Source organism: Sarcophilus harrisii, chromosome 3 (genome assembly GCF_902635505.1).
Source record: "Sarcophilus harrisii chromosome 3, mSarHar1.11, whole genome shotgun sequence".
In the NCBI taxonomy this organism is placed as follows: domain Eukaryota; kingdom Metazoa; phylum Chordata; class Mammalia; order Dasyuromorphia; family Dasyuridae; genus Sarcophilus; species Sarcophilus harrisii.
The window spans coordinates 580,043,135-580,331,492 of NC_045428.1; the positions used below are offsets into that span (position 1 = coordinate 580,043,135).

At 34.8% G+C, this 288,358-nt stretch overlaps 1 pseudogene; it reads left to right on the forward strand.

Moving 5' to 3' along the window:
• Positions 1-61,210: 61,210 nt before the first annotated feature.
• Positions 61,211-214,448, forward strand: LOC100920546 (annotated as a pseudogene).
• Positions 214,449-288,358: the final 73,910 nt, after the last annotated feature.

Genomic DNA, 288,358 nt, shown 5'->3' on the forward strand with positions numbered 1-288,358 from the left:
TAAAGCAATAGCAGCAAGTCTGACCTCAAACAAAAGAAAAGCAAAAATAAATCTTATTAAAAGAGATAAAGAAGGAAACTACATCTTGCTAAAAGTTTGACATATGGAGAAGGGAAAAATTCATGACCAACTAAGAAAACATACTAAATGTAAAACTGATAATTTTGAATATATTAAATTTGGAAGTTCTTGGTCTTAGTGGAAGAGACCTGTGGCTGAGAGTTGTGGTATAGTGATGTGATTGTACTGCGGTATTTAAGGGCTAGGATAACTGGGACCCTCTCAGCCACAACTCTCAGCCACAGTGCTCAGCCACAGATACAAGAGAAGACACCAGATTCCAGACTCCATCTTTGGCCAGTCACTGGCCCTCCTGCCTCTTTCACTACTCCACTAAAACCAAGGATTCAGGCTAATCCCAAAGTCCTCCAGAGAGTTAATCCCAACATATTCCCTAAAGGAAAACCTCAACAAAAGATTTCAGTTTCTGCTTGGGAATTGGAGTAGATAGAAATATATGAGTTATGCAATTCTAGTTACATTATAAGAGTTGATCTTAGCAAGTTTTATACAAAGATCTAATTTGGAATCAGTGGGTTTTTTTCCTAATGCATATACAGATGATACTAAGTCACAGATGATCATGGAAAAAATAAATGATTGTAAAGATGCTCTTGTTGCATAAGTTTATCCTTGTTCCTTCTCCCAGCTGCTTGATATTGAGGTTCACTATTTCAATGGTTTTCAACAGAAGGTTGTTTCTTTTGTTTTTCTTCCAATGTAACCTTGTTCATATTAGAACAATAAAGGTATTAATATATTTGACCATGTGTGTTATTCAAAGAATAGTATGATCAATGTGCCCCTCAAAAAAAAAAAAAAAAACTTACCAAAAACAACACCAATTCTTGATAAGTATTGCCTTTTTTTCTTGATGATCTGCTTTGTCTTATAATGGTCCAATAACTTGGTCAAATTATACTTGCCTGAATATGAAAGAAAACTTGAAATTCATTGTAATATTGATATTCTTTAAAATGAGAGATACTGTCAAGTAATTCAACCCAGAGGAAAATAGCCATCAGATTTAAATACCAGTTATGGTAGTAGTGGTTGTGGTAGTGATGGTGTTAATAATAGTAATGATGGTGGTAATAGTGTTTAATCTTTTATTTTAAAAGCCACTGTTGATTTGTTTCATATTTTTCATGCTGAAGTTACAAGCAGTAGTCAACCAGCCACAGAAAGAGCTAAAGTTAACTAACCAGAACTGTTCAGAAATCATTACCATGCTTTTTCACAACCAAGGAAGTTCATAAGAAAAGTCATGTTGGCTTTTACTCTAAAATCTACAGATTGGGGGATAAATGAATATTTGCCAAATAGAATGAAATAATAAGAGAAAAATAATATTGTTTTCTAGCATTTCAAAAACCTTGGAGTCTCTAAACCAAACCTACCAACAAAAATCCTTGACAATGTCACTTTTAGTTTTCCCTAAAAGAGGGTGAAGTTGAACTAAAGTATAAAATATAGCAGTATGTTCTGTTTTTTTTTTCAAATTAAAAAAAATAGGGTTGCTATCATAAAAATGGTTTGCTTTCTTGATTTATTTAAGGCATGCAGAAGGCTGTTAGTAATTTTAACGCTTAACTTATCCAAAGTAGACAATTATTTTTATTTGGGAACAAGCACATTGTTGCCTTTTTAAGTAGCACTATAACAGCCTTTCATAATTAGTTGTAGTGTAATCTTTATCCCTTGCAAACTATGCAAAGTAATTGTAAATTAGGAATAAATTAAAGATAGTTGATTAAAGTTCAATCAGTTGGCATTCAGAAAACTAACTGAATTATATACTAATAAAACTGTTAGTCTAAGAGCTATGTATACTAACAATAAAATATAATTTTACTACCTAGTCTAAAAATTGTCAACATTAATATTGTGTAACAGGTTGGAAAAGATTGCCTTCTTTCTTTAAAAGATAGGTTAAGGATTTTTATAATCATTTTTCATCAAATTTTAATATTTTTTCTCAATTTTTTAGGTATTTAATTTGTAAAAGTCTGCTTTGTACTACCATACAGAAAATAGGCTATTAATTTAAACTTTTTAAAGCCAAGTGATCAAGCACATTTGTAATAAAAGTCAATGGATCAATAAAAAAATGTATTTTATTTTTCCATATATATGTAAATATAACTCTCTGTATTATTTTTGTAAGGCTTTGTGTTCCAGATTTTTCTCCCTCCCTCCTTTACTTCTCCCTCTCCAAGATAGCAAGTAATTTTATTTAGGTTTAATATGTACAATTCTTTTCAATATATTTTTCATATTTGTCATGTTGTACAAGAAAAATCAGACCAAAAGGGAAAAAATGAGAAAGAAACAAACAAACCAAAAACGTGAAAATGTTATACTGTGATCCAGAACAATTTAAAGGTATGCCAAAAAAAATCTTTATAAATCTTTATCTTACAGAGATCATAAAAAGGGAAAAATGCTTGTAGCAACCCCCTTTTGTAGTTGCAAGGAATTGGAAACTGAGTTCATGCCCTTCAGGTGGAGAATGACTGAAGAAGTTAGGACGTATGAATTTAATGAAATTTTCATGTTCTAAAAGAAATGACAAACAGGATGATTTCGGAAAAGCCTGGAAAGACCTACATGAACTGATGCTGAGGAAAGTGAGATAAATCAGAAGGATAGTGTACCAAGTAAAAACAAGATTATGTGATGATCAACTGAAAGATCTGGTTTTTCTCAACAATGAAGTGATTCAAAGCAATTCCAATAGACTTGGAGTGTTAAATGCCATTTCCATTCAGATAGGGAATTACAGAGACTGAATATGGATCAAGTTATAGTTTGAACTGAAGCTTGTCCATTCTCAGAACTAGTATCTTTCTGTTCCTCTGGTTATGCTAAGACATGTCGGGGTCCTGGTTTTGGCATCTGCCTGCTCCATAACACTGGAACTCAAGATATCTTGAAGGTTTTCTGAGAGGGCTATTCCTGATAGCTTGCTGGCATACTAGTTATTCTGGACTGCTACTTTTTTTTTTGCTTAAGTGATACAGACCCTTCCTAATGATTCCCAGTTCCTTGAGCTAAAATATTATTTTTTCTGGTTCTACTCTTTCAAGATTTGCTTTATATTTTAGAGTTGTTCAGAAGTGAATATGGGAGAATTAGAGTGATTTACTGCTTACTCCACCATTTTGGCTCCTGGAAGTAATTGCTGCATTTATTTTTAATAGATTGTTTTTTCTCTCTCTCTTTTTAAAATTATTGATCTGCTTACATAGTGTGTTCTCCGTTAGAATGTAAGCTTATGAAAGGTAAGAAATATTTCACTTTCATATTTGTAACTCTAGCATCTAAAATAGCAGCTCGTACTTTTTTGTTGTTTAGTCATTTCAGGTGCATCCAGCTCTCTATGACTCCATTCTTTTTTTTGTATAAGTATTAGTAGTAATTTGCTTCTTAGTTTTTGCAAACATACTGGAGTGGTTTGCTATTTCCTTCTCTGGTTCATTTTATTGAATTGAAATGAGATCTAGCTTGCACTCTATAATCCCTGAAGTCCATTTCAACTGTGAAATTTCAGAATTATGAGAAAATTTCTGGCATAGATGACAATCACCCTCTACTTAAGTCTTCACTTTGGGGATATAGAGAGTAACTTCTTATAGGGACTTTTGTCCTTAATGTTTCATCTCCCAATACCTAGCAAAGTGTTTTGTACATCTTGGTCCTCTAGTGAATGTTTTAAGTTGAATTGAACTTATTTATCCCTGTTTTTTTTTAATGCCACATCCAAATCAAAGAATAACCTCTCAGAGTTCAGAAATCAGCCAGAAAGATGCCTTTTTCATGAACAGTGTTGGTCCAAAAGCTACTTTAAGCCCTCCATCATGGGACATACTTAACACTCCAGAAGAGAAGAGAGAAAAGATTCTGAAATCCACCATGCAACAAATCTGGCTCTTTGAATTGATAGAGCCTCAGTGGAGCTGGGGAGGTGGAACTTGTATTCATAATAATTTTACTGTTACAACCCAATGAATGTACAAGGAACTACAAGAAATTGCTGATTAAATCTCCACCACATTATTTCCCTGGAACTCTCTCGTGTGTCTTGGCCAGAAGCCGGCAAATCAGCCTCTTTATCAGTTAGTAATACCTCTGTTCCTCACAGATGGAAATTCAGAGCCAATATAAAGGGGTGTTTCTAAGAGTTCTCTCCCAGGAGGTTGGGGAAACTGGAGGCAGATAAGTAAGTGTAGTGTGGATGAACAGCCCAAAAGTCGCAAGGGTAATTGTAGTCTCTTTGTGGTAAAATTAGTAATTATAGGTATAATTAAGGAATCGAAGATGCATTGTTGGAGGAAGTTTCGGCTTATTATTTAAATGAAGAGTCAAAAGTTCGGTTAAAGAACAAGGAAGTCTAAAAATAAGGTAACTAAATTATCCAACGTGCTCAATTTATTTAACTGCTAATGAAAAGTTAGGGGGAAAAAAGTAAGTACCACATGAGGAAATATAATTATGGTAGAGGGAGATAGTTATGTCTCTTTATTATTATGTGTTACTTTAAATTACCAGCTTGGTATTGCTGCTTTCCATTTTCTTAGCAGGGCTCAAACCTGATTGGGTCTTTTCATTTGTTTGCTGAGCAATACTGCTGGTAGTTCAATACCACTTAAAGTCATATCAATTGATTACCAGAATTTAATTTCTGTATATTTTATTTTCATTTCTATGATTTTGCTTTCTAAATGGGAAATGATTATCTGTAAAAAATGTGGTGGTGAAATAATGAAAGAAGCTGAAAAAGTTTTGTGTTTTGTGTGGACACTTTTTCCCTTTTTTCTATGTGCATATGGATGTATGTTTAGAGATTCTATAATGTCCAAATTTATTTCATGTTGAAAGAATCAGGAAAAGTTGTCCAGTTCTGTGGGTACAATGAGAAACTTGGGTTCAGGAACTTAAATTGATGGGAATTTTTCAACTGCTTTTTATAGGTTGGCTGCTAGGGATATAAAAACAAAAACAAACACACAAAAACAATGGCTGCTTTCAAGAAACATTATCCTAGTGGGAAACACACACACACACACACACACACACACACCATACACATAAGAATATGTTCCAATATTCAAATGTACAAATATGTATTTAATCTTGTTAATGTGGTTGTTCCATGTAAAATAAATACAAAGATTTTTTTTTGTTGTTTATATTTTACCCTTATGACTGGAAACGATAGTGGCATTGGTAGCTCATAGGATCAGGGATAAAACCTTTTATAGTAAGTGGCACTTAGTCTGAACTTTGAAGGGAGATGGATTCTCTTCTTTGACATTTGATGGTTGTGGGCTGTGTTAAAAAAAAATCAGTTAACCTTTATGAGACTGAAACAATGCTCTATTTAAATTTGTGATGGAAAGAATTACTACATTTCATGAAATTAAGGATTACTGACACAGATAAATCATAGAAGTTTAAATGTTTTTGGAGCACTTAGAGATCATTGCAGTGTAGGTGAAAAAGTGCTTGACTTGAGAGTCTACAATTCAAATCTCTAATTTGGTTGTTACTAGTTGGGTAGCCATTGGAAAATTAGCTCTCCTCTTTGAGCCTCAGTTATCTCATTTTTAAAATGATGGTAATAAAGAGACATACTTGAAACAAAAATATATACAAAGAGTTAAGATAAAGAATCGTAGCATAATCTATTATCCATCTATTAACTGAAATAAAAAAGAAGCATATAAAAGTAATATGAAAATGAATAATGTATAGTAATGTGAATAGTAATCATGATCTCAGATCAAAAGCAAAAATAGACCTAATTAAAACAAATAATGAAAGAGACTACATTTTACTAAAAAGGTATCACTGAGTTTACATTCCAATTTTTAAGTAGGAGAATTCAATAATGTTCAAATTACCAAACAATTTTGCTTATTTCACACACCAGCAAAGTTATGATTACAATTCTGTGAACTAGACTTCAGCAGTATTTGAAGTAACTCTTACCAAAAATGCGGCCGGTTTTCTAAGAGGCCAAAGAACTAGAAACAACATTGCTAACAGTCACTGTGACTGGATTACGGAAAAAAGAAAGGGAGTTTAGAAAAAAAAAAAAAACACAAAAATAATACAAATACTCTGCTACATTTGTAGTTGTTTAGTCATTTTGATTATATGATTCTTTAACCCCAGTTGGTGTTTTCTTGATAAATATACTTGAGTGGTTGCCATTTTCTTCTCCAGTACATTTTAAAGATGAGGAACTGAAGAAAATCGGGTTAAGTAACTTTCTCAGGGCCATATAGGTAGTAAGCCTGAGGTTGAATTTGAATATAGATCCTCCCAAGTACAGGGACAGCACTCTAACTAATGTACCACCTAGCTTTCCTGTGCTACACTAAAGCCTTCGATTGTATAGAACCCTGTAAAGTTCTCTTCTCTAAAATATAATGTTCTCTGGGAGCAGGTTTCTTGCAGGGCTTCTGAGAGTAGACTTTCTTTCAGTTGAGTGTAATAATCACCTCAAATGCATCCAGCTGTTAAAGTCCAGTTCTTGTCCTTCCTTAGGCCTAGTTTAGCTTTCTTAGAGGCCTATCTCTCTCCTTGGTTCTGAGAGCTCTTACCGCTAGTCTTTTGTTTCTTCCAGCTTCAGCCTCTAGCTCCCTCTGAATCTAAAGCGTCCAGCTAGCACAAAGATGGAAGTTGGAATGAATCTGGGCTTGTGGGTTTCTGACTTGTGAATCTCCCGAAATCTCTAGTGGGCTTGTGGGAGCTCCTCCTTATATATGGTCTCTTAGCGGTATGAACTCTTAGAGATGTGAACTCTTAAAGATGTGAACTCTCTTAAAGGTGTGAACTCTCTTAAAGATGTAAACTCTAAAGGTGTGAACTAAGTACATAACCATTGTCTCTATCAATCCCAGTGACTTAGCTCCTTGTTTCAAGTTCTGGCCCATAACAGAACCCAACAAAATGTGGCAAATTTTCAAAGAGATGGGACTTCCAGATAATGTTATTTATCTCCTGAGGAATCTGTATGCAGGTCAAGAAGCAACAATTATAACCCAAAATAGAACAACTAATGGATTTAAGATTAGAAAAATCCTATGACAATGCTGTATAGTTTCTCAATTTATTTAACTTGAATACATCATATGAAATGCCAGACTGGACAAATAAAAAGTTGGAATTAAGGTTGACAAGAAAAATATCAGTATTCTCAAATATAGAATTAAGAAGTCTCTTGATAAAGGTGAAATTAACTCCTTAAAAACAGAATTTGTGAAATGGGAAAAAATGTCATAAAACAAAACAACTCATTTAAAAATTCAGTTAGACAAATATAAAAATAAGTAAAAATAAAAAGAAAATGAAGAAAATAATTGACTAAAATTCAGAATTGAACAAATGGAAATGAATGACTTAGTGAGACAATAAGAATCAGTCAAGCAAAACCAAAAAAAAAATGAAAAAAATAGGGAAAAGTGTAAAATTCCTAATTGGGAAAACAACTGATCTAGAAAATAGATCTAGGAGACAATCGAACAATTGTTGAACTCCCTGAAATACATGATGAAAAAAAGAGCCTAGATAATATCTTTCAGGAAATCATCAAGGAGAACTGCCAGGATATCACAGAAACAGAAGGTAAAATGACTATTGAAAGAATTAACTGAATTCCTCCTGAAAGAGACTCCAAAATTAAACCCCAAGGAATATTGTGGCTAAGTTTGAAAACTATTAGACCAAGGAAAAAGTATTATAAGCAGCCAGAAAGAAACAATTCAAATACCAAAAGTTGAAGTCAATTGGAATGCAGCCAAGAATACATTACCCTGCTAAACTGAGCATTTTCTTTCTGGAAGGAAGATGGACATTCAATGAAAGGTGAATTCCATTTATTTTTGATGAAAAGACCAGACTTAAACAAAAAAATTGACCTCCAAATATAGAACTCAAGAGAAGCATAAAAAGATAAAAAGGAAAAAAAAAAACTCTTGAGAACTTTATTTCTGTTATGCATATACATTGAGAATACATGTATAATTTAATTTTACTGTTATAAAAAAGAAATTAGAGAAGGAAGGGGGATTGTAACAGAAAAGAGGGGGGGAAAGTGGAGGTAAAATGAAGGAAATTACATTTCAGGAAGAGGCAAAGAAAACATGTTATAATTGCGGGGAAAAAGAGGGTGATGAATATTGTGTGAATCTTACTCTCATCAGATTTTGCCCTAAGAAAGATTAAATATATTAGGTTTCACGAACAAAGAACATTCTCAAAAGAGATAATACTCTCAGGGCAGAAATGAAAAATAATTAAGAAGTCTATTGATAAAGGTGAAAAAGGAGAATATGAAACATGAGTCGAAGTTCAATACCAAAAAAAAAACCCCCAAACAAACAAACAAAAAAAACAAAAAACAACTAAGATGTTGGCAACTGGTCCCATTACTTTCTGGTAAATGGAGAAGAAATGGAAGCACTGTTAAATTGCACCTGCAGCCATCGATTTAAAATACAACTGCTCCTTGAAAATCTAGATAGCATACAAAAAGCAGAGCTATCACCTTGCTAACAAAGTCCATATAGTCCAAGCTATGTTTTCTTCCATGTTTTGTTTTTTTGCTTTGTTTTGTTTTTCTGGTAGCAATGTATGGCTATGAAAGCAGAATTATAAGGAAAGCTGAACACCACCAAATCAATGCTTTCAAAATGTGGTGCTACTAAAAGAAAGGTACAATGAGACATCGAATGTAGTAGATTATCTGATATATAAAAGGCAAGGGAAAAAAAAAAAAAACTTTTACAGTGGAGAGAGATAGAGGAAGTATAAAGAAATGAATAAACCTTATTCTTATCAGAATTGGCCTCATAGAGAGAATAATATATATACTCAACTCGGTATGGAAACCTATTTTACTTTTTTTTTTTTTTTTTTTTTTTTTAGGAAAGCAGAAGTAGGCAAGAAAAAGGGGCAAGTAATAGAAGGAGATAGAATTGACAGAATATAGGCAGAAAAAAAATGAAGAGGGGATAGGGTAAAAGAAGAGAGAGAATAGAATAAATGGTAGGAAAAATAGGATAGAAAAAAAATGCAATTGACAATAGTAATTGTGAAAAATCTTTAAAGCAAGTTCTCTGATTATGTCTTCATTTATTTCTCAAATATAAAGAGAATTAAGTTAAATAATATATATATATATATATATATGCACACACACACAAGTCATTCCCCAAGTGATAAATGATCAAAAATATGAAAAGTTTTCATATGAAGTAATCAAAGTTATCTATAACCATACAAAATGTTCTAAATCACTACCAATTAGATAAACACAAAAAAAATCAGACTCACTAATAGAACAGAATAGGAAAGTGACAAATGTTGGAAGGAAATGTAGAAAAAAATGAGATATCAATGCACTATTGCTGAAGTTATGAATTGATTTAATTGCTCTCTGTTCTGGAGAGCAATTTGGAACTATGCTCCAAAGGTTATAAAACCATGCGTATTCTTTGACCAAATAATATCACTAAGCCTGTATCCAAAAAGAGATTTATAAAAGGAAAAGGACCTATATGTATAAAAATATTCATGGCATTTCTTTTGGGAGTGAGAAAGAATTGGGATTGAAGGGAAGTCCATCAACTGGGGAGTGCTGAACAAATTGTGGTATGTGATAGTGATGGAATACTATTGTGCTGTAAGAAGTGATAATCAAGATACTCTCAGAAAAACCTTGAAAGATTTACATGAAGTCATGCAAAGTGAAATGTACTGTGTAAGGGAGCAGAGCCAAGACGGGGAAGAAAAGGCAGGAAGGGACTCACACAAGCTCTCCTTCAAACCTCTCTGAATACCTTTAAATAATGACTCTAAAGAGAACACACAAAAAGATGGTGTAAAGCAATTTTCCAACCCAAAACAACTTAGAAGGTCATCAGGAAAAGTATATTACACTAAGGTGAGATTAGAACATGGTCCTGTACTATCCCAGATAGCACAATCTTAGCCCCTGACTCAGCAAACTGGGAAAATTTGTTGGGCTCTTTAAATCCGTGGCAGCAGTGCTAGTTTTCAGACCTCTCATTCCAAAGATGCCAACAACAATTTGTAATTTCAGCAAGAAAGATTTGTTTTACTAGGGTGATAGTGGATGGCAGTGGAACACAGGCCACACCAGAATAATTCTAGCACAGCAGGGGAGACCTTGGGAGTCTCTGAATCAATCGTGACTACTACTGGAGTTTTAATACAGAGATGGTAAGGGAAGTAAGCAGCTGGTTAGAACATTACAGGGATTTCTTTGCTAACCCTGAGACAGGATTCTGTTGCTTTGCCCATACTCAGATCCAGGATACAGTCTTGGCTTACCGCCTCTGGGCAAGGAGAAACACTACTATATTAGAATTTATAGCCACTGTGGAGTGTGGATCCTCCTCATAGTTCCAGGGCAGAAAAGAATACTTGGGTCAAGCACAGAGAAAATCACAAGTCAGGAGAGTAGTAAGCACATCATTTTTTGCAAATCTGGAAAGAACTGGAAAAAATTATAGGTCCCTAGAAGGATCTCTGAAGCTACCTGCACAAAAGCCCTGAAACTTGAGCAATTATCTACTCCAGATGGAAACAGAATTCTATTTTAATAAGGAGTAAAGTAAAGTAATAGGCTGGGAAAATAAATAACAGGAAAAAAAAAAGATTCTGACCAGAGAAAATTACTATGGTGACAAGGAAGACCAAAATACACATTCAAAAACAAAATAAATAAAATAAACAAGTCAATAATCCTTATATCCAAAGACTCCAGAAAAATAAGAACTGGTCTCAGGACACAGAAGAGCTCAAAGAGAACTTTGAAAATCAAGGTAGAATGGTAAAGGAAAAATTTGGAAGAGAAGTGAAAATGATGAAAAAGAAAGTACAAAAAACCAATGAAGGAAAAATGTCTTAAAATTTTACAAATGGAAAAAGCCATAAAAATTTACTGAGGAAAACAATTTCTCAAAAATAACAATTGACCAAATTGAATTTAATTAATTTATGAGAAGTGAAGAAGCAATGAAACAAAATTAAAAGTAAGAAAAAGAGAAAGCAATGTGAAATGTCTCATTGGAAAAACAATTGACCTAGAAAATATATTCAGGAGAGATAATTTAAAATTATTATACTACATGAAAGCCATAGTCAAAAAAATCCTAGACATTATTTTTCAAGAAATTATTAAGGACAATAGTCCTGGTATTATACTATAAGAGGGTAAAATAGAAAAAAAAATAGAAAGAATTCATCTCTCATCTATTAAAAGACATTTCAAAATGAAAACTCCCAGAAATATTATAGCCAAATTTTAGAGCACTCAGGTCAAGGAGAAAATATTGCTAGTTGCCAGAAAAAAATTCAAGTATTGTGGAACCACAGTCAGGATCACAAAAGATTTATCAGCTTCTACATTAAAGGATTGGAGAGGCTGTGAATGTGGTATTCCAGAGAGCAACAGAGGTATGATTACAACTAACAATCACCTACTCAGCAAAACTGAATGTAATGCTTCAGAGAAAAAAGGTGCATATTCAATGAAATAGAGGACTTTCAAGTAATTTTCATGAAAAGACCAGAGCTGAATAGCAAATTTGACTTTTAATTTATGACTTGAGAGAAGCATAAAAACATTAATAAGAAAATGGAAATCATAAGTGACTTAATAAAGTTGATCTCTTTATATTTCCACATAGGAAGATATTTCTGAGTCATAAAAACTTTCTCATTTTTAGAGCAATTATAAGGATTATATACATACTTATACACACACACACATGCAAACATGTGTGAGTTGAATATGAAAGGATTATATCTAAAATAAATACAATTAAGGGGTGGGAGAGGAATGTACCATGGGAAAGGCAGAGGTAGAATGGCATAAAATACGTGCCATAAATGAGGCAAGAAAAAGTTTTTAAAGTGGAGGGGATGAAGGAAAAGTGAATGAACTTCATTTTCATCAGAATTGCTTAAAGATGTAATAACATACACACACAATTGGATATATAAATATATTTTATCCTATATGAAAGTAGAAGGAAAAGAGAGTATCATAAGGGAGGAGGGTGATAAAAAGTAGGGACAGATTGTAGGAGGGAGTAGTCAAAAGCAAAACACTTTTGAGGAGGAACAGGAGGAAAATTGAAGTTAGCAACAATAATTGCAAAAAAATGAAACAAGTTTCTCTTATAAAGGCCTTATTTTTCAAACTTAGTGGGAACTGAGTCAAATTTCTACAAAAAGAGTCATTTATCAATTAATAAATCATCATCATTTAAAAACTTTTCAGATGAAATGACCAAAGCTGTTTATAGCTTTATGAAAAAAAAATACTCTAGCTAACTGTTGAATTGGATAAATGCAAATCAAAACAATTCTGAAATGCTACACCATACCTATTAGATCATCTAGTAGGCCAGTGAAGGAAAATGACAAATATTGGAGGCAATGTGGAAAAAATGAGACAATAATTAACTACTTGTGGAGTTGTGAACTGCTTCAATTATTTTGGATAGCAATTCAGAACTATTTCCAAAGAGCTATGAAATTATGTACCATTTGACCTAGCAATTCCACCTCTCCAGATATAGCCAAAAGAGATTTTTTAAAAAGTCAAAGGACTTATATATACTAAAATATGTATAGCAGCTCTTTTCTTGTGGCAAAGAACTGGAAACTGAAAGAATGCTCATCAGTTAGGGAATGCCTGAAAAAATTTACCATGTGATTATGACGGACTATTTTTATGCTGTAAGAAATTATGAGAAGATAATCTAAGAAAAACCTTGAAAGACTTCCATGAGCTCATGGAAAATGAAATTTACTGTGTATAAAGTGACAGCAATATTTTAAGATGATCAGCTGTGAATGATTTTCCTATTCTCAGCAATACAATGATCCAAGACAAAATGCTATTCATATCCAGAGAGAAAACCTGATTGTATCTGAATACAGGTTGAAGCATACTTTTTGAAATCTTTATTTTTTTTGGATTTTTAATGTTTTTTTTTTTTTTGCAACTTGACTTTTATGGAAATGTTTTGCATAACTTGTCATATGCCTTCTCATTGCTAGAGAAAGAGTTAAGGAGAGATGAAGGGACAGAAAATGGCTCAAAGTTTTAAGAACAAATGCTAAAAGTGTTTTACCTGTGACTGGGGAAAAATAAAATACTTAATTTTTAAAAAAGAAACATACTGTGTATAAAATAACAGCCATATTAGCCATGAATGACTTTGTTATTCTTGACAATACAATGCTTCAAGACAATTCTGAAGAACTTATGATGAAAAAAAATGCTAACCAACTGCAGAGAAAGAATTGATGAATGCAGACTGAAGGATACTTTTTAAAATGTCTTTATTTTTCTTGAGTTTTTTGGGCTATGCTTCCCCACTGTCAACAATCATGACTATTATGGGAAAGTGTGGTGTGACTATACATGCATTACCTGTAGCATATTGCTTGCCTTCTCAATAAAGGTGGGGGTGGGGAGGAAAGAATGGAGATAGTTTGGGACTCAAATTGTAAATAAATAAATAAATGTTAAAAAATAAAACACTAAATTAAAAAAAAAAACATGTAAGTGGTAGAGTATACTTTTGAGAGTTCCTTGGACAGCAAGGAGATCAAATCTGTCAGTATTCAAAGAAATTAATTCAGGCTATCCACTGGAAGGTCAAATACTGAAAGTCAATTTTAAATACTTTGACCACATAAGAAGACAGGATTCACTGGGGAAAATCCTGGTTTTGGAAAAGAGTAAATGGAGAGGGAAAAGGTACAGCAGAGGATGAATTGGTTAGATCATGTATAAAAACAATAAGTCTAAATTTGGACAAAATTTTAAGAAATATTGGAGCATAGAAGGACCTGGTGTGCTTTGATCCATGGGTCATGAAGAGTTAGACATTACTGACATTGTGACTAAACAACATCTGACAGCAAGGCTAGAGGGCTAAGGCTTGTTCTTCTGAGTGATGCTGCTATCTAAGATCACAATGAATCTTAGATACTAGACTACCATACTTATGTAAGTTCATAGAGCTTGCAGTGGAAGGGACCTCAGTAGCCATCTATTCTAATACCCTCATTTTATATAAGAAGAAGCCAGGACCAGGAAGGACTTGTTTACAGTCACCTATCAAAAGAGAATTTTAAACTTAGATCCTCTGACTACAGAGTCAATGATCTTTCCACTCTACCACATTTTCTTTTGGTAATTACCCCAAACCCTTGAGACACGAAAAAGATAAATGTAAGGACGACTTTAAAAAGCTATTTCCTAATGAGAGTAATAAAGCATTAGAGGGAGAAAAGTTAGCTTTTTTACAAGCTTTGGCATTGTATTTGTACTGTCCATGTGCTCTAGGAGAGTATATGGCCCTTGGATTGCCTACACTAAAGGTAAGGGAAGAATTGATCCCCTATGTAACAACCTGGAGACATTGGAAAGCAATTACTATAATTAACAGAGATTTCAAATGATATTTCATAAGCTAATTTATTGATATAAGTCTTGAGGACTTGGTGTTTCCTTTTGCTTTATAGAGTATCTTGATAATAGTCCTTGTCTAACTTGAATATAGCAAATTGTGAACATTGAAGCAATCACTGGGCAGTTCAGACATGTCTTCAGTTTTCTGAGGCAAACAGATGACACCCTGGGGTTGCCAATGCAGAGGCCACAGCTGGCCACCGGAACAGGAAGGCATCTCCATCTTTGTACAGAAAGGCTCACAGAACTTTCCAATAAACAGACCAAGAAGGTAGAGCAGGTTTATTAAATAAGAGTTATGAACATAGTTATAGTAAAGAATTATTCCATCTAGGTTAAGCTAATGCCTGCAAATAGTGCCCATGAGCCATTTTTGTAAAAGTTACTCTTACCTGAGAAGGTGAATAGATACCACTCTGTGAGAGGAGGCATAAACCCCAACATATCATGAGACCCACTTACTTATTATAGTTGCATTCTTCGCCAATCTTGGGATATATACATACATATATGTATATATTTACTTTGGATAATTACCAAACTTTCTGGGACATAACTTTTTGTGGGGAGCCAGCACTAATCTACAGCCACATAAGGCCAACCTTGAATAGGTTGAATCTCCTAATCACATTATACCAAAGACTTCCTGAATAGGAATCTCCTAATCACATCTTAACTTTGAATAGGCAGATATCTAGGCATCCCCTAATCACATCATAAAGCTTCCTGCCACCAGAAACATCTGAGCAGCTCATCCTTGGGCGGGATACCAACCCTTTGTCTAGGACCCCCACCCTGTACTGTGTTTGAACAACCCTGCCTTCTTTTCTACTGCTATATATATCTGTACTATTGCACCCATTAAAATGAGGCTTGATCAGATGGATTTGTCTTGCCTCCATTTTGCGTGTCCCCTCTCTCTTGCCCTTATCTCTTTTCTTTCAGGGTCCACACACTCTGCCTCATGGGCCGAGGCAACTTTTCATCTTTTCCTAGTTCTGGACCTAGGGATGTGGCTTCTAGAGATCTGCTATTAAAAAGTGACTTTTTATTTTTTATTATTTATTTTATTTTACTTCTTAGAATTAATTAACCTTTATTTTATTATATATAGATATTATAAACTTATTTTATTTTATTATTTTTATTATAAAGTGACTCACCATATTTTTACCTCCTTCCATACCATTCATTTACTTGCCAAACTTTTTCAGTTTTCACATTTAAATCATCTTTAGTATCTCAATCCTTCTCTTCACTCACACAGTTCCTCTCCCTGCCAGGTCAGGTTTATATAGTTTCCTTTCTAACTCATTGACTTAGCCTTCCAACTGATCTCCTTGTATTCAACCTCTCCACTATCTAAATGACCCTCTACACAAACAAGAAAATGCTATTTTTAAAGCACAGATCTATTCATCTCTTGGTGATTTCTTATTGCCTTGAGGCAATAACTATTAGAAATTTACTATACTTTAAAACATGGCTCTAGCCCATCTTTTCAGGCATTTTAAAAAGACATTTTGCTTCTTTGTAACCTCTCTCTTTACAGGAAAAGAAAAAAAAAACCAAACAAAGAAAAATACTTGCTTTTTTTTGTTGCAGGGAGGAGGAAGGGCTACCTCACCTTTAAATATTTCCATAGGCCATCTCCAAGCCTGGAATGCTCTTCATCTTCATGACTGGCTTTTGGGACCATCTAGTTTTCTTCAAGACTCAATTCAAATGTCATCTCCTCTGAGAAATCTTTTCTAATATTTGTAGTTCCAAAGCTGCAAAAATTACTCCGCAATTATTTTGAATACTTTTTGTGTTTTGTATATGTGTAGAGTTGTAAAACACTTCCCTTCCAATGCCCATCAGTTGGAGAATAAATTGTGGTTTATGATTATTATAGAATATAGTTGAGCTAGATCTTTCAGAGGAAAAAAAAACTTGGAAAGATATAAAAGAACTGATACAAAGTGAAACAAGGAGAACTTTGTACACAGTAACACCAATATTGTATAATAATCATGAATGACTTAACTATTCTCATAAATACAATGATCTAAAATAATTCCAAAAGACTCACGATAAAAAAAAATTCTGCTTCTAAAAAAGAATTGGTAGTGTCTGATTATAGATAAAAAACATGCTATTATTCACTTTTTATCATTTCTCTTGTTGCTATTTGAGTTTTGTTTTACAAAATAATATGGAAATATATTTTACATGGTTGCAATATAGAACCTATATCAGATTACTTACTGCAGGGAGGGAAAAAGGAAGAACAGAATTTAGAATTTAAAGCATAAAGACATGTTTAAACTGTTTTTAAATTTAATTGGGGAAATTTTTAAAAATAAATTTGAATTCTTTCTCTTTAAAATTACCTTGCTCCTACTCTGTTCATATACTATCTATAACTTTGGTGCTGTTATTTAATATGTTGTCTCCCCCATTCATATGCAAACACTTTGAAGGTAGGGATTTTTCTATTTGAATGTTTCTTCCTTACTTTTTTTTTTATCAGTGGAGCTCATCATACTATCTAAAATCTAATTGATTTTTTATTCATTTTTCTTACTTAATAGAATATAATCTCCTTGAGGGAAAGGAAAATTTCATTTTGAATTCTTTGAATCCTTTATTACTTAGCATGTTGGTTGTAACCTAGTAGGTACTTTTAAAAAATATTTTCCCAAGTTAGTTGTAAAAGAAAATAATACTTTTTTGTTATACATGCATATTCATTTCCTAAAAACATATTTCCTTATGAATCATGTTGAGACAGAAAAATCAGAAGAAAAGAGAAAAATCATGAGAAGGAAAAAAAAACACAGAAGAAAAAGAAAAAAAAGTGAACATAACATTTGCTGATTTACATTCATGTAAATGGTTTTCTCTTTAGATGTGGTTGGCATTTTTGATTCAAAGTTTATTGAGATTGCTTGGCATGATTGAACTGTTGAGAAGAACCAAGTTGGTCATAGTTGATCATCACACAAACTTACTGTTGCTGTGTAGAATGTTTTCCTGGTTCTCTTTGTTTCGCTCAGCATCAGTTCATGTAAATCTTTTCAATCCTTTTTAAAATCAACCTGTTCATCATTTTTAATAGAACAATAATATGCCACTACTTTCATATTCCATACTTTTTCATATATTCCCCAATTGATAGGAATTAGTAGGTACTTAATAAATGCTCATTGAATAATGTATAACAAAAAGGTTTGCCTGGCAAAACATTGCCAAATGTGTCTTACTTGAGGCTCAAAACAGTTCTCCAGGATAGGTAGTACAGAATGGGGCTTAGAAAAAATAAATGCAGATAGCTTTATGGTATTTTGTTACCTATACATTCGAATATTTATGAACTAATAAATTGAAGAGAACATTGGGGATTTAAAACTTAAGTATTCACTAAATGCTTACCATGTGTCAGGCCCAGTGTTGAACACCTTGCAAATATTACCTCTTTTGATCCCCACAGCAACTACGAGAAAAGTATGATTATGATCTCCAGCTCCATTTTATAGTAGATAATGCTTGAAGCAGAGAGAGGTGAACTGACTTGCTAGAGTCACATGTCTACTTAGTGTGTGAGGTCAAATTTGAACTGAAGTCTTCCTTACTCCAACCCAGTGCTCTATCAATCATACTTACTAGCTGCCTTTTAGTAGTGTCTAATACTTTCTGTTTGAAAAGGTTGGTTATAAGTTGAATGTTCTGATCAATTTCTAACTATCAGAGCAGAAGATGTGATAGATAGCAAGGAAACCCTAAATCAGGAACTATTGCATCTCCCAGAAATGCAAAGCATATTCATTAATACTAGAACTTGTCAGACACTCAAAAAACAAGTATCACCTTGGGACAAATATAGAAAAATGATAATGATAATAATAATAATAAATATTAAAGTTGTATCAAGACACCATCAGTTCTTTCTCTGGAAATGGATAGCATTTTTGCCATAATTCCTTCGGAATTGTCTTTGATTATTGCACTGCTGAGAATAGCTAAGTCACCCATAGGTAATCATTTTATAATATTGCCGTCACTTTATATACAGTACATTTTACTTTGCATCAGCTCATGTAAAATTTTCAAGGTTTTTCAGAGAGCATCTTGCTCATTATTTCTCATAGCGCAATAGCATTTCATCATAATTATATATTTTAATTTGTTCAGCCATGGCTCAAATGATGAGCCTTCCCTCAATCTCCAATTCTTTGCCCCTAGAAATGAAGCTTCTGTAAGATTTTTTGTACATGAAGTTTCTTTTTTTGTGTGTGTGTTTGTATTTTAAATCTCTTTCGTAGGCTGATTTAGTAGTGGTGTTGTTAGATCAGAGTACAATATTTTATAAATCCTTCTACATAACTCCAAATTGCTGTCCAGAATGGTTGAATCAGTTTACAACTCCATTAATAGTACATTAATGTGTCATTTTCCCCAAATCTTCACCCACCTTTGGCATTTTCCTTTTCTGTCCTATTAATCAATCTGATAAGTATGAGATAGTACCTCAGAGCTATTTTAATTTGCATTTCTCCAATCAGTAATGATTTAGAGCATTTTTCCCTATGGCTACAGATATCTTTGCTTCTTCTGAGAACTTAATATTGTTTGATCATTTATCAATTGAGGAATGGTCTTATTTTTTATAAATTTGACTCAGTTCTCTATATGTTTGAGAAATGAGATCTTTATCAGAGACACTTGCTTATTTTTTTCAGAGTTACTATTGCTTACTGAATTTCCTTCTTTTCTATTTCCATCACCTCCTGTTGATTCTCTTTTCTTTCTTTTCATTCTGTTCTTCCTCAAAAATGCTTTGTTTCTGACTACCACCTTCTCCTATCTTCCCTCCTTTCTATCAACCCCTCCCATCTCCCTATCCCCTACTTTCATATGAGGTAAGATTAATTTCTTCACCTAATTTAATGTGTGTGTTACTCCCTCTCCGAGTAAGTTCTGATTAGAGTGAGTTTACTCACTTCCCTTTACCTTTCTTCCTTTCCCCTCAACCCCCAAAGCTTTTTTTTTCCTTGCCTTTTTATGCAAGATAGCTGACTCCCATTCTACCTCATGCTTTTTCTTTGTCCCAATACATTTCTCCTTCACTCCTTAATTTATTTTTTTTAAGATATTGTCCCTTCAGATTAACTCACTCTGTCTATATGTACTCCTTCTAACTGTCCTAATAATGAGGAAGTTCTTTTGAATTACAAACATCATTGTCCCATGTAATAATGTAAATGGTTTAATCTTATTAAGTTCCTTATGTTTTCCCTTCCCTGTTTACCTTTTTATACCTCTCTTGAGTCTTGTATTTACAAGTGAAATTTTCTATTCAATTCTCCTCCGTTCAACAAGGATGCTTAACAATCCTCTATTTCATTAAATTTCTAATTTTTTTCCTTGAAGTATTATACTCAGTTTTGCTGGATAGGTGATTCTTGGTTGTAATCTTACTTCTTTTGCCTGGAGAATGAATATCACATTACAAGTTCTCTTAATCCTTATTGTAGAAGCTGCTCCATATTATATTATAGCAACTGTGGGTCCATGATATTTGAATTGCTTTTTGTTTGTTTGTTTGCTTGTTTTTCTGATTGTTTGTGATATTTTCTCCTTGACCTAGGCACTCTGAAATTTGACTACAATATTCCTAGGAGTTTCCATTTTGGGATCTCTTTTAGAAAGTGATCAGTGGATTCTTTCCATTTCTATTTTATCTTCTGGTTCTGTAATATCAGGACTATTTTCCTTGGTGATTTCTTGAAAGATGATGTCTAGGCTCTGTTTCCCCCATCATAGCTTTGAAGTAGTCTAATTTTTAAATGAGCTCTTCTGGATCTATTTTACAGGTCATTTGTTTTATCAATGAGATGTTTCATGCTAAAAGGTTTTTATATAGGCAATAAATTATTATCAATATTAAACATGTAGGCATCCAGATTATTAAATATTGGAAATAGGAGGAATACTCATCATTTGAGGAATGGCTGAAAAAACTGTGGTATATGAAATGGAATACTATGGTGCAATAAGAAATTATGAACAAGCAGATTTCAGGAAAAAAAAATAAAACCTAGAAAGACTTTGAACCAACTGATGCAAAATTTAATGATAGGATTGAAAAAAAAAAAAACATTGTATATAGAGCATCAGAGACATTGTTTGATGATCAACTATGAATGACTGCTCATCTCAGCAACAGAATAATCCAAAAGAAATACTATATACTCATAAGGAAAAATTCTATCCACATCCAGATTAAAAAAAAAAAAAGACCAACTATAAATGCATATCTAAGCATAATTTTTTTAAGTTTTTTTTTTTTTAATTTTTTTTGCATGTCTCTGGAAAGGGGTCAACTAGAACCATGGACTTTTAAAGCCAAAAGGATAATACCATATGAACCCCTTCAGATGGAAAATATATGGATATATATATATATATATATATATATGTGTGTGTGTGTGTGTGTATCCATATGCATAATGTATATGCATTATGCATACATATATTTTCTGAAATTTATTTCATATTTATTTGTCTGTAGGCAAATAAATATATGCATATGAATATAAAGTAGGGTATATTTTTTCTATCTTGCCTTTGAGGTAGTTTAATGATTTTTATTATTACACATATACATACATACTTATATGTGGGAGCAATAACCCAATTCATTGATCCCATGCAACTTGTGATAGTACATAAAAGATATAGAAACAATCATTAAGATTTAATTGGTTTAGTAAATTAGATGCAAAAACAGGTGATAACACTTTCTCATCACCTGACTACCAAAAAGCTATAAGGAATATTAGAAATAACTTGCACTTTGGTTGACTGATCACAGTGGACAACTTGGAGATAGGGGAGCTACATACAGCTGAATCAACTTGGTGTGTAAATAATTTGCTTTTCTTAAGTGTTGAATGACATATGAGCATCTTATTTTGTTCCTCTATTAAACCAGTTGGAGACTGTCCTAGATGAACTGCCAGGAAACTGCCCAGAGCATATCTATAAAGAGGAATAATAAATATAATATAGGTACACCATGAGTATGCATGGTGTACATGTGTAGCTGTATTGTAGTATGGCCATATGCATGTATGTTAATATGCTATTTGCATATGCATGTACATGCATATGCATGTAAATAGACAGATGTTATTTTATGGGTATGGATAAGCTCATTCCGCTAATAATATCTACTCTACATCTTAGAAGTTTATAGAATCATTTAACTACTGACAGAGTAACTGAGTTGTGCCGGACTGTCAGATATCTGGAATTAGATTTGAATCCATCTTCCCAATTTCAAGTTTTAACATCTATCCACAGTTGGTGCCCATTTATTAGCACAGGGAAATCTTATATTTGGAAATCATTTAGACATATTAAGATTTTCTCACACTATGAACTCACCTCCAAAATCAATTAATTTGGCTTTCTTCTTTTTTATTCTAATCAATTAAAGGTAAAACATTAAAACTGAGCATCTGACAAGTATTTTCCAATGTGTTCTGTTTTTTCCATTTCTTAGGAACTTTGTAATTGCAAGTAGTTGAACATTCCCATGGTAAAACGATATTTTTCAGGGCATATTGACATTCCAATTGATGTAGAAATTTTTAAAGATTTATCTGCATTTGGGCAAGACTGATTGGTTCACTCACAGTTAAACCTATAGATCAGCCTTCCTCAGTTGACTGGACCAGCTATAAAGAATGGAAAACTTGAATGTTTTCAATCCTTGTTGCCATAATCTTCCCTACTGTATATGTCCAATGGTTTTGTTACACTACTCTTGGATGCTCCTTCTCAAGAAACTTCCAAAAATGATCATAAAGGAAGATCTTTTATCTTCCCACAAATATCTGTTGCCAAGATATTTAGTGAACCAAATGATAACCAAGAAAATACAAAATCCTCAGATTCAGAGTGAAAGAACTAAGCATCCATGGTACATTCAAATTTTATGTACTGTTACGAGCCCTTAAAAGCTAGTCTCCCCAGTAAGGCTGCCAAAATATCTCCTGACAAAATTTACTGAGAAGCAACAATGAAAAATTATACACAGAGAACTATTAGATCTTATGAAAGATTAAAAAATGTTACCTGCAGAACTCGGCTAGGCCATTTTCTCAAGTCATAAATCTACCTCTACTGGAAGATTGAATGCAGCTGTAATTAACATCTGCAGTGTGGACGAGGCCATTTTCACAAGTTGCCAGCACAGGAATAACAAAAGATTTGAGGTTCTCTGATAAACTGAATATGGACAAAACTTCATTGGTGCAGATAGATACAAAGATTGTGAGCATCAGTCCCAGGCACAGTATGGTAATGTCATATCTCTAATAGTCACTAAGTATTCAGGATCGGATATAATGTTACAGATACATCTTTGCTGCTTTCTCCAGCAGAATATTTCATTGGCATACATGTCATTGTTCCATTCCACATAATGTTTGATAGATATGTTGCCTGGTGATGTATGATTATACCCAGAAACTCTGAACTGGAAGGTATCTCAGAGGTTATTGTGACATAGATTTTGAGCTATAAAGGTCACCAAATCTAACCATGTCATTTTTAGAAATGTGGAAACATAGGCCCAGCAAGCTTAAGTGATGCAAGTATTATTAGGAAGAATAAAGACTTGAATTCAGATGCTGTAATGTATCTAAGACAACTTCTTATCTGTTACAAGAAGCTTTTCTTTAGCAGCTCTCACAGGAGGTCATTTAAATTTTATCTAAATGTTTCTGGGGAATTGGGGTATAACCTATGACATATTTAGTCTCTTAAGTATTTCCAGAAAGATTCTATCAATTACCCAGTCTATTTTCCCAATACTTTGGAACTATATGAGATATTTCAGAGGATTTATGATATTACTAATGTGGTTACTTCCTGCTGTGTAGAAGATAATGCATTTGTGCCTTCTTTTCCTGTGACATTCTTAACTTTCTATAAATTCTCCATCAAAATACACTCAAATGAATTGGAGGCTTTTCTCTAGATCTGTGACCTTTTCTTGTTCACGGATATCAATGTAGCTTTTGGTACATAAATCAGTGCTTACTTTTGTTATAACTTTCTCCCTTTCTCCATTTTTTCCATTTATGCATGTCCCTAAGGATATATATTCAACTATTTGTCATGTGCCATTAAACACTGGCAATATGTGGTAGCTTTTTTTTTTTTTTTTTACACCCCCTGAGTTTCTTTCCATTATCCCTTGAGTCACCTGCCATTTTGATTTTTTAGATTCTGGTTTCCACAATTCTAATATAACAACACCTTAAGATAATCGGGTTTTAAAATAGGAATTTATAATCAGAAGATTGATAATGATCCTATAAAGAGATAATAAATTATGTAGTCTTCTCCAAAGGAAGGGGAAAGATAAAAGCAAAATGTTGTATACATTGCCAGATGTGGTCATTACAGTGCACAACTTTTTGCTCAACTTTTTTTTTTCTTCATTAAAGGTAATGCTCAATTTGGTATAGGAAACAAGGAGGGAGCCATGGTGTATAATCAGAAAGCACTAATAAAAACTGTATGAATATTTTCAAAAGATCAACTTTAGGGGCAGAAGAGTTTAGAATTAATTGGAAATTGCACTTTTTCCCCATCGCAATTCTATGTAATACCTTCTTCTGCATTCTTTCAAGTCCCATTTCTCTGTTCCTTCTTGGTTTGTTATCTGAAGCTAAGGCCCAACTTAGCTTTGAATTATAGTTGTCTTGAAGATATTTAGGCCAATGGCTAGTTCTTTTTGAGTATAGAATTGTGCTGAGAATAACCAAATGAGCTCATTTTTTTTCCAAAGGAGCTCAGTATTAGCCAAGAACCCTCAATTTGGAGTATTATAGTACCACTGTCTCTCTCCTGATCATGTAAAAAGTGCCCTCAATGTGCCTAGTTGTAAATGTTTCTGGTGAATAGTTTTTTCTAACTGTGATTAGAGTCTTACAATTGAGAATCTGTGAATTTGAACCTACTATATAATCTAGCTACACTTATAATAGCAATGTAATGATTCATGATGAAATTCAACTAAAATATATACAGATAAGCAAATTATCTAATAAATAATCCAATGAACTTTCAGAGGGAAAAGGGAAATTACTGATTAATTTTCTGCAACGAATAATAATTAAGAAGCAGATCTGCCATTTCTTCTTGTTTTTTCTTTGGTGTAAATCTTATATAAGTGTGCATAACACCCACATTAGCATGAAATACATTAATATGATCTCAGTCAATTATGGTTGACTGCATTATTTTGAAGGATGTTTTGTGACTGGTTAGCAATTAAATGAACTTCTATGAAAAATATGAAAAATAAGGATACAATATCTAAGCTAACTAAACAAAATCAAGCAGCATTTTGAGAAAGTCTGAGAGGCCCTGTTTTGTTATTTAGCAGTTTTGTGCCCATTAAATAATACTTACATTCACAGCACCCTCACACACACACTCCACACACAGATATGTGCACATGTATACACATATATACATACACGTCTGCATGTATTCACACAATACAGAGAAACATAGATGCATATACACATATGTCTGTATGTATATACACAACACAAAATAATAGATATTCGTATATATGGCAATAGATAGAGATGAACTTGACTTAGAGTCAGAAATATCTAAGTATAAAATCATGTTCAGAACCTCTCTAATTGTGATTTTCTTTCAATGAATAATGACAATCATCTAATGGATAACACTAGCCTTGGAATAATTTTTTAAGCATCCACTTGTTTTAAACCCTCCAAATCATTCAATCATACATTTTGAATCACAATGTAAAAGGAATGTTTTTTTGAAGCAATAAGTTCAGACCTTGGTATAAATCAGTGATTTCTAAGCCCTGTGTTAAAGAAATTAGGAGGGTTCCAGGGACACAGCAAAAGATCTGAACCAACTATCTTTATAAATTACTTCATAATAGTATTAGGATAATGTTCTGTTTGTAGACAGAGTAAAGAGTATATTTTGTACACATATGTACTATTACCATCCAGATGTAGAAATATTTATTTGTAATTAATATAGTTCATATTCATCTAAAATATAAAAATTCACATTAGATTTTTTATGGATTTTTTGAATAATGAAAATAATAAGAGTACTAATGTGTGCATATGGACACACAGACATATTTTAATACTATAACACGTTATATATATATATGTATATATATAATACTTTAATACTATAAAGAGGCCTTTGTATTATACTAAAATAATACTATTGACTAATATTAGTCAACATTTATTTAATAGCTTTTTCTGATATATATTTTATATCACCTGTATTTCCCCCTGTATCTTTCCACTTCCTCCCCCTATAATTACTTAACATTAAAAATTAAAACAATAGAAAGAAAAAAAAACAAATTAGAAAAAGAAATTAATTTAACCTCTCTCTCTCTTCTATCTATCTATCTATAACTGAAACACAGAATTTGCAAATTCAAGAAACCCATCAGCCTCAGCCATGTTGGTTGCTGAGATTATAAATGTATGCCATTATGACAGCCTTTCATTTCCTAAATGAAGAAACTTGGGAGAAAAATATCCGTAATTTTCTTAAGTTCACAGGGGCTGAATCTATGTTTGAATCCCAAATATTTGCTTGTAATTTCAAGTGTTTTTTTTTTTCCTGCCTTTATCTCATTCATTCAACACTGATTCAGCCTCTGGAAAGTGCAAAGAATTGTGTCATGCATTAGAAAATATACAGATAAAAGAATTCTTGTTTTACAGATTTTCTAATTGATTTCATATCGTAGTTCTACTACTTACTACCTGTATGATCTGGTTACTTCTGTTACAAAATAGAAGTGTTGTATCAGATTATCTTTCTCGTTTAGAGTTCTACTCTAAACCTGAAATCCTCTCATCCTTGCCTTCATGGACTTTATAGTCTAACTCAACTGAATATGTTTTGACTCTTTTACATCTATCAATAGATAAGAATGAAAATCATTTGCTATACCCATCTTCTCTTTTCCCCTAAGACTTTAAAATAAATGTTTGGACTCCCTATGGCTAGAGGCAGCATACATATCTGATCAAAGGATTGACAGGCAAAGGGTTTTTGGGTGTGGTAAAGCTTGTTTAAGAGAGAAAAGTATGAGCACTACCCTAGAAAATATTAAACATGAAGCCTGTCATTCTATTTTCATCCTTATTCATCACTAGTTCCTGGTCTTTCATATGCCTTAATTGTTATTCTCTACTGAACACTGATGACATTCAGAAACGTGTGCCATGCTTTCAGCTACAATTACAGAAATGCAGTTTAAAAGCCTCTCTATTTACCTGAACCTGAAAGAAAAAGGAGAGGTGTCATTGAATTATTAAGTGGTTTAGAGATCTCCAGGAATTGGAGCATGCACAGGATGTCCTGTGATGTAATTTACTTTTGTATTTCTATTTCTGAAATTTGAAGACCTTCCTTTAAGTGCCTCAAAGATAAGCAAGACCAAGACCAAATTTATGGAAGGAAATATGATATAAAGATAAGTACTTTGGATATGGAGTCAGAGGGAAAGGATTCAAATCCTAGTGCTGTCACTTATACTTAAGTGACTCTATGCTCAAAAAACCCAGTATAACTCCAATCTTCATTAAAAGATGTAATAGGGTTCAGAATGAGAGGGATTATTTGTCTTGGTTTCCCTTGCTTTTGCTACAAGATTTGGTGTAGTGACTTCAGTACTAAGAGCTATATTTTCTAAAACCATAGATAAGCTGAAGGGAATACAGAACAGGGCAAATAAGTTGGTGACAGTACTAACTGCATATCATATTGTTGGTCTTTCACTTTTCGATAAGAACAATGGCATTGCAATGTTGTAGTTTATGTGAAGAAACTGGAAATGTTTAACCCGGAGAAGAGAAGACGCTTGAACAATGTTAATTGTCTACAAGTATTTGAAGATCTGCTACAAGAAAAAAAAAAAAAAAAAGATTGGATTACTTCTGCTTAGTTTCAGAGAGGAAAGATGAGAATGGCTAGAAGTTGGATATAGAATTGGCTTTAAAGGAAAATATTCTAAACAGTTAGAACTCTTCCCAACTGGAATGGACTGCTTTCAAAGGTAAATCATCAGAGGACTGGAGAAGGAATTTAAATGGACACTTGTTGGGGTTGGAGGAGAGGGGATTCTTGTTCAGACATCATTTGACCAATTCTCCTCTGAGGTTCCTTTCAGCTCTTATAGTCTATTTCTGGAAACTATAACCCATTTTTACTCTTCATTGTTGGCATCACTAATTTTCATTTTCCCATTGTAGTTGTTCATCAAATTCATTCCCTTTAAGTTTACAATGCTCTTGAAGTAAGTGCAGATTTGGATTCTTCTCTGTAATCATAGCAGATTCCTGCATATGTGCACGCACACACACACACACACACACACACACAGTTCAACCTGTTCTATTTTTTTCCTTTCTTTCAAGCTTGAAAGGGAAAAAAAAGGTAGAAAACCACATTCCTCCAACATCAACAAGATGAAAACTCAAATTGCCAGCTTTCAAAATAAATTAACTCTCTTGAATCAACATTGTTTTGCTTTTTAGATTAGGTTTGCTTTTCAAAACCTTGTTTTTCCCAAACTGATTATTTTCTGTATTTTGTACATGCTTGTGAATTTCTAGCTGAATTTTCATATAATCAACCTATTTTGCATGGCTTTATGCATGGTGTGGCTCCCTCATCATCCACTGGGATCATAAAAAATGGAAGGAGAACAAAAATGAAGTGAAAAATTACACAGGAAAGATTCAAGCTGCCCCTCATTGTTTCCTGATTCCTGAGTTTTTTACTCTCTGTACCAGTAGACAATCTTACACATGATCTTAGTGGGTTAGTCAGGATGTCAGAGACTGATCAAGCAACTTCAGTCACAAATACAACCTGTTTTTTTTTTTTTTGGGGGGGGTAGTTTGAACAGTTTTTGTCACCAGGTAAATAATGCATAATAGTAGAATTATTCACAGGGAATTAACACTCCATTGTTCAAAGCTGATTCAGGCTGTTGAACATGGCCCATTAATAATGAGAACAATCTACTGAGAATTTATTGCTCTGGGGATTTTATCAATGAAACAAAGTACATAATTAGAGGGTCAGACTTGAAGTCATGATGACCCAAGTTCAAGTCCAGACTCTGACTCATATGAACTGTGTGAACATGGGCAAATTACTTAACCTATCAGTGCTCCAAGCAAGTATCTAAGATTATAATTACAGAGAAAGGGCTGCTCTGCATTAGCAGTTAGAATTGCTACATAATAAGATATGGATTTTTAAAAAAGAGATGGACAAAGATTAATTATAAACTGTATATAAGGTGAAGGAAGACATAGAGCAAACATATTGAGTGTAATAGGCTTAACTCTTAAAAATCATAAAATTGTATCTTTGTTCCTTATTGATCGAAAATAAAAAAAAAAATAAAAGATGCGGAATATCAAACATACGCATAGATTCACTACCTTTTCCCAAGCATGTGTGATGAGTGGTAATAAATTTGCTCTAGTATAAACTGTTTTTCTTGACACTTATTGAATCCTTGCCCTAATGGTCTATGGCTTATTTGTTTGTGATCCTTGACAAGTTGATTCACTTTCCTGGATTACAACTTCCTCATCTTTTAAATGATGTTGTTTGTGCTTCATTCCTTTTTTATTCAATTTAGAATTTTTTTAATTTTTAATAATAACATTTAATTTTCAAAATACTTGAAAAAATAGTTTTGTATGTTCACCCCTGCAAAACCCTGTGTTCCAAGTTTTTCTCCCTCCTGTCCCCCACTCCCTCCCCTAGACAGTAAGCAATCCAATACCAGTTAAACATGTACATTTCTTCTGTACATGTTTCCAAATTTTTCATGTTTCACAAGAAAAATCAGATCAAAAGGGGAAAAATGAGAAAGAGAAAAAAAGTGTGCTTCATTCTTGAAGAGGATGACATCAGGAGGGTGATGTCTTGTCTTACAAGGGAATTGGATTAAAATGAGACTGGGCTGTACAATGTTTTCAGTCTCACTTTCTCTTCAGAGGTTATCTGAATCCAGTGGAAAAACATCAGTTAGAATGACTGGTCATGGCTCAGGATGCAGTGGGGACATTGGCCTGTTAAAACTAGCTCTTTCCCAGATCTCAGTTTGTAGGATGCAACCCTTTTCAGTAATTAAGGCTATGTGAGAATGGAAGCATAAGATGGCTTAGTTTGCCTTCGCAAAAGAATCATTGAGTGAAGGGAAGACCTTCAGAGTTTCTGTCCAGGATACAAACAATTGCTATTTACCACCATAACCCAACTAATCAGGAACAAATAACTGGGACTTATCATTGACCAATCACTGAGAGCTGAAGTCATTTGAGTATAAAGGCATATCCCAACTTATCAGAAGAGTTGTGAATAAAATGCTTTGTATAATTTACAATATGATTTTATGTATATATATTTGTATATATATATATATATATGTGTGTGTGTATAAATACATAATAGTATATTGCTGCTGTTGCTGTTTTCTTTTTATTATTCTCAGTAGTAGTTCTTATAAATAGTTCCTATAAATAATGATGATTTTCAGAGAGGTGAGACTCTTCATATGAGATACTGAGAGTCTCAGAAGTAATATTTTTTAAGGGAGGAGAGAGGCTGGAGGTGAAGGAGAGAAAATGCAGAAACAGATGAAATCAGACTTAAAAGTATACTCTAACTTTGGTGGAGGAACATGTGTCCTTTGTCACAGCATCCTTTTCCCTCTTCAAGAATCCCAGGGACTGGTTGACCATCCAATTCTTTGTCCAAGATATTGCAGAAGCCATGGGGCAGAAGGAAAGTTAAGAAAAATCAATGAATCTCAAGTTTTTGGAACTAGCTACAGAGAGACAGTAGTATAAGCTGGATCTGAGAAATGGTATCTGCGGAGAAGGAAACTTCCTTGCCTGATGATCAGACACAGTATATTGGAGAAGTATTGAAAGTTCCTTCACTAAAGATGAAGCACATCACCCTGAAACCTGAAAGGGGAGCAAAGGGAAAGAACCATCCTTCAAAGCGTTAATAGTTTCTAATTTTGCAATTCACCGCTATTGTAGGAGCTGGGTAATACAGCAGATAATATTGGACTTAACATCAGGAAGACCTGATTTCAAATACCACCTCAGACATAAGATATGTTATCCTGGACAAATGACCTAATATCACTCAGTCTCAATTTCCCTATCTGCAAATTGGAGATAATAACAGCACCTACCTTTAGGAAATTGCAAGGTAACACATTTAAAATTCTTTCTAAATCTTAAAATACTGTATTAATGCTACTGATCATTTCTCTGAATTGAGAAATAGAATAGATTTTTAAAATTCAAAAGTATTTTCTTTCTGTGGGAAGCCTAAGCAATTAAAGTGACATCACAAGGCTATGTGGGTCCCTGAACATAAGTCTGAACCCACAAAAAAAAGTATATATATATATATATATATATATATATGTGTGTGTATATATATATATATATATATATATATAAATCCTAAGCTTGTTTCCCTTTCAAGGCATATCAGTACCACAGGGTTATACTTTTAGTCTGGAAGACTTCAGAAGTTTATAGAGTCAAGGTGAGAATTTTCAACATGTTGGGGACTTCTTCAGTAAAAAGTTTTTAGCAGTTTGTTTCAAGTCAAGATTAGCCAGAGAAGTATGGTTTTTTTTTTCTTCTAGAGGATTATGGAAATCCATGAGGTAAAAATGTAATTCACCTTTAAAATGAATTAAAAATGTATTGATTGTGTGTGTGTGCAAGTGTGTGCATGTATGTACACACTGAATTCCTTTCTGTATGTCTCTGAATTTTGAGCAATCACACAATAAAAGCTGTCCTTTGTCTAATAGGTAATGTTACCTTCAGTACTTATACCAGAGTTGGGACTTTGTTATATATAGTGTAAAGATTTAGGCTTACTATATTCTGAGGTCTCAAGAGAACACTATGAGTAAGGTCACTTCCCCCCCCCACACACACACACACAATTTTTTGAGACTCTCCTTTCATGTTTGTTACAGTCCTGTGAACCTAATAGTTAGCATTCTGTGCAGAGGTTATATTAACAGATCATTATCTGACTTTCTTTTTCTGTGGAGTAGAGCTACAAGTACTATTCCTGGAAGGTGAAATATAAATATTACTGAGAAACCTTTAAAAAACAGCCTTTTCTTGCTATGGACATATTTTTTGGGTCCTCCTCACTGAAGAATAATTTCAATTTCTGTTGTGGATCAGTTCACATGTCTAATAGTCAATGTGATATGGGGTAAACTCCATTGAAGAAGTGCTTGCTTTTTGTTCTCAGGTCACCTTAGTTAGTTTTATTAACATAATACTCATATTTTTTGATATCCGCAAAAGCTCTTCCATTAATGTTCAAAAATGATTTGGTCCAGGACATAGCCTGTCATGCTCCACAAAAAAATTAATGGAAAATAAAAAGTTCTATTTGGGAGATCAATATTTTTATTCTTTTTCAGAAAATTTTGAGTTATTGTTTTCATAAAATAATAGTGCCAACATATTGGTATTGAATGGGGATAAGGGATGTTGAGGGGAGAGGAAGGAGTAAGATTTAATTTTCTAATGCTTTCCTGAACAAGAAATAATAATTTCATCCTCGGTATCTGTAACTCTAAAAACATCATGCACAAGTTAGTGTCTTGGGATAACTCAAATTATGTCTAGAGATTTCAAAATACAGAGTATTCTTTATTAGACTGATTGAATAAGATGGAGAATACCCCAGAGAGAATAACTTTGTTAATGAAATATATATAAGTATATATATATATATATATATATATATATATGTATATGTATATATATATATACATTAAGCATATATGTATACGTATTTTATACATACATATATATGTAGATATATATAAATATATACATGTAAATGTATATATATATATATATATATAATATGCATATACACATATAGATATTTGACTAGCCTGTTTTCTGGATCATTTCTTTCTTAGTTTTAATCATTTAATGGGTTTTGTCTCAGTCCAACTAAAACCCTGTTAAAGACTTGGGTTCAAAAAGATCACGTTCTCCTATTGCTTTCAGAGCCATCTCCAGTCATACTGATCTATATCTCACCACTGGACCTAAATAGCTCCAGAAGGGAAAGTGAGACTGATGATTTTGCACAGCCCTCCCGCACTTCAATCCAATTTATTTGCTTATCATGGCATCACCTCCCTGATGTAATGCCCTCTTTGAAAATGAAGAAGAACAGATCTTCAAATAAAAATGAGAGGGGTACTTATTTTCAGGTTTGGTCTGCATTATACAGATCCCAGGGTTGTTTCTGCTATACAATCCAGATCATTCCATTTTTCTTTAAGCCTTATAATCCATAATCCTATAATTTATCAAAACCACGATTTCCATTCTCTTTACCCCTTAAGGAGTTTTTTTGTTTGTTTGTTTGTTTGGACCCACATTATCATAGCTACCCTAGATATGCTCTTCCTTCTTTTTCTTATTTGGATCACTCAAAAACCAAATCAAATTTATATTATCTTCTAGACTTTTGCCACCTTGCCCCCTAACTGAAATTTAGAAAGAACAAGGATGGTGGAAAGTTAAATCTTCAGGATATAATATGATAGAACCAATAGTACATGTGGAGAAGCTTGCCTTAGAAAGGACCACGGTCACCTCTGTTTAAGGCACAGGTTAAAGAAAAGATAGTGGAAGAAGACATCAGATAGATGGGATGAGAAGGAAAGAAAAGAAAGATGCTCTCAGGAAATGGCCTATATTTCCAATGGTACAGGAAGTAAGAATTTCAATCGAGAAAGCTAATGAAATAACTTCACCTGAGGAGGGGTGTTATGGAGGACAAGGATTGATGCAATCTTCTAGAATAGCTACTGTGATGAATTGAAAAATAAACCTATTAGGGAGATGTGAAATAATTGTCTTGCTCCAGTGATGTTCCAGTTTAGCTTTGTGAGCTGAATTTATCATATATCCAGTCAGGAACTATTTTGTGATTTTTTATAGCTCTATCCAGAAACAGGTAAATACAAGCAAAGGCAATGAGTTCAAAGAGCAATGCAAAGCTGGAGTTTTTATAGAATACAAGTTTTGATAGAACAAGGGGCAAGGAATTTTATTTCCAAGGGGTAAAAGTAGGAAAAAGGGTAATGTGAAATTTTGCCTGTGAAAGAAGTAGTAGAGGGATTAATAGTCAAAGTGAGGGCAAAGAACAGTTAGAAGTCCTAAAGAAATGATAAACTGCTCCTTCCTGTCTGTCCTTCCACATACATATGAGAAGGTTAGTGATGCTTTTTGAGTCATGATAGTCACTGATTATAATTTAGCCTATTTCTGTGAAAACCATAAAATAATTTTGTCTGGTGAGCCCATTTTGTAAGCTATCAACAGGTTTTAAAATTGGACCAGTCCAATTTAAAACAAAAGATTTTTATCATCAGTGATACCTCTTAACAAATAACATTTGTTATTCCAGTCTCTGATGATGGTCTGGGATCAAAAGGAATCACTGTTTCCTAGATAGAAGTCAGACCTGAGCTATCATGACATCCAAATTTGGTATGAAGAATCCCAAATACATATGGGAAATCCAGTTATTTCCAAATGACACAAAACCCATGCTCATTCCATTCTTTCAAGCTGCCATTCAACATGCTGTTTTCTTGACAATTGAGTTAAAAACATGACACTTTGCCCTCTACACTTGTTTTATGTCAGAAAATGCACTTCATCACGGACAACATAAAACTCTGATATTCCATTACATGAATTTTGTCCAGGTCACATCTCTTTGTACCAATCTCTGAAAAGCAGGTTAATATAGAATTTTTTTTAAGCTGGATCTGAAATCCTAGATTTAGTGTAACAAATTGGCCTCTAAAATCTCAGACAAGATGGGCTCTCAGAACCTCATTCTACCTTTCCCAGGATCAGCATGGTTTATTACATTTAATTGTCTAAATAATAACCCAAGTGTCTATCCTGTAAAAACTTCCATTATAAGACTATAAAGAGTCTCATAAATCCAATAATAAAAGCATTTAATTAAAATATAAAAGCAATGTAAATAAAAAAGAAATGGGATTGAGTTGCATATAATTATTCTTTGGCCCATATACAAGTGAAAATAATTACTTCTGCCTCCACTATTTTTTTTCTTTTTTCTTTTTTTGAGGGTGGAGGGCATCAGATAAATAACTCTCAGGGGAAAAATCATGCAAGTGTTTGGAGGTAACTGATGAATGTTGCCCAGCTTCTCTCAATAAGTTCCTTGGGGCATTATATTGATCTATGAAGCCTCTCAGCTGAGCTCTGGGGTTATTAAATTCTACCAGGAATCCGAAGTTCAGAAGATGCTATGTTATTATGTGTTTTTTTCTTGCTTCCTTCTCCTACTATTAACTGGTCATTAATTTCCTCTCTGTCTCAAAGCTCCAACAATCTCTTATTTCTGAGATCAACCCTTTATCCATTTTGTTGCCATTTATATTTCCCAATTGCTAATCCTTGATACTGGTGCTCATCCTGCTGCAAATCTTCAGAGATGAATCTAATCTCCAATGAATCTAAGTTCTTCTGTCTCATAGCTGAGTTGAAAGCCATACCAGTGAACATCTAATTAAGGTAGTTCATTTTTTCTTATATTAAAAGAGTAATTTTGGAATTCTTGTTATAATACTTGTTTTCATTAAAAAAAAAACTACTCTGAAATGTATCCACTGATTATTTAAGTTTAAATCCAGATGATGTTTTACTTAATGACCATATTTCCTAAAATTCTCACTTTAGCATAAGAAACAAGAAGAGAATGGGGACATGTTTTGAATACATTGCTTATTAGAAGCAATTAGAAGCAAATGTTCAAAAACAACCAATGGGAGCACATTAGCTTTGGAGAAAGACTCCTTCACATTAAGTCTCTGGGAACCATTTTTTCTAATTAAACAAATGTAGGTCTCTTATACTAGGGGGATCCTGTATTAAGGACCAAGGTGAAGCAGCAGTTTCTTTGGGAGAAGATAAGTGATAGTGGATGGAAAATTATATCTTGGTTTTAATCATATTGATCCAAAAAGTGTTTGAGGCCCAGTGTGGGATTTTTGTCTTGAGGCTATATGTGTGTACTATTCAAGCAAAGATTTGAGCAAGAGGTCGGTGTGTGGGTGGTAAAATGAAGCAGGCATTTAGGAGGAAGAGTGAGTAGGTAAAAGCAGGAAGCCTTCAACAGGAACTCACTTATACTATGCTATACTTCCTGTTCCTAGTGGAGACACATGGTAGGGAGGGCTGAGCGAGGAAGCTAGGCAGCTTGCCGGGAATATTTTGTTTTAAATCACACCTGGAATCCATCATCTCATATGCTTTGTGTCCCTCCCACAAGCCATTTAGAAAATATGCTGATTTTTGTGGCTCCACTTTTTGTCTAGTACAGAGTATTTATTGGTTTCCATCTGCTTAGAAACACTGAACCCGGTATGAAAGCATCATCCCCTGAAAAATCCAGTGAAGCTTCAAAAATTCCAGAGCCCCATTCTGAGGTTTTCTAAGTTGAGTTTAACTCCATTAAGCAAGGATGGCTAAGAGATATGGTTGCCCTTTGGATTTTTATGTTAAAGCGTCATCAATGTCCATAAAAAGATTGATGGTAACTTGAAAGACTTGGGATCCTTTGATTTAAACACTTCTAGTAGCTAAGTTGTTCCTCTGAGGTGTGTGTGTGTGTGTGTGTGTGTGTGTGTGTGTGTGTGAGAGAGAGAGAGAGAGAGAGAGAGAGACAGAGAGACAGATACAGAGAGAGACAGAGACAGAGAGACAGACAGAGAGAGAGAGAGAGAGAGAGAGAGAGACAGAGAGAGAGAGAGAAAGAGAGAGTCAGAAACCTGCAATGATAAAAAGAAAGAAAAGCCTCTAATTATCATCCCCAAGATTTTACCAGAATTCCAGAAAAAGGGGTAGGAGCTGGTGAGGATTGTGATATTTACGATTAGTTCCATTGATATTAAATATCAATTATATTTGAAGAAGAGTTTGTATTTAAGGAAGAATCATTACCTACAAAGATACATAGATGCATACATATACACACATATCTGTATCTATATCTGTATAAAATCTGGAGCTCACTATTAAAATCAGCTTTCACTAAATGCAGCTTCTTGACTTTTTAAAGATTATCCTTTCTAAATAGCAAAAGAAGCATTAGAGAGCTGAAAGAAAGAGAGAGAGAGGCAGAGACAGTGAGAGACAAAGAGAGACACAGAGACAGGGACAGAGACAGGGACAGAGACAGAGACAGGGACAGGGACAGGGACAGAGAGAGACAGAGAGAGCAAAATGGTTTTTTGGCTTTCTCCTCAGTTACTCTCTTTGCAAACCACCAGATCCATTGGGTGACAATATCTAGAAGCAATAATGATTTTTTGGGGGGGAGGGGAGTGGAGGGAGTATGTATGATGACTTTTACCTTTAAATTCCATCAGAGAAGGAAATTTTCAGTAAGGAAATCCCTTCTACCAATACAAATTGATAAGTCTTCTGAAATTTCTGTTCTTTAAGTAATTCCTGACAGCATAAAGGGGTGAAATGATTAACCCTGGACCAATATGTATTAGAACAGACTTTTACTTTTGCATTTTAATTCTTTTGCCAGTTATAGATATATTACATCATACCAGCTCTCCCAGCAAAAAATAATAATTATTATATTTCTATAATAATTTATATATAGTGTATATGCACATATATGACTTGAAGTTTTTCAAGGTTTGAGATATTCCTCCCTTCCCCTTCCCTTCCCTTCCCTTCCCTCCCCTCTTCCCTTCTCTCCCTTCCTTTCTTCCCCTTCCCTTCCCTTCCCTCTTTTCCTTCCTTCCCTTCCTTCTTTTCCTTCCCTTTCCTTCCCTCCTCCCCTTCCCTTCCTTTCCCCCTTTCTCTTTCCTTACCCCCTTCCCTTCCGTTCCTTCTTTCCCCTTCCTTTCCATCTTCTCTTCCCTTTCCTTTCCTTCTTTCCTTTATTTCTTTTCACACTCTCTCTAAATATCTATCTATGATCTATCTATCTTTTCTATATTTGCCCCTATCTTGATTCATATCATCATCTATCTCCATCTATATCTATATTTATCCTCTCTCTGTCTTTATCCACGTGGCCCATGAGGATTTTATTTTTTCTTGACTATACATGCATGTAATGGGTTTCATTTTTCCTTGCTTCATCAATAAGGGGTGGGGAGAAGAAGAAAAAATGAGGAGAAAGCAGTGGAAAAGGGAGAATTTGAACTTGAATTTCAAATTTTAAAAGAATAAAAAATTATTTTTCTTTCCTGTGGTTCTGAGGTTATATTCCATAGTGCATATTTTCCTCTCAATGGATAAAACATCACTAGAAATTAACAAAGTTTACTTCCTTTACACTTCCCTTTATCTCTTCCCTTCATATCCTGGGAACTGTCTCACCTTCTTGTTTATATCCTGCCTGCCCTCCAATTTTGGCTGACTACCTGCAGCACTTATCCCATTTCTTTCCCTGATCTTTGGGGTTTGTATGATCTTTCTGGTCTTTCCAGAGAACTTCAGTTCCCGGTTTCAGTTCTGCTTTATTCATGTTCCCTTTTCTGTCAATGTCTGTGACCATATGTAACACTTAAGACCTATCTGTGTTTTGAAAACACTATGCTTCTGCTGTGAGAGAGCTTACAAACCACATTTTAGATGGGTTGTTGTCTATCACTTGTTATTCTTTCTCTGACACTTTCAGCTAATGAATGCATTTATTGAAATGGGCAAAACATATTAAGAAATACTTTGGTGTGTGGGTTAAAAATAGGCTAATGAAGCTAAACTGTTTGCTTGTGCTGGCAGATTTTATATCCAGCATAACTTCAGGGTCCATGAGACGGAAATTACAAAGTTTAGAAAAAATACACTCTGTGTAAGGTGAATATTCCTAAATTATAATTGCCAGTTCAGATATTTTTGGATGGAGGGGGTGGGATGTAGAAGGGGAGTATATAGTAGTCAAAAGAGGGGGTTATTGGAAGCTAACTATGCTCTAAAAGGAAATGAATCTATAAAAATATTTTAAGGTAATGAAAGAAAAAATGCTTTCCAAATAAATATGAAATATATTAATTTATATTTAGGTTTTATTGTATTGATCAATTTATTTTTACATAACTGTCAGTTGCCTCTGATAGAAATACATGGATCAAAGGGTGAGGAAGCAATGAAACTGAAAGAATTGGTAAAAACAAATTATAGAAATTTAGAGTTGGATGAACTCTCAGAAGCTATCAACTCCAATCCAAAACATTATATTCTTTCTGCTATCCCAAAGGCCAGTGCTGAATACCTAACAGGCCAATTCTTTGGAAAAACAGCTAAGCATTTTGGGATTTGTAGTTTTTTCCCCCCAGCCAAGAGTTATTGTTCAATAACTACACAATATCCAACTTATTAATGAAACAAACCTTTTAAATATACATAAAAGATAAACAGTAATTATAGCATGAAATTTTAATAACATGCAAAAATACAATATGTGAAAGCTGACTTAGTGATTTTTTTTGTTTGTTTCACAAATATCTAAAAGCTAAATAATATGGAAAAAATATTCAAAGTATCCTCAAATCATGTACCTTACCCATCCATCTCTGTATCTTGCTGATAAGTTTTAGGAGACTAACATAACAATAAATAAATAATCTTGGATTCTCAAGATTTCCCAGTATATTCATACATTCATCTCTCTCTCTCTCTCTCTCTCTCTCTGTGTGTGTGTGTGTGTGTGTGTGTGTGTTAGATCCTAGGTTGTCAACAATGAACAGATATGATCTAGGCTTAGAGGGGAAAGATGCAGAAACAAGAAATAAAGCATTTAAAAGTCATCAAAAGAGACAGCTTGTTTGGGCATTGGTTATTCTATTTTCTAAGAATTAAGGAGTAAAGAACACCTGAGTTCAAATCCTTCCTTAGATCCTTATGAGGTGTGTAACTCTGACCAAGCGACTTGACCTCTAACAGACTTAATGTCTTTATCTGTAAAATGGAGAAAATAATAATCAACTTTAATGAATTTGTTGAACATACATGATTGACTTCTTAAACTTCTATATAAAGAAGAAAATAGGCCAAGATATTAAGGTTAAAAATGTTTTAAATTACTTCTTATTAGAGAAATTAAAATTAAGACATCTTTTTAGAGGTAGCACTTCACACCTATCCATTTAGCTAAGAGAAAAAATATTATAATAAATTTTGGAGGATATATGGAAAAATTGTGACACTAATGCATTATTGATGGAGTTGTAATTAATCTGACCATTCTGGAGAACAATTTGAAACTATGCCTAAAGGGCTATAAAAATGTGCATACTCTTTTGATCAGAGTTACTAGCTGATCTATATCTCAAAGAGTTATAAAAAAGGTAAAAGGACCCATATTTGCAAAAATGTTTGTAACAGCTCTTTTTGTAGTGGCAAAGAATTGGAAATTGAGTGAATGCCCATCAGTTGGGTAATGGCTGCATAAATAGTGGTATATGAAAGTAATGAAATATTATTGTTCTATAAGAAATGGTGAGCAGAAAATGATGATCAACTCTGAAGAACTTGCCTCTTCTCAGAAATGTAGCAATCTAAGACAATTGGAATAGATTTGGAAAATTTCTATTGTATCCAGAGAGAGAACTATGAAAACTGAATGTGGATCAAAACGAAGTATTTTCCCTTCTTTTGGCAGAGTTTTTTCTTTCTAGTGTTTTTCCCCTGTTGGGTTTGATTTTTCTTGTACAACATAACAAAAATGGAAATATTGTTAAAAGGATTGCACATGTTTAATTTATATCAGATTGGTGTTGACATATCTTGAGAAGGAGGAAGGTAAAGTCAAATGGAGAAAAAAAATAAAGTTAAAAATGAATATTGAAAAATAAAATACTACTGATAAAAATAAAATAAATCAATCTTGAAAAAGGTATGGAGTCTATAGGGATAAGATAGGTGAAAATTAGGAGATGGAGCCAGTATCACCTGAGAACAATACCTGCATAGCCAGAAATGCAAGCAATATCCCTTGAGGAGACTTGCGGCAAACATGAAATGGGCAAGAAGATGAGATTACAGCTTTATTTTTCATTATTTTTATGATATTTGACATTCAAGAGAAAGCCAGAGAAGCTATTCAGAATGAGTTTGGCAAACATCCTGTTGATATAAGTGAGACTGTTTAGAATTTTTTTTTTCCCTTGTGCAAGAAGAATGATTCAGAAAGATGCTTGGGTTACTCACCCCTTGCTGTGATAGTGATTGAAAATAGTTGTTGCTGATCTCACAAAGGCAAAGTAGAGTAATGACATGCTTAAGAGCTGGAGATGTTTAAAGGAGGTGGGCATGAGGCTAAAGAATGGTTTTATTACTATTATTATTTTACATCAAAGACTGGTTTGCTTGCTTCTTTTCCTGATATTCTTCTTCTTAATTTACATCCAGGGCAATTTTTTTCACTCTTTCAAAAAAATCATAATCATTGTTATTGCTATCATTATTTTAATATAATTATGTTAATATAATATTAATTTTCTTATAATGATTATATCAATATAATTAATATATCAAAAGTCAATATCAACAATATAAACATTTATTTAATAATTTATGGTTTACAAAATATTTTACATATATTGATACACCAATCCTCACAACATAGATGGTACTATTATTCCTTTTAACCAATGAAGAAACTGAGGCAGAAATAAGTGAAGGCATTTTCCCATAATCACGGAAGATAGTAAGTATCTGATGCAGGATTTGAAATTGGGTTTTTCTTACACCAGATCCCAACACTTCACCTACTGCACCATCTAGCTGCTTCATAATAGGGATGACTGACATATAGAGCTCAAAAAAGATTTGAAACACTTTTTCTACATTCTTTTGGATACAGTGTAGTACAGGAGAAAGGAGCCTAGATTTGGAATCAAGAAACTTCAGTTATTAAGCAGCATTTGTTGGAACAGATAGCTTTTGAGGTCCCTTGTGGATCTAAAAGGTTGTGACTTTGGGAATACTAAAAATCAACAAAGTCACAGAGACAACAATGAACAGGGCACCATCTACCACAGGACATTAAAAAAAGGTGGAAGAAAGAAAATAACATTTATAAAGTACCTACTATGTGCTAGAGACTATGTTAAATGTTTTACAAATGCTGCCTTCTTTGATCCTTAAGACACTCGCCTCAATTTTATGGTTGAGGAAACAAGACAGAGTTAAGTGACTTGCTATTTGTGAATAGCTATTAAGTATTTGAGACTGATTTTGGACTTGTCTTCCTATGAAGTGCTCTATTCACCGTGTCACTTAGCTGATTCTGACCCTGATGGAAAGCCCTATGTTTTCCTCTTACTGTCCGCATGATCTTGAACAAATTACTTAACTTCTCTGAACCTCAATGTCATCATTTGTAAAAATGAATGGGGATGGATTCAGAGAATATCGAAGATGTCTTTTACCTTCAGATATGTGATCCCATGATCTTAGATGACCCAACAATCCTGTTAGGTAGAGAATAATTTCAATATATGCATGAATATCAGTCTTATTTTGTGAAAACTAATTGGTGGCATTTATTCACATTTTTAACGTTGACTGAGCAAGTTAAATATGGTACCTCATTTGATCCTTACAACAGTAACCTTGTGAAGTAGGTTCAATTGCATCACCATTTTATAGGATACTGTGGCAGGCAAAGGTTAAATGACTTGCCCAATATCTTACAGTCAGTAAGTATTTGAGTAAGGATTTTTTCTGAGGTCTTTTAGATTTAATGTAGTAGCTGACACATAATAGGTGCTTAATAAATATTTATTAAATCATTAATTTCAGACTATGAGTTCAGTACTTTATCGACTGCACCATCTAGCTGCTTGCATAATATTTCTTAGAAGAGAGGTGGAAAGCTTCTAGTTTCAAAAGAAGCCAATTATACTGAGAGGAAACTCTCATTGTTAGAATTATTTTTTTTTTTACATAAAATCTAAATATGCTTGTTTCTGACTTCCATTCAATGCTTCAAATTCTATCCTCTGAGACTAAATAGAGCACCAACTGACAGCCCTTCAGATAAGTACAATCACTGTGTCCCAACTACCCCCACATGGAGGCCAGGACTGCTAGGTGGTACAGTGGATTGAGTGTCAGGCTTGAAATTAGGGAAAAAAAAAACCTTGAGTCTACTTACTTAATCTACCAGATGTGTGATGCTGGCCAAGTCATTTCTTCAGTTTTTTCAACTGTAAAATGGAGATAACCATAACACTTCCTTCCTTGAGTTGTGGTGAGGCTCAAGTGACATAATATTTATGAAGTGCTTAGCACAACACCTGGCACACAGTAGGCATTATTAATATTAAGTGTTCTCTTCTTTGGGGATTCCTGGATCCTTCAACTAATTCTCATCTGGTATGAATTTTAATTTCTTCACCATTCTGGGTGTTCTATTCTAGGCATAGTTTAAAGTTTCTCAGTGTTCTTTCAAAAGTATGAGACCTAAAAATGAACACAATGATCTTAATATGATTTTCAAGTATATATCAAGTGGCAAAAATGATGTGGATCTTATATAATTGGGAGCTCAGTCTATCCCAACCTCCACCATTGGATTTGTTTCAATTCAATAAGAAACTTGTGTTCTTGGAATGGAGCACATCCTGGTTTGGGATACCCATCAAAGTCTGTGACTTGCGTTCCTACCACTCTTTTTGCAAAATTGCAAAATAGGAAAAAAAAATGTCTTTGGTAATTTCAGTCACTAAGTTCTGCTTTCTTTTTACTTCCTGATGGTCTTTCCAAAGTCATAGATTCCTAATTTGGAACAATCTTCAAAAGTTATCAAATCTGCTGCATAAATGTATGGAAATCCCTAGGATACTGTTCCCTCATAGTCATCTAGTCTTGGTTTAGTGATTTGTAGAGATAAAGAACCTAATATTCATGAGTGTCTAATTTATTTTTGAAATTTTATGCTTGGTGAAAATTTATCTAGCATTTATTTATTTGTTTATATGATTTGTTTAGGGCAGCTATGAGATGGAGTGTTTAGCTTTGGAGTCTAGCTTTGGAGTCAGGAGGAACTGAATTCAAATTTGACCTCAACTATGGGACTCTGTGCATGTCATTTAACAACATTTGTCTTAATTTCTCATCTTCTAAAGAATCTGAAAAAGGAAATGCAAAACCATTCAAGTAGCTTTGCCAAGAAAACTCTGGATGGGATTATGAGAAATCAGATAACAACAATGGCAACAATAATAACATGCTCAATATATAAGAAATTGGAAAATTACAGCCTGCATGCTATATATGGATCATTGTCTGTTTTCTGTATGTTCCCCAAGCTTAGAATGAATTTTATGTTTTTAAATACAATGAAAATTTATTCAAAATTCATTTTTCAATTGGGGCAGCTAGATGGTGTAGATATTACAGGGGTCCCCAAACTTTTTAAATAGAGGGCCAGTTCATTGTCCCTCAGACTGTTGGAGGGCCGGACTATAATAAAAACAAAAAAAACTTTGTTTTGTGGGCCTTTAAATAAAGAAACTTCATAGCCCTGGGTGAGGGGGATAAACGTCCTCAGCTTCCGGATCTGGGCTGTGGGCCATAGTAGTTTGAGGACCCCTGGAGATAAAGCACTGGCCTTATAGTCAGAAAGACCTGGATTCAAATTCAGCCTCAGACACTTAACATTTACCAGCTGTGTGATCCAAGCAAGTCACTTAACCCCAATTGTCTTGCAAAACAAACAAACAAAAAGACAATTATTCATGGATTTGTAGAGCATATTAAAAAAAATAAAGTAGAAGACTACATTTGATTCATGGTCCAAAGTTTCTGACTCCTGATTTTATAAGAAAAGATGAAAGTATCTTGAGCCAGTGCATCATTAAAAGCACATGGATCAATAAATGGCCTTGTATTCAAAAAGACATTGGTTTGCATCATACCTGAAACACATATTTGGTTGGGGGGGTATGAACAAGTCAATTAAACTCTCAGTGCTCCTAGGCAAAACTCTAATTGGAGACCATTGTGGGTTAAAGAGAGTTTCTTCACTGCGGTTCCTACATCAAAGTTAATCAAATTTGATTCATGATTTATTTTAATAAAGTTATTAGATTGGTAGAATAGTAAAACTACCTGCACGTTCTAGATTTCATAACATATTTGACAATCTTGGTCATGATGTATTTGGAGACCAATGGGCAGATGATGGCTGTATGCTTTTGGTGGATTTTAGGTGGTTAGTTGAATTTTAAAGTGGCTAGATATAAAACTGGTTAGATTTTTCATTCCTATATCATAGCTATGAGCATATATTCCTGATTCTATTTGTTTTGCTTTATATCTATATCTATATTAGTTCACATAAATCTTTCTAGGCCTTTCTAAAATCAGTTTGTTCATGATTTTTATAGAACAATACTATTCCATTACCTTTATATACCACAGCTTATTCAGTTATTCCCCAAATGATAGGCATCTACTCGTTTTACAATTCTTTATTGCCACAAAAAGAGCTATTACAAACATTTTTGCACATGTGGGACCTTTTCTCTCCTCTATGATTTCCTTGGGATATAGGCCCATTAGAGACACTGCTGGATTAAAGATTAAGCACATTTTTATGGTCCTTTGGGCATTCAAATTGTTCTCTAGAATGGCTGGGTCATTTCACAACTCCATCAACAATGCATTAGTGTTCCAGTTTTCCCACATTCCTTCTAGCATTTAGCAATATTTTTCTGTCATCTTAGCCAATCTGAGAAGTGTCCAGTGGTACCTCAAAGTTGTTTTAATTAATTTGCATTTCTGTAATCAATAGTGATATAGATCATTTTTTTTTCATTTGACTATAGATGACTTTAATTTCCTCATATGAAAATTGTTTATTTATATCCTTTATCATTTGGGGCCAATATTCATTTTTGTGAGACTTTGTATTGTATTTTTTTCCTCCCTTTCTTACTTTCCCTTTCCCCAAAATAGCAAGTAATATGATATAAGTTAATAATGTGCGATTCTTTTAAGCATGTTTCTGTATTTGTCATGTTGTGCAAGAAAAATCAGACCAAAAAGGAAACAAAAACATAGGAAAAGCAAACAAAAAAGGGAAAAATACCATGTTTTAATCTATATTCATTCTCCATCTATTTTTTTCTGGATGCAAATGGCATCTTATGAAGGCAGTTTCTAATGAGATGTCACAATGTGACTTTTGTCTTATTCTTTTCAATATTTTCATTAATGATCAACATTAAAACATATAGAATATACTTAACAAGTTGGAAAATAGTGCAATGCTGAAAGATTAAAGTCTTCCACAAAAGCAGCACTTAAAAATAATTGTTCAATAGAGATAAATTGGTAAATGTAAGTAATATATCAGATGAAACAATCAAAATGCATAAAGGTCTAAACCAGCTGGAATGGATGATTGCGACTAACATAAAATAAAGGAATAAATAAAATAAAATAAGGAAACTTTATAAAAGATCTTATTTGAGTTAAATAAAATAACACTTCCATTTGTATGGCATGGGAGGGATGGAGATGGAAAAGATTTCATGTTTTAAAAGGGACCACAAGCTTAACATTACTAAATATTATGATGTTATAGTTTTTTGGTTTGTTTGTTTGCGTTTATTTTTTGAAGAGTGTCGATGACATCATAGGGTGATTGCCTTTCTATAAAGCAATAAGGTGATGCCTTTCTAATCAATTGGAATTAAGTAAGGTAAAGTTGAACAAAGTCATTAGTCTTGTTCTCTCTTCAAGAGTCATCAACGGTTAGTAGCAGTATTAAACTCAAGATGACTAGTAATGGCCCCAGGATTTAATGGATAAACTTGGCATCTTTGATATTTGATCAAGCTTCTGTAAGAGATGACCAGCAGGATGAATACAGAGAGGATTGGCAAGACTTACATGAACCGATGCTGAGTGAAATGAGCAGAACCAGGAGATCATTGTATACCTCAACAATGATACTGTATGAGGATGTATTCTTATGGAAGTGGATTTCTTCAACAAAGAGAAGATCTAACTCAATTTCTATTGATCAAGGATGAACAGAAGCAGCTACACCCAAAGAAAGAACACTAGGGAATGAATGTAAACTGCTTGCATTTTTGTTTTTCCTTCCAGGTTATTTATACCTTCTGAATCCAATTCTCCCTGAGCAACAAGAGAACTGTTTGGTTCTGCACACATATATTTTATCTAAGATATACTGTAACCTATTTAACATGTATAGGACTGCTTGCCATCTGGGGGAAGGGGTGGAGGGAGGGAGGGAGGGGAAAAATCGGAACAGAAGTGAGTGCAAGGGATAATGTTGTAAAAAATTACCCTGGCATAGGTTCTGTCAATAAAAAGTTATTTAAAAAAAGGTATTTGATCAAGTTTTAAGCACTTCTCACCACCTACTTCAGATGCCTTCATGACCATTCAAACAATTTTTTTCTCATCACTGATTTCAAAGGAGGAAATCTTCATATGTTTGGAGTTGATAGCCCCTTAACTCACAGATGGGTTTGAGATCTGTTGCTTACCCTCAATCTGGTTTAGTCCATATGCTGAAATGGTTTTCTTGGAACCACAGTGAGAATTAGGTGAAGGTGCACCCTAAAGATGGATAAGCAAGTCCTCACACCAGATGTGCTGATCCTCCTTGAATACCCCACATACCTCAATATAATAGCCAAAACAAAATTAAAGTGATTAACTAAATTAAATTAAGATTAATTTTTATTAAAAATAATAATAGTCCTAGGATAGGGATTGGGATAATAGAAACTCCTCACTAATGTAAAATACTCCTTTACAACATAGGGAGAGTTAATATCCTTGGGGCATTTAAGAGGTTTCGTAACTTCCCCAAGATCTCCTAGCCAACATATGTTATAAGCAGAATTTGATTTCAGGTCTTTCTTTTGAGCTCTGAGGTTTGCCTTCAATTATTTCCAATGCCATATCTATTTTTAATACAAGTCTTCTCTAGAATAAGGAAATTTGTATTTCTTCAATACTCTGTCATGGTCAGACAACATCTGTAATACTGAATAACACATTTTTGATAGATTACTGACAAGCTATTGCACAGCCAGAGGAGAGTGACAAGAATGATGAGTCAACCTGAAGCCATGCCAAACAAGGGTCTATTGGGACCTGGAACATTGGTGACACTTCTGCCTGGGAAATAGGAAGACCCAAGGGTCAAATTGTCCCTAATATTTGAAGTGCTGTCACCCCTGAAGAAAAGTTACAACTTTCCTTGGCCACAAAGACAAAAATCTTAAAAGTAAATGGACATTTTAGGGAGACAGATTTCATGTCAATCTAAGTAAAATTTCCTAATGATCATTTGAAAATATAATGGGCTTTCTTTATGGGTGTGGGTATTGACTCTTCTGTATTTGGAGGTTTTCATGAAGAAAGCTAGATAGGTATTCATAAAAACTGATTGAGATGATTCAGTTAGATCCCTTCAAGGTCCCATTCTATTCTGCACAGCAATAATGCTAAATAACATTGATAACAAGTTACATGCATTTCCAAAAGTCGTTCTTTTGAAACAGTTGAATATTGAAGTCTCTAATTTAGGCAGTGAATTAGGCTCAGGATTGAAGAGAAAGTGAAGTCAACATTTGCTTTCAATAATTCTGGGAAGATTTATCTCCCCCCCCCACCTCCCCCAAGAGACTGAGTGTCAGAGAGAGCTGCAAATTGGCAAATGATAGTTTCTGCAGCTCACTTGGGAGGTCTCAGTTCCCCCTCAGGCAGTTTCTCAACTTGATTATAACTGTTAACTTAGTGATGCTGCTTTTGAGAAGGGTCCAAAAGTCTGCACCACTGCTCCTAGAGAGATAGTCTTCCTTCCCTCTCTCCATGAAGATAGTGGCTAAGAGGAACATCACGTTCCCTTGGAAGTTGTAATCCTATCAATTACCAGGTCCATTTCCACTTGTGTCTTCAATATACAATACCCTAGGCAACTAATTTTGACTGAAAGCAGTGATGGGAACAAAGGTGCTGGCAGCTTTCTCATGGAATAGCACTAAGACAGTCTATTCATTTGTTCACAGTCTAGACCTCTTGTGGACTGATTTAAAAAAATCAATGAAGTGAAATCCCTTTATTAAATGAAAATCCCAAGAGAGGTTAGACTAAATTATCATCCTGGGAATATCTTGAGATTGTTGGTGGGTTAACTCGGACATCTCAAGTTGCTTTCTGAAATCCATCAGAAATAGCTACCTCAACTTTTATCACTACATGGGAAAGCCCATTTGGTTCCTTTCCTTTTAAAGTACAAAAAAAAAGGAGTTGGCTGTTAAGTGCTACAAGGGAAAATGTTGGGATTTGAAATATATCTGTGAACAGGAGTCCTACTGTGAGCAATTAACCTGCTAGCAATGGAAATTTTAACTTTATCATAGTGTGTATTAATATTCCCAACAGTTCTTACCTTGATGGTCCCTAATGTTTAAAACAAAGGGAAAAAAAAAAGCCTCTGTAACCTATTAGAAACCACTGGAGCCTAATAATACATGGAGACTCCTGGAGAGCCCTGAAATTGAAGTCAATTTGCCTTAATAAAGCTGTTTAACATTAATTTAAGGTGGACCTGAGCCAGAATTTAGAAAATTAAGGAGACTTTATAAAACAGGCTAATTTGAGCAACCTTCAGAATTAGGTGGGGTGGGGTGGAATGGGAGAAGGGTCCATTTGCATGTCAGACTTTTTGAAAAGGCTTAACAGTTAAAGAGACAATATGCTGGAATGGTTGAAGGTGAAACTTGAAGTGAAAAGATGTGGTTTTAAATCCTTTCTCTGATAACATATTTTCAGTGTGTCCTTGGGTAAATAACTTAAATTTTTAGCATCCCGGATAAGTAAGCATGGAAGTAACAGATCAGATGTGGATCTACGTCACTGGAGTCTCTACCTTAGGAATTCTCAGAGATAAAACCACAAATTGCAGTTTTATGTAACACAAACAAATCAGAATTTTGTTTTTGTTTTAAATTTGGTCTCCTTATTTCACCCAGGCTAGAAGTGCAGTGGCAGATCATGGTTCAGATTCTACTGGTTCTATTACTAGTTGGAATGGGAGCTTCTATTTGCTCCATTCCTTACTCAGCCCAGTTTCTCACTCACATACCCACAGTTTTTTTCCATATTGGAGTAAGATTTAGTATGGGTATTCAATCAACTTTACCTATAGCAGGTCAGAAATCCTCAACTCAAGCAATGCAATAGCCTAAGCCTCAACCTTAGAGGCCTTTAATAAACCAACAATGAAAAAAATACAATTTTAAAAATGGTATCAGAGTAAATGAATGAATGAATAAGCAAACAAGAAAATGCATAATTTTGAATGTGTAAACATAGCTTCTATTAAATGCCAAAAATTATTTTGTCTCTTTTGTATATTCTGTTGGAAATTGAGCCTGTGTATTGATATCTTGGTGTAGTTGTCATTAAGATGTTTTAATTAAATCAAACAATCAATCAATCAACAGGCTTTTATTATGCATTGGCTAAATGCCAAACCCCTTGTTAAACACTGAGGATAGAAAGAAAGGCAATTCAACAACTATTTAATAAATTAAAACTTTGTTAAAGGATAGTTAGATGGCACAGTGGAGAGTACCAGGACTAGAGTCAGGAAGACTCATCTTCCTGAGTTCATATCTGGTCTTAGATTTACTGTGTAATCTTGGACCAATCACTTACTCCAAATTGTCTTTGGTTCCTCATTTATAAAATGAGCTGGACAAGGAAATGGTAAATCACTCCAGTATCTTTGCCAAAAAAAAAAAAAAATCCCAAAACAGGTCATAAAGAGTTAGACATGTCTGAAATGACACAACAACAATATTAAAGGCCCTGTCCTAGGTGCTGGGGAAAGGAAGGCAAAGAGAAATAATCCCTGTCTTCCTCATCCTTGTATTATTTTGGAGGGATGCAACATTCAATTTTATTTCTTTCAATTCCACCATTGCCTATTGCACGCTAGAAATTGTATTAGAAGTACCATAACAAAATTGAAACACTCTTTGTCTCAAGGACCTCATAATATATGGAAGAGAACAATGTGTACAGAGAAAGAGTAATGATATGATCAGTTCTGTACTTTAGGAAGGTTTGTTTTGACAGATGAGATTGGAGAGGGAATAGTTAGAAACAGGGATACTGGTAATGGAATATTGTTTGGTAAAATGTTCATGACACCTAGTAAGCTCTTTGTGTGTAACCTCTTTTGTGAATGGAAAGATCATGGTTTTTATCTTAAATGAATAGATTCACAGGACTGAGAGTTGAAAATCTCATTTTACAGATTAAAAAAAAAAAAACAGAGAAAGGTTAAGTGGTGATCCGGGTCACAGAGTTAGTAATATCTGAAATTGGATTCAAAGCCTCATCTTCTTGATTTTGAGAGAAATAATAAATTCTCTCTTATAATAATAATTAATTATTGAATTAGTACCTGAAGGCTGTTGAGGACATTGAACTGAAAGACATTGTTGATGCGTAAGACTATTTTTCTGTCTTTGGAAGTGGACAAGACCTAATTAATGAATCTTACAAATAATTTAATCTAAAATGCAGAATTCCAGCCCATTGTGCTTCCTTCTAAATCAGGTATGGGCACAGGTAAACCCCATTTTGTTGTAAGTTAAGAGTAGTCTGGAAAAGAGATGTCTCTTTGTCCAAGACTTCCAAAAGTCCACTTCTCATTAAAATATTCATCTTATTAATTAATCAAACTTGCTTTCTTCCATCAGGAGAATTCACTTTTTCAAGGGCTTGTAAGTATGAATGGGTTCCATAATTTGTTTTGGTGTTAGTGTCACTGGGCCCTTTTAAGAATTATTCATTAGGAAGAAATCATAGAACCTACCTTTTCTATTATCTGTGTAACAGTGAGGGAATCACTTAAACTCCTCCTTTGTAAAAAACAAGAATTGAATTAAATGGTTTCTAATGTCTCTTCCTCATTATAAAAAAAAAAAAGAATTATTCATTAGGATACTTAATAAAATGATTATCCAGAAACTATGTCTCTTGAACTCTTTCACAATTTCAATCCCAGCGTTGTTTTTGTGATACCAAGCCACCTTCTAGTAAACAAAAGACACAATGTACTTGATAGCTTTGGAGCTGGGTAGAGGGTGCTTCAATTCTTGTGTCTGACTCGTACTTGCTCTGTTACTCAGGGCAAGTCACATCAGCTCTCAGTTTCCAAAGTGACTGAGAAGATTCTGATTTCAACTGACAGGTTTAAATTCCTCACCAGGAATGTCTTAAGACAAGGAAATCAAAGCATGTATCAGGAAAAAATAAAATTTTTAAAAAGATTAAAATTAACAGACATAAGCAATGCCTCAAAGCAGTAAGATCTGAGTTCAAGTCATCCCTGATTTATAGAAATAGTACTCTGTGACTGTGGAAATTTTACTGTAACCTCTCATGATTCTAGGAAGTCTCTAAGAATATAAATTGCAGAAAAGATGCCCACCTGCATTGGGAGAGAGGATTTCCTCATTTGGGGGGTGGGGGGAAAATCCCTATTCTAATGAAAACACAGATTTATTCTCTCTGGTATTCCTATCATTGCTATTACATTTCTAGGGAGAAAAAAAGTACAACAAAACAACAACAAATCCTACTTTCCCTGCTGAAGTTCATTTTAATGTGATACATGTTTTCTTCTTGTCTATTTTATGCATGAACTATGTTAGAAGTAAAAAAAAAAAAAACATTTTCTTGTAACCCTCTTTAGCTGAATTCCATTTGGGATGTTAGAAATTGGCTCTTCTTCCCTGATCTCTGAATTTCCAGGAATAGCGATGATAATCAATGGCTAGCACTCAATCTTTCTTCCTTCCCAACTATATTTCATGAATTCAGTCCAGCAAGGAAAAGAAGTATATTCTAAATAAAAGTTGGAGTAATTTGTATTATGTATACAGTGTGAACAAGGAACCCACTTTGGGACCCTGCCATAAAATAGCACAGTCTGCTTTGGGGCTGTAATTTCTAGGGATGCCAGGAAAGATTGTTGTTTTGTTATGCAGCTTAGTGATATTATGACCCATAATTCCATTAGTTTGTGAGCTTCTCAGGGACAGAGATGGCTTTTGGCGCTTAGCACAGTGCCTGGCATATAATAAGTGCTTAATAAATGTTTATTGACTAATCGATTGACATAATGCCCTTGACTTTCTTGTGCTCTAAGGATAAAATAACCACTAGGCATTTAAGTCCTGATAAACAATAGTTCCTCTGACACACACATTTTGTGACTATTGACTGGCAGGTAATTTACCTTGCTGTCACAGAACTCACTAAAATGATTAGAGAGTGACCCATCTGCCTTGATGGAGAGATTTTTCAAATCAAATTTTCACACCAATAAAACCAAAAGTTTGGACAAAATCAGTTTTTTTTTTTTTAAATTAATTGTCAATCTTAGAAAACTTAAGAAATCACTCTAATTTTTCTGGTTCAGATTAAAATCCTTTCAAAACTCTGGGATATGGTACAACCAACTTCCTGTGGAAAAGCAGGAAAATGGCAGACTTTCTTGGTCATGAATTTTCCCTGTGGAGATGGGTACATCATTATTACCACCTTTGTTATCACTATTGTAGTATTTGCTGTGCTTGAAGACTCAGAGGGAATAGACGCTGCATAAAAAATGGAGTGCTTGTTATGACAAAAGATTAGTCATTCCCTCACAATGTACCTGAATAGACTTAGGAGTTCAGAATACAAAAGTGGAGGGGCTTTGGAGGCAATCTTATCCAATTTTTCATTTTATAGACAAGAAAAGAAAAGGTCAAAGAAAGAAATTTTCTGGACTTTATAGATATCAAGAGCAAAGCTAGGATTTGAACAGGGCTGGAATTAGCTCTTGTGAGTTTGAGGTAAGTAGCACCAAAAATAACCTCCTATCAACTTTTTAAGACAAGTGCAAATGAATTGAGGAACTTAACTGGGGTATGGTCATAAAGAGAGAAATGATCACATCTAGAATTGTTTTAGCTAATAATTATTTCAAATTATGTAAATTTCTGATATTTCTGCACATCTCTAGGTTGGCTGGTGTTATGAGGGTTATGAGGGTCCCTCTATATTTAGACATCCTGGAATCTCCCAATTCTATTTAGTTATGAATTTTAGTTGAAGATTTCTGCTTCAAAACATTTACCAAGAACAGAAGAACAAAACTGATGATGATGATGATGATGATGATGATGATGATGATAGTTATAGTAGTGGTGATGGTAGTCATGGTGGTGATTTAGATAAATAGGGCAAAAAGATTGATCACATGCCAGTCATTCCATATCACATGCATGGAATACATTCACTCCTTTGAGAATCTTTAGTCCCTTCACACTTCAACTTAAGGGACATTGTTTACTTTTACAAAGATAATCTCATTTGATACACAAAACTCTGTGAGGTAGGTGCTGTTCTTATCCCCATTTGACAGTTGAGGAAACTGAGTCAGAATTTAGTAACATGCCCCCAAATCACATAGCTGGAAAGTGTCAGGGGTCTTTTGAACTCAAGTCTAAGAACTTAGGGTCTCTTCATAGCATGAGGGAATTGAATTTTATGGCTTCTGAGTTTTCACTTATTTCTAGCTTTAGTGTCCCAGGAATGCCTATTCTAGACTCTTTCCAAATAAACCACAATAAATATCTATACACTTAAAAACAAATACTTGTTGTTCCATTCATGTTTTGTTTCTGGCCCTTTATTATCTATATTACTTTGGACAAATAACTTTACATTTCAAATTCAGTTTCTTAATATGTAAAATCCCTTTCAATTTCTAAGGTCTCTTCCAGCTCTTTCTGTGATCTTCTCTCTCTGATCCTCTCTGCCTCTCTGTCTCTCTCTCTCTCTGTGTGCATGTCTCTTCATCTCTTTCTATCTCTGTCTTTCTGTCTCTATCTCTCTGTCTCTGTCTTTCTGTCTGTCTTTGACTGTCTCTCTATCTCTGTCTCTCTTTCTGCCTCTTTCTCTACCTCTCTCTGCATCTGTCTGTCTCTTTCTCTTTGTCTTTCTTTGCCTGTCTCTTTCCTTCTGTCTCTGTCTCTCTCTGTCTCTCCCTTTGCCCCTTGTGTGTATGTGTGCATGCACATATATGCTCTCATTTCCAAGACAATTTTCACCTATAGATGGATAAGACTATATCCATTCCCCTGTAAGAGATATGTTAACTCCATTCAATTCTTAGAAGCTGTGATTCTCCATTTCTAATAATCAAGCCAAGTCTCTAGATTAGGCTGCATAATATCAGTGAAATGGAATTGAATTGAGACTCAGAAGACTTGACTCCAAATTACAAATCTTTTAATTCCTTCCTTGATCAAGTCCCTCTTTGTATTTGGGGTTCATTGTTCTCCCTTGTCAAACAAAGGCAATTGACTTTGATGAGTTACCTCCCAGTCCCATCCCAGCCTGGCGTCTTCCCAGCTCCTCCATGGCTATGGTTCCTTTTCCTGTGAGCAGACCTGGCTGCTTGCTATGGTTAGAAAGATAAGAGAAGGAGCTTTTGGGAAGCACCAGAAGCATGAGGTGAAGGTGAGCCAGCGGGCAGCCCCAGCTCCCTGTGGTCCACTTAGAAAGCAAACAGCAAACCCAAATTGTGCTGTCTTGTCATTCCTTTTTCAGCTGAATAGGTAAACTTTGCTGTGTGGGGCTGACTGGCCAGATGCCCAATAGCAACCCAGTGTCCCTATGGGCCCCCGTTATGAATGCTTAAGCAAATTAGCTCTAAATAGAAAATGTAACATATGGATCAGTAGATAATGTTTCATTATAAATGATAGAAGTCTCGGGAGGGGGGTAGAGAGAGGAAAGGAATACTGCTTTTTTTTCAGACCAAAGGCATTCTGTTTTGTTTGTTTCCATTCCAGCCCTATTCTCCCCTCTGGTTTCCTCAGACATTTAATGCCACCGGCCAACTCCTCCCCACTAAATAATCAATGTATTTTTTTTAGTTGTTCTATTTTTTAAATATATTTTTAAACTTTGTGTCTCTGAGTTGTCAGTCTGTCAACAGAGACACTTCAGAGTTTACAAAGGTTAGCAGCTCGCAGAATTTGCTATTCTGAAAAGAAGGGCAATGTGAGTTTCCCAAAATCTGCTTGAAGCTATAATCCTCAACAATGTGAAGGATGACTCAGAGCTGATTTTCTCCTACTCATCCAGGGACATGTTTTGTCTTAGCCTTGTTGACTAATGGAATCTCAGCGATAGAAAATCCATCAAGGGTCATAGTTTTCAGTGCATCCCAGTGCATGGTAATTCTCGGTATTATGGCTAGCACATGGTTCTTTAACTAGTGTTTGAGGCAGTCTAATGTATCGATGAGTAGGGAACTGGACGTGGGATCAGGAAGACCTACCTCAGGCATATAGTGGGACCTCTGTGATCCTGACCAAGTCTCAGCCCTGCTCACTGGCTTCTCCTTCAATGGACAGGCAACAAGAATCCCACTCCTGAAGAATCCATCAGTCTTCTAGTCTGCCAGTATAAGAAAAAAATAGTATTACTATAAAATAGGCTAAAACTGGAATATCATAAATAAAGAGCAGGAGGAGACCTTATACTCTCCTGTATAACACATCCATTTTACAAAAAAGAAGTGGATACTCCATGCTCATGAGATTGTAAAAATATTATTTTTGGAGTCATAGAAACTTAATTTTATCCTGCCATTTGGCCCAGTTAATTAACCACTATGGACCTCAATCCTTTTTAGTCTAAGATAGTTGCACCAGATTGCTTCTGAGGTTCTAGACCTCAAAGAGTATTACTCTATGAACCATTTCAAGGTCAAATAAAAGATAGAACTAAAACATGATTCTAGGTCATTTGATGCCAGTCTACATGCATTTGCCATAATGATTGATAGTTGTGATTTGACTCTATTTTCATCATAATAATTATTGATGAGATTTTATGAAAATAACCTTTTTTCCTCTTATACATAAACATTGCTTCCCAACAATGTGTGGTTTCCATAATGGATTTTCATAAAAATATAGAGGTGGAGGAACAGAGACCCAATAGCTAAGAAGAGCTGCATTTAGAGACCCAACATTCTTTTCTAAATAAAGAAACCCCACTTAAAACTATTTCTAGTCATATGAAAAAAAATGCCCTCAATCACTATTCATCAGAGAAATTCAAATCAATTCAAGTCTGAGGAACCACTATATACCTCTCAGATTGACTAAGATGACAGAAAAGATAATGATAAATTTTGGAGAGGATGTGGGAAAACTAGGACACTAATACATTGTTAGTGGAATTGTGAACAGAACCAACCATTTTGAAGAGCAATTTGGAACTATGTCCAAAAGGCTATTAAACTGTGCAAACCCTTTGATCCAGCAATGTCTCTCCCTGTATTCCAAAGAAATCATAAAAAGGGGGAAAGGACCTATTGTGGAAAAAATGTTTGTAGCAGCCCATTTTTGTAGTGGCAAGAAATTGGAAATTGAGTGGATGTATATCAGTTGGAGAATGAGTAAGTCATGGTGCATGAATGTTATGGGAATATTATTGTTCTATAAGAAATGATAAGCAGGACAATTTCAGAGAGACCTGGAGAGACTTACATGTGCTGATACTAAATGCCACTAGTGAGTAGAACCAAGAGAACATTGTACACAGCAATAAAGGGATCCCATTAAGGTCTTCATCAAATGTTTCATTGTTATATGAAAGTGACTTTACCTTCTCAAAGTTCATGATACTTGGGATCAAGGTATGTCAAGGCCTGCTCAGCTGGAAAGGTTTCCAGTTCAGGTACAGAGACAAGAGTATGTAGTCTTCTGAGATTAAGCATAGGTAAAATGAAAAAAAAAATCAAGATTGGCCTCTCATATATCATTTAAACCATAGCAACTCTTGGAATACTCACATTTTATGAATTTTAAACATTTTACTCAACTAGAAATACAAGTTTTAAGTAAAATTCTTTAAAGTAGTTAATGAAGTATTATTACCCATATTATAACAGATAGGAAACTGAAGATCATAGAAGTAAATACTGAAAAAAAGGAAGGAGATTTGTGATTTCATTGGTAATGTTAACTTCCAGTGGAACATGTTCCTGTTCAAATGCAGATTGACAATTGCTCTTTAAATTATGCTGCACCATGAGAAGGTGTCACTTGCTCAGGGTCACACAGTAAATATGAGTCAGAACCTATACTTGAACTCAGGTATCCTTAAGTCAGCTCTCTCCACTATAATATTCTGTTCTCCCCGACCCCCATACCTATAGGAGTTACTTATTCAAATGTTTCTATGATTTCCTTATCTTTAAAAGTAAAGAATCTCCAGTTACCATAGATTTATAGTTAGAAGGAAACATGGTAATCATTTATTCCAATCAGTTCATTTTCCACATGAAAAAACCAAGTCCAAAAGATGTGAACTGACAATTCAAATATCAAATAGTTTCTGGGATTTGAAACTAAGTCGATTTGAACTGATTTCCAAAAATCCAGGCCTTCATTACTCCATATGGTTGTTTTGGAAAATGTGTTTAATTGATCAAATGCTATGGAAATAAGACTAGGATCAATCAATCCATTCCTCGACCAATCAGGATTTCTTAGCCATCTATTATATAGCTGTTACTGTATTATCTGGGAATTCAAAAATAATAAACGAAAAATTCTACTCCTGAGGAACTTAGCTTATATAGCAACAAATAATATGCACATATATAAATGTGTTTGTGCATATATGCATATTTATTTATACATAAATTTATATTAATTTATATATATGCATGTATAAATATAAACAATGTATGTTTATATATATCTACAAGTATATATATGCATGGAATAAATAAAAAGAAAATAATTTGTTGCTGTTCATTCATGTCTGATTCTTCATGATCTCATTTGATTTGGGGGGGTGGGTGGGAGCGAGCAAAGACACAGGAATGGGCTGCCATATCTTTTTCTGCCTTATTTCACAGATGGGGAAATTGAGGCAAACAGGGATAAGTGGCTTGACCTGGGTCACAGTTAGAAAGTGTCTCAAGCCAGATTTGAACCTGAGTCTTCCTGACTCTGGATTTGGCACTCTATCTACCTTGTCGTCTAGGCTAATTACAGATTAGTTAAATATGAGGTGATTAGATTGGAAAGATGATAATGTTTGCAAAGATCAGAAAGATTTCAAATCAAAAGCAGTACATGAGTGAGGACTTGAAGCAAAAAAGAAAAAAAAAAGATTTATGAAGTTGACATAAGGTAGGGAATCTCAGACATGAGGTGCAGCTAATGTTATGGCATGGAAAAAAGATGTAGAGTGTTTTATGTGAGAGGAATACATAATGCCATCTTTTTAGATGGTAAGGAAGTGAAAGGATGTTTTTTGAAGATTGAAAGATAGTTTGGGATCAGGTTATGTCGAGTTTTAAAATATCAGTTTGATTTTAGAGGCAACAGAAAAACAACTGAAATTTATTGAGGGAGTCAGTTTTACGTTAAAGAAAAAGTCTTGTTGGCCCCTTTGTGAAGGATAGCTTTGTGTTGTGATGAGACTTCATGCAGAGAGCTCAATGAGGAGACTATTGTAGTAGTCTAGAAGAGATGGAAGTACTATGTTAGTTTAAAAAAGGCTCAAAACTGTGGTGGTGACTCTGTAGTCAAGAATCAAGTCAAATTCAAAATATTTGTAAGATAAAAATGAAAAGATTGGGAAAATGATTGGGAATATAGGATAAGAGAGAATGACGTCAAGATTATGGACTTTGGGAGGTGGAATTAGTGGCTTTGGTAGAAAGAACTTTGGAAGAGGAGGGGATATGAGGGAAAAGTTCATTTTTTTGTTTGTTTTTTGTATATATTGAGTTTAAGATGGCTCCGGAACATCCAAATGCTGGATGGGCAAGTCAGAGAGCAGAGGGACCCAAAGAAACAATTCTTGTAACCCATAGGGGAGCCCATGGGTGTGAGTGTGAGTATGTATACATACACCACAGCAGCAGCAGCAACAACTCAGACTCCAACAGGCTTCCTGATGGATGGATGGATGTTAGATTATTGCTGATAGATATGGATTTCACTGTTCCTCTGCCCTATCTGAGGTAACAAAAGAGTCCTGCATCTCTCTAGGTCTTGTGTCTCATCCCTTTTTTTTCCACTAGTCATTGTCATTGCTTCAAGATCCTTTATTTAGGCTTTACCATCTATCTGCCCTGCTGGTTTGCCCTCTGGATTACTGGGCATTTCCATCTACTCTGAAGCTAAACCCTCCAATGTTATGTTGTTCTCCATATAAAAATATAAGAGAAAAGACTGGCATAATCTCTATATCCCTTTCCTTTTATTTCTGAACAGAACTCAATCTCAGCACTTATCAGAGACCCTGGAGTAGTTCTTAGGTTTTTTGTTTCTTTGTTTGTTTGTTTTGTTTTTGTTTTGTTTTGTTTGTTTCCATTCTATTTCATCTAGACAGAAATATTTAGTATGATCACAGAATCTTAGATATCTTCATTGTTGACTTGATAAAGGAATAACAATTACATATTCTCTTCTTTCCAGAAATTTATATTCTACAATGAGAAATAGCAGGTACCCAAAACATGGGTGGCTTAATGCTCCAGGGTTCCCATGGATGGAAATCTTCAAGGATTGGACCACGGAACCATCCAACTAGCAAAATCAGCATTCTGAGTAACCCAAGTAGTAGCAAGGAAGTGAGAAGAGGAGTACATGTAAAGAAATTGGTTTGCCTTTGCCTTTGTCTGAGATTCCCAACAGAGTCAACTGCCTTTGACCCAGCAATGCTCCACTCCTACAAATGTGCTTTGGTGAGGTACAGAGAACAACTAGCAAAAGGCACAAGCGTTCTGGGGATTTTTGCAGTTTTACATGGATAAGAAAATGTATGTTGAATGTTGTCCCTATATAAAGCATGTTAAGTGTTTTGGACACACTTTAAATGAGATTATTATAGACTGAGAAACTGTGCCTGCCTTAATTAGAAAAAATCTTGGCACTCATACCGGGAAGCTAATTGGCGCCATCAAAGCATTGAATGATTCCTAATTTTGCTAGTTAGAGGCACACCTGGTGCCTCTGCCTCTCAACATCCAAGACTTAGGGAAAAAGGATATAAAAAGTAACAGCTGCTGCAGAACAAACATTGGAGGCACCCACAGTGTCAGGGAGATAAACATGTGTTTGGGTGGGCATCTATGTGCATATAAAATATGTGTGTGTATATGTATAATATATACACATCATATACATAGATGCAAACATACATATATACATGTGTATGCCTTCATAGGATATTATTTCTTGCAAAATACATGCATATATAATATATGCACATCATATACATGGATGCAAACATATATCCGGACATGTGTATGAGTTCACAAGGTATTATTTCTTACAAAATACATGCATATATATTATATAGACATCATATACATAGATGAAAACATACCCATACACATGTGTATGTGTTCATAGGATATTATTTCTTGCAAAAATACATGCATATGTAACGTATATATGTCATATACATAGATGCAAACATACATATACAGATGTATATGTGTTCATTGATATTATTTCTTACAAAATATATGCATTATGTGTGTAATATACACATAGCATATGCTTATATACAAACATATATACATATGTGTGTATTCATAGGATATTATTTCTTATAAAATATATGCAAATATGTTTTACATACATCATATACCTATATGCAAACATTCATATACATGTGCATGTATTTGTAGGGTATTATTCCTTACAAAATATGTATTATATATATATATATATATATATATCATATACAGATGCAAAAATACTTATACATATATGTAGGCATTCATAGAATATTATTTCTTACAAAATGCATGCATATGTAATATATACACATCATATACATAGATGCAAATATACATATACACATGTATATACGTTTATAGGATATTATTTCTTAGAAAATATATGTATATATAATATATACACATCATATATATATATATATATATAGATGAAAACATGCATATGCACATGTGTATGTATTCAAGTATTTCTAAGAAAAATTCATGCACATATAATATGTACACAGCATATACATGCATGCAAAATATACATACATGTATGTATTCATAGGGTATTATTTTAATAAAACCTATGGATCTCTATTTTATACATGTCATATACATATATGCAAACATACATATTACACATGTGCATGTGTTTATAGGATATTATTTCTTACAGTAAAAAAATTAGGATTTGTAGTCAAAGCACTTAGGTTTAAAAACAGTTCTGCAACCTATTAATTAATTAATTATACCATTTCTGTTCTGTGGGTATCCTCTTTAACATAAAAGTGTTGGATTTTTATGAATCTTGATGGTCCTTCCTGTCTCTGAAATTCTGTGTTCTAAGGGCCATTAAGGGATCTTCTGCATTCTAAGAGTCTTTGCAGCTCTGCCATTCCCTGTTCTATGACCTCTCCTAGCTCTGACATTCTGTATTCTAGAAACCCTGCTGACTTTGACGCAGATTCAACATTATGTGTCTTTAAGTGCCTTATGACTTTGACATTCTGTGTTCTAAGAACTCAACCAGCTTTGATACTCATTGTTCTCTGGTACCACTTTTTGCCTCAGTTTCCTGATCTCTAAAATGGGAATAATAATAATATGTATAAAGGATTTTTTGAGGAAGATACTTTTAAAATATTTTCTAAAAAAAACTTAAATCATTATATAAATGTTAACCATGAAGATCCCCTCTAGCTCTGAGTGTTTTCTAAGGACCCTGATATTCTATGTTCAAAGATCTTTCCAAGTTCTTCCATTTCATGTTTTATTGTCTTTTTTAGCTCTTGCATAGCAGGTACTAGGTTTGTTAAAAAATCTTTGAAATTGTATCCAAAGATTTAGATCTGAAAGGGACACTTAATTTCCCTTCTAGTCAAGTACTCTCATTTTACAACTGTGAAAACAAACTAAGAACGAAAAAAAAAAAAAGGACTTGCTCTTAGTTACATAGCTGTAAATTTATTAAGGCAAGATCAGAATTCAGATCTGCCATCTCTAATTCAGAGCCTGTTTTATATCAAAATGCTTCTTCCTTCTCTTCTCTGTGAAACAGAACACTTAAGCTTGGTAGTGTCTAAGTTTCCTTTTATCTCTAATACCTGTAGCCTTATATAGGTAGTTTCAACTTTTTTTTTCCCCTGAAGCAATTGGGGTTAAGTGACTTACCCAGGGTCACACAGCTAGGAAGTGTTAAGTGTCTGAGGTGAGATTTGAACTCTGATCCTCCTGACTTCAGACCTGGTAGTCTATCCACTGCACCACCTAGCTACCCCATAGTTGTAACTTCTGAACCATTGTTTTTGTTCACTCATTTTTGCTGTGGCCAACTTTTCATTAATTTGGGGAATTTCTGGTCAAAGATGCTGGATTTTCTTGAGTTCATTTTATAGTTGAGAAATCGAGGAAAACTGGGTTAGGTGACTTGTCCAGGGGCACACAGCTAGGAAGTATTTGAGGTTAGATTTGAATTTATCAAGATGAGTCTTCCTGACTCTAAGCCTAGTAATCTATCCATTATGTCACCCAGTTGCCCTCTGAATCATTACAATTCTCCAAAAATAAAATGGACTGTCTTAAAAAAAAATTAATAGTACTTTATGTAAAGATAGTTTTCAACATTTATTTTTGTAATATTTTGAGTTCCATTTTTTCCCTCACTTTATTCCTTACCTCTTCCCTCCCAGAGACAGCTAACAATCTGATATGAATTATTTCAGTTTGGCCAAAAATCCTGAGGGCTCCTCTCCCATCTTCATTTATTTATTTATTTAAATGTGTATTTTGCCTATCTGAAAGAGCAGTTCTTCACCTTAATTACTATATAGCTTTAATCACCGAATAGGTGCTGTTGCAATCAAACAGAGACCTGGTAAAGACCTTAGCTTAAAAAGGTCATGGTCTTCCACTGTATCCCCGGCCATCTTCAGTTATTTTGATATATATCTGGCCACTAGACCCATATGGCTCTAGAAGGGAAAATAAGGCATGTGACCATGCAAAATCCTTCCTCACTCAAATTAAATTTACTATCCTGTCATGGTGTCACTCCTTATTGTGGTGCGAATTTTCAAGAATGATGGACAAACAACAACCATTTTAAACATATTTTCATATTAGTTATGTTGTGAAAGAGAAATCAGAGCAAAAGAGGAAAATCATGAGAAAAAGATAAGAAAACAATTAAAATAGTAGACTCTGATCCTCATTCCGTTTCCATAGTTCCCTCTCTCGATGTAAATGGTATTTTCTTATTCCAAATTTATTAGAATTTTCTTGGATTACTGTATGCCTGAAAAAAGCTCAGTCTATCATAGTTGGTACCATATAATCTTGCTATTCTTGTGTACAATGTTTTTCTGGTTCTACTCACTTCACTCAGCATCAATTCATGTAAATTTTTCTTGGCTTTTCTGAAATTAGCCTGTTCATCATTTCTTATAGAACGAGAATATCCCATTATATTCATACACCATAACTTATTTAGCAGTCCCCAATTGATGGGAATTTCCACTTAATTTCCAAACCCTTGTGACCACAAAAAAGCTGCTATAAACATATTTGCACATATGGGTCCTATCGCCTATTTTATAATATCTTTGAGATATGGAGCCAGTAATGATACTGGTACATCAAAGAGTATACACAATTTTACATCCAAATTGCTCTTTAAAATGGAATATAAGTTTACAACTATACCAAGAATGCATTGGTATTAAAATGGACTGTTTTAAATTCAAGTAGTATTAGAGGAAAAGTATGATGACCACTCAGTGGAGATATTTTAGAGAATATTCCTGATTAAATGCAAATTGATTGAGATGGATTTTGAATAGCTTTCAAACAGTGATTCTGTAGATTGTACTTTTCCCAGCCAGCCCAAGTACCAGTATGGTGCAAGCAAAGTCTCAAAGCCAGAAATTCATATACTGAGCCTTAGCTAAGATTTGGGGACAATTCTTACTTACACAAAGAAGTAAAATCTTGGATTAAAGCTAAATATCCTTGAGAAAGTAAACTTTATATAGCATTTACTGAATGAGTTGTAATATTTAACAATGGAAGAAGATTATGAATATGTATGTATGTGTGTATGCATGAGTGTGTGTGCTTGTGTTTCTGCATGTTTAATTATAGCCTTCTTTAGGATAAGGAAGAAAAGGTAGGGAAGGAAGGGAGAAAAAAATAAGGTAAAAATGCACAAAAGAAAATAGAAAACAAAAGAAAACAAAGAAAAACTGAGTGAAAACAATGTTACATAGGTTTCCTTGAAATGAAAATATATTGTTTTATATTGAATATATTTATATATTTATTTATATATATATATAAATATATATATATATTTATATAAATAGTGATATATTTATATCACATACGGTCTCTTATACATAGATTTATTTTCCTTTTCTTCTTTGGTATTTAATTTTAAGTAAAATAAAAATTACAAAACCAAAACAATGATAATAGCAACAACAAAACAAAACAAAACAAAACAAAAAAAAACAAAGATGGATTCTTTCTCAAACCTTTGTGATCTTCCAGCTCAAACCTTCTTAAACTGTGTTTTGCAATCCCATATTGAGTCACATTGCAACCTCATATTGTAACTGAACACTGGGGTTGGAAAATTATGATTTATTTTCAGTAAATGTTTGATATATGTACATATTTTATATACCTATATAGATCCAAGGTCATGAGTGGAAAAAAGTTTTAAAAATCCTGTTCTAGATCAACCTTACTATTTTATATGAGAGATGGCAAAGGCCCTGAGAGGTTAATCAATTTACCCAAAGTCACTAGTGGTAAAGCCAATAGCATAATATCTATTCTCTTACTTGAAACTCAACCATTTTTCCATTATTTCTTTTACTTTTTTCTATATTCTTCAGATTGAAAAATAAAGTCAAAATAATTACTTTGGAAAGATAGTTGCTTTCAGATATTAGTTCTTGAGTTCAGGTATTTCCTTTAATACTTACCAGCTAGTTATACCTAGAAGAGTTGTAGCTTCATGTGAAATCATCTTTTGTTATTATACTATTATTACTGACACTATTGTTATGCAAATATCTGTTTCATTCTATAAATTAAAATGCAATTCTAAAAACATTTATATAATAATTATTATATATTTAAAAGGGAATGACAAGTTGTACAGAATAGATTTACAATTTTATTTGCATTATTTTTTCCGTTCTACTATGTATAGAAATACCTGTATTATTTCTTAAGATCAAAATAAAATACAATTGAAAAAAGTAAACAAATGAAAATGCACAAAAACCTAAAAAACATTTCCTAACTGTGTGACAATTCATTTATCTTTGCTTTGCCTCATTTTTAAAATAATAACTTTTTATTTTCAAAATATATGCAACGATAGTTTTTAACATTCACCCTTGCAAAACCTTATGTTCCAAAATTTTTCCCTTCTTTTCTTATCCTCTTCCCTAGACAGCAAGCAATTGAATAATTGTTAAATATGTGAAATTTTTCTATGCATAATTTCACAATTATCATGTTGCACAAGAAAAATCAGATCAAAAAGGAAAAAAATGAGAAAGAGAAAGCAAGCAAACAACAACAAAAATAAGTGAAAATAACATGTTGTGATCCGCATTCAGTCCTCACAGTACCCTTTATGGATGCATATTTTCCTCATTTTTCTGATCCACTCACAGTCAAAAACAATCTTTTCCCTCCAGGTACTTTCATTCTAATGGGGACAGGGCATACTCACTGACGTAACTTACTCTCTTTCCCAGTCAGGAAGAACCCCAAATCCTGTTCAATTAGAATTATGTGAAGTCAGAGTCTATTGTTAATTCATCCATCCTGTCTCCAATCTAGTTAGCATCTTTAAAGACATTTGCAACAACCTTTGAGACACAGCAACCTTGATGGAAGTTAGTTTTCCAAAACTGTCTTTTTACCATAAATTAAGAAAATTGTATACTGTATCAACGGTAATTGTATACAAAAAAGAAGTTAGCTTTCCCAGACAATCTCCACTTTGATATCTTTAGACAGGTCTGGGACCTGGTTTTCCAGGTGCATTCCATCTAGCTCTCTGACCCAAACTCTTGATTTCCCACCTTTGAATTAGAGAAACCCTAAGGCTTTATTTCCCCTATAAAAGCTCTACTAATGATGAAGATCTTTGATATTTTATTTTCAGGACTAAACCCACTGTGATGTATTTTCTCTCTCCCCATAGTGCCGTCCCCCTAATGGTACCTTTCTCCTTAATCTAATTGGTTAGTCTGCTAAACTCCTCTATGGATCTAACCTGCCTGTCAATAGCCCGCATATTCCTTTAATAGATTCTTCCTAACTATATGCTCTCCCAATTCTATTTCATATTTTCCACTCCTGATTCCAATTTCATTTCTTACTTGGTTTGTAAACTCTTCTCCTGAAAAAACTTTCCTTTTGGCAAGAGAGAATGGCCGTTGTGAATTTGTCATATGTTTATTTCACATTGGGTATTGCTTCCTCGATTCCATCATTCACCGTATACATACTATACATCAGTATGGTATATATATATATATATATATATATATATATATATATATATATATATATATATACATACACCATATACCAACTATATATATATATATATATATATATATATATATATATACACATCATAAATACAGAGTAGTTGTAACTTTAAAGGAGAATGGTCTAATTACCAGAAAAAATAGGAAAAAAAACTCTTACAGCAGGTAGGATTGGAGACATTGAGAGAGTCAGAACTTCTAAAACATGGAAATGAGTAGGGAAAGCAGAATGGACATGGTGAGATAGCCAATGAAAGGCAAATAGATAGGAGATGGAATATTGTGTGCAAGAAATAGCAGACCAGGATGGATGAATCCTAGTATGTTTGGAGGAAGAGGAGAATATAAAGAAGGTTAGAAAGATAGAAAGATAGAAATTGGCCAGGTTGTACAGTTACAAGTTTAATACACACACATGTATATATATATATATATATACATGTGATATATATATAATATAATATATATATATATATATAAAATCCTAGATATAATAAGGAATTTATGGAGTAGTATGGCATTTTACCTGGACTGTGTCAACTGTGGAAAAACTTCAAATGTACATGTTGTTCTCCTTTCTGTAGGTCTCTTTTTCATAAATGGGTTAAAAATACCCTTCTTGGCACATGCTGTCCACATCTAACTTTTTAATTAAATCAATGTCTTTGACTGAAAGGCCTATGACACCTCAGAAGGAATGAGTTCACAAGCAGGGATATAATGTCACTAATCTGTGAAAACAGAATATTCTCTTCCAAAACTATGAGTGCTAAAAGCAGAAATAGCTTTATCTGGCATGAGGTGGAAATTTCTATTTCTGAGGTCTGGAATATTTCCCCATGCCAATGATCGACAGCTCCCAATTGTTATGAAAAACAGATTCCAGTTTTGTCTCTAACCTTTCTTGTAATCTTGGATAAGTCATTTCATAGTCCCTCCTTCTCCATCTTTTTTAAATTTTATTTTGATTTTTTTAAAATCTGGAGAGTGGCAACTTAAACATCATCCAGTCAGCCAAGGTACTTAAAGGGATTAATTCATCTCTATGAATGGAGCTGGTTGCAACCATAGAGTGGCAGGTAAGTGAAAATTTCGGCCTTTCTGTGGGGGATGATCTCTGGAGATTGAAGCACTCTAAAAAAAGGAGTTTGTGAACCGCTGTCAGTCTTGCTCTCTCCCAGGATTCCATTCTATAGAACAGTCTAGGAAGGAAGTACTTTGCTGATCAGTCAGTCTTCTGCTGAGGGTTTAAGAACTATGTTTCCAAAGTAGGGCACAGGTGACTTAACTAGGTCAAGTGGCTTTTGTCCTAGCAAAGGCTTACACATGAGGATCATCTCCCAGGCAAATGCCTGGACCGATTGCAAAAGGTGGTAAAAAGGGATTCAGAATTAGGTTAAAGAAAATTAGATTCTAATTTTTTTTTTTTTCAGGAAAGAGTCTGGAACTCATAGAATGCTCATCAGATGCAAAGCAAACTAGGGAAATCATACTGACTTCTCTGCCTCATTGGTCTCATGGACAAGGTGCTTGATTTGGAGTAAGAAGATCTGACTTCAAATTCTATTCATAGAAGTGGTACTAGATGCATATTAATTTTTTAAAGTTTCCTTCCAAAATTAAATCTAGGATTTTATAGTTCTGTGATCTGTAAATGAGAAGATTGGCATTAAGAAACAATTTTAGTTTTAAAACTATGACACTCTGTAATAGAATAGCTGTTGTATTAGCTATTGTCTATGGTCTTTTCCAATGCCAAATACATTATCTCTTCTTATACATCTTCAAATGAGAGAGCTCCAGTTCTAAATTTATGAACTCATGAGCCTTTGATTCTCAAAATGAGTGCATTGGACTAAATGGCCTTTAAAGTTTCTTAATACCAAGAATCAATGAGTCTATGAACCTTGGCAAGGTAGGAATTTTCCAGCGATTTGCGTAAAAGAAAACCTTGTTTTTTCTACAGATTTTTCTAAATAACTACTTTATTTTCATTTCTAACTTCATTAGGAAGTGGCTATTGACAGAAAAAGAGATGGAATCCAGTTTGAAAATCATCTTCTCTTTGCTTCAAGATCTTATAAGGAAGACAAGGATCAGAGGGTGGGGGGGGGGGAAGGTAGAAGTAAAGATTAAACCCAAACCTGTCTGAACTTCAGTATCTGGGTGGCATTATGGAGTTGTGAAAAAGCACCGGGTTGAAGTCAGTTTGAGTTAAAATCTTGTTACTACTTCTTATAAACTACGTGAATGTAAGTAAACCTCTTTCCTTCATGTACCTCAATTTCTTGTTTTGCCAGAAGAAATGGCTTATAAATTCCTTGATCTAAGTCTGAAAGGAACTTAGAGCCTCTGGTCCAACTTTCTCATTTTAAAAATTTAAAAGCTGAAGTCCAAGGGGATAACCCAAAGACATACTTAGTGGTGGCAGAAATAAGATTCAAATTTATTATATGTAAGTCTAAAACTCCAAATATCCTTTTCATTGAACTACTTAGGGCTCACCTATCTCTATAATCTCTTCTATCTCTAAATCTGTACACCTTCTATATAGTTCGTCAATACATAACCATTTTGGGTTGGAAAAGCCCCTTTTTAGTTTAAAATTTTCCATCAATGTGAAATGATAGTAATTGTATTATTAATATGTATTGCTTAATAGAAGATCCATAATGATCATGATGCTATTAGCAATTCACTGATGTTTAAGTGGATTTGTATTTTTATCAATATCAAGAACATAAGGAAATACACAATATATGATATAATGGAAAATGTGTTAACTTGGAGTCAAGTTATGTTTAATTCCTGGAAAACTGAGGCAGAATTAAGTTAGATGATCCCATCATATATGGCCAATGATCATATATCTAATGTGCATTTGACATCAGATTTAAAGACAAGTTTTCCTGAATCCAGGGCTCAGAATTCCATCCATTGATTGGCCTATCTAGTTGAATCATGTAGAACAAAATATGTCTATTACTTTGTAGCTAAATCCTCAAAAGTTGTATGAGACACACATATATTAAAGGGTTTTCCCATAGTTGAACAACTGGTAAGTGTGAAAAATGGAATTTAAAGCCAATTATTCCTGACTCCAAGGCCAGTACTCTTTCTATTGCAACATACTCATTCTAATATCTTCATATGTTTGGAAAACAGTAAAACATACATTTGTGAAAACTATATTAGTTATTCTGTCTGAACCTTCAGAATTATTTCTCATACTTCTATGCATCTATTATCCTGAGTTTCAGAATCATTGTTCAAAAGCAACCCAGAAAGCATTGGTGTTTCTGCTTGAGCTCCCATCTACCTAGAAGACACAAATCTTCTCAGAACCCTCAATCATATCTTGCCTCTTGTTCACCAGCAACAATAGAAGTTATTGTCTGGTCTACTTGTCTGGATACTTAACTTATGCTAATACTCATGGACTAATTGACTCTTAGACCAGAAAATGTTTGGGCATAAAGGAAATGTAGAAACCTAGATTTAGAGCTGAAAGTGATCTCAGAATTCATCTAGGATAGTCTATTCATTTGGCATATAATGAAACTTGAGTGTATAAGTAATTGGTCAATGACTCTGACTGAAAGTCACTGGGATAGCTCAGAGAAAGAGAGTTGGGAGGGACTTTACAATATGAAATGAGAGAAATGGAAGAAACTTTAAATAGAGAATATCAGAGCTGACAAGTGTTCTTAGAGTGTGTAATATCAGAGATGAGAGTTGCCTAAGAATTTAGAATGACAGACTTGGGAGAAGCATTAGAACATAGAATGTTGAATCTAAAATAGGACCTAGAAGTCATTTAACCAGACAGTTTTGTTAACAGATGAGGAAACTAAGGCAGATTCAAGGATTTGTGTTGTCACACAGCTAGAAGCAACAATGCCAAAAATGAATCCCAGAATAATTTGTTTTTGTTTTGTTTTGTTTTACATTGTGCAATATACACTTTATTTAAATGTTTCATATGTCTCCCCTGCTGAATTATAGGCTATAAACTTATGAAAGGCAGGGGTTTGCATGTGACACTACTTTTGTATCTCTCTACAATCCCCCCCTAGAACAGGGATGGGTATATTGTAGATGGTCCATAAAACATGTCAAATAAAATGAATGAACAAACCACCATTTAGCTAAAATCAGCCTCCAGATGACATAACATCCAGTGCCAGTTAAGTTCATATTCCTCTAAATCACTGAGTTGGACATTTGAGTTTGAAGTAAAAAAGCAGACAGTGTGCTTTGCCCAAATAAATTTTTATGTACAAAACCCCAATCAGTACAATAGGGTTTTGGCCATGTTGTTTGGCTGGAGTTTTGTTTTGTTTTGTTTTGTTTTTTGGCTTAAAATGAATACAGAGAAGGCATCTTATTAATTGAGAGTGAAGGGACTATTTTTATTCTCTTATCCAATAAGTTTGGTGGGTATTGGAGAGGGTAGGAAGTGGAATGTCTGAAAGGAAAACACCAAAGGAATAGCAATTTGGAAAGAAGATGGAGATTAGCCTGAGGGAAGCTTCAGTTGTTTTCTCTCCTAATCCCTTCTCTTTCACATATGGTATTTTATGTATTGCATTTCTTCCCCAATGTTTTATTATTCCTCATCAGTTATGCAGGCAGGGCCTATTCACAAAGTGTTTGTTGAGGAGAGATTTTCTTATGGGTGCTTTTCATATGTAAAATGTGTATTTCAAAGATGGGAGCAAACTGCAGTGGTTACTAGAAATAAGGTTTTCTACTTCTAAGACTCATTCTTTACCCAGCAATGTGCCATCCATGGATGTCAGCCACCAATAAGATATGGGCTGACCTAGATTTAATAATAGATGCTATCTTAGGCCTTGTTTTCTTTTCCCCCTCCAGATTCTATTAACTAAGATGTGTTTTTGGTTTTTGAATCAATTCCTGGGGTATCTGTACTGGATTCAGGTGGTTAGAGTCACACAGCATGATCGAGAGAGATACTAAGAAAAGCAGGCAAGTAGAAGAGTTGATTAGAAGAGGGAGAGATGGAAAAAACAAAGTTTTCTGTAATTTTTCCCACCTTTGATTTATTACTATATTCAAGGATTAATTATAGCTTGAGGTCTCTGAAATGAAGAAAAAAAGCCATGACAATGTGACAATTACACATCTGGCAGACACACAGCTGCTCCTACTTAGGAAAGCTGCCTTCATCTCAGGCTCCCTACACTAAAGCAAATGGTCTTTCCTTACAGGCCATCTCTGGGGGCTAGAGAGACATAAGCATTTGGAACATCATTAACATCTTCTTCTTCTCCGTGTACCCCCCCCATCCCTTTATCCCTGTGGATCCCAAGGAGAAAATCACATTCTCACTATGGATGGCATCTGTGGCTACAGTTTTTTAAATGAAGATATACAGCCAATGGTCTCTGGTCCCCTGCTCAAGGTAACCTCTGCTGACTCATTATATGTTTAATAAGATCTCTTGGAGAGGCAATGAAAAATGGCTTTGTGCTGAGATGCAAGCATGGCTGAGATAAGGAGGAGGAAGGGAATTTATTCTAGACAGAGAGAATGAGATTCAGTACTTCCCCCACCCCTGCCCCATTATTGGAATCCAAACCTCAACAAGCTAACAGCTTTAGGTACCAAGGACAGCAGCAGCAGAATAACAGTGAGGAAGACCCAGGGTCAGAAGTAATAAAGCAACCTTCCATTTAGTTGCTGCTGACAGGGAGATGGCTGGAACGAACTCTACAGGGTTCATGGCCATTTTCCCTCCAAGTGTTGGAGAATAGTGCTCTTGGGGAGGTAAGCTTATACTTTGCTGACTGCAAGGCATCTTAGGATAGCAATTCAGAAAACACCGGATGTGCATTGTAGGCACCTGAATAGTTATAGCAGTGGAAAGAAAACCAATCAACAAACCAACATTGCTCTTGTGACCATTATGTGCCCAACACAGTGCCTCACATTACTGAAAATATAAAGTATTAGAAAGTATAGTCTTGTAAATAATATAAGATTTGGAGTTGGAAAGGAATTTACAGAGCCCCAATCCATCCATTTATTATAAAGTAACAATTTAGATCTAGAGTGATAATAATGACAATAAGATGACAATGATAATGATACAACAACAGTTTAATTAGACTTGATTCATGGTATCAGATGAATCAATTGTGTAATCTATAAATGATGATTATTCCATGGTAATAGTAATTATACAAGTTATACAATGTATACATGTTAATACATACTTGTGGGTGGGGACCATTTATTTTTTATCTTTGAATCTTAATTATCTAGAACAGGGGCTACTAGTTATTGTTGTTATTATTGTTTTAAATAAAACATGTTTGGTTGTTCTGTATGTCATTGATTAATAAATGCTTAAATTAAATAAATAATATTTATAAGAGCTAGCAGGATTGTCCAGATCATAGATCTCAAGCTATAAGTGACTCTACAGAACATCTCATCTGATTCCCTCATTTTGCATGTGAGGAAACAGAGGCCCAGAAATCTAAAGTGATTTGTCCAAGGTCATACAGGCAATAAGTGTCAGATAGCAGACCTTAACTTAGGTCCTATGATCTAAGTTACGATAATGTTATTAGAGATATAAATAAAGATGACAGGCATAAACCTCAAGTTTATTGAAATATAGGACTTTGAATTTATCCAAACTAACTTTCTGAAGAAAATAATGAGATGCAGAGAAACTTTTTAGCAATAGCTACAACATTGATCGTAGTAGTAGTAGTAGTAGTAGTAGTAGTAGTAGTAGTAGTAGTAGTAGTAGTAGTAGTAGTAGCAGTAGCAGCAGCAGTAGCAGCAGCAGCAGCAGCAGCAGCAGTAGTGGTGGTGATAGAGTGGTAGTTGTACTAGAAATAATAACCTTCAAAGCCTAATTTATTGCAAATGCCATGCACAGAGATCAGGGGCAGGTAATAACCAAGTAAGGAGATACTTGTCCACGTGATATACAGATTGGATTTTAGGTTCCTGCTATGACATCTTTGAAGGCTGTATGGAAACTCTAAAACATTGATGTAATTGGACCTGATGATACCACTGATAATAATGATGACAGTAATCATAATAATATACTAGAAACTAACTATCCCTCATGAACTGTGAGATGGCAAACTCCCTTATTACAAATCCATAAATATCTTTGCAAATTCAGCAAATAAATTATACTGAAACTGTTTCCCACAATTATTTACATTTAAAATCTAAAATCATTTGAAAAATAATTACCACACTGGATACTCAATGACCAAAGCACATGGAATAACAAGTTCTCAAAAGTATAAAGATTCAAAGAAAAAAAATAGGAATATGAAAATGTTTATTCATAGTGAACTATTTGTTAAATTATCCTAAATATCCTTCCATAGAGTTGATAAAATATGCAGTAATATGACAAAACTTTATTTCAATGACCAACAAAAAAATCATTTATTTCATCCAGCTTCATGATAGTTCAATGATCATTAAAAAATAAAATAACTGTTGACTATAACAACCCAGCCAAAACATTATTTTTTAAAAATATACCTAATAAGATTACCATAATAATCATAATCTCAAAATTTACTGAAAAATATGAAGAAATTAAAATATAACTCAAGTATAGAAAATATATGAAGCACTAATAGGAAAAGGATGAAGTCCATGCCATTTCCAATGTGTTCAGTGAATCTAAATACATGACTTATTTTAATATTTTAATGATCTTAATTATTTTAGTCTCTAATATTTCAATAATCTGGTGATTTTAAAATTATTAATTTTATCCACCTATTCAATAACCTGAAGATTATTAAATATTTGAGAAAAGGTTAGCAACCTTTCTTCAGACCATTTCTGAGTATGTCAAGAAAGAGGTAAAGAATTAGACAACAATAATGGTTAGAAGGGGAAAAAAATGGTTTGTTATAAATTGCACTGAATTTGGAGTCAGAGAAAAGTTTTAATGCTTTGGTTGCCATTCATTGTACTTTTTTCCATGTCTTGCTATCTCTCTGGATTTGTTTCATTTTTCAAAATAATGAAGTTATATAGGGTAAAAAGAAAAAAAAAACTTTCTAAAATTCCTGCCTTTATCCAAATTGAAATTTATATAGTACTTTCTAGTTTTTAAGGGAGAAATATACACACATATATATTCATTTATATACATATATTATGGTTTATACACATAGTTATGTGATTTTATGTACATATATGTTTATGTGTGTAGCTATATATAAACATATATATATATATATATACTCAGCCCATTTATACATCATATATAATTATATTTAAATATTATATAGTTGTTATAAAACTTATAATATATTGTATAATCGATGTTGATCACACATTGATATATAATTCATGTGTAATTAATTACATATGTAACTGCATAATATATAAATATTTTATAATTGATTGTATTAATATATTAAATATTATGTAGACCTATATGTGCTGCCAGTGAATTTGTTAAATAATTTAATTATCACTGATTATATTAAATTCAATTATGTGTATTTTCAAAGGTTATACTAGTTTTATCAGAGTTGGGATTGGGTTATCTATGGAGATGCATTAAGTAACAATAGCATAAATTGCAGGATGGAACATGGGACTATTAAATGTATGAATCCCTAGGGGACATAAAAGTTAAAATTAAAGAAACCATGAAAAATTTTCTTCAAGTTATTTTCTGTACCTGATAGAGAAGAAAAAAAAAGATGTTAAGAGGAGGAAATAAGCATTTATTAAGTGCCTTACAGTACCAGTACTTTTTAGCACTGTTGAATGCTTCATAATATTCTCACAACAATCCTGTAAGTAGATGCTATTTGTGATCACCATTTTATTATATTATATTTAATTTTTCAATTGTATTTTATTTTTCAAATTCATGTAAAGATAGTTTTCGATATTCATTTTTGTAAGACTTGGTGTTCCAAATATTTCTTCCTCCCTTCCTTACCCCCTCTCCTCCCCAAAAGAGCAAGTAATTCAGTATAGGCTTACTATGTGTAATTCTTTTAAAGATATTTCTGGGGCAGTTTGGTGGCATAGTGGATAGAGCACCACCCCTCATGTCAGGAGGACCTGAGTTCAAATTTGGTTTCAGACACTTAACACTTCTTAGCTATGTGACCCTGGACAAGTCAATTAACCCCAATTTCCTCAGGGGAAAAGATATTTCCATATTTATCATGTTGCACAAGAAATATGAGACTTACATGTGCAAAATGGCTAAAATGGAAGGTTTTACATAATTGCACATGTAAAACATATATCATTGTCTTAGGGAGGAGGGAAGGAATGACAGAATTTGAAATCCAAAAATTTAAATTAAAATGTTAATTTTTTAAAAGAAAAAAAAGATCTAAGGAGAAAAATAATACATGAGAAGCAAATAAATAAAAAATGAAAATATCATGATTTGATCCATACTGTTCCCATAGTTCTCACCCTAGATGTAGATGGCACATTCTATCCCAAATCTATTGGGATTGTCTTGAATCATCACTTTGTTGAGAAGAGTCAAGTCCATCAAAGTTGATCATCACATAATTTTGTTGTTACTCTGAACAATGTTCTCTTGGTTCTGCTCACTTCACTCAGCACCAGTTCATGTAAGTCTTTTCAGACTTTTCTGAAATCACCCTGTTCATCATTTCTTATAGAATAAGAATATTCCATTACATTCATATAGCATAACTTATTCAACTATTCATCTACTGATCGGCATGCACTCAATTTCCAGTTCTTTGCCACTACAAAGAGGATTGCTACAAATATTTTTTGCACACGTGAATCCTTTTCAATCGTTTCTGATGTCTTTAGACCCAGGAGTGACACTGCTGGATCAAAAGATATGTACAGTTTGATAGCCCTTTGGGAATAGTTCCAAATTGTTTTACAGAATGGTTAGATCATTCATTTCACAACTCTACCTATAATGTTTGAGTGTCTCAGTTTTCCCATATCCCCACCAAAATTTATTATTAGCTTTCTTTGTCCCTTAGCCAATCTAACTGCTGGGAAGTCATATCTCAATTTGCCTTTCTTTTTTTTTTTTTTTTTTTTTTTTTTTTTATTTAATAGCCTTTTATTTACAGGTTATATGTATGAGTAACTTTACAGCATTAACAATTGCCAAACCTCTTGTTCCAATTTTTCACCTCTTACCCCCCACCCTCCCCCAGATGGCAGGATGACCAGTAAATGTTAAATATATTAAAATATAAATTAGATACACAACAAGTATACATGACCAAACCGTTATTTTGCTGTACAAAAAGAATCAGAGTCTGAAATATTGTACAATTAGCTTGTGAAGGAAATCAAAAATGCAGGTGTGCATAAATATAGGGATTGGGAATTCAATGTAATGGTTTTTAGTCATCACCCAGAGTTCTTTCTCTGGGCGTAGCTGGTTCAGTTCATTACTGCTCCATTGGAAATGATTTGGTTGATCTCCTTGCTGAGGATGGCCAGGTCCATCAGACTGGTCGTCATATAGTATTGTTGTTGAAGTATATAATGATCTCCTGGTCCTGCTCATTTCACTCAGCATCAGTTCGTGTAAGTCTCTCCAGGCCTTTCTGAAATCATCAATTTGCCTTTCTTAATTTGCATTTGTCTAATCAGTAATGACTTAGAGTATTTTTATGTCACTATTAAACAGCTTTAATTTCTTTATCTGAAAATTGTCTATTAATTGACCATTTAGCAAGTGGAGAATGACTTGTAGTCATATAAATTTGAAAAAAAAGGTACATATTTATTTTAGAAATGAGGCCTTTATCCAAAACATTAGATGTAAAAAAAAAAAAAAAAAAAATTCCCCAGCTTTCTGCTTCCTTTGACTGCATTGATTTTGTTTGTGTAAAACCTTTTGGATTCAGTGTTATTAACATTATCCAATTTGGATTTTACAATGTTTTTTAAATTTTGCCTTGGCCATTTGTTCCTCCCTTCTCCAGAAATCTACCAGATAGGATCTCCCTTGCTCTCTTAATTTTCCCTTTCTGTCTAAATCATGAATCCATTTCAATTTTTCCTCAGTATCAGATATTGTCAATACCTAGCTTCTGTCATACTATTTCCAATTTTCTCATTAAATTTTGTCAAATATTGAGTTCTTATTCTAGCAGCTAGAGTTTGGGGATTTATTAAACACTAGATAACTATAGTCATTTGTGGTGTTCTTTTTCCAAAACACCGCCAGGTGATAAAAGTTCAGATCTTTTATTGTGTCCTTCAATATAGCCTGGTTAGCTCAGAGGCCTATCTCTCTGCTTGGTTCCAAGAGCTCCGCCCAAATGTCTCCAAATCCAAAGGTTTGTCCTTCCCACTCCAGCCACCACCAAGGTAGAAGATGCATTGAAATCTCTCTTGCCTCGGGAGATAGGGCTTGTAGACTTCCTCCCAGAGTACTCTTCTTTGAACCCTAGGAATGTTCCCAAGTAACTTTTTCAAGCTCTAAGAGCTTCCTGTATATATATATGACCTCCCAAAGGTTAATTCCTCCTTCTGGAGAGAGAGAGATTCTGGGTTATCTCCCAGAGTGCTCTCTGGCTCTACCGGAGGTGTGAATTTGGATATCTCATACTAAGCCATACTAAGCTCTGAAATCTCCCAAACATTGAGTACTTAGATACTTATGAGCTCTCTAAAAGTGTGAACACAAGCATCATTTCTATCAGTTGTACTTAGTACCTTGTTTCAAGTTCTGGCCCAAAATATCTCCTTCTAAGATCAAATCAATCATATTGAACCATGCCAAATTAGATAATTATTGTCTCTATCAACTCCAATGTCTTAACACTTTGTAAAGAATCCAACAGTCATTGACTATTGTGTCTTGTGTTTCTAACGTATTCCACTGATCCGCTATTCTATTTTTAGCTAGCAAAATAGTTTTGATTCACACCGCTTTATAAATAGTTTATAATATAGTTTTAGGTCTGTTATGACTAGGGCGCCTTCATTTGCATTTTCCCTTAATTCTATTGATATTATTGACCTTTTATTCTTCTAGAAGAATCTTGTTATTATTTTTAAGTCTATAAAATATTTTTGGCAGTTTGATTATTATAATACTGTAGATTAGGTCAAATCACCATTTTAACTATATTAGGTTGGCTTACCCAAAAGCAATTGATATTCTTCCAGTTGTTTAGATGAAATTTTATTTTTGTGAAAAGTGTTTTATAATTGTGTTCTTTAGTTCCTGGCTTTATTTTCCCAAATATTTCCCAAATATTTCATATTGTTTGCCGTTATTTTAAATGATGATTTAAATCATCATTTATAGATGAGGAAACTGAAATAGTTGGAGGTTAAGTGGATATCTTAGGGTAATATAGTTATTACACAGCTGAGTTTGGATCTGAAGTCAAGTATTTTACCTACCAGGCCACCTAGCTGCCTCTAGGTGATTATAATATTTACATTTGGATCTGTTATCAATGGACAAAATAGCACAGAATCCAGCTAATGACAGAATTAAGTCTCTTGATAGAATAGATTATTTTGTGGTTTAGTCAGTTAGCCCAATGCTCTTGCCCAAAATTTTTCACATTTCTACCTTAGGAGATCACAATCACAGAATATCAGTATTGAAAGAAAAATTATTGAGACCATTCTACTTTGTGATAGCTTTCAATGATTTAATTTTTTCCTCCATGAACATTAAGCTTAAATCTAATTCTCTGCATCTTCCATCAATTGCACAAAAAGAACAAATCTACATTTCTATCAAATGACAGCCTTTCAAATACTTGAAGACAGTTCTTATGTTTTCATGAATCTTCACCTTTCAAATTTTCTCAAACTAGTTACATCAGTTGATGTTCATATATAATAATTATCATCCATTTTGAGCTCACTCTTCCAACTCCTTCCTCCCAGTGGCCTGAAAACAGTCTACTTCTACCTTCAGATGTTTAGGGTAACCATGGAGGAATAGGATTTTTGGAATGATTTACCACTTTTGGTTCATTCATATCACACTGTCACTGGCATATTGGGTCGCTATATGTATATGTTGTTTTTAGCATCCATCCTTGAAAAACCTTGTGTTCTGATTTTTTTTCTCTCTCCCTTCCTCCCACCTCCTCCCTTATATAGCAAGTAATCCAATATATGTCAACCATGTGTAGCTCCTCTATACATATTTCTACAACCACTATGCTGCACAAGAAAAATCAGACTAAGAAAGAAAATAAAATGCAAGCAAACAACAACAAAAATGAAAACACTGTGTTGTGATCCACACTCTGTCTCCACAGTCCTCTCTCTGGGAGTAGATGACTCTGTCCATGACAGGACCATTGAAACTGGCCTGAATCACCTCATTGTTGAAAAAAAGTCACTCTGTCAGAATTGATCATTGTATAATCTTGTTGTTTCTATGAACAATGTTCTTTTGATTCTATTCACTTCACTTAGCATCAGTTCATGTCAATCTCTCCTGGCCTTTCTGAAACCATCCTGTTGATTGTTTCTTATGGAAAAACAATATTCCATAACATTCATATATTATAACTTATTCAACCACTCTCCAACTGATGGCTATCCACTCAATTTCTAGTTTCTTGCTACTTAAAAAAAAGGCTGCTAGAAACATTTTTGCATATGTGGGGCCTTTTCCATTTTTTATAATCTCTTTGGGATACAGTCACAGTAGAGACATTGCAGGATCAAAGGATATGCACAGTTTGATAGCCCTTTGGACATAGTTCCATATTGCTCTCCAGAATGATTGGATCAGTTCACAAGTCCATTAACAATGTTTTAGTATCTCAGTTTTTTCACTTCCCCTCCAACATTCATTGTTATCTTTTCTTATCATCTTAGTCAATCTGAGAGATATGTAGTAGTACCTCAGAGATGTCTTAATTTGCATTTATTTGATCAATAGTGATTTAGAGAATTTTTTCATATGACTGGAAATGGTTTTAATTTCTTCATCTGAAAATTTTCTGTTCATATCTTTTGACTATTTAGTAATTGGAGAATGGCTTGTATTCTTATAAACTTGAATCAATTCTCTATATATTTTACAAATGAGGTCTTTATCAGAACACTTGGATATAAAAATTTTCTGCCAGTTTACTGCTTATCTTCTAATCTTGTCTAAATTGGTTTTGTTTGTACAAAACCTTTTTAACTTAATATAATAAAAATTATCTATTTGCATTCCATAATGTACTCTAGTTTTTTGCCCACAAATCCCTTCCTTTTCTACAGATCTGAGAGGTAGACTGTCCTTTGTTCTTCTAATTTGCTTATAACAATCACTTTTTATGTCTAAATCATGAATTCATTTTAACCTTATCTTGGTATAGGGTGGTAGATGTGGGTCAATGCCTAGTTAGTTTCTACCATACTAATTTCCAACATTCTTGGCAATTTTTGTCAAATGGTGAGTTTTTATCCCAGAAACTGGGGTCTTTGGATTTATCAAGCATTAGATTAGTAGTCAGTGACTATTGTGTCTTGTGAATCTAACTTATTTCACTGATTGACTACTCTATTTCTTAGCTAGTACCAAATGATTTTGATGACCACTGTTTTATTATATAATTTTAGATCAGCTAGGCCACCTTTGTTTGCATTTTTCATTAATTTTCCTTGATTTTTTTTTTTACCTTTTGTTTTCCAGATGAATTTTGTTATTTTTTTAGCTCTGCAAAATAATTTCTTGGGAGTTTGATTGCTATGGCATTGCATAAGTATAAAAATTTAGGTAGGATTTTCTTTTTTAATTTATTAGTTTGATATTCTTCAAATTGATTAGATCTGACTTTATTTGTGGGGAAAGTGTTTTGTTATTATGTTCATATAGATCCCGGCTTTGTCCTGGCAGGTCAACTCCCAAATATTTTATATTATTTACAGTAATTTTAAATAGAACTTCTTTTTTTATCTTTTGCTGCAGGACTTTGTTGGTAACATGTAAAAATGTTGATGATTTATACAGATTTGTTTATATCGTGTAACTTTACTGAAGTTGTGAATTGTTTCTATTAGATTTTTAGTTAATTCTCTAGGATTCTATAAATATATCATCATATCATCTACAAAAAGTGATAATTTTGTTTCCTTATTACATACTCTAATTGCTTTAATTACTTTTTTCTAATTGTTAATGCTAATAGTAATGGTGATATTGGGCAATGTGTCAGCACTGATCTTATTGGGAATGGTTCTAGTTTATCCCCATTATGTATGATGAAGCATTGCTTTTAAAAGTAAGTTTCCTGGACTGACTCATCCCTGAGCAATACCATTTTAATTTAATTTTTGCCATTTTATCTCTATTTTATGGTTTGGGTATGAGGACTGCTATTTTTTTAGCTGAAATATCACTTGTGATATTTTTATTTTGAGAACTAAAGAAGTCTTTTAACTAGAGTTTCATTTATGATCAATGGACATAGTCTCTGAAGCTGTCATCATTCCCAGGTGACTGTCATTCCATATTAGCCCAGAGATCTTTCTCTTAATTTTCTGATAATCCCCTGGTAACCCTATCTACTATCTTCAGTCATCAGTGAGACTTCTGATAGAACTTGTTCCTCTTTAAATGCACACAAACTCCTGGGAAGCTCACTCTTCATTAACCAAATATTGAGGAAGAATAAACAAAAAAAAATAACTAGGTGAAATATATCCTTAAATTGGACAGCCTTTTGGGAAAAAACAAAAACAAAAACAAAGAAAAACATGTCTTTTACTGGCTTCTCTCCACATCTGCTTGTAGCAGTTCTTGTACTCATTACCAAGAAGGAAAAGACTGGTGAATTGATTGTTTTGCATGTGAAATCAATTTTAGCCTAGTACTTTTGGAATCATTCTTCCTTATGGCTCTGTATTCAATTAGAACACTTCATCATAGCTTTAGGAACAATCTTTAAGGAATTCATGACTGGAAACAAGTGTCCAGATTTCTACATGTTGATTTGGAATTATTAAGAATATCTATACATATTTTAAGCAGCTGGGTGATGAAATGGGTAGAATTCCTGACTTTTCAGCAGAAAAATCCATACTCCAATCTACCCTCAGACTCTTACCAGCTATATGACCCTGGAAATATCACTTACCCCTGCTATCTCAGTTTTCTCATCTGAAAAACAGGGACAATAACAGAGACTTCTTGGAATTGTGGTGAGAATAAAGTGAAATAGTACTTTGGATTTATCTAAAGCATTTTGCAAACATTAAAGAAATGCTAGTTGTCATCGTCATCATCATCATCATCATCATATTTTACCAGTAAGGGAAAATCTATGCATGGTGTAAGGACTTGGCCTGCATTGGATAGTCCTGTGCTTTTCTCATTACACATATAACTATCACTGGACTTTGATGACTAAGATATAGTAAAACTGATTAACTTCACACAACTCTGCCTCAGTTAAGTCCAACCTTGTGAGAGTTTAGATCCTATGATTTCACTGATCCTCACTGAAAATGATGAATAAACACCAACCAACCATACAACAGCAGTTTGTTACTAATGCAACATAATTCCAACTGTAGCATCATTATTTTTTCATAGTTGTTAATACCACTCCATTTTTCTGGACACTAATTTCTTTGGAGAGAAAAGTTTCTTCTATTTTATTTCTTCCTCTATCTCTTCTTGTCTCATATATTTCTTGAAAGTTCCCAGGAAAATCTATCACATTGTGGCTTAGTGGATGTAGTAGAGACTTTAGAGTCAAAAAGCAGGCAAATGATAAAAGATGAAAATATTTTGTCGCTATCCACATTCAGTTCCCATAGTCCTCTTTCTGGATGCAGATGTCTCTCCCCATCACAAGTCTATTGGAATTTGCCTGAATCACCTCATTGTTGAAAAGAGTTAAGTTCATCAGAGTTAATCATCATATAATCTTGTTGTTATGTATAATATTCCCTTTGTTCTGCTCACTTCACTTACCATCAGTTCATGTCAGTCTCATCAGACCTCTCTGAAATCATCCTATTGATAATTTCTTATAGAACAATAACATTACATAACATTCATATGCCATAACTTATTCAGCCATTCCCCTATTGATGGGCATTGGCTCAGTTTCCAGTTCCTTGCCACTACAAAAAGCCCTGGCACAAATATTTTTGCACAAAACATGTTTATTTTTAATAAAACAAGAATATATAATATAATCAAAAGAGTTATTTAAAAATACAATTAATGAATTATTTTTTTAAAAAGAGAACATACAATTATAGTTAAAATATCACCTATATCACTTAGATACATAGATGGATCCATAATTTGGTTGATGTAATGCCTACACAAATCTATACCATAGCCCTTCTACCACGATCAAAATTGCTATGTCATAACTTTATTGCTTTGTTCCTTGATGTAATTGTTTTTTGCATGATTCGATATTTTATATTCCTCCAATTACAAGTAGAACAATTTTTAACATTTGTTTCTTTTTTTTTTTAATTTTGAGCTCCATATTCTTTCACTTCCTCATTCTTCTGCTTCCACTTCCTTCCCACCTCCACTCTGAAGGCAAACAAGTTTATAGAGTTTATAAACATGCAGTCATGCAAAACATACTTCCATATTAGTCATTTATGAATTAAAACACAAAACCTTTTTTTTAAGTGAGAAAAATGAAAATATCAAAGAAAATGTGTAATTCAATCTACATCCCGATTCCTTCAATTCTCTGGAAGTGGAGAGCATTTTTCATCTTAAATTCTAGGTATTACCTTGTGTCATTGTATCTCTGAGTCATTAGCAGTTGATTATTGTAAAATATTGATCTGTTGTATGCAATGTTTTTCTTCTGCTCATTTCACTTTTCATAAGTTAATGTAACTTCATGCTTTCTTGAAATTATCTTCCACATCATATTGTTAGCTTTTTATGTTCAAAATATATGCATAATCTTCAACATTCACCCTTGCAAAATTTTGTGTCCAGATTTTTTTCTCCCTACTTTCACCCCACTTCTCTCCTAGTTCAATATGTTAAAACATGCAATTCTTCCACACTTATTTCCAAAATTATCATGCTGCACAAGAAAAGTCATATTGTACAGAGAAAAATGATAAAGAAAACAAAAAGCAAGCAAACAATAACAAAAAGATGAAAACGCTATTCTGCGTTCCACATTAAATCCCCACAGTTCTCTTATGGGATGCAGATGGCTCTCTCCCTCACAAGTATATTGGAATTGGTCTGAATCACCTCATTGTTGAATAGTTGCTCATCACTTGTTATAGCACAATAGTAATCCATTACAGTCATATGCCACAATTTTTTCTATCATTCCCCAAATGATGGACATCCCCTCAATTTCCATTCTTTTTGTCACCTCTAAAAGAATTGCTAAAACTATTTTTGTACAAATAAATCCTTTTTGTTTGTTTGTTTGTTTTTCATTTCTTTGGTGTTAAGGATCATGACTAAATGAAGGGGCAGGTCAATAGGAATTTAAACAGTTTAATCTTATTGAAACTCTTGTGATCTCTCTCTCCTGCTTAGAGAGATCACAAGAGTTTCAATAAGATTAATTTTATGCATCTTATATATTTATGCATCTAAGTTTAATTTTGAAAATCAAAATTTCTATTCAGCTCGAATCTTGCCATCAGAAAAACTTGAAAGTCTTATATTTCGTTGAATATCTACCACCCTCCCACAAAGAATATTATTTTGTTTTGCTGGGTGGGTAACTACAGTTCTTTTGTCATCCAGAAAATTGTAATCCAAATCCTCCCATCTTTTAATGTAAAAACTGGTAAATCTCATATTATTTCCACTATGGCTAAATGATATTTTAATTGTTTCTCTGCCTGTTTTTTCCTGGACCTGGGAGCTCTGGAATTTGGTCATAATATTCCTTGAAGTTTTCTTTTTGGAATCTCCTAAGATAATCATTGGATTCTTCCAACTTCTATTTTATTCTCTGGTCCTAGGATATTAGTTCACTATCTTGAAAAATGATATCTAGGCTCTTTCTCTTTTATGGTGTAGTAAAATAATATTAAATTATTCTATCCTGAATCCATTTTCCAGATCAATTGTTTTTCCAATGAGATATTTCACATTGCCTTCTATATTTTAGTTTTTGTTTTATTGTTTCTTATTGCCTCAGTTATCACTTGACCAATAAAGGAATTACTTTCTTCAGTGATTTTTGTGCCTTCTTTGCTATTTGACTAATTTTGCTTTTACTTTTTAAGGAGCTCTTTTCTTCAATGATGTTTTTGTACTTCTTTTTACATCTCACCAATTTTGCTTTTTGACACATTCTTCTTATTATTGAATTTTTGCATCTTTTTATGCTGTTTTTTAAGGTGTTATGGTCTTCGTTAATATGCATATGTATGTGTGTATGTGTGTGTGTGTGTGTGTGTGTAAGAGAGACAGAGACAGAGGCAAAGACACAGAGAGCAAGACACACACACACACACACACACACACACACACAGTGAGAGAGAGACAGAGAGAGAGAGAGAGATTGCTTATGTACCTCCTTAATGAAGCTGTTGACTGCTTTTTTCATTGCTTCAGCCTCATTCATCTTCTCATTTTTCCCTTTACCTCTTTTACTTGATTTTCAGATTTCTTTTGAGTCTTCCCATGATTTGAAACCACTTTGTATTTTTCTTGGAAGCTTTGGATATCACAATTCTGACTTAGTGGTATTCTTTTGAGTCTGTTTTATTCTTGTCACAATAGTAACTTCCTATAGCTTTTTTTTCCTGATGTTTCCTCATAGTTTCATCCTATCTTTTAACTTTTAACTCCATATTTAAGTGAGAATTTGCTTCTGTATCGAAAGGTTCCTTGCCTCAAGCTTCAGGGTTTTTGTACAGTGGTTTTCCTATAAGTAACCTAGTGTGACAGATCTTTTCTGGAAACCTTCTATTTGCCTTGGACTGGAAATTTTTCTTCACCCTGTCCTGTTGTGGGTTCTGCCTCTATAGCATTTGTTTTTAAAAAGTTTAACACAATGTCTAGCAAATAGGAGAAACCTAAATATTTCATTCTTTCTTTCCTTCTTTTCCTTCTTTAATCGTTTGGGAAAGCAAAGATAAAATTGTACTCATCCCTGGTCTCAAGGATCCCAGGATAAATCGGTTAAAAAAAAATACTTTGCAGAATAGGGATTAACCAGATTTGGATGAGGGATTTTCCTCATTAAAAATACCCAATCTCCAGAAATCCAAAATCTTGCTCTTTTCCCTTCTGCTCCTCTTTGCACTCCTATCTCCTTCCATCTCCTCAACTCAAAATGGAGATAACAATGTCCATAGTACTTGCCTCCCATAATTCTTGCCATGTTTAAATTAGTGAGGATCGCAACCATAATAATATTAAATAATCTGGTCCCAAAATACAATGGCAGGGGAGGCTGTCCTCAGTGATAGACTGATGCCCTGTGAGTGAGATAAGACAGGTGAAGCTTTCTCAAGAGACTAGGCCTAAGTCATGTGACTCCTATTCCAAGAGGTCTTTAGAGCAGGAAGATTAGGCCTTGGACCCAGTTTGCAGGAAGTCACATGATCTCTAGGCCTAGAGGTCTCTAATGCCCAAGACCCTAGGTCAGTGACAGGAAGTGATGTGACCCACAGAAAGCAGACAGCTTTGGTGACCATTGGTCAGAGATGGCTACTTCCTTTTAGTCTATCCAATGAAAAAGCTTGAGTCTTTTGCTATTTAACCCTTTTACTATGTCCTATTGGTCAGACTGACAGCAGAGAAGTCTCCCAGGTGTGCTTGGGCCTCTCCCTTCAGGGACTAAATAAATGCTTTCTCTTTGTACCTGAAGATGTCTCTGATTAGTTAATTTGGGCAAGGGGCTCTAGCACCCATTCTACCCACCTGGCTTAAATGAGGGATCAGGTAGAGTTGGCAAGAATGAGAAGGTTTCCTTTTCTTGGATTGTCTTTATTTTTCAAATCTGTTCAAGCTGTGAATCACTTCAAGAGCACCTGGCTTCCAAATTGAAGAGGATAAATGAAAGAGGCATGAGAGAGACCAACCCTACTTCCCGAAGGTAAAGGAAAAGCCTCTGGGGAAGACATGAGATGATCCAGGGATCTTTAACAAATGCTCATCTCCAGGTTGCTACATTACAGAATAAGGAATTTGTCCTTGAGTAAGAGCAAAAACTCACCATTTCTTGGGTGAGTTGAGTTATTTCACTCTCACATGCAGAGTTCCTTCGCTCTGTGTTGTCTGGAACATCTCCTAGGTATACCTTCTTTTATTCTTCTTTTGCTATCAAAATGGGTAAATGGGTTTTCTCAGCCAAGTGCTATGTTTGTTTATGGTGGAACTGATATGTGATGGAAAAGTGATTAAGTCTTTAAGTAGAAAGCTTAAGGTTCTCCTTCCTATCCCAAATGACACTACAATCAGAAGTTAGGGAGAATCTAATCATCTCTCCCAGACTAATAATATTTAATGGCACTCTGTCTCTCCAAGGAAGGCAGAGTGGTTTTCAGCCCCAATTTCCTGTTCTCCTTTTAAAAGGAATTAAAGTCTGACTTGAAGTCGAGATCAGGAAAAGAAGAGGATAAAGATGTTTATTCTCCCTCTCCATTAATTATACAATGACATTCTTCTAGCCATAAGAACTGCATTTCTACACATGCTGATCACTATAAATAATAATAATAATAAATAGTAGCAGTAGCAGCAGTAAAAGTATAGTATTTTGCATACTTTAAAAAGTTAGAGTAGGGGCATCTAGGTGATGTAGTGGATAAAGCACCAGCCCAGAAGTCAGGAGAACCTGAGTTCAAATGTGATCTCAGTCACTTAACATTTCCTGGCTGTGTGACCCTGGGCAAGTCACTTAACTCTAATTGCCTCAGGGGGGGAAAAAAGTTTATCCTATCTCTATGATTTCCAAAGTACTTTCCTCAAAACGCTTCTGTGAGTCAAGTATCCAAGATTTTATGGCACAGACCATGGATATCATTGGTTTGGTGACTTCTGAGGGAGGAAACTCTCTTCTAATGCAAAGCCAGTAGCTATTCTGCAACTTGAGAGTTTTAAGAAGGTTGAATAAGACACTGACACTTTAATTCCCTTACTCAATCATATAGCCTCTTTGTCTCACAAACTGGATCTAAATGGAGATTTTGTCACAGAGGTGGGAAATCTACATACTACCTATTATCTTCATTTTGCTGAGAATCAAAATAATATTAAGTTATAGAATAATTCTGTAGTAAAGTACAGGTTTTGGATTCAAATCCAGATATCTGATTCATGTTTTAGATATTATTTCTTTTGTTGTTGTTGTTGTTTATTATTTCATTTTTCCAAATACATGTAAAGATAGCTTTCAACATTCATTTTTGTAAGACTTTGTGTTCCAAATTTTTCTCCTCTCCCTTACCTCCTCCCCTCCCAAGACAGCAAGCTATCTGACATAGGTTAAATATGTGCAGTCATATTAAATATATTCCCATATTTGTCATGTTTACAAGAAAAACAGCCCAAAAGGGAGGAAACCATAATGAAGAAAAATCAATCAAACAAAAAAAGTGAACATACTATGATCTGATCCACAGTCACTCTCCAGAGTTCTCTATTTGCATGCAGAGGACATTCTTCATCCCAAGTCTATTGGAATTGTCTTGAATTATTGCATTGCTAAGAAGAGCCATCACAGTGGATGATCACATTAAGTAGATATTATTTCTAAATTGTCTAATCCTTATTCAAATATCTGGATAATGCAAAAAGCTGGGCAAGTAAAGTGGGAGGGATAGAAATGTAATATCAGAGAAACTGAGGCTAGTAGAAATTGATTTCCATTTTTTTAATATGGAGAGTTTAAGCTAGTTGACTGAATAGGAATATGCTTCCAAAGCATTTGGTGCAGATAAACGGAGGCAGAGAGCTTATATAGAGTTTTAGCTAACTGGGGTCTGCAGACTGAATACATAACCTGAGTATACAATTTTATCCTAACAGCTGTTAATGTTAGGGGGAAACAAAGGCAGATAATGGGAGCCAAGGACACGGGTAGAATGGACAAGCCATAATTCCAGGAAAGAATCATAACTTAAGCCTGATAGGATAGAGGTCAAGATAAGAAGGTTCAGAATGGAAGACAGTGATATGTGGGACCATTACTCAAAGGGAGGAGAATTATTTTAGCAAGGATTGAAATAATGCATCTGGATGTTTATCATACAATGATATGTAAAATGTATCTGTGGGGGGTGGGGGAGAAAGGGACTTTTTTCTAAAGTAAATTTTCCCAGTCCTAATTACAAGGGAGTAGAGAGACTATGGCTTATTATCCAAAGCTCAACAGAAAGTGAAAGCAAAAATGGGAGAGACCTAGTACATCTCCATTGGTCAGTAGAATGGGAAACCCATATAATCAAAATAAAAATAGTTGTTATTTATGAAAAAAGCTATAAAATTTGTAAAGTAGTTTTGCATAATTTTGAGACCCATCATAGCACTATGAAGAAACTCTTAATGTTTTATTAGTCTTTTTTTTTTTTTTTTTTTTTTTGACAGATGAAGAAACTGAGGGTAGGGCAAAAAAGTTACTTTGTGGGAACTCATGTAACCAAACATTAGAGGTAATATTTAAAGCCAGGGTTTACTGACTCCACATTACAGGCTTGCAGACTCTTACAAGTCTTAAGTAGAGGATGCTTGGGAAAGCACTGTCTAGCTGCTGTCTAGGGGACAACACTGTACACAGAGCAGGAATTCCTCATGCCGGCAGTTTTGCCGCTTACTAACCACAAATTGCAAAAGAAGGCGTAATGAAGCTAAGTGGGCTTAACTTCAGCTGTAGGCAGAAAACATAATTCCCTAAGCCAAAGATATTCAGTAATAATTTCATATCCAAGCTTACTTGATTTGCATTGCTAATCAGAAGCTTTATCTGATAATTGCTTTCTATATATTTAGCCCCATAAATACAATTCTCCATTGTGTGCCCAAATTGCTTGGGCAATATTGTGAGGACTGAGGGGCTTGAAGAGAGATTTGCAAAGTAGGAAAAAAAAAAGTATCTCAAGGAAGGTCTGGGTTACATCTAGACAGACTAAATAAAACAGGTTATTTCACAACTTTCTAGACTCTTCTGAATCCCATCGTTGAAAACTTACTCATTGAGTCAAGGGAGATTTTCTGAGTAGAGCTAGGAGGAGGATGGAAGACCATCTAGGGCAGGATTCTTAGATTGGGGTCCATGATTTTTTTTCATTATTTTAATAGTTGGTTTTTTGTTGTGTTCTTTTGTATTTTTTAAAATTCATTTAAGAACATTATTCTGAGAAGGGGTCCAAGTCTTCATCAGATTAAGGAAGAGGTCCTTGTCATAAGAGGAATAAAAATGATTAACAATCCTTGATACTAGCCCTACCTCATTATTTTGCAAATGAGGAAACCAAGGATCCAAAGACCACATGACTTGTCATAGATAAGAAATTATATGTATGTAGTATCTACCTATCCATCCATCCATGCATCTGATATCTAATTGGACCTATAATTTCAATAGGACAGGATTACATTCTGAGAAATCTCCCACCTTTTGGATAGCCAGGTGGCAAAGTGTATAGAACTCTGAGCGTGGAATCCAGAAGATTCACCTTCATGAATTCAAATCTAGCTTCAGATATTTACTTCAGACAGGTCACTTCACCCTTTTGTCTCAGTTTTCTCAATTGTAAAATGAGATAGAGGAGGAAATAGAAAATCACTCCAGTGTCTCTGTCAAGAAAAACCCAAACTGGGTCACAAAGAGAGACAATTAAACAACAATACGGATATAATAAAATATTGTTCAATTAACTATACTATGCCACCTCTATGATAAACTGATATGTTGATATTTATTGCTTGAAATACACTTCATATGTCTCATTATGCTTGATCCTCACAAAGTTAGTGTAAAGTGTCAAGCTAAGGTCCAGAAAAGATACTTCATTTAGGGAGAGCTAGTTTGGGTAGTGATTCCCTGAAGTCAGAAGGACCCTCAGGTCAAATCTGGTCTCAGACACTTAACACCTATTAGCTTTGTGACTCTGGGTGATTTCCTCAAAAAAAAAAAAAAAAATGATAGCTCATTTATACAGGTGGTTCAGTAAATAAATGCTTGAGACATCATTTGAACAGAAATTGTCTTATTCCAAAGTCATCATTCTGCCAGCTAGGCCATTTTGGACTTTCAACCATAATTCCTGGTTATAACACAGGAAGATAGATTGACACAGTGATATAACTAGGGCAGGCAACTGAGACTTTGTACCAGGACAACGAAATTAGGAATTGCTGGCAGCAATTTTACTCTATCAGCAGGTGAATTTAATATCTAATTAGGAAGTATGAGTAGTTAAAATAGGAAACTTTGTCTTCATTACCTGATAAACTCTTCCCTGGCGTGGTCCAAGGCTGCTCATCTGTAGGTCTCATGGTGTCAAGGGACTTTTGTCCCATAGTGCTTTGCTTGTTGAGATTTCTTCCCTTAGATCATCCCATGTTCTGGATCCCTCTTAATACTAGTGTTTTCCCCTTGTTAATTATTTCTAAATTATCCTTTCTGTAGTTTCTTTGTATATAATCATTTGTAAGCTATCTCCTCCATTAGACTGTGAACTCTTTGAAAGTAGCGACCATTATTTACCTTTCTTTGTGTCCCCAGCATATAGCACAATGTCTGGCACATGTTGCCATTGCTCAGACCTTCAGTCATATTTCACACTTTTCGACCCTGTATGGACTTTCTTGGCAAAGATTCTGGAGTAGTTTGGTATTTCCTTTTCCAGTTCATTTTATAGAAGAGGGAAACTGAGGCAAACAGGGTGAAGTAACTTGCTTAGGATCACAGAGTTAGTGAATGTCTAAGGTTAGGACTGAATTATTCTTCCTGATTCCAGAGCTGGTGTTCTATCCACTGTGCCACCTAGCTGCCCCATTTGGCACATAGTCACTACATATTAAATGTTTATTGCCTTGCTGTCTTAAGAAGCTGATTTAAGCTTCCTGTCCTGCTTTTTCCTCTGATAATTGTATGTATGTACAGTAGAACTCAGACAGTAGACATGTTCCTTTGGACTTTGGATTGCCTAACCAAAATAAGTATACAGAAAAAGAGAGGAGGAGGAGGAGGAGAGAGACAGAAGAGAGGAAGGGAGGAAGAGAAGGAAAAAGAGAGAGAGAAAGGAGAGACAGAAGGAGAGAGGAAAAGAGGAAGAGAAGGAAAGAGAGAGGAGAGAGAGAGAGAAATATATAGATAGGTACATATATGTATGCATAGATATACATACATACATATACACATACACATATCTATGTATAAGCACACATACACACATATATATACATGCACACAAAGACACATATATGCATGTATATACATGCATGTTCACATATCACATTGTATAAATGTGTGTGTATATATATATATATATATATATATATATATATATATAATATGAATGAATATAGTGGATAAATAGAGAAAATGTAATACCCTTACTCTTATTTACATATATATATATATATATATATATACATATATATATACATATATATATATCTTTTTTTTATTTTCCCTGCTTCTCATTGATTTCTTGAGTATTCATAAATAAAAATTTAAACAAAAAAAAATACCACCACAACCCCTTATTTCTTCTTTCATATGCACATGACCCACATGCACATTTTTTGGAGATAATTAAAATTAAGTGTCTTGTCCAAGGACACACAACTAGAATGTGTCTGAAGCTGGATTTGAATTTAAGTCCTTACTTTTGGGCTGGTGCTCTATCCAAATACATATTTGTTTGCAAACCATGTTTCTTCATTATATAAAGAAAAAAAGCAGAATTCATATAATCTACAACTCTCACCAAAAGAGAGAATTGTTTTTTTTTTTTTTGTTTTTTTTTTTCAGACCTCGGGTTTTATGTTTCTTCTCTCTTAAAAAAAAAAAAAAGCTATCTTTTGAAGGGAGGCAATTATAATCTTCTCTAAGTTGTTTGTACAAGGAAAATGAACTAGTGCTTTAAAAAAAATTCCATGTAAATAAAACGAGCTGTAATCAGCCCCAATTAGCACATTAAAATAAGTTTAAAATTTGTTTTTATCATTCATTGTAAAGGGGGAAAAAGTAGACAGTCATGATAACCCCCCATTAGTGACATAGCAGAGCTAGTTATTTGCCTTTAAGAGCAAAGAAAATCTAATTTAAAACTCTCTGCAAATCTTTGATAATTAATTTCACACCAAACAAGCCATTAGAAGTTCAATAAAATATCTGATGAATAAAAATGCATAAAAGCAAAATCCAAAACAATGATTCCTCCCTTTAACCAAGGATTTTAGCAATAAACATGAATATTTACATCTTTTACCTGAGATCCCCTATGAGCAGATTGCATGAGGAGATGTGAACTTGGATGGGGAAAAAAAAAAATATATATATATATATATATATATATTTAAATTTATCTGTCTATACAATATATATATTTTTTTTTCACTAATCTTTAACTTGAATTTAACTTTCCCTTTTATGAATGGAGGCAAAAAAAAAATTCTGATAAGTCCATACGGTCTGTCAAAAGATATCCCAGACATAGGAAAAGGGTCAATGGATGGAGAACTGACCTTAGAAGCAGGTGGTCCCATGTTCACTTCTTGATGCTAATACAAACTGACTGCGTGAGTTTGGGCAAGTCACGACCTCTCAGCATTCTAGACCAAACATATTGTAAACTGTAACACACTATAGAATAGTGCTCAAGGAGCTTAAAAGGTAATTGGCAAATATTTAACAAAGTAGATAAAAATACAGTAAAATATAGATAATGTTAATTTGCAGTTTTCTAAATCTATATGTAGTCCATAGGGATCCTCATAGCTCCCATTTCTATTTGAGTTTGCTGCCACTCTTCTATATTTCTCTGAAGGCATACTGATTGTAGAGAAATTACTCACTTTCAATCCTTAAGGAAGTTAAGTTATCTAGGATTGTCCTATGCCAATAAATTGACAAGTCCCTGTCCCTATGAATTGAGAGACAGACAGACACACACACACACACACATGCACACACACAGAAATGAGTTAAAATAAAAAAAAGTTTCTTTATTCACCAATTTTCTCCTTATCCCATAAATGGTAAACTAAAAGAGCAAGTGTAAAGCATTGTTGTCATCCCTAAGGACCTTGCTGTCAACATACTACTTTAATGTTATTTTGTGTGTGTGTGTGTGTGTGTGTGTCCATGACATTTAAATTAGTGCATTTTACTTTAAACTCTAATGAATGTTCTGTTTACATGCTCAGGAAACAGATTTATTTGTTTGTTCTTAAGGGAGAGAAGAAAGAATGATGTAGAAATCTAATTATTTAAATATACCCTCGTGTTTTTGTTTTTTTTTTTTTTTTTTTTTTAGATTACATCTTTTAGAAATTACATTATCAAAGTACATCATACCAATGTTGAGGCCACATATAGATTTCCTTACAAAATAATCAAAAGAGATCATTGAATACACAATTTACCTTTTTACATTAAAAATAAAAATTAGCCATATGAATTCAACCAAACTTTCTACCCCCATTTTAATCCGGTTTTCAAATATAGATATAGTTACAATATAGGTAGTTTCTATTCCTTAAGCTCAACTGCATTTTTATAAATACAATTTTTTTGTTACCAGTATAGCTAATTCTATATGTCTTTCTTTAAGGGATCTGTGATTACATGATAGGAAGATAGAGTTAGAAATGGAAGAGAATTTAGAGGTTATTTAGTTTTAAGATCTTTATTTTACAAATGAGGCAACTGATGCTCAGAGACAGGAGAGTGCTGAGAAATATTAAAAATTTTTTTTCAAAAAAATATGAACATACTTTTAAATTCAATCTGCATTATTAATACTTTCTGAAGTCTAGAAAAGCAACAAAATAATAAATCAAGCTCTAATTTATTGTGATTGTTCATTTCTTTGCTACAATGTCTCACATTGAAAATTTAACTGCTTACTCTTGAAAAACCTTAATGCTGACTTAACCACATATCCACTCAGGGAAGATAAGTCCCTTGGTCTTACAGCTAGTAAATATTAGATGCTGATTTGAACTCAGGTCTTTTTCATGACAATGGCAGCTTACTATCTTCCATTGTTTTTCTATATCATTGTTTTGCATTGGTATATTCTTTTTCCATTCTTTCTCTGCTTTAATAGACTTCTTCACAGTTTGGAAATATAGTGCTTAGACTGACATTGGGAAAACCTAGATTCAAATCTGCCTTTTGTCATGTACTTATTATCCCACTATGGCCATGACAATGACTCAATCTATAAACATTTAGCAAGTGCTTAAGATGTGCTAACCACTGTGCTCAGTGTTGGATATATGAAAACAAAAATAAGTGTTTTCTTTCCTTGTAACTTTACATTCTAGTGTAGAAAGGCAATATGCATTTGTACATTAAAATATATGGGACCTTATTATTCTAGTTATTTCCGCTAATAAAGGAGATGTCAGCTCATTCAAACTTGGTCATCCTGAGGTTCTCCCAACATGCTGGAGCCCTAGATTTTTGGTTACCTCAAGAATACTATCAGAGCATTCAGAATATCTTCATATCATTTCTCACTTTTCCCCACATGATTTTTGCAGCAAAAGACATGTATTGGTATGGGGAAAAAAATTTAAAATACAAGATTGTTATTCATTAGGGGAGAGCCTCAGGGTCTGAGAGAGAGTGTGGACAGGCAATACAAGCCTCTTACAGCTATTGAAACTTGACCTTTGCCTCAAAGGAAGTTGGTTCTTCATGTTTTTGAGACTAAGTTGTCTCATCTGTATATTAGGAATATTAATAATTTATGGAGCGATTGTGAGGATTAAATTAGATTACATATGCAAAATGCTTTGCAAATTTAAATAAAGAACATCATCAATAATTATTATGACCATACAGGACCCCAAGAACTGGGGAAGTTATAAACTCATGAGTAACATATGCTATCAAATTGGAAGGCAAGAGTGATCTTTAATTGAGCATAAAAGCTGCCTCTGTTTCCAGTCCTTCATCTTTAAGTAAATTATTTTGATAAGAAAACAAACTGGGTGGTAGAATTGACCTGAAAATTTATTCCAAGGTGCCTAGATGTAACAAGCTGTACTAGAATAAGTCCTACTTTAGATAATGAGACAGATTGGTTGTTATTTGAAGGAGTATTTCTGTGGAAGGAAGAATTGAACTCTTGGTACCCCATCGTTTCTTTTTCCTTCTTTCTGGAAATGAACAGAACTGCATCCTCTCAGACCATATGTTTCTTTCTTAGGGGATATTTTATAGGGAAATATTTTCTTTGGTGTCTACCTTCTCCTGTCTGTGTCCCTTCAACCCCCTCATCTCTAAAAATGGTATAATAATGGCACGTACTTTTCAGGGTTGCTGTCAGGATCAAATGAAGTAATGTTTGTAAAGCAATTTGCAAAACTTAATGCGCTTTACAAATGCTACCTTTTCTTCCTCCTCCTGCTACTACTAGTATCACCTACCTTCTCCTCCTCCTACTTTTTTGCTACTACTACTATTACTACTACTATCAACACCACCTACTTATTACTACTACTACTACTTACTACTATTCCTACTATTACACTATTGTATTCAAAGTTAACCTCTAAGAATCATTAGCCATGTGATACATCTTTTTTTTTCCCCTGAAGCAATTGGGGTTAAGTGACTTGCCCAAAGTCACATAACTAGAAAGTATTAAGTGTCTGAGGTCATATTTGAACTGAGGTCTTACTGACTTCAGAGCTGGTGCTCTATCCACTGCACCAACTAGCTGCCTCTGTAATAAATCTTTTAAGTTGATTTCAGGAGATACATGCAATGAGTTGAATGCCTCTTCACTTTCTCTTCATCTGTCAAGAATAATCATGAAACACATATATACACACTGACCTTCAGTTATCTCTCAAACTCTGCAACTCTCAGCCCATCTTCTTTATCACTCATGCTTTTTGCTGATGCTATCTTTTATCCCTGTTCACTTTTGTCATTTTCTTCCATTTTTGTCAGTTAGTCAATAAACTATTTTATTTTATTAAGCATCTATATGCCAGTAACTTTGGCAAGTATTGGGAATGCAAGGAGTTAAGTCAGTCCCTGCTCTTAAGGACTTCATCAACAATCAAACAGATAAGCACACATAGCTTTATATAGGAAAAATAGGAAATACTAAATGATTAAAGGCCATAGAGTTAAGAACAGTTGGAAAAGGTTTCCTGTAGAACATAGCTGAAACTTGAAGGGGGGTCAGAAGGCAGAGATGAGGAGAAAAGGAATTCTAGGAATTGCCAACAACCAGAGAAAATACCCTGAGTCAAGAGATTAAGTGGAACAAAGAACTAGAAGGCCAGTGACTGGATAAAATTTTGCATAAAATAAGGAGTAAGAAGTTCAGAAGCAGGGAAAGGGGTTAGCTTATGAAGGGATTTGAACTCCAAACATAGTCTTGTATTTGATCCTTGAGGTGATAAGGAACTACTAAAATTTACTGAGTATAGTGGATGACATGTCTGAAGAGTGAGAGGTTTTGAGAAGTTAAGAATGACACTTAGGACACACAGCTGGGGCACTGGGAAGATGTTGGAACCATCCACAATAATAGATAAGAAAGGTATGTGAGGGAAAGATGAGTTCTGTTGACTTCTCCTGCCTGCAGTCACAATCAGCCTTTCCATTGTGCTACTCATTTTCAGTCAATTGGAGACTTCACCATTTCATGTCTGGCAACCACATCAACAGAACACTGGTATTGAAAAGATCACTCTTTGATTAAGGGAGAAGTTTGTGTCTAATTAAATAACTTTGGAATATCCCAAAGGCAATCCAAACTTCTCCCCTTCTATTCAATTTGGAACCCAAGTTATTATCTACTTCCAGGGAGAGTACAAGTTATGAATACTAATGTATAAGATTGACAGGGTGTTGTACTCAGTAGGATGGACCATTTGTATGAGGAATAAGTATTTTTCAAGTACTTGGTTTTTCCTATTTGGATACTTAAGCCAAAATCTTTTAAATTGTTGTAGATTTCATCCAGAACTGTCTGCAGTGTTCCTGGACTTGAGATAGTATCACTATAAATAGGAGGACCTCACTCTGCAGGAAATCCCTTTTTGATTTGGATGCTGTGCTTAATTTGTATACAATGTAAAACATTATGTAAATGTAGGCCAAATGTAAAACATATAGAAACTAAACCAATATATTTGAGAGAGAAACTAAACACAATATATATAGGCTAAGGAAAGAGACTTGACTATGCCCATTGTTTCAATGTCCAACTCCTTGTGACTCCATTTGAGGCTTTCTTAGCAAATATATTAGAGTTCTTTGATATTTCCTTCTCCAGCTCATTTTATAAATGAGAAAACTGAGGTAAACGGGGTTAAATAACTACCTAAGGTGATACAGATAATAAGTATCTGGGGCCAGATTCAAACTCAGGTTCACCTAATTCCAAGTCCAGAGCTCTCTCCACTGTGCCTCCTAGCTTCTCCTGACTCAATTAGCAGAAATGTAGCATTTTACTCTTTCTATTGTTGTTTGCTTGCATTTTTATTTTTCTTCCCAGGTTATTTTTATCTTCTTTCTAAATCTGATTTTTCTTGTGCAACAAGATAACTGTTTAAATATGTATACATATATTGTATTTAACATATATTTTAACATATTTAGAATGTATCAGACTACCTGCCATCTAGGGGAAGGGGTGGAGGGAAGGAGGGGAAAAGTTGGCACAAAAACTTTTGTAAGGGTCAGTGTTGAAAAATTACCCATGAGTATGTTTTGTCAATAAAAAGCAATAATAATAATAATAATAAAGACAAAGAAGTGTAGCATTTTTCTGGACCTTGATGGAAGTGTGGGATTCCAAGAAGCAGAGAGATGAAGAGGAATAAAATCTTAGACACAGTGGACAGCCTATTCAAAGGCATGGAAGTGGGAGATGAGAATATCAAGTAGCCTAGAGTGATTACAGGGATTTTATCTTATGATTATGTTATCCATTTCAGGTAAACACTAATGAGATATTCATAATAAAACCAGAGTAATTTCAGACAATTCAATGAGGCCCTTTTATTACAGACTGGGGTTCACTAACAGAAACAGGATAATGTTTTTTTCTTAGACAATCCATCAGTGACTCATCTTGACTATGAAATGATTAATTAGTAATAGCTGTAGTTCTCCATATAGCTATTAGAGTTTGTATTTGAGAAGTTGAATCTTGGTTTTCAATACTTAATATCTATGTGTGACCTGCAATTCACTTAACTTCTTTAAACCTGTTTCCTTATCTGTAAAATAGGGATAATAATATTTGTGTATTTTATTTATCAGTTTAGTGTTATAAAAAGTATTTCAAATTTATTATTATTGAGATAACTTATTTAGAGCTGAAAGAGACTTGGAGATTATCTAGTTCATTAGATTATGTAAGATTATTGAAAACACAGATTGCCTTTTGCCTCTTTGGTATCCCTAGCACTTACCATAGTACCTAGAACATAGTAAATATTTTAGATAGATGGATAGATGGATAGAGTGATAGATAGAGAGATAGAGATGTAGACATATACATTTATCCATATAGATTGGATAGATATATTTAGATATAGATATACATATAGATAGATATAGAGATATAGATATAAATATAGAGATAGGATAGATGATAGATTGATAGAGATAGAGATGTAGATAGATATATATAACAACCGCGCTAGCACCCAGGACACCCCAGTATCAGCAGAAGTCAGGATAAGCAAAAGTCCTCAGTCTTTATTCTTGGTCTTAGATGCAGGATTGAACAGGATGGAAGCAGATTCTCCGCAACCACTTTCTTCCTTGTCTCCCACCAAGCCTGTGACCCTGGCTAGTCTTACTCCACCCCCTAGTCCCTCCTACAATCCTTTGTACACCAATCATTGAGCCAGTATGGATAGTGGAAAGGACCATTTTCCAAGCTTATGCCCATAGAGTATTGTCCAATCAGTAGTTAGCCTCAAGTGCTCAGCAGTCCTGACCTCAGTGCATTGATTCAATAGTTTCAATAGATCCTCTACAGATATAGATATGTATAGACAGATAAATTTAAATATAGATATATATATATATATATAGATATATAGATATAAAAATAGAGATACACAAATAGATATAAATATTAATAGATACATTAGAAATATAGTGATCAATAGAGATGTACAGATAGAGATCCATATAAATATAGAGATACAGATATCTAAAGATGGATAGAAATAGAGATAGATATGGATAGATAGATATATTTAGAGGTAGATAATGCTTATAGATAGATTCAGAGATACACAAATGGAAAGATACATAGATTGATTTATATATATATATATATATATATATATATATATATATATATAAATCAATGTAGATAGACTAGAAATATAGAGATAACTATAGGTATAGATACAGATAGATATAAGCATACAAGTAGACAGATAGATGGATAGCTAGATGATAGGGAGATATATGAATATAGATAAAGATGATATCACTACATAGATAAAGATCAATATATTGATTCAACCTCCTAATTTTATACATGGAAAAACTGGGCTCCAAAACACTTTTGTCATTTGTCCAAGGTCAGAACTTCTCCACTGCATTTAATTCTTCAGTAAGTTTGTCAAACAATAAGCATTTGTTGAACAATATGAATAAAAGACATTGTATTAAAATTCAGGGACACAGATAAAAAGAAAAATATAGTACCTGCTGACCAAAAACTTTCCTTGTAATGGGAAGATGGCATATAAAGAAAAATGAAAAGGGAAGGGCTAAAGTAAAGGATTGGTCATGTCTAGAGAATGAGCATGCTGACAAGATGAACAAAGGATGACTCTCTTGCTTTCTTCAGGATTAAGTCTCCAAGAGGGAACCACCAATAGGAGAGGAGTGGATCACAGAGATGGAAGGATGCTCCAGATCAAATGGTAAAGTGCTTAGCATAGTGCCGGGCACATAGTAGGTGCTTAATTGATGTTTATTTCTTTTCCCACCCATCCAAGGAGTTGTTTAACTGAAGTAGGGATGTGTTTTCAATGTCAATGATTTATACTGGCTAAGAAATGGTTATCTAAGTGATAACTGTTAAAATTATACATGGGGGAATGTGCGTTCAAATTCTGCCACAGATTCTGAGGAAGATTCCAGCATTCCACGGCAACATTCCAAGTCTAATACTGAAAAGTCAGAAGCAGAGATAAGAGAAATGAACGGCTGCTCATATGGGCCTTTCTTCAAAATGGAGGTTCTGGGAGAAGGTGACTGATGTTACTCAGAAAAGCAAGGGAATCTTTTGGATCCTAGAAAGCCTTCCAAGCATTTATGAAAACACAGAACCCTGCCTGATGGGCATGGAAACTCATTTCCATTCCCCTCAGCAATCAGGCACTGCAGAAAGCTTATTCATTTCTAGAAATAGTCTTCTTATAGAAGCCCCTGCTTTCTCCACAGCACTCCTTGGGTGCCACTTCCCAAACCCTCCATCTGACACTGCTTTCTTTCTACTCAACATTACTCTATATCAATTGCATTCTTTATTTATCTATGTACATGATGGTTTCTGTTTACTAAAATGTAAGATTCTTGAACCTGGTCTGTTTTAGTCTTTGGGTTCCATGCTGATTCAATAATAGCTTTGTTCATGCTGATTCAATAATAATAGCTAGTATTTATTTAGCATTGGAAGATTTGGAAAACAGTTGATAAATATAATATCATTTGATCTTCCCTCACAACAGGTAATTGCTGTTATTGTCCCCATTTCACAGCTAAGAAAACTGAGGTGACTTAAATAATTAAATAAGTGACTTGCTTAAGATCATACAGTTGCTAGGAATCTGAATCAAAATTGGAGTTCAATCTTTATGATACCAAGTACTAATTGATATATTACAGACCGCTTTCTTCTTCTGGTCACCATCGTTATGTGCAAAGATCTGCATTGACTTCCATATCAATTTTCCCAGAGCACAGGTTCCCAATTTAACATTCGTTGTTAATTTCAGGGTAATTCACCAAACATTTATAAAGTATATATTTCATCTTAAGTACTCTATCACATGCCAGGGAGACATAAAATTCTGAATGACAATAGTTTCTGTCCTTAAGAAATTCCACTGATAAGGAAATTAAAAACTGTTTCAAAAAAGAGAAAGGAGTAATAGGTAGAAGGATCAGTAAATGGTGTCATGTGGGAAGAGTCAACTTCTGTGTTTGGAAAGAGAGGGATTCCATGTCTATCCTTTGAATGATTCAGGACTGGACAAGTGGGATAGGACTTCTCATTTTGGTTTTCTGAAAAATCTGTCTTGAAGCCATAACTGGAAAGACAGTTAGAAATTTTGAAGAACTGAATAGTATATTACCAGAACGGAAAAAAAAATAAAATAATGACAATAATAATTATAAAAATAACAATAATTTATACAGTGTCTACTATGTTCTGGTACTGTGCTAAGCACTTGACGGGTATTATTTTATTAAAATATCACAATAATTCTGAGAAGTTGCTGCTATTTTGATGTACATTATATCATAACAATAAAAACAATAAGATAAAAAAATTCTTAAGAGTTAGATAGGCAATATTATTATTTTCATTTTATTATTAAGGAGAGTGAGACAGGGGTCAAATTACTTATCCAAGATCAGACCATGTCTAAGGCCAAATTTGAACTTGGGCCTTCTTCATTCCAAGCCCAACATTCTTTTTACATAACCGCCTAGAAGCCTCTATAACACCACATGACAAAATCTCTTCATGTGACAGAATAAGGAAAATGACTTATCAATAGTGCTATAGTTAGCTAGTCATATAGTTAGACTAGTACCCTATTTCTCTGGGATGCTAGGTTAATGTGAGAGATAGTATGAAGGAGTGGAGAGTATATTGAAATTGGAGTCATGAATTCAAATCTCACCTGTGATATTTAATAGCTTTGTGCTCATCAACTTTGTGCCCTCAACTTTTCTCTATTTCAATTTAATTATTTGTAAAATTTTCTTTTTTTCAGTCTTATCTGACTTTTGGTGACCCTATTTGGGGTTTTCTTGGCAAAGATCCTGGAGTAGTTTGGCATTTCCTTCTCCAACTCAATTTATAGATGAGAAAATCAAGGCAAGAAAGGTTAAGTGATCACACAATTAGTAAATGTCTGAAGCTGAATTTGAACACAAATCTTTTGGACTCTAGGCCTAGAAATCTATTCACTGCAGCATCTAACCACCCCATGTTTGTAAAATAGTATCACTATACCCATAATAACATTAAAAACCATGGACATTATCATTAAAGAAATTTGGATTTAATTTCCCCTTTTGTTTGGGTTTTCTTGGTGATCTTGGGTAGGGTAATTAATACTCCCCCTCAATCCCAATCTTCATAATCCATTTCCTAAAGCATCAAATGAGACTGTTGGAAAAGATGTCTATCTAATCCTAGAAAACGCCAGATTCATAATCCTAAAGCCTAATTCACAAGATGGCCATGATGTTGTAGTGAGACAGTATTTTGGAACTGATTCAAAAACTTTATTTTTTTTCCATATTCATGCTTATAAATCTATATTTATAGGTCTACAATGCATTCCAATTTGTGTGTACCCAGAGCCCCTTGTACTTCATCTTTTACCCCCTTTCTAGTCCACATATTTCTGCAGCCAGTGGAGCCCATCTTACTTCCCACTACGGTCTTCTGGGAGGCTGTGACATGTGCTCTTACTAGCCAGTAAGGTGACGTCTGACTCTGATGTGATAAATGGTCCAAAAAATAGATACATAAGGATTTTCCAGACTTTAAGCTCCCTTACATAATACCTGATCCAACCAACCAAGGAACTAGCCACTGGGACCTCACCCCACACATTAGTCTGTTACCCCTAATGGGACTTGACTTTCACTTCCAATAAAGCCTTAGAAACTTTAAATGGGGTTGCAAAGTTAGACATGACTGAAATGACAGAACAACAAATGTGAAAAGAAAATAGCACACTCTAAGGAGTGTGCTTTACACTAATGTAAATTAGTGCTTTACAGCACTAATGTGCTTTACAGATATCTTTATCTGTAAATGTTTTACAGATATCTCATTTTATCCTAAGAATAACCCTTAGAAGTAAGTTTGTTACTATTACCTTCATTTTGTAGATGAGGAAATTGAGGCAGACAAGTTAAATGACTAACAAAGTCAGTGTCTCAGACTGGATTCAAACTTACCTGAACCCAAGTTCTGTACTCTATCCTCAACAGCATCTATCAGCCTTTATTATACATTGCAAATTTTAAATGCAACTATATGTTGACTATTCTTTTTCTTTTTTTTTTTTTTTTTAAATCTTATCCTCAATTTTTCTAGTGAAGAAAGAGGAAGGGAATAGGAATTTATCATCTACTGTATTCCAGGTGCTTTACAAACATTATCTCATCTGATCCTCATGACAACTTTTCAAGGTAGGTGATGTTATTTTCCCCATTTTACATTAAATTGAGGTAAAGAAAGGGTAAAGGATTTGCCCATAACCAAATAGTTAATAAGTATGTGAAGTTAGTTTTGAACTTGGCGCTTCTTGGCTCTTTGCCAACACTCCATCCTCTGCACCAACTAACTGTCTATGCTGAGAAAAGTCTATCTTGCGTTTTATCACTTTTATATAATTTCCTGAGAGCTGCTATAACATGGATCAAAACAAACCAAAAAAACCCTGTTTTTTAATTAAATAAATGTATTAAGGAGTATTGTTATTAGCCTTCTAATTAAAATTGAAGTTGATTCATTTTTAATGTTTAATTTGTGCCTTTATTTTGATATTATAGTCATAGATTCCTGTTGTTTGATTTAGAAATGACAGTGAGGGTGTCTGAGAAGTCATCTTCATGATGGATCACTCTAGGTGGTGTAAATGGTATGGTCAAAAAAGGCCATTAATAGAGATTTCAGGAAGCCAGACTTAGGCCAATCTGCTTTCTAGTCCATCTTGCTTTAGCCCAGAAGTCAAAAAATCACTGGACCCTAAGTAAGGAGTACTTGGCTTGGAATCCTGCCCAAGATGCTTATTCATTGTGTATGACCCCTACCAGTTTATTTAACATCTTTCAGCTCAGCCTCCATAAAATGGAGATAATATAAATAATATAAAATACTCCATAAAATGGAGTACTTACCTCTCAGGATTGTTGTAAAGAATAAAGGAGATACTATTTGTAAAATATAGAAAACTGTCCTTGAAGTTAAGAACCGAGATCAAGTGCAAACTCCAACATAAACCAAATGTGTGTCTCTGGGCTAGTATCCCATTTTAAATAACGCAGAAGGTACTTGCCTCCATTTGTGGACAGAGTGCCATTACAGAGGAATTCTCTATAACAATAAAATCAGTGCCCATTTCTATCCTAATGTAAAGTACATTACAAAATTTGAAACCCTTAAGAGATGTTGATTATTGTTATTTTTATTCTGTTAGCTTCTTCCCTAGCTAAGAAAGCTTACTCTTGAGGGGAATCAGAATGGAAAACTGTTATCTCCTTCTAATTTAAAAGTTTTGTTTTGCAGTCATTCAGAAATGATCATTTGCATGCCTTTCTCCAAAAGACTTTGCCAAGAATTTCAACCTGCTACTTAAAACTGTTCATTACAGTAGCAAATGATCCCTTTGGGGGACCATGGCTTTCTCTTTGGTTTCCATTCCCTAGAGGTACATATTTCAATTTAGCGTTTCACACAGGAAACAGAGGGAAGCAGCCCCACTGAAATGGAACTTTCCTCTCCCCACTGGGCAAGGGATTCATTTCCAAGTCCTATGAGAAGCAGGGAATATTCATCAAACTTTGGTAATAGGCCTTCACTATTGAAATTAACCTGCAACAGGTAGCTATAATTGCATGCAATGCATATTTATTGGCCAATCCTTCAGTTCAGTGAAGAATGCTACTACAATTGGCCCCACCATAACGAAGTTTTGTTGATTTATGGGAAGTATATACAGAGCTCCCAGCCTCAACCCTTCCCCACATCATGATTGCATTTCTCAGGAGAGTCTCACTTTCAAATGATCTTGTTAGATATTGTTGGAAATTGATACATTTGCATACCATGAATGTTAAAACTCAGAAAATGCTCAAATGCCAATTAGAACCACCTAGCTTTTTTCCCTAATTAATCAGTCACGAAAGAGCAGCTCCAGGTGTTTTCAGTAGTTAAACATCAGTGGAAGTCTCAGCATTATTAATCTTGATGACCCGGGTGTCACCATAGGAGAATTCCTTCAAGGTGATTGAAGGTGGAGGGCTATCCCAAGATAAAGTTATAATTCTGCAGGAGAAGCCATTCCTAGCTTTGGAGATAACTCGTTTTGAGAGGATGAGTTCACCTGGGGCTCAGTCAACCCAATTATTTCTGAAAATCTTGGGGCTTCCTAATTTGACAAGGAATTTGAAATCTATTCATAAATAGAAATGTCTAAAAGAGGAGGGGGCTCTCTCCACCAAGCTCAAAGCTTCTCACCTTAAAGACCTTTTACCAAAAATTGAAATGAACCTTTGCCAATTATGTTTTGGTGGGAAGACATGTTTTAGAAGTAGGATGTGGATGAGAAAATTACAGATGCCTCTTCCTACTTTGAAATTCTAGTATGCTATTAAGTTGACATTTGGTAGGTATGAATTTGCTGCTATTAGGTAACTGGTAAAGAACAGGGGAAGGAAGTTCAAAGGAGGGTTGAGCCCAGTTCCTTGGATTATGAAGTTTATAATCCGACCTTAGAATATTTATTTTTGTACCCTCATTACCTACAAAGGGCCTAACATATAATAAATGTTTCTGATTGATTGATAATAAGAAAGAAGAAGTGCATTTTATATAAGATATACTATAGGAACTGGAATTGGTGACCATGAGTAAATTCCTTAATTTCACTAAATTTCAATTTATCTAATTTATGAAATGGGGGGAAAACTACTTTCACTCTTCATTTCATAGGAATGTTATAGACATAACTCTATGTACCTCATAGTACTAAATGGATGTACGGTATTGTTAATAGACAAACAACCTAATAGAGTGAACAAATGAAGGCATGAATGAATATATAAATGAATGAATAAATAAATGAACAAACAAATAAATAGAATCAAGAGAATGTGAAAGATAATTGCAGCCCAGAGCTTCCAGAAGGAGTTTGCATAAAGGAGTTAGGATTTGAAGGATGTTGGCAGAAGTGTATAACTATATGTATGTATATCCATGCACAGATTATTATGGGCTTAGCTTGCAACTACAGGAGAAAAATATGTACATATTTATGTGTGCATATATATATATATGTACATGTTTATAGATTTTTATCTATACACCCATACATTGTGTTTACAACACAATACATATATGTAAATAGCTGTATGATTAGGTTTGCGTGCATATATGTGTGCACATGCACATGCATGGTATGTGACTATGCTCATGAAGACAGATATATGGGTAATTAGAAAGCCCAGTGGCTATAGTGATAGGGCTGGAGACTGGAAGACTCATTTTCCAGAGTTTAAATCTGACCTCAGCCACTTATTAGTAGCATGACTCTGGGCAAATCACACAGCTCTATTTGCTTGAGTTCCTCATCTATAAAATGAGCTGGGGCAGGAAGTGGCAAACATTCTGGTATCTTTGCCAAGAAAACCCCATGGAATCACAACAATTTAAATATAACTGAAAGGATTGAATAACAACAAAATCTATACATGTGCAAATATACATTGTGAATATACATATAATATATATGCATTTGTACATATATGTAGACATAAAAGACTCATGAGCTTCATGTGAGCATGAACTGTTTTTTTTTAAATAAGTTTTTTATTTTCAAAATATGCACAAAGATAGTTTTCAGCCTTCACATCTACAAAATCTTGTGTTCTAATTTTTTTCTTCCTTCTTTCTTCAAACCCCCTTCCCTAAACAGCAAATAATGCAACATGTTAAATATATGCAATTCTTGTATACATATTTCCCCAATTATCATGTGTAATGTTCTTGGTTTGGTTTTCTTAGGGGTCTTGGGCAGCCTTCATTTCAATTCAGTAATCATCACAAGAATAGCCAGGTGTTAAAGTACAATTCCTTTATTATCTCCTTCAAAATCTTGTCTCCTTTCCTGGGGCTTCAGCTAGCTTTCTTAGAGGCCTTTCGGAGTCTTGGTTTCAGTGGAGAAGCTGAAGAGGAGAACCTGTCACCACACTGTGTGAGATGGGATGAATGAATCCGAGTCCAAGGGCTTGTGCTTCAGCTTCCAGAATGCTTGTCTTTCCTAGCTCTGAATCTGAGCTCTCTCAGTCCCCCAGGAAAGCCACCAGGAGCCTGACTGAAGGTGGAAAAGAATCTCTCTCCTTGCCTCCAAGAGCTTGGCTTATATGCTCTACACTGAGTATAAACCAATCATATCACTAGGAAATCTTTATTTGTTCTAAGATTAAATCAATCATATTGAACTTGGAGAACAATTAAACATCAGGCTAAACTAGATAACAATTTTCTCATCAATTCCACTTAGTTAGTACCTTATAAGAATCTTTGTTTCAAGTTCAGAGTTCTGGCCCATAAACAATCATGCACAAGAAAAACTCTCATCAAAAAGGGGAAAAAAAAAAAAAAAAAAAAAAACATGAGAAAGAAAACAAAAAGCAGCAAACAACAAAAAGGCGAAAATACTATTTTGTGATCCACACTTAGTCCCCATAGTCCTCTCCCTGGATGCCCTGGATGACTGTTCATCACAAGTCCACTAGAATTGGCCCAAATCACCTCACTGTTGAAAAGATCCACATCCATCAGAACTGATCACAGCATATTCTTGCCTCTGCTGGTTACAATGTTCCCTTGCTATTATTCACTTCACTTAGCATTAGTTCATGTAAGTGTCTCCAGGCCTCTCTGAAATCATCCCATTGATTTTTTTTTTCTTAAAGAATAATATTATTACATAACATTTATATATCATAATTTATTCAGCCATTCCCAACTGATGGGCATCCCCTCAGTTTCCAGTTCCTTGGTTGACTTAAAAAAGCAAAAAAATGCAGCCTCAACATTATTTAGTGCAATGCCTAGCATACAGCAGACATTCAATCAATTCTATTTTTCTATACATATTTACATATGTAAATTGTCTCTATCACATAATAAAAGCTCACTGAGTGCAAGGCAGATTATTTTTTGTCTTTCTAAGTGAATTTCTTAGCACTAAGGTTAGCACGTAATAGGTTGGTTGTTGTCCTTCATTCTTGAAGAGGACCAAAATTACATCACTATGTTAAGGTCAAGTAATAGTGTGTCCTGCTGTGACCGATCAGATCAATACCAGATTGGAAGGTTCAGGCACAAATAGTCCACATGAAAATTTGGTGTGGATTCTCTAAATTTGTGTACCTCACTTTTCTTCTCGGTCACTTCAATTCTCCTTTGCATGTAGAACCCATTATCTCTGATGAAGAAGCAGTCCTGTGCCAATGTCTCCCATGTCTTGCAATCAATTCCAAAGACCTTAAGGGAGATCCTGAGAGGCTCTTTGTATTTTCTGACCACCATATGAGTACTTGCCCTGTTTCAGTGCTTTATAAATTAATCTTTCTGAGAGCATATTTTTGGCATTCAAACAACATGGCCTATCCACTGGAATTGTGCCCTCTGCAGTAGAGTTTGAATGGTTGACGGCATAGTTCATAAAAGGACCTCAGTATATGCTATCTTCTCCTGTCAGATGATCTTTGTAATATTTCTTACAAATGGAAGTCATTCAATTTCCTGGCTTGGTTCTGATATACTGGCCAGGTTTCACAGGCAAGCAACAATGAGATTCCTACAATGGTTCTGTATTCCTTCAATTTTGTAATCAAGGATCTGATACCTCTCTTCTCCCACTCTTTCCTTTGGAACTTCCCAAACACTGAGCTAGCCCTGAGAACACATGTGAAAACCTTATTATCAACGTCTGCATTCCTGGAAAGTATACTGCCAAGGTAAGTGAACTTATCTGCACTATTCAAATCTTCTCATTTATTGTAATGGACAATTCTATGTATGGATAGACTGGTATTGACTGGTGGAACACCTGTGTTATTCGTTAATTGCTGTTAATTGTTAGGTCAAAATTAGCACAAACAACAGAAAAAATTATACTTTGCTATATATCAGCTTCAGAAGATACATTGAGTACATCTGCCCGCGTGCACACACACACATTATGTGCCAACTCTCCCTCTACTTTATTCTTGGTTTATAGCTATTTCAAGTTGAAGAATTTACCAATAGGGTGATAAGTGACCTTGATGCTATGTTCATCATTATTGAAAGTATTTGACAATATGGTCGAAAACATTATTCTAAAAAGCATGGGAGCAAGGGCACAATCTTGTTTTGTTCCATCAGTAAAAAAAAAAAAAAAAAAAAAAAAAATCTATTATCCAGAATCCAGATGAGAATGCTATCATGATAATGATGTACAATACTGATGAATTTCTCTAAGCCACCAAATATTGACATAATTTTCATAGGTCCTCATGACCAACAGTTCTAATGATTAACATGACTATAGTCCTTAGTCAGATTTACAAATGTTAAGTATAGATCTCTTTAATGCTTCTTGCATTTCTCCTGAAGTTGTTGGGCAGCAAATCCATACTAACCTTTCCTGTGGTTTCTGAAGTCACATTGGAGCTCAGGTAGCTTGACCATATTCCAAATAAAGGACCAAATTATTAAGGAGGACTCTGGCAAGAATGTAATCAGCAACAACTAAGAGAGAGACAACCCCCTCTCCTACTCGTATTTGTCACAGAATGATCTATTTCCTTTACATTTATACAGAAGAACAATGGCGGCATCCTTGAACTCCTTGGAGAATAACTTCTTCTTGCCACATAACCTAGAAATTTTCATACAGTTTTTCCATGACCAAAGGACTATCTACCTTGTAAATTTTAGCTGACACAGATTCACCACCAGGTGCTTTACCACAGAGTAAGAACTTAATCACATTCAAAATCTTTCTTCAGTTGGAAATTCAGCTAGAAGAGGATTGACTTCAAGCTGAGGTGAATGGTCAGTGGCTTTAGCATTGATTGAAATACCATGTTATTTGTTAAATACCATGTTCTGTTAAAAAAAAAATCTCTTAAAAATACCATTCATGTGTTCAGTTCATCTTTCCATGATCACATACTTATCATTGATCATTATGGCTCTCTCAACGCTAAGTAGTTGAGATGTGCCATATATCTTTGGCACATAAATATCCTTCAGGAAATCACAAAAGTCCTTAGGATTGCTACTACCAGCATAAAACTGAATTTTTTCTGCCTTCTTTCAAAGATAAAAATTGCGGATCTCTCTATGCTTCACCTGTATTTTACTTTTAGTGGAGTTAAATGCTGCCATCTCAGAGATGGATGAACTACCCTACTAGCAAATCCTATGAAGTTGTTATTTTTCATTTAGCAGCTTCTGATTTCCCTATCATTTTTGTTAAATCAATCTTCATATTTGCATTTGTTATGACCTAAATGTAGTACTAATGTATATGCTACTAATGTAGCATAATGTAGTACTCTACACCAAATCTCTACCCATTCCTTTTCTGCTTCATTGTTGCAAAACATATGTTGGTTCAACTTTCCCTCCAAGTTAACAACAAATTGTTTCCTCTCAGAGAGAAGGGCTAAAAACTACTGAAATTAAGTCTTCTGGTAGCCATTTTACTGGGGGCCATCTTTTTTGTTGAATGAGAATATTTAGGTTGGAGAGGATAAGTCTATAATCAGTCCAGCAATCTGAGACACACATTGTCTTTGTAAGGAGAAGACACAAAGTATGAGAATGACAATTATTGTCTACTAATGTTAATGTTTGGTGAGAAAGTCAATTTATAAAGTTTTGTTGTATTCAGGTAACTGAAAGACAGTGTTGGTGATGAGAAGGTCAGGAGGTGCATAAGTCTTCAGTTATTAGTGACCATTGCTGTTGCTATTTCCAACTCCATTCCTCCCATGGACTCCCTGCCATGTCTAGTAATTTGAACCTACATAGCATTAAAATAACCCAAAATTATAAGCTTGTTCTCTTTGGGGGCATTGATGGTAAGGACCTCCAGGTCTTCATAATTTTTTTTCTTTGATTTCATCAGGGTTCATCATGATGGGAGCACAATTACTGATGATGATGCTTTCCTGCAAGTGACAATTACATTTTCATGAGCCTTTTTTCACTGCTTTTGATAGGCATATGAGCTTGTTGACTAGATTCATTTTAATTGAAAAACCTTCACCAGCTTCATGGCGCTCCCATTCACTGCAGCCATTCCAAAAAAAAAAAATGGGTATCCAGCTTCAGCTTCAGTAAGCTGGCCTCCATTTACCAGCCTTGTTTCACTAGGTGCTGCTATTTGGTTATGATACCTGCCGAGTTCTTCTGCAAGAGTAGCAAAGCTACTCATCTTTCAAATCTGCTGGACTTTGTGTTGTCTATAAATGTGAACACATTTCATGTATTGAATGTGCATCTTTGCAGAAGTTTTTGTACATTAGTGTATATCTGTGTGTGTGTGTGTGTTTCAATTGCAGGGTGGAATCCCTGTCTGCCATGGTAGTCCAGCCAGAGTTAAGCAAGCAGACAATTTCAGGAGATCTTTTTTTAGTTCTTTCCTCACACCAGGAAGTTTCTCAGATACCCAGAAATTTGTCAAATCCCATTGCTCTTCTAGCTAGAAGACAACCCTATGGCCTGGTTTGCCTGTATATTTGCTTGTAATGAGTCTCAGTGTATCTGCATCTCCTGCTTCATCACTTGCTTGTTGCCATTCTCTGAGATAGGCAAAAATGGTAAAATGGTATGAGTGATGTCTTTTGATCTATACATAATTGCAAATCCCTAATACATATACACTTTCCAGATTGTTCTAGGCTATATATTTGTGAATGAGAGAGCTAGCCAAGGAAAATGCTTTTCAGCTCCCTGATAGGATAGTAGAATATTGACCAAAAGACCACTGAGCTTCCCAAGGAACACATTTGCCCACTGGAAGTTCTGTTAAAGTAGTTGCACCACCACCCTTGGGATTTCATTTGCAATCCCCACCTTCTTCTGTAAATTGTAAACTCTGGCATTCTCCTAAGAGAAATAAATCCTAACCATATCATTGGATTGCTTAAGAAACTTCAGTTGACTGGGCTTATACCCCAAAGAGATGCTAAAGAAGGGAAAGGGACGTGTATGTGCCAAAATGTTTGTAGCAGCCCTCTTTGTAGTGGGTAGAAACTGGAAAATGAATGGATGCCCATCAATTGGAGAATGGTTGGGTAAATTGTGGTATATGAATGTTATGGAATATTATTGTTCTGTAAGAAATGACCAGCAGGATGAATACAGAGAGGCTTGGAGAGAATTACATGAACTGATGCTAAGTGAAATGAGCAGAACCAGGAGATCATTATATACCTCAACAATGATACTGTATGAAGATGTATTCTGATGGACATGGATTTCCTTGGCAAAAAGACCTAATTCAGTTTCAATTGATCAATGATGAAGAGAAGCAGCTACACCCAAAGAAAGAACAGTGGGAAATGAATGTGTAAAAAAAAAAAAAAAAAACTTCAGTTGATTCCCTATTGACTCTGGAATATACTCCAAAATCCTCATTTGACTTTTAATTCCATTGTAGTTTAATTACATGCCACTACCCTTTCTAGTCTGATTGCACATAGCTCTTCTTCACCCACTCTACATACTAGCCAAATCAGACTGCTAACCATTAACCATTCATGAAACCCCATCTCTTTTCCCTGTATTTTTCTGTGAATCAGGGTGCATACCTGGTATGCACTCCCTCTTCACTTGAACCTCCTGGAATCCCTGACTTCCTGCATATCTTATCTCATCTTATTTTCTACACAAAGGTTTTTCTAACTTTGCCACCTTTAAGGTCCTCACTCTTGCATTATATATATTTATAATCCAATATAAATGTAATATAATATGATATGATATAACAGCACAACATGATAGCATAACAGCATTGTATAATACAATATAACATAATATAAAACATAACATAATATCATATTGATGTAATATGATTTTGTGGTCCCCTTTCCTTGGGGGGGCTTTTGTTCTAACAGTAAGTTAGTAGTTGTTCTTCTAGCTTGGAAATCTGCCTCAGAAAATCCCCACACCCAATGTCTGACCACTCCTTTTTCAGATAGTTTCTGGCTTCAGGATAGCCCCACCAATCAAACTCTTGAACCAAAAGTGAATAAGATCACTCCTCAATTCATTGCTGACTGGTAATTTTGTTGGTAATAATCTGGTCAATGGAGAACCCCACCTTCTGGGACCACTCCTTCCTACCTTTGAGCCATAGTATTAGCATATCTATGACTGAAAGCTCTCCTTGCTTCTGTTTCTCTGTAGAATTCTCTTACAATTCAGTCCATTTTGTATTGGCTTTACCAGTACTTTCAATAAACTTTGCCCCTTGACAAGGAGATGGGTTCAAGCTTGTAACATTTTTTGATACACCTCGTGACACCATCTAGGACGCCAACTTTTGGTTTCTCCCCTTTTCCCAATCTCAACAATATAGTATAATTTTAACATATACATTTAATATATATATATATATATCCTAGTTGACTGTATATATCTATCATTTGACTATCAGTTAATATAAGTTTCCTCTTTGAAGGGATAGATTCTTTTGCATATGTATAAAAACATACACAAAGAACTATATACAATACACATATGTGTATATACATGTGAATGTATATATACAAGTAAATATGCATATATGCACATATATTACCTATAATTTTAATAATTTGTTGCTTCTCACACTCTAATTAATATATTATTTAAACTAATTCAAATATAAGTCCCTTGAGGGCAGAAGCTGTTTTATTTTTAGCTTTGCATCCCTAGAACCTGGCAAAGTATCTAATACATAGCAGGCACTTAATGAATACTTGTTGAACTGAATTGAATTGAACCTGGTCCTGTGTGTTTCCCTCTTAGCTTTGTTGGCTTGGCTTGGGAAGGGAAAGAGGAGAGCAGATGGACTGATTGGTCACTGATTCCCAGAGACTTTGGTAATAAATGAGCAACTTCACCCAATTAAACACACATAGGCAAAGCAGCCCATTCTGAACTCCCACTACCCTTCATACTAATTAAGAAACCTAGCCTGGGTACATGCCAGTTTAAAGAGTTTAAAGTTCACTAAGAAAGCTGGAAGGCATCCATCTATTTCAGTTTACCTTAAAGACTTTTCTCTAATCACCTTCATTACATTTTGAAATGGAGTTGCCCAATAGCAATTAGGGGGGAAAATCTCCTCTTCCAGGGGCATTTGGCTAATGTGGCCATCCATGAGTTATCCTGACTCACTCACTTTCCTGTTATTTAAAAATTATTCAGACCATCTCACGATAGAGACCTCACAGTCTGCAGGACAACCCCAAATTGAGGAAATTCAGATGGGAAGAGCACTCAAGGATTTTGTACTCTTTTTACTGGGCTTGATGGCTTTCCAATTTAAAAAAAAAATCCTTCCTCTTTGGCATTTCATATAATCACATCGCATTTAATTGTACTCCATTTCCATCATATCCCCCGAGAGCTGGATGTCCTTGGCCACTGTCCCCCTGCCTCTGCCTACCTGGAACATACTCGCTGAACTTGATGGGCAGCCTCAGCCAGAATTCTTCCTGGAGTCCCCGCTTGCTCTTTGGACTTAAGAAGATGTATGAAGACATTTCATAATTGCTCCAGACTTGGCATTTCCATACGAAGACACAGTCAATAATATTCTAATGTGGGTAGTTTAGACATTTCATTAAATGGAATATTGTCGATGGAATCCAGTGTAAAACATGTTTCTATAATATTATAATGGATAATGCTTTATTTTAAATGCACAGCAATAAAAGGCTGCATGTCATGAATTTTGCAGTTGAAACAAATCAGCTCTTTATTCGTTTAGACGTCCTGTGCACCTCATAATCTGTGCCATAAACTAGTTTCTAATGAAATCTGCAAATAAAATTTCAAACTGGGAGGCTTATCAAGCAGAATGTAAATTTCCTCAGGTGCAAATATGAAGGAAGGAGGGAGGTCCCTAGTTTTTCTGCTAATGATCCCAGATGCTGTGGTCTCCTTTTTCACCAGGAAGATTGGGTCTTCTGAAATATCTAGACAGAGAGGGATTTTTCAGTTCTAGAGACCTGGACAAACACAGCAACCTGAGCTCTGGAGCAGGAACAGGAAAGACTCTATCATATCGGCTTTGCAAGATGAGTCCCTTTTTGGGTAGAGAAGAGACTTCAGTCTTTAGCAGTGTAGTAGTGAAACTACTGCCAAGGGAGGGAAAAGGGATCAGGGTAAGACAAGACTAGGATGGGAGGAGTTTAGGTAGGATAGGATAGCAGTGCAATTCCCTATGCTTATTGGATATGTTGGCTAACTGCCTGACAAGCTCTGTTGTTTTAACTTGCCAAAGGAATTGAAATCAGCACCCTCTAAATGTCAGTGCCCTGGAGGAAAGTTCTGATCGCCCTGCCCTAGTTACAAGTTGACATCTAGAGAATTACTTTTTACTCTGGAGGTCCTTCCCCTCAGATCTGTGACTCAAGGGTAGCCCCTTCTGCACAGTTTGATTTTCAGAATGGGTTTGGAGGGGTTCACAGTCTCAAGGTGAGAATTAATCCCGAAAAGCATTAATTCTACTTTGGTTCTTCCTCACTTAAATCCAATTCACTTGCATGTCATGGCATCACTTCCCTGATGTCAGGGTCCTCTTTGAGAATAAATGACAAACAACAATTACTCAGTCCATAAATTGGGAGTTGGAAAGACCCTTAGAGTTCATTTAACCTAACCCTCATATTATCTACTATAAGCACTGAAGACCAGAAAGGTTAGATGAGTTAGCTAACTAATGTCAGACTGATTTGAACCCAAAACCTTTTACCTGGAATCAAATAATGTACTTTTCCTTTATCCAAAGTGTATCCCATCTGCCATCACAGATCTAGATCTGAGTATCCTTTACACACCAGAACATCTGATCCAGCTCCTTTATTTTACAGACTAATAAACAAAAATTTAGTGACTTATCAAAAACCATATAGCTAGTTCATGACAGAGTATGGATTCAAACTTATGATTTATAACTCTAAATTCAGTCTGCCAAATTAAGTGCCTTTTGGAGGCAATCATCTTTAGCTCTCTACCTGTGAAATCAGGGAGTAAGACTGAACTCCAAGGCAGGGGTGTGCTAGGTGAGTTCAAACTGAGCTGTGATAACTGATTGTTAAATTTTCAACATCAGAATATACACCTGGGATATTGACAAACACAATAAATCAGTGCTTAAGTTTTGCTTTTTGATTGTCTAGACTTAAAAAAACTAACAGACAAAATATCATTAATGCTCACTGAATCAAAAAGCATATTTTTTTTAAAGAAAGCCAGTTGTTAAATGGTTCTCAGCATATCCTTGCCCAAGAGCTATTCTAGCTCCAACATTCTATGATCTTTAAGTTTCTCCTGGCTCTGGGAAAGCACTGAAAAAGCATCTATCAGCAATTCTACAGCTATGTCTTGGGCCATTTATCTTTAATCCAATAACCATCTTCCCTTGATAGGTAGTATAGGATGAAATGGAGGTCTCTATAAATACTACAAGAGGTGGGTGTGGTAATAGAAGGGTATGGGAAACTGGTAGTTGCCACAAAGGGGCATATTTTATAATTCATTTTAAGACTTCTCTGTAAGTTGGTAACATTGCCATCATTTAGTTTTTCATGGAATTAAAGGAAGTGACTGACACCTGAGTGCATAGAATGCTGGACTTGGAGTCTGGAGGATCTGAATACAAATTCTGACTTCCATATTTCCTATGAGTAGCACAATGGGTGGGTCATATCCCCCAGTTTCCTTGACTATAAATTTAAACATTTGGAAGTGATGGCCTCTAAGCTTCTATTATGATTGCAATGGATGATCTTAAGAGCTGAAGAGATAAGGACTGAGAGCCATGAAGAGCTAAAGAGACTAGACGATTGGATCAATGTCTTTCCAGTACCTGGTAGAGTGCCTCCAATCCCTAGCACAGTAAAACTGCTAGTTGAATTGTATCGCCTTGGATTCATGTTACAGATGAAGGATCACAGGAGGTGGTCACTGCCCCAAGGTCATGTAGGAAGCAAATAGCAATTTTTGACTCCAAATCTAGTTCTCATTTCTCTATAATATGCTGGTCTCTACTCTAATTTCCCCTCCCCCCTCCCCTTCATTCCTTTGATTAAAATACACGCCTGAGCAGAATTATTCGGGTCAGGTAAAAGCTGGGCAATTGCCCCAAGGAGACCAATGGCATGTCCATGTCTGGCAATTCTTGTGATTTAGGGTGATTATGGCTGAGCTGTAATGAATGCATATTAAGGCTTTCTTTAGAAACTACAGAAGAACATTTGATTCATAAACAAATTACTCTGAGCCCGTAATGTAAGATAAAGAAAAGCAGCTAATTTAAACAGTGAATCAAGTGCTAGACAGCATGATATAGATCATGGAGTTTGAAATATAATGTAGAAAATGAAAGTAATAACTAGCAGAGCAAATATTCTTAACACTCAACCAGCCAGAGGTAGGCAGAAAAGAGCAGAGCACAGGTGGAGTCTGGGAGGGAAGCATGGTACAATGTAATGAGTCACAGATGAGCAGCCCAAGGAGGGCTCCATGGTAGAGTGAAAAGGGATTTGGAATAAGAGGAGCTGGGTTCAAATCTCAGCTCCGTCACTTTCCAGGACATGATCTTGAGCAAATCACAATATCTCTGGGACTGGCTCAGTTTCCTCATTTGTAAAATGAGAGCATCAGTCTAGATGGCTTTATCGTTCCTTTCATCTCTAAATCTGTGATGTGATGAGACTCTAACCTGAGTTTTCATTCAACCTCTATTACTTATAAACTATCTGATCATGGCCAAATCACTTTCCTTATTTTGGGAGTCAGTTTCTTTTTTGCTTTGAGGTAGAAGTGACTGTTCTTCGTGCTTGAAAAGGACCAAAATGACATCAGTATGTTGGGGTAAATTTCCTTTTCTATAAAATGATTGTTTGGAATAAATTCTGCTAATGTCTCTTCCAACACAAAAATCTATGATGCATTAGCCTGGGTTTGAATCCAGTTTTTTAAAAAAATAGTAGCTGTATGACTTTAAATACATCAAATAACATCAAATAAATACATCAATTAACATTAATACATCAATTAATGTAAAGGACACATGAAGAAAGATGCATTCAGAGAAAGAACTGAAAAACAGATGTATAGAATATCTATCTATCTAACTATAGATGGGTGTGTATGTGAAGGTGGGTGGGTATATACCAGTGTAAATGTATATGAATGTGTATTCACACACACACACACACACATATATATATCCAATATGTTGCTATCTCCAGGTTAGAAGAGAGGAAGAAAAAAAAAGGAAAACAATTATTACATTATCATATATTTAATATATATTTAAAAGGAATAGCAAGTTATATATATTACATAATTTGTAGTTTAAATGTATATTTATATGTTTAAAATAAATAGCAAGTTGTACATAATAGATTTATAGTTTTATGTGCAATTATTGCTTTTATTATACTATGTTATGGAAATGCTTGTTTTATTCCATAAATTAAAAAAAAATAGCTATATGACCTTAGACAAATAGTCTTAGTTGGCAGTTTATCTGTCAATCAAAATGTAAGCTCCCTGAGGACAAAGTCTAATTTTTTTTCCTTTTTATTTCTAGTGCTCACCATAGTGCTAGACTCATAGTATCTTAAAACATTTGTTGATTCCTTTATTGGTTGTTTCTGTAAAATGAGGGTTTGGACGAATAGATCAGATACCATTTTACAATATATGAGGGGTTTTCCTGAGAAAATGGGATTAGATTTATGTTGTTTGACCAAAGGACAAAATGAAAAACAAGGGGAAAAAGTCACAGACAGGCAAATTTGTAAAGAAATGAGATTCATTCAGAGGTATTAGGTTTCTGAAACAGAAATTTTTAATGAAAGCTGGATGACTACTTCTTGGGAAGGGTTGGAAGGGAATTTGTATGATTCTAGAGTCAGTGAGTTCCCAAAAGGAGCTTATGATCTAATGATGAGACAACATGAAAACAACTATTTATAAACAAGCTATTTACAGGATAAATAGAAAAATCATCAGCACAGGTAAAACACTAATTTTGAGAGGGATAGTAAATAAAGGTAAAGGCTCTACATAGATAATGAGATTTGAGCAGAGACTTGAAGGAAAAGCTATACAATCCAGAATGCAAGGATGAGAAAAGAAAATATTCCAACTATGAGGGATAGCCAGTGAAAATATTACAATGCATGGAATGTTGTGTCCATTGAACTATAAGATGGTCAGTGAAGCAAGATTGAAGGATATGTAGTGCATTTGTATATGTGCATGTGTGTGTGTATGTATGAGTGGGTACAAGAAAAGTAGGAGAGGGTGGTTGAAAAGCACAATAAAACTGGTGGGGATCAACATAAATCATGAAGGTTTTGATACTGGCAAAGAATTTTATATTTAATCTTGGATGTTATTGGGCAGCTAATGGGGTAGTAGATATAATTCTGGGTCTGGAGTCTAGGAGGTATTTTTACATGCATACACATACTCATGTATTTATCTATCTATAAATAGATATAGATATGCATACATGCATATCTATACATGTATAAGATAATGACCACATGTAAAAACATGTAAGTGATATAGTAGGTAGAATGTTGATCCCAGAGGCAGAAAGACTCATTTTCCTAAGTTCAAACCTGTCCTCAGACACTTATTAACTGTATGACCATAGGTAAGTCATTTACTCCTGTTTGCTTCAGTTTTTCATCTGTAAAATGAGCTGGAAAAGGAAATGACAGACCCAGAGAGGGAAAAGTATAATACAAAGGACCCTAAATTGTCTAATGATAACCCTATGAATGCTCCCTGTTGGATAAGGGGTTATGGTACCAATACCATAGAACACAAATCAAGCTACCTGATTAAGACAAAGTAAAATGCTGGTAATATTACTACATTCTAACTCTATTTTTGCTACTGCTTCACTGTATGGTCTTGGACCTAGCCCTTAAGCCTTATAGAACTATAAGGTAAAATGAGGTTTGCGGCTTCCCAAATCCTTTCTAGGTTTAATATTACATAAAGGAAATAAAGATCATGCCATTTGTAAAGATGTTGAGGGGACTCAACATTTTGGTGTAGTAATTTGAATTTGCAGTCAGGAAGAGCTGGGTTCAATTGTGACTTGGTAGCTGTACAACCCTGGGCTGTTCACTTAACCACTCTGGTTCTCAGTCCATTGTTCTATAAATTAAGGTAGCTGTATTCAACAGCTTTGAAGGATCCTTTGAACTTCAAAACTCAAGCAGCTGGTGGAATAGTATCTACAACACTGGATCTGAAATCAAGAAGACTACAGGTCAAGTCCAGCTTCAGATACTCCCTGATTTGATGATCATGAAAAAGTCACTTAAACTCTGTATGCCTCTGTTTTCTCAACTATAGAAAACAGATAATAATAATACCTACCTTGCAAGGTTGTTTTGAGAATGAAATGAGGTAATATTTGTAAAGTGCTTACCTCAGTGCTAATTTGCAATTGTGGCTCTCTGAATGGCATATATACAAAACTGACCTAAATGGACCATTGATCTATCCCTCACTGGTGTTTTTTTCCTGGGAGAGAGAAAGAGGTTGGGGAAAGAGGGATTGAAGAAGGGAGAAAAAAGAAGGAGGGAAAGGAAGGAGGGAGGGAGAGAGGAGGAGGGAAGGAAGGAAGGAGAGAGGGAGGGAAAAGGAGGGAAGAAAGGAGAGAGGGAGGAGGAAAGGGAGGAAGAGATAGAGAGGGAAGGAGGGAGGGAGGGAGAGAGGTAAGAAAAGACAGAGACAGAGAGACGGAGACAGAGAGAGAAAGAGAGAGGAGTGAGAGAGATCTTTATAGGATAAGTAGAAAATCAACTGAAGCAAGACACTAGTATTAAGAGGGATTGAGATCTCTCTAGATAGACAGATAAATAGAGTGACATACACACATGAATGCATATATATTTACTTACAATAATGAGTGAGACAACATGCAAACAACTATCTGTTGTTTCAACAAGTTATTTACAGGATAAATAGTAAATAATCAGCATAGGTAAGACATTAATATAAAAGGGATTGGTATATACAACAAATATATCCAACATATATACATGTGTGTATTTTTCCAGTCCCTCTTAATTCTTCTGTATGTATGTGTATATGGTTATGGGAGTGAGGTAATATAGTAGGGTAAGAGTAGCTGGCCTGGAATCAGGAAGGCCTGAGTTCAAATTGGGCCTCAGACACTTCTTAGTTGTGTGATCATGGGCAAGTCAATAAATTCTGTTTGCCTCAGTTTCTTCATCTGTGAAATGAGTTGGAGAAGGAAGGGGCAAACCATTCTAGCCTCTTTGCCCAGAGAATGTCAAATGGGATCACAAAGAATTGGACATGACTGAAACAATTAATGACAACTATATATATATATATGTGTGTGTGTGTGTGTGTGTGTGTGTGTGTGTATACATATACATAGACACAGACACAGACACACACATATATATATAAAATAATTTGATATAAAAAACTATAATATTATATATAGATATAACTAAAGCCAGAGCTAAAACTAGAAAGAGAGGTAAAAATAAAGATACAAATAACATTTTTTACATTGCTACCCATGAAGTTATAAATATACGCCCTCTTTGAATCTGATGAAGATTAAAAATGTCGCCAAAGTATAGATCAGTGGTCCATCCAGATTGATGTTATTGCATTTACCATTTGGTGAATTACATTCCCAAGCCAGCATCCAATTCCAACCACCAATTAACCCTATACCATACTATTTTTTCTGCCAAACCAAACAAGCTAGAAGCCAAAGCTATCTCAGAAAAAAAATATAATAAGCCTGGCTTTTCATTGTCTCTTGAATATATCCCTTCTGAGCATTCCAATTTTTTTAATTAGGCTCTCCACAAGTGAAAATGTGGAAATTGTGATCATCTGTTTTACCGTATTATTTGACTGGGTATCTGGAGAAGCTAACCCTTCATTTTCTTATCTCCATGTTTTTGCAGAAGGGGCTGTCCATGCCTAAGGATGGATACATTTCCTTTCACTTTGTCCTGAAAAAATTCTGGCTTCCTTCACAGCATAACTCAGATGCCCTCTCCTAAACAAGATTTTTCCTGACTTCTTACTTTTCTAAAAATCACTTTTTCCTTTTTGAATTTCCATTATAAAACAATTACTTAGATGCTGCATCTCCTCACCATCATCTAATTCCCTTCAGTACAATCAATTCACAAATGTTTATTAAGCTCTGGAAATCTGCCAGATATTGTGTTAGATGCTAAGGATACAGAGGCAATGAAATAACCTCTACCTTCAAGGAGCTTATAGTTTAAAAGGAACTGTGATATATACATATTTGAGAAGTGTTTTTTAGTCTTTGGGGATTATGCACAGTAGGCACTTTATCTTTCTTAAATTGCACAGAGTAGACACTTAATAAATGTTTATTAATTAAATGGAGTGAAGAGCAATTACATGATAATAGCTGATTTTATTTTTATTTTTTTATTTTTTTAGCAATTAAACAGCAAATACTTTTACCCACAAGTGCATGCATGGAAAGACTTCCATGTATATCATGTCAAAGGGCAATGAGGATTTCAATGAGATTCCTGAGTGTGACCTTTGTGTCTCATTTATTTTAAGTACAAAATGTAATGACTGAACTAAATGACTTTTTAAGGCATTTTTATCTCTAAACGTTTGAAACAATGACCATCGTAATAAATTGATACTAGTAAAATCAACTTACAGGTAAGGAAAACTGAAGTTGAAATAAATTTTTAAAATTTCCCAAAACTTTATCAATAATGGACAACTAAACAGTGCCATAGTGGAGAGAACACTAGGCTTGGAATCCAAATCTGGCTTCAGATTCTTATTAGATATGTTATACTGAGCAAATCATTTAACCCTGTTTGCCAGTTTCCTCATCTGTAAAATGAGTTGGAAATGGAAAACCATTGCAGTATCTTTGTCAAGAAAACTTCAAAAGGGTCACATAGAGGGAGACACAACTGAAAAAAACACAATTAAACAAGAGATCAATAATAAATAATTTCTCAGTTAAAATTTCAATTCTGATCTCTTCTTATAACACCTCTAGCAAACTTAGTGCTATCCCTTTTCTTAGGAGTAAGTATTTGATAATTTTCTAGTGAATGAAAAACTGCATAAAATCTAGGTCTTCTCATACCCTCATTTATCCTCCTTCAATGATAGATTCACTATCTTAGTACGAGAGGGATCTTAGAAGTTATCAAATCCAATTCATTTTACCAATGAGGAAACTGAGTCTCAGAGAAAGGAACAATTTCCAAAAGGATAGCAAGGTCATGAATGTCAGAGCCAGAATCTAAAGCCAGGAACTCAGGAACTTTGAAAATACTATATGCTTTTTTTTTAAAACATATATTGGTTTACTTGCCATCTAGGGGAAAGAGGGGAATATTTGGAACGCAAGGTTTTGTAATGGTCAATGTTGGAAAATTATCCATACATATGTTTTAAAAATAAAAAGCTTTAATTTAAAAAAAATTAAAATTTTTAAAAGGAAGCACTATTTTTTTTTTATTGGACTATCTCTCTCTATTAACAAATAAAGTTTGACTGAGGGATAAGAAATATATGAATATTACTCAATTCCACTTTCTACAATGCAAAGCTAGATGTAGAGCAGTGTCATATAGCTTTTAGGAAGCAGGGGGAGCAAAGAAAATGGGATAGGCTATCACTGTAGTCACTCTAATTCCCCATTATGCTTCTAGGTAACAAGAGTGATCATTCGTACAGTAGTTTTCATATATTCAACTTGTATGCTTTATTTTAGCCATACTGTCTTAACATTTAATTCTAATCCATTCTGTCTGAACATTAACTCTCATTCCTTCATTTGGCAAGCAAATGTCTTCTGACTCAGAACCTACCTCAAAACTGGTTTGACTCATCACATCTTCCCCTTTTGGAAGAAAGGGGAAAAAAAGAATTTCTGGCAATATTATGTAAATTACCACATGCCAAGAATAGTTTGCACACTTCAGAAGGGCACGCGGAAATGTTCCATCACATTTGCTAAACCTCTAAATCAAACTTTTATTATGCCAAAGAGTTCTCTCAGTAACCAGTCTAGTGATTTTTATGGGGGTTCATTTTTTTTTCCTGGAGGGAAAGAGAGAGGTGAAATAGAAGTCATTAGGTGTATTATTTGGAGGATAAACACTTAGGCTGACAAATAGCAAATAGAAATAATTTTAGGCAGGTCTTTATCATTTTTGCAGTCATCAAATATATTCTTCTTTCTCCATCACCGACTCATTTGAAGGATCAAAATTCTGCATGTGTCTGATTCCAGAGGAATATGGTATAGTGGATGGGGTGGATAGTGAGCTGGATTGGACCTCAGAAAGAATTCAATTCAAATTGTGCCCCTGATATTAATGAGTTCCAACATGACATGACATCTCACATTTCTGTGCCATTACTTTGCTTGTGTTCCAACAGCAAAATTATACACTCTCCTCACCACCACTTCATATCCTTCAAAAGTGAGTTTCAAAATATCACCTTTAACATGAAGTCTTTCTTGATACTTATGTCCATTTTCTCCTAAATTACCTCTATTAAATTTCTGGGTGGTAGTGGTGGTTGTTGTTTGTTTTTGTGAAAACATATGTATGATGGTTATTTACCAAATTTGAGAGAATGTTAGTTTCTGAGGGCAGTAACTATTTCATTTTTTTAATGCCTAGTATCTAGCACAGTGTCTAGTACACAGTAGACCCTGAATAAAAGTTTCTTGATTTATTGATAGCTTTCTGACCATAAACAAATCATTTCATTTGTTTTCTCAGATTTAAAATTTAGGTAATTGTATATGTACTAATCCCATAGGGAATAAACCAATTAATTAATTAGTTATGCATATGAATGTTTGATAGTTGGGTTTTGGTAGATTAAATAATTAGAAAATATTTATTAGACACATTAAATTCTAGGAATGTAACACTAGAAGTTGGACATATAAAGACCAAAAAAGGGTGAGAAAGGAAGGAAGGAAGGAAGAGGGAGGGAAGGAACAAGGGAAGGAAGGAAGGAGGGAAGGAAGGAAAGGGACGGAAGGAGGAGGGAAGGAAGGAGAAAGGAAGGAAAAGGAAGAGGAAGGAAGAGGAAGGAAGGGAGGGAAGAGGAGGGAGGAAGAAGGGAAGGAAAGAATGAAGGAGGGAAGGGAAGAGGGAGGGAATGGAGTAGGGAAGGCGGGAAGGAAGGAAAGGAAGGAGGGAAGGAAGAAAAGGAAGGAGGGAAGGAAGGAGGGAGGGAAGGAAGGAGGGAAGGAAGGAGGGAGGGAAGGAAGGAGGGAAGGAAGGAGGGAGGGAGGGAAGGAGGGAAGAAAGGAGGAAAGGAAGGAAGCAGGGAAGGAAGGAAGGAGGGAAGGGAGTAAGGAAAAGGAAGGAAGAGGAAAGAAGGAAGGAAGGAAAGAAGGAAGGAAGGAAGGAAGGAAGGAAGGAAAGAAAGAAGGGGAGGAGAGGGAGGAAGGAGAGAAGGAAGGAAGGAAGGAGGAAAGGAAGGAAGAGGAAGGAAGGAAGGAAAGAAGGAAGGAAGGGGAGAGGAGGGAGGAAGGAGGGAAGGAAGGAAGAGAAGAGAGAAAAAAAAGATAAGAGAAGGGAAAGGAGGGAAGGAGGAAGGAAATTGGAAGGAAGAAGGAATGAGAAAGAGAAGGATAGCCAAAGGAAGAAAAGAACAAAGGAATTTAAAAAGAAAGGGAGGGAGGGAGGAAAGGTCCCATTTCTCAACGAGATTGCTTTTTTATTTTTAGCATTCAAAAAATACTGTAAATAAACTGATTTTTCAACAGGAACATGTTAGATAAACATGAGCATTATTCTAATAATTCTTTTTTCTGTCAAAATCCTGATCTTACTGGGTTTCCCTGTTCCATATTTAGGGAAAGGGGATTAGGGAATGTGGAAGCTATTTTCCTAGACGTCAGGCAAGGAAAGGGCCTGGATGGTCTTTTGTTTACAATAGTTTTTTAGAAGCAGAATTTGTTCTTTAGCTATTGTCTGTTCCCCCTCACAGAAATAAAAGAAGAAAAGCTGTTTTTATGAAAGAGCCTTTGGGAAATATGTATTCTCAAACCTTTTCTTTTGATATGTTTTGATCTGATCTGACAGCATCCAGTGCACAAGAAAAAGATTTGAAACATAACAAGGACCTGGTTTATACAAACCACATCCTTGTACCTGTGGAAACATGTGTGAGTTGGACTCAAAGCCCTCAGAGGGAAGGAAATATGTCTGCATATTTGCTTTGTACCCTATGCAGATAGATGCCTGGTAAGGCCTTTGGCATATGGTGAGACAGCATGGTTTCATGAAAGGAACATTGGACTTGGACTCACAGCACCACAACACCTGGATTTGAATATCAAGAGTGCCACTTGTAACCTCTGACACCTCAGGGAGGTCATTTTAGCTCTCTAGGTTTCATTTATTGCCACTCTAAAATGGAGGAAGAAGGGAGATTGAACTAGATGATCTCTAAGGTAGCTTTTAAATCTATAAATCTATAATCTATAATTTAAATTTATAAATCCATAAGATCCTTCAATGGTAACAATGCTTTTGTTGTCAAAGAATCAATAGAGAGATTTTTAATAATAGTTGCAATTTATGTAGTGTTTGTTTTTCATCTATTGTTTTATTTACTAATGCAGGAGATCTAACAGAAATCAGCTTGGTAGAGATTGGCTTAGTGGAAATAGGTGGTCCAAAATACTTCTGAATTTCACCTAGGATCATCTAGAAGATTATTCAAAAAATATTCACAGTATGTATTTATGTATACGTGCATGTGTGATGTGTGTATATATATGTATATACACATACATATCAAACATGTACCTATGCACATTCACAAACATATACATGTGGATTTGCATGTACCTATGTTTATTTGTTTATATATATGTATATACATATATATATATATATATGTATAATGGCTCCAAAGTGTGCTGTGCACTACAAAAAAATAATAGGAATAGGAACTGGAAGTGATTTGAAGGGTATGATGTTAGAAGGAACTCCCAGATGAGAAAACACTATCAATTCACACAAAATAGCATTTTTTCCACAACTTAGAACATTTTCAAAGAATGAGGTAAATACGTGAATTGTCTAAGATCTCACAGCAGTATGTGACACAGGTTATACTTGAACTTGTCTTCTTGACTCTATCTCATTTATCATGCTGCCTCTCTGTCAATAATTAATAATGCTACTGCTCCAAAATAAAATGATTGGACCAGATATGTGATTTTATGTTTGTGGGACTCCTGGGGAGGAAACTAAAATGCACCACTGGGTGGGGATCTATGTCCCATTGTAAAGATTACAAAATGCTTTGTTTCCATTTTCTTACTGTCTGATGACTTTACACACTATGATTCAGCTATTCAGCCCTATTTACTGTTTTTTCCACATGATATAACATATCCCATCTCTGATTTTATCCAGAAGTTTGGCACTAATTCTTCCTCTAACCTGGATGTTTCTCCTAACCTCCATCTTTTGGTTTTGCTGGCTTCCTCAAAAAATCTACTCATATACTACCTTAAACGGAGGCCTGTCCTATTTCATCATTCGTGCCTCTCCTGTACTTTGGGAATACCTCCCTTTTCTCTACATATCTTGTTTACATGTACTTATTTTTATATTTACTCATCATGTTATTATAATATCATATCATGTTATTAAAAAATGAACCTGGGCCATGCATACTCTTTAATCCAGCAATATCTGATCTATTACATTGAAAATTACCTTAGTCTTTATTTGGAAAAATAAAATACTATAATAAAATTTCAATCAAACAAAAGCAAGAAAAAAGGACAAGAACTGTTACTGCCTTTATACCCCCAGTGGCTAGGTCAGTAACTGGTCCATTGTAGATATTCTATAAATGCTGTTGAGGGAAGAGACATTAGTTATTTTTAGAAAATGAGGAATAGGTTGGATTTGAAACCCATATTCTAGTCAATACCTTTTTTTACAATGAATGAAAGAGTATGAAAGTTGGAGGGCAATATAGGGACTCTCAAAGCTTTACTGTCAACTCATTTCAATTTTACTCAAATGGACTTTGGATCCTATCTATTTGGAAATTCCATCCAATGAGATAAATCACATCCTACTCATGCCAGATTGTCCTGTAAATCCATCCATCCATCCATCAATTCATCCACCCATCATCAAATATTCATTAAAGACTTGCAATATGCAATGGGCCTAAGCAATAAAAATGCAATAAATGAAATAATCACTACTGACAAAGAGATAACCTAATCCTTATAGATTTACCATAAGATATCCACCCAGTGGATTAAAATTTCTTGGTTTTTACATTTTTTTTTAATTCAATAAACATTTTTCAGCCTCAAGAGACTGTGCAAAGAGACGTCATATTGTAGATAATGGAGAGGTGGGTTTAAGGACCTGCCTCTACTGTGTAATATCTGTACATTTAAAATAGTGTGGGACACTGGTGGGCTGGGGGAAACAAGGGGGGGAGATATGTCTGTGTATAAAATCATCCACTGTAACCTTTTCGGGGACTTTCCATCGTTCTCTGGCACTCATTCCCCTTCTCCAGATATCCTTAACTGTAACTGATCTTCATCAAATCAGTCACAGCCCAGGTCATACCTGTATCCTTCTATCTATATCCCTGAGATAGGATGCTTCCAATGGCATGATCTTTGAAAAATAAATGAAGTTAATAAGGTAACTGTAAATGTCATTGAGGGATCTGATACATTTTATCCCTCCTGGAGATCTCAATATGTCTGGCAGTGTACTGAATGTTCATCAATTATGATTATAAATTAAGAACTAGAAATATCCTTGAAGTTCATTAAGCCCAAACCCTCATCTCACAGATGAAAAGTCTGCTGCCCTGGAGATAACTAAAAGAACAAGCTAACAATTCTGGGAGAAAATGTGGCTTAGAAAAAAGATGTCTGAACTTGAAGTCTGAATCTGAATTCAAATCCTAATTCTGTCATTTACTACAAGTGTACCATTGGGAAAGCCAGTGAATTTCCTTATGCCTCACTTTCCTCATATCTAAAATGAAGCAGTTGGGTCACTTTCAATTCTAAATTTCTAATATGATAGTCTTCACTACATTGTGAGTAATATATTTATTCAATAGTATTTTATTTTTCCAAATACATGCAAAGATAGTTTTCACCATTCACCTTTGTAAAATCTTGATTTTCAAAATTTTCTCCCTTTCCCCAACCCCACTCTTGTAGATAACAAGCAATTCAATATAGGTTAAATATGTGCAATTCTTCTAAACATATTTTCATATTCATCAAATGCATGAGAAAAATCAGATCAGAAGGGGACAAAAAGCAAACAACAACAACAAAAAGGTGAAAATACCATGTTTTGATCCATATTCAGTCTCCATAATTCTCCCTTTGGATGCAGATGGCATTTTCCATCACAGGTCTATTGGAATTGCCTTGATTCACCTCACTGTTGAAAAGAGCCACATCCATCAAAGTTGATCATCATATAATCTTGTTGATGTGTACAATGTCCTCTAGTTTCTATTCGCTTCATTCAATATCAGTTCATGTAAGTCTCTCTAGGCTTCTCTAAAATCCTTCTGCTGATTATTTCTTACAGAACAATAATAGTCCATAACATTCATGTACCATAATTTATTCAGCCATTCTCCAACTGATGGGCATCCACTGCCTTGCCACTATCAAAAGGGCTGCTACAAGCATTTTCGTACATGTGGGTCCTTTTCCTTTTTTATAATCTCTTTGGGATATAGATTGGGTAGTTAGTTTTGTAATGAATTGTTAGGGCAGAGAGATGGACATATAGATAAGCAGATATAGATGGATCAGGCAGACAGAGAGACAGATAGTCCAATATTTTCATTTTACTGGTAAGAAAACAGAGTTCTAAGGAAGTTAAGTGATTTGTCCAAAACAGTAATTGAAAGATCTGGGATTTCAACAGAGGCCCTCTGATTCCAAATTCAGTGTTCTTCTAAATCAGTCATTATATAATTCCTCAAAACTTCTTTTTGTTCTTTTTGGTACAATCAGTGTAGCACTTGTATTGACAGTCTGCTCTTAAGGGAATCACTAATCTCTTTATGCCTCAGTTTTCCTATTTGTAAGTGAAGAAGGTTGGACTAGATGACCTCTAAGGCCCCTTCTAGCTTGAGATGCAGGATCCTATGATCATTCTTATTACTGCCAGGCCAAGCTTCAATGCATTCGCTGCACCCATATTCCTTTCCAAAAGAAAGCAATGGGTCCCTCAAAGAAATCTGAAATAACTTTATAAATTACTTTTTAAAGAATGTACTCTTAGAAGTTTATTATATTAGAAAAATAGATGCACACATATATGCACATATGTGTATATGTTTTGGTATATATGCATGTAATATATGTGTGTATGTACATATGCATATATGTTTATATCATAAGTTCTGTTCTAATTATGCATTTCATTTAAGTTAAAAAAAATAGTGTATATCCTTTAACCAAAGTATAGCCCTGGTAGATCTTTATCCTCATGAGATCAAAGAAAAAGAAAAAAAAATAACCATATGTGTATTATATGTACACAAATATTTGTAGCAGTTCTTTTTGTAGTGACAGAGATAGTCCTGGTAGATCTATACCCTTATGATATCAAAGAAAAACAAATAACTATATATTTATCATATGTACACAAATATTTTAGCAGTTCTTTCTGTAATAGCAAAGATTTGGAAACTAAGAGGATACCACTGAATTGGGAAATGGATGAATATATAAATGATGGTATAGCAATGTGATATAATACTGTTGTTCTATAGAATTGAAGAAACAAATGATTTCAGAGAATTGGATAGATTTGTATGAACTCACACAAATTAAAGTTAGAAGAATCAGAAAAACAATTTCTAGAATAACAGCAACACCAGGAAAGAACAAACATCAAACAACTTTCAAAGGTGAATGGTTACCCCTGCAATAACCACCCATGATTCAAGTAGACTAATGTTGAAGCACCTACTCAGCTTCTGACAGATAAATGAAGCTTTCACTATCCAAAATGTCTTCCCCACCTTTTTTTTTCTAACAGACAATAATAGCCAAATGTTTTGCTTGATTCTTCCTATTTGTTGTAAAGACTTTGATTTCATTTTTCTTTTTACAACGGAATTCAAAGAAATTTTTTGTTAATTTTAAAATAATCACTTTAAATGATTTATTTGTGTAAGAAATTCTTCCTTATGAAAGTTCCATTTATTCATGCTGATCTGCATTCTACTGTAACTTAATGATCTAAGTTACCTGAAGCATTGAGAGGTTAAATAAATTATTCATGGTCCAATATTGGCATGGAAGATAGAATTAAAATCTTTCTGACAACAACCAAAAACCTTCTAGCCTCTTCTCCTCCCTCTCCCTCTCTCTCTCCCTTCCCTATCCCTCTCTTTCTCTCTCTCTTTCTCTATCTCCCTCTTTTCTTTTGATCTTTGATATCTATTTCTTGACCTAGCCACCTATTGATCTACCCATATTTCTGTCCCTATTTTTTTATTTTCACCATTTACCAATCTTTCATCTATATTTATTCTTTATACCTATAATTTTAATCTATTATCCACCTCCAACTTTAATCTGTCTGATATCAATCTACTCACCAATCTTTGTCATTGTCTTTCCACCTATGTGTCTGTCCATTTTTATTTGACTTTACCTTCCTATATATCTAATCATTAATCCATTTATCTATCTCTCTATCTATCCATCTTTAAGATTCATAGAACACCTTCATATATTATGTTTTTTGAATGTAGTAACTATTTTCTGAAGTAACACAAGCATTAATGATGTTAATTAATTGATTAATATTAATTAATGATCTCATAACAATAATTATGATGAGGAAAGCGAAAGAAGTAAACATCCCATGGATCAACAGATAATCAGTTTGGAAATTGTTTATCATCTGGTAAGTATCAGTAACTATTTTGTTACTTGGAAAAGTGGAGCTATTTATAGGTCACAATAATGTGAAGAGGTAGACATGCATTTATATGGCACTGACTCTAAAGGTTTTTTCCTGACTTATGCTGGAGGGTTCAAGATTGATCCTCTTGCTACCAGCCCCCCACCCACATATACACATAAAGATTAAATGAGATGGTTACTTCTCTTTTTTCTTTTGACTATTTTCATTATTTTTTTTGTTTTCTAAAGCAATCAAGGAAGATATCAATATTTCTAGATATATGCATATATATTGACATATACAATTATAATTAAAGCATCTTAATATTTAATTATCTCATCACAGTCTATTCAACATTGTATTAAACAACCTAAAAGAAAATCTTTCTTTTTCATAAGTTTTATTCTTTTCTTTCTATATAAAATCCTTCTAAATTCCTAGATTAAAATAAACATTAAGATTATTGTTTGCATAATCTATTAAGAGTTAAATGAACAATAAAATGAAGGCAAATAATTATTATATATTGAGAGAAAAATCACAGACATAGTCACCTCTAACTGTTAACCTAACTATTGAATTCAATTCTGGAAACAAATCCATCATTCAGCTCTCTAAGGATACCAATTACTATCTCTTCTCATTATTCATTTTCCTGTTTCTTCACAACTTGTGTTAAACAAAGTTCCTTAAGAACTGAGAAATTAAAAATTGGTTAAAATTCATCTTTTTCTGTTTTCTCATAATTTCTTTATAGCCAGCATCAATGGGTTGAACAGGGGAGTAAATCTAGTTGAAACAACGCAAACCCTAAAAGAGATTGGGGAAAACAGAGACGAGTGATTCAAACCCCTTTGAACCAATATCTTCCCAGTGAGAACAATTAAGAAATCTTCTGTCAAAGGATCTTGAGAATCATAGCTCTGATATAACCTGTCAAGTTACTTAGCCAAACTGATTCCTTTTTCTATAAAATAAGATCTAATTAAATCATTCTGAGATCCTCTTAGGTTTTAAGTCTATGATATGCCCGTAAAATTAAGTTTCTTTTTAAATTTTTTTATTAAAACATTTTATTTAAAAAACATATGTATAGGTAATTTTTCAACAATGACCCTTGCAAAACTTTGTTTCAAATTTTCCCCTCCTTTGCTCCACCAATTCTCCTAGTAGCAGATAATTCAATACATGTTAAATATATGTTAATTCCAATATATGTACACATATTTATACAGTTATCTTGCAGCACAAGAAAATCAGATCAAGAAGGAAAAAAAAACCTAAGAAAACAAAATGCAAGCAAAAATGAAAAGAAAGAGTGAGAATGCTATGTTGTGTTCCACACTCAGTTCTCATGTCCTCTCTCTGGGTATAGATGGCTCTCTTCACCACTGAACAAATGGCACTGGTTTGAATCATCTCATTGTTAAAGAGAGCCCATGTCCCTCAAAACTGATCATCATATAATCTTGCTGTTGCCATGTATAATGATCTCCTGGTCCAGCTCATTTCACTCAGCATCAGTTCATGTAAGTCTCTCCAGGCCTTTCTGAAATCATCCTGCTGGTCATTTCTTACAGAACAATACCCCATAACATTCATTCTTTTTTTTTAATAGCTTTTTATTTAGAAGTTATATGCATGGGTAATTTTATAGCATTGGCAATTGCCAAACCTTTTGTTTCAATTTTTCCCCTCCTTCACTCCACCCCCTCACCCAGATGGCAGGTTGACCAATACATGTTAAATATCATAACATTCATTCTTAATTTAACACATCCATAACTTATTCAGCCATTCTCCAACTGAAGGGCATCCACTCAGTTTCCAATTTCTTGCCACTACAAAGAGGGCTGCTACAAACATTTTTGCACATATGAGTCCCTTTCCCTCCTTTTAGGATCTATTTGGAATATAGGCCTAGTAGAAACCCTGCTTGGTCAAAGGGTATGCATAGTTTGATAACTTTTTGGGCATAGTTCCAAATTGTTCTCCAGAATGTTTCTATCTGTTCACAATTCCACCAACAATGTATCAGTGTCCCAGTTTACCCACATCCCCTCCAACATTCATCATTATCTGTTTGTGTCATCTTAGCCAATCTGACAGGTGTTTAGTGGTATTGTTTAGTGGAGTTGTCTTAATTTGCATTTCTCTGATCAATAGTGATTTGGAGCACCTTTTCGAATGACTAGAAATAGTTTCAATTTCTTCATCTGAAAATTCTCTGTTCATATCCTTTGGCCATTTATCAATTGGAGAATGGCTTGAATTCTTATATGTTTGAGTTGATTCTCTATATATTTTAGAAATGTGTCTTTTATCAGAATTTTTCAATGTAAAAAATGTTTTCCCAGTTTATTGCTTACTTTCTAATCTTGTCTGTATTAATTTTGTTTGTACATAACTTAATATAATCAAAATTATATATTTTTCATCAATAATGATCTCTAGTTCTTCTTTGGTAGCAGATTCCTTCCTCTTCCATAGATCTGAGAGGTAAACTATTCTATGTTCTTCTAATTTGTTTATAATATCATTCTTTATGTCTAGATCATGAACCCATTTTGACCGTATCTTGGTATACAGTATTAGGTGTGGGTCAATGCCTAGTTTCTGCCATGGTAGTTTCCAATTTTCCCAGCAGTTTTTGTCAAATAGTGAATCCTTATGCCAAAAGCTGGGGTCTTTAGGTATGTCAAATACTAGATTGTTATAGTTATTGGCTATTTTGTCTTGTGAACCTAACTATTTCTTAGCCAGTACCAAATGGTTTTGATGACTGCTGTTTATAATATAATATTAGGTCTGACATAACTAGACCACCTTCATCTGCTTTTTAAAATTAATTTTCTTAACGGCAAGGATGATTTCATTTTTATCATTGTATCTCAGTCACTCATTTAAGTTATTGGCACAGAGTAGTTGCTTGATATATGTTTGTTTCCCTAGAAATATATGAATACAGAAGTGCACCAGAACCAGTAAATAAGGTTAAGAAGGGAGTGGAGATTGATAAAGAAAACTTGACTTTTATGCTTGTTACATTGGAATTTTTTGAGAGAACAACAGCCAGATCTATAAAAACAAACTGATCTAATGAGTCCTAGGATTCCTGGACTTTGACATTTCATGAAAAGACAAGAAAGAGGTCTAAGTCCTTTTGTGTCCCACACCAACCAATAAAAGAAATAACTCAAAGCTAATTAGAAGGAAAAAAATTTCTTTTTCCATCTTAAAAAAACCTCACCATATTCTTAGGTCAATATTATATTGTTGTAAATCATCCCAATGAATAAGAATTATAAATGACCCAAAAATCAATTAAAATATGATAAGCATAAATATACTATAGAATATTATATTGGACAACTTATTATTATGGACTCTAAGATGCCCATGGCTCTAGGCTCTGGTCCATATACCTGCACCAAAAAAAGAATCAATAAAAAGGCAAGACCTAAGTCTGTGTCTTTGAGCCACATGGCCTTGGGAGAGATAAAACGAGTGATGATCTTGCCCTCTCCATATTTACTACATGGTATGAGTAAAGGAGTCTACATTTGTATGTAAATGCTGCAAAAATCTGGCTATTGTGTGAGTTAAAATTTTAAAGAAATACATAATGAAGACTACACAGATAAATGGGAAAAAAAAAAGTTTATTCTAAACCACATTGAAGACCAATTCAAACTTCCCACAAATGTTCTGTCCCAGAAACAGAGCCTAGCATTTTTTATATGAATGAGGGCTAGTCCTATACCAAACTGCACCGATACATAATCTAAATCATGTATAGAATAAATTTTTTCCTAAATCAAAAGAACATTGATACAAAAGATTCTCCAGTGCATATTGTCAAAATAACTTAAAATGGGATTCAACAACTGAAATTAAATTACTGATACTGTCTCTCAGGCAATTTTAGTTAAAGCTCATTAGCACATAAAATAGTTGCTGTGATATCTGATAATATATTTTACATTCCATGTTGACTCAGAATTGTAAAAACAAATCTTGATTTATGACTTTTAGTAAAATGATTCAGGTTTAAGTCCATTCTCTTTGTGGTTGCTTATTTGAGTGTTCTGGAGTAGTTATCCGCAACATCAATCAGCTTTGAACTAATAGATCAGGAACTGTGAAGCTCTTAATTTCATTAGGTCATTTTTAGAGCTAGATAGATCCATATTTAGAAGAATATTTGATACCTTTTTGAGAAAGGAACATAGAATTAAAAAGAAAGAAAGCCAGGGTCCCAGATACAAATTCATGTAATTGAGTCCATGCTTCAAGTGGAAAGAAATAAAGATGGCTGAGTTAGTGGAGTAAATTATTAGTGGATAAATAGAAAAGGAAAAAGTGACCACAAAAAATCTGCATGTTTCATCATGGGAAATGTCATTCTGGGCTAAACACAGTTTTTTATTTCCTTTTTTTTTTGACCTGTTAAAATTGTTTTAGTTAATAGCGCAAGGTAATTCTCTAGATGTTTGCTGAGATTTTAGGAAAAATATTTCTTGATTCTTCTAATATTTTATATAATCATTGCTTCATAAGAGTCTTTTCTGGATGTTCTTTAATATAATAGCGAGTAGCCCCGATTATCTCCTATGATCCTTTTCTGAAATGTTTTTTTTTTTTCTTTCTGTCTAACTACACCTAAATTTTCTAATGTAATAAATAGGAATGGATATTATATTTTGTCAAAAGCCTTTTTTTTGCATCCATTGAAATAACCATATGATTTTTGTTTTCTTTCTTACTGATACAGTTGTTATATAGCTTTCCTAATATTGAACCAATCCTGCACTCCTGACATGAATGCAACTTGCTCATGGTGTTATGATCTTTTTGATATATTACTATAATTTCTTTGTTAATCTTTTATTCTTTTGCATTTTTGTATTCATTAAGGTCAGCTCATTAATTTGATATTCATTAAAGAAAGTGATTTCTACATATAAAGATTTAGATTTGATTTAGATATGAAAACCATGGATAGAATTCTTTCTTTACCATTATTTTTCAAATAGTTAATATGGTATCAAGATTAATTGGTCCTTAAATGTTTGATATAATTCATTTATAAAATCCATCTGGTCCTGGGGAATTTTTAAAATGAAGTTCATTTATAGCTTCTCCAACTTATTTTTCTAAAATAGAGTTATTTAGCTATTTTATTTCTCTCTTGCTAATCTAGCCAATACATAGATAGATAGAAAGGTAGGTAGGTAGGTAGGTAGGTAGGTAGGTAGGTAGGTAGGTAGGTAGATAAATAGAGTAGCAAACTAGAGGCTCAGTTTTACTGATATATGATAGAGCAAATTACTTTCTCATAATTGGATCATTATCCAGTTAGTAAAGTAGACTTAAACTGAATTTTTATAACCTGGTTCTTTTCTAGATTTTGCCCTTTACACTCTCCATATTTCAATACTGATGATGATGATAACTACCATCTACATAGTGCTTTGTGATTTGCAAAACAATTTTTGTTTGTTAACTTATTTGATTCTCACAAAGGCCCTGTGAGGTATATGTTATTTTCATTATCCGTCATGTAATGATTAGGAAATTGAGGGAAATGTGACTTGTCCAGGGTATTGGAGTCAGGAAATCACCAAAGCAGGATTTGAACTCAGATCTTTTTGACTCCAAGTCAAATTTCTCGCACATAACACTCTTTAAACCAGTTCCAAGCATGGAAATCCTTGCATTCCTTGTACCAGTGGCTCTTCCCCATTGGGGCTCCCCCCCAAGAGATAGCCTAGAACTCTCTCCTAGCTTGTTTCCAGCTCCAATCTTCTTCTAGATTCCTTAGAATCTCAATTAAAGCCCCATCTTCTTCCAGAAGCATTTTCTAATAAAGAATATCATTTAACAACTCAGTGCTTCAGGGAACTTTCTAGGGCTACAAAATCTGGAGAATGGGTAATTCACATTATCTGAAAAAACTTCCTCAAATCTAATCAAATTAGCAAACATTTATTAGCTAAACACTGAGCTAAATGTTATAAATTCACTTATGGAATGCAATATATACCCTGCCCTCAAGAAGTTTATATTCTATTGGGGGAAACCATACATAAAAGGAAGGGGGGACATTACCGAGCAATGCAGAAAGTCAGAAGTAGATCTAGAGAAGAATATGTGAGATGAGTGGCCCACCTGCTTCATCACAATGGAAGATCCCAAAGGAAGTCACTAATGGGAGGAATGAGGGCACAGGAATGGAGAATATTCTATGCTAAAATTAGAACACAAGGGAAGAAGGAATTTGTGAATGAGAAGGCAACTGAGGCAGCATGACAAAGTCTGCAGTGCTAAAAGAAGAGCTGGTAGTGACCAGCAAGATGGCTGACCAGGACCCTTCTTGGGCTTTTTACTGGGAGTTCTCCAGTGGAAGAAGAGAGCTGTGTGGATGAAATAATGTTTCAGAATGAGAAGGCTTCATTGTGTCTCTCTGGGAATTCATTATACCAAATAAATCATAAATCTAGTCCAAAGGAAAAAAAAATAATAAAAAAAAGGAATTGCATACTTAAAATTACATCCTTCAGATTTCTCCCTATACTATTCCTGAAAGATGCCAGTATTAAATAAATACACTGAGGAGATTATAGATAAGCAAAAATGATCTATCTGTACACACACGTACACATGGATACACACAAACAAAATTCAGAGCACTTCAATTTATAATAGTTAAAGATGGGAACAAAGTATGGTTGCTTGTCAGATGTCAGGATATCATTGAAAGGTATTAGTATCATGAAATATTACTGGACCATAAGATATGATGAACATTTTTTTTTAAAAAAAAATCAAATTTGGAACAATTTTTTGAAGTAATTCAGGGTGGTCAAAGCACATTTGTCCACAATGACTATGTAGACACTGGCTGTCCCTTAAAAATAGGAATGCTAAATGGAAAACAAATTAAAGTTAAAAACAGTGAAGAAAAGTACCGTAGTATGTTCTGGGTATCATGATCCATGATGAAGGTATTCAAAATTTTCAATGAACTAGTGATTTCATTGACATTCATATTCCCTACAACTGATGTGTATATCAACCCCATAAGCAATTGCCCATTGAGCAAATCTCATGAGATCATCAGAGGGGGTCCATTAAGTGATTCAAAGCATTTTTCTATTTTCCTTCTATTTATCATTATGAATATATCAGTGAAAGATTCTGTTCACCTTCCATCTGTTACCTTTCATCTATTACTTTGGTCATATGACCAACTTATCCTTTCTTCTGATTATTATTTCCTGGTTAAAATGTTTTTACTTATTTCATCTTTAAAGTTTCTCTTCGGTTATATGGTATAATCATAAGCCTCTTTCTATTGTCCCTCTGTGATATTCATTTTGTTAATTATTCAGAGAATCTTGTATGATATGTCTCATTGACATACACTTGTTAAAATTATAAATTAAAATAACTTTTATCCTCTATAAGTTTAGATGTTTTTGATGAAGGAGAAAAAATAACTGATTTTCTAAATGTTTATCATTATCAACTGTATTAAAACAAGATATACAAAATTAAAGACAAAAGTAAAATGCTTTTTTCTACTTTCCACATACGTATAAATTCATTAGCTTCTCCCTAAAATTGGAGGAGGAGTTGAATTCACAAGAGTAGCACTCACCAAGGGAGAAAATTGCAGTCCAGTGAATTGGGAATCAGAGGACTTGAGCTTAAATCCCAGAGTTGCTACTTGTCTGACTCTGAGAAAGTCATTTTAACTCTCTGAGTCTCAGTTTCCTTATCTATTAAATTAAGGAGTTGTTCTATTTAACCTCTACTATTCCTTTGCGCTCTAAATCCGAGCCTATCATTCATCTTAAAGTTCCCCAATTTCTGCTGCTTCTGCAATATGTGACATTTAAGACTTAACAAGGTGGCAGGAGAGAAGTAGGTATCCACTGGCCCCTCTAAATATTATGCTTAGGGGTTGTCAAAAGAAAAAAAAAATCATTTGTGAGGGGGGAAAAAAAGGAAAGAAAAACTGGTGTTAGAGAGGCAGCCATTCAGCAAGGGGAATTTGAAATTCTTCCCTTAGCCCTGTACATTTAATACAAGAATGACCTTCAAGGCACAAAAATTGAATAGAAACTCACTGTAATAACTTACAAGTACGGAGAACATCTCCTTGGCTGCCTTCTCGATTAAGTTTGTGTTTCCAATCAATTTACAAACCAGAAGATGGCCCGTGGGGTATTTCTAGTCAAATGTCTGCTGTGATGTGGGTGCCAGATATGGCCACACATCCATTAAGACTGGACAGTGTATCAACCTTGCCACTAATCAACTGATGCACTCCTTGAAGTCAAGGACATTAGTCTTATGAGTTAATCTTCCCAAGAATGAAACTACAACTCCCCATTCTCAGATCAATTCCATAGATACATGATCTAATTTACATACAGTCTGCATGTTTGGCTCCACCCTGGACCCAGTGGACTGTTTCTATATGTGCTGGTGTGACAGCTGTAGTTTTGTTTGTCATTTTTTGGTTTATTCTTTAATTTGCATTTTGTTCCTTCAATAAACTTTCTGTAACCACACCTGTCTTACATATCAGCTAAAAGGGAATAATGGTTCCCATTTATACATCACTTGGAAGTTTCCAAAGTAATTTCCATTCATTATCTCATTTGGTTTCCACAACCACTCTGTGAGGTTGGTGCTATTATTATCCGTATTTTAGAGATGAGGAAGCTGATATGCAAAGAGGTTAAATGACTTTTTCTGGGTCACACAAATAATCAGTGCTTAGGATAGGATTCAAAAACATGTCTTGCTGACTTCAAGTTTATATCCTAAGAGCTTAGCATACTGCCTGGAAGAAGGTAGGTGTTTAATAAATGGTGATTGACTCCAAGTTCAATGTTCTCCATTAAACCATTATATCCTATTACTTTTTTGTTCTGTCTCTTTTCTAAAATAACCAAGTATGAACCTTCTAGACCTAAAACATTAGGAGCTAGAATTTTTCAGTTCCTGACTGATTGATATCTTTTTCATTATGACTTCTATAATGGGGAATCAATTGGATAATATTGCATATTAGGAATTAGGAAAAGTTAAAGTATTTGTTCTCATATCTAAAAGAAGCAGGGGAAGGAGAAGGAAGAGTAATTGTAGTAGAAATAACTTTTATATATTATTTTAAGCTTTGTAAAGTGCTTTGCAAATATTAGTTAGTTTTATCCTTATAACAAATCTGGGAGGTAGATTCAATTATTACCTCAGTCTTACAGATGAGGAAATTGAGGAAGGCAAAGATTAGGTAGCTGTGTTGGTAGGTTCACACAGGAAGGAAGAAAATAAGAATTTATTAGTTACCTGCTATGGACTAGGCACTGTACTGAATACTTATGATTTCTCCTGATTCTTACAACTATCCAGAGAGGTAAGTGCTAGTATAATCTCCATTTTACAAATGGAGAAACTGAAGCAATCCAAGGTTGTATAATTTGTTTAAGATTACATAATTTGGGACAGCTAGGTAGTGCAATGGATAGAGTACCAGCCTTGAAATCAGGAGGACTTGAGTTCAAATCTGGTCTCAAATGCTTAATATTTCCTAACTGTGTGACCCTGGGCAAGTCACTTAACCCCAATTGCCTCAGCAAATAAATAAATAACATTTATAAATATATATATATATATATATATATATATATATATATATATATATATAAAGAATCAGAAGAAGAAAGAGAAAGAAAAGGAGAAGAAGAAGATGAAGATGAAGATGATTACAGGTCATCCTGACCCCAGGTCCAGCAGTCTATTTGGCCCCTAGCCAGTATGGACTGCATATCTAATTCTTCTCAAAAGTTCTTTTGAGTTTATTGGACAAAGAAAGCCTTGTTCACACCTCCTTTCCCTCTAAGGGGAAAAAAAACACACTTGATATGACTGACCAAATTACTTTGCAAGTGTCTAGAATACTTTATTTCTTCTCTGTGCTAATCTTCATGCCGATTCCTTGAGTTACTTGGTGTGTGGGTGTCCAAGTATTAATATTGATTCCTGTCTCTTTGTTCCTTGGAGTAAACAACTGTTGAGGTACAATGTCTCCTGGTTGGTTTAATATAGAAATAGACAAGAAAGAAAATCACCTTTTCTTTCCATCTTCAAAAATAACAAAGTTTACAGATGAGAACAGATGAAAAGACAGCAGGGGGTGCAGAATCACAATTGAATACAAGATATGTTAAAAGGGGAAAGATCCATCCAGTAACTAAATATGTGTGTATATATTATATATGTGTGTGCGGGTGTATATGGTATGTGTAGAGTGTGTGTGTGTACCCACATATAATTACCTACACATTTATCACAACCTAAATGAGTATTTTTCTCAGTACCATTACTCTACACCATCATTTCTCATAATTACTCCTAAACCAAGAGTGTGAACCATCAGAATATCTTAGATTGTTAATTAATTGTTAAAGTTCTAGAATCTTTCTTACCAGTTTAAAATACATCAGGAGTATTGTGTTCAAGTTTTAGTGGCAGTTTTTTTGGAAGAATATCTGAAGAATGTTCAAAGAAAGGAAAGTAGGGTGATGAAAGGTTTAAAATTTGTGCCATATATATATATATATATGTAACATATATACTATACAAATAATATATAAATTTATATAAATATATATTTATATAACATTTGTATATAAATATTTATATATAAATATCTGTATAAACTCAAGTATTTACAAACATATATACATATATGTAAATATATAAAATATAATAAAAATTTTATATATATATATATATATATACTTCAGCCTATATGTCCCTAGTTTATATATATATATATATATATATATATATATGTATACACACACACATATATAGTGGATATTAGAATATAAGGGCTTTAAAAAATATCTCCTTTGATACTCCAACAACTGTGCAAAGTAGTTATTATTATCCAAGTTTATATTTGAAGTGGAAAGAGCTTAAAATGACTTATCTAAAGTCAAACAGCTAGTAAATGTTTGAGTTCAAATTTGAACTCAGATCTTCCTGACTCTATGATATGCACTCTTTCCACTGGCCCAACAAAAGCAAAGGTAATATCTCATTCGCCATAGGAATGATCCCATGTGAAGCACTGATTTGCTTTCAGTTAAGTTGTTGGGGTTCTAGCAGGAAAGCCCATCTGTCAGAGCTACTTGGAAGCAGCATGCCCCAAGAAGGGGGAACATCCCCATCACCACCATGATTAGATTCTGATGATGATAGCCCATATACCAAGAGTCTCTGTAATATCAGTATCCTCTAAACTACCAGAATTGCTTCCAGTCCAGCCCCTAATGTCATCGTTAAGCAGACAATCCTATAGAGAACCATCACTTTCAGGAACTCCGCTGGAGTCACCAAGGTAGAACACATGAGACACCTGGGGCTGGCAGGATAATTTTTTTTCACATTACTAGTTCGGCTTCTAGCCCAGCCTCCACATCCATCATCTAGAGAATTAGCTTCTATAGAGAAAGGGAAAGTCATATCTACCCACTGCTGCTTCAAGAGCACACAAGGGAGTTGAGCTGAATCCATAGTATGCCCAATTGGGAAAAAGGAGGGAGTGGGTACCATCTCCATGACCATCTCCTTTTAGGATCTAATAGAGACAATCTGGGACCATGAACCTTAAAGCTTTGGGAACAGCAATAAATCCATACTTCTGTCTGCAGCCATTGCCCTTAAAAACAGCCCTATAGAGACAGCCTGGCAAGTGTTTCTACTGGTATAATAGTGTCATTTATTGAAGAAATTCTTATCACTGAAATCTTTGGCTCTATCAGATCATTCAGAATCAGAAAATAATGATTTCATAAAGAGAGATGACATTATCTTTAACATCTCCTCTGTCACTGTACCATAAGGACAAGGGGACTTTGTCGTTCTACTTGTGGTTGAAACTTTCCGTGTGCATTGTCTTCTCCATTGCAATGTGAGCTCCTTGAAAGCAGGGACTAGTGCTTTTCTGCTTTTATTTCCAGAGTTTTGCATATAGTAACCACTTCAATGTTTTATTACTTGTTCATTTGTTCTCTTTATCAGTGTCCTCTTCCATCACTCTAGGTATTCCACAGAGAACTTCACATCATCCCTTTGAACATACTTGTTCACTTATCATTTCATAGAAGTTTTCAATCATATTCTTCCTTTAGAATGAGAAAAAATGACAATTATTTCTTTAGTGGCATTATAATCCCTATGGTCCTTAAATCACAATATATGTAATTTTTCTAGCCTGACCTTCAGACATCCATCTCAGCTAAAATTCAATCCTTATGTTAAAAAAATACTACTTGGATCTAGGTCTAGTGGCTTTAATGTTTGAGTAGCACTTCTTGGGTTCTGAAAGTAATAGACTCTTACAGTCACCCCAGGAAGGGGAAAAATACATTTTTTGTTTTTACTCATTTTATATACTTCTTTTAGTAGATAAAATTTTTACTTTAATTGGAATAGTTTTTCCATCAACTGGTTATTTATTTAACTGGAATAACTAGGAAGTATATGCCAAGGCATCATCCAATTGACTGATATATTCATAATGATTTTAAGCAAAATGTTGATTAAGGTTTATTCAGGCTCTTTTTTTATTACAAGATACTCAATCTAAAACAGGTGACAGTTGTTTGTTATTTTTTTTCCTTAGGGACACATACTTAAGTGCCTCTCTGGGAATTTTTCACTCCATCATACCCTAATGTAATAGTTATTTTCTTTTATCTTAGTAGGGAAAAAAAATTTATCAACAACTATTTATTGGCACCTCCAATGTGCTACTCAATACTCTAGACTTTGGACATAGAAATATACCAAAACTGAATAATCTTTACTCACAATGAACTTGCATTTAAATGATGGTGAATAAAAAGTACATTTAAAAAGTGTGTGTGTGTTTACATGTATGCATGTATATGCTGGTATAGCTACATGCATGAATACATGTATCTGAACATATATGCACAAATTTTTCACATAAAGTAAATAAATATAAATATATAGCTGTGCATTGCATTGTGTAAATAAGTACACACATATACATGCATGCATACACACATATATAGATATAGATGTAGATATATAGATAAAAACTTGGGAGAATGGGCATTAATAGGAATTAGAAGAAGGGTAAAATTGAAACAATTTAATTTAGGAAATATTTTCTTGGCTACAACTAAAAGTGAGGGATGCTACAAGAAAGATGAAGAGACAGTCAATACAAAGACAGAGAAATGGGATATGAAGGCCATAAATGATAAAAGGAGGCAAGGGCAGTTTGAATCACAAAATGAAAAAGAAGGAGTAATGAGTAATGTACAAAGAGGCTAAAAAGAATGGTTGGGGCAAGATTGTGGAGGACATTTAAAGATAAAGACAAATTTATATTTTAACCTAGAACTTTCAGAGAGAGAGAGAGAGAGAGAGAGTTCTAGAATAAAATATATACATACGTACAGATATACATACACACACACATATATATGGCACTGATGTTTGAATTAAAGAGTTATATGATTAGATCATATAGGAAAATTATTTGGACAGCAGTATGTAGAATGGATAAGAAGGTGAAGAGATGAGTCAGGTCGACAAATGAGTAGGTTGTCACAAATGTCTAGGGCAGGGGCAATGAGGTCCTGAACTAAGGTATTAGTTCTGTTAATGGTGAGATAAAATCAGGTGTGAGAGATGTTTGAAGGTACAAAAAGCAAGGTTTGACAGCATTATATATGAGGGGTGAAAGAGAAGAAAAAGAAAAGGATATTGCTGACATCATGAACCTAAGAAACTGGAATGATAGTGATATCTTTGACAGAGAAAGGAAACTTGGAAGGGGAAGGGCTTTGGGAGAAAGATGATGAATGTTTTTCTAGATATTGACTTTGGGGATTTACAGGATATTAAGTTGAAATGTCTGAAAGGCAAATAGTGATATAGATTTGAAACCTAGGATGGGGGGTTGGGGAAATTGGGCTGTATATATAGATGTGATAATCATCTATGTAGAGGTGATAGTGAAACCCATGCATAACATCTGATGATGGGAGAGGGAGATGAACAGTTAGAAGAATCAGAGAGATAGACAAAGACAGGGAGACAGGGAGACTGAGGCAGAGACAGAGGCAGACAAAATTACAGAGAGAGAGAGAGAGAGAGAGAGAGAGAGAGAGAGAGAGAGAGAGTTTTAGTCACATCACCTTTTTGAAAAACTAGATGAGGGACCTATTTGAATCTGTTTGTTTTCTATTCTTTGACAGTGATACAACCCATAACAATCATTATCCCTATTGCTTCCTATTGGCCAACCTAAAAAAAGAGTAAAACAAAAAATTCAAGGACAAACATGCCAGATGACCTGAGTAAAATTCTATTTATCTAGTCAAGTTACATGCTACCAGTGGTGAGCCTCTAAGCCTACTTTTTAACTCAATTTAATTGATAGTCTAATCTTCTACTGAATGATTTTTTAATGATTTTTTTTAATCTTAGGGTCTCTCAGTAAGTTTATGGATGTAGTTAAAAGCAAAACAAACAAATTTAAACAAATAAACAAAATCCCACAAATATTCTCACTAGATGAAGGATGATATGTAACTCACAAACTGTCTTAGTTGAACATTTATACATTTTGCTTCTTTGTCCATGCCATTTATGTTTCAACCCACTCCTTTCCCAAACAGTTTCAGTAAAACTCAGAAATAACTTAACTTTCAAGATTTTACATGGACTAGTAGCATGGGTAGACCTTGCTATTGGTTTGCCACAATCAAGTATTACTTTAGGGATTTCCTATAAATAAATTCCCCAATAAGTTTGGAAAAATCACTCTGATTTTTAATTCCTCTTTCCTTGGAATTCCTTTGTCAAAATGAATGCATTAGGGACTTTTGGTATTATAGTCCACCATATTCCCATACCTTATTGAGAATAATTTCTTAGATGTTCAATTGAATCTGCTATTTTTTCCCATATCCCTATAATCATATGGTCTAGCTGAAAAAAATATTGATTTTAGACAATAAGCCCAAGATGTTTATCTTGGAGAAGAGTATGTTAGAATTGGTTAGACATGGTAATGGTAGGCAGGAAATTGTCTTGAAGGAATAGAAAAGCCTTCATAAAGAAGAAAGATTAGCTATTTTTTTCTGTTAGATGTAAAAAGGCAGAACTACAAGGAATAGATAAAGACAAAGAAAAAATATTGCATGAAAAAAGCACAAAAAAAAACCTTTATTGCAAATAGAACTATATAAAAATGGAATAGCCTCACTAGGTAAGTTGGAGACTCTCCTTACTGGTAATAGGGAAGAAAAGGCTGAATTACATTGTGTTACACAGGTAAATTTTTTTTTTCCTCAGATGACTGAGGAAGCCCCTTCTAATACTGAAATTCTATTGTATATATATTTCATTTATGTATGGATTGAATTCATTCCTTATGGTTCCTATTGACTCTGCAGTTCTGTTTAAAAAGCGAATTTGAGAATTTGAATACAGATTTTTTGAAGGAAAATCAAGTTATTTTTCCCCTACAACTTTAGACACATTTAAATGTCACTAAATCAGCCATGAATCTTAAAGACTGTTTCTTCCTCTTCCAGTAGCTAGTTTCTCCGTATTTTCTCCCTTCCCCCTTCAATCACATTTGAAACACTCCATTTCAGATTATCACAGTTTAGAGTAATTTTAAAAATATTTTCAGTATTATTTTATTTTTTCAAAATTCATGTAAAGATAGTTTTCAACTATCAACTTGTGTTAAGACTTTTCGTTCTAAATTTTTTTCTCCCTTCCTTATCTCCCCCTCCCCAAGATAGCAAGTAATCTTACATGGTTAAATATGTGAAGTTCTTTTAAACATATTTCCATATTTGTCATGTTGTGCAAGAAAAATTAGACCAATAGGGGGAAAAACATAAAAACAACATCAAAATAAAGGAGACTGAATGTGGATAAAAGCATAGCCTTTTCACCTTCTCTCTGAATGTGGATGATATTTGCTATCCCAAGTCTATTGAAATTGCCTTGAATCACCTCATTGTTGAGAAGAGCCAAGTTTATCACAGTTGATCATCACATAATCTTGTTAATATGTACAAAATTTTCTTTATTCAGCTCACTTAACATCAGTTCATGCAAGTCTTTCTAAGTTTTTCTGAAATCAGGCTGCTCATCATTTCTTACAGAATATTTCATTACATCCATAATTTATTCATCCATTCCATGATTGATGGACATCTATCTACTCACTTTCTAGTTTCTACAAACAGGGCTACTATAAACATTTTTTGCACCTATAGGTCCTTTTCTCTCCTTTATGATATCTCTGAGATACAGACCCAATAGAGATACTGCTGAATCAAAGAAAATGCACAATTTTATACCTCTTTGGGAATAGTTTCAAATTGTTCTTCAGAATGGCTGAATCATTTCAAAACTCTAGTAACAATATATTAGAATCCCAGTTTTCTCATATCTCCTCCAACATTTATCATTATCTTTTGCTGTCATCCTAGTCTATCTGAGAGGTTATGAAGGGGTTCCTCAAAGTTGTCTTAATTTGCATTTCTGTGATCGAGAATTTTTTTTGTATGACAAGAAATGGCTTTAATTTCCATATCTAAAAAGTGTCTGTTCATATCCTATGGCCATTTATCATTTGGGGAATCACTTGTGTTTTTTTTTCTTCTAAATTAGATTCAACTATCTATATATTTTAGAAATAAAGCCTTTTTCAGAAACACTGGCTGCAATTTTCCCCTCCAGCTTTCTGCTTTTCTTCAAACTTGGCTGCATTGGTTTTCATTGCACGAACCATTTTTAATTTAATGTAATCAAAATTACCCATTCTGAATTTTGTAATGTTCTCTAGTTCTTCTTTGGTTAAAAATTCCCTTCTTCTCCACAGATCTGACAGATAGACTATCCCTTGCTCTCCTAATTTGCTTATAGCATCATCTTCTATGTTTAAATCATGAATTTATTTAGACCTTATCTTAGTATAGTGTATTATTAGATGTAGGTCAATGCCTAGTTTCTGCCATACTAATTTCTAATTTTTCTAGCAATTTTTGGTCAAATAGTGAAAAAAGATCATAATGAAAGCCATGAAATAGGCTACTTCAAGAGGCACTGGCTTCCCTTTCCATTTTTCCCTCTTCCCATTTCAGATATCTGTTAGAGGACCACTCAGGGAAAGTTGAGGAAGGGATTTGTGTCAAGGTACCTGTTGAATTTAGCTGTGAGATCTGAGTCAGTCACCCTTGAGTTAGATGGATTCATCTTGGCTCCAGAAGGTAGAATAAAAAGCAATTGGTCAAAGTGCCAAAAATATAATAGACTTGATATAAGGGAAAACATGTTAATTATTAGTATTCTTAAAAGTTGCTGACTCAAGAGAACTCTCTTTTCCTCCAACACTTTGAAATCTTCAAATAAAGACTTAATGATCACTTGGCAGGGATACTGGAAAAAGCAGACCTGAAGTCAAATACAGTCTGGCCTGTGTAACTGACCACTTCTATCTCCAATATTTGGTAATTATCACATTTCAAAGATCCTGAAAACTCTGCATTGAGAGTGTGGCAAAGTGAATGGAGTACTCATTTGCTGTCAAATAATTTTGAGGTCAGATTGCCACCTCAGATGCATACTAGCCTTGAAATCCTGACTGTCTCTTCACCTTGCTAATCACCAGTTTGCACACACATAAAATGGAGATAATATTAGCTTCTTTATATTGATTGGTGTGAGAATCGATTGTGATTGTGTATGAAACATTTGGCCAATTTTAAAAGAGCTAGATGCATGTGGATAATTAGGCAGTGGGATGCTATAAATAAAGAGATCCTCAGAAGCAGGACAATATGGGTCCAATTTTCACCTCTAACACATATTGATTTCATGACTTTAGGGAAGTGACAATATCTCTGCTCTAAGGCACCTCTGTAAAACTAAAAATTTAAAGTAGGTGTCCACTTCATTGGTAGAGGAACATATCTACATTGAAAGCACAGTCTTAATCCTTAAAACAATTGATTGGACCTTATACAAAGAATCCTTCAAAGCAGACAGGGAATGTATTTTTGTTCGAATTTTACATTGAGGCCTTTAGACAATTTGTTTAGTTGTTTCACGTCCAACTCTTTGTGGTGTCATTTGGGGTTTTCTTGATACTAGATACTGAAGTGGTTTGCCATTTCCTTCTCTAACTTATTTTACAGATGAGGAAACTGATTCAAATAGAATAAAGTGACTTGTCTAGTCACTTAGTTAGTAAGTGTCTGATACCACAATTGAACTTAGGAAGATGAGTCTTCCTAACTCTAGGCCTGGCACTCTAACCACTGCACTACCTAGTTGTCAATTTAGAGTGAAATTAAGACTAGAGTCTGAGTCTTCAAAATTACAAGTCATGTTTCAACCTCTCATTCCACATTCCCCCATTTGTATTTAATTGAGTTAAGCATTGTTTAATAATTTTTAAAATGCAGGGGGAAAACATGGAAGCCATTTGACTTCTGGTACAAGAGTATGGTTGAAAATGAGTCAATAATATAATCAATCAGAGAACATGCTTTTATTGCTATGTTTACTATGTGTCAGACACTGTGTTCAGTATGAACATGATATATGAAAAGGCTAAAAACAGTTTTTATTGTCAAAGAAATCACATTTTAATCAGAAAATGATATGAGAATAGCTATATATATATATATATATATATATATATGTTTGTATATGTTTATATATATCCACATTTGGTTATGTCTGTATATACTTATATTTATCTGTACATATACATATATATGTGAATGCATTTATTCAAATAGTTGGTTAAGCATCAGTAAGAAATCAAGGATGACTACAAGTTTGTAAGCTTAGAAAATAAGAAGGATGGTGATTAAGGAAGTTGAGAAGAGAAGATTTGGAAGGAAAGAAAAAAGGGTTCTGTTTGAGATGCTTCTGGGATTTCCAATTAAGTTGTCTGGAAGGCAGTGGATAGTAGAAAACTAGCACTTAGGAAAAAGACTGTGTTATTTTTTAGTCATTTCAATTATTCCTGACACTTCATGAGACATGATCCATATGGAAGTTTTTTTTTTTTTTTTTTTTTTTTTTTTTTTTTTTTTTTTTAGCAAAGACATAGCAGTGATTTGCCATTTACTTCTCCAACTCATTTTGCAGATAAAAACAAAGGCAAACAGGTTAAATGACTTGCTCAGAGTCAACTAGTAATTGTCAGAGGCCATATTTTAAATCCAGTTTTCCTGTCTCCAGGTCCAGCACTCTAACCTCAACAACTTGTTGAACCAGAAGAAAGATTAATGCTATATATTTATATCCTGGAATCATATTCATAGAGCTTTTAGTTAAACCTTTGGAGATTCATGAGATCATCAAAATATATACTATAGAGAGAGAAGAAAAAAAGAGAACTTTAAAGGAAACTCATCATTAGTGGGCATAAACTGGTTGAAAATCCCGCAAAGCAGAGTAGAAAAGGATGGCCAGAAATGTCAAAGGAGAACCAGGAGAAAACAATACCATGAAAATCTAGAAAGGCAAGAGAATCCAGGAGAAGATACTTAATTGCAAAGAGATAAAGAAAAATAAAATTTGATAAAAAAATTTACCAATTAACAGATCACTCATTATTTTGAGAGACATTTCAGATAAATGGCGAAATTGGAATCTGAGTATCTCGCAAATAGTTTCCTGTTGTATTTGACCTTTCCTTTGGGGTTCACTACCTCATCCAATCGATATTGCTAAGGTTCATATTTAAAGACAATAGGAGCATTTCACTGAGTTACAGAATCTTAAAAGCACACTATGATTCTCTCAGTGGTTCTCATTAGAAGACTGTCACTAGCAATATCATATCACTCTCTTTTGACTAAACCTGTAAATTAGAGGCAAAGGAGATATTGACATCTCCAATTCATTTGCTGATCCCTGATTACTCTGCTTTGATATAAGAAGGTATCATGACTCCATTGAGCCCAGGTAGACAAGTGAAATACTAAGAGAAATAACTATTATTAAAAGTATTATCACAATATCAATATTGCTAAAGTATTTGGCTAATGAGGTTTGCTGTCTCAAAGTTCCAACAAAAAAAATCAATAATTTCTCTCTCTCTCTCTCTCTCTCTCTCTCTCTCTCTCTCTCTCCTTTCTATGTTGGTATATTATCCTGTTTCTCTTTAATTTTAAAGGAAAATTGAAAATGAGAGTGACTAAGATTAATTTGTCATTAATCAATTTACTTGTTTTAGGAAAATAGAAAATGCAGGGGATTCTTTCTTCCTCTCCTTTTCCAAGTTGTCATAATGGATACTTGTCAGTGGACTTTTTAATTGTAATGAACACATCTTCTAACTGCCACATACTCAGTAATAAAAGCTAGCCAGGAAGCAGTAAATTGTTAAGATAGGTGAATGTGTGTCCTGATATGCTTCTTGAAAACTCAGATAAATTTACAATAGCACAGCCAAGTATAAAATAAAGTATCAAAAAATTCAATTTTCTTTCTAAACTCTAGGGAATTAACATCTCATAGAGTTTAGTGCTTGCTAAAGGGGCTTTCCCCTTTTCTTTAGAAAAGGGATAGTGCACTCTATACCGTGAAACCTAGGACTCCTGTGTGATTATGGAAAAAGCCAAATTCCTGATTGTCAAGACAAAGAAGAGAATAGATTCTGTTATCTTTAGTACAATTCACTAGATTACAGTAAGGGGAAACAGGGGATGGAAGTAATGGGGGAATAAATTCACCAGGTCCCAGCATGGCAGCAAATTCTGTCCAAGCAATTCACTTCTTAATTAGGGCATTGAGCCAGTTAATGTTCTATCTGCTAATGACTACCTCCAGTTTGGGAGAGCAGTGTCTTATTTTTAAAATCCACTGGTGGGATCTATGGTCAGGATTTTAGAGTCCATGGATTTCCTCAGTCCCAGGTGGTTTCTACATCCTTTCTCTGTTCAGTCTCTCTTTCTAGTTGGAGGAAAAACAAACAAACAAACAAAAACTACTGGATTTCCTACAAATCCCCTTGTTGATAAGTAGCTACATCAAAATGGATTCATTATAGACTAGCAGATCAGGGACTTCTCTATATAGAATTTATTTAGATTCAACCAAAGTATTTTATGCAGATTCAAAATACAGTTATACTAAGGTGAGAAATACTGTTAGGACAGAAATACATGGGTATGCTCTGAACTAATTAAATGGCCAGAAATAAAGAGTGCTCACAGAAACACAGAAGAACAAAACCAAAAAGAAACATAGAATCCAGCTAATTTGTCATGTATGTAACAAGAATACTCATCTACAATATACACAGATGGCACATGTATAGCCATTAGAAAGCTGTTATTAACATGAAAGATCTGCTGCCCTTGGCTAAATGTGTATCTTTGGAGACTTTATTTATTACTTCTTGTTTTTTCCCTCCCTGGCCAATCAAAACAAGGTCTATTTTTTGTTCCTTGCCAGGCTGGACTGATTTTGAGTTTTTCACTCCTGGAATTATTCTCATAGGACTATCTCACACTGGTATGCATCTTTCCTACACAAGTTTGCTTCCATTTTTTATATGTATATTTAATATATAAAGGAAGCAGCTAGTTAGTTCAATGGATAGAGCTGAAGACTTGGCATTAGGATGAATTGTGTTTGAAATCTGCTGCAGATGCTTACTCTGTGACATTGGAAAAAAATCACAATTCCTCAGTTCACTTTTGTAAAATGGGGATAATAATATTTATCACACAGGGTTATTTTTGTGAATATCAAATTACTTAGCATATGTGAAGTGCTTTGCAAATCTTAAAGCAATATTTAAATATTATCAATCATATTTTACTGATGAATGCACTGGTCTTTATATATAGTTTGGCCATTCTCAGAAATGTCTATATCCTTATTTTCTCTACACTGAAATGTGTGTATGTATATGTGTTTTATGAGTCTTCAGAATTGTTTTTTTTTCTCCAGAACTTGAAAATCTTTCTATCATTTCTCTGGACACTTTGAAAGCTGCCCTCCTAAATGACAAATCAATCCCCGAATACGTGATATTCTCTCTGTCACAAATTGTAGTATAATAAAACTCTTCACCCAAAGACTCCTATAATTTCTGACTGGGTAACACATTCCCATTTGTTTGGGTGAGAATGAGATTCAGAATGTAATTTTCTCTATATTATTCCTTAGAATTTTTGAAAAGTAGAACTTATTAAGTAAAGTTCAAGCTTCTTAAAGTCAGTGATCATTTTAGGGGGATATCCCCAGAATTTATTACATTTCTTTGCACAAACAATATGTTTAATAAAAGCTGCTGGTATTTCTGGTGATCTCATAGGAAAGTAAAAAGAAGATTTTGATTTAACTATTTGGGTTGCAAAATCCCCCCAAAAATCTGAATAATCTTACATTCCCTATCACTATTATATCATATCTCTAAGTAAGTAAGTCTTTTGTTACTTTGATATTTCTTTGTATGAGTGGTCTTTATCAAACATATAATATTGATTTCTGTTTTAGTTTAAATGAGTAAAACTTCTTGATTTTATAGATTAGAACACTGGGATTCAAAAGAAATAAGCAACTTGTTCTATTTGTCTCTATTTGTTAGATATCAAAAGCAAGATATGAGTCTGGTACTCATGCTGAGTCCGTTGTCCTTTCAATCATACAGATAGATCAGTACTTGAAATTGTTTTGCTTTACCTTTTTTTGTAGTATGGGGAAAAGACATAGATACCATTATTATAAAATTTAGAGATAATACAAAGCCAGAAAAGAGTTAACATATATGACAGAAAATGACATCTAATGAAAAATTGATCTATTGTTATTTTAATAGTCATGTTTTAACATTTTTGAGTTGGAAATTTTTTTTCTCTTCAGTCCCATACCCACACATTGAAAAAGCAAGCAATTTGATATCAATTATGCATGCATGTCAAATCATGCAAAACATTTTCCATGTTAGAGATGCATAAAAAAGAAACAAAAACAAGAAAAATAAATAAAGTGCAAAAAGTTATACTTAATTCTTCCCTCAGAGTTCATCTGTTGTCTCTATGGAGGCGAACAGCATTTTTTCATCATAAGTACTTTAAAATTGTCTTGGATCATTGTCTTAATTAAAGTAGCTAATGTTTTACACTTGATCATCCTAACTATGTTGTTCTTGCTATGCAAAATGTTCTTCTGATTCTACTAATTTAATTTTGCATCAGTTCATGTATCTTCTCAGGTTTTCCTGAAATAATTCTACTTATCATTTGTTATAGCATAATAGTATTCCATCACAATAACACCATAACTCGATCAGCCATTCCCTAATCAATAGACAAATAGGCATCATTTTAATTTTTGATTCTTTGGCAATGCAAAAAAAAAACTTCTATAAATATTTTCTACATCTGGGTCCTTTTCTCTTTTCTTCTGGATAGATCTAATAGTGGTATTCCCAGGTCAAATGGTAAACACAGTTTTGTAGCTCTTTAGGTTAGTGACAAATTGTTCAATAAGGTGGTTAGACCAGTTCACAATTCTATATCTCATTTTGTTTACGTATCCTCACCAGGATTTGTTACTTTCCTTTTCTATCATGTTAGCCAATCTGTTATGTTATACTGATTATATATAATTATGTATAATCTGATGCTATCTAAGAGTTCTTTAAACTCTTTTCTCTGTTCAATAGTGATTTAGAGTATTTTTCCACATGATTATAAATAGTTTTGATTTTCTCATCTGAAAACTGAGTATTCATATCCTTTGGCTCTTGCTTTTATTAATTTGACTCCATTTCCAACATATTTGAGAATGAAGCCTTTATCAAAAAAAAAAAAAAAAAGAAAGAAAGAAAGAAAAAAAAATTGCTATACAATCTCCCCCAACCAGTTTCCTGCTTTTCATCTAATCTTGTTTTTATTTGTACAAAGACATTTTAATTTCACATAATCCAAAATTATCAATTTTACATTCCATAATTTCTTCTATTTCTTGTTTAGTCATAACATCTTTCCTTATCCATACATTTGCCAGATAAAATATCCCATGTTCCTTCAATATGCTTATGATATTACCTCTTATGTATAAATCATGTAGTCATTTAGACCTTATCTCAATATATGATGTAAAATGTTGTTCTATGCCAAAATTCTGCTAAATTCTGTTTTCTAATTTCCCGAACAGTTTTTGTCAAATAGTGAGTTCTCACACCCAAAATTTGTTTCTCTGTATTTATCAAACTCTAGATTACTATGACCCTTTACATTTGGGCACTGGGGATCTAATCTATTCCACTTATTCACCACTCTGTTTCTTAGTCCAGCTTGTTTTAATAAGTAGAGCTTAGTAATATAGTTTGAAATATGATAGTGTGAGGCCATATTCCCTCACTTTTTTATTGATTTCCTTGTTATTCTTGATATTTTGTTCTTTCAGATGTTATCTTTTTTCTTGTTCTTTCTGAATAATCACACATACATATACCTACATACATATATATATGTGTGTATACATACACATATGTTATGTGTTTGGTGTGGCATCAAATAAATACAGTGCTTTAAGTAGAATTGTCATTTAAAAATATTATTTCAACTAATTAATGAACATCTGATATTTATCCTGTTGTTTAGCTCTGCCTTTATTTGTGTAAGAGTTGTTTTGAAAATGTGTTCATGTAAGATCTGGGTTTTTCTTGGCAGGTAGGATACCAAGTATTTTATAATGTCTGCAGTTATTTTAAATGGAATTTCTTTATATCTCTAATGGACTTTGTTGGAATTATGTAGAACTACTGATGATTTGTCTGAGTTTATTCTATATCCTGAAATTTCTCAAAAATATTATTTATTTCAACTATATGTTTAAAATTTGCTCAGATTATGTAAGTATACCATCATATCATCTGCAAAAGATGATGTATTTATTTCTTACATTGTCTATTTCCTTAAATTTATTTTTCTTGTCATAGTTATTGTTAGCATTTCCAATGCAATATTGAATGATAGTGGTGATAGTGGACATTCTTTCTACATCTCTGATCTTATTTCATTACAGAAAATGTTTACCCTTGGTTTTAGATGGAGTCTATTATTTGAATGAAAGTTCCATTTATTTCTTTTTAAAAATATTTATTGAAAACTAAATACAGAAAAAGAAAAAAAATAAAAGAAAGACAGAAAAGGAAAACAAAACAAAACATTGTTATGTGCCCAGGAAAACAACAGGGAAGATTCAAAATATGTAAAAATTAATTTCCATTTTAAGAAAATATGTAACAAAAGCAATTATATATTCATTACTGTTCATCTTTTATTGTTTCTTTATAGATTATTCTTTTGTTTTCTGCTGTGCAATTTTTACTTTATTCTTTTTTTTCACTTCCTCCTGCCACAAGTTTAATATTAATACACACACAGACACGTAAATATATATGTATCTATGCATATGCTTGTATATATATTCACATATACATATATCTATATACAGACCTATATACACCCATATTGCATGTACACATATATAAACATCCACATACAGACAAATAGACATATCTATCTATATATCTATAAACATATACACATATGTAGACATGCACCTAAAGCATATGGCTAACATATAATGTAGATTTCTCTATTGAATCTTTAAGTGTAACTTTGAGATCAGCCTTTTTTTTCCTAATACATTTATACCTGAACCTTATAGTTTTTGTGTAGATCTCTTATTTTTCCTATCTTGGCAAACTCTTTTACTTAAACTCTACTCTTTAACTTGCTTTGCTATTATTTAATCTCCCCCATCCATGGATCCCTTCCTTATTTTCTCTTCACTCCCCCCCCCCCCAAATCTCATTCCTATTAATGTATATACCCTTTATCACCTTCTTAATTCTACAAAACCTTTTCTTTCTTTCTCCCTTCCTCCCTTCCCTTCCTTCCTCTCTCCCTCTCTCCCTCTCTCCCTTCCCCCCTCTCTCTTTCCTTCCTTCCTTCCTTCCTTCCTTCCTTCCTTCCTTCCTTCCTTCCTTCCTTCCTTCCTTCCTTCCTTCTTTCTTTCTTTCTTTCTTTCTTTCTTTCTTTCTTTCTTTTCTTTCTTTCTTTCTTTCTTTCTCTCTTTCTTCCTTCTTTTTAATTTTTCATAAAGATTTTCTCATTTGATTTTTGAAGTCTTTTTTCAGTTCTTCTATAAATTCATTTCAGCAGCACATCTGGGTCTGGTGTTTCTAATCAGCCGAGGCTCCCTCAGTATTCCTGGACTCAGATCTCAGACTACCCAGGCTGTCTGGGGGGAAAAAGTTCCTGTGATTTAGGCTGAGCCTACCTCCAAACCCAGCTACTACCAGGGCTCCCCGCTTTCTGTTTCTTTGGAACTAGTCTGGAAATGTTTACACTTCACATTGGTCAAAAATCAGTTCTGGGGTCTTTCTTCAGATCTTCTCAGATTGTACTAGGAAGACCCCTGTTTTACCCCAACTCTTCTTTGTTCATACTATGTTTACCTTCGGGAGAAATTATGTTCTCTGGAGAGGAATTTTCTGACATATTCAGCTATCTTCCCATAATCTTCCCCCCCCCTCCCTCCATTTATTTTTAAGATTTGGAGTATTTTGAATAAGAATTCCTGTTACACTTTATCAAAAGTTATTTCTGCTTCTATTGAGATAATCATGATCTTTCTTAGTTTTTATCATTGATTTGGTCAGTTATGCTTAAGTTTTCCTAACATTGGACCAGATTGCTCTTACTGATACAAAGAAATCCTGGTCATATTGTATGATCCTAGGGATATATTTCTATAATTCCTTCCTAGAATTTTATTTGAAATTTTTACATCATATATTTAACTTATATCAACTTCCATGCTGTTTTTTTGGGGGGAAGGTAAGGGAGGCAGAAACAAAAATTTGGAATGCAAAATTTTACAAAAAATAATATTGAAAACTATCTTCACATATATTTGGAAAAATAATGTACTATATCTATCTATCTATAGAGAAATATTTTAATTGTATCAATATTTATTAGAAAAATTTGTCTATAGATTTCTTTCTCTGTTTTTGATCTTCCTGGTTTAAGTACCAAAACTATATTTCTGTTAGAGAAGAAATATGTTAGAACTTCATCCTTATGTATTTTTACAATTATTTTATATAGTGTTGGACTTAATTGTTCTTTTAATGTTTGGTCTAATTTACTTATAGTTCCATCTGGTTCACGAGATTTTTCTTAGGGAACTAATTTATGGCTTGCTTAATTTCTTTTACTACAATAAGGTTATTTAAATATTCTATTTCTTCTTCTGTTAATATGGTCAATTTATATTTTTGTAAATATTCATCCATTTCACTTAGATTGTGAGATTTATTTGCATATAATTAGACCAAATAACTCCTAATAATAGCTTTAATTTCATCTTTATTTCTGGTGTGTTCACCCTAGAAAGGGACAACTTAGAAAAAGACCTAATTTGGCTGTGGAAGGGAGTATTTTCTTGCAATTTGCTGTGTCTGTTCTAAAGATGTTCTGTCTCTTTCTATCAGGTGCTGATACCCCAACTCCTTTGACTGGTCTATCCAGCTTCCTAAAGTATTATTATTTAATCATGTATGGCATTATAAGTAGAAAATCCATCTGAATGAACTAAAAAATGATTCTGTAGTCAGAGTACTTGGCTTCCAGCCCTACCTCCAATGGTTGTTGCTATGTGACTTTGTGCAAAATCACCTAAAACTCCAATGCTTCAATTTCCACTTTTCATAATTGAGGGAGTTGTCTAGAAGTCCTCTGAACTTCCATCTATCTTTCAACCTGTGATCTAGCACATTCTTATATTCCATTCAAAAGACTTTAAACTAAGAGTTAAGAAGACCCACATTTAAATTATTCTACCATAAGTATTTAGTGGTGTGGCGCTAAGCAATATATAATCTCTATAAATATATAATCTCTATCAGCTTTTGTTTCATTATTTGGAAAACAAGACTTGGAATCAAAGATCTTTAATATCCCTTTCTTATTGGAAGTAATGATCTTATGATAGTGAATGTAGAGAGGAAAGTTACTTATTTGTTGTTATTGTCAGATATGTTTGACTACTCAAGAATATATTTGAGGATTGTTTTTTTGTTGTTATTTGTTTTGTTTTGGATTTTTTGGCAAAGCTATTGGAAAGGTTTGCCATTTACTTCTCCATCTTATTTTCCAGATGAGGAAAATGAGACAAGCAGGATTAAGTGTCTTGTCTAGAGTCACTTATTTAGTATCTGAGTCTGAAATTAAACTCAGTTCTTCCTGACTCCAGGCCTGACACTCTGTACACTGTGCCACTGAGCTTCCCATAGTTACCTATGCACAACTACAAAGCTCAATCTCATAAATTCAATATGGAGTGGAGAGTTGAGTTATTTTTCAAGACTGGTACAAGTCTTGTGAAATCTTGTTGCTACCCAGAATGGGATGAGTAATAGGAAAACGGGTTATGAGAGAAAATGTTAGGGGTTAGGGATTAGTGTTCTTTGCTGTTAGCTTGAGTTGCTATATTGTTTAGACTCTGGTGTTCTAAATTGTTGGTATAGCTGAAATTGTTTTTATCTCTGGAGCACAATTCCCATTTTGGAATGTAACAACAGGCCATTAGAATCAGAGAAGATGTCTAGTTCTCCATCATGTTGATCACATTTCCCAGAAGTCTATCATAGATAGTAGAAACAAAATGAGAAGAATAACAGTGGAGAGTCCCAGAAATTCACAGGGGAAAACACATTTCTAGGAAAGGAGCCAATAATAAATCCTATAGAAGTATATGTCTATATCAAAGTGGACAATGTAGAGGCAGAAAGCAAGATGAGCTAAAGAGCATAATTCAAGAGGGTTTTTGAATTCTTAGGAATCAGTACATCTTGATGGTATGAGATCAATCTTTCAACAGTTTTCTGGAATGATAATCTTTATTTTCTTTAAAAAGTGGGTGAATAAAGATGTGTGTGTGAACAGAACAAGATATGTATGTTTGTGCGTATACATATATATATATATATATATATATATACACATAATACACATGTATACGTGTATTGTCCACACAAGTGTGTCTATATAGGTATATGTTTATGTGTGTATGCATGTATTTATTGTATATGTATATATGTGTATATATGTGTGTGTATGTATGTGTGGATATATATATATATATATATATATATATATATATATATATATATATATATGAAATCCTAAAATCAGAGAAAGGAATCATGAAGAAAAGCAAAAGTCACAACAAAAATAGAAGTGATATTTATCCTAGAATATACTATAGAATTTCTTTTTTCTTTTTCTTCTTCTTTTTTTTTTTTCTGAGGGTCACACAGCTAGGAAGTGTTAAGTGTCTGAGGTCAGATTTGAACTCAGGTCCCCCTGACTTCAGGGCTGGTGCTCTATCCATTGTGCCACCTAGCTGCCCCAACTATAAAATTTCTTAACAAAATCAAGAATAAGTTTGGCAGTTTGGAATACATATCACAAAACTGAAAGAGAACCATGAAAAGAAAGCAGCAGATTCATGCTAAGTCTGACTTTAATATTTGCTGGTACTATTATTCAATTTCTCTCAGCCTCAGTTTCTTCACACACAAATGAAAATAACTCCTTTCTCAAAGGCTCTCAGTTTGGCAAAACATGCTTTTTATACTCTCTTTACACCTTAAGCAACCCCATTCATTTAAGGATACCTCTAATTGTTGGGAAGGTTTCAGTTTTATAATTACCTTACCTTAAAATTAAATTTGCATCTTTGCAAGTTCCTCCAATTGATCTGGATTCTGCCATCTAGGAACAAGCAGAATGTGTCTCATTCCTCTTCTACAAGGTAAGTTTTCAATCATTTGAGAAAGGTCTTTATGTGCTTTTCTCCCTCTGAGTCTTCTCTTCTCTAGACAAAACATGTCCACCTCCTTTACTCAGCCCCAAATATGAACTTCACATTATAAATGAAATTATAATCTGGATTTAAGAGTCAAACAGAGATCAATCCATAACTTGGATTTGATTATTTTTAGCATCATTTTGCCCTCTTTCTGTTCTTTATCTAATTCATTTGCTTCCTCAAATGTGTTTTTCAGATATGATCTGGCGAGGGTAGAGGACAACAGATATTTGTATCTCCTGGTTCCTGAATGCCAAACATCTCATAACACAGTTCACCACTATTCATTGAGAATTTTTTTTTATATTTCACATTTTCTAGAGATTAACAGTCTTCTGAGGTGTCTGTGATATTTCTCATTTTGTATTTATAGATATGACTATTTATAAGCTAGAATGTATATGTCTGTTCTGATGATGTGAAAAATACACAGAAGTCTAGAAAACCCACCTGACATGCTTTCTTTCAGTAAGCAATAGCTAAATATTCACTTCCAAGCAAAGTGTTAAAGAAAGTGAGAGAGGAACAAGTTGATAGGTACAAATTGCAAATCTCTGTATGCAAATGTGTAATAATCAGCTGCTGAAGCAGGCCATCTTTTATCCAGTCCCTTCTGGAAAGATGACATCTCCTGCCTCATTTTATTCTGAAGATTGATCACCGTGTGAGGAGATGGAGACAAAGGCGTTCAGTGTTTCTTTCTCATCCCCTCCCTATCCCCTAGAAAAATCATTGGTAATAAATGTGGTATAAAAGATGGGGATTGTCAAAGTAATTAGTTCTTTAGCAGCAAGACTGTTAGTGATTTATAGAATGGTGTCCATAAGTCCCTGCATTTGTAACCTCAAGTCAATAATGAGGGAGAGAAAGACTTGTGGAAATTCATGGACAAAAGACCCAGGTTGGCTCTTGTGCAGAGAATAGAGCTTATTGAAAAATATTATTAGGATCTCAAAAGATATGAGAAAGTCTCTTCTCATTTTTCTTTGTCCCTTTGTTTCACTTAGGCAGAAATTTTATACCATTTTTCTCACTATTCAGAGTTGCTCTAGCTCCTTCTAAATCAAAGTGAAACAGTATTAGATAATTGGTAGAATGTTAGGTTTGGGATTGGGAAGAGCTAAATTCAAATCTTGACTCGGATATATACAAACTCTCTGAACCTGAATGAGTTACTTATTCTCTCAGAACCCCAGAGACAAGTCTCAAAGATGACAGTGTTCTGATGAGTTTATGATATCTAGTTTCCACAATGGAAATTCTATTCTTTCAAAAAATCTCTGCTTTCCTCCTCCAAAATAAATATATTAATATGGGGAAACTCATATGCATTCATACAGAGCAAAACCAGAACTCCCACAATAAGGTAAGTGAAGTTAAAATTGAAAGATAGCTAAATATCAATGACAATGCCCAATCTGGTAATATACTTCCCCTTTTTTGTGGAAATGGCGAAATAGGTGCAACATGCTCCATATGGAGCCAATTATTTGTGCAATTTTGCTTAACTTTTTGTTTGTAACAAGAAAGGTTTCATTTAATAGGACCTATGTGAAAATGCCTAGGTTCGTTAATGAACTATGTTTCAAAGAATCAGAGACCTATAGAATGTTTAGAGTTAGAAAAGACCATAGAGATGATAAGATTCTATTTCTAAAACTGAAAGGCACCCCATGGACCATTTAATTCAACATCCTCATTTTTATAAATGGAGGAAGGAGAAACTCAGGTACAATTGAATCATGCACAAAGCAAGTTTAATATTTTAGCTCTTTATTTTTCTTTTAAAAAAAAAAACAAACAAAAATAAACGTTTTAATTGAGGAACAAAGATAGTTTTGAATTACTCTGGAATGAAAAAAAAATAAATCAATATATTTTTTTTCAAAACTCTTCTGCCTTATTCCTTCTTTCTGAAGTCTCCCTTTTCTTCCTTCTTTCCTATAAGATTTCCTTGACTCATGACCTCTTTCATAATCAATACTCCAATGGAATGAGAATTCTAAGAAAAGATGGGAATAAGAATGGTGAAATTTCTGACTTTTGTTTGCCCATCATTTAATTGGCTTCAAGTTCTCTTGAGTAAGACCTTTTTTTCCTCCCTGGTTTGATCAATAAGGCTAGCAGAAAGCTAGATATCCAGGATTTCAGAGAAATTATTGAAATATTTCAACTCACTTTATAAGGATGAGAAATGTGATATGTTTATATTCATGATATCTAGTCTGAATCAAATGGTCAATCAAAATCTCTTACTCTTATCCCAGACTCAGAAGAGTTAGTATTTACATGACTATCTTGGGTATGATACATGAAAAATAGGAGGAGAAACTGAGGTGATGAAAGTTGAGGGATAGCAAGATAGCCTAAGGCTGCCAAAAGCAGGGAAGAAAAATGGGGAGGGTCGTAGTTTTGGTTACAAGCAGCCAGTTCTCCCAGTGAAAAAAGAGTAGCTACCCTCTGTTGGTTACAATGAGCTCCATCATCATAATTCTCACTGACATCGAGCCAGTGCTTTTAACTATATTTGCACAGCACAGTTGTTTGAGCACAAGGCATGAAATAAAGACTTAAAAAAACTGCTTCTACTACTACCTGTCTACATGACCATGAACAAGTGCCTTAATCTCTCTAAGACTGCTTTCTTGTCCATAAAATGAAGATGTTAATAACTGTAAGGTGTATGTTGTTGGGAGGTTTAAAGGAGACAATGAATATAAAGTGTGTTCCAAACCTCCCAGCCATGTCTCTCCAAATTTACTTATTACCTTTGAAGGCTACAATGTGGTTTAGAAACAGTAGAATATTAGATTTAAAGCTGGAAAAAAGATTCAAAAGATTTGATCAAACAATGTGCATTAATTAAGCACCTACTATGTGGGAGATACTGTGCTAGGTGCTAGGAAAGCAATCCTACAAGTAGGGAGTATTCTAAATGAAGATAACAATGCATACATATATTGATATATTTTGTTATTGTCCAGTCATTTTTCAGTAATGTCTGACTCTTTGTTACCCCATTTGAGGTTTTCTTGGAAAAAATACCGAAATAGTTTGGCCTTTCCTTCTCCAGAAATTTTACAGATTAGGAAACTGAGGCAAACAGGATTAAGTGATTTGTCCAGGATCACACAGCTAGTAAATAACTGAATTCAGGAAAATAAATCTTGCTGACTCCAGGTCCAGTACTCTATACATTGTACCATCTACCTGTCCTATAGGTATGAGCATAATACATACAAATTAGAATCATCAGTTTAGGACTAGAAGGGAATATGAAAGTCTTTTAGTTCAACTTCTTTATTTTATAGATGAGGAAACTGAGATCAGAGAGGCAAAGTGATTTGCCAATATAACTAGTAAATATGAGGAAGCAAGATCTAAACCCAGGTTTCTACTGAGTCAAAATTTAGAAGTCTTTCTACTTCTTCGAGTTGATTCCTAGACAAATCACATGAAAGCTTCAATTTTGGACTGGATAGCATGCTTTTGTTTTCTTGGGGGAGAGGAACCACTGCAGTCTGGTGACTTCAGCCAAGAGAGACAGAAACTGGGCATTTGGAACTCTCAGTGGTCTTTCTGAGATAGCCTTGTGCATTGATGCATGTGGGCCAAACCTGATATTGCTTGCAAACAGCAGGTTCTGAAGGCAGAAAGCCTGACAGCACTTATGTCGTGCAGATTGTTTTCCTAGACATTATTTCTCAGTTGCCACAACTGGCTGACATGAAGACTATGCCTTCCAAGAGGAAACAATGATCCCCTATTCATAGGGAATCATACAGAGATAGAAAATGATATCTATTTTATGTCTTCACATGCTCACTTACCTAAGGCTGAGAATGCCCCTAAACAACCACAGTGGAGCTTCTTTGACCCCCTTTTCTTCATTAATCAGGAACTATCCCATTTTCAATCTATTTTTAAATCCCAGGAGAAAATATAGTGATTGGCAGTGATTATTATTATTATTATTTTAATAGTTTATGTTTTTTTTCTAATTGCATGGAAAATAATTTTAACATTTGAAAAAAATTCAGTGCCACATTTTCTCCTTCCCTCTCTCTCCCACCCCTTTCTTGAGAAAGAAATTAGATATAGATTGTACATGTGTAGGCATGAAAACGTATTTCCATATTAGTCATGTTGTGAAAGAAAACACAGACAAAAACAAGAAAAAAAAAAGTATGTGTAGAATTGTATTCAGGTTCCATCACTTCTTTCTCTGGAGGTATATATAGCACTTTTCATCATAAATACTACAGAAGTATCTTGAATCATTTTAATGCTGAGAAAAGCTAAGTCCCTCATGGTCATCATGCAATATTGCTGTTATTATATGTTATGGTTTGTTTCTGCTTACTTCAATTTACATCAGTACATTTAAATCTTCCCAAGTTTTTCTGAAAGCATCATTTTTGTAATTTTATATACCTCAATAGTATTACATCATGCTCATATATGACAACTTGTTCAACCAGTCTCCAATTGATGGTTATCCTCTCAATTTCAATTTTTTGCTACCACAAAAATTGTTTGTGCATATGTGTATATATACATATATATTACAAAGAAGTCCTTTCCTTTTTCTTTTATTTCTTTAAGTTTTGGTTTTATCAAACACTAGATTGCTGTGCTCATTTACTACTCTATATTGTAAACCTGATCTATTTATTTCATGATCCACTGCTCTATTTTGTAGCCAGTACCAGATTGTTTTGATGGTTACTATTTTGTAATACAGTTTGAGATTTGGTTTGGCTTGCCAGTGATTAAAAACGCTATAAACCACACTATTATCTAGCCAGAAAATGAGTTATGTTATATGTAATCTTTGTCTAGAGATTTTTCCCATTCAATCATTAAATCAATAAGTATATATTTAGTGCTTATTAATTGCAAAATCATGCTAAATGCTGTAGATACAAAATTTTGAATGTAAAATTCCCTGCTCTCATGGAATTTATATTTTATTTTATTTCATTTTCTGTGGGACATGTACCCAGATATGTGAAGGTTAAATATAGACAAAGTTATTTATTATAGAAAATAAAACTGAGAATATCAGAATAAATCTTATCTGAGATATGGCTTGAAGGAAGCTATGGATTCTAGAGTTGAAGATGAAGAGATAGTGGATTCCAGGTAGAAAGCACAGCCTGTGCAAAGGCATGGAGGTGAGAGATCATAAAGTTATGTACAAGAAAAGGAATTCTATATAAAAGTAGGGCAGTTTGTCTGGATCATAAAATACTTGGGAGTGAAGTGTAATATAGTCTACAAAAGTAAGACAGACTTACTTTTTATAAATTATTTAAAAATATAATGTTTAAATATATATATGATGAATTCACAAGAGTTTTCTCCTTGCCAAATGATAATTTTGTTTATGGGAAGAGATTATGGACAAAATGAAGAAGTAAAATAGATACTAAAACTGGCAAATATGAAATAGTATCTAGAAAGCATATTTTTTGCAAAGAAAGGGGTTTTAAGAATCAGCAAGGGAAAATGCAAGTTCCCTAGTGGAATTCCCTATTAATTAGAAGAACGAGAATACACCATGAAGTGGGAATATGCCATAGAGGAGTTTATCATCCTAAGGGAAAAGGCACCATGAGGCATGGGGGAGGAATGAGAAGACTAGACAGAACACAGTGGCAGACTAATCCCAATAGTGATAGCCCAGCCATAGGCAGATTTATAAGGGAAATTTAACCTTGGGCATTTGATATCATAATTTAGCTTTCTGATTGGATTGGGAAACATGGGGCTTCCCAAGACCTCCATAGAAGTTGGACTGTAAGGTTGAGCTGATCCCTATCAGTGCCCTTCCTTGCTTATCTCAAGGAGTATTATAATCTTAGCAGTACTTTAAGCTTTCTCTGTCAAAACCACCTAGTTACTCAGAACCTCATCACTAGTGTTTATTTTAGAGAGAAGACAGACACCTTCATATATTTAAAGAGCATCCATAAGGATTAGATTTTTCTGCTTGGTTCTAGAGAGCAAAACTCAAAACAATGGGTAGTAATTAATGTGATTTAAATCTAGGTTTGATATAAGGACAAATAGCCTATCAATTAGTGCTATTCCAAAGTGAGATTGGCAGTGAAGGGAAGTAGTGAGTTCTACAAAGTATCTGTAGTAAATGTGTTGAACATTTGTAGTGAACATTATTGGGTGTTTCACTTCTCATGTGTCTTTTATCTCTAAAAATCTTGGAACTTGTCAAAAGTGTTATAGCTTGCAGTTGGAACATATGCCTTTCATGTTTGTTTCTTGGACAAATTTAATAGACCAAAATGTTTTAGTAATAATTTGCTTAGTTTTGCTTATTTTATTTTTACCCAAAAGTAAAGCATGGTTACTGTCATTCAGTCATTCATCAATGTGTCTCTTCAGAACTCCATGAACACTAAGCCTTTCTATCCTTCACTATCTCCCAAAGTCTGTCCCATTTCACCTTTGTTGTTTCCATGACCCGATCTATCAATCTTACATTATCATTCCCTTTCCCTTTTCTTTCAATGTTTCCCAACATCAGGATCCAGAGGCCTGTCTTCTCATTATGTGGCCAAAGCACTTAAAATTTGCCTCTAGTGTTTTCAGTATTTGTTGTTCTGATTAATAATCTGAATTAATTTAAATATTGACTGAGTTGAAGTCTTGGTTGGCCAAGGACTCTCAAAAGTCTTCTCCAGCACTACCATTTGAAACTATCAATTTCGTAATGCTCACGTTTGCTAGAGTACAGTTCTCACAGCTATATAAACAACCACAGACCTTTGTAAACAAAGTGAAGTCTCTGCTTTTTAGTATGCTGTCCAGATTTGTGATACTTTTCCTTCCAAGAAGCAAAAATCTTTTAATTTCTTGGCTGCAGTAACCATCTGCAGTGATCTTTGAGTCCAAAGAATATAAAATTGGACACAGCTTCCATTTCTTCTCCCTCTATTTTCTAGGAAGTAAAATTTATCCCAAAAAATCCTTATTTTTTTCCCTTGGGAAAAGACACCTTGCCAAGCAGAAGAGATGCATGTATTAGCACTGCAACTATAATTCTAGATTTCTTCACTTGGGAAGTCTCAACTCAAAGCATGTAGCACATTCTAGTGACATACTTCCTTTGTGCTTAAATTCTAGTATAGACAGAAGATAGGTATGGTTCTCCCCGGGCACAGGAACTAATTTTTGGTCTGGAATAACATTCATATTCAGATGGAAAAGCAATTCAAAACAAAACATTAAAGCCTCAGGGCTTATCACCATGATTTTCTGCATAGGAGTTCTAGTGCCTAAGTTCAGTTCCTCTTCTCAAGATGATTTGGTTTTCCTTCAAAAACAGAATGTAAAATCTTTTTTTTTTGTTTTATTTTTATGAAGACATATGAAAAATAAGTCGAGGTATGGTAGAATTGAACTTATTGTCTCACGCCCAACAAACATATCTTTTACTCCCTCCCAATCCATCATTTTCAGGTCTTTCTGAATATGAGCATCAGTACCTGGAGAAAGGAACAGGCTTATCACCTTGCAAATCACAAGGCTTATGTAACTCAAAAACTGATTTACATCTTTCATTAAATGAGATATGCTTCCAGGAAAGCATCGGTTAAAATACAAAAACAATATAGCATTGTATTTATTATTTTGTAGTTGTTTTCATCATTTAATTACAGCTTCAAGGGTAACAGTTACCCAAGTCATAGAAACGAATTGGGCAGATCTATTAGAATTATAATTTTCATGGTTCTGTCTTGTTTCTCTGTTATGCTGCTGCCTATGTATACCAAATTATCCCTCGGCTTTGCCTTGGGAACATAAAATCCAATTCCAACCAGATTGCATTTAAGATAATTCAGGGCATTTTCTGAAGAAAAAAAGTACATCTCCATATATAAGTACAATTGTGATTCTAGCTAAAAACATTATAGTTGAAGTATAAAGGCAACTTCCATTACAAGCCCCATTTTGATTGATAGTGATTCACTCCAAAATGGCTATGGGGCTAAAATCCTTCATGGTTGGTCTTGGCTAGCAAACAAACTTTTCTTTTATTTTCAGGCATTTAGAACTTAATCCATTCCTCCATCTTGGGGAAAAATGAGAAGTCATTGGAGAAGGAATGAAGAGGGAAGATGGGGAAACCCAATGGCCATAATTCTCTTTACTGCTAACATAATTTAAAAGAAAATCAAAGAAATCTGTAGTTAAAATTGAATCTATCTTTTTGGAAAGAAACTCTGGCTCAATCAGAGAGAGAAAGAAAGAGAGAAAGAGAGAGGGGAGAGGGAGGAAGGGAGAGAAGCAGGGAGAGAGAGAGCACATAAAATGTATATGTTCTTTGGAAAACAGTTGTAGGTTGCTTGCTTTGTATACAAAATGAAACACATCATTAAAAAACTGACTGGCTTCATTCTCCACTTCTGACTAAAATAAAGGATTAATTATAGGATCATAGATTTGGACTTGGAAGGCACTGCAGACTCCATCTCGTACAGTTTCCTCATTTTGGGGAAAAAAGGTAAATTGAGGCCCAAGAAAACAGAACCAGGATTCAAATCCAGCTTCTCTAATTCCAAGTAATGCTCTTTCTGACATGCCTCCTCATTGCTGAATACAAACATACTGGTAAGAAGGCCTTAGGTTCCAATGTCACTTATAATAAGCCATAAAGCAGATAAAATCTAGCCCTATTTGAGAACCTACCTTCCAAATTAGCTGAGTTTCATCTGACAAGATTATAGATGGAGAACTGCTAGGGGCATCAGTTGCTTGATCACCTTTTTCACTCTTCTCTGATTCTTTATGACTCTGTTTATTGGATTTTTTTTTTTTTGGCAAAGATACAAGAGTAGTTCTTCCCTTTCCTTCTCTATGTCATTTTACACATGAGAAAACTGAGGCAAATAGGGTGAAGTGACTTGTCCGGGGACACACAGCTAGTAAATATCTGAAGCTGGATTTGGACCCAGGTCTTCCTGACTCAAGATTTCCACTCTCTGTCTACTGTGTGACCTAGCTGCCCTCTGGAGGTATTAGAAATCAGCTAGTTTAATAGCATTATTTAAGAAAGTGGGAAACTGAGGCCCTGAGAGGTGAAGTAGTTTGTCCTAGATCACAGAACAGTAAATCTGAAATTCATACTCAGAGCTTCTGAATTTAAATCCAGAGAACTTCCTGCCATACTTTGTTCCTTTGGCCTTCAATCTTGCCTTCATTCCTCTCCAGGGTCTTGAATGAATTGAGTGCTGTAATACCTACCACAAATTACACTCCTGGAGTTTTCCTTGTCAAAATTTAAAATAAGGATCATGATGAGATTATAGTCTTTTATCATTCTCTAAGCAGAGCCCATACTGGAGAGACAGAGTCAACCTAATTGATTACATGAGTTATGAGCTCAATCTCATCTTCCTTTTGTTTCACAATCAGAAGTTACAGCACATCCAGCTTTCCTAATTGCAGAAGAGCTCTTGGATACAGATCATATAGTAATTTCTTAGCTCCCTTGGTGAGGGCTCTCTCTCTAAGTCATCAAGGAACTTTATATTATGAAACTTATAGATTGTCTGAGCTACAGCTCTTAAAATCATCATGGGTATATATACATCTGGAAGCAGGAGAAAGAGAAAGAAGAGAAGAAAGAGAGCGATGTCCTTTCCAAATTGCCCCTGACCTATCTTTCTAGCCTAATCACACATTATGGACCTCTACTAAATACATAGTGATGAAGTTCTGGATGCCTGGTTGTGACTGGCAGAGAAAACTGAAGCATTGATGAAATTAATTATTCCCTGGTACAGGCAGGGAAAAGCTTCTGACAGAGATCAGATTAGCTCTGTGGTCCCCTCTTTTTGGAGGTCATGGGCAGGCCAACTGTGTTCTCAAAAATTTCAGTCACCTGAGGTTAAATTTTCCCATAAATCTGCTTTTGGTCCATGATGCCTTTGCTGGTCTCCTTTGGCTCAGTCTGCCAGAGCACTCTTCCTCAAGGTATCTTTTCCCTTATGCTTTTCCCATACCATGTAGAATCTCTCCTCTGATCCCCATATTTCATGATTTCTCTTTTCTCACCCCTCCTCTATCCCTTCTTTCAATCCCCACCATGCCTCATGGTTTCTTTCTCCTTGTAGTTAACTTTTAGAGTACAAAATCCCTTTTAGTATTTAGCCTGGCAACTAAGGGCATACCTCAGCCTCTTGGGAGATTTTCTTCCCCCTGGCTAATTGTAAGTTCTACTAGGGAATTTGCCCTCTTCACCGTTAATTGTTAAAATCCCTTTCCTTTCTGTATGCATCCCCACTCTATCTCATAATTACCATTTCTAGTGTCTACTATATCCCTTCATTTTGTGAATTGTCTTTGTGAATTAGTGCTTTTCCTAAAGCACATCATCTGTTTATACAACCACAACAAAAGTGTAGCCAAAATGGTTTTCTTATTAGCCCTTATACACAGAATTCCAATTCTCCACCTCCTTGTTTTTGTCCTGCTTTGGAATGCCTAGAATCTACTCCCCTTTTACTTCTATCTCTTTTGGGTTCCTATCGTGTTTCCCCAATAATAAGACCTATCCCAAAAATAAGTCCTCCCCTTACTGTGTAAGATTCCTCTAAAATAAGCCCTCCCCCGAAAATAAGCCCTCTGGTGTTTTTCTGTCCAAAAAAAATAAATAAATAAGACAGTGTCTTATTATCGGGGAAACAGGGTAGCATTTTGTAATTGTTTGTTTTTCTTTTTTTTTTTTTATGGTTGTCATTGTTTTTGTTGTTTTTCACAATACTAAATTCCAGTGCCAAATTCTACCTGAAGCTTTCCCTAACCCCTGCTGTTACTGCTTCCTGCCAATTGAACTTTCTTTGATACATTTTACATATCCCTTTTGGGGGTATATATTATATTTTGGTATTGCATTTGTATACATATTGTTTCTTGAATTATATTTAAATTGAAAGTTCCTCTAGAGCATGAACTATTTCACTTTTGCTTTTAGTTGACACACAGAATATACTCCATAAAGGCTTGCTGATTGAATAAAGACAAGAAGAGTCAATCCAGGGGTCCTCAAACTATGGCAATGGGCCAGATGCAGCAGCTCAGGATGATTATCCCCCTCACCCAGGACTATGAAGTTTCTTTATTTAAAGGCCCACAAAACAAAGTTTTTGTTTTTACTATAGTCTGGCCCTCGAACAGTTTGAGGGACAGTGAACTGGCCCCCTATTTAAAAAGTTTAAAAGATCCCTGAATTGTGGACAAGACCACTGATTCCATCAGTAAAGGAAGCATCTTGGGTGTTATTCTCCCTGTCAATAAAGATCACTAACAGATTCTTCCATGTCAGTTGTGGACATTTCCAATAGGAACTTATTAATGAAGAAGGATTGTGCAAGAGTAGAGGAAAATCACATATGGGAAAGTCACAGGGAAAAAGGGATCTTACAGGTAAAAAAGCGTTGGAGATATGGTAGAAATATCTGTAATGGAGCCCAGAGAGAGAAGTGAAGGGTTGACCTAGTAATCTTCCCTGGCATTGACCTAGAAAATCTCTGATCTAGAAACCTTAATTTTTAGTTATCTATCAACCAATAAACATTTATTTAGAACCTACTCTATCGCAGGCATTGAGCTATCTGATGAGAAAAGTGTTAAATGCAAAAGGCAACAGTAAAAGTGTTGGGAGACTGAGTGATTTCTAATTTATCTTACTAAAATTCTATTATTCTAAGAAAATTAAAATATCAAATTAACAGGAAATTACTTCATAGGAATAGAAAAATAATAACAAAATCCATCTGGAAGCACAAAAATGTCAAGAATTTCATGGGAATTAATAAAAAAAAAGTGAAAAGGAAGGTGGCTTAATGGTAATAAACCTAAAACTATATAATAAAGCAGCAGTCATCAAAACCATTTGGTACTGGCTAAGAAATAGAATAGTGAATCAATGGAACAAGTTAGATTCACATGACACAATGGTCAACGACTACAGTAATCTAGTCTGTAGATGCCAGCCTCTGATATAAGAACTTATCTTTTGACAAAAATTTCTGGGAAAACAAGAAAACAGTATGGCAGATACTAGGCATTGAACAACATCTAACACCCTATACCAAGTCAAAATGGATTCGTGACTTAGAAATAAAGGGTGATACTATAAGCAAATTAGGGGAGCAGATCTGTGGAGAACAAAGGAATTTGTGGCCAAAGAACTTGGAAAACACTATGAAATACAAAGTGAATAATTTTGATTATATTAAATTAAAAAGATTTTGTAGAAATTAAATAAATGCAGCCAAGATTAGAAGGGAAGGAGAAAACTTGGGTGGGGGGGAAATTACATTTTAAGGGCCTTTTCCTTCCTTAGTATGCCTTACCTCCCCTTAATCATATCCATGAAGATGTTGGGAAACATAAATCAAAAATTAATTGGAAACTAAATAACCTAATTCTAAAGAATGAGTCAGTTAAAAAAAAAGCAATCAGAAATAATAATTTCATTAAAGAGAATGACAACAATATGACAAAACCCTATATTTTATGGGATCCAGTCAAAGCAGTACTTAGGTATTGCTATAAATAAATATAACCAAACACTTGCATCAATAAAATAGAGAAACAGCAGATCAATGACTTAGGCATGCAACATTTAAAAAAAATAAAAAAAAAACTAGGAAAAGAACAACAACAACAAAAATACCTATTAAATATCAAATTGAAAATCCCAGAAATCAAATGAGAGATTAAAAATTTGTATTGAGAAAATGATTGAACCAGTAAGTAAAACTAGGAACTAGATTTCTGGGAAAAAATAGATAAATCATTAGTTAATTTGATTTTACAAAAAGAAAGAAGAAATCTAAATTACTAGCATTAAAAATGAAAAGGGTAAATTTGCCACTAATGAATATGGAATTAACACAACGATTACAAGCTATTTTGTTTAATTATATGCCAATGAATCTGATAATCAAAGGAAAATGGATGAATATTTACAAAAATATAAAATGTCTAAATTAACAGAACGGGAAAGAAAATATTTAAATAATTCCATCATAGAAAATAAAATTAAACAAATTATAAAAGGCTTCTTAAGAAAAAACTTGAGGACCAGAAGAGTTCCGCAGTTAATTCTACCAAATACTTTAAAAAAAACAATTACATCCAAAACTTGATGAATTATTTTGAGTAAAACAGGCAAAAAAAAGGAGTCTTACCATTTCTTTTTTTTTTGACACAGATATGGTGCTAATACATAAATAAGGCAGAGCAAAATCAAAGAAAGAAAATTACAAATCAATTCCCCTAATGAATATTGATGCAAATTTTTAAAAATATAATATTAGCAAGTAAATTGATGATAGTAGAATATAACAAAAATATATATTATGGCCAAATTTCACACACACACATGTATGCATGGATGTATGCATATATGTATGTATGTATTTGTATGTATGCTATTCATCAGTTACAAAAATGGTCAAATGATATGAATAGGCAATTTTCAGGAGAAAAACAATCAAAGCTATCAGTAGTCACATGAAAAAATGCCATAGATCACTACTGCAGGTAGACTAATGACAGAAAAGGGAAATGGAAAAAAAAAAAAAACGTAGAGGATGTGGAAAAATTGGAACACTAATACACTACTTTTGAAGTTGTGAACTGGTTCAACTGTTCTGGAGAACAATTTGCAACTATGCCCAGAGGGTTATAATATTGTGCATAGCCTTTGATCCAGAAATGCTATCGTTAAATTTGTTTCTGAAAAAGATCAAAGGAAAAAAATATCCTTTCCCACAAAAAAATATCTGTAGCAGCTCCCTGGGTGGTGGGAATCAAAGGGATGTCCAGCAATTGCAGAATTGTTGAACAAGTCGTGACATGTGATCATAGTAGAATATGATTGTGTTATAAGAAATGATGATCAGGATGGTTTCAAAAAAGAAAGAAAAAATACCTTGGAAATTTGTATGAACTGATGCAAAATGAAATGAGGAGAACTAGGAAAATATTGTTTATAGTAGAAAAATATTGTAAAATTGATCAAGTATGAAAGATTTTGTTACTTGGATCAAAATAGGGATCTGGGGAGAGGTGGAGCCAAGATGTCAGAGTAGAGAAGCATTCAGTCAAGTTTTCCCAAATTCTTTTTCGAACTGCTTTTAAATATCTGAAATTAAAAAAAAAATCAAATGAAGGTGGCCTAGCTGTACCAAATCTAAAACTATATTTTAAAGCAGCAGTCACCAAAACCATTTGGTATTGGCTAAGAAATAGATTAGTTGATCAGTAGAATAGAATAGGTTCACAGGACAAAATAGTCAATAACTTTAATAATCTAGTATTTGACAAACCCAAAGACCCCAGCTTTTGGGATAAGAATTCACTGTTTGACAAAAACTGCTGGGAAAATTAGAAATTACTATGGCAGAAACTAGGCATTGATCCACACTTACCACCATACACCAAGATAAGGTCAAAATGGCTTCATGACCTAGGCATAAAGAATGAGATTATAAATAAATTAGAAGAACATAGGATAGTTTACCTCTCAGACCTGTTGAAGAGGAAGGAATTTATGACCAAAGAACAGAGATAGAGTCATTGATCACAGAATAGAAAATTTTGACTATATCGAATTGAAAAGTTTTTGTACAAACAAAACAAAGGCAGACAAGATTAGAAGGGAAGCAATAAACTGGGAAAACATTTTTTACAGTCAAAGGTTCTGATAAAGGCCTCATTTCCAAAATATATAGAGAATTGACTCTAATTTATAAGAAATCAAACCATTCTCCAATTGATAAATGGTCAAAGGATATGAACAGACAATTTTCAGACAAAGAAATTGAAACTATTTCTAGCCACATGAAAAGATACTCCAAGTCATTATTAATCGGAGAAATGCAAATTAACATATTCTGGTATACCACTACACACCTGTCAGATTTGCTAGGATGATAGGAAAAGATAATGCCGAATTTTGGAAGAGATGTGGACACTGATGTATTGTTGTGGAATTGTGAACAAATTCAACTATTCTGGAGAGCAATTTGGAACTATGCTCAAAAAGTTATCAAAGTGTACATACCCTTTGATCCAGTAGTGTTACTACTAGATCCCAAAGAGATTTTAAAGAAGGGAAAGGGACCTGCGTGTGCAAAAATGTTTGTGGCAGCCCTTTTTGTAGTGGCTAGAAACTGGAGGTTGAGTGGATACCCATCAATCGGAGAATGGCTCAGTAGGTTATGGTATATGAATGTTATGGGTTATTATTTTACCTTAAGAAATGACCAGCAGGATGATTCCAGAAAGGCCTGGAGAGATTTAGATGAACTGATGCCGAGTGAAATGAGCAGGACCAGGAGATCATTATCTACTTCAACAATAATACTATATGATGATCAATTCTAATGGACATGGCTCTCTTCAACAATGAGATGAACCAAATCAGTTCCATTTGTTCAACAATGAAGAGAACCAGATACGCCCAATGAAAGAACTATGGGAAATAAATATGAACCACAACATAGCATTTCCACTCCCTCTGTTTTTGCTTTCATTTTTTATTTCCTTCTTAGGTTATTTTTACTTTATGTCTAAGTCCGAATTTTTCTTGTGCAGCAAAATAACTGTATGGATATTTACACATATATTGTATTTAACATATGCCTGCCATCAAGGGGAGGGAGTGGGAGGAAGGAGGGGAAAAATTGAAAAAGAGTGTTTTACAATGGTCAATTGCTGAAAAATTATCCATGCATATAGCTTGTAAATAAAAAGCTATAATAAAACATAAAATAAATATCTCAAATTAAATTCTGACTGACCAAACCAAGAAAATGAAACATGAAATAATCTCTAGCACAAGACAGCTTAGGAAGCTGGCATAAAATGTCTATTTCATGGCATGATAATAGACAATAGAACATTCAGTTTACTAGTTAAAATATGATTTCAGGGAGCCCTTTTCTGGAGTTAGATTTAGGACCCTTTGCATTGTCCATATGCAATTCTGGATCAAAGTCTCAGGGCCAAAAGGAATGATAATATTTGTGGCCACAGGGGAGCAGGGTCCTAGTTGAAATTCTAGGAAAGGTATTTGTCTTGTGATCATTCACAAGGGAGTAGAAACTCTCCCCTCAATTTTAAAGCTGAGCATAACATTAGTACTTATAGCTTCAAAAGAGCAGAGGACTTGGTTATATTCCCAAGTCCCAGTGGGGTGATAGTGTTAATAAGTAAAGATCAGAGCACAGGTCAGAACAAATGTGACCATGACTTTTAAGGTTCATACTATCTTGTACACACTAAAAAAAAAAAAATGCTGAAGACAGCAGCAAGAAAGCTCTAAACTTGAGCAGTACCCCCATCAAAACTCAAAGCAGGAATTAACCTTAACATAAAGTTGAAGTCAAGAAATAATCTGAAATAAAAAAAAAAAAAAACCAACAATCCTAACAAGAAGGTATGGTGATAGGGTAGAATAAGACATAAACCAAAGATAAGACAATGTCAATACAAATTATAAGCAAAGCATTGAGTGAAAATATGAACATGTCCAACAAAAAATTCTTGAAGAACTAAAAAAATAAAGATTTTAAAAATTAAATGAGAGGTAGATGAAAAATTGAGAAAAAAAACAAATGCATTATGCAAGAATATTATGAAGATCCTGAACAAAAAATGAAGAAAATAACCACTTTAAAAAACAGAAATGACCAAATGAAAAAAGCAAACAAACAAAACAAAACAAAACAAACAAAACAAAAACAAACAAACAAAAGAATCCACTCAAGAGAAGAATACCTGAAAATACAATGAGGCCAAATTAGGGATGGAAAGGGAGCTACAAAAGTTCAATGAGACAAATAATTCTTTAAAAAAGAGAGTTGAACAGGTGGAAGTCACTGACTATGCAATACTTCAAAAAACAATAAAACAAAACCAAAGGAATGGAAAATAGGAATGTGAACTATCTCATTAAAAAAAAATGATATGGAAAATACAGAATGTCATCATGAAACAAAGAACCAAGATAGTATCTTTCATGAAATTATCAATGAAAACTGTCCTGATATTTAAGTTCCAGTGGAAAAAAATAGAAAATTAAAAGAATTCACTGCTTATCCATTGAAAGAGATCTCAAAATGAAAACTCCCAATAATATTTTATTTTAGAATATTTGATATTTTAAATAATAGGCTTTTATTTTCAAAGTATATTCAATGATTATTTTCAACATTCACCCTTGCAAAATCTTGAGTTCCAATTTTTTTTCTCCCTCCATTTTTCTAATCCCCATCCCCTAGGGATATCTCCCCTACACATCAAGTAATTCAATATATGTTAAACATGTGCAATTCTCTGTACATATTTTCACAATCATCTTGCTGCACAAGAAAAATTAGATCAAAAAATAAAAAAATGGAAAAGAAAACAAAAAGCAAGCAAACAACAAAATAAGTGAAAATACTGTATTGTAATCCACATTCAGTTCCCATAATCCTCTTTCTGTATGCAGATGGCTCTCTCCCTCACAAGGCTATTAGAATTGATCTAAATCACCTCATTGTTTAAAAGAGCCATGTCCATCAGAGTTGATCATCACATAATCTTCTTGTTCCTTGTATACAATGCTTAACATCAGTTCATGTTAAGTCTTGCTAGGTTACTATGAAATCATCCTGCTGATCATTTTATGTGATTCAATTATTCCTTTATATTTCTCCTTCCCTCTTATTCCAGTACAGATCTTTTCCATCCTTTAATGTTTTTTTTTCCTCTGAGTCGATTCACAACCACATCCTCCAACCATGGTGATGCTCCCCCTCTGCTGCCCCAATGACAGAGTTCTGAGAAATCCTAAGAGAATCAACAAGATTAAACTATTTATATTCTTATATGGGAAGATGACAACTGTAACTCCTAAGAACTTTATCATTATTATGACATTATAAAGAAAATACATATACAGTGGAAAGAGATGTACTATGTCTTTGATTAGATGACTAAAAATATTAAGGTATGAGAAAGAGGATTTAGAATAAGAATAAGAATAAGAATCACTGGATTAAGAGGAACTGGAGGACTTGCACTGGAATAAGAGGAAAGGGAGGAACCAAATAGAAAAAGTTGTCTCACAAAAAGCGATTTCTGTGTGTATGGGGAAACTTTTATAATGGACACCATTTATTATCCCTACTAACTTAGGAATGATGAGCATAGATGTATAGAATCATATACTTAGAGTTTGAAAAGACTTTGAAGGTCATCCAACTTCAATCTTTCCATTCTATATTTGTGGAAACTTGGGGCTATATAAGTGAAGTGACCTGGCCAGTGTCATCTAGATTGTTTGTGGAAGAATCAGGATTTGAACCCAACTCTCTGAGCTTCAGAATTATCTTCTAATTACTAAACTACTGACCCTTTGAAAGGAACACATCATTTTCCCAATATTCAGAAACTTCCTAAGTTATTATTACTATGCCCTGTCCATTAAAAAAATACAGAATATAAGTGAGAAGCAAGGCTATGCACAGAAACCACTAACATATAGGGAACATAAGAAGTCCGGATACATGTAAAAATCAGCTTATGCACAGGAAACATGGGAGCAATGCCTACATGTGAAAATATAACTCATATTTCTGCTGCTTTAAGATAACTGATAATTTCTGCTGATATGCTGCTCTTGTAGATTGTCTTCTTACTGTTTTGCTCTTTGTTGAACCCAGTCCTTAATTGGTCCCTTACTTCTCCCCAACTGAGAACTCTGTGCTACTAGACTCCTGGAAATTATCTCTGCTCTTTTCTCCTTAGTTATTTTCCAGGATGTACATAGTGGGCTTCACCTGGAGTCCTTAACTAATGTTCTATCTCTGGCATAAAATGAAGAGGGAGTACAAACATTAATCTTTTAACTTCTAACCCAGGGGTGAAGCTTCTTTCTTATGTGGGAGGATCATCCTATACCCAGTAATTAAACAACCAAAAATTGAATTTATTTTCTTAGAAAGAAGAAAGCTGGTCAATTTCCAGAGCTGGCCTCCATGGGCCAAACTGTTTGGAAAAACAAAAGAGTTACATAGCTAATGAGAGTCCATTACTGTCTTTGAAAGTATTTTGGCCTAGTAGGACCAATATCTTTTCCCCAAGTGTTTATCTGACTTAGGATTAAAATATCCCCATACACTTACTCTTTTGAGGGGAGTCTGGTGTTCAAAATGCATTTCAGGAACTTCTGCCAAAGAAATCCCACAGAAACTTAATGAATCTAAGAATTAGCAATTTGTTTTCCCACTAAGTTTCCCAATAATTCAAATGTCCCCCACAAATGAACAGTTGTAGTTAAAAATGACAGGCTATTATAAGAGTGATAAATATATGAAAGAATGTGCTTACCACAGTTCTTTCCATTTAGTAAGTTATTAAATGCTTTTTGACTTGATATGAATGAATGAGAATAATTTATTAAGTACTTATATACAGTACAAAATACATTTTAACAGAATGAGACAACAAATATTCAGGAATAATAATCTTAGAGTGATGTTTTGGTTTGAGAACTAAAATGAATGATGAGTGGAGGCATAGGAGGGTTTACTGACTTCATTTCCAAAAAAGTAATGATTTGAATGATCTTGCAAATATGAAGGAGAAGGGGAGGGAGAAGATATGTATTGCAAGGACATGACCATATTGTAAGCAGTTCCCAGTTGATTAAATATTCTGATTAATGATTGGACTGAAAGAGTTCATGGTAGATAAAAGATTACTTCAGATTACTTCATTCAGTTTCTCAGGCTTCATGGAATCAAGGGCATGATTGAAATTTCTTTCTCCTCCATTAATATTTCTGTAATTGGCTTTCTGATTTCAGGATATTGGGCTCCCACAAACACAAAAAGGGTGAAATTCAGTATCAATAAATTTCTGGTTGCACATTATGCCTGACTTGCTCTGTCTGATCCATCTATTAAATTATTGCTAAACATACTTTCTGAAAATGCCTAAGCTCTTTTGGTAGTAGCAAAGAATTTCTCATCACTTGAGGAATGGCTCAACAAGTCTTGGTACATGAAGGGAATGGAATGTTATAGTTCTATAAAAATGAACAAGCTGACTTTAGAAAGGCCTGGAAAGATTTACATGAACTGATGCTGAGAGAAACATGTAGAACCAGGAATACACTGTACATAATAATGACAAGAATGTATGATAATAAATCATGAAAAATTTGGTTCTTCTCAGTGGTTCAGTGATTCAAGTAATCCCAATAGATTTTGGACAGAAAATACCATCTGCCTCCAGAAAAAAGAACTAAGGAGACTGAATGTAAATCAATACATACTATATTCACTACTTTTTTTCTGTTTTTTTCTCTCTCCCCCCTGTCTTTTTTTTTCCCTTTTGCTCTGATTTTTCTCTCTCAATATTATTCATAAAGCAATGTGTGTTAAAAAAAATGAAAAAAATAGTAGGTCAATAAATGTGGATTAAAACTTTTAAAAAATGAAAAAAAGAAAATACCTACTATATACAAGTCACTATGATAAGTGGTGGGTATCTACCAATTAAAAATGAAACAATCCTAATCAGGATAGTGTGACGCTGGACTGATGGTTTCTAAGTTGAGTCAAAACTCACCCAGAACAGTCTCATGAAGTACAGTGTCCCAGTGGGATCCACAGTAGGGCACATGAAAAAAAAAATAGCAGAGGTGTATAGTCAGATAGGATGTGAGGCTATGGTCTAGGGTTGAGGCTAGAAATATAGTTGACCAGATAGAACTAAAGTGAGTATGCTATAAGGCTATTTCCCAAAGAATAGGGATTACCTTATTCTCAATGCCTAACTTTCATGCAAAAATGTGGCTCTAACACAAACCTACTAGGACATGAAGTGTCCTGTATTAAGCATGGCATAGAGTCTGATATATTTAAGGTTTAGTACAAAACAATAGATTGAGGTAGATACCATGCCTAGGTGAAGGGCAGGTCAATTCTCCGAGAGCCCCCACAGTTATGAATCATAACTATTGAAGGAATTGCAAAACAGCCTTTGAAGATGTTCCTTGTGGATTGGGAATGAAATAAATTGGAGGCAAGATAGAAGAGGGGAGAGATCAGAGAATGCAACTGCTTCTCAGTCTCCTTACATCATCATCATCCTCTCACATGAAGAGATCCATTCTACAGGTCTGAGTTAGACCTCCAGCAGCCACTGGCAGGTGGTTCCCATATAACAACAGATCCCCATCAGTGCACTTCCCTGTTTGCTTCAGGGAGTACTTACTGAGTTATGTGTCAAAGTAGATGACCTCTCAAGTATTTTCCAGCCCTAATATTCATTGACTCTAGGATACTCTTATTCATATCCCCAAACCTTTTCTATTGGTTCCAGTTTTGCCAATTCATTGTCTAAAGAACTGAGAAAGACCCCATGATAAATTAACAGTGGAAGCTTGGAGCCTGATATCTGGAAAAGACAATAGATAAATAGATAGATAGATATAATAGTAGACTGACTATCCCTTTAGCTCACAATGAATATATTTTAAACTTTAGACACTTTAAAGTTCCTTACACTGGTAGGATTCTTTAAACTTTAACAGGGTACATGGAAGCATGTTTACTGAGTGCTAGTCTTTTTGTTTGGTGCTGTATTTTTCCTTCTAATGGATCTTAACCTCCATGGCTTGCCCAAAGGCTCTTCCTTTGTACCTTCATTCATAGCCCCAGCTGGATACAATGGGGAAAATGCTGTGACCAGAATATCTTATAGATTCTTCTAATTCTGATTAATAATTGCACTGAAGAGATTCATGGTAGATAAAAGACAAATACTACATCCAGTTTCTCAGGCTTTCCTGGGAGTCAGGAGCCCAGTTGACTGAGATCCCTCCCTCCTCTTTTCCTCCCCTCATTAATATTTCTGGAATTGATCTGCTGAATTCAGGATATTGGACTCCCACAAACACAAAAAGGGTGAAATTCAGTATCAACATATCCCTGGTTGTGCAACGTGGCTGACATCATCCAAATGAAACCACTCTAGGGGAACAGATGAAAATTTCATAAGCCTCCTTGGGTGAGAATTTCACCCTAAGCCTTCTACCCCTCACAGAATAATACGGGACACAACAGCTTGCTGCATGAGGAAGATGGTTATGATGCTTTCCAAGCCACAGGAAATAACTTTCCATGGTGAATGGAAAGATGATCAAAAAGGGAATTTCAAAGGAACCATTCTCCTCCTGAAGCCTCTTTTCTTATGCCTTTCTTACTTCATCTCCTAATCCCTCAGGCTTATTGGTATTTCTTTCTGTTGCTTCTGTGTTCATTCTCAGAATGAATCCAAGTTTGGCAGCAACCACTGGCACTTGGGAGTTGTTCATGCATACAACTATTATTTGGAATTTCTCAGCTGAATCTTCTCCTTGCTTATTCACCATCCCTTCTTCTCCTATTAGAGAGATGACCTTTAACTTCATTCATACCAACAATTTTTAAATGGAACTAACATTATTAATAATACAAACCTAAAGAAAGATTTAGAGTTAGAGGCAGCTAGATGGTAGAGTGGATTGAATAGTGTCCCTGAACTCAGGAAGACTTGATTTCTTATACAGCCTCCAATACTTACTAGACATGGGATGCTGGGCAAGACACTTCTGTCTGCCTGAATTTCTTCATTGATAAAAAGAAGATGTTCATAGTATTTACCTCTAAGTGTTGTTGTGAAGGTAACATGATATAATATGTCAACTGCTTTGCAAAATTTAAGATAATAGACATAATTATAGATGAGAAAACTAAGGCCCAGAGATATTAGGTAATTTGTCCATGATCACTCAGTACTGAATAGCAAAGGCTTGATTTGAATCCATGTGCTCTTGCAAAATTCAAAGGTGTTTCCCCTATATCCTACTGATTAACAAATCCTTGTCAATGGTATCTTTGAAGTTTTGATACCTGAGAGGAAAACCCAGTGAAGATCTCAGTGAGAAATCATTCCCTTCTGAGACCCATTCCAAGTCTTGATCCAAGATCTTCAAATATTAGCACTAGAAGGGACTGTGAAGATTATTTGTTTCAATGCATTTGGAGAAACTGAAATTTTGCCCATATATATATAGTTATAGTTATATGGTTATATATAAGTAAAAAAAATACCTCTGATATTTCAAGTTGAATCTTTCAATTCCAGTATGCAGTTTACATCTCAGCCATGCTTCTCCCTCCTATTTCCTCCTTCCCCTTTTCTTTCCCATTCCTGCCCTGAAACTCTCCATATCTATTATTTTATTCCACAATGAACTTCAATTAGGCTAAAGGTTAGTTTCCACATTGCTTGTGACCTCAGGGATGAGAAACAAATAAGGGCACCTACCCTGTTCTTCTGAGTCTTGTGCTAGGCCAAGGTCATCATAGATTCTCTTCTCTTACCAAAGTCTGGAGCCCAATTTTGATCAGATGCTTTACTGATTGAGTCCTTTTTTGTTGTTGTTTGTTTTTTACTCCCAAATTTACTCTACAGATTTCTGTTACTGTTCCTTAACCATCTTGCAACCCTATAGAAGCCTCTGCCCCTGAGGCACTACTTTTATAATCAGTAACTGCCTGGAAAATGATTTCAAGAGGGACCTCCAAAACACTCCATTCAGTTCTCTGTACTTTACTTTCTCTTTCCTGATAGCTGTCTCCCTTCTCTTCCCACTACACTTCCTTTCCCTGCCTCCATCCTACTTTTTGACTCCTCAATATGTGCTATCTTCCTCCATTAGAATTTAAACTCCTTATAGAATATAGGAGTTATCTTGCTTGGTTTTATTTGTAACTGCAGTGCTTAGGCAAGTATCTGGAACATAGTGAGTACTTAATAAATAGTCTATCAATCCATCCATCCATCCATCCATCCATCTGTCTATCCATCTATCTCTTTTATATCTCTTCCTTTCTCCCTCTCCTTTTTACTCTTCCTTTTATTCTCCCTCTTCCTGTTCCTCTTCTTTTCCCTGTCCCTGTCCCTATTCATCTCCCTATTCCTGTCCTTGGCCCTGTCCTTCTCTCTCTTCTTGTCCCTCTCCATCTTCTTTTCCCTCCCATATTCTTTCCTTTTTCCTCTCCCTGTCCTTCTCCCTGTCCATCTCCCTGTCCTTCTAATTGTCCATCTCTTTGTCCCTGTCTCTTTCCCTCTCCATCTCTCTCCCCCTCCCTTCCTCTCTCCCTCCAAATTTCTGGACCACAAAATCCTGGATTATGAAATAGGGATTGAGGGAGACTGAAGAAAACTCCTAAGGAGTCCACAAATTCAAAAAATATGCCAAATATAGCCATTTCAATATTAATTTAGTTCCAAGAAAGTATAATAAATAAAAAATATAACTTTCTATAGACTGAATAAATAATGCAGTTTTCCTAGGAATGTGTGGTTTACTACCCCCAAAAAAAAAATCACACACACAGATTCTGGAAATAGTGGAAGGCACAGGAGAGTGCTGGTCTTGAAGTTAGGAAGATCTCAGTTCATTTCTTTGACACTTTGTAGTAATATATCCTTAAGCCAGTACTTTAACTTTTGTGTATCTTATGGATCGTGAAATTCATCTCTTCTAAGTCCAAATGTAATAGACTATTTGCCACAAAACACAAATGAATAAAAAAAAAAATCCTAGACTTCGATTCCTCTGCCAGGAAATTGATGTACTACAATTTCATTTAAGAAAAAAAAAGAGAGAGAAAAACCCACAGCATTCCCATCCCATACAAATTTTCTCTCTGTGGCATGGTAATAAAGTGGAAGGAAGGCTCTGGTCTTCTATTTGCCATATGGTTACTTATTCCATGTGCATGGGTACTTCGGTTGTACTTCATCAGATGGGAAACACTATCCAAACAATTCATTTGGATGCATTGCTCATCACAGCAGAAGACCATTAAGATCTGAAATGGGGACACATAATTTAGGCTGAATAAAGTAAATTAAACATCTGATTTGGAAATATGTTGCTGAAATGGAGTCAATCATAAATTAAGAGTCCACCAAAGCTCAGATTGCCAATGCCAGTGGAATTGACGAAATACGACCAATTGGACCAGTTGGATGGCCATGGAAGAAAAGACAGTATTCAAGTACTTTTGTGGGCTTGGGAATTAAATTACTTCATTATATGAAAATGAAAAAATAACTGAGCCAAGGCCAATTCGACATGTGATCAGATTATGACAGGAATGTGTTGGTTTGTGTTTAACAACCAGCTTTTTTTTAGAAAGCATTAATACTTGCTCCATTATTTTCTTAAGTCTAGACAATAAAATAATAAATCAAGTATTGATTTGTAGTGATTTCTAAGATGGAAATACTATCAGCAAAAATCTAATACTCAAATCTCAGAAACCTGCAGAAGCTGGCTCTAACTCCACATGGCTTCAGCACACCCCTAGGTGGGCAGGGGCATTGTGAACTTCTTTATGCTCTTCTCATCACAGCATACATTTCATTTCCTTTATACACCAACATTTATTTAGTCATTCCTTAATCAAGAGGTGTAATATTCTTCGCTAAAATATAATCTTTTCTGGGAGCAGGTTTCTTGGGGGCTTCTGGAGGCAGCCTTAGTTTCAGTTCAGTAATCACAAGTGCAGCCAGGGATTAAAGTCCAAATCCTTTAAAGTTTCCTTCCTTGGGCTGGGTTAGCTTAAAGGGCTGAATCTCTGAGCAGATGCACTTGGGTAACTGAGCACTTAAGGCTAATTACCAGTTGGACAATACTCTATTAGTATTTGCTTGGAAAATGGCCTATAGAGAGATTTGAAGGAGGGATAAAAGAGTGGAGTAGGACAAGCGAGGGTGACACCAGCTGGTAGAAGAAAGAGGAGATTCCTGTGTCCACTCTCTCTCCTCTCCCTTTGACAAAGAATAAAGATCAAGGACTTTTGCTTATCGTGACTCCCACTGATTTTAAAGTATCCAGGGTGCTAACTCAATCTTCACAGTTAGCTTTCTTACAGGCCTATCTCTCTCCTTGGTTCCAAGAGCTCTTGACGCTAATCCTTTGCCTCTCCCAGCTTCAGCCTCCAGCCAGCACAAAGGTGGAAGATAGAATGAATCTGTCTCCACCTCTGAGAGTGGGCTTGTGTGTCTGGCCCTGAGAGCTTCTTGCTTATATGCTGTGCATTGAGCATACATGAGTCATTATATCACTAGGAAACTATTGTTTGTTGTAGGATTAAATCAATGCTAAACTAGATTTAACTATTGTCTCCTCAATTCCAATTAGTACCTTGTTTCAAGTTCTGGCCCATAACATCTCTTTGTAGAATCAGATCAGTCATACTGAACTATGCTAAATTAGATAATTATTGTCTCTATCAATTCCACTGTCTTAGTACCTTATGAGAATCTTAACAAAGAGGTACTCACTTTTGCTATCATAAAAAGTATTGCTACCAATATTTTTAATATGAATGAGATTTTTCTGTTTTTGATCTGCTATGGTATACATATAATTGTAATATCACTGAGTTAAAGAGTTCATACAGTTTAATAGTTTCTGATATCTTTCTTCTTTTTTCAGATTATTTCCTTAGACTCATTCAACATTACAGATAAACTAGCTCAAAAATTTATTTTTGATTTTAACATACTCTCATTTCCCACCTCTTTACATTTGTCCAAGCTGACTCCCATGTTTAAATGGACTCACTCCTTGTTACCTCCTCTTGAAGTGATTTTTATTCTGAGTTTCATCTTAATAAGAGGGAGATCTATGAGGCAGGAGTAAGGAGGGAGTATATCCCAGAAGTGAAAGATGGTCAGTATAAAGGTCCAGAGACAGAAAACTGCATTTAGAGGCCATTTCTTTTGTATCCTGTGTACAAGATCCTACCTTAATACTACATCTTATCTAGACCCCACCTTTCATCAGATATTTTTAGGAAAATTTGGTTTCAAATTTGGTTTCAAATTCTCAAAAGAATATTCTAGCTTCTTTTGTTTCTTCAAGCATTAATATCCCTTTCTCCCTGGCTCTTTTATTGGAAAAAATAAACATAAATAAGGCAATTTAACATGAGCTCTCTCTTTTTTCATTCTCTTTATTTCAAAATCTCTTGAAATCACTTCCCATTCTCTGCTCTTTTCTTATAGTTTCTGAAAAAGAAATGGTCCTTCTTTCCAAGATCAAGTGAACATAGTTCTCTAGGTGGGATGATCAGGGTAATGTCAAAGAGGGCTATGAATTATGTCATTGGATATATGATTCCTTTTGGAATAAAGACAATGGTATTGCATGGCTATCACATCTTTTACGTGCTCATATTGTTTATAAATAAAAGGAGATTGTATTAATCTCCAAAATCTCTTTAAATTCTAAATCCTCTGATTCTAGGTAATGAAGATTCTGTTATGTCCTCAAGACTGGCTATAGGAGAAGCGAGGCAGCACAATAGGTAGAGTTCTAGATTTGAAATCATGAAGACTCATATTCCTGAGTTTAAATCTGACCACAGACACATATTAGTGTGACTGTGGACAAGTTACTTAACCCTGTTGACTTCAGTTTTCCTCATCTGTAAAATGAGACGGAGAAGGAAATGGCAGACCATTCTAGGATCTTTGCCAAGAAGATTTCAAATGGGGTCATGTAGAGTCAGACATAACTTATTTCAAAGATTAGCTATCCATCATCCTGCTTTGGGTCCTCATCAAATCTTTCCTAGGTTTTTATAATGGGTTTTAAGTCTCCTTGCTTCAAGTATTTCCTCACTACAATTCATTTACAAACAGTTATCAAAATGATTCTTTTAAGTAGAGATTGAGGTCAACAGGGTCTCTCTCTTTGTCTCTCTGTCTCTCTCTTTGTCTCTCTGTTTCTCTGTCTCTGTCTCTGTCTCCCTGTCTCTCTGTCTCTCTGTTTCTGTCTCTCTTTCTGTCTCTGTCTTTGTCTCTGTCTCTTTATATATATATATATATATATATATATATATATATATATATATATATCAGATCAATCATGGTGATTGACACATACACGTCTATCTTTGGGGCACTGATTTATGTTAATCAAATAGACTATTTTTTTTCTTTTTTACTTCCCTCACAACACACTCTCTATTATGTCTGTCTCCTCTTTCTCTAAATAGAGCAACTTGAGATACTAAGGTGAGTAAAAGTCAGAGCTGGGGCTAGGGCTGATATAGGTAATGGACTGGGAAAGGCTGATAAGTGATACAGCCTGAGTCTGGCTGAGCTGGGAGAGCCTTTCCATCTTGGAATTAGACAGAATGCTCACAGTAACCTGGGACAATACCCAAAAGGTCTTGTTTTTTTCATAGATACCTCTGAGGTAGATTATAAATCTAGAACCAGGAAGGATCCCTGAGGCTCTCTAGTTTAATGTCCTCATTTTACAAATGAAGAAACTGACACCCAAGAAGATTGATACTAAATTTAGAGTCAGAGGGTCCTTGGATGTCATTCAATACGACTCTCTCATTTTACACAGGGGAAATGAGGTTCAGAGAGGTTAAACAAAATGTGCCCCCCATAAGCCAGGGTGGGACCTTTCAGGGGAAGAGTTCAAAGTTGGCCTGGACCTCAACAACAATACTGTATGAGGATGTATTCTGATGGCAGTGGATTTCTTCAACAAAGAGACCTAACTCAGTTTCAATTGATCAAGGATGGACAGAAGCAACTACATCCAAAGAAAGAACACTAGGAAATGAATGTAAACTGCTTGCATTTTTGTTTTTCTTCCTGGGTTATTTATACCTTCTGAATCCAATTCTCCCTGAGCAACAAGAGAACTGTTCGGTTCTACACACATATATTGTATCTAGGATATACTGTAATCTATTTAACATGTATAGGACTGCTTGCCATCTGGGGGAGGGGGTGGAGGGAGGGAGGGGAAAAATCGGAACAGAAGTGAGGGCAAGGGATAATGTTGTAAAAAATTACCCCGGCATGGGCTCTGTCAATAAAAAGTTATTAAAAAAAAAAGTTGGCCTGGTTCTGGGCTGTTCCCAGAAACTTCCTTAGGGTATGGACCATGGAGAAAATACAGAGGAATGAACTTCTTGATTTGTTTAGTCATTTTTTCAGTTATGTTGGACTTTTCATGATCCTATCTGGTGCCCAATTTAATTAATTTTGATAGTGAAGTTGGAAAATTTGGGTTTGAAAATATTGATTTACCTCTGACAGCTCAAAAAGGAAAAAAAAATACACATTTCACTTGGATTTGGAAATGTATGAATAAAAAAGAAACTGAGATTCAAGGAAGTGAAAGTCCTACAGGAAATAAATGAAAGAATCAGGATTTTGTCACCTCCCCTGATTTATTTTAGCACACTACTGTTGATTTAGATTGAGATGGAACTCTACTAGAGATCTCATTTTTGTTTGGAAAGATTAATTTTATCTCTCATTTTTATACTTGGGGAAATTGATTTTTGGAATCTAAGTATATGGCTTTGAATTGATTTCTACTAACGTTCATGATAGCTGTCAGGCCAATATTGCAGTCTGTAGAAAAAGAAATTTTTTTGGACCCTGCTTTATATATCCATTATGAGGTATCTCCCATTCCCAGCTCTGTCATCTGCAAATGCTTACCGTGCCAAGTTGACTACAGACAAATGAATGTCTAAGAAAAAAATAAATAAATAAATAGATTTTGACAAAGGAGGAGTGGGAAGGAATTGGGAGTAATTTTGAGCATCAAAAACTCTTTGGACATTCAAAACAGCACTTTTAGCTCCCCACCCTTGAACCAGTTTTTTTGTTTTGTTTTTTGTTGTTGTTGTTGTTGTTTTTAAGTCTGGCTCCACAAACAGCTATAATGATAAAGGGAACGGATTAAAAATAATTTTAAAACTTAGGAAGAGTCACATGAAATAATCCAAAGTAAAGTGAGCAGAACCAGGAGAATATTGTCTACAGTATCAGCAATGCTACACAATGATCATCTGTGAATTCTTAACAATACAATGTTAACATTGTATTCTTAACAATTCTTAACAATACAATGAACCAAGAGAATTCCAAAGGACTTGTGATGAAAAATACTATCCATCTCTGGAGAAAAGAACTGATGGAGTCTAAATGCAGATCACAGGATACTTTCATTTCTTACTTTATTTTTCTTATTCTGGAGGAGGCAGTGTTTTTTTTGTATTATCTAAATATATATAATGATATTTTGCATATCTGTACAGGTATAATTTATATCAAAGTACTTGCTTTCTCAAAGAAGGAGGAGGAGAGAGAAGGAAGAAGGAGAGAATTTGGAAGTCAAAATAAAAAAAAAAAGAAATGTAAAAAATGGTTTTTACATGTAATTAAGAAAAAAATAAATTAAAACTTGTCTGGGAATCATAATCATAGCAATATCTATTTTTACTGTATTCATATTTAAAAGGTCTTTTTTTTTACAGATACCTCTAAGGTGGGTTATAAATCTAGAACCAGGAAGGATCTCTGAGGCTCTCTGGTTTAACTTCCTTATTTTACAAATGAGGAAACTGAGACCCAAAAAGATTGATACTAATTTTAGAGTCAGAGGGGCCTCAGATGTCATTCAATACAACTTCCTCATTTTTCACTGGGGGAAATGAGGCTCAGAGAGGTTGAAATGCCTGAAGTCATATATCTAGGAAGGATCACATCCAGGAAAATCACCAGCATTTTCATGTACATTGTTCATTTACAATTCCAACATTCTTTCCATTAGGCTACACTGGTTTTGGCAACAAGATGCTCTGTTCTAGATTCAAAGTATATTTGGAGATGGGAAAATGTCACTAAAAGAGACAGAGATAGAAAGAGAAAAAGAGAGAGGAGGGGTGAGGGGGAGAGAGACAGAGAGAAGAAGAAAGACAGAAAATGAGACGGAGAGGGAAAGAGGAAGAGAGAGAGAGAGAGAGAGAGAGAGAGAGAGAGAGACAGAGAAAGACAGAAAAGCACCTACCATTTGAAGAGATTGTTTTCTTCCTTTTCTTTTTTTAAATAGCTATAAATTTTAACAGACCTTTGCTGTCCCTACATCCTGTCCCCTGGACATCTATCATGGAGGAAGGGGGGAGTAATATTCAGTCCACATGGATGGTCTGTGATCATCCTCCTTTGTTCATCAACAGACCTCCCACAGTCCTTCCCTGATTTAAGCTCTGGAGGCCTGGGTTTGGAAGAGGTAGTGAGGGCTTTCTTTTATCTTTTCTATGTCTGTTGAAAGCCCTTCTCCTGCGAGCATAGCCCGCCATCCATGTTAAACAATTTCTGCAAGACACCATGTAGCTGGCTGGCCTGTTAACTGGACCATTGATCAGCTAATATTAAAAACCTCTCATTGTTATGCACTACCTGCTTGCCAGTAATAAAAGTCCCTCCTGGAGCACGAGGTGGAGTAAAACATGAAGAATTTAGTATGGAATGAGAGAGAAATGTGACGGAATCATAAATATTCCACTAATATAATCTACAGCTACTTTCCAGATAGGGCCCAGGTCTCTCCAAGCCTCTCATACACTGTATCTTAGATTTTTTTCATCCCTATAAAGTTCGATTTGTATTCAGAATGACTTAGTCTTTTTTTCATTTTTTTCCAGAGGCATTAACTGTATGAAAGATTCCTTTGAAAAAGAAGGGCTCTCCAGAATTTGCTAAGGAGCCATGTGTTTCCTGGCAGGTTTTCTCCATTATTTTTTAGTAAATGATGACCTCTTATTGCTAGGAAAAGAAAATAGACTGGGAGATTCTCTCCCCAAAATCTGATCCCCTATCTCCCAGTCAAATAAATCTTCTTTTGAAATATGGCCTAGATCTTGACTGATCAGATCTGCCTCACTTAGAATACACAATTGTGAATGGGGGTTCACAGACAGAATAATAATAGTACCTATAGCACTTACTATGTTCCAGGCAATTTCTAAGTGCCTTCAAATTTTTACTTAATTTGATGATCACAACAGCCTTGCAAGGTAAGTAATATTAACTTCTTTTTATGGATAAGGAAACTGAAGTAAAAAGATCTTGAGGGATGTGGCCAGGGTGACACAGCTAGTAAGTGTCTGAGAATAGATTTGAATGCAGTTCTTCCTGATTCTAAGCCTGATACTCTATCCACTGTGCCACCCAGTTATCCCTAGGATAAGAGTGAAAATCTAATAAATGACCTCTACTTCTGAAGTATTTTCTTCAAAATTTGGACAGCTCCCTTTCTCTCCTAGAAAAATTTTGGTCCTGAATCACCTCTGTTTGTCTCTTGTTTTGAGACTGCTCCTGCTATCCACTATTTCAGGAAAAGTCAGAGCCATATTTCATTTCTAACCTGATTATCTGGCCATTTCTTGCATCATCTCACCAGACTCTAAAGTACCTTTGTCTTCCTTTGCCTTCTCTCCTATACAAATTTTGGAACCATGAAGCATGATCCAATTAATTCTGCCTTTGTTCTTGTATGGAGCCTGCCAATCTATCCACAATACCTATAACTTTCCATACCAAAAGTCTCCTCTGGGACCATCTTACCAAGATTTCCCCTTTGATCATTGTATAACTCTTCCTCTTTCAGAGCTCTTTCAGACATATATATATATATATATATATATATATATATATATATATATATATATCTGCCTTGTTTTAATATCTATAGCTTTTAGCATTGGGCTTTATCAGTAATAAAAACTTAACAAATGCTTTTTCATTCATCCTTTCATGCATTCACACATGCGTATATGTGTGTGTGTAATGGATTCAGTATGAAATTATGGGAAAAAAAGCAAAGGATTTACAATAAGAGGTGCTTAGATTGAATTCTGAGTGTACATCCTAACAATTGTCATTGTTCCAGTTATATGACCTCTCTTGGACTCATTTCACTCATCAATAAAATCAGAGTATTGAACTAGATGTCCTCTGAAGTGTCTTCTTTGCTCTAACTATAATTCTGTGATTACTCAAGTTGAAATGAATGGGAGAATGATGTCATCCCCTTTGACCTTTTTGTCTTTGTCCTAGTGCGTCCCATGCCAGGAATTCTCTCCCTCCTTGCTTCCTCCTTTTGAAATTCTAGTTTTTATTAACTCAGCTCAAATGTCACCCAATACATGGTTTCTTTAGTGACTTCCTTCATTTTTAGCATCCTCCAAAAATTACTTGATATTTGTTGTGTTTATGTTTTATATTGACTTAACTGAATACATGTGGTCTCTCCCTAATAGAGCATAAGTTCTGTAAGAAAAAGGATCATTCATTTTATCCTTCTTGTAACCAGAATGTAGGACAATGTTTCGTCCACAGTAAACCCTTGGATCTTCTGACAACTTTGTTTTTTGATCTCTAACAGGATTTTTGTTTTGATTTTGGTTTTGGTTTGTTTATTGTTGTTGTTTTAGGGAGTCAGAATTTTGGGACTTGGGTTTTGAATTTTGTTGAAAGCAAAAGTCCTAGAGTGGGGAGAGAAGGAAAAAAAACCCCTCAAAACCCTGAAGGCATTATTAAGCCCTCCATAACCTTCTTCCCCACAGACATACAGATAGATAATCGGACACCAAGAAAGGCCTATTTCTGTCCTTAATTTCCAGAAACCAATCGTTTTCTTTTTGTTGGCTCTGGTTGCAGTTCAGTCTCCCATCACTTTCTGCTTAAACTATTATAACGTATCCTTTGCTGGTCTGGACTCCCATCATTGTGTCTTTTTTCCCTGTATCAATCCATCTTAAGAGAAGTGACATGATAAAGCATTAACACTAGCACAAGTTTATCAGAGATTGACAAGGCAGCCACCTTGGTAAGGTCTTGAGAGAAAACAAGACAAAAAAGAGAAAGGAAAGAAAGCAGTAGGGGGATGTGACACTGATAAGGATCCCTCAGAGAACTCATGCCAAAGTGTTAATGATTTAGTTTAACAGGAATGAAAAAGCCAAGAATCTTGAGCAAGGGGAAAAGAAAGGAGAGAAGAGAATGTAGTATTGGAAATGGAACATTGAAAATGGAATTAGCTTGGAGTTGGAATTCAGAAATATAATGTGCTATCATGTGGTCTTGGGCAAGTCACTTAACCTAGACTTTAGTTTTTTGGCATTCAGTCCATTCCAATTTTATCTTACAAAGGCAAGTTTTATCACTTTGCATAGAGTTTAGATTCAGCACCCTGATGGAAGAGCTTTGATTTCATCATCCTAATGATAGCTTTTTCTATTACTGAGAATGTCCTATTCTCTGCTTCATGTATGAGAGCTACTCTTGGTGCACACTGATCAACAACAGCATAAAAGAGTCATAGATGTCTTTGAGAGCAGAACTTTCTCAAAATTACTTTGTCTATGTGTTTTAGATTTTTTTAAGTTCCCTTGAGAAGAGGGGCAGTACCATTTTGGTCTTTATATCAATATGTCTGGTACAGAGGAACAGTGAGGAGCCCCTGAGTAAGGAGACTCTCTCAGTCAATACAGATAGATGAATAACCATTTTTCAATTTAGACACTTGCTCAGTTGTTTGCATCTCTGAACAGTTAAACAACTTTTCCAGATCTTGAAACATCAATATATATCAAAGGTGGGATTTCAATGTAGTTCTTCCCGGTTCGAGGCTGATTTTTTAATCCAATGAGTCACATTGCTTAGGCTGCATGAAACATAGATGGTTAGTAAGTGATTGTTGAACTAATTAACTCTCTAAATGTAAATCTACAAAACAAAGTAATGACTCTTCCATGGGAAGCATTTTTTAGTTAAATTGCTAGAATAAGAATCAACTTATACAACAATAAAAATGGATCCGTTGGGGAAGTGTCTCCAAAATTTATGAAAGAAGTAGGCATCTATTCGATGTTTCTTGCACATTTATTCTAGTATTACCAGAAGGAGGCAGCTTGCTTTCCTCTCTTTTAGAACCTTTGGCTACCATCATGGACTTTTTCTAAGAGCCTTGTGATTTTCTCACTGAAGTGACTGCAATTTACCAGTGGAGAACTGTTCTGTCTATAACCATGGAGCTCACATATAAATAACATATTTTTACATATATACAGATATACACATAATACATACATACATATGCATGTGAATATAGTCACATACATATATATAATATATACATTAAATATGCTGCATATATATATATATGTGTGTGCATACATACACACACACACACACACACACACACATGCATTTAAGACTTCAACTGAAGGCTTCAAATCACAATGGCCAAAACTTCATTTTCTCCAATAATTCTGGGAGATTTAGGGTAGGAAGTACAAGTATTGTTTGAAAGAAATCAGAAGCTTAAGGGAGGAGCCATGGTGGAGGAGAAAAGTCAGGAAGAAACCTGAACTCTTTCCAGTTTCTCTCAGAAACTATATTAAATCCAACCTCTAAATTGATTCTGGAGTGACCGAACCTACAAAAAGATGGAGTGAAACAATTTTCTAGCTCAAAATAATTCAGAAGGACTTCAAGAAAGTCTGTCTTTATTTGGGTAAAAGGGGAGGACTGCCCAGCATAAACACTGTTTGGGTAAGCCAGAAAGAGGTTCTTAACTACAGCACAGATCAGCAACTAAAGTTCAAAGGTATTATATCAGAAAGCCAATGGGATAGCAAATCAGTTGTGAGGGGTCTGCAGCCTTCCAGCAGAAGACAAAGTGCTATCTCTAGAAGCATGATTAGGCCACCCAAATGTAGTCAAAAAGCTACCAGCACCTGAGGCCTCAGTGCAAAAAGCCCCTGGTCCCCAGAACAAGAAACTTGGGTCAGTGACCTCTTTGGCCCAGGAGCTGAACTCAACTTTAAAAATAATGAAATAGGCTAAAAAAGAACAAAAAAAAAAAAAATAAAAGAGTGAAGATCATACAAAGCCACTATTGTGACAGGGAAGATCAAAATACAAACTCACAAGAAGATAACAAAGACAAAATGCCTATACATGCAGTTTCAAATGAAAATATGAATTAGCCTCAAGTCTCAGAAATCTTGGAAGAACTCAAAAATAATTTTAAAGATCAAATAAAAAAGGTAGAAGAAAAGTTTGAAAAATAAATGAGTTATGTAAGAAAAAGTCAATAAGGTGCAGCTGTTCAGAATACCTCCTGAATTTCCCTTGTACCCACTTGCTCCTCCACCACTCCCCAGTCTTGTTAGCAGAAAAGGTTCTGAACCCCAAAGCTGAGGTGACCTGGGCCCAGTTGGCATTGGCCATGAACATCAGCACTGCCCCAAGGGTACAAGATGTGCTAAAGACCAACCTAGGGCCCATGTGTCTCAGCACAAGAGATATCAAATTCATTAAAAATGGAAATGTGCTAGTATACAAAATGCAAATTCACTACCCAATGAAATCTTTGATTTTAAATGTAGCTACAACCCAAGATGACATTACTGGTGATAGCCTTATTTCAAATGTTCTTATATTTGGAGAGCTGCTGAAGTAGGTAGAGCTCTATATCTCTGAAAGTCTGCACCTTCAAATTATAACAGAATACTTTAAAGCTGCCAAGATTAAGGCACCTGAAATCTTGGAAACAAGGAGAGAAAGAAATGTTCATCAATGTGGTTAGAATGTCCTGGCACACCAAGTCAATGTTGATCTGTCCAATGTGCTGGCAATGGTAGATTCAATTTTGGCCATTTAAAGAACAGGTGAACCTGTTGATCTTTTCATGGTAAAAATCATAAAGATGAAGCATGAATCTGAAACTGACGCAATGTTGACCTGATGACTAGTTTTGTATCATGATGTCTGACATCTGATATGAAGAAAAGAGTAGAAGATAATTATGTTATTAAATACAATATATCATTAGAATAGGAAAAAAACAGAAACATTTTTTTAAGTGTGAAGGAGAGAGAGACAAAAGCAAAAAGGAATTTCATTGACAGTAAAGAAAATAGTAGAACTTAAGAGAAAAGTGTGTAGTGATTCAGAAAAAAAAGATTTATTGTTATTAATCAAAAGGGAATTGACCCATTTTCTTTAGATGCTCTTACAAAAGAAGGTATAGTAGCCCTTCTCAAAGCAAAAAGAAGTAATATGGAGAGGTTCATTTTTCCATGTAGTGAGATGGCTATGAATTCTGTGGACAACCTAAATTCTGACTTTTAGGGCATACAGGACTTATCTATGAATATAGACTTGAAGAAAAGATTAATTCACCTGCATTTTTATATATTATCAACAAAGTCCAACAGCAAGACAAGCTGCTAAGGCAAAGTCAGGAATTATATGAATACAATTACCTAGGACTTTCCACACAAATAAAGTCAGAGCTAACGAATTGGAAAAATATCAAGTGCTTATGGATAAACCTACTAAATATAATTTAAAATGTCAATACTACTTAAATTAATCTACTTAGTCAGTGCCATATCAATCAAACTCTCAAGAAATTATTTTACAGATCTAGGAAAAATAATAACAAAGTTCAGCTAGAAGAACAAAAGATTAGGAATTAATGGAAAAATGCAAATAAAGGTGACCTAACTGTCATTAAAACCATTTGGTACTTATTAAGAAAACAGTATTCGATCAGTGGGATAAGTTAGGTTCACAAGACATAGTCAATTACTATAATTTAGTGTTTGACAAAATCAAAGACCCCATCTTTTGGGATAAGAACTCACTGTTTGACAAAAACTGCTGGGAAAATTGGAAATTAGTATAGCAGAAACCACATTTAATACTATATATCAAGATAAAGTTGAAATGGATTCATAATTTATATATAAAGAGTGGTATTATAAGCAAATTAGAAGAACAGAGGAAAGGTTAGCTCTCAGATCTGTGGTGAAGAAAGGAATTTATGGTCAAAGAAGAACTGGAGTGCATTATGAAACACAAAATAGATAATTTTGATTATATTAAGTTAAAAAGTTTTTGTACAAACAAAACCAATGCAGAGAAGATTAAAAGGGAAGCAATAAACTACGGAAAAATTTGGGTCCTGATAAAGGCCCCATTTTTAAAATATATAGAGAATTGATTCAAATGTATATGAATTCAAGCCATTTTCTAATTGAAAAATGGTGACAGGATATGGACAATTTTCAGATGAAGAAATTGAAACCATGTCTAGTCAAATGAAAATTTGCTCTAAATAACTATTGATCAGAGAAATGCAAATTAAGACAACTCTAAGGTACAACTATATATCTCTCAGATTGGCTAAAATGACAGGAAAAGATAATGATGAATGTTGGAGGGGATGTGGGAAAACTGGGACACTGATACTTCATTGGTGGATTTGTGAAGTGATCCAACCATTCTGGACACCAATTTAGAACTATGCCAAAAGGGCTATCAAACTGTGCATACCCTTTGACCCAGAAATGTCTCTACTGAACTTATTTCCCAAAGAGACCTTAAAGGAGGGAAAAGGAACCACATGTGCAAAAAAAAAAAAAAATGTTTGTGGCAGCCAGGAGAACAAGGAGAATATGATACATAGCAACAACAAAATCATATGAAGATCAATTCTCTGATGGGCATTCTCTTTTCAACAATGAGACTTTTTTTCAATTTTTTAAAAATAATTATAACTTTTTATTGGCAGAACCCATGCCTGGATAATTTTTTTACAACATTATCCCTTGCACTCACTTCGATTCCAACTTTTCCCCTCCCTCCCACCACCCTCTCCTCCAGATGGCAAACAGTCCTATACATGTTAAATATGTCACAGTATATTCTAGATACAACATATGTGTGCAGAACCGAACAGTTCTCTTGTTGTACAGGAAGATTTAGATTAAGAAGGTAAAAATAACCCGGAAAGAAAAACAAAAATAGAAGCTAATGACTTTATAAGACATCAAGAATCAGTCAAGCAAAATCAAAAGAATAAAAAAAAATAGAAGAAAATGTAAAACACGTCATTGGAAAAACTGCCCTCATATCTTAGAATCAATAAGCAAAATATTCATTGAAAGAATCCACTGATTACTTCCTGAAAGAATATTGTAGTCAAATTCCAGAACTAGCAAATCAAAGGGAAAATAAATTTCAAGGGCCACATTAGAATTACATAGGACTTATCACTTCCTACATTAAAGAATTCAAGGGCTTGAACTGTGATATTCTGGCAGAAAAAAAAAAAAAAAAACTTTGGAGTATAAGTAAGAATCAACTGGCTAAAAAAATTTCCATAATCTTTCAAGGGGAAAGATGGTCATTTAATCAAATAGGGGACTTTCAAACTTTTCTCACAAAATGACTAGAGATAAACAGAAACATTTAACTTGTATGCAAGACTTAAGAGAAATGTATAAAGGTAAACAAAAAAGAAAAGGAAAATAAAATATTATCCAATAAGGATAAAGTGTTTCCATCTCTATATGTGAAGGTGACACTTGTAATTCTTAAGAATTGTACCTCTATTAAGGCAATTAGGAATATAATAAACAAAAGGGTATGGGTGTAAGTTGACTTTGGTGTGATAGCATTTAAAAAGCATTGTACTTGTAGAGAAGAACAAAAGGGATTGGCAGATGGTATAAATTCCATCACCTGGAGAGGTACAAAAAATCTATTACAATAGAAGGAAAGGAGGGAGGCAATGAGTATTATTTGAACCTTACATTTATCTGATTTGACTCAAAAAGGGAATAATATACTAATTCATTTAGGTATAGAAGTTTTTCTTACCCTATAGGTAAGTAAGAGGGAAAAGCATAAAGAAGGAAAGAGCAGGGTGTTGTTATAAGGGCAAAAGTAGGAAAAAGGGAGAATAGGAAAGCAAATGTGGCTGATAGAAGGGAGAATAGATTGAGGAGGTGATAGAAGCAAAATGCTGTGAGGAAGAAGAGGGTGAAAGGAGAGACAAGCATATAAATGAGAAATAGGAACAAGGGAAATGCATAATAATTATGATTATGAATGTGAAAAATATGAACTCTCCCATAACATGGAAGGAGGTAGCTGATTGTATTAAAAACCAGACATATTTGAAGCAGAGATGTACAAATAGTAAAGGTAAAGGATGGAGCAGAAAAATATGCTTCAAATTAAGTTAAAAAAAAAAAACAGCAATTCTGATCTCAAACAAAGCAAAAACAAAAATACATATGCATCTCGCTGAAAGGTACCATAGATAATGAAGTACTATGCTAAAGACAATATTTCAACTTTTTATCTAGTTCTCTAAGTATACCATCATATCATCTACAAAGAATGATAGTTGTGTTTCCTCATTAATTAATCTAATCCCTTCAATTTCCTTTTTTCTTTATAAAACTAACATTTCCAGTACAACACTGAATAATAGTGGGGATGATAGGCATCTTTGTTTTACCCCTGATATTATTAGTAGAGTTTCTAGCTTATGAAAATTTTATATAAAACCAGAATTGTAGTGTTCTTCTCTTCTATAATATAATTGTTCTCTGGGAGCAGGTTTCTTGGGGGGCTTCTGGAGGTAGCTTTAGTTTCACTTCAGATCAATCATCACCTCAAATGCAGCTCAAGAAGAGCCAAAACTGAAAAAGAAAATTATAGATCAATTTTTCGAAATGAATATCAATGTAAAAGTTATAAATGAAATATTTCCAAAGCAATTACATCAATTTATCACAAGCATCATACAATATGACCAAATAGGAATTATATAAGAAATGTAATATTAAGAAAACTATCACTATAATTGATCATATAACTAATAAAACTAATAGAAATCATATGATTATCTCAATAGATACATAAAAAGCTTTTGACAAATACATTACCCATTCCTATTAAAAAAAAAAACACTAGAAAGCAGAAGAGTAAATGGAATTTTCTTTAAATTGATAACAACATCTACCTAAAACCATTAACAAACATTATTCATAATAGGAATAAGGTAGAAACTTTCCTAATAATATCAGGAGTAAAACCAGGATGCCCATCAACCACACTATCATTCAACACTGTACTAGAAATGTTAGTTTTATAAATAAGGAAGAAAAAAAAAGAAATTGAAGGGATTAGAAAAAGCAATGAAGAAATACAATTGTTGCTTTGCAGATAATATGATGGCATATTTAGAAAAATAAAAGGCGACTTAAATAATTATTTAATTAAAATTACAAAATATACAATAAAACCATATAAATCATCAGAATTTCTATATATATCCACCAAGTCTAGTAGTAAAAGATAAAGAAAATCAATTTAACTGTAGACAATTAGAAATATTGAGACAAACCCAGAAATTATGTGAACACAATTAGAAACAGGTTTCACACAAATGAAGTCAGTTCTAGGCAACTGGAAAAATATCAGTTGTTATGAGTAGGCTGATCCAATATATTAAAAATGACAATTCTCTCTAGATAATTTACTTATTGAGTATCATACCAATCAAACTGCGAAATACTATTTTATAGATCTAGAAAAATCATAACAAATTTCATCTGAAGAAAAGATCAAGAATATCAAATAAACTAGTGAAAAAATAAAAATAAAGTAATGTTGCCCTAGTTGTACCAGATTTAAACTATATAATAAGTTGACAATCATCAAATCTATTTGATACCAGCTAAGAAATAGAGTAGTGGATCAGTGGAATAGATTAGGTACTTAAACCATAGTAGTAAATAATTATAAAGTCTGCTGTTTGTTAAACCTGAAGACTCCATCATCTAAGACAAGAACTTGCCATTTGACAATAAACTTCTAGGAAAAGTGGAAAATAATAGGGCAAAAAATAGGAGTAAGCCAGCATACTCATACTATATTCAGATAAAGTCAAAAGAAGCACATGGTTTACACAAAAAGGATGATATCATAAGCAAATTAGGAGAGCAAATTCCTTGTTTGGCAAAAAATTTGGAGATTAAGGGGATGCCCATTAATAGGGGAATAGATCAAGAAGTTGTGGTATATGAATATAATGGAATACTATTATTCTATAAGAAATGATGAGCAGATGGATTTCAGAAAAAAAAAAATTGGAAATATTTACATGAACTGATGTTGAGTGAAGTGAAGAGAACCAATAAAACATCATACACAATAACAGCAACATTCATTGTATGATAATCAACTATGACAGATTTGGCTCTTTTCAGCAATACATTGATCTAAGACAATTCCAAGAGACTCATAATGAGAAATGCTATCCACATGGAATCTGAATCAGATCAAAGCAAACTATTTTCACTTTTTTTCTCTTTCTTCTCTATTTTCCCCTTTTGTTCTAATTTTGTTTCACAATATGAATAATGTGGAAATATTTTTGAAGTGATTATACATATACAAACTGTCAGATTCCTTGCCCCAATAAGATGGGGGAGGAGGGAGAAAAAATTAGAACTCAGAAATCCTATAAAAGTTAAGGTTGAAAATTGTCTTTACATGTAATTGGGGAAAAATACTATTAGGTGGTGTGTAGGAGAAAGCTACACAAAAATAAATCATAAGTCTAAATCATTTTTAAACTACAAAAGGCTCATTATCTCTGGAGGCAGTCCATTGCACTTTTGGATAGCTCTAATAATTAGGGATTTGGGGATTTAGTTTTGAATTTTTTGCCTACCATTCCCACTGCTCCCTATATGTCATGATTACAAAGCAGATGATTGTTATATTTCCCTGCTTAAATCTTCTCTTCTTTAGTATAACATTTGCACTTTCTTTAACTGATCCTCATATAACTTGCCCTCTGGACTATTTACCACCCCAGTCGTATTCCTTTGATTGTTCCCCACCTTCCTAAAAGTTCTTACCTAAAAGTGATATCCAGAACCACAAACACAGCTTTAAATGTGTCAGACCTAGGTCACATCACCTCTATATTTCTGTATACATCTTTTAATACTAAAATCCCACTAGTATACTCAGCTATCACCTCACACTATTGACCCATTTAGTCCATTTTCTCCAAGCCCCCAGATATTTTTCAGGAAAAAAAAAAGTTCTATCTAGTCACACATCTCCCATATTGTACTTGTGAAGTTGATTGGGGCTTTGTGTGCATTCAATTGGCTTAGAAAGGTAGGAAGAAACAACAATAATAGCATCGATAGTTTATATTTCCACACCAAAGAAATAGTCTGGCATAAGGGATGGATTCAAAGTCATAAAGAGCCTTGTTCAAATTGTGTTTCTAATTTAGACTAGTTTCATGATCATGAGTGAGTAATTTAACATATTGGTGCTTCAGACAATTCTCTAAAACGAAAAGTTATTCAGAAGATTTTGAACTTCCCAAGTAAAGGAGTTTTTCTCATCAGGGAATTCCCTATGTCAGTGAAACCACAGGTCCAGTCCTTATCCCTTATTTGTTTAATATCTTCAGATTGGAAAATTGTTTGTATATATTATATGTTTCTTGGGGGGAATTGTTGTTATTCCAACCCTCATTAGTTTCTTCACAAATTCCACCTAATTCATTGTTCTTAATTGTAAATTTCTCTATTCTGTTATTATGCCTATTTTTTACATAAGGAAACCGAGACTCAGTGATTCTAAGACTTCATAAAATCATAGACCTTTACAGCTTGATGTGGTCTCAGTGGCCATCTGTTCAAACTTAACATGAAATGAATCTCTACTACATAACAAGTAGTCATACAACTTCCATGTCCCTGATCAGATATAGATATCTGAGGAGGGATTCTAGCCCACATCTTCTTGACTTCATATATTTGTCTTCATTTTCCCAGATTGACTTTAACCTTTCACCAAGAGCTTAGTATTGATTACCTCATCTGAGCCTCACTGACAATGCTGTGAGCTTGACAGCCCAGATATATATAGTAGGGGCAGCTATGGGCTTATAGTCAGGAAGACATGAATTCAGATCTAGTCTCAGATTTATTAAGTGACTCTAGAATTTCCTTATCTGTTAAATGGGAATAATACCAGGGTTTACTTTACAATATTATTGTCAGGATCAAATAAAATAACTCATGAAAAATTCTTTGCAAATTTTCAAGCTCTTCAGAAATATTGTTGCTATTATTATTCCACCTATTATCCCACTTCACAGATGCATACCTGAGACTGAGAAAAGTTAAGGGCTATCTATTTTAAATTACTTCAAAGCACAATTCAAACTCAAGTCCTTCTGCTTCCATATCTGGACACTACATAAAAAAAATTCTTTTTCTATTAATCCAAAGGATAGGGTTGAGTATGGAGTGAAAGGAACATCTAACAAATGAGTTATCAAAAGCTATGCATGATTTTTATTTTAAAAAATAGGAAAATGCCACAGACAAAAACCAAACCAGACTGAAGCAAGTGAGATCAAAATATGCTTTATTCTGCCATCATTTCCCAAAAGAAACACATTTAGCCCCAAGGTAGAAATGAATGTTCAAAGACCTTACTGATTTTTTTTTAAATGATAAATGCTGTGTTTAATATATAAGTGAATGACTATTCAAAAATCCATCATTCCTGGGAAACAGAATTACACTGAGACATTTTAGTGCATTATTTTAAAAGGGGGAAAAAAAAGTACATGTGTCAGAGAACCCTGGCACAGTAAGTACAAGGACAGAGTACTTGAGGGTCAGGAAGTAGCTCAGTTTAAAACTACAACTGAATTCTAAATAGCTTTAGGAGACACTATGCCCGTCAAACATCCATCCTCTAAGGTTTGACAGTCAATAGATTCTTGTCTGAAGGTGATATCTAAACCATGCATAACCTCTAATCTAGCAGTGTCACTATTGAGTTTGTCTCCCAAAGAGATCATAAAAAGAAAAAAAGGACCACATGTCCAAAAATGTTTTCAGCAACTCTTTTTATAGTGGCAAGGGTTTTGAAATCGAGTGGATGCCCACCAGTTGGAGAATGGCTGAATAAATTATGGTATAGGAATGTTATGGAATATAACTGTACTATAAGAAATAATAAGCAGCCTGATTTCAGAAAATCTTGGAAAGACTTCCATGAACTGTTGCTGAGTGAAGCAAGAAAAACCAAGAAAACCTGTCACAGTAAAGCAAGACTATGTAATGGTCAACTAGAATCTACTTAGCTCATCTCAGCAATGCAGTGATTCAAAGCAATTCAATAGACTTAGAATGGAAAATGCCATCTGCATCCAGAGAGGGAACTATGGAAACTAAAAGTGGATCAAAAGCATAGTATTTTCACATTTTTTTCCTGTTTCTCATGTTCTTCCATTTTGATCTGATTTTTCTTGTACAAGATTTTCCTGTGGAAACATGTATAAAAGGATTATACATATTTAACCTATATCAGATTGCTTGCTGTACTGGGGAGAGAGGAGGAAAAGGAGAGAGGAAAAAAAATTGGAACATAAAAGTTTATGAAAATGAATGTTGAAGATTATCTTTACATGTATTTGGAAAAATAAAATAGAACTGGGGTGAGAAGAGATGATTTCTAGGCATTATCATTTGAGTTTTAAAGATGAATCAAAAATGGAATTGAGAATCGAGTCTGTACCAAAATAGGAGATTACTAGCCTCTGAAACAAAAATGGCATCCTATTTGTTCTCCCTGACTCAAGTCTCTCAAGTTTTCAATTTATTCTTATTACAGGAATTCAAAATGATTTCCCTCAAGCACAGGTATGAATATCCCCCACTCCACAAACTTCAATCATTTTCTATTGTCTCAGGTTAAAATAGATATTCCTCTATTTGACTTTTAGGGTTTTACAACCTGGTGCCATCCTATTTCTCCAACATTTTTATGTAATACTTCTCTTCTATCACACTATAGTATAGCCAAACTGCCCTCTTTATTCTTCACGCCCAGCACTCCATCTCTTGTCTTCAGATTTTTACATTTTCTCCATGACTTGGAAACACAATGACTAGTATAGTGTTGATTAAGTGAACTATCACAGAATTTCATAATTAAGAAACCAGGTTGTCCATCCAAAATTAAGACCAAGAATTGGGAATCCAGAACTACTGATGGAGGCAGGTATATCTCTTTTCCTGAATACAGCAAGCTGGTGAGAGAACAGGCTCTTTGTTGCATTACTCTGGAGCACACTCTTGCCCCTTTTATGCAACTTCAGACACTTAATGAACTCAGGGACCAAACACCTCCCTAGACATCAGCATTCTCTCCAAAAATCCTGCCATGTTTCTAGCACAGCAAGCTATAGAGATTCTTAGTCTGGCACTTAGAATCAGAGTTCTGTTTAGAGCCCCAGGAAACCTCTTGGAACTCATTTATACCTTACAGTTGGATTTGAATGTCGTTACTCACTATTTTATGCTACTATATCCTACCCAGCCTTGATTTTGTTCTTATAGGTTCAGTGTGTGACCTTATACAAGTCACTTAGTTTTTATGTGCCCAATAATCTTTCTAAATCTCTAAAACCAGAGGGACAATTCTTGCTACTACTGGGTAGCATCAAGAAAAATTTGGGCATTAATCAAGTGGAAATTGGTTAGATCATAAGCATTTTATTTTATGTCAAAAGATGAAGCGGATATAGTATCTTTTCAGTCACATGGGTCATCAATTTGGAATCATACTTGACTATTCCTTTTATTGCCCATAGCCAATAAATAAGGAAATCTTGTGGAATCAACCTTAACATCTTTTAATGTTAGCTGATATACTTCCTTGGAGCAATGAGATACTAAGGATCATTACATTGGTTGATTTGTCTGTCTTTGTCACAAGAGAAGACTCATTTTAGTGAAAGAGAAATACATGTGATGTCAAAAACAAAAGCATTTTTTTTTAAAGAAAATTATTTACATGGTGTCTAATTTTACATAACTTAAAATGCAAAATACTTAGCCTTACAGCATGGCATTCCATGGTCTGCCTGTATTCTACCTTTCCAAACTTATTTCAGTTTACTTCCACCCACAATCACTGTTATTAGCAAAACTGACTACTGTTTTTCTTAACCATTTCCCACCCCAAACATTTGCATTGCATATTTTCAGTGTCCAGAATTAAGCCTCTTAGAATTATAATCTTCCTTCATGACTCAATTCAGCTGTCCATTCTTCAGTGAAATCTTGCCTCATTCTATTCTTTGCTTAGTTTTATAAAGCTAAATTATAAGTTCTCATTAGTTAATTAACTAAATTGTTTTCTAGTATTCATTTTTTCCTGAGGTCATACATATTTATTTGTTTATTATGGCCCTGGAAGAATAGGTTTCTTTAAAAATATATATATTTATTTAACATTTTTCCTCAATTACATCTATAACAATTTTTTTGGACATTTGTCTTTAAGATTTTTAGTTTTATGTTCTCTCTCTTATCCCCACCCACAATAAAGAAACCACAAGTGAAGTTATGCCACATACTAATATAAAAGCCAAGTTGTAAATGAAATTAAAAACCCTCAAAAATTAAGTTAAAAAGAAAGAGAAAAACAGAGAATGCTTTAATCTATATTCATATATAGTCAATTGCTTCTCTGGGTATGGATAGAATTTTTCAATTTAAGTCATTCAGAGCAATTGTTGATGATTGTACTACTGCCAATAACAAAATCATTTACAGTTAGTCATCCCAGAACAATGCTATTACTTAAATAGCTTACATTTAACTTTGTTCACAGAGGACTTTCTAGGTTTGTTTGTTTTGTTTTGTTTTGTTTTGTTTTTTTTCCTGAGAGCATCCTACTCATCATTTCCCAGAAAACTATACTATTCCATCACAAACACACATTAGAATTTATTGAGCCATTGCCCAACTGATGGGCTCCCCAGTTATGAATATTTTTGTATATATAGGTCATTTCCCTTTTATTCTGTTTTTTTTTTTTATTTTTCTGAATCTCTTTGGAGATTAAATTTATTTACTTAATATTTTTCATGCCTAGTCACAGTGTTGTTATTAGATCAAAAGATATGCATGAATTTGCAGTCCTTTGGGCACAGACCATCTTTTGATCACTTATCAATTGAGGCATGACTCTTAGTTTTTTAATAAATTTGACTCAGTTTTCTCTATGTTTGAGCTATGAGTCCTTAGCGGGGGAAAAAAAAAAAAACTTGCTTCAAGTTTTGTTTAATTAGTATTGCTCATTGCATTTCCCCTTATTTATTCTCTCTCTTTTTTCATCTTGTCTCTTCTCAAGTGTTTTACTACTGAATACTGCCTCCTCAAATATGCCCTTTCTTTATCATCTTTCTTCTTTCCCACATCTCATTTCCCCTTCTATTTTCCCACAGGATAAGATAGACTTCTATCCCCCTATTGAGTATGTATGTCATTTCCCATTTGAGCCAATTCTGATGAGAGTAAAGTTCATTCACTCCCCTTTGCCTTCTTTCCCTCCACTGTAAAAGCCTGTTCTTGCCTCTTTTTTATGGCAGATAATTTGCATCATCCCACTTCTCCCTTTCCCTTTTCCCCAATACATTCTTCTCTCACCCTTTAATTTAATCATCAAAAAAGATATTATCCCTTCATAGAATGTTTCTTGAGGACAGAAACTATTTGCTTTGTATCTTCAGACCTTCAATTTTAAACAGAATAAATGATAAGTGAATATTCATTAAATTCAATTAATTTCATACCGATGACTCCCAGATCTATTTGTCCTGTCCTAATCTCTCTTCTGAACCCCAGTCTCTAGTCTTCACCTGCCTATTGGGACATCTTTGACTGGCTGTTCCATAGGTATTTACATTCAAATTTTAAACTGAACTCAATAACTGCCCCTTCAGATCCTGCTTCTTTCTAACTTCTTTATTAGTGTTAAGGATACCATCATCCTTCTTTAAGGCTTATAATCTAAATTTCATCCTTGACTCCTCTGTCTTCTCATAACCAATCTGTTGGTAAATGCTGCAACATTATCAATAAATACTTTTTTCCCTTCCCTGGAAATGCCATCAATATGGTATAAACAATTATTTCTTATGTCTACACTATTGCAATAGCTCACTGATGTCAGTGTTCCTTCCTCAAGCCTCTTCCTATTCTCATCTGTCTTCTACTCAACTCCAAACAGATCTTCCATCTGAATTTTAGTAATTTAGATCTTCCTAAAATTCAGATGGGATCCTATCACCCTTCTATACAATAAGCTTATCATTCCTGATTATCTCCAGAATCAAATATGCAATTTTCTTTAGCATTCAAAGCCCTTCATCACCTGATTCCTACTCACACACCTTTTCAGTCTTCTTATACTTTACTTATACTTTACTCACCTTCACATATCTGCAATCTAAAGACACTGGTCACCTTGCAGTTGCTTGAATAAGAGTCCATCTATTGCCTCCAGGCAATTTTCACTTTTTGTTCCCTATATCTAATATAGTCCCTCTATCATTTCTACCTTCTGGTTTCCCACGCTTCCTTCAAGTCACAGCTAAATTATCTTCTTCTGTGAGATGATCTCTTTCCCGATCTCTCTTAATATTACAATAATCCCTTTTCTCTCTTGATTACCTTGCATATTTCTTGTATTTATCAGGTTTATACCCAATCATTTTTATGTTTCTCCCATTAGAATATGAGCAACTTGAGAGCAGATTTCACCCCCAAAAAATGCTTGGAACAGTGTCTGGAAGATGTGCTACTTAAGACATTTAATAGCTAATACTACTACTACCACCACCACCACTGCCCCCACTGCTACTGACACTACTACTATTATTTCTACTACTACAAGATTACATAAAAAGTTCTCTGGCCTGAGACTTTCATAGGTACAAAGTGAGAAATTATTGTAAAAGGAAGCTTCAAATAAATGGTCCTTAAAATTTATCCCTACCTTTCTGATTACTTGGTAAACTAATTTACTCACTGTGATGCTATAGGATTCCGAGGTAAGTATGGATTGGACAAGATGTATCCTCTGGGGTACTTTTCGTGTCTGAAATAATATGATAATGTAGAAATAAGTTAATTCAAAATCAATTGAAATTAGAACATATTTTCCCTTAAACCACCAAAAATTTATCTATCCTATGTATTGGTGTCATAAAAAATTAAACATGAGAGGAAAAATGACTGAATAATAACTCTCTTATATTTCATTCTTCCATTATTTTGCTGAGATGACTTTAGTAACAAGTGAAAAATTAAAGATAGGAATTTCAAATATATGTACAAGTCAAAAAGAAAGCTATTTCCCTTTTCTGGATTCATTCTATAATGGGTACTGATTATATAATGGGTATCTAACATCCAAGGAATTTAGGGAGTAGTTGTATATATTTGAGACTGATTGAAAGGTACCTTGCTAAACAGTTAGATTCATTCACCTACTATCTGTGTGACCTTAAACAATTTGTTTAACCTCTGTCTGTCTCAGTTTTCTCATCTGTAAAATGGGATTAGTAATAAGAACTACCTTACAGGGTTGTCATAATAATAAATGACATGCTGTTTGTAAACACTGCCAAATTAAAAGATTTTATAAATGCTAGCTACTACTACTACCACTACTATTTCTGATGCTACTACTACCACCACCACCACGACTACTACTATAATGACAATGATAACAACAATGAACACTACTACTTTTACCACTCCCATCACCCACACCATCACCACACTACTTTTATTGCTTCTATTATCAAAAGGTTACATGAAAAGTAATCTGGCTGGGACAAAGTAGTCAATAACTTTAGTTTGTCTAGTGTTTGACTAACTCAAAGACTCCAGCTTTTGGGATAAGCACTCACTATTTGACAAAAACTGCTGGGAAATTTGGAAACTTCTTAGTATGGCAGAAATTGGGCACTGACTCACACCTAACATCATATACCAAGATAAGGTTGAAATGGGTTCATTATTTAGACATAAAGAGTGATAGTATAAGCAAAATAGAAAAAAAAACAGGATAGTTTATCTCTCAGATCTGTGGAGAAGGAAGGGATTTGTGACAAAAGAAGAATTGGAGTACATTATTGAACACAAAATAAATAATTTTGATTATATTAAGTTAAAAACTTTTCATACAAGCAAAACTAATGCAGACAAGATTAAAAGGGAAGCAATAAATTGGGAAAATATTTTTTATATTCAAGGATTGTGATAAAAACTTCAATTCCAAAATATGTAGAGAATTGATTCAATTTATAAGAATTCAAGCCATTCTCCAATTGATAAATGGTCAAAAGATATGAACAGACAATTTTCATAAGAAATTAAGACCATTCTAGTCAAATAAAAAGATGCTCTAAATTGCTATTGATCAGAGAAATGCAAATTAAGACAACTCTGAGGTGCCACTACACTCCTCTCAGATTGGCTAAAATGACAGGTAAACATGATGAACGTTGAAGGGGATATGTGAAAACTGGGACGCTAATACATTGTTAATGGAATTGTGAATGGATCTAACCATTCCAAGGAGCAATTTGGAACTAGGCCCAAAGGGCTATCAAACTCTACCAGGCTTATATTCCAAAGAGATCTTAAAGGAGGGAAAGGAACCCAAATGTGCAAAAATGTTTGTGGCAGCCCTTTTTTTAGTGGTGAGAAGCTAGAAACTGAGTGAATGCCTATCAGTTGGAGAATAGCTGAATAAATTATGGTATGTGAATGTTGTAAAATATTATTGTTCTATAAGAAACGACCAGCAGGATGATTTCAGAGAGGCCTGAAGAGAGTTACATGAACTGACGCTAAATGAAATGAGCTGAACCAAGAGATCATTGTATATGGCAAAAACAAGATTATATGATGATCAATTCTGATGGATGTGATTCTTCTCAACAGTGTGATGATTCAGACCAGTTCCAATGATATTGTGATGATGAGAGCCACTTACATACAGAGAGAGAACTGTGGGAACTGAGTGTGGATCACAGCATATCATTTTTACTTCCTTTGTTGTTGTTTGCTTGAATTTTATTTTCTTTCTCATTCTTTTAATTTTTGATCTGATTTTACTTGTGCAGCAAGATAATTGTATAAATTTCCTATATTAGATTTACATGTATTTTTACCATGTCTAATACATACTGGATTACTTGCCATCTAGGGGTGGGGCGGGGGGAGAAGGGAAAAATTGGAACACAAAATTTTGAAAGGGTCAATGTTATAAAAATTATCCTTGTATATATTTTGAAAATAAAAAGCTTCAAAACATGTAATCTGACTAGAGAGTTTCATAGGTACAGAGGAACTGGATTATTAGCCCATAAGGGTTTCTGAGTGTCATTTTATGGTTTTTGAGAGCCATGATTCTAAAAGGCACTATTATCATTAATCTGTCATCCTTATTCTTTTCATCGCTTAATCATGTCACTCATAATCAGTTACTTTTAATATAAGACCACTGAGATCACTAAGTCCAACTGACTTTATTATTGAGGCCTCTGCATTTTCAGTTTCTTTATTTGATTTTGAGTTAGGGTCTCCTCTATAATTCAAGGAATAGGGACAGTACACTGAAAATTAGAACAAGTTCAAATCTCTGGCTAGCTTCCTTTTATTACAACATACTTTTAACAAGTATGCTTTTAACCAGTTCTATGATTTTGTTTCTTTTACCCCACTATCCTCCCACCAACTCCTCCCTGATGCCTATTTGTTCCCTTTCCTTAAGATCAAATGAAATAACTTAAGTGCTTCACCAACCTTAACATGCTATATATATCCTATTTATCATCATATAATTTTTTCTATACTTAGTGGACCTTTTTTACTTCTAGTATCCAAAAGGCACAATTCCTTGAATTGTATTCTTACACATATAGCCTCTTTTGACCTCCTTGTGATCTGTGGGTTTCCCAGGGAGAAGACCACATCCTAAATTCAGCCTGGGGCACTGGGTCTTTCTTTCAACAGAAAATGTCAAAGGGCCTTGAATTCTAGTCCCAGAATAGCATTGACACAACCTACATCCTTGTTTCTTCAACATCTTTTAGTTATACCCAACAGGGGGACAAGGATGCATTTGTGAAAATCTGGTCTAAAGAGATTTATTATCTAGGTCAACTTGGGTTGAACTCCAAAGCAAAACTTGTCATTCTGAGAATATTTAAGGCCTTTATTTCTTAGTTAGAAATAGAATCTAGAGGTATTCTCCAATTAGGATAGATATATTCTATTATTTACATTGCACAATTTGATATATGGAATAGCATTAGAGGTAGAAAGATCCCAAACCAAGTGAATTTAATTCTCTTGTTGCTTTTCCATTTTAAAGTAAAAAGAGCATCAGAGACGGGAGAGCCTTTAGAATATGGACCATAAGAGCTTGGAGAGCACATGGAACAAAGAAAATCAAAGTTGAGAGGGCTCTTAGAACATGGAATATCAGAACTGGGAGTGCCCTTAGAACACAGAATGAACTAAGATAGCTTTTAGAATATTGATTGCTAAAGTTGGAAGTATACTTAGAACATACCATGTTGGGGGAGGAAGGGATTTAAGAACAGACAAATTTAGACCAGAGAAGGACCATAGAACAGATAATTTCAGAAGCAGAAAATATAAGACATGGGAGGGATGGTAAGAACGGAGAATGTTAAGTATAAATTGAATGGGAAGGAGGTTTTATAAAACACCAAATATCCAGATTGGGAAGTACTTTGAAATGAAAATGGTTAGAGGAAAATTGACCTTAAAGAAAAACATTGTTATAGAGAGGAGAGAAATTACATAGAACAGAGAATATCAGCACTACAAGGTACCTTAGACAATACTAAATTTAATATCTTCATTTCTCAAATGAAAAAAATGAGGACAGAGAATTTAAATGACTTTTCTAACCCTCACACAGCTTATCTGTGACACCAAGGGCCACAATTCCTGTTTTCCAAACCAGTTCCCTTTGCCATATACCACATTTCCTTTCCAATAAAGGAACAGCTTTTCTAGAAAACAAAAAAAAAACTTGCATTTTAGGATGCTCACCTGTCTAGATCCTCTTCAACTTTCACAGCTTGCCTTTCACTTGAACCAAATCACCTTTCTCTATATGGAATCTGATCACTCACTCGAAATGTATTCATCAAGTACTTTTTTATGTGCTTAATACTATACCAGGAACTATGGAGAGATACCAAAAAATATCAGACAAAGACTCAGTTGACATAGTATATAGCTTATATTACTTTTATATATATAGTAAATTTATATATAGCAAATCTGGGAAGAGAAGGGGAGAAATGAGAGAAAATGAAGAAATAGTCAATTGGGGTTTAAAGAAAGTGTGGCTGGAATGGGGGCTTCCTAGAATGAAGATTCAGGGAGGAAACAAAAAAGGATGCAGGCCATAGGTGTGACACTGTTTTCACTGTAAGAAGAAAGCCTTCTGAAATCATCTGGCCAAATCTTCTCATTTAATATGAACTGACTTGTATAAGCTAACATAAATTATTCAAACTCAATGCTTTTAATTTTAAGCACTATCACTTGGGATTCCACTGGCTACCCTTTGTTCCCTGATCTTTACCAACCATATCACATTCCTACCAGTGGAGGAGTAGCTGTGGAGTAAGAGGTTTAAATTCGTTTTCCAATTTATATTATTTGGGCAGTCATTTTATCCCAATGGGTCTGAATATCTGTACATATAAGATGAGGGGATTAAAATATGTGATTTCTGGGGTCCTTTTAGTTCTAGAACTATTATCTTTGGAATCAGGTCAAGTATGAAAATTAATTAAAAATTCAGGATGCACTCACAAATCTCATATTTAATGATTAGTTCTCTTTCCCTTTCTTCCTTCCTATCTCTTGTTTTCTCTCATTTTGCTAATTTCTCTCCTTCCCCTTAATTCTACAAGGACTATAAGAAGAAAGCAGGATAAAAAAAAAAAATCATCTTGAGTACTTTCCACTAAATTCTTGTATAAATAGAGCCTAATTTAATTTCTGAAATGATATTTGGAAAAAAGTGTTAAAATGTCCATTGCCAAGCATAATTAAAAAAGTATATTATCTTCAATGTGTCTGACTAGAAAGAATGGTCCGGTTGTGCTTCCTCTTCTCTGCATGGGCTTGAAATGATAGTTAATTCCATCAGGGGCTTACCTCTCTCAATCAAGTTGGTTAATAGAAAGTACAGGCTTGTGAACAGATAGAGTATAGCAATACATCTTCAACCCCCAAAGATGAATTCCTTGTGGTTAGGAAGTAGATTCAACCCTTGAAAGGAGGGTGGATTGGATGATATTTTCCCCCTTTTTATTCTACAGACATCACTCGCCTCCTGTCTTTTCATGTACTCTTTTTTTCCCCCCTATCACTATGGTCTGAAAGGAACAGGAGAAATAGCAGAGGAATGGAATGGAGGTGTAACGCCAGTGTGATTATTTTTCCTGTGTAGAATTTATTGCAAGCGAATTGTCAAGCTTCAGGAAGTTTAAATTTGGGTCCATCAACTTTCGATATAAAATATTAGGGAAGAAAGGTTTATATCCTTTAATCAGCCCTCTATCCAGTTTGTGATTCTCTAGATGCTAATTAGAAAAGGATGAATCTGTCGGTGTTAGATAGCTACTCACCCCTAACTTTCCCCAAGTCTCCAGTCAAATTCTACGCAAGTATGTTCTCAATATTGGAAAGGAGGTGACATTTATAATAACATTTTTGGTTATTGGTGTATTTCTGAGATTTGTGTTGAAGTTTTTTTTCTGCAAAACAGACAAAAGCGAAGAAAAGGAAATGTAAAATCTAGTTTAAGGAAGTCATTAATTTAAAGAAATATTAAGTAATCATTTTCTACCTCAAGATAGTCTATGGAATTAGGAGTAGCTAAGTGTCATAGGGGCAGCTAGAAGCTACAATGGATAAAATATTAGGGAATAAAGGAATCAATAAGGATTTTTGAGCAAGCATCACCAGACCAGATTTATGTATCAAGAAGACTTTTCTAGTGCCATTTTCATATTCATATAAACAATCCAGAGAAATAAAATTTTCAAAGCAAGGAAACAAACTGTTCATCATCAGATCTATGTTATTCATGTGTGGCCTTCTTACTTAGAAGCTACAAAATTCATGCAAAAAATGAATTATTCATTAACTCAATTTAGGAAAGGATCTTGTCTTTTCAATTTTTAAAATATCTCTTCATGTTTTTTTGTTTTGTTTTGTTTTGTCATGTACTTCTGTGAGACCTATAACCCTTAAGCTGTTCCCATGCCTCATGTCTTCAAGATAAATATATTTTGCTAGTATGAATTTCATGTTTTAATTTTATTTCTTTATAGCTTTCCTCTTCCAGATTGTCTTTCACTTCCATGGATTCATATTTCCCATAATTATATTCTCTATTCTTTCTTTGGTGAGCCTTGTCATCATGGAGTCAAATCACTTTTGTTTATTTTTTCTATTTGGCCAATTATTTCTGTTATGCAGGATATTCATTCTTCTTTCACAATTATTTATCTTTTGAACCATTCAGGAACATCCCACTATGGTTTTAAGCTCTCTTAGTAATCTGCAGATTCTTTTGGCTCAGCAGATATTGATTTATTTTCCTTTGTTTTATGATATCTATTCAAACATATGTGAACTCTTATAGCTGATGTAGAAGAGATACTCTCTTCTGATAATAATATCTTCCCTATTAAGTTTATCTGGTTATGTTGAAGGTATTTAATTGAGCTTCCTTGGTTCTGGGATCTTCACAAATTTCTAAATCATTTTTCCTGCTCCCCTATTGCTCATGTTATGACCCTTTCCTCTTTGAGGGTGATTTCTTTGGAAGAATTAGGGTGAGAATAGAAGGTTGTATCTCAAAGATGTCTCAGCTTTTTCTCATCTTGGGCAGTTTATATTTCATCAGCCTCAGACTTTGCCTTAAGTGACTTCTGGGGAGACAAAATTGGTCCTAGCTGAATACTGGAGTTTTTCTGTTTTCCTCAGGAATACTGGAGTATCACACAGTCACCCACACATGTCTTTTTCTAGTTGTCTCTGATCTCCATTTCTCTAACTGAACTATGTTAGACCATAGAAAGCTGTAGTGGTGCTCTCCAAATTTAAGCAATCTACTGCCTTTTGGTTTTCTGTGGCAGAGAAGGATTGGGTAAAATTGAGTTCTATTGCCAGTCTGTGCATCCACTTGCTGAGATTTATTGAAGCAAGAGGGATGGGGGGAAAGAAGATTCTGAGGGAGTGCATTAGGAGTTGGAGATAATTCTTCTCTATTAATCAGATTTCTTAACTCATTTGAGTTCCTGGTGTCTAAGATAGTTTAAGATAGTCTAAGAGACAGATAAAATTATCCTGCTTTTTTTCATGTAATTCCTATTTCAGAGAGCTTTGACAGGTTGTGAGGACTGTAGAAAATACTTTATATTCCATATTCCTCTATAACATCTCTTATGTAGATTGACTTATCTCCATTCACACAGTCTTTATTCTAATAGAGACTCTCATCACTTCTTGTAAATGGAGGAGGTGTTGTCTTCTTATGTATCTTCTTTGGGATCAGGTTGCTTATCACTTCTCAAAAGTCATTTTTGATGATTTTATAGTGATTTTTTTTCTATTTACACTTTTATACTCATTGTACATATTGTTTTCCTGTCATTTACTGTCATTTTTCAACACTTCCCATAATTTTTTCCCAGACGTCTCTTCATTCATCATGCTCATTTCTAACAACAAACTCATATTCCATTACATCCACGTTACAAATTGCTCAGCTATTTCTCCATTGATAGGCATCTACTTTATGATATAGGATTTTTGCTACTCTAAAGATGGTTGTTATAAATATTGGTGAACATGGAGGTTTTTCTTTTCTTAAAATGACTTGCCTGGCATCGCCATTTTTGAATTAAACATTCTTTATTAAAAAAAAAAGGATGCAAAAGTGGGGAAAAAAATATCAAGATAACATGATTAAAATTATAATATTAACTCAATGCCATGCCAATCAAACTACCAAAGGATTATTTGTGTTTGTGTTCATAGAAAAGTATGAAAAAGTCAAGAATCTCAAGGGAAATTATGCAAAAAGAAAAAAAGAAGTGAGAAGGAAGGGGTCAATCAATTCTAGATAATAAATTGTGTTGCAAATTATTAATAATCAAAAGCTTTTTGTTATTCCTTTAAGAAAATATAAAAGTTGTTCAGTAGAATAAAATAAATATACAACAAGCAGAAACAAATGGAAAACAAAGCATAGTGTTGTACAAATTTGCACCCTTCAAATATTGTGGTGAGAACTCTGTAGAAAACTAGAAACTGGAAAAAAAATTAGGTTTAGACTAGCATCATTCTATACAAAGATATGCTCCAAAAGGATATGTGTATACATACACATTCCTACATATATATATATATATATATATATATATATATAAACATGTGTATATACATACAAACATTAAACATATATCTATGTAAAACATAGATATTGAAGGGCAGTACAACTAAAGGGAAGTACAACTAAACTAAGGGAAGTACAACTAAAATTACTGAGGCAAAAATATCATTGCATCAAGTTTCCCCTATAAAAAGTCTGATATCAAAGATACATGAGAAACTGAAATATACAAGAAAATACACAACCTATATAAATATAAGAAATATATGAATATGTATATATAACAAGTGAAAGTTAAATATGTAAAATATATTAAAAAATAAAATTTTTTCCAAAGAGAAATGATCAAAGGACAAGAATACTCTATTTTCAAAGGAAGAAATCCAAGCTCTCAAGGGATTCAAATTACTTATAATTAAGCCATATGAAAAAATATTCTAAATCACTATTAATCAGAGAAATGCAAATTAAGACAACTACACACCTACACATCAAATTGACTAAGATGAAAAGAAAAAAAAATAATGATAAATGTTGGAGGGGATGTGGGAAAACTGGAACACTAATATATTATTGGTGCAGTAGTGAACTTAACCAACCAGTCTGGAAAGTAGTGCCCAAAGGGCTATCAAACTGCATACCCCTTTGATCTAGCAGTGTCTTTACCAGAAGATATCATAAAAAAGGAAAAAAAAGGACCCATATGTGCAAAAATGTTTGTGACAACCCTTTTTGTAGTGGCAAGAAACTGGAAACTGAGTGGATGCCCATCAATTGGAGAATAACTGAATAATTTAAGATATATTAATTTTTTGGGATATAATTATTCTATCAGAAACAATCAACAGGATGATTTCAGAGAATCCTGGAGAGACTTACATAAACTGATGTCAGGTGAAGTGAGTAGAACCAGGAGATCATTGTACAAGGCAACAACAAGATTATACAATGATCAATTCTGATGGAAGTGCCTGTTTTCAACAGTGAAGTGATTCAGGCCAATTCCAATAGATTTGTGATGGATGCAACCAGAAGGAAGACTGTGAGGACTGAGTGTGGATCATAATATAGTATTTTCATCTTTTTTGTTGGTCTTTTGCTTGCTTTTTATTTTCTTTTTCATTCTTTTTTGAGCTTATTTTTTTCTTGTGCAGCATGATAATTGTGGAAATATGTACAGAACTGCACATGTTTACCATATTGAATCACTTGCTGTCTAGGGGAAGGAGTGAGTGAAAGGGAGGGAGAAAAAATTGGAACAAAAGATTTTGTAAGGTTGAATGTTGAAAATTACCTTTACATATAATTTGAAAATAAAGTTTTTATTAAAAAATAATACACTAGTAATTAGACAATTAGAAATTCAAAGAACTTTGAGTTTCTTCTTGCCACCTATTTGATGAACAAAGGATACTAAGAAGGAAATTGCACTGTTGTTGGGAATGTGAATTGGTCTAGCCATTCTGGAAGGCAATATGGAACTATGTCCAGAAAGTTGCCAAAATGTGGATATCCATTGACCAAGCTATAAAATTGCTAAATGTGCAAAGAAATCAAAGAAAAAAGTACACACACATGCACATATATATGTATACACACATGAATATGTATGAAGATGCATATACACATATGCATATGAATGTATGTATATGGACTAAAATATTTACCTCTTGTTATAACCAAAAATTTGGAAACTAAATGGGTGCTAGCCACTTACACACATGAAATGGGCAATTTCAGTCACCATATTACTTTTGTTTCCCCCATCTATTACAAAGCAAAATTAACCTACAGGCCTTTTCTTTCCCTGTCTCCTTTTTCAGTTTCTTTGAATTATGAGATTCCCCACTCCCCCTCATGCTTGCATATCTCCTCTGTCTACAATCTCTGCTTCTAGAATAACATTTTGCTTTTCATCTTGCCTATTATCTTATAGCAGTTCTAAGTCATATTTTTTGTCAACACATTCTGGCAACTAAAACATTTTTTCCTATCCTAATGACTTTTGGTATTTGAAGGTTTCCAGCTCACAGGCATGAAAACAGTTTGCTACTTTGTCAGATTTTGAAATTCTATAAATGGAATTTACTTTGAATGATGTGTATCAGTATTCCACCTACTGCTTGACCCACAATGTGCAAGAATTGAGAAAAGAATCCACATAGACAAAAGGACACCGGTTCTGCAATCAAAAGATATGGTTTAAATTCCACCTCTAATATTTTTGGTATGATTTTAGACACATCCATTAACCTCCTTACACCTCTGTTTCTTTATTTGTGAAGTGCAGGGGTTGGGTTACTTGATTTCTAAGGTTCCCCATAGATCTACAGCTATGATCCTTTAATATGCTCTAAGTTTTTATGACCCTATGATCTGTCCATGACACTTTTGAATGAAGTGAACCTCTATAGCAAGCTTCATTATTTTAGATCCAGAGAGGAATAAAAAGATACCACATTTCAAAAGGTTTTCTGTACTGAGGCACATCTTCCATTCTTCATGAGGAAGAAGCAGAGCAGGTAGAGGAAGCACTCTTTTGAGTCTAGAGAAGAAATTCTAACTGCAAACTTTAATTAATAGAGACTGAATAACCGCTTTCCAGGTATATTGAAAATTCATTTAATTTCTAAGATGGAGTAAATGGGCCCTAAATTTCCTCGCAACTCTGAAATTTTCTGATTTTGTGATTCAACTGCAAATCTGAGAGTGCGTCCCCTTGATATCACTCCCTGGCAAGAATTCTGCTAATACAGGAATAAAAGATATAAACAAGCTGGAAGATATCCACAGAAGAGTACCTAGCATAATGAAGAGTCTCAAGATCATTCTACATATGCTGAGTTTTTAACTTAGACTCTATGAACAGGTGTGCGTGTGTGTGTGTGTGTGTGTGTGTGTAAACAACTTTATTGAAGTACTTAGCTTCCTTTGTATTTCTATGTATTTTTAAAAAATCCATTTAAAAATATTCTGGAAAGGGATCCACTAGATTCCCCAAAAGTGTCTCTCACACATGGAGAGACAGAGAGAGTCAGAGACAAACAGAAAAACAGAAGGACACACACAGAAACAGAAAAACAGGCACAGATAGAGAAGTTAAAAACCTTGTCATTTATTTATGAGCCATATGTGGCACATATGGAGCAGGTAGGTGGAATAGTGGATATTCAGCTATTCCAAGAATCTGAATACAGATTTTTCTTCACATATTTACTAGGTATGTGACCAAAGGCAAGGCATTTCTCTCAGCCTCAGTTTTTCTATATATAAAATGGTAAAATGGTTTACATGGTTTTTGTGAAACTCAAATAAATTAGCACAAAAAGTATTTACAAATCTTAAAACAATATAAATACTAATTGCTATGATGACGGTGGTGGGGATTATGACCAAAAGATTTTGAAGTAAAATTACCATTGTACCAAAAGTGAAGAGCTACTAGGAGGAAAGGGGATTTGTTTTGCTGTTTCTCAGGATATCAGGTGTATGAAGGGATTATGAGGAAGAGGAATTGATCTTATTCTACTCATCTATACACTCAAAAAAGTGGAAAAGAGGCAGAATTGGGCAAAGTAGAAAGAAAGGAAAAACTTCCAAGATTTTGGAGGAATCCCAAGTAGAATGAGCTGTTTTTCATGAGAGGGCCTATACTCTCTCCCTGTAGATCTCCATCTGAAAGCTGAAGGGCCACTTGCCATGCAGAGGGTGATATTTGGAACATGGCTCAAGCTAGATGGTCTCTGAAGTCTCTTAAGTCTCAGAATTCCTTAGGTTCTGTTCCCTCCAGCTCAAAGTTCTATGGTTCTTTGCTTCTTAGCCAAAGTTCTTCATGGGAGGGGAGCAACAATGAAGTAAAAATGTTGGGATATTGAGATTTATCTTCATTGTAGTTTAAACAAAGGCAAACATAACAACTAACTGAGAATATGTATTTCCTGAATCCCAGTTGCCAGATTTTTGACCCAAATGACACCATACTATAAGAACAGGAAGGCTGAAATCGGAGACAAAAGACCTGAATTCAAAAACTGCTGTATAATTTTGGACATATCCCTTATCTTATTTAGGATGCAGTCACTCCTACTGTACAGTAGCCCAACCTTAATTCTATGGTTTCATGGCCCCAGGCATTGCACTATAACAATTCTTTGCTGACATTTATTAATTCCTAAATACTTACATCACTTCTTAGAAAGGGGAAGAGATTAATATACTAATTATCCATCATGTGCTTTAGAAATATGATTTCATTTGATCTTCAAAATGATCCTGTATGGTAGATGCTATTTTTATTCCCATTTTATATTTAAAGAAAATGAATTAGACAAAGGTGAAAAACTTGTGAAAGATCACAAAATTAGTAAAGATCACACACAAGTTCTCTTTTAATGTCCTGACCCAGTTTCCCTAATTGTCCTATTCAGTTACTCTGCCTCAGGTTATAACCATTCCGTTTTAATGTTAGGATAAAGGTCTTATATCTTAGACCTTAGGCTATAATTATTCCCTCTTAATGTTTGATGGGATAAAAGTCTTTATCCATTTTAGACATCATTAGCCTCTCCAGTACCTCCCTCCATTATGTCATCCTAGGTGCCTGCCTCCATTATGTCATCCCCATCCATGTTCCTCCCCCCATTAGGTCATCCCCATCCAGGTACCTCCCCCATTATGTCATTGTTCTTGTAACCCTATAAAAGAATCTTTTATCTAACATTCACTGCTAGATTCTTGGAGATGATAGTCTCCTTCATCACTGGGACCAAACCATGGATTCATTTGGTCCCAGTAAATCTCTCCCATTTAATAAATTATTAAATACTCTCTAATCTCTATCTTGCTCAGTTTCTCTGGCATTACAGTAAATGTCTGAGCTGAATTTGAACTCAAGTCTTCTTTACTCCAGACCAAACAATCTATCTACTGTGCCATCTAGTCATGACCTCTTTATATCCATTCTGGATATATATTGTATTTAGTTTTATTCTACACACACACACACACACACACACATACACACATCATATGACTATATCTATAAATCTATATCTCTATATCTCTAGCTCGATATCTCCATGTCTATATATTTATGCACATCTATCTATCTGTCTATCTACTGTTTCATCCTGTTAAGTTTCTTGAGAACTGAAATGGTTTTGGTTTTAACTTGAATTGTAAGTGTTATTAAAGATTCTGGCACTAGGCAAGTATTTAATAAATGCTCATTGATTAATCTTCACAATGACTTTTTAAGGTAAAAATTAGAGTTATTTTGAGTTGCTAAATGACAAAATAGATAGAACATTGCTCTTAGAATCAGGAAGACACCTTCATGAATTCAAATTCAGCCTCAGGCATTTACTAGTTATGTGAGCCTGGGTAAGTCACTTAATTATGTTTGTCTCAGTTTCTCGTTTATGAAATGAGCTGAAGAAAGAAATGGTAAACCACACCAGTGTTTTTGCCAAGAAAACCCTAAGTGTGGTCACAAAAAAATCAGACATAATTTGAACAACAATAGCTATAGGTATTAATTGTCTAATTTTGTGGGGAGGAAACTGAAGTTCATTGAGGTCCAGACAATTTGTTTATAGTCAAACTCATGAGCATCAAAGGCAAGATCTGAATCCAAGTCTCCACTGATAATAAAAAGAGAAGCAGTTCCAGGACTAAAAGAGTGGGGTTCAGATATTAACTCTGGCATTTCCTGTGTGATCTGAGACAGGTCACTTAATAATTTGGTCGTGAATTTCCTCTTAAATAAAATATTGGAGAAAAAGGATTGGATCAGATGTTCTCTCGGGGCATCTTCAAACTTTAGACTTATTTCCAATCCATAATATTTTCCATGCAGTTTCCCTTTCCTCATCTTCTCTTTTGTGACAGGTGGCAGAAAGGAAGTCTGGTTATCCAGAGAATTTTCTTCTCACTTATCACACTATGCATTGGGCCTGATCAAAGCTGCAACAATAAAAACTGTTTCAGTCCCAGAAACACTTTAGTTTGCTCCTAGGCTTTTGAGAACAAGAACAAAATTTTGGTTCATGTCTGAGCAGAATAATTGTATTTTCTGTGAAAGGCAAGTTAAAAGTGAATTGTCCCAAATTAATATTGATTCAAATTAAACCATTTATCTCTTTATGTATTTCAACTTCACATCAAACACTCCAATTGCTCCATCTAGACTGCCACCATAACATTATAAGGGATATTGCATCCGAGTTTCAATTTCTGTTGCTGAAAAGGGGGGGGGGGTGAGCAGAGCTCACAGCTGAGTTGACAGTGGCTTTCCAGTTGAATAAAAAATATGGAATGCTGGATGCATCGTTCCCATTATTGAAAACTGCAAGCCTGCCCGATGATTTCACCTTTAGACAAAATGTTCTTCTTAATTGCAGTTGGAATGCCTCCCCTGGTTCCAAGATGTGACAGAGCAGTGCTATGTGGAGCCATAGATATAGGGGATGCTGAATGTTCTTTCTTTGTTGGTGTGTGACTAATGGAGAATATCGCCACGGAGATAGGAGAAGCAAACTCAATACTACCTTGTTTTTTATCACCTCCAGGCCCACAGGATCCAAGAAGAAGAAGTGTGCTCTATCTGGGTGGGGAGTTTGAGAAGACTCAATCCCCTTTTGCTTAGCAGTCTGATCATTAGGTAGAAAGCACTCTGGCCTACCCTGACTATACAAAGACCCAAAGAGAAACAGTTCTTGTCCTCAAGGAGTTTCCATTCTACAGGAGAATTAATAGTAGATTTTCACGAGAGACAATAATGACAATTGGGGGAGTCAGCAAAGACTGTCTATATAAATTAACATCACAGGAAATAAGATATGGAAGGGTCCTCAAGTGTCACTCATTCAAAGCCTGCTGAAACTCTTTTATAATCGTCCCAATTACCAGTCATTTAGGAAATAACATGAGCTAAATCATGAAAAAAAATCAAGGATTCTGAGTTCAAGGTATAAAGGTATACTTTCCAGGCATTAAAATAATTTGTGCACAGGTCTGGAGGAAAATGATGAATCCTAAGTTTAAGGATGAATATGTAGGTGTGCTTCTCTGTAAATAGAGTGTGATAAGGTAATTTATAAGCAAAACCAAACAGGATAATGTAAGAATTTGAACTCTAGTTATATGAAGAAGTGGTAAGAAAGGAGGAAACATTTTAATCAAAACAAGAAAGAACTGGGGGTAAGCTTTGAAGCTCTAATATAGAGAATGATTTTAGAATGGCAGTTAGGTAAAAAAGTATATACAGGGCTGGACTTGGAATGAAGAAGATCTAAATTCAAATCTGACCTCACTAATTGTGATTGAGCAAGTCACTTAACCATTGTCTATCTCACTTGTAAAATGAGGACATCGGAATCTATTACATAAGGTGGTTGTGAGGTAAAAAGTACTTTGCAAACCTTAAATGCAAAATTATTATTTATTTTTGCTGCTGTTGCTGCTGCTGCTACAACTATTACCACTAATAAAATAATGGTATCAGCAATAATAAATTGTTCTGTTTCCTTCTGGAGAGCAAAATTAGGAATGATGGATAATTGGTTTAAGGAGGCAAATTTAGCCTCAAAGTAAAGAAAAACTTCCTAAGAATTAGTGCAGCCCCTAAATGAACTAGCTACTTTTGGAAATGCTAAGCTCTCTCTGCCTAGATATTTTCAAAATGGTCTAAATATCCAGTTGTATTATAAGAATTTGTTTTTCAAATATGGTTTGGACTTAGGTGGTCACTGAATTTCTTTTCAACTCTCAGATTTTCTGAATACAGATCCCATGATGATATTAAATAAAGAAAAGAAAACCTCTCTTTGGCTGAGTTAAGAACAACTTTTCTTTCTTTTAAAAAAATAGACATAATGGAATTGAAACCAAGCTACAGTTCAGAGTAAATAGCTAGAGATGTGATGTAGTTATCTTTGATGGAATTCTGATCCCATCTTATTTGGAGAGCTTCTCAAATGATTAATGGTAGTGAGGAGATGAGTGCTGGAATGGGCAGTTTAATACAATAAGAACGAATCCTATGTGATATCTTCCCTAAAAAACATTTCTCCTATATTCTTTATTGAATTACATTAATGTTACACAGATCCAAAGAAAGTACACAAGGAAAGAGTAAGAAACTTTCTTGGGAAGATTACACAACTCTGAGAGTTATTGTGCCATAGAAGGAAATAGTCTTTCATAGAATAAAAGAGCTTGTGTTTGGTAATGGCAATGTCTCCATAACCTTATGAAGGCCTAGATTTAAATTCTACTTTAAAACTTACTACTTATGTGACTTGAAGTCATTTAAACTAAGGAAATTGCAGTTCAGGTAAGTCAAATGGCTCATCCATAGCCATATAGATAGTAAGAACAGTTGATCATTGAATTATACATATAGATCTTGAAGGGCCTTGGAATTCAAATATTCCAATTTATTACTCTTTAAAATGAATATAGTAACACTTGATATGTCTATCTCAAGAGACAAAGTAGAATATCTGATAAAATGCCATCCAAAGAGGAAGCAAAGAAGGAAGGAAGGAAGGAAGGAAGGAAGGAAGGAAGGAAGGAAGGAAGGAAGGAAGGAAAGAAGGAAGGAGGAAGGGAGGAAGGAAGGAAGAAAGGAAGGAAAGAAGAAGAAACAAAAGGAAGGAAGGAAAGAAAGAAATGGCAACGTAGATCAACTAGAACTGGTTGATTATAGGGCAACTACTTATTACTTATAGATTGTTGTTCAATCTCTCATTCTTGAAGAGGTACACCAGTCCAATAAGATGATACACTTAATATATTAGCACTTTTGCCCAGTGCTATATGGCCAGCATATTTGGGTGGGATCTGAATACTGTTCTTCCCAACAACACATATGCCTCTTTGTTCTCAGACAGAATAGTACAGAGAATAGACAGCTGTTCTTGAAGCTAGAAAGACCTGAGTTTAAGTCCTACTTCTGACACATACTGTCTACGTGATCCTAGGAATGTCACTTAATTTTTCAGTACTCTGGAAAATTTTCTAAAAACCAAGTTGAACCAAAAATACTGAAATTCATTAATGAAATAATTTTCTTCACTTGGGGATTCCCTCTTCCAATGTAATGACAGTTCTTATCATGCTACAGTCTTACTCTGTTACCTATCAATGTACCAAATAACCATCAAATCTCTTGTAGTTATCATCATTATTTTCCTTGCTGTTATAAATATTGCTAGATTGGAAGTTAAACTAGAGAAAAAAATACAAACAAGGCATAAGGCTATGAGTTACAGAATAGAAAAGAGTCCTTTGTCAGAGGGGGCCAAAAAATAAGATTCTTTTGAGATGAGTCACTCTACTTCTGTCACCTGAATTTAGACTTATTCTCTTTTTCATATTATTTCACCTCTGTCCCCAGTAACTTATTTGAATGGCATTATGTGCATATCTCAGATATTGCATTTGTCTTTTTAATATAATTTAAAAAATAAACTTTGACAAGTGCCCAAGAGATCATTTAACCATTACAGAAGGGTAATCCTTAGAAGGAACCTCAAGGGACATTTAATCTGTCATGTAAAGAGATTGAAATCCAGACAGGTAAACTCACTTATCCAAGGACACATGGCTTACAAGTGATAGGACCAGTATGTAAAAGCAGTCTTCCAATTCCACTCCAGAAATTTACAGAGTAGAAGTATCATCCACCTTTGCATTCACTTCCATCAGGAAAATTTTTTTCAAGGAGGTTGCCCATTGTAGCTATATCTTATTTCTCTTCAGGTCTCATTCTGAATTTCCTCTGTTATGACTCCACTAAGTTACTTTGGTTTCCCACCAGATCTATGCCTTGTTTTTCCCTGTTAGAATAGAAGGAGCAATTAGGTGGAATACTGGATATAACTCTGGCCCTAGAATCAAGAGGATCTAAGTTCAAATCTGGATTTAACCACTTATTAACTTGGAGGCCCTCAACAAGTCACTTAACTTTGTTGACTTCAAGCTCTGGCCCTGGAATCAGGAGGACCTGAGTTCATATTTGGCATTATCCACTTATTAGCTACAAGACTCTCAACAAGTCATTTACCCTTTTTTGATTCCTCCCTCATCTATAAAATGAGATAGAGAAGGAAACTGCAAGTTATTCTAATATCTTTGACAAGAATAGCCTAAATGGATTCACTGAGAGTCAACCCAAGACTGTTCAGGATACAAAAACAGCAATTAGAATGTAAGTCCTTTGAAGGCAAGGGGCTGTCCTTTTTTGACTTATTTTTCTATTTCCAGGCACAAGACTACACAGTGGTTGCTTAATACATTCTTGCTGAGTGGATTTGAATCAGATAGGATTTTGTGCATATATAAAATTCTCTGAACTTTAGTATTTCCTCTTCTAAGTTTTAGACTTCTGGGGTCTTGAAGTCCGCTTTCTTTCCCTGTTATTTAAAACGAATGCTTCTAAGGTTTCTCTCCATTTTTCTCCCATGGCTTACAGGGATGGACCCCCATTCCTCAAACCCACGTGAATCCCCATGATGAACTCAACTAGTGGAAATGTCCAAAACTAAGCTAGAAATACAGTCTGAGCCCAGTGGGGCATGGCCCAGATATGGAGGCAAGAAGTGATTAAAATGACCGATGTGTCAGGCTAGAAATAATCATTTCTGACATCCACCTAGAGTCAAGAATGAGGCCCCTTATATCACCACAGGAAATGGGTGATTTTATGCCAGCTCTGAGCAGTGTATCTTGAAGTAATGGGGAATATAATTCATGTCATTTGCACTGCCTTAGACCTGCTTGCAAAAAGAATTTCATCCCAAGTACTGAATTTCTTGGGCCTTTAGGTTTTAAAGTCAGGTCTTTAAAAATATATATTTAAGAGAATGTTAAAATATTTGCCTTGCTCTAAAAGCAAATTTAGTGCTGGGGAAATTGTCAGATTGATGGGCCTCAGAAGCTGAAATTGTCTTCTTTATTCCCAGATGAATCATTATCATGCAGCCAAGCTTCTCCCCTATTACTTTGCCCTAACTCTCAGCCCCCATTTTTGGCAGATCCGTATAAGTCATCATTGACCAGATGGGAAGACCGATGGGACCTTCTGAACAAAGTAACGCCTAAAGGTCTCAACAACACGTCTCCGGAGCCCTAAAAGTCATCCCCCGGAACCCCCTGTAAGTACCACCCTGGGTCTCCAAATACTCCCAAGGAAAGCGGTAAGGAGCATTGAATGAATGGGCTCTAAGTTCATCTGATGAATGGTTGCTAGGAAATGGAGCAGGGAGATGTTAGTGGACCATGTGATAGCTTCCTACTTTAATTATACTTGATTTCTCCTTGTATATTCCATTGTGCTTTCATAGATAAAGACTTCTAGTATTTTCAGTATTTCTCAGTGGTTTGGGCTATATCCTTAGTGGCTGCACTTTAGTCATGACTGATTTTTCCTAATATAGCCACTCTCACCTTCTCCCTTTCCAGGAGGTCCTAGTCGAACATCCTATCTTAAACTGAATCAGAGGTTTCTTGACATGTTCTTCTTCCCACCCCCACCTCCTCCTGCCCCCCAACAAGAAACTACTTCCTTACAGTGAAGAACAAGGGAGGACATTATCTGTGTCTCATAAATATGTATTTATGGACATTTATAAAAATGCTTATTGCAGAAATGCATATGTAGCAGCTTTTCAGAATGTGATTTATTGACCATGGAGGTCCTTTTGTAATCTTCCGGGGAATTGCATATTAAAGGAGATTTCAAACCTTGGATTACTGACCCTGTAAGAGGTGGTAGCTCTCTTGATGTGATTATTAAGAGGTCTTATGTAAATAATTTTAAATGTTGGATTTAAAATAGAATTATTGCTAAGAGCATCTATGAAAGATCTAACATTACAGAACATAGGTTATAGCCTATAAATTGCTATCCTCTATCAGGTCAATTTCACTTAGGTCATTTGGATGTTTTAAATCTTTAGAATATTTTTATGCTTTTTTTTTTTCTTTTTTGCTTAATACAATAATGAACAACTTTTTTCATTTCCCCTTCCCCTCACCAAAATGGAGGGAGACAATTTATTTTGGAACCTAAGACACTAAATTAAACCTAAATTATGAAGCAGAAATATTACATACATTATGGGGGGGAAAGACATATGCAGAAGCTGTGTGTATCTTTGTGTGTATGTTCTGAATATGTTTTTGTGAGTCAATGTCTCTGTGTGTGCAGATTGTGTACATAGGTGTACATTGAGGCGTTATCTTAGTGACCAGAGTCCAGAGAAAAAGCAACTGCAACAAGAAAAAAACAAAACAAAACAAACAAACAAAAAAAGTGGTGCAGTGAGTAGAGCATCAGCCCTGAAGTCAGAAGGACCTGAGTTCAAATCTAGTCTCAAACACTTAACACTTCCTGGCTGTGTGACCCTGGGCAAGTCACCTAACCCCAATTGCCTCAGGGCAAAAAAATATAGCTAATTGGTTCCCTGGGAGAAGACATTCCCTTGCTCTCAGATCCCTTCCCAATCAGCATATTCAGTTTGGAGGATAGGAGATGTAAAACTGAGACTGTGGATGAGAATACTGGCGAAAGGGCAAGAAAGAATGGTTGTCTAGGGGAAAAGGAGGAAAGGGAGGGAAAAGGGCACTTGGGAAGACTTGGCTCACATTAAAAAACAAAGAAAATAATGAAAGGAAAGAAAAGATTACAAGCCCTTACTGCTTAGCATATAGAACTCTTTCTCCCCATTTCTCTACTAACATCTAAGACTCCTCCATAGATCCATTTCCTTATCTCCATACCCAAAGCTCATTCTCCTCTCAACTCAATTTATTTAGAATGCATTCTAAATTTTAATGTACTGTGGTAAAATCTCAGTGGCTCCTCCTTAGTCATATTCTTTGTAGGAGTACTAGAATGAGAGGGAGAGGGGAGGGGAGAAAGAAAGAGAGAGAGAGAGAGAGAGAGAGAGAGAAACAGAGACAGAGAGAGAGAGAGACAGAGAGAGACACAGAGACACAGAGACATAGAGACAGACAGAGAGATAGACAGAGGCAGACAGACAGAGAGAAGGAGGAGAAGAAAAGAAAATTACAAAGTTGATGCTTGACTCATTTTGAAAACAAATTCAATGAGAAAATAAGAATAATTCCAAAAGATTTATTAATGAAAAATTGTCTGGAATAAGTACATACAAAGCCAGTCACATTTGAACTAATATAGATAAATAGGTAGAGAGATGATGTATAGAAGGATAGGTACGTTGGTAGGTAGATGGAATATGTATCTATGTATGAATATGGGAATGGCAAATTTGCTACTTTCTATATGAACTGGAATTGATTTTAAAGATAACAACAGGCTAGCTAGCTGCTTTCTCCAATGTTGAGATTATGGATACAGGCCAGAAAAAAAAAAAAAAAAAAAAGACTGATATACTTGCTTCTCAAAAGGCTCTGTATCCTTAATATCCTCTGGCCTTGTAATTTTTTCAGTCTGTTAAGAATGTGGCAAATAGGTTTTTTATTTCCTTATTACAATACTGCATATGCATACCTGCTAAAATCCTGTCCCTGAGCCCCTCAGGTTCCTTGTTAAAATTAATTATTCAGGATGTGGCAGGAGAACAGGGATTGGGAAGAATGACTATAGTAGGAAAAGAAAGTCATTGGGAAGGAAAACAACTAAGAATCTTGGTTTTATTTTTTTTCCCAAATATTCACAACCAGTTCCTATTCCTAAAAACTTAATTCCCTTTCTCAAATACTGATTTCAAAGAGCCTAATTTTCTGTCTTTTGGAATTCATCAGGAAACGTAGCAGCCAATTCTTTTCATTTCATCTTTGTCAATGCAGATACATCAACTTTTTGAAGCATAGAACAGGGTGACTCCATTGGCAAATAAGAAGGAATAAATATCATGATCATTGTCATTGCCATCATCATTAACATTTATATGTATTATTTGTAGCTTAATGTTTGCAAAGTACATTGTGGCCTTAAAATATTGTTAATAACTAGTAATTATATGTTTTAAGGCTTACTAAACACTATACACATATTATCTCACTTGAGTCTCAGAAAAACACTATAAGATAGGTTCCTTATTTTGATGATCTTTATTTTATGGAGAAGGAAAGTGAGGTTAAAAATCAAGTAAATTATCCAAGTCAATAGAGCTGGGAAATATCAGAAACACAATTCAATCTCATGCAAGTCAAGAATTCTATCTACCATTTCTTTAATTTGAACTTATGCTATTATTATTTGCTGTTACAAACTTCATGGCCCAGAGTAAGTGACTTAACTTCTCCCCATATCAGTTTCTTCATCCACAAAACAGGTTTAATAACAGTATCTATATCACAGGTTTTTTGTGAAGATTAAATAAGACAATAAATAGAGTTTACAAATCTTATTAAAATTAATAATTAAAAAATAATAATTATCATTATTATTGCTATTAAAAATAGAGGCTATACATGTGCAAAAATGTTTGTAGGGCAAGGAACTGAAAACAGTGGAATTCCATCAGCCGAAGAATGGTTTCATAAATGATGGTATATGGATGTTATAAAATATTATTATTCTACTAAATGTGGACCACAACATAATATTTTCATTCTTTTTGGTGTTGTTTGCTTGCATTTTGCTTTCTTTTTCATTTTTTTTTTCCTTTTTGATCTGATTTTTCTTGTGCAGCATATTTGTGGGAATATGTAGAGAACTGCACATCTTTAATATACATTGGATCACTTGCTGTCTAGGGAAGGGGGTAAAGAAAAGGGGGGGGGGAAGAAATATTATTGTTCTATAAGAAACGATCAGCAGGATGATTTCAGAAAGGCCTGGAGTGCTTTACATGTACTGATGCTGAGTGAAATGAGCAGACCCACGAGAATATTGCACATAGCAACACAATTATATGATGATCATATGGTTCTTGGACCATTCTGATGGACATGGCTCTTCTCAATAACAAGATGACACAGACCTGTTCCAATCCTCTTATGATGGAGAGAGCTATCTGTACCCAGAGAGAGGGCTGTGGGGACTGAGTGTGGATCACAACATAGTATTTTCATCTTTTTATTATTGTTTGCTTGCATTTTGTTTTCTTTCTCATTTTTCCCTTTTTGATCTCTTTTTTTCTTGTGCAGCAAGGTAATTATGGAAATATATAGAGAAGAATTGCACATCTTTAACATATATTAGATTACTTGCCATCTAGAAGAGGGGGTAGAGAGAAGAGAGGGAGAAAAAAAAATTGGAACACAAGGTTTTTCAAAAGTACCTGTTGAAAACTATCTATTCATGTGTTTTGAAAAGGAAAAAGTTCATGAAAAAATTAGGTGCTACAAGATGATGTTGCATTTAAAGTACTCTACTTGGAGTAAAATTTGGGGACATCTGAATTCAAATTTAGACTCAGACACTTACTAGCTATGTGACAAGTTGCATCTACTGTCTACCTCCCGTTCTTCAAATGTAAAATGGATATCAGAGCAGCTCCTACCTCTCAGAGTTATTGGGAAGGCTAAATCAGATAATATTTGTATTTATTACAGAGCCTGGCACATAATCGGAGAAGGGTTTGAAACTCATACCTCCCTAACTTCGAGTCTAGAGATCTATTCAGAAAATTTAGCAGTTATTCCATTCATTTAATCCTTATAACAACCCTATGAGTTAGGTGCTAAAGATATGTTATTCCCATTTTACAGTTAAGAAGGCTCAAGTAGATTATCCTTTCTGTTGCTCATGTTGACATGATCCTTTAAGGTTTCTAAAGCTCTTTCCTCACACCAAACCTGAAAAATTGGGTCTATAACTATCATCATCCCTTTTGTACAGCTGAGGAAACTGAGGTCAGGAAATTGAAGTGACTCATCTAAAATCATACAGCTAAAAAATTTCAAAACTGGGACTTAAACCAAAGTCTCATGATATCAGTCTGGTGACCCTTACTCAATAACCTATTTATTTTTTAAGTAATTGGAGAAGATCAACATGAGTAAGTCCTTGGAACATGCACAGTGTACAGTCTGCTGCCAACCCATTTCAAAGTTTATTGTGCTATAAAGGAAAACATTTTATTTGGTTGTTAAGCTAGAACATGAAATGAAATTCTGTGTGTGTAGGGGGGGGGTCTTTCTCTCTCTGTCTGCCTCTAACTCTGTCTGTGTCTTTCTCCCTCTTTTTCTCTCTGTCTGTCTCTCTGCCTCTCTGTTTCTGTCTTTGTTTTTCTCTCTGTCTCTGTACCTCTTTCTGTCTGTTTCTCTGTCTGTCTCTCTCTCTCCTTCTTTCCTTTGTCACTTTAGATTAATCAACTCTTATTCGTTTCTTCTTTCTTCATCTTAGATCTTAACATTTAAACACCTAAAGCATCATCAGAAAATCAAGTGATTAGTAAAATCTACTGGGTGTTACAACACCTAACCTAGCTCAGAGGAGAGACCTACTTGACTCAGCCTATAAGCAAAGAAAACTTGTGTCCATCAATTGTGCCCTCTCCAGAGTGAATTTGATGAGGGGCGTTTTTTGGTAGTGATAATTTTAGTTTTGGGTCCACACTCTGGTTTCAAATTTTTTGTACCTTGGAGCTGCTGTACTTTCTTAGTAAATATGTGTTTCTAAAAACTAATTAATATTAACAGATTAAATTATTACTGAAGAGGAATAAGCTGGCAATTGACACTGGAGGAAAAGGTGACAAGATGCTACTGAAAAGATACTAATCAGTGATTGATAATGAGAGAAAATCCTGCATAAACACTCATGAAAAATAGAAATAAAATGTGTCATAACCTCTCAGTTATCCCTAGGGCCCTAAGGGGGAGATGTAAACAAATGAGCTCTAGAATTCTGAGTTGCCACTTATTGTCTAGGTGGGAGAATAGCTCAAGGATGTTTTATGGCTATACTTGCACAGCATGAATATATAATTGCATGATACACAGGATTCTCAAATGTTCTCACCTTAACATGTATATCTTGTCATAGTTGGCATTTTGTTTGGCTGGGTCAGTGACAGCATAGATTTAGTAACTATCTCTCATCAGTCCTCCCAATTTTGACAGATTTTGTAAGTCCCCTGGGTTAAACAAGAATAAAAAAAAATGAATGTAACAAACATGAGGTCAACCAGGCCCTTTTAAGCTTTAATGCATTTTCTAATGCCTATAATTATGCTGGAAAGCAAGACACAGTGCTTGGGCAGTCAGAGAGGTGTGAATAGTTAATAAAGTCTATAACTTGACCTTAGCTCTTTTTGCTTCAATTTAAAAATGCAAAGAATATTAAATAAAAGTAACCTTCTTGACCTACTAGCCAGAGCAATGAAATGAGCACAAAATAATAATAAAGGAGAAGCCCAGCTCTAGGGAAATGACTTTTCTTGTAGATAGGAGTAGCCCAGGTACTGCCCCCTTGGACTTTGCGAATGACATGGTGTCCAAAGGGCCTTCATTAGTCATTGTAGAGGAAACTATCTCATTTACAATTCAACTAGGAGCTATCCACATGCGGTCTGCAAACCGAATATAATTGGGTAAAGAAAATTTGATTTGGATACCAATATAAAGGAGAGGGAAGAAATTTTGGCCAGGAAGTCATGATTCTGTGCTTTCTTCTCCCAGGGGCTATGCTTTCCCTAAGGCCCTGCAAAAACTAATGAGCCACCCTTGACTTTCATTTCTACCCAGGGTCTGATCATCATGTCAGAGCTCTTTAATAGTTACCTTCCTTCTGCAATAAAGGGAGCAAGGTCTGACTCTGAGAAATTATCTTCCCTCTCTTATTTAGTAACCATCCTCCTCAATTGCCACCCCCCACTCCAAAACTGATCGAATCTGCCCCAGATTCAATTTTGTCTGGTTATGGGTTTGTCTAAAATACAATTCATAGTCAGAGAAGAAAAACCTCAGCATAAATCAAGAAGGTACAAATAATCTTATTCTTTATGCCAAAGTGAGAGTTGTAATTGATATATTCTTTGTGCTTATGCCAGATTTTGGATTATAAATTGGATCTCTCACTCCTCTTATCTTGTTTGGAATTCACTCCATCCTCATATATTTCTGTTCAAATTTTCCAAAAATAAAGGAGAAAAGGAGGAGAACAAGGAGAAGGAAAAGAAGGAGGAGGAGGAAGAAGAAGAGGAGGAAGAAGATGGGGAGGAAAAAGAAGAGGAGAGGGAAAGAAAGGGGGAGGAAGAGAAGGAGGAGGAGGAAGAAGAAGAAGAAGAAGAAGAAGAAGAAGAAGAAGAAGAAGAAGAAGAAGAAGAAGAAGAAGAAGAAGAAGAAGAAGAAGAAGAAGAAGAAGAAGAAGAAGAAGAAGAAGAGGAGGAGGAGGAGGAGGAGACAGGAAGGAAGGAAGGAAGGAAGGAAGGAAGAAAGGAAGGAAGGAAGGAAGGAAGGAAGGAAGGAAAAGGAAGGAAGGAAGGGAAAAAAGGAAGGAAGGGAGGGGGAAAGGAAGGAAGGAAGGAAGGAAGGGAAGAAGGGAGGAAGAAAAAAAAAAAAAAAACACATATCTCCTTTGACAAATATTCAAAGCCCAGGCAAAAGGCATTTTATCCCTTTGTAATTTTTTTCTAGATCATATTTTGTTTGCTGGGCACAGTAATGCTTGGCTATAAACACTGTTATAGAGAAAGGTTGAGTCTGATAGATTGCTAGAGTTGGGAAGTTTTGAGATGCAGTGGGATAAGTCAATCAAGTGTCTATGTTAAATCTATTACCAGTATGTAAGCTTCCAAGAAGGGAAAACCACCAGGCCAAGAAGGGACAATGAATTACTTGTCTATGAGAAATGGGGAGGTCTGGACTGGAAATTAAAAAAAAAAAAAGTATTATCTCCTTAGACTGTGGGCATTTATATTCATATGATGACAACCATATTTGACTCATAGAAATAATTTAAACTTTCCAATTTTTCTTACCAATTTAACAACAACCCTTATAAGTAGATGATATTGGCAAAGTTTAGATGAGTTTTATTGAGGCCTGTCTTAATTGGTTTTAAAGGTTGTTTAATCTGGTTTAAATACTGTTTGTATATCCTTTCTCATGCATCCACATTGGCCATCACCTACATGTCTGAAGTACACTGTCATCATATTTTGATTTCTTATAATGCCTTGTCTTCTTGAAAGCTTTTTAAAGCCATTCTACATGAAATATTTCATTTTTCCCCTAGCTACCAATCCCTCTATGTGTGTTTGTATATATTAGTATTATATATACATACATATTTATATGATTATACATAATACCTACATATATGTATAGATATTTATCTATAATCAACATATCTATCTTTCTAGTATTTAAAGAATCATTGAAATTTTAAGCAATTAAAGCTTATCCTAAAAGTTTTAAGACATCTATGTGTTTTCATCCTGGTAGAACATGAGATTCGTGGAGGTATAGGCTACTTAAATGTTCTTGTTGTATTCCCAATACTCACCACAGGATAGACAGCTTAATAAATATTTCTTGATTGATACTCGATTGAAATACACTATTATGGTTATGATCATTAATCCAAATTTAGAAAAGACTTCTGATTCAACTTGCTAAATTTATAGATGAGATAAAGTGAGGCCCAGAGAGATTAAAGAGATCTAAAGTCATACAAATAGAAAGCTGCAGAAGTGAGATTTACTCCAGTTCTTCTGATTCCAAAACTATTCTTTGTTTGTTTTTTTCTACCCAAAGCCTTTCGTGAACCTTTCCCTGCTTTGGATCCTGGTAAATTGTTGAAGGCAGAGTCTGTGATTTTTTTTTTTATAATCTCTTTCTAGTCACAGCTGGTGGTGTAGTGAATAAAGCACTGGATGGGAAGTTAGGAAAACCTGAGTTCAAATTCAGCATTAGACATTAATTATTTGTATGCGCCTCGGCAATGCATTTCACTTCAGTTCCTGTTTCCTCGGTTGTAAAATGGGAGCTATAATAGCATCTATTTCTCAGAATTGTTGTGAGAATTAAATGAAAGAATGAAAGAAAGAGACCATCCCTTGTAGCATATAGTCTAGTAGGGAGAAAACACCAATCTCTCTCTCTCTCTCTCTCTCTCTCTCTCTCTCTCTCTCTCTCTCTCTCTCCTCTTTTTCCTCTCCTCCTCTTCTTTCTCCTCCTCCTCCTTCTTTCCTCCTCCTTATCTTCTCCTTCTCTTCCTCCTATCTTCCTCCTCCTCCTCCTCCCATTCTTCCTTTCTCCTTTTCTTCTTTTTCTTTCTCAATATCCATAAATATGTGTGTATATTTATGTGTCTATACATATGTATGTATACATATATATGTATATATATATATATGTCTGTTTATATAATACCTATCTGTGTGCATCTATACTATATGCATATATGAACTAAGCACAAAGCACATCTACCTTGCCCTCCTTTGCTAGTTGGAAACAATGTAGTTATCCATCAATTTTATTCCCTTTCTAAAATCTCCAGACATGGTGCTCTCCAACACTGGCATAGGTGATTACAGCTGCAAGGTATTATTTACTATCTCAATAAAAGCTCCAAGTCTGGGAAGTCTGTGGCAACAGGTGCAATGTTAACCTACTTCCCCATGGAATCCTCCCTCTCCCTTTATAAAGCTGAACTGCAGAGCTGAGAGCTTTTTCTCCAGTGAATTCCACTAATGTCTACCTGCAGGACTCTCCCTAGATTAGTACTGATGCTATTTCCAGTGAATGTATCTCACCTGGCATTTTCATAGTAATCAGAAAGGGAAAGTCTAATTGCTTTAAAGGATTTATAAATTCTGTGGCCGATGTAGCCACAATAAGGCCAACATGAACATTAAAATTCACAATGAATCATAAATCTGTCAAAACATCAAAAATGGTGATGTCAAGCAAATTGAAGAAAAAAAAAACTCATTAGCCAAAGTTGAATTTGTCCTTAGGGGATAATGTGTATTAGCCAAACAGGTCATTTGTGATCTGGCAATCTGAATAATCAGACTTTCAAATGAGTGACATCTTGGAATCAGGTTAGAGTTCTGTAGCTAAATTGATCTGTGAGTGCCCAGTACCACTCCCTATCTACTGATCAAGGTTTGCCCAGGTGATCAGAGTCATGGGACTTTGAAGTTTTCAACTGTATTTTGAGGGACAAAAAATGAAATTGAATAAAATAGTCTGTTGATTCTAGAAAGTGAGAGAACCATAATCAAATGCCTGGGACAATGTTTCTAAGTATAGGCAGCATGTAAGAGTGGAAAGAGCCCTGGTTCTAGAGTTAAAGGACCCGGCTTCCAATTGTGCTCCATCTGTTTACTATATAAATAAGCTTGGGCATGTCTTTCATCTTTCTCGGACTTTCTTTTTGAGATTGGTAAATTGAGAACAGATGGCCTCCTTTCTAGCTCTAGATGTATAGACTTTGAATTCTATGCTCATAAAAAGTAAGATTATAATACAGATTTTATATTGTGAAAACTATAATTTACAATCTCATGGAACCACAAAATGTCAGAGCTGGAAAGTGAACCAGAAGCTCCCAAATTTGAGCATGAATCTATAATGTTCCTAACCCAAAATCATCTAGATTTTGCTTGAAGGTCTCAAATGGAGGCAAACTTCTATCTTCTGGAGACAGCCCATTCATTCTCCTCTGAAACAGTGCTAATTATTAGGAACATAGTTTTATTTTGCTTTGTTTTGTTTTTCCTCCTTACACATAATCAAATTCTGCCCCTACAATTCCCATTGTTCTTTATTCTGCCATTTTAAAACAAATAGCTCAGTCTAATCTCTCTTCAACACAAATACTGAATGACTAATCTTCCCATGTGTAAACTAAGAGTGGTCCATTTCGAAATCAATTTCAAATTCAATATTCATTTATTAAATTCCTACTGCATACATGACATGTCACTAAATTCTCAGATAGAAGAACAAAACAATTTCTGAATTCAAGAAGTTTAAATTGTAGTTGAAAGTAGTCACTTTAGACAGAGAAAATTCTCCATTTCCTTTTTCTATTCTCTTACCCATTTTCAAGTCACTTAGGGAACTCTTCTCTAGGAACCTCCAGCAGAGATTGCAGAATAGGTTTTCACATACCTTTGGAGATATCAACGACTCACTTCAAGATGAAATTAATATTTGGAAATGACCAGAAATCATTCTGAATCAAGTTTGTCAAATATCATAGGGAAAAGCTCAGTTGGATTTTCTATGGGTAACATACTATAAACTTAAAACACCATGACAATGAGAGTATTATACTGTATTACTTATTTGGGTAAAAGTCCAAAATATTAGCTCTCTATGGAAAGAGATGGATTTCTGGGGTAGGTTGTGAACTACATATCCATGCTCTGTATAAAATGGAGAGTAGTCTAAATAAGTTTTGAACAGAAAAGTCATTGAAAAAAAATGCATGGTCTTTAACTGTGATCATTTTCTATTCCTTTCCATTCAGTTCAGTTCATTTCAATTAAAATTCTGCTATGCTTTAGGATTCATGTACTAGAAATACTAAGACAAAACTATATCATTCTCCGTCCTTAAAGAGCTCATATCCTGATCAAGCAGTGAGGATGGAACAGTGACTAGAGAACTGAGCTAGTTGATAGCAAGACTGAATTCAAATCTAGCTCACTTTCTAGGTATGTGATCAATGACTATATACACTTATAGTCAGTTTGCCTCCATTTGTTCTTCTGTAAAATGAAATAATAATAAGTCTTACCTCCCAAGGCTGTTGTGAAAAGAAAATGAAGTGGTATTTGTAAAGTACTATGCATAATCTGAAAATGCTACACAAATACCAGGTGTGATAATTATAATCATAATAATTATTTTTATAATCTATTTTAGCATCTAGGTGACATAGTAGATAGCATACTCATCCTGGAGTCCAGAAACTATCTTCTTGATTTCAAATCTGCCCTCAGAAAGTTACTAGTTGTGTGGGTCTTGAGCAAGTCAATGATGTTTGCCTCAGTTTCCTCATCTGTAAGATGAACTGGAGAAGGAAATGGCAAACTACTCCAGGCTCTTTTCCAAGAACTACAAATGGGATCACAAATATTCACACAGGACTCAAATAAATGAACAGCAAAAACAATAATCTATATGAAGTTAGTATGAGGAACTCATAAACAAATGCACATTGAGCAGGGAAAAGAGAAGTAGAGAATATTTATGCTTAGAGAGGAAAGTTCTTTTCAAATTCAATATAATTTTTTTAGCATCTGAATGCACAAACTTTGGTGCTATTGATGTAATATGATTTTGTGATTCCCCTGATTTTAGAGGGGCTTTTGGTCTGGCAGTAATTCTAGATTTTCTGCCTCAGGAAACTCCCATGTCCAATCTGTCTGATTCTGACCACGTCTTAGTCAGATAGTTTCTGGTCACAGATCAAATCCCTGAGACAATACTGAATAAGACTACTTCTCAATTCATTGCTGACTGATAATCTGGTCAGCAATAATATGAAATGAGAACCAAATTCCTTCCTACCAATGAGCCATAGAATTAGCATATCAATGATAAAAGTTGGATAAATATCTCTCCTTGCTTCTGTTTCTCAGCTAATTTCTTTTTAGAAATTGAAGCCCACTTTGAAATGGCATTACAGTTTCTTTTGAGATAACCTCACAAACCCTTTCCCAAGCTCAACATTATGTTCCTATGATAAAAAAAAAAGAAAAAGAAAATCAATATATCTCCTGTTTTCAAAAAACATACTTTACTAATAGATATGTATAAGCATAAGAATGAAAGAAGATATAAATTGTAAAGTAGTAAGGGAGATTAATGACAACTCTAGTAAAAAGCAAGGGAGGCAAGAATATTTTTTGAAAGTCACAAAAATGAAGAATTTGAACTTTTAGCAGCTATCAGATCTAACCCATATGCCAAAAGAATTATACATATTCTATAGAATATATATATATGTTTTATATATAACATATGGGAAAAATAACAGTAGAAGTAATTGTTCAGCTTCAACTGCAAGTCCTCCAAGGAAGGGTACTTATTCTTTCTTACTGAAGTCTGGTCTACTTTTGTATAACTCTGTTAGATTTTCTTACCATCAAGTCTAAGTTTTCTTCTTTGCTTATTTTCTGCTTTAACTCCTGCTCCTGCTCTCATTGAAAAAGAAAAAAAAATTAAAGACTCTTATAGATGATGGTCCTTCCCCTTGGCTAAAATTCTTAGGATTTTAACTGTTTCTTATGGAACATCAACCCAAGGGCATTTTTCATCCTAATTGTCCTTTTTTAGACACTCTTGTGATGTATAAAAGGTTTGTGAGACATATTTTCTGGCTAATTAATCATTTTATTAATCATACAAGCAATAATTGGATTTTGCGCCCATAAAAGTGAGATTATGAGCTGATATAGAGCTGATTTATAATTTACAATCTCAGAGACCTACAGAATCTCTAAGCTAAAAAGTGAACCAGAGGCCCCAAGTCCAGTTTGAGTCTGATCATGAATCTTTTCCACAAAGTTCCCAACATGTAATTATCTAGACTTTGCTTGAAGGCCTCAAACAGAGGCAAACCTCCTCCCTCTGGAGGTAGCCCATTTTTTCTACTTTGGGAAAGCTCTAATTATTAGGAACCTAGTTTTATTTTGTCTTGCTTTGGTTTTCTTTCTAAAAGCCAATTGAACTCTGCCTCTACAAGTCCTTATTCTACCATCTCAAAATGAAATGATGAAATGCCAAAGACCCCTCATGGGACCCTCTCAATATTTATATGCCCTTGGAAAAGTGGGTGTTCCTGAGAATAGAAATCAACTCTGCTTAATGAGTAATGAGAGAATTAATATTATATTGAGAGATGGGCTTTGATCATATAACTAACTTTCAAATTACCACCAATCTTGGGCAATCTGGACAAGGGAATCTACCTTCCCCATCCTCCCCTCAAACCTATCTGACTGGAACACAATGGGTTGTACTTCACCTTAGATTAAATTCTTTACAATGTTTTTCTAATTGAATGAGCCAATAACCTACATAATATAGTCTAGATGGGTAAATGTTGTGGAAATGTCAAGATCTTTCTAATAATTTGCCATTTAATAATCATTTTTCTCACTGTCTAGTTAGATGATGTGGAAGACAGAGTATGGTCCTGGAGTCAAAATAGCTAAATTCAAATTTAGCTTCAGACACTTATTATCTTGGGGATCCTAAATAAATCACTTAATCTCTGTCTCAATTTCCTCACCTGTAAAATGGAAATAATAAAAGCACCGACCTCCCAGAGTTGTATGAAAACCAAATGAGATAATATTTGTAAAGCACTTAGTGTCTGACACAAAGTCACACTATATAAATGTTTATTATTATTCATTATTAATATATATTTTAAATGTTGCATTTGGAACTAAACACAATACTCTAGGTATATCCTGACCAGGGCAGAATACAGAAAGATAGTTATTTTCTTCATTTCACATGTCATGCCTCTCTCATTATAGATTAAGGTCACATTAGCACTCTTAAATATCATATCACACTGCTGAGCTTGGAGTCAACTAAACCACATGATTCTTTCCCCCCAAATGAATTAATATTCAACTATTTCTCAATCTTATCTTTATAAACTGATTTTCTAAAACTGATTTTCAGTCCTTGTTCATAGAAATAGGTTTGGAGAATTTGTAAAGTTTTTCTTGCATTTTCTTCCTTCTTTTTGCATTGACTCCTGTTTCTTTTTCTTTTTAAAAAAATAATAATTTCATGGGATTTTTCATTGCAGCAGCTCTCCTTAAAGTCAGGATGTCTCTGTTCCCATGTTGAGCTCTCTGAGATATAGCAGGCAGGGAATTCATAAAGTGCTAATATTACAATCTATGGCTAGACAAGAAACTTTAGAGACACAATTGCTACTGTCAGAGAGTATGAAGAATTAGATTCATTGTTTGGTAATATGCCACAATCTAGAGGCATGAACCTATCAAAAGAAAGACTGAATCACATTCAGATTTTTTTTTAACACTGTCTATCGACAGCAGCTGAGATGGTCCAGGTTTCAATTACCATGCTCCATAATTACATTTCTGCAAAGGAGATGATAACATTATCTGGCATCTCTGCCTTAGAACTGGGACTTTTGCCTGGAGACCTTTAACTTCAGGAGACTCAGTATGGGTAAAATCCCCAAGGCCGAAATTACAAGTCCTTCATAATGACCTTGGAAGTCTCTTAGAGTGTCTAATAAGGTGTCCAAGGTCCCTCACTTTAATCTAATTGGAATGTCTGTGAGGGATGTTTCAATTCAGCACTTCAGAGGAAGTGAGGGGTTAGGTGACCCTCGGAGTATCTTCAAACTTTCAGATTTTTTGATTCTACGATGAGTAACAGTTATGCTCCTTATATGAGTACTTGTGTAAACAGGGAAAAGAAGTAGACTTCCAGTCTTAGCTACCATTATCTAGCCATGGTCATCTGGGCAAGTCACTTTCTGTTTCAACTACTCTTTCTCGATCTCATGTTTACAAAGTTGATTTTCTAAAACAGATTGGAAGATCTTGTTCATAGAAATAGGTTTGGAGAGTTGGTAAAGATTTACTTACATTGTCTTCCTTCCTTTTGAATTGAATCCTGTTTCATGCAACATAATAACCTTCAAGCAAAAAATCTCCCTGAATACTTTCTCTAAAATGTATCAACTTCAAGTATTATCTAGAATTCTTAAAAATTAAATGATTTTCCTAGGGTCATTGAGGAAGCACATGTCACAGATGGGACTTAAGCCCATGTTCTGAAAATAATGTTCTATCCATCATGCAGCACTATCTATTGTGAACTACTTTGTTAAATTTTATATATGATGGATGTCACAAAAGTTTTAATATATTTGTTATTAAAGCTTAAATATGTAATTTAAATAATTTAATTAATTTAAACAATTAATTAATTTACATGATTAGAGCTTTAATAGCTTAAAACTGAGGTGAAACTTTTGGGACATGGAATATTGCCCTCTCTTTTATTCTTTATATCTGGAAATGTTTGTAAATGATTATGAAATCCACCATAAAAATGAACTTTACTTCTGTCTTTGTTTTCCTTAAGGAAGAAAATACAGTGAAAAAGGAATATTAAAAGTGCAATGAGGAGGAGTATAATGGATGAAAGTTCAGTGCAAAAGATTATTTATTGAAATTAAGGAGAGAAATTATAAGGATCCCATCAGATCGGACCAGTAGACCTAATGATATGATGAGAGTAAGGGATGAGTAGTAGATAACCTTTGTACTCTAACAGACATCCCCACAGGGGTCAGAGAACAAGAGGAATACTCTTATCGTGTGGAAGGATGTAGACCAAAGGTAAAGAAAATTAGAGGGCATGTACATATTGTGACCTATATCATTGGATGAAATGACTTCAACATTGAGAGCACAGTAGGCACTTTAATAAACATTTCTTGACTGATTGATCAACAAATAGCTATATAAACTGCCAGAGAAGGCAGCCAAGCCTTGTGCCTCTCAGATCACTCAGAACATCCAGATCTAGGAGCATATTGCACCAAAAAAGACTAGAGAGATTACACTCTTAATTTCATGTTTATTTTCCAAATTAAAAAAAAATAAAGCTATGTTACTCTTCTGCTTAAGAAACTCCACAGGCTCTCTATTACAGTCAGGATGAAATAAAGCATCTTCTTTTGTCATTTAAAGCTCTATATAACCTTACTCCTGTCTATTTTCCCAGTCTTCTCACACTTTATTATTTTCCATATATCCAACAATCAAACTGCCTGGCCCACTCTACTGTTCTTTGCATATAACACACCATCCTCCATCTCTGAATGGAAGATTCTTCCTTCCTCCTAACTTCTGTCTCTTTGACAGAGGCAACTAAATGGTGAAATGGATGATGCTGGACTTGGAAACTGAAACCCTGGGTGCAAATCCAGATTTATATACTTGCTGGCTGTATAATCCTGAATGAAGTCACTTAAATGCAATCTGCTTCCATTTCCTCATCTGTCAAAAGAGGATATTAATAATATCACCTAGTCCTCGAGATTGTTACATACATAAAATGAGATAAAATTTGTAAAGTCCTTTGCAGAAATTAAAGTACTTTGAAAAATACTAGCTAGTGATATGTATTTCCATGATTTTCCTCACCACAAATTTTACTTTCTACAGTAGATCTCCTCCTCTCTGATGGCTTCACTTTGAAATTATTCCCCATGTACAGTAGACCCTAAACTTCTTATGAGAAGGAATAATGTTTTTGCCTTTCTTCAAATCAAATGGTATTTAGTATCAATTATGGAACATACTAAACATTTAATAGATGTCTTTTGAATATTGACTACATACAAACTATACATTTTGCATATTTCTAGTAATCTACATCTGACTATTTGACAACAAGTACTGCAAATCCCGCCCCCCCCCCGCCCTCCCCCCAGGCAATTGGGATTAAGTGACTTGTCTAGGATCACATGGCTAGGAAGTGTTAAGTGTCTGAGGACAGATTTGAACTCAGATCCTCCTGACTTCAGGGCCAATGCTCTAACCATCATACCACCTAGCTGCCCCAAGGACTGTATTTTTGTCCTTTTCTTTGCATTTTCAGCATACAGCACAGTGTCTGACACATAGTAAGCCCTCGATAGCCCAAGGTCATGCCCATAAAGAGTAGAGTCAGTTTTTGAACCCACATCCTTCTGGCTTCAAATCCAAGACTCATTGAACTCTACCATGTTGCCTGTTAGTTGCCCACAGAGTTGCTCTATGAACAAAAAAGAAAAGAATCTCTTCCTACAACTGCAGTTCTGTTTGTCAAACAACAGTGAAAATCCTCTCACTCTGTCTGCCTTTCTGGTGTATCATAGATCTAAGGGAATTTGGGTTGGCACAGTTCTTTGAACTAATCTGAAAGAAGGAACTAAAGATACGAAGAATTCTTATTGCTGTCATTATTGCTAATCTGCTCACGGGGGGCGAAGGGGGAGTCCTAGATGGCATGTGAAGCCCAGAGGTATTATTATCTAAATTTAGCAGAGAACACAAAAGTCAGGAGCTCAGCTCGAAGCTCGCTGATGACAAATGATCAGCTCAGATTCGCTACCGATCTTTTGATTTTTATTCCTTTGGTGGCCTAAGGAGTAGGGAGAGAATTACTTTCAGACAAGGATCTTTACCATTTGTACAGAAAAGGTTTCCATGTGGCTGGAAAAACATTATTAAATTTCCTTTGAAATACAATGCTTTGAATTAAGACTGAGAATATTTTTCATGCTTTAAAAATATCATGTAACTTTGCTGTGGGGCAGTAGTATTTGCTGGGATGGAGATTTCTGGCTCTTCTGTACCTCTAGGTCAGAAGAGAGGGAGACCCAAAGACAGACATCTTGGTTGGTTTGAGCTGCCACAATTCACTAAGGCTCTTTCTAACATGGTATGTATTAATCCTTAAAAAGTTCAATGTCAAGGAATCTCTTGTTGGATATTTTCAAAAACATTAATGTGCCAATCATATATTTTGTTCTCTGCTTATTATAATGTGGTTCTTTGAGTACACAGACTGTTTCATTTTTGTCTGCTTTGAAATTATTCCCCATGTAGAGTAGACTACCTAAACTCCTTCTGGGAAAGAATCATGTTTTTGCCTTTCCTCAAATCCCCAGTATTAGCACCAATTATGGAACATACTAAGCAGAACACCCAGAACAATGATGAAGAGGTGAGTCAATCAGTATGAATTTATTCAGTACTGATTTTCAATCCATGAATTAAGAAACATATATCAAGCATCAAACTGTGTGCAGGAACTTTGGTAAGTGCTGAGGATATGAAGAGTCGGAAAAGATCCTTGATCTCATGGAGTTTGCAGTCCACTGGTGGAGAGAACATGTAGCTCCTATGCAATGTAACCCTTGCCCAACTAACATGGGACTCTCTATTGATGGAGATAAATACCCTGACCTCTGTAAGGGCTGGGGTAAAATTGGTGAGATGCAAGAGATTTCCAGCCTTCTCTGGGTCTTCTTCAGGACTCATCAAACTTTTGAGTGCACTTTTGGAAATCATAAAATTTCAGATTTCTGTTGAACTTTCAGTAATTACTTTGGGCAAATTCAGCTTTCAGTTTTGAAAAAGAAGATGGAAGAAATCAATTCCACTTCAAGTTCCTGAAGGAGAAGTCTTTTCCCTTTTCATTCCCCTATGTCCACCTTACTACACTATAGATTCAGTAAATTTCATCTTGAGTGAGATCCAGGACATTCTCTTGTTTGAGTTGAATTATCTTGCTCCCGATGGGAGAGCTCCTTTGCTCCACATTGTCTGAGATATATCCATGAACACCTTCTCCAATTTCTGTTTAGCTATGATTTGAATAAATGGATTTTCTTTTGCCATTAAATGTGTGTATTCATTGCAGAAGTGTTATTTGGTGGGAAAGGAGTTAATAAACCTTGGATATAGATCTTACGGGTCCTTTCTCTCTCAAAATGACAAAGTGATCAGAAATTTGCTCAAATTCCCTAGATGAACAATATTTAAGGGTTCAGTTAAATATAATTCTAGCCCTCTCTCTCTGAGGATACCTATTTTCCCTCCAGGCAGGAATGAAAGTCTTTGAAGAAGGGCTGGGAGAAAAGACTGCAGATGTCTATTCTGCCTTCCTTTGAATCACATATAAGTTCAACCCTCAACACAAATGGGTCTCATTACACTTGAGGTCTTTCTTCTTCACATGTGAGCCTTCTTTCTCCCTTGTTACATATGGAAGCCATTCCTTACCCATAATTGGCAATAATATCGTTTGTTGAATAAAATAGAATTCTTAAGATCTAAAGGTCTTCTTTGCAAAGATATGATGATGAGTTGTTGAATATACCGTAAGGGTGATTCTTTAGTTATGCATTATACTGGGATAGCAAATGAGATCCCTTCCAACTTTGAAATGTGATGGCTTTGTGTGTATAGTCTAAGTAATCTAAAATAGGTCTGTTGAATAAAATTTAATCCTTAATATCTGGGTGCCTTCCTTGCAGAGGTATAACAATGACTTGTTAGTTATATTGTAAGGGTGATTCTTCTTTATGTATGTATTGGACTAAATGCTTGAAAAAGTCTTTTCTAACTCTGAAATTTGGTGGATTTGATCACTTTGGATTTTGAACAACATCATTTGAACTGGGAAAGTTTGTCTTCAGAAAAGAAGGCTGGTAGTAAAGAATGGAAAGAGGGGGCAATAGATGACTTCAATTATTTGAAGAACTCCCTTGGGAATGAGAGATTTAATTCCTTTGTTTGGTTCCAAGAGGGAGAATATAAGAAATGAGTAGAAATAGGAAAAATGGAACTGGAGACATGGAGACAAGAGTCAGAGTATTAATAGCTTTATGCCATTAGAGGTTTCCAAGCAAAGGTTGGATGACTCATTGGATTTGTTGCAAAGAGTATTCTTTTACAGGTATAAATTGGACTAAAATAAATGATTACTGATATCCTATCCAACTCTGATAGTGTATGATTATTTGAAAGTTTACTTGACTCATCCCATTAGATTGTAAGCTCCTTGAGGATATGGACTATCCTTTATCTATCCCCAGCATTTGCCCAGTGCCTGATACTTAGTAGGCACTTAATAAATGCTTGTTGATTGATTGATTTGACTGGAACTTGGGGAACATATCCTTTAAAAAGGCAGACTTGGGGGAAAGGAGTCAGTGTATTCCTATATCTGAAGTTGCTCCATAGGATTGTCTTTGTTCTGTTTGACTCCAGAGGGCAAACTTGGATATTTCCAAGAGAAGGTTGCAGGGTAAATTAAAAGAAAATCTCCTAAGAACCTCTATATGGATCGGAGTGCATGGGAGGTAGTGCTTTCCCTCCCCAGCTTTCATAGGGAGACCAAGATGACCACTTGTTAGGAATGTTATAAAAGGAATTCCTGTATAAGAGCTATTTGTATGAGTTGGTTTCTGTGTTCCCTTCTGACTTTGAGATTCAGAGACACTGTGATTCTGAGGGTCTCATAGCAACAGAAAAATTAACACATTTTCTTGAACGTGTGAATTTCTGCTTGTTAGCTATATGCCAAACTCATCTGAGAGATTATGAGGAGGTCTGGCTGTGGGGTAAGTGGGAGGGGAACTTCGCCCTAAAATAAGATCCCTAAAGAACAAATTTCATCATATTTCATGAAATTAACTGAAAGCATCTTGGAGCAATGCAAAAGGAACTGACTTTTCAATGCAAAGACCACAGTTCAAGCCCTGACTGATATGTGCCCTCTGTGCGACATGGGCTTTGGTGTTGTAAAAGGGTACAGTGGAACTGGGGTAGGGGAAAGACTGCTGGTTCTTGAGTGTGAGAATTGGGGTTCAAATGTCACTTTGGATACCTATCATCTATGTGACTTTGGATCAGTGACTTAATTTTCATAGGTCTGAATTTCCTTAAAAATAAGGTCACTATTCAAGTCTTCTGGTACAAAATTAGTGATATGGAAGTGTTTTACATGATTGCACATTGTATAATCTTTATCTTATTGTTTACTACCTTAGAAATTGAGAAGGAGTGAGAGGGAGGCAGGTAGAGAATTTGGAACTCAAAACTTAAAAAAAAAGCTTAAAAATTGTTAAAATTATATATATATATATATATATATATATATATGCATATGCATATATGTGTATGCATGTGTATGCAAATACATATATGTGTATTTATGTGTTTTATATATATATGTATAAATATATATATATATATATATATATGCACAAATGAGCATGCTTATATATTCTATGTAGGCTAGGATGGTTGGGGAAAAAGGGAAAAAGGGAAAAGAATAGATGTTTGTAGACCACTGAGACCTGTTGCCTATTAACTAGATTCCCTAAAATCAGATCTTTTCATTCAAGAGCCCATGAAATTAACTGGAATCCTCCCCACCCCCAACCTCAGATCCACAAAACACCAGGGTAGGAAAGCTTTGCAAAGTGGATCCATTAAAACATAATAACAATAATATCCCATGATGAATGTTTCCTCATGAAAACCTCCCCTTCCACTTGTCTGTGACTGTTAGGGAGGCAATTGTCTGAGAGAACTGCTACTTATCCGTTTTATCCCACAGGCTTCACTTAGCCCAATTAATCTTATTTATAAAAGGACAAGCAAACAATTTAACTTTATGCGGTTTCAGTTTTGATCATTTTTCTGCCATTAACAGACAGGGTCATTCCTCCTGGTAATTAAGACATTTATATTCAATAAGACCCCACTATCAAATTTAACTAGTATTGATGGACAAAACACCAGTTGCAATCTCTGGGTCTTCCTGCTACTGTCTTATTCACTCTTTATGTGTGTCATCTAAGCACGATCTCCTGGTAACTATGTCCTCATTAAATACCGCATCTCGATAAATCACTGTCTTTTGCTTTGGTTCCCTGATCCAGGGCAAAGTAAAATGAGTAGATTAGCTACTGCTAATCATGGCTGTGAGTGGGATGTGGTAACTACAGACATCAGAAAAGAACTCACTCCTATCCCAAAATAATAACAATTATAGCTTGAATGTAGATAGCACTTTATGATTCACAAATCAGATCACATATATTATCTCTGATTTATATGACAAGTCTGGGAGTTGAGTGATATGAATATACCCATTATACAGATGAGAGAACTGAGGTTGAATGGTTAAGTGCCATGTTTGGCGTCACTCAGCTAATCAGTGACAAAGTGATAAAATCGAATTCCAAGATTAGTTATATAATGGATTGGATGACCACAGTGACTTTTCCTACTCTGAGATGGGATGATTTTGTATAAATCCGTGAATATTGAACAAGATCACTTGAAGAAACTGGGGCCTTTTGTAATACATTTCCTATACTACCTACCTGTTCCCAAACAAGCAAAAATTGCCCATATCCTCCTTTATTACCTAATGTCATGAAAAGGGAATTGGGTTACACACACACACACATACACACACACACACACACACAAGCACATATGTATATTTATGTATATATATATATATATATATACTTTTTAATCTTTGTATCCCTATTATTTATGTATACATAAATATATATATGGGAGAGCTCCTTTGTGATAAAGAAAAAAAAATCAAGTAAAAACATCTAAAAGAATAGTTACCTCTAATTATATGTAGACATGTGTACATCTGTATATATGCATATACAAACCTGCACCCTTATGGATATATAGGTATACATGTTCACACATATAAATGTGTACTACATAGATGAGTTGCAATCATGCAATGTACATACACATGTGTGTTTCTACACACATATATAAATATGCATGTATGTGAATATATCTATATCTATATATGCCTCTGTGTGTGTGTGTGTGTGTGTGTGTATCACTCCTACTCCTTGTTGGACTCTCACCTCTGACACTTATTGGCTAATGGATGAATCATTCCCCTTCTGTGAACCTCAGTTTCTTGGTATGCTTTTAGGATTTTCTTTTGTCCTTAACCTCCTTGAAATTAAAATCTTTATTTTCAAGACCAATATTCTTTTTTCAAGAGTTCTTCCCATTTTTTGTGTTATAGACCTGCGGACTCTTCCTCAGAGTCATGGTTTTAAATGAATAAAAGAAATACAGTGGATTTCAATGGAAAAAAATTATGTTGAAATGTTTGTATGCACACATACATACACACATATACATATATTCTTCTTATTCTATTTAATGGGCTGTAGACAAAAAAAAAATTCACAATCTCATTCTTGTTAGGCATAAATAGCCTCCAGCATGTTACCAACAACAAAGAATGCTCAAAATTGATACAAGCAATAGTTTTGAAGTGTGATCAGAAGTGAAGGCGGGACCATCATGAAGAGATGAAGAGCCTATGTGTTTCACTGATGGCCATCAAGAAATGGAGAGGAATCTTCTAATGCATCAACTATACCTCTTCATGGAGGATCTATGGGAGGATCCAAAACAAGACTAGCACCAATCAGAAGTAAGGAGTGATCTGTACCTTGGCAGGGATGCCTACCTAAATGACATCACAAAGAGCTATTCAAATACTGAAGCCTTGAAACATAGGAGCCATTGAAATAATTGTAAAACGTTTGGGGAAATGTTCTTTTAGAATTGCTTTCAATTTTGTATAGTCGTGGGATGGTCTATAAGATGATGTTCCAGGGTCTGTACTAAAAACTGGGAATACATAAAAGGAAAAAAAAAAAGAAAAAAAGAAGGAAAGGTTGACTTTGCTTCCTGTAACTCACAGTCCAGTTGGAGATGAAAATATGCAGATAACTATATCAATAAAAATGTAAGTGGGAGACAATCTCAGAGAGGTTCTGGGATGTTATATTTTATTGTATATATTATGTTTCCCAATATGCAAAATCCTTTACTTTTATTATATCTCCTGTTGAGCAGAAAGGTGACAAGGTAGATAGAATTCCTGGACTAGAATCAGGAAAACTTATCTTTCTGAGTTCAAATCCAGCCTCAGACTGTGGGACCCTGGGCAAGTCACTAAATTCTATTGGCTTCAGTTTTCTTCAGTTATAAAATGAGCTGGAAAAAGTTTGAACACTTTTCTTCCTATCTACAAACTCATCATTCTGTTCTCTTTAGTTGGAGTTATTCATTTCAGAGACATTTGTATTTTAACTGAATAAATTCAGTATAATATTAATTTAAACAAAAGGTTGATTCTTTGATATGGTTTTAAGACAACAAGGCAATACTAAGTTGGAGATCAGGAAGGGAGAGAAAAATTTCATTAATCACCTATTATGTGCCAGATACTATATCAAGCACTTTACAGATATTTCCTCATTTGATCTCATACAAGGTAATGCTTCAAGGACTTCCATTATGAAAAGTCCACAAACACAGCAGAGATAATGATATCTAGTTTTTGGCCTTAGTGTTTGTTAACTGGGTCTTGCACCAGGAAAAACTGATAGAGAAAACACTGAGGGTAAATAGGAGTTTTAACATTTCTCCTTTAATATCACATAAGCTGCCCTGGCTTGCTTATGTCATATGTGTAAAAGGTTAACTCTGCACAGTGATTTTAAAACTCCTTCCTCTGTATTTATGTAGAATGTAGGGCTGAGTTTGGAAAGAAATCAGGAAATCTAAGAAGTAGAAACAAGGAAGGAATGTGTTCCTGGCAGAGGAGACAAAAACCTCAGAGGCAAAATATGGGATGTCACAAGGTGAGGAATAGAAAGAAGGCTAGTGTGATTGTAGCATGTAAACACCCTCTGTCTGCTTTCAACCACAATTTACACTATCCAGACCTATGTTGTTTCCCAGAGGGATCAACTCTGTACATTGATTTTTGTTAAAAAAAAAAAAATACAATGTATGGTTTAAATTTAAACTTTAAGAAAAATAAATAAACATGTTCCATGACCTAGAAGAAGGAGAAGGAAGAGGAAGAGGAAGAAGAAGAGGCAGAGGAGGAGGAAAATGAGGAGACAAACAACAACAACAAGAACAAAAACAGGAACAAAAACAAGGAGAAGCAGGAGGTAGAGGGAAAGGAAGAAAGAAAAGAAGGAAGCAAGAAAGGAAGGAAGGAAGGAAGGAAGGAAGGAAGGAAGGAAGGAAGGAAGGAAGGAAGGAAAGAAGAATGGAAGGAAGAAAGAATGGAAGGGAGGAAAGAAGGAAAATAGAAATAAGAAAGGGAGGAAAGATAGAAGGAAGAAAGGAAGGATGGAAAGAAGGAAAGAAGGAAGCAAGCAAGGAAGGAAGAATGGAAAAAAGGAAGGATGGGAAGAAGGGAGGAAGGAAGAATAGAGGGAAGAATGGAAGAAAGGAAAGAAGGAAGGAAAGAAGAAATGAAGGGAAGGAGGGAGGGAGAGAAGAAGGAAGGAAGGAAGCAAGCAAGCTAGCAAGAAGAAGCAAGGAAGGGATAAAGAAAAGATTTTTCCACATCTCTCCTGGACATTAAAGAATCAATGATAATGAGCCCATTCACCCACATCAGCTTTGTTGATTTCCCTGATTTGGGGGAATCTTTGCTCTTTTACCCTTTGCCAGCTGTGTCAATAGGATTAGGGTGGTGCTTGACATCTCTGCTAACATTAGCTTGACATATCAGCAAACATAACCCTTTCCAGAAGGGTTAGAGAAGAACAAAAAGGCCTGAATTTCAAACTGTCTCAAAGGCTTTTAAAATTAATTTAATTGGAGAAAACTAAATAGCCTGAATCTAATTCCCTAGAATCTGCAAAAGTGTCATCATTGGTTGCTTTTGCTAACAGAGCTTACAATTTAGGCATCTTCCACAAGATGAAAGGTTACCTATAGGATATGAGAAGATTGGGGATGTCATAGTTGGTCAGTACCATGATTTGGTTCGTGCAGTATATATTGGGACATGGCAATGGCAGGTAGGAGAATGTAAGCATGCATAGAATGTGGTACAATTGTGTGAGTCCATTCTCTGGAGGATTCTATTCAGGGAAAATGTCAATGGGAATTTTTTTCCAGGGTGATTGAATATACCCCATTCACACATTTGGGTTCAAGTCCTTCTAGTTTCCTTCCCAGTTTCTCTTTCGAATCTTCTGTTTCCTTATCTACAAAATGGATATGACAATCATTAAATTATCTACCTGTGAGAAATAAATGTCAAATAATCACATTTGAATGGATGCATGCTTTGTGTGAAGTCTGAGGCACAGGCAAAGGGAACAAAGCTTGCCTCTGGTTTATTTGTTTGTGTATTTGTAAGCGCTTTTCCTCACTGAGCTCATTCATCAGTAAATACATCCTGGAGAGACATTTCAAATGGGCAATGAGCTGGGTCCAAAATTGAATAGAAGAAGAACAGTGGGTTGGATGGTAAGAAACTGAAAGCCATTGGGAAATATAGTTCTAATGACCCAACTTTCTCTCTAAAAGAAAGTCCAGCCCATCTTTTTAACATTAACATTCTTTCTGACATGTTTTGATGTGAACTGTGGAGTGCAGTAGTCTTAAAAAAAAATAAAGATTACTCATAGAGCAATGGGAAAGATGGGGAATGGTGGGTATGAGCAGTCTCCAAATCAGCAAATAGAAAGGTGAATATAGTTAATTATATAAGAAAATGTATAAATGGGGAGAAATAAAAGAGGTGGGCTGGTGATGAGAGAGAGAGAGAAAACTAATACTGATTATAGGGTAAATTAACTTATGACTCTTCCCACATGCACATGGGTAGATAGCATGACAGCTAATGAAGAAGAAAAGAGTGACTAAACACAAATAGGATTCATGTCAGAATCTCTTAATAATAATAACAATAATTAAAGTTACATAATTCTTTAAATTTCACAAAGCACTTTCTATATCTTATTCAATTCTCACAACCTTATTAGATGTTTGTTATTATTATCCATATTTTACAGATGAGGAAACTGAGGTGAAGAACAGAATCTAAGTAATTTGGTCAGCATCATATAGCTGGTAAATGATTGAAGATGAATTCAAATTCAGGTCTGCCCAACTTTATTGTCAGCATAACATGGTCAACTACTTTATTGTACTATTTTAACACCTCCATCCATTGACTAAATCATAATCACCCAATCCTGACAGCAATATTGCCCTGATCTAAGCTTCCCTAGTTATAGAAAGGATAAGGCAAGTCAAACTACCTGTTTTATTCCTACCATTGCAAGTTGCATGTGGACCTGCTTGTAGATGCAAGCCATTCTCACTTATGAAGCACAGGAGAAATACTTCCACAGGGGAATGGGGGGAGATGATATTTTAATACCCTCATTGATTTCTTTTGAGTCTGAAATTTTATTCTGGAGAATTAAGAGTTAAGTGAGAAAAACAGACCAGGAAGAAGCTTAAATGTTCCTTTGCTCTTTGTTTTGCCACCTTTGCATTCTCTGAGCCTGGAAGCATCTTATTTAATGAGCTTTACCTGTCTATGAAGTATACCCTGTTTTTCCCAGTTGAAAGGGATCTGTCCTTCCTCAAAGTTTCTGCTATTATTTTTCCTGAACCTTTCCTCTATCCCTATCACATTTCCTTTCATATAATATTCATCTATGCACATATCTTTCTCCATCCACTCCCAGATCCCTGATATTATAAGCTTCTTGAGGGTGAATGATTGGTCATTTTCTATCTGTTCATTTTTAGTGGCCAGCACAGTGCTTAGCACAAAGTGGCCAGCAAAATGTTCAGTATATGGAAGCCAGCCAAGTGCCCAGTATATGGAGGCCAGCAAAGTGCCCAGTTCATGGAGGCCAGCAAAATGCCCAGTATATGGAAGCCAGTGCCCAGCACATGGAGACCAGCACAAAGTACCCAAAACATAATAAGTGTGTCAAATTAAGCTCCTGAATCCTGGTCTTGACCCTTAAACTCCCAGTTTCCTTGATACAGATTATCTTCCATAAAAGCCGGATTTTATTCAAGTAAAAGTATTGAGAGAAGATTTTATAATGGAAAAACCTTCATAGGACATCATTTGATCAATCAATCAACCTGCGTTTATTAAGCATTTAACAGGTTCCAGGCACTGTGCCAGTCTCTGGGAATATTAAGACTAAAGTTACATAGTTCCTGCCCTCAAGAAGTACACATTCTAATGGGGGAAATAACAGGTATATATATATATATATATATATATATATATATATATACACATATATGTATGCATACACACACAAAACAGATAGTAGATACTCTTAGCAGGGAAAGCGTTAGAAATTAAGTCAAAGGGGACAGAAATAAAAAAGCAATAATATTAATAGCTAATATTTATATAGTAGTGCTTATTATGTTCAAGGAACTGTGCTAAACTCTTTACAAATATAACCTTATTTGAAGAAGAAAACAGCATACTACTGTAATGGGCTGAGGTTTGAGTTGATGCACTGAGGTCCCAAGTACATGAGGCTAAATAGTAATTGGGCTATACTCTATTAATATACATGATTGGATAAAGAATGGTCCCTGCCCACTCTCCATGCAAGTTCTGATGTGTTGTGTAGGAAATGACGATTTTGGTGGGAGGAGTCAGAGAAAGAGAGAGGAAGAGAAGCTGGGAGAGATTGGGCCTCGGTTCAAGACTCCGAGCTGCTGGTTGTGTGGCTGCTGGTTGAGCTAGCTTCTTGACTCAGCTGCACACATTGCTATTACCGATTCTCTTCCACCTCCTATTCACTGAGAATAAAGACTGACGGTTTTCCCCTAACCTGAATTCCTGACTGTTGCTGATTTAAAAATACACGATCTTCACATTTGGCGCCCAACGGTGGGAACCAAGGACTGAAGAAGTCTCCAGTGACCAGGAACTTGGGTGAGTATTGTTAATAGACAAATAAGGAACTTATTTTCTTAAAAACTAAATCAGTAATCTTTTTTTGGCTAAATGGGACAAATGCTAGCTAAAGACTCTCCATCCCCGCCCCCAACCCCACCCAAGAGTGGTGCTATAGAAAGCATGCATAAGCTGATAGAAATACATGGGTTACTTATAACTTGGGAACAGATAGAGAGATTTGTGGGTATATTAAACTGCATCTCCCTTGGTTCATAGAGGAGGAGCAGATCCTCGAGATAACTGGTCCTGGTTGGAACAAGAGATGACCATGCATTTCAGAGAATGTGGTCCCTCACTCAATTTCCATCGAGGCATTTTATTTATACAATATATTTCAGTTAGACTAAGAAACCCTATCCCTAGAAGGAAAAAACCCATGGCTCCTTCTACTTCTCAAATTAGCCATGATATTAAGGAAAGACAATGAAGAGATTAATGACCATATCCCCACAGGGCATGGAGACTTAAGTGAGCAAGGTGTGGGTAACCTTCCCCTCAGGAGGCAGCTTCAGCCCCACCCCAGGAGCAAGTGATTGACTCTCCTCCACCAACTCCACCCTCTGGGATGGAGGGAGGAGGGGCAGTGGGGGGGGGGGGAGTGACAGCACCAGCACCTCCCCCCTAGTATCCCCAGTATCCAATCATGAGCAGACTGCAAGAGGGCTTAATGAAGGCCAAAGAAAAGGGTGTGGACATCCAGGAGCTTCAGCCACTTATCTGTCCTGTAATTTCCCAGTCTAATGCCTCAGGTCAACAAAGTCAAAGATACGCCCCTTTTAACCTAGAAATCATTAAAGATCTTAAAAAGGCCTACACTATTTATGGGGGCTAACTAGCTCATGTTAAGATGCTATTTAAGAATTTGGTTTTGAAATCTTGACCTTGATGACTAAAAATCTATAGAAGGGTATGCCTAGAACCTGACAAAAATTACATGTGGCTTTCTGAATATAGAGAGTTCTTGTAGGATAAGCCCAACAAAATACTCAAATGCTGTTCATGCTTGGGATCACCTATGACCTAAACTACAAGGTATAGGGTCCAATTTATACCCTCAACACAGGTTAATTATTTCAAGCATATGAGCAAATTGCTGCTAATGCTATCAAAGCGTGGGCTTCGATTCACAATAAAAATGACAAAGTGAGGCCTTCACAAAAATAAGGCAACTTGCTAAGGAAAATGCTAATAAGGTGTGCAGAAGGATTATACTAGGACTGCACAAGGATGCTCCTTTAGAGGAGTTCATAAAGATTTCCGCCAAAAGGGCACAAATGCCTTTATAGCCAGACTAAGGGATGCAGATTCCCAAGATCCCAACATGGTAGACAGGGCCCTTCCTTCAAGGGACTTCTAGAGAGATAATGCTTTCTTTGTGTGGTAAAGTAGGGCATCTGAAAGCTCAATGTTGGTCCAGAGGAGAGGAGAAACAGGGTGGGAGAACAAGACCCAGTACCCTGTGTCCAAAATGCAAAAGAGGGTTCCATTGGGCCCTCAGAATGTAGACAGGTTCAGGGAATGGGTGAGGGGCCCAGCCCCCAGGGGCCCCAGGAAAACATTGGGATGATGGCAGCCAATGGTGGCACCCCAGAGAGGCCTAGACGGCCAATACCCCAAATGACCAATCAGCCAGGAAGCCATATGATGGCAGAAAGGGATTACAAACCAATCAGCCAGGAAGCAACCTTGATGGAAGAAAGGGATTACAATTAGGGAGAATAGAGTTGTATGCAGCTGAGAAATTGAGATACCCCTGGAGAGGTGGAAATTCTTCCCTTCCAGCCTATGGATCCCCTTTGCCTCCAGGCACAGTAGGCTTGGACCATTTTACCTCCTGAGAGTATGTACAAAACAGTGTCCATCCACATTGATGTGGGAAACTGGGGAATGTGTAGATACATTCCCAGTCACCAATAAGGGCAGACAATGTGTGACATCACCCAGGGAAAATAGTAGCACCAGGGTTTACTCAACAGAACTTAATAAGCAGCTTGGTGATAGTCACCCAGATTCTGATTCCAGATCACAAAATCCAGCAGTTTACTGGACAAAGAGCTGTAACAACTGGGAACTGACCTATGCCCAATCTATATAAATGGCCTTCCATTGGAAGGATTGGAGGACACTGGCAGATGGGAGACGGTCAATTAGAGGTGCCAGCTGGGCCCAGTCACTGGCCAAAGATTAAAGCAGAAACCTACATGTCTGGTGGAGGATCTAGCAGCTGAATTTAGTGCTCCCCTATGAGATGGACTTTGGGTTAAAAACAGGAGTTTTTACCCTTTTATAGTTGGAAAAAATCCCCATCAATCTGTGGGAAAACAGCAATTGGGTTAAAAATGAGTACTTCGGTTTTTTAACAGGGACTTGTTGAAGGCCTGCCAACACTTTCACCTGTTCCTATCCAATGGAAAAACTGATACACCAGTGTGGAAGAGCAGGGCCCTTAAGTAAAGATAAAATTACCTTATTAGATATAGTATTAGATAGCTTGACCAAGGAACTTAAACCTTCTTAAGTCCTTGGAATTTCAGATTTGTTGTAAAAAGAAATCTGAAAATGGGAGGATGTTAATGATTTAAGAAAAGGGAATGAACAGATGGAAACTATGGGAACTCTTAGCCTGGCTTCCATCTCCTACTCAGTTGCCTAGAAATGGCCTCTTTTATAGATATTAAGGATTGTTTCCCCATCCCTCTGATAAGAAGGGATAAAAAGTTTTTTTCATGCCCAGCGTTAACTTAGCTTGAGCCTTATAAAAGATACGAATGGACAGTTTTGCCAAGGAATGAAAACAGCCCTACTATGTGTCAAAATGTTGTTGTTGCTCTTTGCCCAGTAAGAAAAAAGCATTCCCAAAAGTTATTTATTAATTAATGGATGAATTTTGGGATGTGTACCTGAGGAACAAATGTTAGAGGTATGTTCCAAAAGACCATAGAAACATTAAGGAATTATAAATTATACATAGACCCAGAAAAAAATTCAAAGACATGCTCCTTTCAATATTTAGGATAAGGAAGTATAATTAAGGTGCTTAAGTTCAAAAACTTCCTTAAGAACAGAAAAGCTAAAAATTGAATGATTTTCTAGAAATTGATAGGAGATATCCAATGGATGCGACCAGTGTTAAAAGGGTTTGGATACCTATCAGTTACAACTGTTATATGACATTTTAAAGGGGAGACAGTGCTTTAAATTCACCACCCAAGCTTTTCAAAAGAAGCCTTCAAGAGGTTTTGAGGAGAAGTTGAACCGGCTTTATCCAGTGTGGTTGAAAGGCCACCAAAAACCCTTGGAGATATCAGTTTTTGCCACAAAGAGGCACCACAGCAGTCCTTCATCAAGGACACAAGTGTGATAGAGGGGAACCTCCTCCCAAAAGCCAGAACAAAGCCTTACACCCTTACCCAGTGCTTTGGGGCTAGAATTTTATTAAAGGCCAAAGGAGAGGCCAATTATCTGGGACAAGACCTTAAAGATATACACCTTTTTATACTTAAATACACAAATTAATGTGTTTGGAGACCATCCCAGAGTGGAAATTTTATTAGCCATGGCTCCAAATTTTTCATGGGTCTCCAATTAAAGATAACAGACTATTACATAATTTGGGATGGATTCTTGAAGAAAAGTTTCTAAAGTTCCTCTTAAAGGACCAACTATTCTTCACGGATGCATCCAAAATAATATTTGTGCTGTGTACCCATGATTCAACTATAAAGAGAGTAATCAGAACTTCTTTTTCTAGTCCACTCAGCAGAATGAATTGTACGCCATCATTCTAGCCCTTACTTATTATCCAAGGAGACATAAATATAATATCTGATTCGGCCTATTCAGTAGGTGTGGTAAAAGAATTGCTTACAGCCCAAATAAAATTTGCAGCCTCAATTATATATATCAGCCTTTAAGAAACTTCAAGAAAAGTGGAGAAAGCATCCAGGTAAGATCTATATATTACATGTCCATTCCTTCTTAGTGGACTTCCAGGTCCTATATTTGATGGGCAATTCAAAGGCAGATAGCCTTCTAACTATGTTGGTCAATACCCCTTTTTGTTCCAAGAAGTTTGGTATCTCATTCTAAATATCATCAGGCTGCCGAGCTTTACGTTTACAATTTGGAATAAAAGAGAGGAAGTTAGGAGCATAGTAAAAGCCTGTAAGGTTTGCCTTCCTTTCCTTTAACCCTCAATTCCTTAGGGAAGAAACCCTCGGGTTTGAGACCCAATGAAATCTGGCAAATGGATGTGACCCATTATAAATCTTTTGGTCGTTTGTTTTCATCCATGTTGTGGTAGACACCTTTTTGGGATTCACTTTGCAATGCCAGCAGCAAAAAGAGACAGCCCGAGTGGTCACTGAATTCCCTTTATACAAGTATTTGCATTATGGGTGGGCCCAACAATAAAAAAAGACAATGGTCCTGCTTATACTTAAAAACATTTTTGCACACTTTTTGTGCACAGAAAAGATTTTAACACCACGGGCATACCTTTTAATCCTCAAGGACAGGCAAAGGGGAGGAGAAAACAGATATTAAGACATTCCTCCAAAAATAAAAGAAAGGGGGAGCCCAGGCAACCCAGAAAAACTTCTAAAATCTAGCCTTTTATACTATTAACTTTTGATTTTTTGAAAAGATGCACTGGCCCGGAGACAGGGTTTTATAAACCCAACTGGAAGGTCAGTGTCCAGTGTTAGCCCCAATTATCTTTAGATAATCGCCGGGTGATGTGGAGAGACCCAGAAAGGGTGAATGGAAAGGACCAGATAGGCTAACTGCTTTGGGGAGAGGGTTTTTGATTCACAGGTGGAGAAGGAACGATGGGTGCCAATGAGCCAATTCGCCTTTGTCCATTGCAGAGAGACGGAGCAGACCCTTGAAACAAAGGAGAAGACCCAAGAAATATCGGGTGGTTCTGTTGCTGATTGTGCCTTTACCATTGAAAGAGCGTGGCAGTTATGGCGTTTGACCCATGGACATCAAAGATTGTTGGACTTAAAACCTCAAAGGAATCAGGATTCTCCGAGCCAAGGATTTGAAAACCCTCAGGAATCATTGGATTTCTGGAAGGATTTGGAAAACCTCAAGGAATCATTGGATTTCTGAGAAATGATAAGACTGTTTGTTACAGGATTTTAAAATCCGTTGGAACCATTGATTCCCTTAACACATAAAAAGACTTTGGCAGGACTTCAAAAACTCATGGGGAATTTTGATTCCCTGACAGGAAGAAATGGACAATAGATTGGTTTTGACTATTCTTGGTTGTTGAAGGTGGTTGTTGGATTGTTGTTTAATACCTCCTTCTAGGACTTCTGGTGATCTTTTTCCAAACCATGTTGATTTATATTGTTTGCTATTCCGCTACTTGTGTGTACAATTATGTTTTTACACCATATCGAGCCTGAATTAGGGGAGGGCCATCCTTAATAGCCTCGTTTTGGTTATGTGCTTTGTAATACCTCCCATGCTGATGGGGTTTTGTAATAAGACCCTTCGGCCCAGAAACCCGCCTAAACCCCCCACTTCCCTTTGGTGCTTTTCATTCCCTTCCTGAGATGTCAGATAGGGCGGATCATCTCCTTTTTGCTTTCACCCCTTTCCTAAAGTCAGGGAGGCTGTGATCACCTCCTTTTCGGTGCTTTCACCTCCTTCCTTGAGAAGTTAGGAAGGCTTGATCATCCCGTTGGGGGCTCTGACCTCCTGAGGGAGTCATTGGATGGCATGACCACCTTGTGTTTTAAAAAAAGAAAGGGAGATGAATTGTATTGAGGTTTGAGTTGATGCACTGAGATCCCAAGTACATGAGGCTAAATAGTAATTGGGCTATACTCTATTAATATACATGACTGGATAAAGAATGGTCCCTGCCCACTCTCCATGCAAGTCCTGACGTGTTGTATAGGAAATGACGATTTTGGTGGGTGGAGGCAGAGAGGAAAAGGGAAAGTTGGGAGATTGGGCCTGGGTTAAGACCTTGAGTTGCTGGTTTGTGTGGCTGCTGGTTGAGCTAGCTTCTTGACTCAGCTGCACACATTGCTATTACCGATTCTCTTCCACCTCCTATTCACTGAGAATAAAGACTGACGGTTTTCCCCTAACCTGAATTCCTGTCTCCTGTTGATTTAAAAATACACGATCTTCACATACTACCTATCAGGATTGGTTTATTCAATTTCCTAAATAATAATGATAATTGCGGTTATATAATCCTTAAAGTTTGCTATATGTTATCCTCCTTAATTCGGAAAACAACATTTTGTGGTAGGTATTATTATTATCCACATTTTATAAATGAGAAAACTGAGGTAAACAGTGGTTAAATTAGTTGCCCAGTACTATGTCACTATCTGAGGCTGGATTTGAACTCAGTTATATATAGGCTATGCTCTTTCCTTGGCCACCTAACTACCTTGGAAAGGTATCCTACAGATGTTAGTGTTAAGGGTGAATCATGAAGGAAGCCAGAGACTCTCAGCTTCAAAACCTGAGGGGAGTGAGAGCTTCAAAAGCATAGGAGATAGCCAATTATAGAGATAGGAGACAGAATCATACATAAAAAAGCAAGAAATCTTCCTTTATTGATTGGGTAATAGTTTTTGAAGAGGAGTATTGTGTAATGAATTTGAAAAGGTCCTATCCCCTTCATTTTAGAGTTCTGGTAAGTAAAGTCTAGTGTAGGGGTTTTTAAGCTCCGTGGATAGGTTTCCAGTGACCTCTGAACCTAGATAGGAGAAAAAACATATTTTCACTAATTTCTAATTGAAGTTTAGAACTGGGATTTTTTAAAATAAAAAAAAAAATTATAAACATCATGATTCTGATAAGGGTCTGCATTTTACCAAACAATCAAAAGGAAAGATGTCACAAAGCAGATGAAGAATTCATAATTGAGTGAAAAGATCTGCCTTGAGTCTTGCCAGTTGATGGAGAACATAGTGTAGAACAGACTTACTTCTCAAAATCCAGGGAGAATTATATCCACAAGTGACTTTTGAATCTCAGTGGTCTTAGATAAGGAAGGGGGAGGCAGGCCTAAAGATCTGATCTAAAAAACAGGAAGAGTTTATAATAAACATTTCACAAGAAAAGATGTGGTTCAGTTAAAAACAGAATAAAACTCTGTCTCAGAAAACACTCCATTCTTGTCTGAGGAAACATTTACTTCCAGGAGGGCTCAAAGCTTAAAAGGGCCAACGAGCAGCCATGTATACTGTAGAACATATTAGAGTCAATGACTAAAAGAAAGTATTCTAAAGACAATGTTTAGAAGGGTATGGAAAGGAAGGAAGGAAGGAAGGAAAGAAGGAGAAAAGAGAGTCAGAGATAAATACAGAGAGGGAGGGAGGGAGAGGGAGAAAGAGGGAGGGAGAGAGAAGAATAAAGGGAGAGAGAAAGGGGGGGGGGGGGCGAGAAAGAGACAAAGAGACAGAGACAGAGAGAAAGAGGGAGAGTGCACTTTTCTTTTCTTAGTACTAGCACACCTGATAAGGCTGAGAAACACATGGCTGGTCTAGGCTTCCCACTGGTTTTCTGTCACCCTCCCCAATTAAAGTAATCACATTTTTACTGTGCGTGATAAAGAACTCTCTGTCCTATAACTCCCTAGCAAATTATCTCTCTGAGAGTCAGTTTTTCCATAGGTGGATGCCTTTGAAATGGAATTGTAGAAGGGCAATGCAGGAAGGTAGAGAGGTAGCAAGAACTCCTTTAGGGAGATGAATCCCTGGGTTTTCACAGAGACTACCATTAAGTAAAGGCTGTCAGTCCTTGGCAATTTTCTGGGGGAATAGGAAGAAAATAGAAATTTGCAAATGGACAGCAGGAAAATATTTTACTTTTGGAAACAGAAGTTCAAGGGAACTGGTTGAAACATCAATGGTTTCTAACATTAAGCTGATACTTTAAGGATAGCTTTGAAAAGAGCCATTTTCTCACCTGCTGGGGCAAATACCATTGCCTTCCCCAAAGGTAGGAAAGATGCTTTATTTATTCTACTATATAATGACTGAAGGACAGAAAAGGAACTGTTGATTCTTTTAGCATGTACAGGTTATTTTGCAAGACAACAAGGCAGCACTTTATCAGTCACTAATTCCAAGCCTCTGATTTTACAGGTGAGAAACTGAGGCATACAAAGATTAAGTGGTTGCTCTTCACACAGGTGAAAGAAGCAAGATTCAAACTTGGTTTGCTTGGACACCAAAGGAATTCTCTATCTGCTGTCTTCAAAGATGTACTGCTTTGAGTTACGCGATAAATATTCATTAAGTTCATGATTGCCCAGGAAAGTCAGATATCCTTTCAGTCTCACTTTTTTCATCTCCAAAATGGGGATAACTATAACTACTACATTACAGAAAGAAGGTAAAAATCAAAATAGACGGGTATGGAAGGCACTTTTTCCAAAGCTAAAATTGTAATTAAATATCAACTATAAATGCTTTTGAAGGAAAATGTGATTTGAATCCTTTTTGAGATCATTGTACTTAATTGATCCAAGTGAGATCTCTGATCTCTGTTCAATACTCAATATTTTCTTTTCCCTAGATTTTAACTAGAACTAGAAATAGAGTTTCTAGTCTAGAAGTTGGAAAGAAAGTTTTCAGCTCAAAGTAAGGCAGAAGACAAATCAAAGAAAAGAAACAAGGAAGCAACAGTAACAGCCAAACCTTTTTAAAATTTTGAAGCTTTCCCTAAGTGGATTAAATTGCCTAATTAGAGAGTGAGTGCTCACCACTTGTGTTTTTTAAACTGAGACTGGATAATTTCTTGTCTCAAATGTTGTTAGCTATTCCTGCTCAATTATGGATAGTAGTGGGTGTCCCCCAAGGTTCCATCCAGTATTGAAATTCTTAGATTCTGTGTTTCATTTAACTTTAACTTTTTTTTATTAAAGCTTTTTATTTCCAAAATATATGCAAGTATATTTTTCACTATTGACCCTTGCAAACCTATGTGTTCCAATTCCTCCCTTCCCCCTAGATTGGCAAGTTATCCAATATATGTTAAACATTATAAAAAATATAGGTAAATCCAATATAGGCATGCATATTTATACAATTGTCTTGCTGCATAAGGAAAATCAGATCAAAAAAAGGAAAAAAATGAGAAAAAAATTAAATGCAAACAAACAACAACAAAAGAAGTGAAAATGCTTATGCTGTGATCCACACTCAGTTCCCACAGTTCTCTCTCTGGATGTGGATGGCTCTCATCATCACAATATCATTAGAACTGGAGTGTATCATCTCATTACTGAGAAGAGTCCTGTCTATCAAAATTGATGATAATATAATCTTGTTACTGTGTCTAATGATCTCCTGGTTCTACTCACTTCACTTAGCATCAGTGATCAGTTAGATCACTCTGAAATTATCCTGCTGATAGTTTCTTACAGAATAATAATATTCCATAAATTAAATGGCTGAGTAAATTATGGTATATGAATGTTATGGAATATTATTATTCTGTACGAAATGACCAGCAGGATGAATACAGAGAAGCTTAGAGAGACTTACATGAACTGATGCTAAGTGAAATGAGCAGAACCAGGAGATCATTATAATACACTTCAACAACAATACTATATGATGGTCAATTATGATGTAAGTGGCTATCTTCAATGAGAGGATCCAAATCAGTTCCAATTGGTCGGTGATGAACAGAACCAGCTACACTCAGAAAAAGAAGAATGAAATGAGTGTGGACCACAACATAGCATTTCCACTCTTTCTGTTGTTTGCTTGCATTTTTGTTTTTCTTCCCAGGTTATTTTTACCTTCTTTCTAAATGTGATTCTTCTTGTGCAACAAGATAACTGTATAACTATGAATACATATATTGTATTTAATATATACTTTAAAATGTTTAACATGTATGGGATTGCCTGCCATCTAGGGGAGGGGGTAAGGAAGGAGGGGAAAAGTTGGAACAGAAGTATTTGCAAGGGATCAATGTTGAAAAATTACCCATGCATATGTTTTATCAATAAAAATAATATTTCATAACATTAATATACCATATCAGTTAACTTTTTGAGAGGTAGGCAGCAATGTGGCACAATATATAGAATGCTGAGTCTGCAGTTCAAATCTGGCCTTAGATTCTAATAACTCTGTGACTGGGCAAAGCACTAAACCTGTGTGCTTCAGTTTCATAACCACTAAATGGCAATAGCATCTACCTCATGGGGTTGTTTTAAGGACCAAAAGAAATATTTCTTTTTTCCCCGAATTACATGTTAAAATAATATTTTTAACAATAAAAACAAAGGGAATTTCATTTATATTGTTTTCTTCCTCCCTTCTTTTCTTTCCACTCCTTTCCCTGAGATGGTAAGAAATCTGATTTAGTTTATACGTGTGAAATCATGTATAATTATTTATTACCATATTAGTCATTTTACACAACAAAACTTGAATAAAGAAGAGTTAAAATAGCATGATTCAGTTTGCATTCAGACAGTATCAGTTCTTTCTCTGGAGGTGGATAGAATGCTTCATCTTGAGTCCTTCAGGATCATTGCAGTGTTGAGAAGAGTTATGTCATTAGCAGTTCTTCATCATACAATATTGCTGTTACTCTGTACAATAGTCTCCTGATTTTACTCATCTCCCTTTGCATTGGTTCCTATAAGTCTTTCTAGGTTTTTCTGAAATCATCATTTGTTTGTTTTTGCTGTCGTTATTGTTTTTAAATTTTATTTTAAGCTTAAATAAAAATGAGAAAAGGAAAAAAGACCACATTGCCACACACACAGCAGAACATGAAAAGAATCAATATAAAACAATATATTTCTATTTCAAGAAAACCTATATAACAGATTATTTTCAAAATTTCTCAGCTTTTCTTTGCTTTCTTACAGGTTTTCTTTTGTTTTCTTGCTGTTCACTTTTTAACTTTATCCTCCCTCCCCTACACCATTCTAAAGAAGGCTACAATTAAGTACACACACAAACACAGATAACTATAATCATATACATATATGTAAGACAGATTAATGCTCATTTTCACTGGTCATCTGTTTTTCTGAAGGTAAATAGCATCTTCCTTTAAGATATTTTCATGTTTTTCAAAATCAATCAGCTTATGTTTTCCTACTCCATAGACATATTTCAACCCAATCATACCTTTTCTGAGAGATTATCTATGACTTTTTAAAAACAATTTTCTGTATTCCTTCTATTCTTGGCTACATTGGTTTCATTAATTACAAGAAATTTTAATTTAAAATAACCAAAATTATTAATTTTGCATTTTAATAATGTTCTCACCTTATACTATAGTTTAAGGTCTTATACAACTACATTTGTTTCCTTTCCATCTCTTTTTCCCCCCCTAGTGTTTTTTTTTAAATCCCTGAAAATTTTGTTCTTCCAAATGAACTTTATTATAATTTTTTCTAATTAAGTAAGATAATTTTATAACTATTATTATTATTATATTATATATATATATCATTATTATCATTATCATTAAAGAAATTACATAAAACTATATATACATACATATGAATATATATATCAGATGGGATAGCAATATCTAGTTGGAATAAACACGTGACAAATTCACAATGGCCATTCTCTTTTGACAAAAGATAGATTTATTTATGGCAGAAAAAATAAAGGAATACAACAGACACCAGGAATGGGTAAGTATGAAATAGAATAGGGAGAGCATATAATTAGAGTAAGGAAAAAGACAAATCCCTTAGGAGAACTCGCAATTAATCAGAAGAAAGGACATGCTTCCAGAGATGGGAAAAAGCCATTGACTGTCAGGTTAGATTGACCAGCATTAGCTAGAATAAGGAGAATTGCACCATTAGAAGGAAAGAAAGACAGTACCTCATACTGGGTTTAGTCTTGAAGAGAATTTACTAAAGATCTTCATTATATGAAGATCTTTTATAGGGGAAAAGTAGTCTTGGGAGCTTTTCCTGGAGATAAGAGAAATCAAAGGAACTCAGAGGAAGGGTTAGGAGCCACACCTGGCAGCTCAGAGGGAGGGATAAGGAGTGTGATGGAATGTACCTGACTAAAGATATGCTAATCAATATCTCAAATATTTATTTGAAGATACTGGAAGATGGGAGATGAACAATGGGGATTGCTAAAGAGTTTCTTCCTAGATGGTCTGAGAATTATCTGATACTAGCTTCTTCCTGACAGGGGGAGAGGGTAAGTCACATCATATATACATACATACATACATATACACATACATACATGTGTATAGGCATATATGTGTATATATATATGTATATGTGTGTATATGTGTATACATACACATCTATATCATTGGCTTTGCCTATTCATGAAAAATAAATATTCAATTATTTAAATCTTAGTTTATTTGTATTAAAAATTTTAATTGTCTTTTTCATATAGTTCCTTTATCTGTTTTGGCAGGTATAATCCCAGGTATTTTATAATATTGTCATTATTATAAATGTCCTAAAAATATTAATATTATTGAAACAATATAGTTCCCCTGGTTTTTTCCCTTTTTTTTTTCCCTTTTGAATCTATTTTAGCTTTAACTTTGTCTGAGATAATGATTACTAGACCTCCTTTTATATTTTTTACATAATAAACTCTATCCCTGACCTTTATTTTATCTCTGTATGTATGTCTCATTTTTTATAACATTTCCTGAAAACAACATATTATTGAATTCAAATTTTTAATCTGCCATCAATTTCCATTTTGTAATTAAATTCATCCTATTCACATTCTAAAGTATAATTGATGAGATTAGTGGCAATGCAGAGAGTTGAGGTATGGGAATCCCTTCCTGGTGGGCACAAGACCTTTGTGAAAGAATTCACAAACCCAAAAGGTTTTAAATGGCAAAAGGGAAGTTTTATTCTGTTGGCACTGAGAAGTCAGTCTTTCTAGGAAGGCAGTGAAGTAAACCGAGGTGTTAACACTGAGAAGAGAATGTCTTTACAGTGGGCAAGGTCCTGGCAGGCATCTATGCCAAGGACAGAAGTTCCTTGACAAGGTATAATCCTGCTTTGGACATTCTGCAAAGAATGAGTGAACAAAAACCCATTTCATGAGCAGATCTTGGTGGGGGGTCTGGGGGCAGTTTGAAGTAATTATAAGACCAAGATCTTTTCAAGAATCTGAAATTTCCTGAAGAAATCGGCACCCTCAAAAGATCAATTGAGTGCTTTTGACCAAGATTTCCAATTGAATAATGATACAACTTGCCTGGGGAGATATGCTTTCCCATGAAGGACTGAGACTTCATATCTCCCTTCTTTGACAGATCAAAAGGAACACAGGTTTTTGTTTTTTTTTTTATAGAGTTCACCTGCAGCATAATTACTTATGTATTTTTCCAATTTTTCCTCACTATCCTTGTAACTCTATTCCCACCCCTCCTTACTCCTTTGTTTTCCTTCTGCTACCTTTTCCTCCTATTCCTTAACCTACTCACCTCTCCAATAGTTCCTCCATTATGCTCCCCCCAAAGATAACTCTTTGCCCAATTGTTTCTTTCTGAATTTAAAAGATTTTTATACCTTTCTAAATATAGGTATTGTTCCTCTCTTTAACCTGTTTGTAATGAAAGTAAATTCCAGCACTACCTGCTGTCTCCTTATTAAGTCTCTTCTGCATCAATTTTCCTTTTATGCCTCATTTGTATGAAATAATGAGTCCTTTTTATTTCTTCCTACAATTTTATTTTATTTTTTAGAATCATCCCATCATATTCAGCTCAACCCAATTCTCTTTTTTTTCAGACACTCTAATAATGCTGATAATCCATAAAAGTACTGATAATATTTTCATTTATAACAAGTTCCCAATTCTTTTTGAATTCTTTATAATTGGTCTTTTCAATATTATACATTGAATTTAAAAGAGTTCTATTGTTTTTATCATAAATACCTGAAAGTCTTACAGGTTGTTAAATGCTTTTCAAAAATCATTCAGGATCATTCTTAACTTTGGTAAGTTACCCTTTGTCATAACCCCAACTCTCTTGCTCTATAAAATATAGTATTTTAAAACCTACAGTCTTCAACCTAGTAACTAATAGATCTTGTATAATCCTTATTGTAGCTCCATGTTATTAAATTGTTGTTGTTGCTGTTGTTGCTTCCAATATTGTCTGCTCAACCTGGGTGCTTTGAAACTTGGCTATGAATTCTCATTATTATGGCAATTAGAAGGAGTAGATGTAGACAGAGGACATGGATGTGAGTAATATGAAGGGATAATGTCTTAAAAAAAAAAAGATGAAATTAAGGGATGAGAGAGGAATGTACTGGGAGAAACAGAAAGGGAAAAGTGGAATTGTGCAAATTATCTGCCATAAAAAAAGGCAAGAAAAAGCTTTTGCAGTGGAGTGGAAGAGGGGGACCAACAGGAGAGTGAGTGAACCTTAATCTAATAAGAATTGGGTCAAATAGAAAATAACAAATACTCAATAGGGGGATAGAAATCTATCTTACCCTGCAGGAAAATAGGAGGGGAAGGGGATATTATGAAGGCACAGAGGGTGATAAAAGAGAAGGGAGGGAGTGGTCAGTAGCAAAACACTTTTGAGGAGTGATAGGATGAAAGGAAAGAAAGAATAAATGGGGGAAAATAGAATTAGCAATAGTAATTATCAAAAAAAAAAATTGAAGCAAGTTTCTGATGTAACAGAACTGTTCTCTGGAAAATGATGAGCAGGATGCCCACAGGAAAAAAAAAAAAAAACCTGGCAAGTCCTCCAAATATGTTGCTGAACAAAGTGAAATATATTGTACACAAAGTAATAGTGTTGTGCCACAGTTCCCTTCTAACTGTCCTGCCTCAGTTTTTCTGAATAGTTCTGCTTCAGTTCCCCTGGTTGTAAGACCTCCCTCCTTTTTAATCATCAGGATGATTAATCCAGATAAGGAAAACAACCTTTTATCTTAGATATCATGACCCCAGACCTTCCCTACTCATTAGAATTTTCTGTCCCTCCCCGCATCCTGTCAGAACTGGATTGATAGCCTGTTCCCTGCTCTCAGTGCTCTGACTCCACCCTTGCCTCACTCTACCCTGATCATTTAGGGCCATGTGCATATGTACTTTATGGGAAGCACACATTAGCTGCTGGGTTCTTGGAGATGATAGTCTAATTCACCAACAGGAGAGTGAGTGAACCTTACTGGGACCAAACATGGATCCATTTGGTTCCAGAACAATCTCTCCCTCTCAAATAAAACACTAAAAACTCTCTAATCTCTATCTTGCCTTAGTTTCTCCAGCATTACAATAGCAATGTTCTGAAATGATGGGTTGTAAATGACTTTGTTATTCTCAATGGTGTAATCATCCACACCTACTTTGAAGGATTTATGATGAAAAATCCTAAGATGGAACTGATCAAGTCTGAAAATAGATCAAAACAATCTTGATTATTCTGTCTATCTCTCTTTTTATTTTTAACTTAATTTTTTTGAGGATTTTAATTTTTATTAGGGTAGGAAATCTGTTTTCTTTTACCACTTTATTATGGAAATTTTTTGCATAACTTCACATGTGGTTTCATTAGGGAAAGAACTTAGAACTCAAAAATCTTTAAAACAAATGTAAAAGAAATTGTTCTGAATGTAACTGAGGAAAATATTAAATAAATAAAATAACTAATTAAAATGGAAAAAAAGTAAACTTGATTATGATATTCCTGTTAGTTTTCCTCCTAGAATTTCTTTCAGGTGGTGATCAGTATATATTTCTTGCAATAATGTCCCAAGATTCTTTTTTGTTTATTGTAACTTCCAGGTACTTCAACCATTATTATATGTCTCTTTCAGTCGGTTCTCCAGATCAGTTGTTGTTGCTTTTGCTGTTTTTCTCTAATTAGAAGTTTCACATTCTTTTTTATTTTTTATACTTTTGATTTTGTTTCGTTATTTCTTGTTATCTTAGAACACTATTATCTCCCCATTGTCTAATTCTAATTTTCAAGGAATTCTTTTGTTTCTTAATTTTTTGATTCTCTATTTCTAGTTCTTTTCATAATTTTCTTGATTTTCTTGGATTTCTTTTTTTTTCCTAATTTTTTTCTTTCATCTCTCTTATTTGATTTTTAAAGTCCTTTTAAGTTTTTTGAGGAACTCTTTTGGGGATTGTGACCACTTGATATTTCTCATTGAAAAAGAAGTGACTTTTAAAGTTGTACTACATTGCTCTGAATAAAACTCAGATTATCTCTATCTTCATAGTAGCTATTTATAGTTTGTAATTGTTGTTTTGTGGTTTTTTGTATGATTAGTCTAATCAAATTCTAGTGTTGAGGTGTGGGGAATGATATCCTAAACCTCAAGTCCTTCTTATTATTTTCTGAGCTTTTCCCCAGGGTCCACCATGAACACTCCATCACTAAGCTATGCTGTCCTCCAAATGATCTTGCTCCTCATAGTGACTGTAAAATTCTCCTCTCTGCCCTGAAACTGAAACCAAAGGCTCTGCTTTCCTGCAAATACCCACAGCCAACAACATCCCTGCCCCTTTGCTACTGCCCTTACCAGTGGTGGGCTAACTTTCTTCCAGATGAAGACCAGGACTTGTCTGATCAGTGCAGTTGTTCTTGATGTTATTGTACCTCTACAGTGGAAGGTCCTTCAATATGCTCCTACTCAGCTTACCACCATTTTGTCCTTTCTAAAATTGAGTCTGTCTCACTCGGCTGCCCCTAGGGCTTGTTGTTTGTTGATTCCCACAGAGTTGACTTGAAGGTATTTGTTCTTCATTGAGGCTGAATCATGTTGTTTTAGTCAAACAACTGCTTTACCTAGATGTGTTAATTGTCACCACTCTACATTCCCTCTGATGCAATGTTCTGTTTTATTTCTGTGAAGGTAATTTGGAGAACACAAAGTTTTCAGACCTCTTCTACCATCTTCCCAGAATCTTCTCCCTCATCGGATTTTTATAGCTCAATAATATTTGATCACAATTATATGCCACAACTTCTTTAGCCATTCTCTAATTTATGAGCATTCCTCCAATTTCCAGTTCTTAGCCACCACAAAAAGAGATGCTATAAATATTTTTGTACCAATAGGTCTTTTTCATTTTGCGGATGTTGTTTTTTCAAATAAAAAAGGGAAAATATTTGTAAAGCACTTAGCATGATGACTGGCATATAAGTCAGTGTTTATTAAATGTTTGTTCCCTTTACTAGTAAAATTTAGTTCTGGCTTAAGGGTTTACAAAAAGGCACTATGGTGGATAAAATGTTGACCCTGAAGCCAGGAAGCTGGGTTAGCACCTTGTCTCAATTAATTATATGGCCTTAGTTAAATAATCTCTCTGAATCTCTGAGTCTGGGTTTTTGTATCTCTGAAACAAAGGTGATGATATCCATAGCACACAGATCTCACAGCTGTTTTAAGGCTCAAATGAGATAACATATGAAAGACACTTTGCCAGTCTTAAAGCACTCTATGTATCAGCTGTAATAATTAGAATGTTTTTAAGTTCTGCCTGATTGTTAAGGGAGTAAAATGACCAGAAAGGAAAGGTTTCTAATGCTGCATGTGCTGTAATGTAGAATGATTTCCTTTGAAAATATGAGGAGTTGAAGGCAGCAAATGTGTTCAAGGAGAAAGAGAAAAGGGAGGGGTCAGCTCAATATTAAAAAAAAAAAAAAAGAAAGAAAGAAAAAAAAAAAGTATATTGCCTGTCCTGTTTAGGCTAGGTGAAAACAAATTGTGCCATTCCTCTGTGGTCTGATTTGTGATATATGTGGCTCTTTCCAATTGCCTTAAGTGAGGTCTATAGCTCACAGACTGCTGTAATGGTCTTGTAGCACGACACTTAAAATTAAAATATTAGGAGTTGGTGCTCCTGCAACAGCAGCATCTAGCTGTAAGCAAAGTCTGAAATCAAAAGATCTCTAATACCCAACCCTCATCTAAAATCTGTATTTTTTAATCCAGATAGGGCCATGCCACTGATTCACTCTTCCCACCCCTAACCTCCATGCTTCTCTATTATCTCAGGAATATCATAGTTTTATCAATTTTAAAGCCCACCACAAGCTGGATCCCACTAATCTCCTCAGTCTTACTTCATATTGATAAGTCAGAGCTGAGGGTCTACTCAAAAGTGCACACCTAGCTAAGAAATGTGGAGCAATAAAATCTCTTATCTGTTGCTCCTTATATGTCCTCTGTAAAAACCCTCATGCTATCTGACTGACAATGCATTGCTAAAAGATATCCGGTCTCCTCATCTGGCTCCTTTCTTTTGCAACTTTATAGGCTGTGACCCTGCTAGCTAAACCCCCAAATTTTCAGTATATATAGCACCCCAAAAGATTTCTAATTTGCTAGACCTTCCTTTGAAGCTAGTCCATCAGCTATGGTGTAAATAAACTCTTTTGTGAATTTAAGAGAATGTCTTTGAATTTTTCCAAAGTATGAACCATGACTCTCACAAACTTCAACATCATTCCCCATCACACACCCCTTATTTTCACCAAATCCAACTATTGTCTCCAATCTTCATGAAGCTCAGGTGGTCAACCATATCTGGGATGCTGCCCTCCTCCTCCTCATTTCTTTTTGATTGGTGTACCTTTTCAATTACACCTGTGAAACTTCCTTGTGCTATCTTGGTTAAGACAGTTAATTTCTCTAAATCTCTGCTTCTTTATCTTATAAAGAACAAGGGTTGGACTATACAGCCTTAGAGGTGCTATCCAGCTCTAGATTTATCATCTAATTGTTAAAGGATAAAGATATTATGGAAAAGAATAGAAAAGTGATTTTCTTTGACCATGTGGTGTGAACACCCAGCCATGAAGGCTGGCTTCCAGTCATATGTCATTCAGAAGACAACAACCTTTCATGGAACAAAATCTTTTCTTAAGGAAAATTAGGAAAAAAAAAATATGTGCTTGCCTGATTGCTGATTTGATTCCTTGAGCAGTACAGGACTCTACAATATTTAAGGCATCTAGTATGGCAAAGAGAGTATTTGATTTGGTTTCACATCACCAGCAAACACCTAACTTTTGACTGCTGTTCCTATTAATGTGACTTTGGACAAAACATTTAAATTCATTCAATCTAATCCCTATTCATTTGTGAAATAATAGTACTAGACTAGAGGTTTCTACATTCTATAGTCTTAATCATGATAAACTTGAAAAAGCCCTGGTTTAGGAGTTGGAGAATCTGGATTGAAATTACTGTATTGGGTCACAGAACTAAGCTTGGATCTCACAGCCCATCTAGTATAAACTCTCCTTTTTATATAGAAGGAAACTCAGGCCTACAGAGGGAAGGTAACTAGTTCAAGAACACATAGTTCTTAAACAAAAGCAAAATTAAAACTCAGGACTTTTGAGTCCTGAATCAGATCTCTTTCCCCAGTACCATGATGCTTCCCCAAATATTTTTCTCTGGCTTTCTGATTCTTCATCAGTCAAAAGAGTCAGAGAAAAGGGCTGACCTAAATGACCTATAAGTCCTTTTCAAATATATGTCCTGTGAAATCATCTTTGAACACAGAGATTAAGTTTAATTTATCCTACTTAAGTAGTTTGCTTTTTCTTTACTGGCTCCAAAATGGAGGTCTGAGTTCAACACTATAAGGGCCCCCTATTTCAGGTTTCAATATTCCAAAGGAGCAGTATCTCAGAAGTAGTTGTTAGGGAAGGAAGAAAAAAATGGGGAAAAAAAAAAGAAATTTACATGATAATTTTGTTGTATATTTGAAAGGAATAATGAGTTTTCCATAGGAGATTTTCAGTTTCATGTGCAATCATCTTTTTTATTGTATTATATTATGGAAATGTTTGTTTTATTCTATAAATTAAAAGGAAAATAAATCAAAAAGAAAACAAAAAGAAAGTTCAGGTTATGATTGTTATTTTTAATACCATCATTCTCACTGTTATTATTATCATTAACAATGAAAATAAAAATAATAACACTATAAATCTAAATCTGAGATAATAAGAAGGTCAGCCAGGTTTGGAAATGCTTTGCTGATCTAAGCTAATTCTTTTGCGTGAGCAATATAATGCTTGAATCCTAAACAAAAGAAATGCTTTGATGAGACCTTATTTTTTTTTTCCCTTTTCTCTTGCCTGCCATTGCTCCCAGTCCTGGGTCTCCTAAGACAGATCAGGTGAGTCCCACTTCTAAACAGAAAACATCTTTCCAACACTTTAGCATCATTAATAGGCTCTTCAAAGGCATTCCTTTTATTGATCCTTTAGGAATCACTCTCTGCAACTTTCTCTCTGGAAATGAAAACTGAGAAAAATTGGTGACTTTGCCCTTATGGAAACCCAAACTATAATGAAGGTAGCAAAACTTCTTTTTATTGTCACCCATAGATTCAGAGGAAAACTTCAGAAGCTGTGATATGTTTCATTTTATCTCAGAACCAAAGAACTGTGGAAATTGAATTAAATCATTTAAACTCTATGGTTTTCAATCTCCTATCTATAAATTAGTGGATTGAACAAAAAGACTTCTGAGTTTTCCCTAATTGAGTAGCTCTAATTTGCCCTTCAACTCTGCCTCAGTGAGGGACCCCACCAGAGGGAAACAAGACAAACAGTTTCATTCTGTTATCTAGGTGGGGTTGGTTCAAATTCCAATCCTATTGAATCAAAGAAACTCATTGAATTCTATTCAAATTCCAGCTCAAACTGAAACCCAGCTAGATGAGCCAACTAGGGACTGTACCCACTAGCCCCTTTCAGCTTTTAGCTAAAGCTCCTATTATAAAAGAGCTAATCTAAAATCCTCTCTTTGCAGAAGTTCTAAACATGCCATGCTATGCCATGCTAAACTATGCTATGCTATGCCAAGGAAGCCTCCGCCCACTGGAATAATATTATTTTCCAGTGCTACCCTCTCTTTATCCTCATCCATTTCCCTAACCAGACTTTTTGCCTCTCTGTCAGGATTTCTAACCTTATTTTCCAATCCCCATAATAAAGTTTTTATCAATCTAGGTTTTTGGGTCTGTAAATTCCTTTACAGAGAATCTCTGCACCGCCAGAAGGGAGTTCCCCAAAACTCCCTACCCTTGTGCCGAATCCCAAGAGGGTGTAGGGGAGCCAAACCTCTCCATTTGGTTCCCTGAATCCTAAACCTGCCACTAGACCTTATCATTTAACTCCCTGACCACCAGAAACCCTAATCTCTTTTTGGTTCCCTAAATCTAGACTTTAGCATTTGGTTCCCTACTAAAGGGAACTCCAAAACCTAAACCTCATCATATTTACACATGTTCCTACTGTGTGTGTACATGTATGACGCATATACTATGCATACACATATAAACAAACATATATACATACATATATATATATATATATATATATACACATGTATATCATACATAATATATTTATATCTGTAATCTATCTTTCTATCTCTCTCTATATCTGTTGTCTCCCCAAATTAGATTACAAACTGCTTGAGAACAGGAATTGTGTGTGTGTGTGTGTGTGTGTGTGTGTGTTTCCCTTTATTCCTATATTTAGCTTAGTGCCTAGAATATCTAATAAATCACAACAGCTTAATAAATACTTTTTACCTTGACTTGTAAGGTCAATGCTTTGTAGACATTGTAGACAATAAATTACATTTATAAGTCCTTAGGCTATAATCACTTCTCTGGTTGTGAATTAATTCCTATGTAAAATATGGGGGTGCTGAAGTGATAAGGGATCTTAAGCAGGAAATATAGCATGTTGGAAATATTAATAATCTGAATATATAGAATTAAGGTTTACAAGACAGCTGGCACATGTTGCTTTATTTATATCCTCATAACAACTTCATGAAAGTAAATGATACTGCTTTTACCATCACCATTTTATAGGTGAGGATTTTGACATGGAATAGAGCTAGTATGTATAAAAGGGAAGATTTGAATTTAGAACTACTAATATATTTGCAAGGGGCTAATTTCTATGTCATGCTGCCCCGGCTGGGTCTATAAGCAAAGGGATTGGGTTCAAATCTTAGGTCTGAGAAATACTGCCTTCATGACTTGGGAGAAATATTTTGACCTTGTTAAATATCAATTTCTCTAGTTATAAAATAAAGGTGACATCTGCAAGGATCTATAATAATCATGTGGTCAAAACTCCCTCTACTAAGACATTATCCCCATATGAGTTAAACACTTTCTTTCAGAAGCTTTCTGGGGTCAGCCTTTCACAGTTCCAAGATTTGGTCTTTGCAATTTCTTTTTTTTTTTCCCTTTCTTTTTTGGTCCTGTTTTTTTTTTTTTTTCTTTTTTCCTCCCATTGTCTTATATTTCTATGGCATAAGGACATTAATAAGTTCTTAAATTTTCCATTTTAGGAAGATGGAACTAGAACTGTGGTATATAATCTATTCTATAGTGATTTCACCTTCCTTAGGGTCTGTGGCTTTCAGAACAGCTTGCTCTACCCCTGCAAAGCTGTGGGTAAGGATTAACTCCCTTGGACTTCTATACCCAGAATAATCCACACAATGGGAACACTTGGGGAAAATTCAATACAGTCATGCATTAAAAAGCTAAAGCTGGGAATCAAAAGAAAGTGTCATCTACTATAGAAACTGGGGAAAAAATGTCCCTATTTCTCCTGCTCAGGATCCCTTTGATTAACTAAGGGGAATTAAAAACAAATAAAGTGTAAATCTAATCATGGCTGGTAAATGATGACAGGGAAGTGGTTAGAGCTTGCATTGGGAATCAGAGAGATCTAAATTCAAATCTAGTCTCAGATACTATGTGACTTGGGCAAGTCCCTTACCTTCCTCACTTTCCCCATTTATAAAATCAGGGATAATAATAGTATCTAACTCCCAGGTTTGCCATAAGGATTAAATGAGACAATATTTTAAAAGTGCTTTGCAAACCTTAAAATCTATATAAATATTATTATTATTATTATTATTATTATTATATAAGGGGATTAATCATGAAAGATTTAAATAACTTACTCAGGAACACACCATCAGTAAGTTTCAGAAGCTGTATTTGAACAAATGTCTTCCTGATGATAGGGTGAAGTTTCTAGGAGAAATATAGCAGTAATCCTGAGGACCCCAGACCTTGGGAATGCCATTATTCTAACAAACTGTTTGTCAATGATCCTAAAGTTTCCTGGCCTTAAGAATACTATACTATATTCCTACCAACATTGCTAACTGCTAGATAACAATCTGTAGGTCAGTGATAACAAAGTTTCTGAGATAAATGGTGAGATGCATACCACACTACTACTCAATCCTATCTCTAAACCACAAAACTCAATATTGAGGTACATAGCGACCACTCCACATTCTACCTCTGTCATAAATTTAGTATATCAGTGAAATGAAGAACCAGATATCTCTGTCATTTCCCTATATGTTTATCTTCTTGTTCCTAGTTCTTTGCTAAATCCTTTTGAGACCTATCCTTCTTCAAATGGAGTTACAATCACAATAAACTTTATTCCTTGACTTGGAAATGGATTCAAGGCTGCAAAACAATTGCAACATTGGTCTGCAGCCTCAACATTTTGGAGTCTGCATTTGAACCTCAACATTGACACCAAATCTAACACTATTCACTATACCACCTAGCTGCTTGTAGTCAGGGTGCCTGGGCTCAAAAGCTATCTCTGTCATGTTTGGCAAGTCCCCTCTGAGGTGGTTTATGATGTGAAGTTTGTCAACAAATGATGTGATTTGAAGATCAAAATGACATGGGTAATATAGACATCAGATGATGCAAAGAACCAAAAGTTGTGATTCAGTCTTGTGAAGAATGCATAGTGGTCATTCTCTTTGGCAAAAAATAGATTTATTTGGAGAAGAGGGTATAGACAAAATGAAAGAATACAATAGACACCAGGAATGGTAAATATAAAATGCAATGGGAGATCATATGAAAGACATGTTCCTCTATGGAACTTAAAATTATCCAAGAGAAAGGAAGTATCTCTGCATGCCCTTACCTGGCAGGTAAATCCTGAAAGCACACTAAGGATGTTAATTAGCTCTCAGTGGGAGAAGTGGGATGGAGAAGTATAGTGGAGTTAGGAGAGATACCATAGGCATGGGGGAAAGGAAAGGGGAAAGACACCAGGAGGTAGAGTGTCAACAGTAGACTGACTCAAAGGAAAGCAGCAACCATGGAATTATTGGGGTTCTAAAAAGGGACCCAAAAAGTCCCAGATTGGTGTCATGAGGTGTCTCAAAAGAATTTTCAGGCTTGATCCCATCTCCTAGTCAAGGGGCAAAGTTTTATTGAAAGTAACGGTTCGCCAGTACAAAACAGACTGAACTCTTAGGGAATCCAGTAAAGAAACAGAATCAAGAGAGTTATTTTATCCAGCTTCTACCCATAGATATGCTAATTCTTTGGCTTAAGGGATAGGGAGTCTATCATCAGCATGTTAATTCGACAGCCCAAGGGTAGGGCTAGGAAGTAATCTCTAGATTGAGGGGTCTTGTGAGAAATTTGATTATCACTGACCAGATCATCAGTCAACAATGAACTGAGAAATAGTGTATTCAGAATCATATAGATTAGGTGTAGGAGTTTCTTGAGGCAGACTTCAAAACCAAAAGTTTTAGGGTTTCATGTTATATCAGGATGGCCCATAAGTACATTTTATAGGGAATATGTAACCTAGGAACATGACTGAGATTTCTGACAAGGTATGGCAAGGTGAGACTGCTTGAGACCTCAATAAAGATGGTTCTCAGGGGTATGACATAACTTGAATTTCAGATTGAACTTCCCCAGAGGGTGGGAAAAGGAATTAAACTGATCCCTCTCTGTGTCTTTTACCTGCTTGCCTCAGGGATTAATTTTTATCATTTCCACTGCTAACCACACTATTGAAGATGTCCTCATCTCTGATTTCTTTGGGTTTAGAAAAGGAGCGGTGGTTGGATCAGGTAACCTCTGTGGTCCCATTTATCA